The sequence below is a fragment of the Chiloscyllium plagiosum genome, unplaced genomic scaffold, assembly GCF_037043375.1.
Source record: "Chiloscyllium plagiosum isolate Xiang-an unplaced genomic scaffold, Cpla_swu_hap1 HiC_scaffold_3, whole genome shotgun sequence".
NCBI classification, from domain to species: Eukaryota; Metazoa; Chordata; class Chondrichthyes; order Orectolobiformes; family Hemiscylliidae; genus Chiloscyllium; species Chiloscyllium plagiosum.
In genome coordinates, this window is record NW_028270141.1 from 152,307,624 (window position 1) to 152,564,392 (window position 256,769).

General features: G+C 48.7%; 2 protein-coding genes across 7 annotated transcripts in view; both read left to right on the forward strand.

The window, feature by feature from the left end:
• Positions 1-104,424: 104,424 nt before the first annotated feature.
• Positions 104,425-237,267, forward strand: LOC122548552 (serum response factor-like). Of its 5 annotated transcripts, XM_087984463.1 has the most exons (8): positions 104,425-105,314; positions 123,356-123,622; positions 161,019-161,259; positions 164,846-165,013; positions 207,535-207,681; positions 209,896-210,093; positions 217,303-217,379; positions 236,438-237,267. In XM_087984463.1, the coding sequence occupies exons 1-8, from the start codon at positions 104,769-104,771 to the stop codon at positions 236,537-236,539; spliced, it is 1,746 nt and encodes a 581-aa protein (XP_087840589.1). In that variant the 5' UTR covers positions 104,425-104,768; the 3' UTR covers positions 236,540-237,267. The 5 variants fall into 5 exon arrangements, with proteins under 5 accessions (XP_087840589.1, XP_087840592.1, XP_087840595.1 ...); XM_087984466.1 differs by lacking the exon at positions 217,303-217,379; XM_087984469.1 differs by lacking the exon at positions 209,896-210,093.
• Positions 237,268-248,002: 10,735 nt separating this feature from the next.
• cul9 (cullin 9) overlaps positions 248,003-256,769 on the forward strand; it is a 198,422-nt gene continuing 189,655 nt past the window's right edge. Inside the window, exon 1 of one of the 2 annotated variants that reach the window (XM_043687358.2) lies at positions 248,003-248,244. The gene's annotated coding sequence lies outside the window, so the exon portion shown is untranslated. The remainder of the gene's footprint in view (positions 248,245-256,769) is intronic. The other variant, XM_043687357.2, reaches the window with a different exon arrangement.

The window sequence follows — 256,769 nt, forward strand, 5'->3', positions numbered from 1 at the left end:
CATTAAAACTAATAATTTACATCAACTCAAGTTTCCTCATTCTGTTCACATATCCTTTGATTCTTTTGTTCCTTGTCTTGAATGCACTCGAACTGAAAATCCATTCCGAGTTGGAGTAGAAAACTACAAAGCGACTCCACCTTCAGAGTGAAGAAATTTCTCCCTGGTTCCGAATGATAATCATGAGGTTATGGAACCTAGTTTTGCAATTTGAAGAGTGTGAGCAGCCTTTCATGATCTGCACTGTCAAGCTGTTAAATAATTTTATTTCTTTAAATGCAATCATCTCTTATTCTCTTTTATGCCAGAGAATATAGGTCCAGGCTTTTCAATTACAGCAATACTGTTGGTGCCTGAAGTTGAACAAATTACGTTCTGCTGCAAATTATTCTCCAGTTGAAAGCAGAGGAAATTTAATACACGTCAGTTAGTAAGTTTGCAGATGACACCAAAATTGGAGGTTTAGTGGACAGCGAAGACGGTTACCTCAGATTACAACAGGATCTTGATCAGTTGGGTCAATGGGCCGAGAAGTGGCAGATGAAGTGTAATTCAGATAAATGCGAGGTGCTGCATTTTGGGAAAGCAAATCATAGCAAGACTTATACACTTAATGGTAAGGTCCTAGAGAGTGTTGCTGAACAAAGAGATCTTGGAGTGTGGGTTCATAGCTCCTTGAAAGTGGAGTCTCAGGTAGATAGGATAGTGAAGAAGGCGTTTGGTATGCTTTCCTTTATTGGTCAGAGTATTGAGTACAGGAGTTGGGAGGTTATGTTGCGGCTGTACAGGACATTGGTTAGGCCACTGTTGGAATATTGCATGCAATTCCGGTCTCCTTCCTATCGGAAAGATGTTGTGAAACTTGAAAAGGGTTCAGAAAAGATTTGCCAGGATGTTGCCAGGGTTGGAGGATTTGAGCTATAGAGAGAGGCTGAACAGGCTGGGCTGTTTTCCCTGGAATGTCGGAAGCTGAGGGGTGATCTTAGAGGTTTACAAAATTATGAGGGGTATGGATAGGGTAAATAGGTAATGTCTTTTCCCTGGGGTCAGGGAGTCCAGAACTAGAGGACATAGGTTTCGGGTGAGAGGGGAAAGATATAAAAGAGACCTAAGGAGCAACTTTTTATTTCTGTATTGTCTAAAATCTTGTAACAAAAAAAGCTGTGCCTAGGTACTTCTGTAAGTCAGTGCTGTAATTGGTGACATATAAAGTTTTCATTATATCATTTAGAATGCGTGACAATAAAGGCTATTCTATTCTAGTAATACATTTATCCAAAAGTGAATTTGTGAAAACAAGACGAACGTTTTGTTAGGACATATTGTAGGACAAGGACACATGACTGTGAAAGTGAAGGCTCTAATAAAATTGCCTATTCCTGAAACTAAAGTGGTTTGTAGTCAGAATAAACTGTCACTGTGTCTTCCAGGCAGATATTGAAAATGTTCATAAGCAATAATTTCATAATAAGTTCATAATAGTCAAACACTCTTTCTCAATCTGAGCATTGCATCACTCCATTTATGTTAATACCTGGATATAAGACTAATCGATTGACATTGCTGCATTAGTGTTATCCTAAGTCTTGGATTTTTAGTAATGTATTACCGGAAATGATTGTGTAATTTCAGCACAATAGCTATGCCTTCACTGAATTTGTAAAAGAACCAAGCAAAAGTGGTACGCTCAGCAGAATGTCAGGTAGCATTTGAAAAGCAATGGCAATCTTAATAAACGAACAGCCTGTAAAGACAAAAATCTTTACAAACCTAGATGCTAAGGATGATTACTGGAATCATCCTTAGCTAGATGCTAAGGATGTATGCAACGCTGGATGAAAGCAGCAGTTATGGAAGCTATTAACCCAACAGAGACATTGACTATAACACAGAAGCACCTTGCTCAAATCAAGTAACCTACTCGACAAGATGCAAATGCAAAATAGTAATAAAAGTATGACCTAAGAGCACCAAGAACACATCTGTTGCTATACAGATGAATTGACAGCCCAAGTTGACATATTATATGAAAGAACTGGTCATTATCCCAAAGGAGTTGAAAGGAGAGATTGTAAAGCACATCCATGAAATCCACCAAGGCATTGTTAAGGTTGAGGAAAGCAACAGATGAGCTCTAATGGCCAAACAAGAACATAATCAGGGTCCATACCTGCCATGGTGACATAGGAGGAAGTTCTGTCACTAGAAATTGATAAGGAGAAGGTATTGGATAAACAATCAGTACTATAATGATGGTAAGGCACCAGAACCAGATGAGATCCAACCATTGAAGAAAGTCAATGTTGATGTTCTAGCGTCACTCGCCATTATCATCTTTAAACTTTGATGAGGTGCCAAAGCATTGAAGAATTGTAAATAATATGCCCTTGTTCAAAAAACGATATAAAGATAAGCCAAGAGGGAAAAACATACTTGATCTTATCCTCACCATCTGCCACCATCTACCATCATTATCAAGCCAAGGAATCAACCCTGCTTCAATGGAGAGTGCAGTACAACATATCAGGAATTATACTCCAAAACAAATGGAACTGACTTCAAACAGATCTAAAAACTCAAGACTGGGCATTCATGAGGTGCTGTGTGCTATCAGCAGCAGAATTATACTCCAAAACAATCTGCAACCTCATGGATCAGCATATCCCCATTCTACCATCATTATCAAGCCAAGGAATCAACCCTGCTTCAATGGAGAGTGCAGTACAACATATCAGGAGCAGGACTAGGCATACCTCAGAAATGTGGTGTCAACCTGTTGAAGCTACCAAACAGGACTACTTGCATGCCAAACTGCATAAGCAACAAGAGATCGAGCCAAGTGATCCCACAGCCAACCAATCAGATCTAAGCACTGCAGTCCTGTTACATCTCCTTGTGGATGGTGGTGGACAATTAAACAACTCACTAGAAGAGGAGGTTCCACAAATATCCTCCTACTCAACAATGAAAGAGCCCAGCCCATCAGTGCAAAAGATAAAGTATTCACAACAATCTTCAGCCAGAAGTGTTGACTAGATGATTCATCTCGACCCACTCCAGAGGTCCCTAACATCACAAATACCAGTCTTCTGCCAATTCACTCCACACTGGATCCTACAAAGCAATGAGCCCTGACAACATTTCTGCAATAATACTGAAGACTTGTAAACCAGAACCTGCTGTACTACTATCCAAACTGTTCCAGTACCTACAACACTGGCATTATTCTGCACATGTTGAAAACTGCCCATGTATGTCCTGTAGCCACGAAATAGGGCAAATATGACCTCGCCAATTACTACCCTTCAGGACACTCTCGATCATCAGTAAAGTGATGGAACAGTCATTGACAGTGCTATCATACAGCATTTCCAAAGGAATAACCTCCTCACTGACTCTCTGCTCAGGTTCTGTCTTAATGCAGCCCTTATCCAAACATGAACAAAGAGTTGAATTCTGTAGGTGAGGTGACAGTGAAGCTTTGAGACTAAGGCTGAATTTGCCAGGGTGTGACATCAAGGGTTTAAACTGTAGTCAAAATGAGAAATTGCTGGAAAAGCTCAGCAGGACTGGTAGAATCTGTGGAGAGAATGCAGAGTTAACATTTCAGGCCCAGGGACTCTTCTTCAGAACTTAAAACTGGAGTCAATAGGAATCAGGGGGCAAAATCTCTGCTGGTTGACAATATACTTGATGAGAAGGAAGATGGATGTTGGAGGTCAGTCATCTCAGCTCCAAGACATTTTTACAGGAGTTCCTCGGGGTAGTGTGCAAGGCCTAACCATCTTCAGCTGCTTCATCAATGATCTTCCCTCCATCATAAGGTTAGAAGCAGGAAAGTTTACTGATAATTGCACAATGTTCAACACCATTCCCAATTCATACTGAAGTAGTCCATGTCCAAGTGCAACAAGATCTGGACAATATCCCATCTTGTATTAATAAGTAGGAATATTGGATTGTAGAAACAAAATGAGACCAATCAACCAGTCAAGACTGCCCCACCATTCAATACGATCATGACTGATCACATCTTCCAGCTTAACAGCATAAACTGAGGCAGGTTTAGGGGCACAACACTTCAGCTTCAACTGAGCAAAGAGAAGGCACAAAAAGGGAATGATGAGGCAACCATAGCTGGTAACAAAAATTAGGGACAGCATAAAAGCAAAAGAAAAAGTATACAATGTGTTGAAGTTTGGGAAGCTTTTAAAAGCCAGCAGACGACAATTACAAATAATAAGAGGGGAGAAAATGAAGTATGATGGTATGCTAGTGAGTAATAGAAAAAAGATTACAAGAGTTTGTTTAGATTTATATAAGGTTGGAGAGAGGCAAGAGTGGACATTGGACTGCTGAAAAATGAGGCTGGAGAAGTAGAATGGCAAACAAAGAAATGGCAGATGAACTGAACAAGTACTTTGTATCAGTGTCCATGGTGGGAGATGTTATAGCATTCCAGAACTTCAAGAGTATTGGGGGCAGAGGTGAGTGTAGTGGCCATCACTAAGGAGAAGGCGTTGGAGAAGCAGAAAGATTTGAAGGCAGATAAATCACTTGGCTGTATGAACTGCGCTACAGAGTTCTGAAGACAATAAGGTCATAAGATATAGGAGCAGAATTAGGCCATTCGGCCCAATGTGCCTGCTCCACCATTCAGTCGTGGCTGATATGTTTCTCAACCCTCATGTATTTAAGTTAAGGATAGATAGGTTCTTGATTAATAAAGGGAATCAAGGGTATAGGAAGAAGGCAAGAAAGTGGGGTTGAGAAACATGTCAGCCCTAATCAAATCACAGAGCAGACTCAATGGGCCAAATGGCCTGTTTCTGTGCCTTTGTGGCCTTGGTCAGCAACAGGATAAATTGAGCTCCAGGATCGGGGGCCCAACACTTCAACTTCAACTGAGCAGAGGGAGGGTGGTGTGCTGATTGCTTTGGGATTTTAAGAAGTGTATTTTTTTGGAAGAAGTGATTAGCTGAGAGACAACACAAATAAGTAAACTTCAAGGCCAATATTATAAAATAATATAAGTAAGCAAAGTAGATTAGCGTAAGGGAGGTAAGTTAATAGTGTTCTTACATGAGCATTTTTTTTTGAAAAGGAATATCTAAAAAGGTGTACAGAAGTCATGGCAGCAGAGTTCGCATCTATTATATGATCCTCCTGTGTTATGTGGTAAATGGTGGAAGCTTCAGTTGTCTCTGACCATGTGACCAGGAAACATGTCCAGCTGCAGCTTCTGGCCAATGGTATTTAGGAGCTAGGGCCATGGGTGCATTCACTGAGCTTGTCATGGATAGTACATTCAGTAAAATGGTTACACCGCAGGTGAAGACTAAATTGGCAGAAAGGGCAACAGTCGACCACCAGGCAGAGTGTAGGATTGTAGGTACTGCAGAATACCCCTGTAGCCACACCATTTTCTAACAGAATTGAACCCACGCTGTTGGCATCACTGTATCATAAACTAGTCTCTAGCCAACTGAATGATCCAACCCCCTTGTTTGGAAGAGGAAACATGACAAAGTACTCCAGACACTAGAAAGCTAAGAGGAACAAAGGGATTTTTGAGTGCTTGTTCAGAGTTTCCTGAAGGCAGAAGAACAGGTTAATAGGGTTGTTAAGAAGGTATATGAGACATTTCCTTTATCAGTCGTGGCATAAATTGTAACAGCAAGAAGATTATGTTGAAGTTCTCCAGGACTTTGTTTTAGCCACGGCTGGAGTACTGTGTGTAGTTCTGGTCACTGCACTATAAGAAGGACATGTAAGTAGTTGAGAAGGTGGATTCACCAGAAGGTGTTTGGGATGAAGCATTTTAGCTACAGAGAGGGGCTGGGTAAGCTCAGATTGTTTCCTATGGAGCAGAGAAGGATGAGGGGTTGTACTGATAAGGTGTATGAAATTAATGAGGAATGTAGAAAAGCTGGATAGAAAGTAACTGTTCAATGCTCAAAAACAAAGGAGCATAATTTTAAGGTGTGTGTTTAGATGGACTTAAGGAAAAGATATTTCACGAAGAGGATGTGTGAGAGTTTGGAATGCACTGTCTGGGAGAGCGGTTGATGGGATAACTTCAAGACCTTTAAAGTACTTGAATGAGCACTTGAGATGTCATAACATTCAAGGCTACAGGCCTAGTACTGAAAATTGGGACAAGTTTAGATTTTAGAATTTTTTGGCACTACCAACTAGATGGGCTGAACGACCCCTTCTGCAGTATACGATTCTGTGATTTTATAGTAAATGGATTCCATGTCCTTTCACCTTTTTTTATCAATTTCCCATGTGACACCTTGACTAAGGCTTTGCTGAAATTCATACTGCCCTACCCTCATCTACACTCAGTCACCAACTCAAAAAATTCATTCAAATTTGTTAGGCATGACCTCCCTCTGACAATATTTTTTTAATAGAGTCCCTACAGTGTGGAAACAGGCCCTTCAGCCCAACAAGTCCACTCCTACGCTCCGAAGAGTAACCCACCTAGACCCATTCCCCCTACCTTATATTTACCCCTGACTAATGCACCTAACCTGCACATCCCTGAATACTATGGGCAATTCAGCACAGCCAATTCACCTAAGCTGCACATCTTTGGACTGTAGGAGGAAACCGGAGCACCCGGAGGAAACCCACGCAGACACAGGGAGAATATGCAAACTCCACACAAACAGTTGCCCAAGGCTGGAATCAAACCCAGATCCCTGGTGCTGTGAGACAGCAGTTCTAACCACTGTGCCACCATGCTGCCCTGAATCATGCTGCCTATCCCTGATCAAACCTTACCTTTCTAAATGCAGATTAATTTTCTCCTTTACCAATGTTTCTCCAATGGTTCCCAACTACTGATTTGAGAATCAGTGCTCTATAGGTCCCTGGTCTGTCTCTACCACCCTCCTTGTAAAATAGAACCACATGAGCTATCCTCCAGTACTTTGGTATCCAGTACTTTGGTATCTTATCTATAGCTACAGACAATTCAAAACTTGGATGCCTGTAATTTCCTCCCTTGTCTCCAACAATAGCATGGGATATAATTCATCCAACCCGGGGATTCATCCATTTTTAAACCTGTCAAAATCTCCAATACCTCTGCACTCCTTATGTCAAACTGCTCAGGAACCTTATAGTTCCTATTACTGAATTCTGTATCTACAACCAACTGGATGAAGACAGCTGTGAAGTAGTTGTTTAACACTCTTACCATTGAGCTTTGGCTGCATGCACAAATTTTCCCTTTCATCCCTAATAGGTCTTACTCTTTTCCTAGTTATCCTTTTCATGTTGATATTCTTGTAGAATATTTAGGGATTCTTCCTAATCTTACTTGCCAGTGTTTTCTTATATTTTCTCTTTTTTTTTGTAATTATTTTCTTAAGATCCCCCTGCACATTCTACACTCCACTCCTCCTGTTTTGCCCTTTGTACCTCTTCAATGTTTCTCTTTTCCTTTTAATCCAGTCCTTAATATTCCTAGATATCCAGGGTTCTCCAGACTTGTTGCTCCTGTATTTCACCCCAAAGGAACCTGTTGCACGTGTACTCTCCAGAACACCTTCAACTGTTCTGCTGTGGATTTATCCTCAAATAGCAGGTCCCAGCTTATTTTGGCCAGATCCTGCCTTATTATAATAAAATCTGTCTGCCCCCAATCCAAGACCCTATTCTTCTTTTCCAGAACAAACTTAAGATAGATGGTGTTTTGGTCACTGTCAGTAAACTGTCCAGCTTCAATCCCCAGAATTAGATCCAGAATTGCACCATTCCTTGTAGGACCATCTAAATGTTGATTAAAAAGCTCTCCTTTATACATTTCAAGAAAGCTGTCTGGTTCAAACCCTTTATGCAATGATTAATTATCCCACTTAATATTGGGGTAATTAAGTTATCTGATATAATTACCCTATTACTTTTACACACCTTAGTGAATTGACTGCATATCTGCTCCTAAATTGCCTGTTGACTGTTTGAGGCTTATAGTACAATCCTGACAGTGTGACTGCCCCTTTTCCTTCCTAACTCGACCCACAAAGACTAATATGAAGAGCCTTTCAAGATATCGTCTGCCCTTACTACAGTAACTGACTCCTTAATTAATAATATGATGCCATCTCCACTTTTACACCCTCCCCAGTCCTGCCTGAAGATTCTACACCTCAGAATGCTGTGTCTGTCTGATACAGAATTGCGATGTTGTTGGCAATTATGTCAATCCATGCCCTTTATTCATCTATCTTACCTATAATACTCCTGCATTAAAGTAGAAGCCATCAAACCTCACCTAACTCCTCTGAAACTGAACATGGCTGAACTCAGTCTGCCTAGGTTCCTTTTCTAAGGTATGTTGTGTTACTACTGAACTAACGCACTGTGTCCCCTGCCCCTGCTGAACTATCTTGACTTGGAAACAGTTGAAAGTGTCACTGGATTCTGTGTCGCTACCTTCTTGAACACACCAAAGTGGCTTAAGAAGGCAGCTCACCATGACTGCCTTCAGGGCAATCAGGAATGGGCAATGAATCATCATTCTATACAGTTACCTCAAGGCACTGGAACAGTACAAACAATGCTGCCATTGTAAGATTGTGTGGATCTGCTGGGAAGAAAGATGCACCAACACCAGTGTCCTCAACCAGAACAACATTCCCAGCATCGAGGCACTGACCATCCTTGATTGACTGTGATGGGCTGGGCACAACGTCCACGTAGCCGACATGAGACTCTCCAAGCTGGTGCTTTACTCCCAGCTTTGAAATGGCAGGCAAACCCCAGAATGGACAAAGAAAGTGTTTCAGTGATACCCTCAAGACCTCACTGACAAAGTGCAGCATTCCCACAGATACCTGGGAATCAATGGGTCAAGACCGCCCAAAATGGAGGAAGAGCATTCAGGAAGGCATCGAGCACCTCGAGACTTGCCATTGGGAAAAAATGGAAAACAGTGAAAGGAGCATGCTGCCAATCCAATACTCCACCCACCTGTTCCCGTGACCATCATCTGCCTCAAGTGTAACAGAGGCTGCAATAGCCGCATTGATATGTACAACGACCTATGGACTCACCCTGAGCGTGGAAAAGAGTAATTCTCTTCTACGAGGGACCACCAATGATGATGCTGATGAATATTTTAAAATGCTCCTGTGAAGCACTTTAGAACATTTCATTCTGTTAAAGGTACTTAATATATTTTGACAATTCAACTTTTATAAAATGGAAATCATTGCTACGAGAAATGAGCGTCTCAGTGAAGTCGTGTTACTTTGTTGGTTGGGAATTTGAATCCAATCTGGTTTCCCATCATATATTTGTAATTTCAAGCATGAGTCCAAAATACATCCATTGAAACCATGGCAATAGAACATTGTGACGTCACCAGAAGTCTAAAGCTAAATGACCTCTGAAACCACGGCGATGGACTAATGCAACATGAGCTGGTTTACTTCCACTCTGTCCCCCATGCACTCACTTACCGCCTATGTTCATTTGTCTGTTGTATTCCTTCAGCCAATGCAGCAGGAGGCAGGTAAGGAAGCACAGAGTTGGCTGAAGGGTAAGTGACTCTTCGCTTTCCTTGACTGAGACATTGACCAGAAATGTAATCGACCATTTATAATTATTGTTAGATATATAACCTCTTGGGACTCAAATTGTCATCTAAAAATAGTGCAAAATGAAAGTCTTGCTGTCTTAATTTCTGCAAGATACAAATGTTGATGAGAACAGGTTTTTGAGTGAACTGTTACAGTGTGTATGTGACAGTAAGAATGGACTTAGAGTGAAGTTATGACTGGAGCCATCCCCAACCTGTTCACCTGCAGAAAGATGACAGGATGACTACTACAGTTGGATTCCAGCACCTCATACATTGCCCAGAGATACCAGGTGATCTTAGCTGCAGTCTAAACATAACCATTCCAACTAGCTGCAGGAGTAGGCCACTCGAGCTTGCTCTGCAATTCAATAAGGTCATGGATGGGCTGATTACTTCACATTCAGGTCGACCACTGATGAACTTTCACCCACTTACTTATCAAAAATCAATCTCTGACTTAAAAATGTTCAAAGGTTCTGCTTCCATTGTTTTTTTGAGGAAGAAGATTTAAGGATTCATGACCCTCTGTGAGAAAAAATTCTCCCGAATCTCTATCATAAATCCTTAAGCCTTGTTTTTAAACAGAGACCTGTAGTTGTAAATACTCTTCCAAGAGGAAACATCCTCCCCACATCCACCCAGTCAGGATGCCTCAGGTTTTTATACATTTCAATCAAGTCACCTCTTACTGTTCTAAACTCCAGTAGATACAAGCCCTGTTTGTCCAACCTCCAATGAAGACAATACCCCATTCCAGGTATTAGTCTGGTAAACCTTCTCTGAACTTTACCTTCCATATCCGCCACAAATTCACCTGCACCTCCACACACATCATTTACTGCATCTGCTGCACCTGATGTGGCCTCCTCTATATTGGGGAGACAGGCCGCCTACTTGCGGAACGTTTCAGAGAACACCTCTGGGACACCTGGACCAACCGAACCAACCACCCTTTGGCTCAACACTTCAACTCCCCCTCCCACTCCATCAAGGACATGCAGGTCCTTGGAGTCCTCCATCGCCAGACCATAGCAACACGACGGCTGGAGGAAGAGCACCTCATCTTCCGCCTAGGAACCTTCCAACCACAAGGGATGAACTCGGATTTCTCCAGTTTCCTCATTTCTCCTCCCCCCACCTTGTCTCAGTCCCAACCCTCGAACTCAGCACCACCTTCCTAACCTGCAATCTTCTTCCTGACCTCTCCGCCCCCACCCCCACTCCGGCCTATTACCCTCACCTTTACCTCCTTCCACCTATCGCATTTCCAATGCCCCTCCCCCAAGTCCCTCCTCCCTACCTGCTTGGCACACCTTCCTCATTCCTGAAGAAGAGCTCATGCCCGAAACATCGATTCTCTGCTCCTTGGATGCTGCCTGACCTGCTGCGCTTTTCCAGCAACACATTTTCAGCTCTGATCTCCAGCATCTGCAGTCCTCACTTTCTCCTTTCCTTAAATAAAATGACCAATACTCTGCACAGTACTCCAGATATGATCTCACTGTGCCCTGTAAACGGAAGTATAACCTCCCTACTTTTACATAGAATCTGTTTATTTTCAGGGGGATTCAATTAGCCATCCTAATTACTTGCTAAATCTGCATAAAATCTTTTGTGATTCATGTATTAGGACACCCATGCATTTCAGAGCTCTGTAACCTCTCAACATTTAGAATGCAATTTTTTAATACTCCCTGCAAAAGTGCACAATTTCACATTTATCAGCATTATGTTCTATTTGCCAGATTTTTCCAATTCTCTTAACCTATCTGTATTCCCTATCGGCGCCTTATACTTTATTGTGCCAATATTATTTTTGGAAATTGGTTTTCAAAATAGAGGTATATGGGTATTGGTTATTCCTGTGAAGAGTTTTCTTTGAAAAAGAAGTTTGGTTCTTAATAGTGATTAAATCCAGCATATGTCAGAAAGAGGTAACTGAAGACTACTGTGCTGTTAATGAAAAGTTGTTCATAGTAAAGGCTGTATATAGATAGGGACATGTAAGGCTATAGTATTGTTTGTTTACGGTTGAAAATCATCTAGGATTGCACAAGCGTTTGTAATTCAGTCCAGAGGGTTGAGTTTGGAAGCAAGTTTAGTTTCTCTCCTAGGGGTAGTTCAGGGTGGTTTCAGATAACACGTCATCTCAGCAGAAGGATGTAGATCGTAAAACATCCAAACCAGGAGCATTTGGTTGCAAGCCTTTTAGAACTGAACAAGTTAACTGCTGCAACAAACAAATTGATGGAAAAGTTCAGCAGGTCTGGCAGCATCTGTGAAGAGAAATCAGAGTTAATGTTTTGGGTCCGGTAACCCTTCCTTAGAACTGCTGCAGTCCTTAGGTTGTAGGGATACCAACAGTATCATTAGGGAGGGAGTTTCAGGATTGTGACCCAGCAACAGTGGGTATAGTTGGATATTTTCCAAGTCAGTAAGGTGAGTGGCTTGGAGGGGATTTGAAAGGTACTGCTGAAGGAACTTCCGTGAATTTCAGAAGTTCATCCTGCAGATGGTACATACTGCTGCTACTGAATATCAGAGGTGCAGGGACTGAATGCTCAAGGTGGTGGACATGGTGCCAATCAAATGGATTGTTTTGTACTGGATGGTCTTGAGCTTCTTGAGTGTTCAAAGTTTGTGAGAAGATTTCTTGAGTGTTTTTGTAGCTGCAGCCAAACAGTCAGTGAAGAGTATTCCATCACACTCTTGACTTGTGTCTTGTTGATAAGCTTTTGGAAGACAGAAGTTGAATTACCTCACTGCAGAATTCTTAGCCTCTGGCCTGTTCTCTTGCCACAGTATATAAAGCACGAGTCCAGTTCAGGTTCTGGTGAATGGTAACCCACATGATGTTGGTAGCAAGGGATATAGTGATGGTCGTGCCATTGAGTACTAAGGAATGATGGTTAGATTTTCTCTTGATGGAGATGGCATTCACACTGCCTGATATTTGTGTGGTGTGAATGTTATTTGCCACTTTTCAGTCCAAACCTGGATATTGTCCATCACACAAATTTCAGGCAGTGTGAGTGCAATCTCCTTAGTACTCAATGGCACCACCATCACTGTATCCTGCTGTTATCCAGATTTTGTTGCATTTGGACATGAACTGCTCTAGTATCTGAGGAAATGTGAATGTTACAGAACATTGTGCAATCATTGGCGAACATTTCCACTTATGACATTATGATGGAGCAGATGAAGAAGGTTAGGTCTAGGATACTAGCCTGGGGAACTCGTGAATAGAGATCCTGGAACTGAGATGACTAACTTCCAAAAACCAAAACCATCTTCCTATGTACCAGGTATTACACCAGCGCAGAGATTTTCCTAATTCCCATTGATTCCAATTTTGCTAGAGCTCTTGAATGCCTTAAGTGCTCTGCAATTAAATCTTTAATAATGAACTCTGGGGTTAGTTAGCTCAGTTGGATGGACAGCTGGTTTTTGTAGTATAGAATAATGCCACGGCATAAGCTCAATCCCCAAACTGGTTGAGGTTACCATGAATGACTCTCTTCCTCAATCTCTCTCCTCACCTGAGGCATGGTGATCCTCCGGTTAAAACCACCATCAGTTGTCTCTCTTATTACACTCTTTACTAAGAGCAGCCCTGTTGTCCACTAAGACTGTGGTGATTTTATCTTTAATGGACTCTAGCATTTTCTCCATTACCAAAGTCTATAATTCCATGTTTTCTTCTCTGCTCCTATATTAAATAGTGAAGTTACCCTCCAATCTATAGGAATTGTTCTAGAATTAATAGAATCTTGAAAGATGACTTGTAATGTCTAGGGCCACTTCCTTAAGTACTTTGGGATACATTATTGAGCCAAGGGAATATCAGCATTTAATCATGGGAATATAGGATCAGGAGTAAACCATTCTGACCCTTGAGGCTGTTTCACCATTCAATAAGATCATGGCTGATCTGTCGCCAAACTCCATATACCTGCCTTCGGCCTATATCACTTAACATATTTGCTTAACAAAAATGTATCTGTCTCAGGTATTAAATTCACTGCCATTTGTGGAAGAGAGGTCCAAACATCTACCACCCTTTATATGTAGACATGCTTCCTAATATCTCTCCTGATTAGACTGACCCTAATTCTCAGACTGTGCCCTCTAGTTCTAGAATCTCCACTCTGTGGAAATAGTTTATCTTTCTCTAACCCAATCTTTTCTTGTTAAAATCTTGATGACTTCGATCAGATCACCCCCTTAACCTCCTAAATAATAGAGAAAACAAGCCTAATTTACATAATTTCTTCTAATAACTTAACCCCTGAATCCAAGTATCATTTTCAAAGTTTGGGAGAAGATTTGTAGCTCGGGTGCTCATTGTTGCGGTTCTGATCACCGAGCTGGGAATTTGTGTTGCAGACATTTTGTCCCCTGTCTAGGTGACATCCTCAGTGCTTGGGAGCCTCCTGTGAAGCGCTTCTGTGATGTTTCCTCCGGCATTTATAGTGATTTGTATCTGCTGCTTCCGGTTGTCAGTTCCAGCTGACCGCCGCAGTGGCTGGTATATTGGGTCCGGGTCGATGTGCTTCTTGATTGAATCTGTGGATGAGTGCCATGCCTCTAGGATGCCTAGAGGCATGGCACTCATCCACAGATTCAATCAATAAGCACATCGACCTGGACCCAATATACCGGCCACTGCAGCGGACAGCTGATCCAAATATCATTCTTGGAGGGAGTACAATGTAAACTTACAAGGTCAGTATATCCTTCCTAAAGTGTGGTGCCCAGATCCCTCAGTACTCCAAGCAGGGTTTAACCAGGGTTTTGTCTAACTGCAACGTAGCATCTGTTTCCTTGTACTTAAGTTCTCTGCATATAAAGGCCAGCATTCCATTAGCTTTCTTGATTATTTTCTGCAATTGTTTGTCACATTTTAAAGATCTATGCACCTGAACCCCAAAGTATCTTGGGACACCCACTGTATATGATTTCATATGATCTAGAACTGATCTGTCCTTCTCTGGTCCAAAATGATAATCTCACATTTGCTTATATTGGACTCCATCTGCCACAGTTTTGCCCATTTACCTAGTCTATCAATAATTTGTAATTTTGTTATCATCTACATTTTCCTTGTATCCTTTATTCCCCAACATTTTTGGAACATTATTTGTGTCCATTTTGAAGACAGAATTAAATACAAGCTTTTGTTCAATGTATTTATTCCTTGTAACTGACTGGAACTGGCCTACATTTCTCTTCACTAATCTTTTTCTCTTCACATTACATACTTATAGAACCTATCAATTTATATGTTCCTCACCTGCTTATTTTTGTACTTAATTTTCCCCTTTTTTAATCAATCCCTTTGTCCTCCTTTGTTGAAAGATAAATTACTCCCAGTCCTCAGGTCTGCCAATTTGTATAATATAACCTCTAATTTCCCTTGTTAGCCATGGTCAGGCCATCTTTTCCATTTTAATTTTGTGCCAGACAGGTATGAATGCTTGTTGCAGTTCCTTCATGCATGCTTTAAATGTTTTCCATTGCCTATCTAGCGTCATCCATTTAAGTAACATCTCACAATCTATCAAAGCCAACTCATACTTCCAGCTCATAATTATTATGTGAATCAACTACATCACTCTCTATCTTAATAAAGATGTAATTGGCAGTCTTAAGTGTCATGCAACATTGCAAGTCAAGGAAGAAGTGACCCCATTTATCAATCCTTCAAGGAAATGCAACATGCACGTATAGAAATTTAGAATGGAACTGATGAGATGGAGTGAAATGGTGTCATTCGGAAGGTTAACCACCAAACCATTAATCACTTGTGCCTTAAAATAAATGTGGCAGCAAAAGAGTATGCCTACATTCTCATGCTCTTGGGTAAAAGGTGTCAACCTAAAATACTAATACTTAAAGTTTCACATCCTAAATTTTACTTCAGCTTCTTTTCCAAACAAGATGTAAAGCTTTGATTGATCTGACAATCAAGCAGAGGAATCTCAAGAGTTCATGACATTCCAAGCATCATTTGGATGATTCTGTTTCTGATGGTTACCATTTGGCCTGTCTGTAAGACGAAACCCATTCCAACTGCATGTGGATAGGATGATTGTATCTGGCCGAGTTTGCACTGCTGACAATATTGTGGTCATGGGTAAATCAGAGGCACAGCACATTCACAGCCTTCACCTACAGCCTTCACAACACCAGGCGTTCGCATTTAATAGCATGAAGTGTTAGGATAACAACATTAAGATAAACAATTTCAGGTCCATCCACTCTGCACATGGAGTCCATTTTGATCCAAGCAAGATTGAGGATGTTTAAACAAATACTTTCCCCACAGGATAAGGAAGAGCTATGACATTGCCTTCAATGTTTCAACTTCCTTTCATACTATCTAGAACTGATCTGTCCTTTTCTGGTCCAAATGATAATCTCACATTTGCTTATATTGGACTCCATGTGCCACAGTTTTGCCCATTTACCAAGTCTATCAATAATTTGTAATTTTATGTTATCATCTACATTTTCCTTGCTTCCTTTATTCCCCCACATTTTTGGAACATTATTTTTGTCCATTTTGTGAAGACAGAATTAAATACAAACTTTTGATCTATGTATTTATTCCTCATAACTGACTGGAACGGGTCTACCTTTCTCTTCACTAATCTTTTTCTCTTCACGCTACATACATATATTCCTAACTTGTGGAAAAGGTTCCTCTACTAAGAGCTTTGCTCAGGAAGGATGCCCCTGGCACAAGGCCTGATGACCACCAACTGGTCTTTAGTTCTCTCGTGGAAATTCTGTTGACAAAATCCTTTTTTCTATCCTTCTCCGGTCCTAGGAATGACCCAATTCTGAAAGTAGTTACATGGAAAAAGACCAAGGCGTATGTCTTTTGAAGGCGAGAAACCTAATACTTTTTGTTTGAAAGGCTTATCTTCTCAGCCAATATAAAGCATGAGACAGTAACTCTGGCCTGAGGCATCGTGCAGTTTGATACTGACTTCAGCAAGAAATACTCCATTGAAAAGAGGCATAAGCTGCTTGGAATGAGCTGATATAAATGGTTAACGCATGCACTGCTACATTTGCAATGATTTCTGATCAAGGTGCAAGGTACCAGGAAAATCCAATCTGACACACCGAACAGATTCCCCACCCCCTCACAAAGACCACAATGTTCCTTTTGAGCCACACCTGATGCTCCAGACTGCAGTGTTAGACATGTTCTAGAGGTTAATCTGTTACTCTGGCCAGAGCCTGTGTGAACAGTTGCAATGGGTAACTGCTTAAGTTGAGCAACCACAAAAACTGGTAAAGACTATTATCCAGTGATGGACTGACAGTAACAAGGAAGACCCTGAGAACATTGGCTCATTTTATACAGGGATGAACTCCGTGTATTACAGCAAGCCATTTCAATGGCTGATAAGTCCATGCGTGAAAGCACAATATTAAAATACTACGTTACACCAGGGACACATGGGTATTGAATTCACAGGAGAGCAGCAGGGGAGTCTGTAGACTGGCTGGGATGAATCAGGATATCCAATGATTGATGATCATATGTGAGAGATGCCAAATATATCAACCTCAGCAGCAAAGGGACCCTCTACATCGACTCACTATTCCATCCACTCCTTAGACCTATTCACAGTACACAGGGAAAATTACAATCTTGTGACAAATTACTACTTCACATTTTCCAGTGTTCAATGCCTTAGCAACACAATGAATCTAATCATTGAAACAATGACTGGCATTTTCAGCTTATTTGTCAAATTGGAGTAGATAGTATCTGACAAGAGACTATGATTCCCAGCAAACTAAGATATGTGTGCTAATGGAGAGGATTTATATCAAATTATCTCTCCCAAATCCACCATCAAACCATCTAGCACAACATCTCAAAACTTCAAACCCAAGCTCATTAAGTGTCAAACTAGAAACAAGATTTTTTTTTACTATGCTTCTACATTTTTGTCCATCATTGATGGAGAAGGGTCTACAATTTATGTTTGGAAGACAAGTGTGTATACATTGGTCCAGAAAACAATTGTCTAATCATCTCAAGACATTCTCCTTAATCAACAGAGAATGAAAGAGACACACATCCAGACTCAAAAAAGATTAGTGGGGTTGTATATAGACCTCCAAACTGTGAAGGTGATATTGGGAATGGCATTAAATAGGAAATTAGGGATGTGTGCAATAAAGGCATTTCTATTATTATGAGTGACTTTAATCTGAATTTGGATTGGGTACACCAAATGAGTAGTAGTATCAAAGAATAGGAATTCTTGGAGTGTACATAGGATGGTTTACTGGAGCAATACATTGATGAACCAAACAGAGAGCTGGCCAACCTAGACTGCATAATGAGAAAGCATAATTGGCAATCTAGTTGTGTGAGCCCCTTGGGGATAAGCAATCATAACAGCATTCTTCATCAGGATGGAGAGTGACTGTTGATTCTGAGATTAGGGTCCGGAATCTAGAGGAAACTACGATAGTCTAAGGCACTTGTTGGCTATGATAGATTGGGAAACATTACTTAGATATAATAGTGAAAAGGTAATGACAAGCATTCAAAGAGCACATGGGTGAACTCCAACTATTGTTCATTCCTGTTGGTTGCAAAAGTAAAATGGGAAAGGTGGTCAAACCATGGCTTCCAAAGGAAATTGGAGGTTGAATCAGATCCAAGGAAGAGGCTTTCAAATTGGCTCGGAAAAGAAGTTGACTTGAGGATTGGGAGCAGCTTAGAATTCAGCAAAGGGGGACAAAAAAATTAAGTAAGAAAGGGAAAATAGATTGCAGAAGTAAGCTTGCGGGGAACATAAAAACTGATTTTTAGAGATTCTTTAAGTATGTGATGAGAAAACAATTGGTGAAGACAAATGTAGGTCCTTTACAGTCAGAAACAGGAAATGTTTATAATGTGGAACAAAGAAATGGCCGGCCAACTAAATTCATACTACCATGCTGTGTTCACAATAGAGGACAGAAATAACATTCCAGAAATGTTGGGAACACAAAATTTAGTAAGAAGGAAAAATTGAAGGAAGTCAGTGTTGGAGGAAATTTATGGGATTAAAGAATATAAATTAACAGGACCTGTTAATCTACATCCCAAAGTACTTAAGAAAATGGCCCTAAAATAGTGGATGCAGTGGTGGTCATCTTTCAAGATTCTATAGATTTTGAAATTGTTCCTACTGAACTGAAGGATAGCTAGTGTAACCCCAGTACTTTAAAAGGGAGGTGGGGGGAAAAAACAGGTATTATAGACCAGTCAGCCTGATGTCAGTAGTGGGGAAGATGCTAGAGTCCATTTGAAGGTTTTTCCATTAGTAGGAGAGATTGGGACCTGAGGACACAACCTCAGATGAAAGGACAACCCTTTAGCTGAGCTGAGGAGGAATTTCTTTGGCCAGAGGGTAGTGAATCTGTTGAACCCATGGCTGCAGAGGGTAGGGGAGGCTAAGTCATTGAGTGTATATAAGAAAAAGAGAGATATTCTTGATTAATAAGAGGATCACAGTTACAGGGAGAAGGCAGGAGAATGGGATTGAGAAATATATCAGTCATGATTGAATGGTGGAGTAGATTTGATGGGCTGAATGGCCTAATTCTGCTCCCATGTCTTATGGTTAATATCAACATTAAGTAAAGTAAGTCTAAAAGGAAGAACAGGCAGCGCACATTAATGAACATGGCAGGACTAGGAAGTCTGAAATGTGCGTATTTTAAAGCAAGGATATAAAGTTAAGGCAGATGAGCTTAGAGCCTAAATTAGTACATGGGAGTACAATGTGGTAATCCGTCGTTATTTCCGCCACCTCCAAACAGACCCCACCGCCACGGATATATTTCTCTCCCCTCCCCTATCAGCGTTCCGAAAAGACCACTCCCTCCGTGACTCCCTCGTCAGGTCCACACCCCCCACCAACCCAACCTCCACTCCCGGCACCTTCCCCTGCAACCGCAAGAAATGCAAAGCTTGCGCCCACAACACCTCCCCCCTTACTGCCCTCCAAGGCCCCAAAGGATCCTTCCATATCCGCCACAAATTCACCTGCACCTCCACACACATCATTTACTGCATCCGCTGCACCCGATGTGGCCTCCTCTATATTGGGGAGACAGGCTGCCGACTTGCGGAACGTTTCAGAGAACACCTCTGGGACACCCGGACCAACCAACCCAACCACCCCGTGGCTAAACACTTCAACTCCCCCTCCCACTCCATCAAGGACATGCAGGTCCTTGGTTGGACTCCTCCATCGCCAGACCATAGCAACACGACGGCTGGAGGAAGAGCGCCTCATCTTCCGCCTAGGAACCCTCCAACCACAAGGGATGAACTCAGATTTCTCCAATTTCCTCATTTCCCCTCCCCCCACCTTGTCTCAGTCCCAACCCTCGAACTCAGCACCACCTTCATAACCTGCAATCTTCTTCCTGACCTCTCCACCCCCACCCCCACTCCGGTCTATCACCCGCACCTTAACCTCCTTCCACCTATCGCATTTCCAATGCCACTCCCCCAAGTCCCTCCTCCCTACCTTTTATCTTAGCCTGCTTGGCACACTTTCCTCATTCCTGAAGAAGAGCTCATGCCCGAAACATCGATCCTCCTGCTCCTTGGATGCTGCCTGACCTGCTGCGCTTTTCCAGCAACACATTTTCAGCTCTGATCTCCAGCATCTGCAGTCCTCACTTTCTCCTAGTACAATGTGGTAGCCATTACAGAAACTTGGTTGAGAGAAGGGTAGAACTGGCAGCTCAATGTTCTAGTGTTTAGATGTTTCAGATAAGATAAAAGGGGATATCTAATAAAGGGGAATGTCACAGCTGAACTAACGGAGGGCATCTTGGAAGGTTCACCCAGCAAGGCTATATGGGTAGAACTCTGGAATAAGAAAGGTGTAATCACTATGATGGGGTTATATAATAGGCCTCCCAATAACCAGCAGGAGACAGAGGAACGGATGTGTAAGCAGATCATGGAAAGATGTAAAAACAACAGGGTGTTTGTTGGAGGTAATTTTAACTTCCCCAATATTGCCTGGGCTCCCATTACTGCCGGAGCAGAGGTGGTGCAGAATTTGTTAGGTTCATCCAGGAGGGTTCCTTTAAAAAGTTTGTAGATAGTCCAACTAGGGAAGGGGCTATATTTGACATTGTATTGGGGAATCAACTGGCCAGATGATGAAAGTTTCAGTCGGGGAGCATTTTGGGGACAGTGATCATAATTCGGTAAATCAATTATGAATAGGATTAGTCTTCGGTGAAAATACTATATTGGTGGAAGGCTAATTATGACAGTATTAGGCAAGAATTGGAGAAACTAGATTGGGTGGTTGTTTGAGGGAAAAACCCATATATGACATGGGTGGGAGTCTTCTAAAGGCCAGTTGATCAGAGTTCAGGACCAGCATGTTCCTGTGAGGATGAAATATAAGAATGGTAAGATTCAGGAACCTTGGATGACGGGATGTTGAAAGTTGTGATACAAAAAAAAAGCTTAGGAAACTGAAATCAAACATGACCCTTGAGGAATATAAAGGAAGTAGAAAAGAACTTAAACAAGAAATTAGGAGGGCTAAAAGAGGTTATGAAATGTCCTTGGCAAATAGGACTTGGCAAAGGAAAATCCCAAGGCATTTTATACATATTAGGAGCAAAAGAGTAAATATTTTCTGTACCCTCTCATAGAGTCATACAGCATGGAAACAGACAGTATGGTCCAACCAGTGCATGCTGACCATGTTTCTAAACTAAACTAGTCCCACCTGCCTACACTTGGCCCATGTCCTTCCAAATGTTTGTTATTCATGAAATTATTCAAATGTTTTCTGAACATTGTAACTGTACCTGCATCCACCACTTTCTCTGGCAGTTTATTCCACACATGAACCATTTTGTATAAAAAGTTGCCCCTCTTGTCCTTTTTAAATCTTTCCCCTCTCACCTTACAAATATGGCACCTAGTTTTGAACTCCCCTACACTAGGAAAAAGACCTTTGTCATTCACCTTATCAATGCTCCTTATGATTTTATAAACCTCAATATGGTCAACCTCCTACGCTTCAGTGGAATAGGTTCCAGCCTTTCCAGTCTATTTTTATCTCTCAAGTCCTCTATCCCAGCAAATTACTGGTAAATCTTTTCTGAACCCTCTCCAGTTTAATAATATCCTTCCTATCATAGGGTGACTGGAATAGCACTCAGTACTCCAGAAGAGGCCTCACCAACATACTGTGCAACCTCAACATGACGTCCTAACTCTTATACTCAAAGATTGAGAAATGCAGGCAAGCACGCTAAACACCTTCTTAACCACCCTGTCTACCTGTGATGCAAATGTCAAAGAATTATGTACCTGAATCCAGAGGTCTCTCTGATCTACAATTCTATCCAAGGGCCTACTGTGTAAGTCTGTCCCCGTTTTTTTTTTAACTAAAATGCAATACCTCACATTTATCTAAATTAAACTGATCTGCCACTCAGCCCATTGACCCAATTAGAACAAAGAACAAAGAAAATTTACAGCTTGCAACAGGCCCTTTGGCCCTCCAAGCCTGAGCCGATCCAAATCCACTGTCTAAACGTATCGCCCAATTCCAAAGCATTTGTGTACCTCTGCTCCCCACCTACTCATGCATCTGTCTAGATGTATCTTAAATGAATCTACTGTGCCTGCCTCTACTATCTCTGCTGACAATGCGTTCCAGGCACATACCACCCTCTGTGTAAAATACTTGCCGCGTGTATCCCCCTTAAGAGCACAGAGTTTAAGTCCATAGCTCCCTGAAAGTGGGAACTCAAGTGGATAAGATAGTAGAGAAGGTACAGTACATGGCATACTTGCCTTCATCGGTCAGGACATTGAGTACAAAAATTGGCAAGTTATTTTGTAGCTGCATAAAACTTTAGTTAGGCCATATTTAGAATATTGTGTGCAGTTCTGGTTGCCACACCACAGGAACGATATAGAGGCTTTGGAGAGAGCACAATAGAGGTTTACCATGATGATGCCTGGATTGGAGAGTGTTAACTGTAAGGAGAGGTTGGACAGCTGAGGATTTTTTTTCACTTGAGCATCAACACAATCTTGTAGAAGGATATAACAGTACAAGAAGCATGGAGAGGATAGATAGCCAACGACTTTTCCCATGGTGAAAATGTCTAATACTAGGGGGCATAGGTTTAAAGTGAGAACGGAAAAGTTTAAAGATGGTTGAGACATGATTTTATCTTTGTATGCTCTTGATTCTGAGGACGTTTGACAAGGTAGATATTGAGAAGCTGTTTCGACGAGTGGGGTCATTTCAAACTAGGGGATATAGTTACATACTAAGGGGAGGGACATTCATTCAAAAGTGGGACATGAAGGAATTTCTTTTCTCAGCCAGTATTGAATGTCTGGAATTCTGTACCCCAGAGAGCTGTGCAGGCAAGATCACTAGAATATTTAAAGAGGGGATAGACAGATTTTTGAAATATCATGGAATTGAGGACTATGAGGAACTGGCATTAAAGAGAAGTTTAGGTCTGGAAGAAATCAGTCACAATCTTAGAGAATGGCAGGACAGGATTGAGGGGCTGAATGGCTTACTCTTGTTCCTGTTTTATAGATTCATATATGTACGCAGGCTGTTGTCACCGGGAGACAATGTAGTCAGCTCATTCAGAAAGCTTTAGGAAGAACTCCTTCAGAGATTTTCCAGTGTTTCAATTCTCACACATACCCCCGCAAAGGTTTTCTTCAAACAGCAGACAATGAGTTGGGTAGCTTCTCTCCCTCCCTCTTTACAGACTGCACCCTAAATGAACTGCAAACATTATTCAAAACAGCAACTAATTCCTGACAGGCATAAACCTAGGCATGTGATTTCAAGCAAACAGCTTAAGCCAAGTGATGACCAAGAAGGGTCTTAAAAGGACACATTGGGACTTCCTTTGAAGGACCTCATTTTTATAAAAGTCTATGTATCTCCCTAGCCTTTTCAAATAAACAACAAGTATTCAGAATGTTACACAAAATGCTAAAATTAATAATGAAGCATCTTCATAATATTGATGCAAGGACTATGTATGAAGTTAGTATTCATGGAAGGACTGTGCGTGTCATTCTATACTGATGGAAGGACTGTGTGTGTGTACATACTGTGTAGTGGCGGAGGGATTGCGCATGTGTACAATTTAGTAGTGATGGAGGGACTGCATGTGTGTAATTGGGCAGTGATGAAGGGAATGCCTGTATATTTATGTAGTGATGGAGGGACTGCGCATAACGTGTAATTGTGTAGTGATGGAGGGACTGTGCACGTGTAATTGGGTAGTGATGGAGGAGATGCACATGTGTGTAATTGTGTAGTGATGGAGGGAGTGCATGTGTGTGTAATTGTGTAGTGATGGAAGGATTGTTCGTGTGTAATTGGGTAGTGATGGAGGAAATGCACATGTGTGTAATTGTGTAGTGATGGAGGGATTGTGCGAGTGTAATTGGGTAGTGATGGAGGAAATGCACATGTGTGTAATTATGTCGTGATGGAGGGAAAGCATGAGTGTGATTAGGTAGTGATGGAGGGACAGTGTGTGTGTAATTTGGTAGTGATGGAGGAAATGCATGTGTGTGAAAAATGTAGAGATGGAGGGACTGCACATGTGTGTAATTGTGTAGTGATGGAGGGAATGCATGTGTGTGTAATTGTGTAGTGATGGAGGGACTGTGCATGTGTAATTGGGTAGTGATGGAGGAAAAGCATGTGTGTAATTGTGTAGTGATGGAGGGAATGCATGCGGTGTAATTATGTCGTGATGGAGGGAAAGCATGTGTGTAATTGTGTAGTGATGGAGGGAATGCATGTGTGTGTAATTGTGTAGTAATGGAGGGACTGTGCATGTGTAATTGGGTAGTGATGGAGGAAAAGCATGTGTGTGTAATTATGTAGTGATGGAGGGACTGTGCATGTGGTGTAATTGTGTAGTGATGGAGGGACTGCATGTGTGTAATTGTGTAGTGATGGAGGGACTGTGCATGTGTGAAGTTGGATAGTAATGGTCGGACTGTGCATGTGTGTAATTGTATAGTGATGGAGGGAAAGCATGAGTGTGATTGGATAATGATGGAGGGACTGTGCGTGTGTAATTGGATAGTGATGGAGGAAATGCATGTGTGTGTAAAATGTAGTGATGGAGGGACTGCACATGTGTGTAATTGTGTAGTGATGGAGGGACTGTGCATGTGTAATTGGGTAGTGATGGAGGAAAAGCATGTGTGTAATTGTGTGGTGATGGAGGCACTGCGCATGTGTGAAATTGGATAGTAATGGTCGTACTGTGCATGTGTGTGATTGTGTAGTGATGGAGGGACTGCATGTGTATGTAATTGTGTAATTGTGTAGTGATGGAAGGACTGCACATGTGTGTAATTGTGTAGTGATAGAGGTACTGCGCATGTGTGAAATTGGATAGTAATGGTCAGACTGTGCATGTGTCTAATAGTGTAGTGATGGAGGGATTGCACGTGTGGTGTAATTGTATAGTGATGGAGGAATGGGATTGTGGGAGATGTAGCAGTTTGGATCAGTAATTGGCTTGCTAAAAAAAGACAGAGAGTTGTGGTTGATGGGAAATGTTCATCCTGGAGTCCAGTTACTAGTGGTGTACCGCAAGGGTCGGTGTTGGGTCCACTGCTGTTCATCATTTTTATAAACGACCTGGATGAGGGCATAGAAGGGTGGTTAGTAAATTTGCAGACGACACTAAGATAGGTGGAGTTGTGGATAGTGGCGAAGGATGTTATAAGTTACAGAGAGACATAGATAAGCTGCAGAGCTGGGCTGACAGGTGGCAAATGGAGTTTAATGCGGACAAGTGAGAGTGATTCACTTTGGTTGGAGTAACCAGAATGCAAAGTACTGGGCTAATGGTAAGATTCTTGGTAGTGTAGATGAGCAGAGAGATCTCGATGTCCATGTACACAAAACTTTGAAAGTTGCCACTCAGGTTGACAGGGTTGTTAAGAAGGCATACAGTGTTTTAGCTTTTATTAATAGAGGGATCGAGTTCCGGAACCATGAAGTTATGCTACAGCTGTACAAAACTCTGGTACAGCCGCACTTGGAGTATTGTGTACAGTTCTGGTCACCGCATTATAAGAAGGATGTGGAAGCTTTGGAAAGGGTGCAGAGGAAATTTACTAGGATGTTGCCTGGTATGGAGGGAAGGTCTTACAAGGAAAGGCTGAGGGACGTGAGGCTGTTTTCGTTGGAGAGAAGGAGGTTGAGCGGTGACTTAATAGAGACATATAAGATAATCAGAGGGTTAGATAGGGTAGACAGGGAGAGCCTTTTTCTAAGTATGGTGACGGTGAGCACGAGGGGGCATAGCTTTAAATTGAGGGGCGATAGATATAGGACAGATGTCAGAGGTAGTTTCTTTACTCAGAGAGTAGTAAGGGTATGGAATGCTTTGCCTGCAACGGTAGTAGATTTGTCAACTTTAAGTACATTTAAGTCATCATTGCACAAGTATATGGACGTACGTGGAATAGTGTAGGTTAGATGGGCTTCAGATTGGTATGACAGGTCAGTGCAACATCAAGGGCCGAAGGGCCTGTACTGCGCTGTAATGTTCTATGTTCTATGACTGTGCATGTGTGAAATTGGATAGTAATAGTCATATTGTGCATGTGTGTTATTGTGTAGTGATGGAGAGGCTGTGCGTGTGTGTAATTGTGTAGTGATGGAGAGACTGTGCGTGTGCATAATTGGGTAGTGATGAAGGGACTGCGCATGTGTGAAATTGAATAGTAATAGTTGGACTGTACATGTGTGTAATTGTGTAGTGATGGAGGAATGGCATGTGTATATAATTGTGTACTGATGGAGGGACTGTGCATGTGTGAAATTGGATAGTAATGGTCGGACTGTGCATGTTTGTAATTGTGTAGTGATGGAGGAACAGCGCGTGTGTGTAATTGTGTAGTGATGGAGGGACTGTGCATGTGTGTAATTGTGTAGTGATGGAGGGATTGTGCATGTGTGAAATTGGATAGTAATGGTCAGACTGTGCATGTGTGTAATTGTGTAGTGATGGAGGGACTGTGCGTGTGTGTAATTGGTTGGTGATGGAGGGACTGCGCGTGTGTGTAATTATGTAGTGATGGAGGGGCTGCGCTTGTGTAATTGGGTAGTGATGGAAGGACTGCACGTGTGTGTAATTGGGTAGTGATGGAGGGAATCCATGTGTGTGTAATTGGGTAGTGATGGAGGGAATCCATGTGTGTGTAATTGGGTAGTGATGGAAGGACTGCACGTGTGTGTAATTGGGTAGTGATGGAAGGACTGCACATGTGTAATTGGGTAGTGATGGAGGAACTGCGCGCATGTGTGATAGGGGATTGATGGGGGGACTGCACATGTGCGTAATTGGGTAGTGGTGGAGGGACTGTGCATGTGTGTAATTGGGTAATGATGGAGGGACTACACGTGTGTGTAATTGGTAGTGATGGAGGGACTAAACGTGTGCGTAATTGGGTAGTGATGGAGGGACTTTAAGGACATTTAAATGGTCATTGGATAAACATATGGATCCAGATGGAATAGTGTAGGTTAGATGGCCTTCAGATTAGTTTTACAGGTCGGCACAACATTGAAGGCCAAAGGGCCTGTACTGTGCTGTAATCTTCTATGTTCTATATGTTCTATGACTGTGCATGTGTGTAATTGGTTAGTGATGGAGGGACTACACGTGTGTGCATTTGGGTAGTGATGGAGGGACTGTGCGTGTGTGTGTAATTGGATAGTGATGGAGGAATGCATGTGTAACTGGGCAGTGATGGAAGGACTGCTCATGTATGTAATTGGATAGTGATGGAGGGACTGTGCATGTGTGTGATTGGGTAGTGATGGAAGGACTGCTCGTGTCTGTAATTAGGTAGTGGTGGAATGACTGCTTGTGTGTGTGATTGGATAGTGATGGAAGGACTGCTTGTGTGTAATTGGGTAGTGATGGAAGGACTGCTTGTGTGTAATTGGGTAGTGATGGAAGGACTGCACGTGTGTGTAATTGGGTAGTGATGGAAGTGCTGCGTCTGTGTATAATTACAGTCATAGAGTCCTACAGCACAGAAATGGGGCCATTTGGCCCAAACTAGTCCAGGCTGACCAAAATGTCTGCCCATGCTAACCCCAGTTCCCTGGACTTGTTACATATCCTTCTAATCCTTTCCTATCCATGTATTTGTCCAATTGCCTTTTAAGTGTTGTTAAAAATCAGACAACACTAGGTTATAGTCCAACAAGTTTATTTGGAAGTACAGATAGACAATCCTTTATCCGAAATCCCTAAATCCGGAAAGCTCCAAAATCCCTGGTTTTTTTAATGAACTTTTTATCTCATTAACAAGTTTGTTTGGCGTGCAAACAAGGACTGGCAGGCCTCAATTCTGTCTCAGGGCCCATTGCTCATGGTGAGTCTGTTTTTCAGTAAGAGTTTTAAAAGATTTTACCGTTGAACTGTCACTTATTCCGAAATTTGAAAAATTCTGAATTCCAAAAACCAGCTGGTCCTGAGCTTTTCAGATAAAGGATTGTGTACCTGTACTTGCTTTCTGAGTGCTGCTCCTTCAGGTAATTAGTGGGGCAGGATCATAAGATACAGAATGTTTTCGCAAAAGATCACAATGTCATGCAATTAAAATGATATATTGAACAAACCTAGAGTGTTGTTAAGTCTTTCATCATTTAGAATGGGTTATAGGTTTCAGTTCATTAATATGTAAATTTGGACTGTGTGCATGCACGTGTGTGACTTTGTAGTGGTGGAGGGACTACGAGTGCGGGCTCGCACACATGACTGTTTAATGATGGAGAGACTGCATGTGTGACTGTGTAGTGATGGGAGGACTGTGTGTGCATGCACGCATGACTGTATAGTGGTGGAGGGACTGTGTGTGATTACGTAGTGATGGAGAGAGTGTGTGTGCGATTGTGTAGTGATGGATGGACTGTGTATGCATGTGTTTGTGTCGTGATGGAGGGACTGTGCACATGACTGTAGTGATGGAGGGACTGTGTGTGTGTGTGAGGAGGGACTGTATGTGCACAATAGTGCAGTCATGAAGGGACTGTGTGTGTGCATGACAGTGTAGTGATGGATGGACTGTGCATGTGACAGTGTAGTGATGGAGGGACTATGTGCATGTGTGCAACTGTGAAGTGATGGAAGCACTGTGTGCGTGCGCTTGCACGTGAATGTGTAGTGATGGAGGGACAGTGTGAGCATGCAGGTATCAGTGTTGCGATGGAGGGACTGTGTGTGCACATGCATGTGTCTGTGTAGTGATGGAGGGACTATGTGCGCATGACTATAGTGATGGAGGGACTGTTTGTGTGTGTGTGAGATACTATATTGATGGAGGGATTGTGTGAGCACAGTAGTGTGATGGAGGGTCTATGTGTGTGCTTGATTATGTATTGATGGAGGAACTGCATGTGCATGTGTATGTAATGATAATGGGATTGGATGCATGCATGGCTGTGTAATGATGGAGGGACTGGATGTGCTCATGCACATGTCTGTTTGGTGATGGAGAGACTGCCTGGCGTGGTTATAGGGTCAATAGTGAGGCAGTTTTTTATTGAATTCAAATAATTGTTTTGAATGCAGAGGCCCAGAACATTATCTGCATTTCTGGATTAATAGACTAGTGAGGACTACACTCAGGGTTTAGAAGAATGAGGGGGGATCTGATTGAAGCTTACAGAATACTGAATGGCCTGGACAGAGTCAACATTGGGAAGATGTTTCCATTGGCAGGAGAAATGAGGACCTGAGGGTACAGCTTTAGAGAGAAAGGAAGACCCGTTAGATCAGAGATAAGGAAAAACTTCTTTAGCCAGAGAGTGATGAATCTGTGGAATTCATCGCCTTGTGGAGGCAAGGTCATTGAGTATATTTAAAACAGAAGTAGATAAGTTCTTGATTGCCAAGAAGATCAAAGATTATGGGCAGAAAGCAGAAAAATGGGGTTGAGAAACCTAATCAGCCATGATTGAATCCTGGCGAAGCAAACTTGATGGGCCGAATGGCCTAATTTCTGTTCCTATGTCTTATCGTCTTATAATACCACTGAGTCAGTGTTTCCCCTAATGATCTCAACTCTACATTTCAAGCTATCATTGAGAACCCCTGATTCCCTTGCTAGCCAAGTATCGACCGAACTATACGGAAACATTTTTGATATACCAGGCTCCACTATTCTTTCTGAGAAGAGAGTTCGTAATTTTATGATGCACTGAGAAAAAGAAAGTCTTCCTCAACTCTGACTTAAATGGGAGACTCCTTACTTATACACTGTGTCTCCTCGTTCTATTCTCTCCCACAAGAGGAAACATCCTTTCAACATCCACCTTCTATGTCTCAATAAGATCACCTCTCATTCTTTTAAACTCCAGTGCATACAGGCCCAGTCTGTTCAATGTTTTCTCATAAGCTAAACTCCAAATTTCCAGGCTCAGTCAAGTGAACCATCTCTGAACTGCTTCAAATGCATTTACATCCATTCTTAAATAGAGACCAAAATTGTATACAGTTCAAATGTACAAAGTTAAAAATCACACAACACCAGGTTATAGTCCAACAGGTTTAATTGGAAGCACTAGCTTTCGGAGCACTGCTCCTTTATCAAGTGGTTCATCCAGAGCTTCCAATTAAATCGGTTGGACTATCATCTGGTGTTGTGTGATTTTTAACTTTGTACACTCCAGTCCAACATGGGCATCTCCAAATCAGTTCAAGTGTTGCCTCACCAATGCTCTAAACAACTGTAGCAAAACACTCCTACTTTTATATTCCAATTCCCTTGCAAAAAATAACAACATTCCATTGTCTTCCTAAACACTTGCTGTATCTGCAGACCAACATTTTGTGATTCATGTTCCCTCTGTACTGCAGGGTTCTGCCATTGCTGTCCATTTAAATAATATGCTGGGTTTTTATTCTTCCTGACAAAGTGGACAAATTCCATTTTCCCACATTATATGACATCTGCAATTTTTTACCCACTCACAACCTGTTTCCTTTTGCAGACTCGATTGCCTTTTCACATCTAATTTTCACTACACCATGAACTCTTCTTTTGCTCATAACCTTTGTGAAATTTTGTCAAGTGCCTTTTGGAATACTGAGGAAAGAATATCTACTACTAGATCTTGCTGCATAAGGACTCAGACTGCTTCAGTATCTAAGGCAAGTTCATTGGTGAGCAGCTGAAAATGGTTGGGCCTAGGGTACTATCCTGAGGAGCTTCTGCAGAGATGTCCTGGAGCTGAGATGACTGACTTCCAATAACCAGAACCATCACCTTTTGTGCCAGGTATGACTCCAACCAAATTAGAGATTTCCCTGTGATTCTCTTTGACTGTACTTCATGAAATGTTCATGTGAACCAAATACAGTTTTATTTTACACACTCTGGCATGTATTTCATGGTCAGCAAACCACAGCACCAACACCTATGTGACATCTTCCTTTCTCATTATCTCCTATTTGATGACCTCAGTGATTTTTTTTGCTGAACTGTTTTAGACAGTTTTACACTGGGTATCAGTATAAAAGCTGGAATCTCTGAGATTATCTAACAATTTTAATCAAAGAGATTTCACAACCACTAGAGAGAAAGGAGTACAGGGAGAAAGCAATGCTTGGTAGACAGGTAGACAAAGAGAAGGGAAGACAGTTGGGCAGAGTGTGGAAGACAACATGGTCAGAAACAGACATGGAGAAAAAGAAGGATAAGACTCATACAGAGAAGGACAAGAAGTTGAGACAGGCAAACATATACAAACAGAGAGAAAGAGAAGAGGAGGAAAAGAGAAAGTGGAAGACAGTGTGCGTGACTAGAGAGCAAGAGAGAAAGGAAAATGAAATGAACAGAGATGTGCAGAGAATGAGGGATAAGCAGAGGAAGCAAGAGAGAAAGTCGAGGTGGGCAGAGACAAAACAAGAATGGCAGCTGAACAAAGAGAGAAAGAGGGAGGAAGACAAACAAGATAAAAAGACTATGTCAGAAAGGAAACCAAGATGGGTAGAGACAGAGGATGAGGACGAGCAATCATTTGGAGAGAGGCAAGGAGGAAGTCAAGATGACCAGAGACAGAGGGAAAGGAGGACAGAAAGAAGAAAGACACATCAAGAAGAAAGCAGGCATAGATGGACCATCAAAAAAGAAGACAGAATGGCAAGGGAGAGAGAGGAGAAGTCAAAGTGGAGGGAGATGGTCAGAAAAGAAGACAACATGGGCAGAGACAAAGACAGGAAAACAAAATGGAAGAAGACAGAAACAGGAAGAGATGATAGACAAAGGAAAAAAGATAAAAAGGAGATTGACAGAGACAGAGAGAAGAGAAAAGATGGGAAGAGACAAAGAGCAAAAGATGATAGGGATAGGGGAAGAGATGATAGGCTGAAAGAAAGAGAGGAAGATAAAATAAACAGAGATAAAGAGGGAGGAAGAGGAGATGGACAGAGACAATTAGGAGAAGAAGGGCTGCGACGGCACAAATGGAGTAAGAGTAGGGCAAGATGGACTGAGACAGAGAGGGATGACGATCAGATATGCAGAGAAAGAGGAAGGGGAAACTGGCAATGTTGGAGGGAAAGAGGCGATGGAATGGTCACCTACAGTAGGAAAAGGAGTAAAACCAGACAAGCAGAGAGAGATAGAGAAAGAAGAAGAGAAGAAAGCCGAAGCGAGGAATGGAGACCAAAAGAGAGAATCTACATCCTGTTTAGTTGAGGTCCCTGGGCTAGAGGATGGAAGTGTCTCAGTAATCCACTTCCTTCCAAAAGTCACTCCACATCAATATGGGTAATTCACTGTGATCATTAAAAGGCTATTGATACACCTTCCAGTTAATCATTAATTTATTGTTGGATTCACTAATTACAGTGCATCAGATGGACAATATCAACATTTAACATCTACTTCCAGGTTACAATAACAACAAAGGCTTTTATGTTAAAAAGTTTCAAACTCTTGTGGGGACTCGGTATAGATTTAATCTCCTGCCTATGATATGTGAATACTCTCATTCTTTGAGAGCAGGGAAGATTGTGGTTGTTTTACCAATGTTTGATAATGTCACAACATTCTATTTGCAATAGATCAATGGAAGCAAATAGAAAGGATAGGTGGTACATAACAACCGGATTGCTCATTACAAGGCCCATGATGGTAGCATTGGAATAGGGTGCATGTCTTTTTTTCATTTTTTTGGCCATGGGATGGCTGGCCTCCTGTGCTATAATTTTTCTATTGATTTTATTATTGCAATAAATCACTCGATTTGGTGACGTTGTCTAAGAGACAAATATTGACTAGAACTGGGAGATCTCACTCTTGGTTCTTCAACTGGTGGGATCTTGTAAACCCACTTGAGGAGGACTGACAGGGCCTTAGTTTAAAGCCTCACCGAAAAGATCACACTTAAAGTCAGAGAGTCTTAGAGATGTACAGCATGAAAACAGACCTTTCGGTCCAACCCGTCCATGCCGACCAGATATTCCAACCCAATCTAGTCCCACCTGCCAGCACCCAGCCCAGATCTCTCCAAACCCTTCTTATTCATATACCCATCCAAATGCCTTTTAAATGTTGCAATTGTACCAGCCTCCACCACATCCTCTGGCAGCTCATTCCATACATGTACCATCCTCTGTGTGAAAAAGTTGCCCCTTAGGTCTCTTTTATATCTTTCCCCTCTCACTCTAAACTTATGCTCTCTAGTTCTGGATTCCCTGACCCCAGGGAAAAGACTTTGTCTATTTATCCTATCCATGCCCCTCATAATTATGTAAACCTCTATAAGGTCACCCCGCAGCCTCTGACGCTCCAGGGAAAACAGCCCCAGCCTGTTCAGCCTCTCCCTATAGCTCAGCTCCTCCAACCCTGGCAACATCCTTGTAAATCTTTTCTGAACCCTTTCAAGTTTCACAACATCCTACTGATAGGAAGGAGACCAGAATTGCATGCAATATTCCAACAGTGGCCTAACCAATGTCCTGTACAGCCGCAACATGACCTCCCAACTCCTGTACTCAATACTCTGACCAATAAAGGAAAGCATACCAAATGCCTTCTTCACTATCCTATCTACCTGCGACTCCACTTTCAAGGGGCAATGAACCTTCACTCCAAGATCTCTTTATCCAGCAACACTCCCTAGGACCTTGCCATTAAGTGTATAAGTCTTGCTAAGATTTGCTTTCCCAAAATGCAGCACCTCACATTTATCTGAATTAAACTCCATCTGCCACTTCTCAGTCCATTGGCCCATCTGGTCAAGATCCTGTCGTAATCTGAGGTAACCTTCTTCGCTGTCCACTGCACCTCCAATTTTGGTGTCATCTGCAAACTTACTAGCTGTACCTCTTATGCTCATATCCAAATCATTTATGTAAATGATAAAAAGTAGAGGACCCAGCACCAATCCTTGTGGCACTCCACTGGTCACAGGCCTCCAGTCTGAAAAAGAACCCTCCACCACAACCCTCTGTCTTCTACTTTTAAGCCAGTTCTGTATCCAAATGTCTAGTTCTCCCTGTATTCTGAGAGATCTGACCTTCCTAACCAGTCTCCCATGGGGAACCTTGTCGAACGCCTTACTTCTGACAGTGCAGCACTCCTTCAGGACTACATTGGTGTGCTGGACTAAATGGTGTGATCATGTCTCTGGAATGGGGCTTGTGACAAAGCTTGAAGATACACTGAAACCTTTCTCAATTTGCTGATTTGATGAGTAGCCAAGACCAAGACCAATTACTCCCAAGACCAATCAGTCACTTGTTGAAACTGGAACTTCCATGATGTACCAGGGGCATGATCACCCGTGTACAGAAAATTAATTAACATGTTTCCAGGAATGGAGAATTGCAGTAATAAGGACAGCTTAAATGAAATGAGTTTGTTTTCTTTGGAGCTACATAAACAGTGAGTAATCTTCCTGGAATCCTTAGATTCTGGAAATGTCCCAAAGGTTTGGAAAACTGCCAATGTAACAAAGCAGAAGGATGCTGAAAACAGGTAGTAAACTAACATGGATACAGGATTGGCTAACAAATGGGAGACAGAGTTGGGATTAGGGGACATCTTCAGAATGGCAACCTGTAATTCATGAAGTGCCATAGGGACCAGTGCTGGGTTCACAACTATTTATAATATGTATTCATAACTTGGATGAGGAATGCGAATGTACTATGATGAAGTTTGTGGGTGACACAAAGCAGGTGGGAAGGCCAGTCATGTGGATGACGCAAAGTGTCTGCAGGGGATGTAGACAGGTTATGTGAGTGGGCAAAAACATGGTAGATGGAACATAGTATGGAAAAATGTGAGGGTATGCACTACAAACAGTGCAGCTGAATATTGTTCAAGTGAAGAAAGACTGCAGAATGCCACAGAGCCGTGGGTTTTGGGATTCCTTGTGCATGAATCACAAGAAGGAGGCATCTAAGTTCAGAGGCTGATAGGGAAGGCAAATGGAATGTTGGTCTTTATTTCAAAGGGATTAGAGTATAAAAGTTGGGGAGGTATTACTATATGTATAAAAGGCACTAGTCACAGCGAGTATACTGTGAATAGTTGTGTGCTCCTTATTTAAAGAAAGATATATTGTCATTCGAGGTAGTGCCAAGAAGATTCATTATGCTGATACCAGGTCTCGAGGAACTAACATATAAGAAGAGGTTGGGTAGGTTGGGCCTGTACTCTTTGGAATATAGAATAATGAGAGGAACACAGGTAAGCTACTCAGTGTTCTTGCTTTGGAGACGAAGTATAGAGAAATGGCAGCGCAGGCAGTGGAATGTTCCTCCTGCAGGATGTTTGAGGTAGGGGTGACCACCGATACTCCTGCCGACTTCATCTGCAGGAAATGCAGTCAGATCCTGCTCCTCACAGAACGAGTTAGGGAACTGGAACTGGAGTTGGATGAACTGAGGATTATTCGAGAGGCTGAGAAGGTGATAGATAGAAGCTACAGGGACATAGTTACGCCAGAGAACAGAGGTAGCTGGGTAATAGTTAGAGGTGGGAAGGGGAGGAAGCAGGCAGTGCAGGGATCCCCTGTGGTCATTCCCCAAAACAATAAGTATACCGCTTTGGATACTGGTGGGGGGGACAGCCTAGCAGGGGTAAGCTGCAGTGACCGGGTCTGTGGCGTGAGGTCTGGCTCTGAGACTCAGAAGGGAAAGGGGGAGAGGAGCAGAGCGCTAGTTATAGGAGACTCTCTAGTTAGAGGGACGGACAGGCGGTTCTGTGGGCATGGGCGAGACTCTCGGATGGTTTGTTGCCTCCCAGGTGGCAGGGTCCGAGACGTCTCGGACTGTGTCTTCAGAATCCTTAAGGGGGAGGGTGTGCAGCCAGAAGTCGTGGTGCACATTGGCACCAACGACATAGGTAGGAAGAGGGGTGTGGAGGTCATTCAAGAGCTCAGGGAGTTAGGCTGGAAGCTAAAAGCTAGGACAGACAGAGTCGTCATCTCTGGGTTGTTGCCGGTGCCACGTGACAGTGAGGCAAGGAATAGGGAGAGAGTGCAGTTGAACACGTGGCTGCAAGGATGGTGTAGGAGGGAGGGCTTCAGGTATTTGGACAATTGGACTGCATTCTGGGAAAGGTGGGACCTGTACAAGCAGGACGGGTTGCACCTGAACCAGAAGGGCACCAATATCCTGGGGGGTAGGTTTGCTAGCAATCTTCGGGGGGGTTTAAACTAATTTGGCAGGGGGATGGGATCCGGACTTGTCGTCCAGCAAGTAGGCTAGCTGTTTGTCAGGATGTCCAAGAATGTAGGGAGGCTGTGAAGAAGGTAGCACTGACAGGGAATACTTGCAGACACAGAGATGGGTTAAAGTGCGTATACTTCAACGCAAGGAGTATCAGAAATAAGGTGGGTGAACTTAAGGCGTGAATCGGTACCTGGGACTACGATGTTGTGGCCATCACGGAAACGTGGATAGAAGAGGGACAGGAATGGTTGTTGGAGGTTCCTGGTTACAGATGTTTCAGTAGGATTAGGGAGGATGGTTAAAAAAGGAGGGGGGGTGACGTTGCTAATTAGAAATGGTATAACGGCTGCAGAAAGGCAGTTCGAGGGGGATCTGCCTTTAGAGGTAGCATGGGCTGAAGTCAGAAATAGGAAAGGAGCAGTCACCTTGTTGGGTGTTTACTATAGGCCCCCCAATAGCAGCAGAGATGTGGAGAAACAGATTGGGAAACAGATTTTGGAAAGGTGCAGAAGCCACAGGGTAGTAGTCATGGGCGATTTCAACTTCCCAAATATTGATTGAAAGCTCTTTAGATCAAGTAGATTGGATGGGGCGGTGTTTGTGCAGTGTGTCCAGGAAGCTTTTCTAACTCAGTATGTAGATTGTCCGACCAGAGGGGAGGCCATTTTGGATTTGGTACTCGGTAATGAACCGGGACAAGTGATGGGCTTGTTAGTGGGTGAACATTTCGGTGATGGTGACCACAATTCTGTGACTTTCACCTTGGTTATGGGGAGAGATAGGTGCGTGCAACAGGGTAGGTTTTACAATTGGGGGGAGGGTAATTACGATGCTGTAAGACAGGATCTGAGGAGCATAAGTTGGGAGCATAGGCTGTCAGGGAAGGATGTCGTGGAAATGTGGAACTTTTTCAAGGAACAGATACGACGTGTCCTTGATATGTATGTACCTGTCAGGCAGGAAAGAAATGGTCGTGTGAGGGAACCTTGGTTGACGAGGGAGGTTGAATGTCTTGTAAAGAGGAAGAAGGAGGCTTACATAAGGTTGAGGAAACAGGGTTCAGACAGAGCGATACAGGATAGCCAGAAGGGACCTGAAGAAAGGGATTAGGAGAGCTAAGAGAGGGCATGAAAAATCTTTGGCGGATAGGATCAAGGATAACCCAAAGGCATTTTATGCGTATGTGAGAAACATGAGAATGACGAGAACAAGGGTAGGTCCGATCAAGGCATATCCGCCACAGATTCACCTGCACCTCCACCCACATCATCTACTGCATTCGCTGCAGCCGGTGTGGCCTCCTCTATATTGGGGAGACAGGCCGCCTACTTGCGGAGCGATTCAGAGAGCACCTCTGGGCCACCCGGACGAACCAACCCAACCAACCTGTGGCACAGCATTTCAACTCCCCCTCCCACTCCACCGAGGATATGCAGGTCATTGGACTCATCCACCGCCAAACCACAACAACCCGACGGTCGGAGGAGGAGCGTCTTATCTTCCGACTGGGAACCCTCCAACCGCAGGGGATGAACTTGGACTTCACCAGTTTCTTCATCCCCCCTCCCCCCACCTTGTCTCAGCCAGATCCCTCCAGCCCGGCACCGCCTTCCTGACCTGCAGTCTTCTTCTTGACCTCTCCGCCTCCATCCTACTCCGACCTATCACCCTCACCTTGACCTCTTTCCACCTATCACATTTCCAACTCCCCTCCTCCAAGTCCCTCCTCCCTACCTTTTATCTTCTCCTGCTGAACACTCTCTGCTCATTCCTGAAGAAGGGCCTGTGCCCGAAACGTCGAATCTCCTGTTCCCTGGATGCTGCCTGACCTGCTGTGCTGTTCCAGCAATAAAGTTTCAACTTTGATCTCCAGCATCTGCAGATCTCACTTTCTCCCCGATCAAGGACAGTAGTGGGAGACTGTGTATTGAGTCGGAAGAGGTAGGAGAGGTCTTGAATGAGTACTTTTCTTCAGTATTTACGAATGAGAGGGACCGTATTGTTGAAAAGGAGAGTGTGAAACGGACTGGTAAGCTAGAGGAGATACTTGTTAGGAAGGAAGATGTGTTGGACATTTTGAACAACTTGAGGATAGACAAGTCCCCCGGGCCTGATGGGATATATCCTAGGATTATGTGGGAAGCAAGAGAGGAAATTGTAGTACCGTTGGCAATGATCTTTTCATCTTCACTGTCAACGGGGGTGGTACCAGGGGACTGGAGAGTGGCGAATGTTGTGCCCCTGTTCAAAAAAGGGAATAGGGATAACCCCGGGAATTACAGGCCAGTTAGTCTTACTTCGGTGGTAGATAAAGTAATGGAAAGGGTATTGAGGGATAGGATTTATGAGTATCTGGAAAGGCACTGCTTGATTAGGGACAGCCAGCACGGATTTGTGAAGGGTAGGTCTTGCCTTACAAGTCTGATTGAATTCTTTGAGGAGGTGACCAAGCATGTGGATGAGGGTAGAGCAGTGGATGTAGTATACATGTATTTTAGTAAGGCATTTGATAAGCTTCCCCATGGTAGGCTTATGTGGAAAGTCAGGAGGCATGGGATAGAGGGAAATTTGGCCAATTGGATAGAAAACTGGCTAACCGGTCGAAGTCAGAGAGTGGTGGTAGATTGTAAATATTCAGCCTGGAGCCCAGTTACAAGTGGAGTTCCGCAGGGATCAGTTCTGGGTCCTCTGCTGTTCGTAATTTTTATTAATGACTTGGATGAGGGAGTCGAAGGGTGGGTCAGTAAATTTGCAGATGATACGAAGATTGGTGGAGTTGTGGATAGTGAGGAGGGCTGTTGTCGGCTGCAAAGGGACTTAGATATGATGCAGAGGTGGGCTGAGGAGTGGCAGATGGAGTTCAACCCTGCCAAGTGTGAGGTTGTCCATTTTGGAAAGACAAATAAGAATGCGGAATACAGGGTTAACGGTGGGGTTCTTAGTGAGGTGGAGGAACAGAGGGATCTTGGGGTCTATGTTCATAGATCGTTGAAAGTTTCCACTCAGGTGGATAGAGCTTGTAAGAAGGCCTATGGTGTATTAGCGTTCATTAGCAGAGGGATTGAATTCAAGAGTCGTGAAGTGATGTTGCAACTGTATAGGACTTTGGTTAGGCCACATTTGGAGTACTGTGTGCAGTTCTGGTCGCCTCACTTTAGGAAAGATATGGAAGCTTTGGAGAGGGTCCAGAGAAGATTTACAGGATGTTGCCTGGAATGGAGAATAGATCATATGAGGATAGGTTGAGAGTGCTAGGCCTTTTCTCGTTGGAACGGCGAAGGATGAGGGGTGACTTGATAGAGGTTTATAAGATGATCAGAGGAATAGATAAAGTAGACAGTCAGAAACTTTTTCCCCGGGTACAACAGGGGGACATAAATTTAAGGTGAAGGGTGGAAGGTATTGGGGAGATGTCAGGGGTGGGTTCTTTACCCAGAGAGTGGTGGGGGCATGGAATGCGCTGCCTGTGGGAGTGGTAGAGTCAGAATCTTTGGTGACCTTTAAGCGGCAATTGGATAGGTACATGGATGAGTGCTTAAGCTAGGACAAATGTTTGGCACAACATCGTGGGCCGAAGGGCCTGTTCTGTGCTGTATTGTTCTATGTTCTAACCTTATTGAAATATACAACATTCTTAGCAGATTTGACAAGGTAGATATAGAAAGATTGTTTCCCCTTATAGGAGCATCTGGAACCATAGTACATAATTTTGGAATATTGAGTCAAGCCATTAAAGACAGCAATGAAGAATAATTTCTTCTCTTAGAGGGATATGAATCTGTGGAATTCTTCACCACAGAAGGCTGTCAATGCTGGGTTGTTCAGTATATTCAAGGCTATAATAGACAGATTTTTACTATTAGCCCAGTACTCTTTATTCCTGTTACTCCTTCCAAAGTGAATCACCTCATTCTTTTCTGCATTAAACTCCATTTGCCACCTTTCAGCCCAGCTCTGCAACTTATCTATGTCCCTCTGTTACCTGCAACATCCTTCCGCACTATCCACAACTCCACCAACCTTAGGTTATTGGGGAAAGGCAGGAAAGTGGAATTGAGGATGATCACATAGAACATTACAGCTCAGTACAGGCCCTTCGGCCCTCGATGTTGCGCCAACTTGTGGAACCAATCCGAAGCCCATCTATCCTACACTATTCCATTTTCATCCATATGTTTATCCAATGACCATTTAAATGCCCTTAAAGTTGGTGAGTCTACTACTGTTACAGGCAGTGCATTCCATACCCCTACTACTCTGAGTAAAGAAACTACCTCTGACATCTATCCTCTATCTCCCCTCAATTTAAAGCTATGTTCCCTCGTGCTAGCCATCACCAAGGAAAAAGGCTCTTACTGTTCACCCTATCTTACCCACTGATTATCTTATATGTCTCAATTAAGTCACCTATCAACCTTCTCTCTAACGAAAACAGCCTCAAGTCTCTCAGCCTTTCATCAAAAGACCTTCCCTCCATACCAGGTAACATCCTAGTAAATCACCTCTGGACCCTTTCCAAAGCTTCCACATTCTTCCTATAATGTGGTGTTCAGAACAGCACGTAATACTCCAAGTGCGGCCACACCAGAGTTTTGTACAGCTGCAGCATGACCTTGTGGTTCCGAACCTCAATCCCTCTACCAATAAAAGCTAATACACTGTATGCCTTCTTAACAACCCTATCAACCTGGGTGGCAACTTTCAGGGATCTATGTACATGGACACCAAGATCTCTACACTACCAAGAATCTTACCATTAGCCCAGTACTCTTTATTTCTGTTGTCCTTCCAAAGAGAATCACCTCATACTTTTCTGCATTAAACCTTGGAGTGCAGGTTCATAGCTCCTTGAAAGTGGAGTCGCAGGTAGAAAGGATAGTGAAGAAGGCGTTTGGTATGCTTTCCTTTATTGGTCAGAGTATTGAGTACAGGAGTTGGGAGGTCATGTTGCGGCTGTACAGGACATTGGTTAGGCCACTGTTGGAATATTGCGTGCAATTCTGGTCTCGTTCCTATCGGAAAGATGTTGTGAAACTTGAAAGGGTTCAGAAAAGATTTACAAGGATGTTGCCAGGTTTGGAGGATCTGAACTACAGGGAGAGGCTGCACATGCCGGGGCTGTTTTCCCTGGAGTGTCGGAGGCTGAAGGTTGACCTTATAGAGGTTTACAAAATTATGAGGGGCATGGATAGGATAAATAGGCAAAGTCTTTTCCTTGGGGTTGGAGAGTCCAGAACTAGAGGGCATAGGTTTAGGGTGAGAGGGGAAAGATATAGAAGACACCTAAGGGGCAACTTTTTCACGCAGAGGGTGGTACGCGTATGGAATGAGCTGCCAGAAGATATGGTGGAGGCTGGTACAATTGCAACATTTAAGAGGCATTTGGATGGGTATATGAATAGGAAGGGTTTGGAGGGATATGGGACGGATGCTGGCAGGTGGGACTAGATTGGGTTGGGATATCTGGTCAGCATGGACGGGTTGGACCGAATGGTCTGTTTCCATGCTGTAGATCTCTATGACTCTATGACATGGCTAAGAAGCAAGATTTGTTCCCACCTTGCAGAAAAGGACCTTGGGATAGAAAAAGTGGTGGAGAAGACGGCTGACCAGCATCCTGCTGACAGGCAAAGGAGGCTAATGCACCAGAGCCATTGAGCCTGAACTCTGACAATAGCTAGGCCAGTGCTATATCCCAGGTTACAAGGAATGCCCAGCAGTGAAGGGGAAGGTCAACAATCTCCTACACTTTGCAAAGTTATGTGGTAGCATCTTCACTGTGCTATCTAGTGCTCACATGTTCATCACACACTCAAATTCTGAAACTGCACAAGCCTCACCAAGGCTACTGGATGACCACTCACTATTGCATGCATAATGTCCTCTAAATGGTTCTCACTCACTTCCCAAACGTCCACCTCTGCTTGTCTTCTGTGCTTCCTACTCACTCACTGAGGACAGCTCACCACCTCTCCTGCCCCCGCATTACCATTAAGTGCTCTTCCACCTACTTCTACCATACTCTATGTCTCCCTTTGTCTCAATTGAGTAAAAATTACCTCCCAAGCCCAAACTGATGTCTCCACATCACCCCAACTGGCCAACCTATAATCCTCAGACTCATTGTGATTGGCCTGCAGGATTGAATAATTCCTAGACTGGAGTCAAGCGTGTGGTGCCAAAAAAGCACAGCAGGTCAGGTAGCATCTGAGGAGCAGGAGAATCGATGTTTCGGGCATTTTCCCTTCATTCGGAATCAATTGCAAGGTCAGGGCTCCTGATCTCTGGTAGACCAAATCCAGACTGATTATGGCTGATCCCTGGATTGGAATTGGAAAAGCCCCTTGACTGATTCCATGATTTTTAATTCTCATCATATTTTTGCAAGGTTCTTGACATTGCCCACTCTACAACAAAGAGAATAAATTCACACACTGCGTGTCTCTCCTGTCTATCTGCTCATCTGCTGTTGAAACTGTCACCTGTGTTATTGCTTTTTTCCATTTCAATACACTCCTGGTCAGCTTCCCACCATAAACTTGAACTTACTCAGAACATACATCAATCCTTGTTTTCTCATCATCTTTTCTTAAAATTCAGTCATGGGTTATGAGCATCACTGACTGAGCGAGTATTTTTTGCTTGTTCCTAACTGCCATTGAGAAGGTGGTGTACTGCCTTCTTCAACTGCTCAGTGTGTGTTCACATCTCCATGAGGGAGGGAGTTCCAGGATTTTGATCCCGTGACAATGAATAAACAGTGATATATTTCTAAGTATGGTGAGTGGCTTGGAGGGGAACTTGCAGGTGGTAGTGCTCATGTCCTTCTAGATAGAATTGATCATGGGTTTGGAAGGTGCTGAATAAGGAGCTTTGGTGAATTCCTGCAGTGCATCTGCTAGTTGGTGCACACAGCACTACTGAGCATCAGTGTTTGAGGAAGTGAATGTGTATTGATGCGGTGCCAATTAAGTGGTTGCTTTATCCTGGATGGTGTCAAGCTTTGAGTGCTGTTGGAGCTGTAGTCATCCAGGCAAGTATAGTTGCTCCTGATATGGTTATGTCTAGATTTAAAAATTTGCATTCTAGTTTTCAAATGACTCTATGGTCTCATCCCTTGTTATCTCTTGAAAGCTCTCCAGCTCTTTCACTCTGTACTCCTCTAATTCAGGTCTCTTGCTCATTCCTAGTCTTCATCTCTCCATTGTTGGTGGCTGTGTTTTCAGCTACATCAGCCCGAAGCCCTGGAATTCTCTCCCTAACTTGTCCATCATTGAGATACTCATCAAAACCTGATCATGTTTCTGACCACTGTCCTAATATCCCTTTATGTTGCAATTCAATTCTGAAGAAGGATCCCTGGACTCAAAATATTAACTCTGCTTTCTCTCCACAGATGCTGCCTGACCTGCTGAATTTCACCAGCAATTTCTGTTTTTGCTTCAGAGCTTCAGCATCTGCAGTTCTTTGTTTAATTTATTCCAGTATGTTCATAGCCTAATATCCAATCTGGTTTGAAATTTACTCCCGTGATTGGGCTTGGGAATATTTTACCAGGTTAAGGATACTTTAAAAGTTCAAATTGTTGTGGTAGTGTTCAAAGACAAAGAAAAATACTCAGGTCCTAAAACGCTTTTTGAAATGCAGTCACTGTTTTAATATACAGAAACACAGTAACAATTGGGTCAGACGATGAAAAGAGGATAGTTAAAGAAAGCCTCTGCTCTTCGTAGGAGGCAGACCTATTTCCTAAAATCCACATGTACAACTAGATCTTCTTGTTCAAAAAATGGAAATTATTTCATATCTCAGAATATTTACTTTTCTTCTTTCAGATATATCCACAATCATCAACATCTCTGTGATAGGCAAAAGTGAGGACTGTAGATGCTGGAGATTAGAGACAAGAGTGTGGTGCTGGAAAAGCGCAGCAGGTCAGGCAGCATCTGAGGAGCAGGAGAATCAAGATTTTGGGCAAAAGCCCTTCATCAGGAAAACTGTCGATCCTCTTGCTCCTCGAAAGCTGCCTGACCAATATCTCTGTGATACTCAGTGTTTCCAGCACTTCACAATATCCACCTTTATTCTGTGACACATTCAACCTGTCAACTTGCTTTTATGTATTAGCAAAGTGAGTTTAAGGAGAGAGAAGTTGAGAGGTTAAGAGGTTTCAGATGGAAATCCAGTGTTGAGAATCTGGATGATTTTAGGACAGCTGAGAATAATGGGATGAAGTGTGTAAAAATGGACAAACTGCGAGAGGCACTCAGGGTAAAAGTCTGGGAGGAGATCATTTAGCTCCAGAAGTGTTTCTGCTATATGATTACACCATTGTGGATCCACATTAGAATTTGATTGAACCGTCTTAGTTCTGTAAATATTAACACCTTTCCCCACACAAAATATGATAAATTCACTTTGATACCAGGTAAAAGCGAGGACTGCGGATGCTGGAAACAGAGTGGTGCTGGAAAAGCACAACAGTCAGGCAGCATCCAAGGAGCAGGAAAATTGACATTTTGGGCAAAGGTCCTTCATCAGGAATAGAGGGATGAAGGGCTTTTGCCCGAAACATCGATTTTCCTGCTCCTTGGATGCTGCTTGACCTGCTGTGCTTTTCCAGCACCACTCTAATCCAGACTCACTTTGATACCAGCCTGTACAGCTTTTTAGGGAGGATTCCAGATTTCTCAGACTCTCTGCAAGAAGAGGTGGTTTGTGTAAAGTGATGTCCTCTTGTCCTGGATCCACTCACTAGAAGAAATCATTTCTCTCCCCAACCAAGTCCTTTAATCTTCTCTCACACCTCAATTAGATCAAGCTTTAGTCTTGTACACTAGACCCAAGAGAATGTGATTTGTCTATGTGATTGTCCTCGCCATTTAACTGTCACATGTGTGATTTATAGTACTATATATTTTACAAAACAAAACTTCTCATTTTAAATGGACACAAACAGCCAAACAAATGGCTGTCAGAAGTCACATGACTATTCTTGTTGATTGTAACATTATCCTTTATTAACTGCTGGCACTTTCACTATGATTTTTACTAAGGAACAAATAAGGAGATCTTACAGGGCCTTGATATGGCTGAAATCTTGAGCATGGAAAGTATTTCCGACCTGTCTGATTTGTCGCTTCACTGCGACCCTGCCCACTGTAACTGTACCTGCACAATCTACATCCTCAAAGACATCAGATTCTCCCCCTTACTCCTTAGCTGAAGACGAATTACAAACGGATTGTAAATTTTAAAACAAACTTCTTTCTGTATTATCGCCAGCTGTTCTTAAGCAGCTTGTGATTTAATGCTGTCACTTTTTTAAAAAATTGGATGTATATTTCCCCCATTCCCTGTCTGTAGGGTCTGACTGTGCAAGGTCTGCAACAACACTTAAAATTAAACCAGGTGTAGGGCTTATTGAGTATACTGATAGACATGAGGAAAGTCACATAACATGAGCATAATTACAGACAGACAAGGAGATGTAGCGGCACAACAGATAAAGTCATTATTCAATTAGTAGTTACTTAAACACAAAACTGAAGATATACCTTTCTTCTCACTCACATTTATTTGTTTGGTTTGGAAACTTTGAGTCCCTAGTTAATTTTTGAGAGACAGGCTTTGCTGGCTACATTTTGGTTGCCCTTTCTGCCCTTTGACCTTTTGATGCTTTTCAGCCTGAGTTCAGCCTTATAGTTTCTGATACTTTGGTTTATGCCAACCTTTTTAGATTCTGCTGCCCCCTGCAGGTTCACTGAACCTTATCCAGCTTTCTGCACCTTTGCAACACTTACCTAAAGAGATTCATTCCTTTACCCCTTCCTTTCACTGGGAACCAAGTGAAAGCTCTTTTGTTTAATGGATCTCTTTTCTCCCCCCATTTATTTCCTCTGCGTGCTCTTTCAAATTTTTGTTCCGCAAGCTCCAGCTTAGCTTCCTCCAATTCTGTGACTTCTCAGTCTGCATTATGGTGTCTTGCTGGTTTGGGACTTTTGGCAATATGACAACCGGATTGTGGTCAATTCATTTCCTGAGTAGGATGTCTATCCCTGCTACTGGTAATTTAGGGACAAGCTGTGCTATTACAGACTGTATGACTAAACCACACTGTAGGTGAACTCAGTGGAGAGGAACATGCACCTTTCACCCACTCCCCTGATTAGATTAGATTAGATTAGATTCCCTGCAGTGTGGAAACAGGCCCTTTGGCCCAACAAGTCCTCTGGGCTTTCAGAGAAGATTCAGAGGGGTGGGGGGGGGGTGGTGGTAAAGGTTTAGAACCAGCCCTGACATTTGGGATTGAGGCTAAAGCAATGAAATTGCTCTCTTTCAGGAAGGGATATAAGGACATTCTTCCTGGGAGGACACACCCAACAGAGTTCAGGGTGTTTTCCTGATCTGGGCCACACACACGGCAACATCTGTCAAGTATTAGATTCTGTAATCAAGGTCCTAGTGATCTCTGCTGTATTCCCTACTGGGATATCTCTGTCAAGTCACACCCAGTGGATGTGCACCATTTTTCTCAGCTTCCCATTTCACCTGTAGCATTCAGGCCTGGAATGACCTATTTTGTTATGTGGACAGTGGGAACACCTATCTCCTTGTGTTATTTTCACAGATGCGGGGTGAACTTTGCACACCCTTCTTTGTATTCTGCTTCTTGGGTTGGGTTCACTCTATTAACCATGTCTTACATCCAGTTGTACCACTTACCTTGATGTAACCTCTGAATGGTCAGTCCAAGTTGTTAAGTTTACGGATGAGATGATAGCTATCAGCAGTGGCTGTGGCTGCTCAAGATTTAAGAACACAATGTCCCTCCAAGTGCATAATCAGATTGGAGGTTGTCATTTTTTAAACACTTCCAGCAATATTTTAATGAGTTAAACTAGCAAAGGGTGGGGTGTACCTAGGGAGATAACGAGAAAAGAGATCAATCTGAGATTGGTACAGTTGAGAACAGAAGCGAGACAAACAGTCAGGGCAGGCAGGGACAAGGTAGGACTAATAAATTAAACTGCATTTATTTCAATGCAAGGGGCCTAACAGGGAAGACAGATGAAGTCAGGGCATGGTTAGGAACATGGGACTGGGATATCATAGCAATTTCAGAAATATGGCTCAGGGATGGGCAGGACTAGCAGCTTAATGTTCCAGGATACAAATGCTACAGGAAAGATAGAAAGGGAGGCAAGAGAGATGGGGGAGTGGGGCGGTGGCATTTTTGATAAAGGATAGCATGACAGCTGTGCTGAGGGAGGATCCTCCTGGAAATACATCCAGGGAAGTTATTTGGGTGGAACTGAGAAATAAGAAAGGGATGATCACCTTATTGGTATCATAGACCCCCTAATAGTCAGAGGGAAATTGAGAAACAAACTTCTAAGGAGATCTCAGCTATCTGTACCTAAATCTTCTTCAGGTAATCACCCATCACTGCCCTGAAGGCGATGAAACTCACCACCCGGCCCCACTTCACCTCACCATCATTGAACAGTGAAGAAGGTTACCTCAGATAACAGGATCTTGATCAGATGGGCCAATGGGCTGAGAAGTGGCAGATGGAGTTTAATTCAGATAAATGCAAGGTGCTGCATTTTGGGAAAGCAAATCTTAGCTGGACTTATACACTTAATGGTAAGGTCCTCGGGAGTGTTGCTGAACAAAGAGACCTTGGAGTGCAGGTTCATGTCTCCTTGAAAGTGGAGTCACAGATAGATAGGATAGTGAAGAAGGTGTTTGGTATGCTTTCCTTTATTGGTCAGAGTATTGATTACAGGAGTTGGGAGGTCATGTTGCAGCTGTACAGGACATTGTTGGAATATTGCGTACAATTCTGGTCTCTTTCCTATCAGAAAGATGTTGTGAAACTTGAAAGGGTTCAGAAAAGATTTACAAGGATGTTGCCAGGGTTGGAGGAGCTGAGCTATAGCTATGGGGAGAGGCTGAACAGGCTGGGGCTGTTTTCCCTGGAACGTCAGAGGCTGAGGGTTGACCTTATAGAGGTTTACAAAATTATGAGGGGCATGGATAGGATAAATGGACAAAGTCTTTTCCCTGGGGTCAGGGCGTGCAGAACTAGAGGGCATAGGTTTAGGGTGAGAGGGGAAAGATATAAAAGAGACCGAAGGGCAACTTTTTCACACAGAGGGTGGTACATGTATTGAATGAGCTGTCAGCGGAAGTGGTGGAGGCTGGTACAATTGCAACATTTAAGAGGCATTTGGATGGGTATATGAATAGGAAGGGTTTGGAGGGATATGGAGCGGGTGCTGTCAGGTTGAACTAGATTGGGTTGGGATATCTGGTCAGCATGGACGGGTTGGACCGAAAGATCTGTTTCCATGCTGTACATCTCTATGACTCTATTAGCTCATATAATTCATCAAGGGTAGTTTTATTGAAACTGATTCACTGATCGAAGGTGATCAGTTTTCATTTTTCAACCTCTGGAAAAACCTTGGCTCTTTTCTTGTGATTTCCTGAATTGTGGGTAATTTACATCTGGGACAAACTCATGGATTAGGATTGGCAGCTTTTGTCTGCTCGGAATCTTCAAATATTTTAGAGAGCAGCAGGAAATCGGCCTCTTAAGGCTTCTCTCTTCATTGACTGTGAATCACGAGAGCCCAGATTTCTTGTGGCCATTGAAACTGCCCTGAAACCCATTCAAAATGGGTGGAGAATTCCACATCACCCTGTTCTTGTTTAGGAATGGACGAAGTGTCACTGAGTGGTGTTGGCACGATTGGAGTGTTACAAGGCAGCTTTCATCAGTCTCAGCATGTAATTCCATTTCCAGTTTTGAATGCTGGAAAACCCCTTCTTTCTCTTGAAACTCCAGCTATAGTTTAGGATTTTTTTCAACTATAGTTGCTCGTAGGATGTTGATCGGTTTCAGATTTTAACTCCCCATCAAACTGTTCTGATTACGGACAGAGTCTTTAGATAGCACCTTGGGGGATTTCATTTAATTTTTCCTTGCTGGGCAAGGAAACTTGTAATTCCCTAGTGGCAATCTTCAAATGATCTGTGCTCATGGCAGCTAACATTTCATAATTCCATCCTGTTCTATAAATAAGACCATAAGATATAGGAGGGAAATTAGGGCATTCAGTCCATTGCGTCTGCTCCACCATTCGATCACGGCTGATATGTTTCTCAACCCCACTCTCCTGCCTTCTTTCATGACCCTTGTCCCCTTACTAATAAGAACCTATCTCTGTCCTAAATACACTCAATGCCTTAGCCTTCACTGTCTTCTGCAGCAGTGATTTCTACAAAGTCATCACCCTCTGAAGAAATTCCTTTTCATCTCAGATCTAAAGATGTATCTGTTCACCCTGAGGCTGTGCCCTTGGGTCCTAGTCTCCCCTATAGTGGAAACATCTTCTCCACACCCACTCTGTCCAGGACTGTCAGTATTCTGTAAGTTTCAATCAAATCCACCACCCACCCAGCCTTCTAAGCTCCAAGTACAGACCAACAGTCTTCAATTGCTTCTCATGTGGCAAGCCTTTCATCCTGAACTAGGACTCCTAAGGCTCTTTGCACTTAAAATTTCTGAAGTTATTCCCTATTTAGAAAATAGCCTCTGTATGTATTCTTCCTGCCAAAATGTATAACCTCCCACTATGCCACATTCAATCTGCTGCAACTTTGCCCATTTGTCTAACTTGTCCAAGTCCTTCTACAGCCTCCCCGTTTCCTCAACACTATCTGTCCCTCCACAAATTCAGGAATAGCTTCTTCTCTGCTGTTATTAGACTTTTGAATAGATAGACCTCTCAAATGCTAATTTTGATCTCTCTCTCAGCACCTTCTCTACTGTAACATTATTCTACACCCTGTTTTGCAACTCTGATGCACTTGTATGGTACAAACTGCCTGTAGAGCATGCAAAACAACATTTTTCACTGTAGGTTGAAAATCACACAACACCAGGTTATAGTCCAACAGGTTTAATTGGAAGCACACAAGCTTTCGGAGCGTCACTCCTTCATCAGGTGGTAGTGGATGAAGGAGCGATGCTTCGAAAGCTTGTGTGCTTCCATTCCTGAAGAAGGGCTTATGCCCGAAACGTCGATTCTCCTGTTCCCCGGATGCTGCCTGACCTGCTGCGCTTTTCCAGCAACACATCTCCGGCTGCTTCCAATTAAACCTGTTGGACTATAACCTGGTGTTGTGTGATTTTAAACTTTGTACACCCCAGTCCAACACTGGCATCTCCAAATCAGTGTAGGTTGGTACATGTGTCAACATTAAATCAAACTCATACTCTCTTTCTGTCATCTGCAAACTTAGCACCAATACCCTCGGTTCCTTTGTCCAGACCATTAATGCATAACTCCATCCTGAAAAAGACTCCTTTATCCCTTCTCTCTGCCTCTGTCAGTCAGCCAGTCCTCTATCCTTGCCAGTACCTTGCCCCTAGCAGCAGGGGCTTTTATCTTATATAGTAGCTTCCTTTGTGGCATGTTGTCAAAAACCTTCTGTAAATCTAAATGGATCACATCCATTGGCTCTCCTTTGTCAAACTTACACGTTATCTCCTCAAAGAATTCAAACAGATTTGTCAGGTATGGCCTCCCCTTGATGAAGCCATGTTGACTCCACCCTAGTTTACCACGCACATCCAAGTACTCTGCAATGTCATCCTCAATAATGGACTGTAAAATCTTACCAACGACAGAGGTTAGGCTAATTGGCCTCCCTTCTTAAATTTTACAGGAGTGTTACAATAGACACTTTTAGGTCCTCTGGGACCCTCTCTGACCCGAGTGAATCCAGAAAGATTATCACCAACACTCCACAATCTCCTCAAATATCTCCTTCTGAACTCTGTATTCCATAGGGTCTCTGTGATTAATCTACCTTCACACCTTTCAGCTTCCCCACCACCTTCTCCGTAGTGATGGCCACTACACTCACCTCTACCCCGACTTTGTTGAAGTTCTGATATGTTGCTGATGATTTCCACTGTGAAAACTGATGAGAAGTATTTATTCAGTTCCTTTGCCATTTCTTTGTTCCCCATTACTATTTCTTCAGCCTCATTTTCCAGCAGTCCAATGTCCACTCTTGGCAAAAGTGAGGACTGCAGATGCTGGAGATCAGAGTCTAGATTAGAGTGGTGCTGGAAAAGCACAGCAGGTCAGGCAGCATCTGAGGAGCAGGAAAATCAATGTTTCGGCCAAAAGCCCTTAATCAGGAATGAAGGCAGGGAGACTCTGGGGTGGAGAGATAAATGGGAGGGGGTTGGAGTTGGGGAGAAGGTAGCCAAGAGTACAACAGGTGGATGGATGTGGAGATGAAGGTGATAGGTCAGAGAGGGTGGAGCAGATAGGTGGGAAGGAAGATTGGCAGGTAGGATAGGTCATGAGGATGGTGCTGAACTGGAAGGTTAGGACTGGGGTAAGGTCGGGGGGGGGAGGGGAAATGAGGAAACTGGTAAAGTCCATATTGATGCCCTGGGGTTGAAGCGTTCCGAGGCGGAAGATGAGACGTTCTTCCTCCAGGGTGGTGAGGGAGTGATGGTAGAGGAGGCCCAGGACCTGCATGTCCTTGGCAGAGTGGGAGGGGGAGTTGAAATGTTGGGCCACAGGGCGGTGGTGTTGATTGGTGTGGGTATCCCGGAGATGTTACCTAAGCGCTCTGCGAGAAAGCGTCCAGTCTCCCCAATGTAAAGGAGACCACATCGGGAGCAATGAATACAATAAATGACATTGGTGGATGTGCAGATGATACTTTGGATGTGGTAGTGGGGTCCGTTTGAGGTGAGGACCAGGGGGATTCTGTCCTTGTTGTGGTTGCGGGGGTGGGGTTTGAGGGTGGAGGTGCGGGACATGGATGAGGTGCATTGGAGGGCATCTTCCAACCGCAATTTCCCTTCCCACGTGGTTGAAGATGCCCTCCAATGCATCATATCCAGGTCTGCACCTCTTCCTGGCTCCTTCCCCTGCCATCGCAGGAATTGCAAAACCTGTGCCCACACCTCCTCCCTCATTTCCATCCAAGGCCCCAAAGGAGCCTTCCACATCCAAAGTATCATCTGCACATCCACCAATGTCATTAATTGTATTCGTTGCTCCCGATGTGGTCTCCTTTACATTGGGGAGACTGGACGCTTTCTCGCAGAGCGCTCAGGTAACATCTCCGGGACACCCACACCAATCAACACCACCGCCCTGTGCTCCAAAATTTCAACTCCCCCTCCACTCTGCTGAGGATGTGTAATTCCTGGGCCTCCTCCACCACCACTCCCTCACCACCCGACGCCTGGAGGAAGAATGCCTTCAACACTTCAACCCCAGAGCATCAATGTGGACTTCACCACTTTCCTCATTTCCCCTCCCCCCCACCTTACCCCAGTTCCAACCATCCAGCTCAGCACCATCCTCATGACCTGTCCTTCCTTCGCACCTATCCACTCCACCCTCCTCTCTGACCTATCACTTTCATCCCCACCTCCATCCACTTATTTTACTATTGGCTACCTTCTCCCCAGCTTCACCCCCCCTCCCATTTATCTCTCCAACCCGGAGACTCCCTGCCTTCATTCCTGGTGAATGGTTTTTGCCCAAAATGTCAATCTTCCTGCTCCTCGGATGTTGCCTGACTTGCTGTGCTTTTGTAGCACCACCGATAATCTAGACAATGTCCACGCTTACCTCTCTCACCTTTTTAGATATCTAAAGAAAAACGCGACACCTTCTTGCCATTTGTAATACCATTACATCTGATTCCAGCTCCTCCCTCTCAAACTTCGGGGTGAATTCTATTATATTATAGTCACTGCCCCAGAGGGGTTCCTTCACCTTCAACTCCCCAATCAGGTCTGCCTCATTACAATGATGAGGCTGGAGAAATAGTAATGGGGAACAAAGAGATGGCAAAGGAACTGAATAGATACTTCCTGTCAGTTTTCACAGTGGAAATCACCAGCAACATATCAGAATATCAACAGAGTCAGGGTCAGAGGTGAGTGGCATCGTTACTGAACCTATAACCACGCCTGGTATCACAACTGACACTATAACCACACCTGGCATCACTACTGATTTTATAACCACGTCTGGCATCACTACTGACCCTATAACCACGCCTGGCATCGCTACTGACCCTATAACCACGCCTGGTGTCACTACTGAGTCTATTACCACACCTGGTGACACTACTGACTCTATAAGCACGCCAGGCATCACTCCCGACATATAACCACACCTGACATCAATACTGACCCTAAAACCACACATGGTGTCACGACTGATTCTATTACCACACCTGGCATCACTACTGATTCCATTACCACGCCTAGCATCACTACTGATTCTATTATCACGCCCTGCATCACTACTGACCATATAACCACACGTGGTGTCACGACTGATTCTATTACCAAACCTGGCATCACTACTGATTCCATTACCACGCCTGGTGTCACTACTGATTCTATTACCACGCCTGGTGTCACAACTGACCCAATAACCACACCGGGCATCACTACTGATTCTATTACCAGGCCTGGTGTAACTACTGACTCTATAAGTACACCAGGCGTCACTCCTGACCATATAATGACACGTGGCATCAATACTGACCCTATAACCACACCTGGCATCACTACTGACCATATAACCATGTCTGGTGTCACTACTGATTCTATTACCATGCCTGGCATCACTAATGATTCTATAACCACGGCTGGCGTCACTACTGACCCTATAAGCACACCTGGCATCACTACTGACCATATAACCATGCCTGGTGTCATTACTGACTCTATAACCACACCTGGCATCACTACTGACCCTATCATAACACCTGGCGTCACTACTGATTCTATTACCACGCCTGGTATCACTACTGATTCTGTAAGCATGCCTGGGGTCACTACTGACCCTATAACCACGCCTGGTATCACTACTGACCCAATAGGCACGCCTGGTGTCACTTGTGATTCTATTACCACGCCTGGCATCACTAGAACATAGAACATAGAAGAATACAGCGCAGTACAGGCCCTTTGGCCCTCGATGTTGCGCCGATCCAAGCCCACCTAACCTATACTAACCCACTATCCTCCATATACCTATCCAATGCCCGCTTAAATGCCCATAAAGAGGGAGAGTCCACCACTGCTACTGGCAGGGCATTCCATGAACTTACGACTCGCTGAGTGAAGAACCTACCCCTAACTTCAGTCCTATATCTACCCCCCCTTAATTTAAAGCTATGCCCCCTTGTAATACCCGACTCCATACGCGGAAAAAGGTTCACACTGTCAACCCTATCTAACCCCCTAATCATCTTGTACACCTCAATCAAGTCACCCCTAAACCTTCTTTTCTCTAATGAAAACAGCCCCAAGTGTCTCAGTCTTTCCTCATACGATCTTCCTTCCATACCAGGCAACATCCTGGTAAACCTCCTCTGCACCCGTTCCAGTGCCTCCACATCCTTCCTATAGTATGGCGACCAAAACTGCACACAATATTCCAGATGCGGCCGCACCAGAGTCTTATACAACTGCATCATGACCTCAGGACACCGGAACTCAATTCCTCTACCAATAAAAGCCATTTGATTCTATAACCACATCTGGTGTCACAACTGATTCTATTACCACGCCTGGTGTCACTACTGATTCTATTACCATACCTGGTGCCACTACTGACCCTATAAGCACACCTGGTGTCACTACTGATTGAATTACCACACCTGGTATCACTATTGATTCTATTACCATGCCTGGTATCACTAGTGACCCTCAAAGCACGCCTGGCATCACTACTGAACCTATAACCACGCCTGGCGTCACTACTGACCCTGTAACCACACCTGGTGTCACTACTGACCCTGTAACCACACCTGGTGTCACTACTGATTGAATTACCACACCTAGTGTCATTACAGAACCTATAACCACGCCAGGCGTCACTACTGACCCTATAACCACACCTGGCGGCACTACTGACCCTGTAACCACACCTGGTGTCACTACTGATTCTATTACCACGCCTGGTATCACTACTGATTCTGTAAGCATACCTGGGGTCACTACTGACCCTATAACCACGCCTGGCATCACTACTGACCCTATAACCACGCCTGGTGTCATTACTGACTCTATAACCACACCTGGCATCACTACTGACCCTATAATAACACCTGGCGTCACTACTGATTCTATTACCACGCCTGGTATCACTACTGATTCTGTAAGCATGCCTGGGGTCACTACTGACCTTATAACCACGCCTGGTATCACTACTGACCCAATAGGCACGCCTGGTGTCACTTGTGATTCTATTACCACGCCTGGCATCACTACTGATTCTATAACCACACCTGGTGTCACAACTGATTCTATTACCACGCCTGGTGTCACTACTGATTCTATTACCATACCTGGTGCCACTACTGACCCTATAAGCACACCTGGTGTCACTACTGATTGAATTACCACACCTGGTATCACTATTGATTCTATTACCATGCCTGGTATCACTAGTGACCCTAAAAGCACGCCTGGCATCACTACTGAACCTATAACCATGCCTGGCGTCACTACTGACCCTGTAACCACACCTGGTGTCACTACTGACCCTGTAACCACACCTGGTGTCACTACTGATTGAATTACCACACCTAGTGTCATTACAGAACCTATAACCACGCCAGGCGTCACTACTGACCCTATAACCACACCTGGCGGCACTACTGACCCTGTAACCACACCTGGTGTCACTACTGACCCTATAACCACGCCTGGCAGCACTACTGACCCTATAACCATGCCTGGCATCACTACTGACCCTATAAGCACACCGAGCATCGCTACTGACCCTATAACCACGCGTGGTGTCACTACTGACCGTATAACCACATCTGGCGTCACTACTGATTCTATTACCAAGCCTTGCGTCACTACTGACCCTATAACCACACCTGGTGTCACTACTGATTGTATTTCCACACCTGGCATCACTGACCCTATAACCATGCCTGGCATCACTAGTGATTCTATTACCACGCCTGGTGTCACTACTGATTCTATAACCACACCTGGCATCACGACTCACCCTATAACCACACCTGGCGTCACTGCTGATTTTATTACCACGCCTTGCGATACTACTGATTCTATAACCATGCCTGGTGTCACGACTGACCCTATAACCACGCCTGGTATCACTACTGACCCAATAAGCACGCCTGGTGTCACTAGTGATTCTATTACCACGCCTGGCATCACTACTGATTCTATAACCACACCTGGTATCACTACTGACCCTATTACCACGCCTGGTGTCACTACTGATTCTATTACCATGCCTGGTGCCACGACTGACCCTATAACCACGCCAGGCGTCACTACTGACCCTATAAGCACACCTGGTGTCACTACTGATTCTATTACCACACTTGGCGTCACTACTGATTGAATTACCATGCCTGGTATCACTATTGATTCTATTACCATGCCTGGTATCACTAGTGACCCTAAAAGCACGCCAAGCATCACTACTGAATCTATAACCATGCCTGGTGTCACTACTGACCCTGTAACCACACCTGGCGTCACTACTGATTTTATTACCACACCTTGCGATACTACTGATTCTATAACCATGCCTGGTGTCACGACTGATCCTATAACCACGCCTGGTATCACTACTGACCCAATAAGCACGCCTGGTGTCACTAGTGATTCTATTACCACGCCTGGCATCACTACTGATTCTATAACCACACCTGGTATCACTACTGACCCTATTACCACGCCTGGTGTCACTACTGATTCGATTACCATGCCTGGTGCCACGACTGACCCTATAACCACGCCAGGCGTCACTACTGACCCTATAAGCACACCTGGTGTCACTACTGATTCTATTACCACACTTGGCGTCACTACTGATTGAATTACCATGCCTGGTATCACTATTGATTCTATTACCATGCCTGGTATCACTAGTGACCCTAAAAGCACGCCTAGCATCACTACTGAACCTATAACCATGCCTGGTGTCACTACTGACCCTGTAACCACACCTGGCGTCACTACTGACCCTATAAACTCACCTGGCATCATTACTGACCATAGAACCATGCCTGGGGTCACTACTGACCCTGTAACCACACCTGGTGTCAATACTGACCCTATAACCACACCTGGCGCCACTACTAACCCTGTAACCACACCTGGTGTCACTACTGAACCTATAACCACGTCTGGTGTCACTAATGATTCTATTACCACGTCTGGTATCACTAGTGATTCAATTACCACGCCTGGCATCACTACTGATTCTATTACCATGCCTGGTATCACTACTGACCCAATAAGCACGCCTGGTGTCAGTAGTGATTCTATTACCACGCCTGGTGTCACTACTGATTCTATTACCATGCCTGGTGCCACTACTGACGCTATAACCATGCCTGGTGTCACTACTGACCCTATAAGCATATCTGGCGTCACTACTGACCCTATAAGAACACCTGGTGTCACTACTGATTCTATTACCATGCCTGGTGCCACGACTGACCCTATAACCACGCCTGGAGTCACTACTGACCCTATAAGAACACCTGGTGTCACTACTGATTCTATTACCACACTTGGTGTCACTACTGATTGAATTACCATGCCTGGTATCACTATTGATTCTATTACCATGCCTGGTATCACTAGTGACCCTAAAAGCACGCCTAGCATCACTACTGACCCTGTAACCTCACCTGGCGTCACTACTGACCCTATAAACTCACCTGGCATCATTACTGACCATAGAACCACGCCTGGCGTCACTACTGACCCTGTAACCACACCTGGCGTCACTACTGACCCTGTAACCACACCTGGTGTCACTACTGACCCTATAACCACACCTGGTGTCACTACTGAACCTATAACCACACCTGACGTCACTACTGACCCTATAACCACACCTGGTGTCACTACTGACCCTATAACCACGCCAGACGTCACTACTGACCCTATAACCACACCTGGCGGCACTACTGACCCTATAACCACACCTGGTGTCACTACTGACCCTATAACCACGCCTGGCGGCACTACTGACCCCATAACCACATCTGGCCTCGCTACTGACCCTATAAGCACACCTGGCATCGCTACTGATCCGAGAACCTCGCCTGGTGTCACTAGTGATTCTATTACCACGCCTGGCATCATTACTGATTCTATTACCATGTCTGGTATCACTACTGACCCAATAAGCACGCCTGGTGTCACTAGTGATCCTATTACCACGCCTGGTGTCACTACTGATTCTATTACCATGCCTGGTGCCACTACTGACCCTATAACCACGCCTGGCGTCACTACTGACCCTATAACCACACCTGGTGTCACTACTGATTCTATTACCATGCTTGGTGTCACTACTGATTGAATTACCATGCCTGGTATCATTATTGATTCTATTACCATGCCTGGTATCACTAGTGACCCTAAAAGCACGCCTAGCATCACTACTGACCCTATAACCACGCATGGTGTCACTACTGACCCTATAACCACATCTGGCCTCACTACTGACCCTATAAGCACACCTGGCATCGCTACTGATCCGAGAACCTCGCCTGGTGTCACTACTGATTCTATTACCATGTCTGGTATCACTACTGACCCAATAAGCACGCCTGGTGTCACTAGTGATTCTATTACCACACCTGGCATCACTACTGATTCTATAACCATGCCTGTTATCACTACTGACCCTATAACCACGCCTGGTGACATTACTGATTCTATTACCACGCCTGGTGTCACTACTGATTCTATTACCATGCCTGCTGCCACTACTGACGCTATAACCACGCCTGGTGTCACTACTGACCCTGTAAGCACACCTGGTATCACTGCTGATTCTATTACCACGCCTGGCGTCACTACTGACTTTAAACCACACCTGGTGTCACTACTGACACTATAACCACACCTGGCGGCACTACTGACCCTATAACCACGCCTGGCATCACTACTGACCCTATAACCACACCTGGCATCGCTACTGATTGTATAACCACGCCTAGTATCACTACTGATTCTATTACATGCCTGGCGTCACTACTGACCCTATAAACACACCTGGCCTCACTACTGACCCTATAACCACACCTGGCATCGCTACTGATTGTATAACCACGCCTAGTATCACTACTGATTCTATTACCATGCCTGGCGTCACTACTGACCCTATAACCACGCCTGGCGTCACTACTGACCCTATAACCACACCTGCCGTCACTACTGACCCTATAAACACGCCTGGTGTCACTACTGATTCTATTACCACACCTAGTATCACTACTGATTCTATTACCATGCCTGGCGTCACTACTGACCCTATAAACACACCTGGCCTCACTACTGACCCTATAACCACACCTGGCATCGCTACTGATTGTATAACCACGCCTAGTATCACTACTGATTCTATTACCATGCCTGGCATCACTACTGACCCTATAACCACGCCTGGCGTCACTACTGACCCTATAACCACACCTGCCGTCACTACTGACCCTATAAACACGCCTGGTGTCACTACTGATTCTATTACCACACCTGCCGTCACTACTGACCCTATAAACACGCCTGGTGTCACTACTGATTCTATTACCACACCTGAGGTCACTAATGACCCTATAAACTCACCTGGCATCATTACTGACCCTATAACCACGTATGGTGTCACTACTGATCCTATAACCACATTTGGCCTCACTACTGACTCTATAACCACGCCTGCCATCACTACTGACCCTACAACCACGCCTGGTGTCACTACTGATTCTATAACCATGCCTGGTGTCACTACTGATTCTATTACCATGCTTGGTGTCACTACTGATTGAATTACCATGCCTGGTATCACTATTGATTCTATTACCATGCCTGGTATCACGAGTGACCCTAAAAGCACGCCTAGCATCACTACTGAACCTATAACCATGCCTGGTGTCACTACTGACCCTGTAACCACACCTGGCGTCACTATTGACCCTATAAACTCACCTGGCATCATTACTGACCATAGCACCACGCCTGGCGTCACTACTGACTGTATAACCTCGCCTGGTGTCACTACTGACCCTGTAACCACACCTGGTGTCAATACTGACCCTATAACCACACCTGGCGTCACTACTAACCCTGTAACCACACCTGGTGTCACTACTGAACCTATAACCACGTCTGGTGTCACTAATGATTCTATTACCATGCCTGGCGTCACTACTGATTCAATAACCACACCTGGTGTCACTGCTGATCCTATTACCACGCCCGGTGTCACTACTGATTCTATAACCACACCTGGCATCACTACTGACCCTACAACCACGCCTGGCGTCACTACTGATTCTATAACCACGCCTGGTGCCACTACTGACCCTATAACCACACCTGACGTCACTAATGACCCTATAAACTCACCTGGCATCATTACTGACCATAGCACCACGCCAGGTGTCACTACTGACCGTATAACCACACCTGGTGTCACTACTGACCCTGTAACCACGCCTGGCGTCACTACTGACCCTGTAACCACACCTGGTGTCCATACTGACCCTGTAACCACACCTGGTGTCACTACTGACCCTATAACCACGCCTGGTGTCACTACTGACCCTATAACCACACCTGGCGGCACTACTGACCCTATAACCACGCCTGGCATCACTACTGACCCTATAACCACGCATGGTGTCACTACTGACCCTATAACCACATCTGGCCTCACTACTGACCCTATAAGCACACCTGGCATCGCTACTGATCCGAGAACCTCGCCTGGTGTCACTACTGATTCTATTACCACGTCTGGTATCACTAGTGATTCAATTACCACGCCTGGCATCACTACTGATTCTATTACCATGTCTGGTATCACTACTGACCCAATAAGCACGCCTGGTGTCACTAGTGATTCTATTACCACACCTGGCATCACTACTGATTCTATAACCATGCCTGGTATCACTACTGACCCTATAACCACGCCTGGTGACATTACTGATTCTATTACCACGCCTGGTGTCACTACTGATTCTATTACCATGCCTGCTGCCACTACTGACGCTATAACCACGCCTGGTGTCACTACTGACCCTGTAAGCACACTTGGCGTCACTGCTGATTCTATTACCACGCCTGGCGTCACTACTGATTGTATTACCACTCCTGGTATCACGATTGATTCTATTACCATGCCTGGTATCACTAGTGACCCTAAAAGCATGCCTGGTGTCACTACTGATTCTATAACCACGCCTGGTGTCATTACTGATTCTATAACCACGCCTGGTGTCACTACGGATTCTATTACCACGCCTGGCGTCACTACTGACCCTATAACCACACCTGGCATCACTACTGACAATACAAACACACCTGGCATCACTACTGACCCTTGAACCACGCCAGGCATCACTACTGACCCTATAACCATGCCTGGTGTCACTACTGACCCTATAACCTCGCCTGATGTCACTACTGACCCTATAACCACGTCTGGTTTCTCTACTGACCCTATAACCACACCTGGCGTCACTACTGACCCTATAACCACGCCTGGTGTCAGTACTGATTCTATAACCATGCCTGGCGTCATTACTGATTCTATTAGCACGCCTGTGGTTACTACTGACCCTATAACCACGCCTGGCATCACTACTGACCCTATAACCACGCCTGGCGTCACTACTGACCCTATAACCACACCTGGCGTCACTACTGACCCTATAACCACGCCTGGCACCACGACTGACCCTATAACCACACATGGCGTCACTACTGACCCTATAACCAAGCCTGGTGTCACGACTGACCCTATAACCACACCTGGCATCACTACTGACCCTATAACCACACCTGGTCTCACTACTGACCCTATTACCATGCCTGGCATCACTACCAACCGTATAACCACACCAGGCGACACTACTGATTGTATTACCAGACCTGGTGTCACTACTGACCCTACAACCATGCCTGGCGTCACTACTGATTGTATAACCACGCCTGGTGTCACTACTGATTCTATAACCACACCTGGCATCACTACCGACCGTATAACCACACCTGGTGTCACTACTGATTCAATTACCACGCCAGGTGTCACTACTGATTCTATTACTATGCCTGGCGTCACTACTGACCCTATAACCATGCCTGGCATCCCTACTGATTCTATTACCACACCTGGCGTCACTACTGACCCTATAACCACGCCTGGCATCACTACTGACCCTATAACCACACCTGGCGTCACTACTGACCCTATAACCAGCCCTAGCGTCACTACAGATTCTATTACCACGCCTGGCGTCACTACTGATTGTATTACTATGCCTGGTGTCACTCCTGATTCTATAACCATGCCGGGCGTCACTGCTGACCCCATAACCACACCTGGCGTCACTACTGACCCTATAACCATGCCTGGTGTCAGTACTGATTCTATAACCATGCCTGGCGTCATTACTGATTCTATTAGCACGCCTGTGGTTACTACTGACCCTATAACCACGCCTGGCGTCACTACTGACCCTGTAACCACACCTGGGTCACTACTGACCCTATAACCACGCCTGGCATCACGACTGACCCTATAACCACACATGGCGTCACTACTGACCCAATAACCAAGCCTGGTGTCACGACTGACCCTATAACCACAGCTGGCGTCACGGCTGATTCTATTACCACGCCTGGTGTCAGCACTGATTCTATGGCCACACCTGGCATCACTACGGACCCTAAAACCTTGCCTTGTGTCACGACTGACCCTATAACCACACCTGGCGTCACTACTGACCCTATAATCACGCCTGGTGTCACTATGGACCCTATAACCACGCCAGCTGTCACTACTGACCCTATAACCACACCTGGCATCACTACTGACCCTATAAACACACCTGGCATCACTACTGACCCTTGAACCACGCCAGGCATCACTACTGACCCTATAACCAAGCCTGGTGTCACTACTGACCCTATAGCCTCGCCTGGCATCACTACTGACCCTATAACCACACCTGGCATCACTACTGACCCTATAACCAGCCCTAGCGTCACTACTGATTCTATTACCACACCTGGCGTCACTGCTGACCCCATAACCACACCTGGCATCACTACTGACCCTATAACCACACCTGGTGTCAGTACTGATTCTATAACCATGCCTGGCGTCATTACTGATTCTATTAGCACGCCTGTGGTTACTACTGACCCTATAACCACGCCTGGCGTCACTACTGACCCTATAACCACGTCTGGCGTCACTACTGACCCTATAACCACACCTGGGTCACTACTGACCCTATAACCACGCCTGGCATCACGACTGACCCTATAACCACACATGGCGTCACTACTGACCCTATAACCAAGCCTGGTGTCACGACTGACCCTATAACCACAGCTGGCGTCACGGCTGATTCTATTACCACGCCTGGTGTCAGTACTGATTCTATAGCCACACCTGGCATCACTACTGACCCTATAACCTTGCCTTGTGTCACGACTGACCCTATAACCATGCCAGCTGTCACTACTGACCCTATAACCACACCTGGCATCACTACGGACCCTATAAACACACCTGGCATCACTACTGACCCTTGAACCACGCCAGGCGTCACTACTGACCCTATAACCTCGCCTGATGTCACTACTGACCCTATAACCACGCCTGGTTTCTCTACTGACCCTATAACCACACCTGGCGTCACTACTGACCCTATAACCTTGCCTGATGTCACTACTGACCCTATAACCATGCCAGGTGTCACTACCGACCCTATAACCACACCTGGCGTCACTACTGACCCTATAACCACGCCTGGCCTCACTACTGACCCTATTACTATGTCTGGCATCACTACCAACCGTAAAACCACACCAGACGACACTACTGATTGTATTACCAGACCTGGTGTCACTACTGACCCTACAACCATGCCTGGCGTCACTACCCATTGTATAACCACGCCTGGTGTCACTACTGATTCTATAACCACACCTGGCATCACTACCGACCATATAACCACACCTGGTGTCACTACTGATTCTATTACCATGCCTGATGTTAATACTGACCCTATAACCACACCTGGTGTCACTACTGACCCTATAACCACACATGGCGACACTACTGACCCTGTAACCACGCTTAGTGTCACTACTGACCCTATAACCACATCAGGCCTCACTACCGACCCTATAAACACACCTGGCCTCACTACTGACAATATAACCACACCTGGCATCGCTACTGACCCTATAACTTCGCCTGGTGTCACTCCTGACCCTATAACCACATCTGGCGTCACTACTAACTACATAACCATGCCTGGTGTCACGACTGATTCTATTACCACACCTGGCATCACTACTGACCCTACAACTACGCCTGGCTTCACTACTGATTGTATAACCAAGCCTGGTATCACTACTGATGCTATTACTACGCCTGGCGTCACTACTGATTCTATAACCACGTCTGGTGTCACTACTGATTCTATTACTATGCCTGGTGTCACGACTGATTCTATTACTATGCCTGATGTCACGACTGATTCTATAACCACGCCTGGTGTCACTACTGATTCTATAACCGCGCCTGGCGTCACTACTGACCCTATAACCATGCTTGGTGTCCCTACTGATTCTATTACCACGCCTGGTGTCACTAATGAGCCTATAACCAAGCCTGGCGTCACTACTGACCCTATAACCATGCTGGTGTCACTACTGAATCTATTACCATGCCTGGCGTCACTCCTGGTTCTATAACAACACCTGGCATCACTACCAACCGTATAACCACGCCAGGCGACACTGCTGATTCTATTACCAGACCTGATGTCACTACTGACCCTACAACCACGCCTGGCGTCACTACTGATTGTAAACCATGCCTGGTGTCACTACTGATTCTATAACCACACCTGGCATCACTACTGACCGCATAATCACACCTGGCATCACTACTGATTCTATTACCACGCCTGGCGTTAATACTGACCCTATAACCACGCCAGCAGTCACTCCTGACCCTATAACCACACCTGGCATCACTACTGACAATATAAACACACCTGGCATCACTACTGACCCTTGAACCACGCCAGGCGTCACTACTGACCCTATAACCACGCCTGGTGTCACTACTGACCCTATAACCTCGCCTGATGTCACTACTGACCCTATAACCACGCCTGGTTTCTCTACTGACCCTATAACCACGCCAGGTGTCACTACCGACCCTATAACCACATCTGGCGTCACTACTGACCTTATAACCACACCTGGCATCACTACTGACCCCGATAACCATGCCTGGCATCACTACTGATAGTATAACCACGCCTGGTGTCACTACTGATTCTATAGCAACACCTGGCATCACTACTAACCGTATAACCACACCAGGTGACACTACTGATTGTATTACCAGACCTGGTGTCACTACTGACCCTACAACCATGCCTGGCGTCACTACTGATTGTATAACCACGCCTGGTGTCACTACTGACCCTATAACCACACATGGCATCACTACTGACCCTGTAACCACGCCTGGTGTCACTACCGATCCTATAACCACGCCTGGTGTCACGACTGACCCTATAACCACACCTGGTGGCACGACTGACCCTATAACCACACCTGGCATCACTACTGACCCTATAACCACACCTATTGTCACTACTGACCCTATAACCACATCAGGCCTCACTACCGACCCTATAAACACACCTGGCCTCACTACTGACAATATAACCACACCTGGCATCGCTACTGACCCTATAACGTCGCCTGGTGTCACTACTGACCGTATAACCACATCTGGTGTCACTACTGACCACATAACCATGCCTGGTGTCACGACTGATTCTATTACCACACCTGGCATCACTACTGACCCTACAACCACGCCTGGCGTCACTACTGATTGTATAACCAAGCCTGGTATCACTACTAATGCTATTACCAAGCCTGGTATCACTACTGATTCTATTACTACGCCTGGTGTCACTCCTGATTCTATTACTATGCCTGGCGTCACTACTGATTCTATAACCACGCCTGGTGTCACGACTGATTCTATTACCGCGCCTGGTGTCACTACTGATTCTATAACCACGCCTGGTGTCACTACTGATTCTATAACCATGCCTGGCGTCACTACTGACCCTATAACCGCGCCTGGCATCACTACTGACCCTATAACCACACCTGGCATCACTACTGACCCTATAACCATGCCTGGTGTCACTACAGATTATATTACAACGCCTGGTGTCACTACTGACTCTATAACCACACCTGGCGTCACTACTGATTGTATTACCACGCCTGGTATCACTACTGACCATATAACCATGCCTGGTGTCACTACTGACCCTATAACCACGCCAGGTGTCATACAGACCCTATAACCATGTCTGGCATCACTACTGACCCTATAACCATGCCTGGTGTCACTACTGATTCTATAACCATGCCTGGCATCACTACTGACCCTATAACCTCACCTGGTGTCACTACTGACCCCATAACCACGCTAGGTGTCACTACTGACCCTATATCCACGCCTGGTGTCACTAGCGACCGTATAACCATGCCTGGCATCACTACTGACCCTATAACCACGCCTGGCATCACTACTGACCCTATAACCATGCCTGGCGTCACTGCTAACCCTGTAACCACGCCTGGTGTCACTACTGATTCTATTACCACCCCTGGCGTCACTACTGACCCTATAACCACGCCTGGCATCACTGCTGACCCTATACCCACACCTGGCATCACTACTGACCCTATAACCACACCTGGTGTCACTACTGATTCTATTACCACGCCTGGCGTCACTACTGACTCTATAACCGCACCTGGCATCACGATTGACACTATAACCATGCTTGGTGTCACTACTGATTCTATTACCATGCCTGGCGTAACAACTGAACCTATAACCTCGCCTGCTGTCACTACTGACCCTATAATCACGCCTGGTGTCACTACGGACCCTATAACCATGCCAGCTGTCACTACTGACACTATAACTACACCTGGCGTCACTACTGACCCTATAAACACACCTGGCATCACTACTGACCCTAGAACCATGCCAGGCATCACTACTGACCCTATAACCACGCCTGGTGTCACTACTGACCCTATAACTACACCTGGCGTCACTACTGACCCTATAACCAGGCCTGGTTTCTCTACTGACCCTATAACCACGCTTGGTGTCACTACCGACTCTATAACCACACCTGGCGTCACTACTGACCCTACAACCACGCCTGGCATTACCAATGATTGTATAACCAAGCCTGGTATTACTACTGATTCTATTACCACGCCTGGTGTCACTACTGATTCTATAACCACACCTGGCATCACTACCGACCGTATAAACCACACCTGTTGTCACGACTGATTCTATTATCATGCCTGGAGTCACGACTGATTCTATAACCACACGTGGTATCACTACTGACCGTATAACCAGGCCTAGTGTCACTACTGACCGTATAACCACACCTGGTGTCACTACTGACCCTATAACCACGCCTGGCATCACTACCTATCCTATAACCACACCTGGTGCCACTACTGATTCTATTACCATGCCTGGTGTCACTACTGATTCTATAACTATGCCTTGTGTCACTACCAACTATATAACCATGCCTGGTGTCACTACTGATTATATTACCACACCTGGTGTCACTACTGATTGTATTACCACGCCTAGTATCACTACTGACCCTATAACTACGCCTGGTGTCACTACTGAATCTATTACCACGGCTGGTGTCACTACTGACTCTATAACCACACCTGGCATCACTACTGATTCTATTACCACGCCTGGTATCACTACTGACCATATAACCATGCCTGGTGTCACTATTGACCCTATAACCATGCCAGGTATCACTACGGACCCTATAACCACACCTGGCATCACTACTGACCCTATAACCACGCCTAGTGTCACTACTGATTCTATTACCACGCCTGGTATCACTACTGACCCTATAACCACGCCTGACGTCACTACTGACCCTATAACCATACCTGGCATCACTACTGATTCTATTACCATGTCTGGCGTCACTACTGACCCTATAAACACACCTGGCATCACTACTGACCCTCGAACCACGCCTGGCGTCACTACTGATTCTATTACAACGCCTGGCGTTACGACTGATCCTATAACCATGCCTGGTGTCAGTACCGACCCTATAACCACGCCTGGTGTCACTACTGACCCTATAACCACGCCTGGTTTGACGACTGACCCTATAACCACACCTGGCGTCTATACTGACTATATAACAGTGCCTGGCATCACTACTGACCCTATAACCATGCCTGGCATCACTACTGACCCTATAACCATGCCTGGCGTCACTGCTAACCCTGTAACCACGCCTGGTGTCACTACTGACCCTATAACCACGCCTGGCATGACGACTGACCCTATAACCACACCTGGCATCACTACTGACCCTAGAACCACACCAGGCATCACTACCGACCCTATAACATCGTCTGGTGTCACTACTGACCCTATAACCACACCTGGCATCACTACTGACCCTATAACCACGCCTGGTTTCTCTACTGACCCTATACCCACGCCAGGTGTCACTGCCAATCCTATGACCACACCTGGCGTCACTACTGACCGTATTACCACACCTGGCATCACTATCGACCCTATAACTATGCCTGGTGTCACGACTGACCCTATAACCACGCCTGGTATCACTACTGATTCTATAACCACACCTGGTGTCATTACAGACCCTACATACACGCCTGGCGTCACTACTAACCCTATAAACTCACCTGGCATCATTACTGACCCTAGAACCACGCCAGGTGTCACTACTGACTGTATAACCTCGCCTGGTGTCACTACTGACCCTATAACCGTGCCTGGCATCACTACTGACCCTATAACCATGCCTGGTGTCACTACTGACCCTATAACCTTGCCTGGCATCGCTACTGACCCTATAACCACGCCAGGTGTCACTACTGATCCTATAACCATGCCTGGTGTCACTACTGATTCTATAACCACATCTGGCATCACTATTGATTGTATTACCATGCCTGGCATCACTACTGACCCTATAACCGTGCCTGGCATCACTACTGACCCTATAACCATGGCTGGTGTCACTACTGACCCTTTAACCAAGCCTGGTATCACTACTGATTCTATTACCACACCCGGTATCACTACTGACCGTATAACCATGCCTGGTGTCACTACTGACCGTATAACCACGCCTAGTGTCACTACTGACCCTATAACCACACCTGGTGTCACTACTGACCCTATAACCATGCCTGGCATCACTACTGTTTCTATTACCATGCCTGGCATCACTACTGACCCTATAAACACACCTGGCATAACTACTGACCCTCGAACCACGCCTGGCGTCACTACTGATTCTATTACAACGCCTGGCGTTACGACTGACCCTATAACCATGCCTGGTGTCACTACTGACCCTATAACCATGCCTGGTGTCACTACTGATTGTATTACCACGCCTGGCATTACGACTGACGCTATAACCACGCCTGGCGTTACGACTGACCCTATAACCACACTTGGCATCACTACTGACCCTAGAACCACGCCTGGCGTCACTACCGACCCTATAACATCGCCTGGTGTCACTACTGACCCTATAACCACACCTGGCGTCACTACTGACCCTATAACCACGCCTGGTTTCTCTACTGACCCTATAACCACGCCAGGTGTCACTGCCGACCCTATAACCACACCTGGCGTCACTACTGACCATATTACCACGCCTGGCGTCACTACCGACCCTATAACCATGCCTGGTATCACTACTGACCCTATACCCACGCCTGGTGACACGACTGACCCTATAACCACAGCTGGTGTCACGACTGACCCTATAACCACGCCTGGTATCACTACTGATTCTATAACCACACCTGGTGTCACTACTGACCCTACATACACGCCTGGCATCTCTACTGACCCTATAAACTCACCTGGCATCATTACTGACCCTAGAACCATGCCAGGTGTCACTACTGACCGTATAACCTCGCCTGGTGTCACTACTGACCCTATAACCGTGCCTGGCATCACTACTGACCCTATAACCACACCTGGCCTCACTACTGACCCTATAACCACACCTGGCGTCACTACTGACCCTATAACCACGCCTGGTTTCTCTACTGACGTTATAACCACACCAGGTGTCACTACTGATTCTATAACCACGCCTGGTATCACTACTGACCCTATAACCACACCTAGTATCACTACTGATTCTATTACCATGCCTGGCGTCACTACTGACCCTATAACCACGCCTGGTGTCACTACTGACCCTATAACCACACCTTGCCTCACTACTGACCCTATAACCACACCTGGCGTCACTACTGACCCTATAATCATGCCTGGTGTCACTACTCACCCTATAACCACGCCTGGCACCACTACTGACGTTATAACCACACTTGGCGTCACTACTGATTGTATTACCACACCTGGCATCACTACTAATGCTACAACCATGCCTGGCGTCACTACTGATTGTATAACCAAGCCTGGTATCACTACTGATTCTATTACCACGCCTGGTGTCACTACTGACCCTATAACCGCACCTGGCATCACTGCTGACCCTATAATCACGCCTGGTATCACTACAAACCGTATAATCACGCCTAGAGTCACTACTGATTCTATAACCACACCTGGTATCACTACTGACCGTATAACCACGCCTGACGTCACAACCTATCCTATAACCACGCCTGGTGTCACTACTGATTCTATTACCAAGCCTGGTGTCACTACTGATTGTATTACCACGCCTGGTATCACTACTGACCCTATAATCACGCCTGGTATCACTACTGATTCTAATACCATGCCTGGCGTCACTACTGACCCTATAAACATGCCTGATGTCACTACTGATTCTATTACCACGCCTGGCGTCACTACTGATTCTATTACCACGCCTGGCGTCACTGCTGATTCTATTACCACACCTGGCGTCACTACTGACCTTATAACCACACCTGGCGTCACTACTGACCGTATAACCACATCTGGCGTTACTACTGATTCTATTACTACGCCTAGCGTCACTACTGATTCTATTACCACGCCTGGTATCACTACTGACCCTATAACCACGCTTGGTGTCACTACTGATGCTATTACCAAGCATGGCGTTACGACTGACCTTATAACCTCGCCTGGTGTCACTACTGACCCTATAACCACACCTGGCGTCACTACTGACCCTATAAACACACCTGGCATTACTACTGACCATAAAACCACGCCAAGCGTCACTACTGTCCCGATAACCACGCCTGGTGCCACTACTGACCCTATAACCATGCCTGGTGTCACTACTGACCCGAAAACATCGCCTGGTGTCACTACTGACCCTATAACCACACCTGGCGTCACTACTGACCCTATAACCACGCCTGGTTTCTCTACTGACCCTATAACCATGCCAGGTGTCACTACTGACCCTATAACCACACCTGGCGTCACTACTGACCCTAGAACCACTCCTGGCATCACTACTGACCCTATAACCACACCTGACGTCACTACTGACCCTATAACAATGCCTGGCATCACTACTGACCCTATAACAATGCCTGGCATCACTACTGACCCTATAACCATGCCTGGCATCACTACTGACCACACAACCACGCCTGACATCACTACTGATTGTATTACCACGCCTGGTGTCACTCCTGATTCTATAACCACATTTGGCGTCACTATTGACCCTATAACCACGCCAGGCGTCACTACTGACCCTATAACCACGCCTGGTGTCACTACTGACCCTATAACCATGCCTTGTGTCACTACTGACTGTATAACCACGCCTGGTATTACTACTGACACTATAACCACGCCTGGCATCACTACTGACTCTATAACCACATCTGGCATCACTACTGACCCTATATCCACACCTGGCATCACTACTGACCTTATAACCACACCTGGCATCACTACTGACTCTATAACCATGCCTGGTGACACCCCTGACCCTATAACCACACCTGGCTTCACTACTGATCCTATAAACACACCTGGCATCACTACTGACCCTACAACCATGCCAGGCATCACTACTGACCCTATAACCATGCCTGGTGTCACTACTGACCCTATAACCATGCCTGGCATCACTACTGACGCTATAACCACACCTGGCGTCACTGCTGATTGTATTACCACGCCTGGCATCACTACTGACCCTACAACCACACCTGGCGTCACTACTGATTGTATTCCAAGCCTGGTATCACTACTGATTCTATTACCATGCCTGGAGTCACTACTGATTCTATAACCACACCTGGTATCACTACTGACCGTATAACCATGCCTTGTGTCACTACTGACCGTATAACCACGCCTGGTGTCACTACTGACCCTATAACCACGCCTGGCACCACTACTGATGCTATAACCACACTTGGCGTCACTACTGATTGTATAACCAAGCCTGGTATCACTACTGATTCTATTACCACGCCTGGTGTCACTACTGATTCCATTACCACGCCTGATATTACTACTGACGCTATAACCACGCCTGGCATCACTACTGACTCTATAACCACATCTGGCATCACTACTGACCCTATATCCACACCTGGCATCACTACTGACTCTATAACCACGCCTGGTGTCACCCCTGACCCTACAACCACACCTGGCTTCACTACTGATCCTATAAACACACCTGGCGTCACTACTGACCCTACAACCATGCCAGGCATCACTACTGACCCTATAACCATGCCTGGTGTCACTACTGACCCTATAACCACGCCTGGCATCACTACTGACGCTATAACCACACCTGGCGTCACTGCTGATTGTATTACCACGCCTGGCATCACTACTGACCCTACAACCACACCTGGCGTCACTACTGATTGTATTCCAAGCCTGGTATCACTACTGATTCTATTACCATGCCTGGAGTCACTACTGATTCTATAACCACACCTGGTATCACTACCGACCGTATAACCACGCCTGGAGTCACTACTGATTCTATAACCACACCTGGTATCACTACTGACCGTATAACCACGCCTGACGTCACAACCTATCCTATAACCACGCCTGGTGTCACTACTGATTCTATTACCAAGCCTGGTGTCACTACTGACCCTATAAACATGCCTGGCGTCACTACTGACCCTATAACCACGCCTGGTATCACTACTGATTCTATTACCATGCCTGGCGTCACTACTGACCCTATAAACATGCCTGGCGTCACTACTGATTCTATTACCAAGCCTGGTGTCACTACTGACCCTATAAACATGCCTGGCGTCACTACTGACCCTATAACCACGCCTGGTATCACTACTGATTCTATTACCATGCCTGGCGTCACTACTGACCCTATAAACATGCCTGGCGTCACTACTGATTCTATTACCACACCTGGCATCACTACTGACTTTATAACCACACCTGGAGTCACGACTGACCGTATAACCACCTCTGGCTTTACTACTGATTCTGTTAACACGCCTGGTATCACTACTGACTCTATTACTATGTCTGGCGTCACTACTGATTCTATTACCACGCCTGGTATCACTACTGATTCTATTACTATGCCTGGTGTCATTACTGATTCTATAGCCACACCTGGCATCACTACTGACCCTATAACCACGCTTGGTGTCACTACTGATTCTATTACCACGCATGGCGTTACGACTGACCCTATAACCTCGCCTGGTGTCACTACTAACCCTATAACCACACCTGGCGTCACTACTGACCCTATAACCACGCCTGGTTTCTCTACTGACCCTATAACCACGCCAGGTGTCACTACTGACCCTATAACCACACCTGGTGTCACTACTGATTGTATTACCACGCCTGGCATCACTACTGACCCTACAACCATGCCTGGCGTCACGACTGATTGTATAACCAAACCTGGTATCACTACTGATTCTATTACCACGCCTGGAGTCACTACTGATTCTATAACCACACCTGGTATCACTACTGACCGTATAACCATGCCTTGTGTCACTACTGACCGTATAACCACGCCTGGTGTCACTACTGACCCTATAACCACACCTGGCGTCACTACCTATCCTATAACCACACCTGGTGTCACTACTGATTCTATTACCAAGCCTGGTGTCACTACCGATTGTATTACCACACCTAGTATCACTACTGATTCTATTACCACGCCTGGCGCCACTACTGATTCTCTTACCTTGCCTGGCATCACTACTGACCTTATAACCACACCTGGCGTCACTACTGACTCTATAACCACGCCTGGTGTCACCCCTGACCATATAACCACACCTGGCTTCACTGCTGACCCTATAAACACACCTGGCTGGTGTCACTACTGACCCTATAACCACGTCAGGTGTCATACTGACCCTATTACCACGCCTGGCATCAGTACTGACCTTATAACCACACCTGGCATCACTACTGACCCTATAACTACACCTGGCATTACTACTGACCCTATAACCACGCCTGGTGTCACTACTGACCCTATAACCACGCCTGGCATCAGTACTGACCCTATAACCACGCCTGGCATCACTACTGAATGTATAAACACACCTGGCATCACTACTGACCCGATAAACACGCCTGGCATCACTACTGACCCTATAAACACACCTGGCATCACTACTCATCCTGTAACCATGCCTGGTGTCACTACTGACCCTATAACCACGCTGTCATATCCGTTGGTGGCGTCACTACTGACCCTATAACCACGCTGTCATTTCCGTTGGTAATGTCACTACTAACTGTACAATCGCACCCACTCAAGCAAATGTCTCCGCCCCTACCTCAAGCTCCAGCCCCACTCTAGTCCTAGCTCCCATGCCTGCCGGGTCTTCACCATTCCCCCAGACCTCCCCCTCACTGAGGATGAATGTTTATCCCTCTACGGTCCCAGATTAATGAATTTGACACACACTGCGACCTTGAATATTTCTTCCGCCGCCTCTGCCCCAGTGCCCACTTTTTCAACCAAGACACCTGCCCACCCACTGAAGACCCCTTCTCCTGCCTCTAATGCACCCCATCTACCAAGACACCCAATGCCGGCCTATTACCCGCCCTTGATCTCTTCATTTCAAACTGCCGCCGTGACATCGGCCTTCTCAACCTGTCCACCCACCTCACCCACTCCAACCTCCTGCCCTCACAACACGCAGCCCTCCACTCTCTCCACTTCAACCTCAACCTTACTCCAAACCCGCAGACAAGGGGGTCACAGTAGTAGTGTGGCGCAACAACCTCTACATTGTTGAAGCCAGGTGCCAACTTGCAGACACCTCCTCCTATTGCTCCCTTGATCACGACCTCACCTTCCACCACCAAACCATCATCCCCCAGACAATCCACAACCTCATCACCTCTGGGGCCTCCCAACCACAGCTTCCAACCTCATTGTCCGTGAACCCGGCACTGTTCGCTTCTTCTGCCTTCCTAAGATTCACAAACCTGATTGTCCCGGTCGACCCATTGTCTCAGCCTGTGCCTGTCCCATTGAACTCATCTCTTCCTACCTCAACATCATCCTGTCTCCCTTAGTCCAGGAACTCCCAACCTAAATTCGTGACAGCACCCATGCCCTTCATCTCCACCCATTCCCTTTGCCACCTCCAAGACTTTTGTTTCCCTGGCCCCCAACACCTCATCTTCACTATGGACATCCAGTCCCTGTACACATCGATCTGCCATGATGAAGGTCTCCAAGCCCTCAGTTTCTTCCTCTCACGCTGTCTCGACCAGTACTCTTCCTCTGACACCCTCATCCGCCTGGCTGAACTGGCCCTCACCCTCAACAACTTCTCCTTCCAATCCTCCACTTCCTCCAAACCAAAGGGGTGGCCATGGGCACCCACATGGGTCCCAGCTATGCCTGCCTGTTTGTTGGATACATGGAATAGTCCATCTTCTGCAGTTACACTGGCACCACCTCCCACCTTTTCCTCTGCTACATCGATGACTGTATCAGCGCCGCCTCATGTTCCCACAAGGAGGTTAAACAGTTCATCAACTTTACCGACACCTTCCACCCAGACCATCTCGGACATCTCCCTCCCCTTCCTGGACCTCTTCATCACCGTCTCTGGTGACCGACTAACCATAGACATCCACTACAAGCCCAACTCCCATAGCTACCTAGACTACATCTCCTCCCACCCTACCTCCTGTAAAAATGCCATCTCTTATTCCCAATTCCTCTGCCTCCACTGCATCTGTTCTGAGGATGACCAATTCCACCTCAGAAAGGCCCAGGTGGCCTCCTTCTTCCACGATCGCAACTTCTCTTCCCACGTGGTTGACGATGCCCTCCAGCACATCTCCTCCATTTGATACACCACCGCCCTTGAACCCCACCCCTCCCAATGTAACAAGGACAGAACCCCCCTGGTCGTCACCTTCCACCCCACCAACCTCTGCGTACATGGCATCATCCTCTGCCACTTTCGCCACCTCCCACCGCCAAAGATACATTTCCGTCCCTACCCCTATCAGTGTTCCAGAAAGACCATTCCCTCCCCGACTCTCTTGTCAGGTCCACACCACCCACCAGCCCACAGCCCACACCCCACTCCTGGCACCTTTCCCTGCTACCGCAGGAAGTACAAAACCTGCACTCACACCACTCCCCTAATCTCTGTGCAAGGCCCCAAGGGATCCTTCCACATCTGTCAAAAATTTACCTGTACCTCTACCAATATCATCTACTGCATCCATTGCACCCAGTGTGGTCTCCTCGAGCACATGCAGGTCCTGGGCCTCCTCCACCGCCAAACCGTTACATCCGATGCCTGGAGGAAGAACACCTCATATTCTGCCTTAAGACCCTGCAACCACATGGGATAAATGTGGATTTCAACAGCTTCGTCATTTCCCCTCCTCCCCACATTATCCCAGTCCCAAGCCCCCAACTCGGCATCGCCGTCCGGACCTGTCCATCACTCCCCCCTCTGACCTATCACCTTCTCCCTCACATTCATCCATCTATCGCTTTCTCAGCTACCTTCCCCCCAACCTCACCCCCTTCCATTTATCTCTCGCTGACCCACAATCCTCGTTCCTGATGAAGGGCATATGCCTGAAACGACGATTCTCCTACTCCTCGGATGCTGTCTGACCTGCTGTGGTTTTCTAGCAACATACTCTAGACTCTGATCTCCAGCATCTGCAGTCCTCACTTTCTCCTCATTACTCATCACCAAATTCAAAATTGTCTGCTTTCTAGTGGGCTATCCCACAAGCTGCTCCAAAAAAACATTTTGTAGACATTCAGCAAAATCATTTTCTTTAGATCCGCTATCAACCTGATTTTCCCAGTCCATCTGCACATCAAAGTCCTCCATGATTATTGTAATAGGGCCTTTCTTACATGCCTTTTCTACCTCCTGATTTATTTCTTTCCCCACATTCTGACTACTGCTAGGAGGCCTGTACACAACTCCCATTAGGGTATTTTCTCCTCTACCCTCACAGATTCTACGCCTTCTAATTCTGCATCATTTCTTGCTATTGATTTAATTTCATTTCTTACTAACAAGGCAACCCACCCTCCCTAGTTAGCTGCCTTTTCCTGTGATATTCTTTGATATCTAGTTCCAAGCCCTGATCTTCCTGCAGCCACGTCTCTGCGCTACAAGATCATTTACATTGTTCTGTATACCGTGTGCATTGAAGTACAACAGCCTCTGTCCTGCATTGACTGCCTCCCTTCTCATAGTTGCCTGTACTTGAAGTTAGATTCTTGACCATTTCCATACTGTCTGGCCTATTACTTATTGTGGAAACTTTAGCCTCTGCTGACCCTCCTCTTCATGCCCTTTCTCTCTCCCAAACTCCCACACTTTAGTTTAAAGCTCTATTGATAACCCTAGTTATGCGGTTTGCAAGGACTCTGCATGATTCAGATGGAGCCCATCCCATCATAACAACTACCTCTTTCCCCAGTACTGATGTCAATGTTCTATGAATTTGAACCTGTTCCTCCCACACCAATCTTTGAGCCATGCATTTACCTCTCTAATCATGTTGACCCTGTGCTAATTACCTTTTGGATTCCTCTACCTACCTCACTCATAGTCCCACCCTCTTATTCCTGATCATTTGACTGACTTCTTAGTTGATCTAAGAAGTATGACTATCTCCTGAAACACAGCATCCAGGTTACTCTCCCCTTCCCTGACTTGTCACAGCATTCGAAATTCAGTCCCCAGCTCATCAACGGAGCTGGAGTTCCTGAAGCAACTAATGCTTGGGGCTGATGTGGTCATTACGAACAACAATGGGGTCCACCAGCTCCCACATCATACAGTTACAACACAACGCTTGGCCCGGCATCTCTATTTTAATTTGTTAGTTTTTAATTTAAATTTTAAAAATTTCATGCCGTTCTTTTAATTTGTAGCCTATAAATATGTTCACTACTTACCTTCAATCTGAAAGTAACCTATAATAGATTGCCAAATTAGTAGTTGTTGCCAACCAACAATGAACTTACAGTTTACCTGTGATATCACTGTTGTGTTGGGCCCCTGATCCTAAGCTTCAGTTATCCTGCTGAAAAACCTTACCAACTGTGAGCCAAAAAAAAACATGCAAGAAACATCTCTTCCTTTCTGCACTGAATTCCCACGTTGTCACCAAATTCGCCCAACTGTATACTGACTTGGGCTATGTCTCGTTCTGCATGAGATCTCTTCTTCTGAACCATGCAAAGCTTACTGCTCCAATGCCTATGAATGAAGATAGACATTTTTTAACATGGAGTAAGAAAGCTTTGTTGTGTCTATTTACTTTGTTTCACAGGTTGTTACAACCAAGGCCAGCAGAGCACATTGTCCTTCTCGTCCCACAAAAAGTAAAAATACTTTTTCCAGTTACCAAGATGACTAACAAAACACCTTGTCCATTTCAGACTTTAAACTAAAAGTCTATCTGTTAGGTTTCTTAGCCAATACAATTATCAAGCAAAATGTATTTAATAAAGATACCATAAGTGGTTAACCTACAGTTAGTAACATAGAAGAATAAATACTTACCCTTATTTCTATCCACAAAACACACATACACAGACACTCTGTCTCCCTCTCTCTCTTCAGGAAAGAAAGAGGAAAAAAGAGATTTTTGGCCAATGCATTAAGCTTGAAGGCAAATGGATAAAGCGTAAAATGTTTAGGAATCTGTTGCTCTGATGTTCCAGCGGATGTGGTCACTTCACAAATCACACATCGTTTCTGAAGTCTTGGAGACACAGTTCGCTCAGGACATACAATGTTGAGATGTCCCTTCAAACATTCTTTTAAAAGAACAAATTGGTTTCATCCCTAAACTGAGGTAAAGAGTTTCCTTTCCAGAAATGGGAGGGATCATCTGGGCAGATGATTCAAAGCAAACTTTCCTCTGACTCCACTTGTTTTTAGTTGACTTTCCTCCATCAGAATCAAATAAAACATGTACCAATCCAAACCAGTCACCCTTCAAAACAGCTTCAGCAGGGTCCACAATAAAATTAGCAGTTATCATGGGATTACTAGGAAGCTAAAAAAAACTCCCAGGTCCAAAGCGAACTTATAATGACCTCTTTAAAACAATCTACTCTGAGTACATCCTTAGATCTTGAAATAAATTCCTTTTTCACAATCCCTCAAAACTTAAGTCCTTCAAGCAACGTTGAATGTAAAATACCCTTGTAACATCTCCACCCTTAGAAAAATGAACTATCATTTTAACTGCATTTCATTGTGAAGTGCAGACAAATCAAAAACATTTTCAAAAATTAAGACACATTCAAACATTCATTTTTGTTTTAAAATAAAAACAGTGCTGGAGAAACTCATCAGGTCTTTCAGCATTTGTAGGGAGAGAAACAGCGTAAACATTTCAAGTTCAATATAAATTTCCTTCAGAACTGAAAGAAGCTTGAAAAATAGGTTTATATGCTGTTGACAGAGGGGAAGAGGAACAACTGGAACAGATTGTAAGGGTGCTGACAGTAAAAGACAAAAGCAGCAATAATAGCGATAAAGGAGTGATAGAGATGTTAAAGTGATGTAAAAAAAGTTGTGCAAAAGAGAAAATGGGTCTGCTCTGTTGAAAGCAAAGTTAACAAAGTCTCTAAATAGGAATGAAACTGGTCAGACCACATGGCATCCCTACAAAACCTGCCTTAGCAACATCTGGGGGCTAATGCCAAATATGGGAGAGCTGTCTCACCAACTAGTCAAACAACAGCCTGACATAGTCAGATTCTCAGAATCACTCTTACAGAAAATATCCCAAAATACCATCACCATCCCTGGATTTGCCCTGTCACACCAGAAGGACAAGGTCTTAGCATGGATGGAAAATTGTCTAACGAGTAGAAGGCAGAGAGTGAGGATAAAGGGGACACATTCAGAATGATAACCGAGTGCCTCTGGAATCATTGCTGGGCTAAAATTATTTACAATAAATAAATGGCTTGGGTGAGGAAAGTGAATGACTATAGCCAAGTTTGTGGATGACTCAAAAATCATTGGGTAGGGAAGTGGTGAGGATGATACAAAAGAGAGTGTGGAGAGAGATATAAATAGGTTAAACAAGTGCGGAAAAAAAGGGGCAGAATGAATATAACGTGGGAAAATGTGAAGTTATGCATTTTGGCAGGAAGAATAAAGGAGCTCAATATTATTTAAATGGAAAGACACTGCAGAACACTGCAGAGATTTGGGGATGCAGGAAGCACAAAATGCTGGCATCAAAGTTCAATGGGTGATAAGGAAGGCAAATGGAATGTTGATCTTTATTTCAAAGGGAATGAATTTTAATGTAGAAAAGTTTTACTAAAACTATTCAAGGGACCATCAGACCACAGCAGCAATATCCCATGACCAGTTTAGATCCCATTATCTAAGGAAAAATATGCAGGCATTGGAGTCAGTCCAGAAAAGGTTCATTAGCCTAATGTCAGGTATGGAGGGACTGTCTTATGAGGAGAGACTGAGTCATAGAGTCATAGAGGTGTACAGCACGGAAACAGACCCTTCGGTCCAACTCGTCCATGCTGACCAGATATCCCAACCCAATCTAGTCCCACCTGCCAGCACCTGGCCCATATCCCTCTAAACCCTTCCTATTCATATACCCATCTAGATGCCTTTTAAATTGTACCAGCCTCCACCTCTTCCTCTGGCAGCTCATTCCATACACGTACCACCCTCTGCATGAAAATGTTGCTCCTTAAGTCTCTTATATATCTTTCCCCTCTCATCCTAAACCTATGCCCTCGAGTTCTCTGGTTGTGCCTGTACTCATTTGAATATACAAAAAAGAGAGGAGGTCTTATTAAATGTTGACATTCTTCGGGAGCTTGACAGGGTAGATTGGAAAGGTTGTTTCCCCTTGGTGGAGAGTCTTGGACCACGGGGCATAGTTTCAGTGTAAAGAGTCACTCACTTCAGCTAGAGATGTGGAAGAATTTCTTCTAAGGTAGTAAATTTGTGGAATTTTCTTACCACACAGTGCTGTTGAGGATGGGTTGTTCAGTGTATTCAAGGCTAGGATAGACAGACTTTTAATCAGTCAAGGATTCAAAGGTTAGCAGGAAAGGCAGAAAAGTGGGATTGAAGATTCTTAGGCCAACCATGATCTCATTGAATGTTGGACCTAACACAAAGGGCGTATGTCTGCTGATGGGGCTTGAAGTTTTAAGGACAGACCAGCAGATCTGGCAGCACAGTAGCATACAGTTGGGAGGAAATCACCCTGGGAATCTTCAAGATAAATTCACGTCACCATGAAATCTCATTGCATCAGATTAAATATGGAAAAGGAAATCTGCTGATTACCACTTACCACCCCTGCTTGGCTGATGAATCAGCATGCCTCCATGTTGAACAACATCTACATAAAGCACTGAGCATCACAAGAGTGCAGAATTTTTTCGGGGTGGGGGATTTCAATGTCCACCATGAAGTGTGGCTTCGCAGTAGCACCACTGATTGAACAGGTTGGGTACTAATGGGCATAGCTGTTAGACTGGAGAAAGTGAGGTCTGCAGATGCTGGAGATCAGAGCTGGAAATGTGTTGCTGGAAAAGCGCAGCAGGTCAGGCAGCATCCAAGGAACAGGCGAATCGACGTTTCGGGCATAAGCCCTTCTTCAGGAATAAGCCATTCCTGAATAAGCCATTCCTGAAGAAGGGCTTATGCCCGAAACGTCGATTCTCCTGTTCCCTGGATGCTGCCTGACCTGCTGCGCTTTTCCAGCAACACATTTCCAGCCCATAGCTGTTAGACTGGGCCAGGGCAGGTGGGGAGGGGACCAACAAAAAGAAAATCATATTTAACCTCATCCTCACCAATTTGCTGCTGCAGTTGCATCTCTCCATGACAGTATTGCTAAGAGTGACCTCCGCATGCACAATCATTGTGGATGTAAAGTCCGTCATTCACAATTGAGAGTATCTTACATGGTGGAATGTGGCACTATCACCATGCTAAATATGACAGTCTTTGAACAGATCTAGCAACTGAAGACTGGGCATCCATGAGGATCTTGGGGGAGACAACAACAGCAGAATTGTGCTAAAGCACAACCAGAAACAGTATGGCATGAATTAATGCACTCTGGGAAGAGGGCCTATGGGCAGCATCACGGTGAAACACCCAGGGAAGACTGTCCTGCGGTCAGCATCACGGTGAGACAGCCCGGGAAGACAGTCCTGTGGTCAGCATCACGGTGAAACAGCCCGGGAAGACTGTCCTGCGGTCAGCATCACGCTGAGACAGCCCAGGAAGACGATCCTGCGGTCAGCATCACGGTGAGACAGCCTGGGAAGACGATCCAGCGGTCAGCATCACGGTGAGACAGCCCGGGAAGAAGTCCTGTGGTCAGCATCATGGTGAAACAGCCGGGGAAGACAGTCCTGTGGTCAGCATCACGGTGAGACAGCCCGGGAAGACAATCCTGTGGTCTGCATCACAGTGAAACAGCCCGGGAAGACTGTCCTGTGGTCAGCATCACGGTGAAACACCATGGGAAGACTGTCCTGTGGTCAGCATCACGGTGAGACAGCCCGGGAAGACGGTCCTGCGGTCAGCATCACGGTGAAACAGCCCGGGAAGACCGTCCTGTGGTCAGCATCACGGTGAAACAGCCCTGGAAGACCGTCCTGTGGTCAGCATCACGGTGAAACAGCCCGGGAAGACAATCCTGTGGTCAGCATCACGGTGAAACAGCCTGGGAAGACAATCCTGTGGTCAGCATCACGGTGAAACAGCCTGGGAAGACAATCCTGTGGTCAGCATCACGGTGAAACAGCCCGGGAAGACCGTCCTGCGGTCAGCATCACGGTGAAACACCCAGGGAAGACTGTCCTGCGGTCAGAATCACGGTGAAACAGGCCGGGAAGACAATCCTGTGGTCAGCATCACGGTGAAACAGCCGGGGAAGACTGTCCTGTGGTCAACATCACGGTGAAACAACCCAGGAAGACTGTCCTGCGGTCAGCATCACGGTGAAACAGCCCGGGAAGACAATCCTGTGGTCAGCATCACGGTGAAACAGCCCGGGAAGACCGTCCTGCGGTCAGCATCACGGTGAAACACCCAGGGAAGACTGTCCTGCGGTCAGAATCACGGTGAAACAGGCCGGGAAGACAATCCTGTGGTCAGCATCACGGTGAAACAGCCGGGGAAGACTGTCCTGCGGTCAGCATCACGATGAAACAGCCCGGGAAGACAATCCTGTGGTCAGCATCACGGTGAAACAGCCTGGGAAGACACTCCTGTGGTCTGCATCACGGTGAAACAGCCCGGGAAGACGATCCTGCGGTCAGCATCACGGTGAAACAGCCCGGGAAGACAGTCCTGTGGTCAGCATCACGGTGAAACAGCCCGGGAAGACGATCCTGCGGTCAGCATCACGGTGAAACAGCCCGGGAAGACAGTCCTGTGGTCAGCGTCCCAATGAAGCAGACTGGGGAGAACGTCCTGTGGTCAACATCATGGTGAGGCAGGCCAGGAAGACCATCCTGTGGTCAGTGTTGTGATAAAGCAAACTAGGAAGACAATTCTATGGTCAGCGTTGTGGTAAAGCAGACGAGGAAGACCATCCTATGGTCAGCATCGCAGTGAGGCAGACCAGGAAGACTGTCCTGTGGTGAGCATTGCAGTGAGGCAGACCAGCAAGACTGTCCTGCGGTTAGTGCTGCAGTGAGGCAGACCAGGAAGACTGTCCTGTGGTGAGCATTGCAGTGAGGCAGACCAGGAAGACCCTCCTGCGGTTAGTGCCGCAGTGAGGCAGACCAGGAAGACCATCCTGCGGTTAGCGCTGCAGTGAGGCAGACCAGGAAGACCTTCCTGTGGTTAGTGCCGCAGTGAGGCAGATCAGGAAGACCGTTCTGTGGTCAGCATCGCAGTGAGGCAGACCAGGAAGACCTTCCTGCGGTCAGCGCTGCAGTGAGGCAGACCAGGAAGACCTTCCTGCAGTCAGCATCGCAGTGAGGCAGACCAGGAAGACCGTCCTGTGGTCAGCGCTGCAGTGAGGCAGACCAGGAAGACCGTCCTGCAGTCAGCGCCGCAATGAGACAGACCAGGAAGACCGTCCTGCGGTCAGTGCCGCAGTGAGGCAGACCAGGAAGACCGCCCTGCAGTCAACATCACAGCGAGGCAGACCAGGAAGACCGTCCTGCAGTTAGCATCACAGTGAGGCAGACCAGAAAGACTGTCCTGGCAGCTCATTCAGTACATGCACTACCCTCTGTGTGAAATAGTTTCCCCTTAGATCTCTCTTACATCTTTCCCCTCTCACCCTAAACCTCTAGTTCTGGACTCCCCCACCCCAGGGAAGAGACTTTGTCCATTTACCCTATCCATGCCCCTCATGATTTTATAAACTTCTATCAGCCTCCTACACTCCAGGGAAAACAGCGCCCGCCTATTCGACCTCTCCCGATAGCTCAAATCCTCCAACCCTGGCAACATCCTTGTAAATCTTTTCTGAACTCTTTCAAGTTTCACACCATCTTTCCAATTGGAAGGAGACCAGAATTGCACACAATATTCCTAACCAATGTCCTGTACAGCCACAACATGACCTCCCAACTCCTGTACTCAATACTCCGACCAATAAAAGAAAGCATACTAAACACCTTCTTCACTATCCTATCTACTTGTGAGGCCACTTTCAAGGAGCTATGAACCTGCACTCCAAGATCTCTTTGTTCAGCAACACTCCCTAGGATCTTACCATTAAGTGTATGAGTCCTGCCAAGATTTGCTTTCCCAAAATGCAGCACCTCGCATTTATCTGAATTAAACTCCATCTGCCACTTCTCAGCCCATTGGCCCATCTGGTCCAGATCCTGTTGTAATCTGAGGTAACCCTCTTCTCGGTCCACTACACCTCCAATTTTGGTGTCATCTGCAAACTTATTAACTATACCTCTTATGTTCACATCCAAATCATTTATATAAGTAATGAAATGTAGTGGACCCAGCACTGGTCCTCATGGCACTCCACTGGTCACATGCCTCCAGTTTGAAAAACAACCCTCCACCACCACCCTCTGTCTTCCAACTTTGAGCCAGTTCTGTATCCTAATGCCTCGTTCTCCCTGTATTCCGTGGGATCTAATCTTGCTAACCAGTCTCCCATGGGGAACCTTGTTGAATGCCTTACTGAAGTCCATATAAATCATGGCCATCACTCTGCCCTCATCAATCCTCTTTGTTACTTCTTCAAAAAATTCAGTCAAGTCCGTGAGACATGATTTCCCACACACAAAGCCATATTGACCATCCCTAATCAGTCCTTGCCTTTCCAAATACATGTACATCTGCTCACAGGATTCCCTCCAACAGTTTGTTCACCACCAGGTCAGGTTAGCTGATTTATAGTTTCCTGGCTTGTCCTTACCACCCTTCTTAAACAGTGGCACCACGTTAGCCAACCTCCTGTCTTCCGGCACCTCACCAGTGACATTCGATGATACATATATCTCAGCAAGGGGCCCGGCAATCACTTTCTTAGCTTCCCACATAGTTCTAGGGTACACCTGATCAGGTCCTGGAGATTTATCCACGTTTATGTGTTTCAAGACATCCAACACTTCCTCCTCTGTAATATGGACCTTTTACGAGATGACATCATCTATTTCCCTACATTCTATATCTTCCATGTCCTTTTCCACAGTGAACACTGATGCAAAATACTCATTTAGAACTTCCCCCATCTCCTGCAGCTCCACACAAAGGCTGCTTTGCTGATCTTTGAGGGGCCTATTCTTTACCTAGTTACCCTTTTGTCCTTAATGTATTTGTAAAAACTATTTGGATTCTCCTTAATTCTATTTGCCAAAGCTATCTCATGTCCCCTTTCTGCCCTCCTGATTTCCCTCTTAAGTATACTCCGACTCTTCTAAGGATTAATTCGATCTATCTTGTCTATACCTGACATATGCTTCCTTCTTTTTCTTTACCAAACCCTCAATTTCTTTAGTCATCCAGCATTCCCTCCACCTACCAGCCTTTCCTTTCATCCTAACAGGAATACACTGTCTCTGGACTCTCGTTATCCCATTTTCCAGCCGTCCCTCCAGTCTAAGGGGCAACTTTTTCACGCAGTAGTTGTTGCGTGTATGGATTGAGTTGTCAGAGGAAGTGGTGGAGACTGGAACAACTAGAACACTGAAAAAGCATCTGGATGGGTACATGAATAGGAAGGGTTTCGGGGCCAAATGCTGGCAGATGAGACTAGATTAATTTAGGGTCAGCATGGACAAATGGATAGAAGGGTCTGTTTCTACGCTGTACATCTCTGAGGTAAGGCAGTAGCGTAAGTTGCAAGTAAGGCAGATGAGTTGAAGAAAGTTAAAAATCACACATCAGGTTATAGTCGAACAGGTTTATGTGGAAGCACTAGCTTTCAAAGCGCTTCATCAGGTGGTTGTGGAGCAGACTCATAAGACACAGACTTTATAGCAACAGGATTGCAGTGTCATGGAAGGTAATATAAAACAAATTTATCTTAAGTCTTTCATCTTTTAGAATGATCATTGTTAGTTTTTGTTCCTTCATATATAAACCCAAAGCTTTTTTAAAGTTACATTCTCAAGATAGCTTTTAACAATAGGTGTCATCTTGCTCAGATAATGCATTGAAGGTGTGAAGTTAAAGTCTGTCTGTGTCCCAATGTTAGGTCAGACTGATTCTATTTCTAAAGTGGGATTTACAGAATCTTATATGGATTTATGCAGTTCTTGAGCAAAATAAAATGCAATTCTGCAAGGACAAATTTACCCCACAAACATGTGTGTCTGTGTGTGAGGAGACCGAGTGAGTGTGTGCACTGGGGTGTGAGTGTGTGTGTGTCTGTGCGTGAGTGTAATGGGGTATAGCTCTGTGAGAGGGCACGTGTGTGGATGAGGTTGTGTGTGGATGAGATTGTGAGGTGTGTACGTATGAGCATATGAAGGAGAGCTTGTGTATGAGAGAGGTCTGTGTGAGTGTGCGGATCTACTCTTAAAAGCTATCTTGAAAATGTAACTTCGGAAAAATTTTGGGATTTACATATGAAGGAACTGAAACTAACATGATCATTCTAACAGACGAAAGACACAAGCTAAAGTTGTTTAATATTACATTCCATGACACTGCAATCCTGTTGCTTTAAGGTCTGTGTCTTATGATTCTGCTCCACAACCACCTGATGAATAAGCAGTGCTTCGAAAGCTAGTGCTTGCAAATAAACCTGTTTTTGTGTGATTTTTAACTTTGTCCAACACTGGCACCTGCAAATCAGAGTTGAACAAAGGTAGGACTGGCAACTCAGTATTCCGGGGTTTGGTGACGAGGGGTTGAGGGAGGTGTTCATAAAAGAAATGTTACAAATCTATCAAGGAGTCCTTGGAGTGCAGGTTCATGTCTCCTTGAAAGTGGATTCGCAGGTAGATAGGATAGTGAGGAAGGCGTTTGGTATGCTTTCCTTTATTGGTCAGAGTATTGAGTACAGGAGTTGGGAGATCATATTGCGGCTGTACAGGACATTGGTTAGGCCACTATTGAAATTTTGCTTGCAGTTCTGGTCTCCTTCCAATCGGAAAGATGTTGTGAAATTTGAAAGGTTTCAGAAAAGATTTACAAGGATGTTGCCAGGTTTGGAGGATCTGAGCTACAGGGAGAGGCTGAACAGGCTGGGGCTGTTTTCCCTGGAGCGTCGGAGGCTGAGGGGAGACCTTATAGAGGTTTACAAAATTATGAGGGGCATGGATAGGGTAAATAGACAAAGTCTTTTCCCTGGGGTCGGGGAGTCCAGAACCAGAGGGCATAGGTTTAGGGTGAGAGGGGAAAGATATAAAAGAGACCTAAGGGGCAACTTTTTCACGCAGAGGGTGGTACATGTATGGAATGAGCTGCCAGAGATGTGGAGGAGGCCGGTACAATTGCAACATTTAAGAGGCATTTGGATGGGTATATGAATAGGAAGGAACTTTATTGCTGGAACAGCACAGCAGGTCAGGCAGCATCCAGGGAACAGGAGATTCGACGTTTCGGGCACAGGCCCTTCTTCAGGAATGAGCAGAGAGTGTTAGAAGATAAAAGGTTCTTTGTAGAGAGAGGCAGAGAGCTTCTTCAAGGAAGGCATCCTTGTAAGAGGATTCGCAGTAGGTTGAAATCTTCGAGGAGAAAGTGAGGTCTGCAGATGCTGGAGATCAAAGTTGAAACTTTATTGCTGGAACAGCACAGCAGGTCAGGCAGCATCCAGGGAACAGGAGATTCGACGTTTCGGGCACAGGCCCTTCTTCAGGAATGAGCAGAGAGTGTTAGAAGATAAAAGGTTCTCCTCGAAGATTTCAACCTACTGCGAATCCTCTTACAAGGATGCCTTCCTTGAAGAAGCTCTCTGCCTCTCTCTACAAAGAACCTTTTATCTTCTAACACTCTCTGCTCATTCCTGAAGAAGGGCCTGTGCCCGAAACGTCGAATCTCCTGTTCCCTGGATGCTGCCTGACCTGCTGTGCTGTTCCAGCAATAAAGTTTCAACTTTGATCTCCAGCATCTGCAGACCTCACTTTCTCCTCGAAGATTTCAACCTACTGCGAATCCTCTTACAAGGATGCCTTCCTTGAAGAAGCTCTCTGCCTCTCTCTACAAAGAACCTTTTATCTTCTAACACTCTCTGCTCATTCCTGAAGAAGGGCCTGTGCCCGAAACGTCGAATCTCCTGTTCCCTGGATGCTGCCTGACCTGCTGTGCTGTTCCAGCAATAAAGTTTCAACTTTGATCTCCAGCATCTGCAGACCTCACTTTCTCCATATGAATAGGAAGGGTTTGGAGTGACATGGGATGGGTGCTGGCAGGTGGGACTAGATTGGGTTGGGATATCTGGTCGGCATGGACGGATTGGACCGAAGGGTCTGTTTCCATGCTGTACATCTCTATGACTCTAAGGAGTCAATTATTGTGCATTAAGAAGAGATACTATCTTCAAAGGTTCCTCAAATTAAGTCATATGGGTAAAACAAAAAGGAGGCAATCACTTTGCTGGGCATGCACTATGCCACGGAGAGACAGTAGAAAATCGTAGAGGAGTTCAAAAAGTAATATGATGTGGAGGTGCCGGTGATGGACGGATGTGGACAAAGTTAAAAATCACAGCAGTTCAGGCAGCATCCAAGGAGCAGCGAAATCGACGTTTCAGGCAAAAGCTCTTCCTGAAACGTCGATTTCGCTGCTCCTTGGATGCTGCCTGAACTGCTGTGCTCTTCCAGCACCACTAATCCAGAATCTAGTTTCCAGCATCTGCAGTCATTGTTTTTACCAAGTTAAAAATCACACAACACCAGGTTATGGTCCAACAGATTTATTTGGAAGTACAAGCTTTTGGAGCACTGCTTCTTCGTCAGGTAGCTAGCAATGCTTTGGAAGCTTGTACTTCCAAATAAACCTGTTGGACTATAACACAGTGTTGTGTGAAATATGGTAATGGTAATAAGAAATTTCAACTTCCCCAAAGTAGACAAAGTGTGAAAGAGTTAGAGAGGACAGAATTCTTAAAATAAGTCCAGGGGAGTTTGTTTTTTTGGAAAGACAGAATGTGGAAAATCCTACAAGAGAGGGGTGGTTCTGTTAATATTAGGGAACCCAGCCAGGCAAGTGGTAGATGTAGCAATGGTAAAGCGTTTAGGTGATAATGACCATAATTCAGTAAATGTCAAGATAATTATTGACAAAGACAAAGATGAACTGGAAATAAAGATTCTGATTTTTTTTTTAAGATGTGACAGGGGAATGATAAGGAATGTTGTTATTATGGACTTTCAGAAAACATAAGAGATTGTTAACTGAGGTGGAAGCCCGTGGACTTGATGGCAAATTACTGACATGTTTAAGTGGTAGATGACAGAAAGTAGGATAAAGGGTAGGTATTCAAATTGGCAGCATGTGACAAGTAGTGGCCCAAAACGATGTTAAGGTCTCAATTATTCACATTATTGAGGACTTAGATAATGGTCACATATCCAGATTTGCTGATGACACAAAGTTTGGCAGCATTGTAGACAGTATGGACGATAGCATAAAATGAAGGGAGAGTAACTATTTTGACTGGTTAGGAATTCCAGACTATGGGGCATAGCTGAGACTTAGGGCCAGACCGTTCGGGCGAGTTGTTAGAAAGCACTTCTACACGTAAAAAGTGGTATATGTTTGGAATTTCTCCCAAAACAGCAGTGGATACTCGGATCAGTTAATTTTAAACCTGAGTTTGATAAATTTTAAACAAAGATATTAATGGATGTGGGCCTAAGGTAGATATATGAAGTTCGGCCCCAGATCTGCTACTGAATGGTGGAACAAGATTGAGGGCTGAATGGCCTACTACTGTCCCTAATTGGGGGAGGAAGGCTGACTTGAGTAAGATAAGTCAGGATCTGGCCAAAGTGGGCTGGGAGGAAAAGCCACATCACAACAGTGAGTGACATTCATAAGGGTATTGATGAGCATGCAGGGTTGATTGTTCCCATAAAAGGTGAAGCTTGGGACCAACATGTTCAAAGAACCATAGATATTAAGGGGCATACAGAATAGGATCAGGGAGAAAAAAGGAAGTTTATGGTAAATACAGAAGGTTCAAAAGTTAGGCTGATGCCTTTGAGGATACAGAAAGTGAAAAGAAATTAGGAGAGCAAAGAGAGGGCATGAGAAAACACTGGTGGGTAACATTAAGGAAAATTCAACAGAATTTTGTTTTAAGGGCAAGAGAATAACTAAGGAAAGAGTTGAACCTATCAGGGACCAAAATTGGAAAATGAGTGTGAAGCTAGAAGACATAGCTGAAGTTTCAAATGAGTACATCTGTATTCATTGCAGAGAAGGATGATGTAGGTCTAGAAATCAGGGATGGGACTGTGATACACTTAAACAATTAACATTGAGAGGGTTTAAAAGCAAATTACTGCGGATGCTGGAATCTGAAACCAAAAGAGAAAATGCTGGAAAATCTCAGCAGGTCTGGCAGCATCTGTAAGGAGAGAAAAGAGCTGACGTTTCGAGTCTAACTGACCCTTTGTTAAAGCGGTGTTGGCTGGAAAGTCGATAAATCCACAGTGGTTTTGTTAGGGAGAGATCAGGTCTGACCTGACCTGATCAAGGAGGAGAAAGTGAGGACTGCAGATGCTGGAGATCAGAGTCAGAGAGTGTAGTGCTGGAAAAGCACAGCAGGTCAGGCAGCACTCGAGGAGCGATTCTCCTTTTTTGACTCAGCATCCTGGTGATTCTCCTCTGTCCTCTCTTTATGCAATCACATCCTTCCCATTGTGTGGTGACCAGAACTGCACACACCAATCCAGCTGTAGCCTAACCAATGTTATCTACAACTCCATCACAAGCTCTTGTATTCAATGCCTCTACTAATAAAGGTCAGGCAGCATCCAGGGAACAGGAGATTCGACGTTTCGGGCACAGGCCCTTCTTCATTCCTGAAGAAGGGCCTGTGCCCGAAACGTCGAATCTCCTGTTCCCTGGATGCTGCCTGACCTGCTGTGCTGTTCCAGCAATAAAGTTTCAACTTTGATCTCCAGCATCTGCAGACCTCACTTTCTCCTCTACTAATAAAGGCAAGTCTCCCATATGCCTTCTTAAGCAGCTTATGCACCTGTCCTTCAACCTTCAAGAATCTATATGATTATGCATGATTAATGTCCCTCTGATCTAATGTACTTCCTGGGTTCCTACCTTTCAGCCTGTACTCCCTTGACTTGTTGGTCCTCCCAAAATCCATCACCTCTCACATTTTCAGATTAAATTCCATTTGCCACTGTTCAATCCATCTGACCAACCCCTCTATATCCCCCTGTAATCCAATAATTTCCTCCTTGCTATCTACCACATCAACCATTTTCATTTTATCTCAGAATTTACTGATCATATCTATTACATTCATGTGTAAATCAATGTACACAACAAAGCAACAGTGAACCCAGTAGTACCATACCAAATACAGACTTCCACTCACACAAACACACTTCACCATTGTCCCTTGCTTCCTGCCATGAAGCCAATTTTGTATCCAATTTGACAAATTGGCCTTGATTCCATGAGCTCTTACCTTCTTAACCAGTCTGCAATGTGAGACCTTATCAAAAGCCTCACTGCTGTACAAGCAGATGCCATTAACTGCACAATCCTCATCTACAACACCTCGTCACCTCCTTGAGAACCTGAGTCAAAAAGCCTGGTGCTGGAAAAGCACAGCCAGTCAGACTGCATCAAAGGAGCAGGAGAGTTGACATTTGGAGCACCAGGATGCTGCCTGGGCTGGAATGATTCAACTATGAAGAAAGTCTAGATATTCTTGGATTGTTTTCCTTTGGGCAGAGAAGTCTGAAGGGGTATCTGCTTGAGGGGTACAAAGTTCTGAGGGGAATAGATAGAGGAGATGGGGTGGAGCTTTTCCCTGAGTAGAGGGTACAATAACCTGGGGCACAGTTTATAGAAGCAGCAGGTTTCAAGGGGATTTGAGGAAATTCTTTTGAGGGTTGAGGTTATCTGGAACTCATTTCCTAAAAGGATGGCAGAACCAGAAATCCTCAAGCAATTTCAGAAGTATTTCGATGAGTATTTGAAGTGCCATATTTTCTCTGGGATGGACATGGTGATCAATCTATTTTGGATAGATCTGTAGACTGGTCTCTGTCCTGCCAAGTGCAAGAAAATAGGAATAGAAAAGAGTGGCATAGACAAACAGGGCTGAGCAGACTCTTTTTGTACTTTCAAAAACATTTTTGACTTAAGGATTCAAACTGAAGTAGCCACAGTCTCTCTGGAATGGACAATAGGGCCTTGTTTTGTCATGATAGATATAGTGGTCAGTCTGTCCAGTACACTCTGACCTGTCCTGTGGGTTGGGAGTGTTTTCTCCAGTCCACCCTGTCCAATGTGTCTGCACTCTCCTGTTGACCCTGTCCAGTGTGTCCACGATCTACTGTCCAATCTGTCCAGTGTGTCCATGCTCTCCTGTCTATCTTGTCCAGTGTCATAGAATCCCTTCAGTGTGTAAACAGGCCATTTGGCCCAACAAGTCCCCACGGATCCACCGAAGAGTAACTGAACCATACTCATTTCCCTATGCTATTACTCTACATTTACCCCTAACTACTGCACCTATACATCCCTGAACACGATGGACAAATTAGCATGGCCAATCCAAATAACCAGCACATCATTGGATTGTGTGAGGAAACCCTCACAGGCATGGGGGGGAAATGTGCAAACTTCACACAGACAGTTGCCTGAAGCTGGAATCGAACTCTGGTGCCTGGCGCTGAGAGGCACCAGTGCTTACCACTAAGCCACTGTGCCATCCAGCTGTGCGCCCATCCTCTCGTGGTCAGCGTATCTGCACTCTCCAGTCCGCTCTGGCCAGTGTGTCCGCGCTCTCCGGTCTGCCCTAGCCAGCGTTTCCGCGCATTCCCGTCTGCTCTGGCCAGCGTGTCCGCGCTATCCAGTCCACCCTGGACAGCGTGACCGCGCTCTCCGGTCCGCCCTGGCCAGCGTGTCCACGCTCTCCGGTCTGCCCTGGCCAGCGTATCTCCGCTCTCCGGTCCGCCCTGGTCAGTGTGTCTGCGCTCTCCGGCCCCGCCCTGGTCAGTGTGTCTGCGCTCTCCGGTCCGTCCTGGCCAGCGTGTCCGCGCATTCCCGTCCACCCTGGTCAGCGTGTCCGCGCTCTCCGGTCCGCCCTGGCCAGCGTGTCTGCGCATTCCCGTCTGCCCTGGCCAGTGTATCTCCGCTCTCCGGTCCGCCCTGGTCAGTGTGTCTACGCATTCACGTCCGCCCTGGTCAGTGTGTCTGCGCTCTCTGGTCCGCCCTGGTCAGTGTGTCGCGCACTCCCGTCCTCTCTGGCCAGTGTGTCTGCGCTCTCCAGTCCGCCCTGGTCAGTGTGTCGGCGCTCTCCGGTCTGCCCTGGCCAGTGTGTCTGCGCATTCCCAGCTGCCCTGGCCAGTCTGTCCGCGCCCTCCGTTCCGCCCTGGCCAGCGTGTCCGCGCATTCCCGTCCGCCCTGGCCAGTGTGTCTGCGCATTCCCGTCTGCCCTGGCCAGCGTGTCCGCGTTCTCTAGTCCACCCTGGCCAGCGTGTCCGTGCTCTCTGGTCCACCCTGGCCCGTGTGTCTGCGCTCTCCCGTCCGCCCTGGCCAGCGTGTCTGCGCATTCCCGTCTGCCCTGGCCAGCATGTCTGCGCATTCCCGCCTGCCCTGGCCAGCGTGTCCGCGTTCTCTAGTCCACCCTGGCCAGCGTGTCCGTGCTCTCTGGTCCACCCTGGCCCGTGTGTCTGCGCTCTCCCGTCCGCCCTGGCCAGCGTGTCAGCGCATTCCTGTCTGCCCTGGCCAGTGTGACTGCGCATTCCCGTCTGCCCTGGCCAGTGTGTCCGCGTTCTCCGGTCCGCTCTGGCCAGCGTGTCTGCGCATTCCCGTCTGCCCTGGCCAGCGTGTCTGCGCATTCCCGTCTGCCCTGGCCAGTGTGTCTGCGCATTCCCGTCTGCCCTGGCCAGTGTGTCCGCGCTCTCCAGTCCACCCTGGTCAGTGTGTCCGCGCTCTCCCGTCCGCCCTGGTCAGTGTGTCTGCGCTCTCCGGTCTGCCCTGGCCAGTGTGTCCGCGCTCTCCAGTCCGCCCTGGTCAGTGTGTCCGCGCTCTCCGGTCCACCCTGGTCAGTGTGTCTGCGCTCTCCAGTCCGCCCTGGTCAGTGTGTACGCGCTCTCCAGTCCACCCTGGTCAGTGTGTCTGCGCTCTCCGGTCCGCCCTGGTCAGTGTGTCCGCGATCTCCGGTCCGCCCTGGTCAGTGTGTTGGCGCTCTCCGGTCCACCCTGGTCAGTGTGTCAGCGCTCTCCGGTCCGCCCTGGTCAGTGTGTCGCGCACTTCCGTCCTCCCTGGCCGGTGTGTCTGCGCTCTCCAGTCCGCCCTGGTCAGTGTGTCCGCAATCTCCGGTCCGCCCTGGTCAGTTTGTCGGCGCTCTCCGGTCCACTCTGGTCAGTGTGTCTGCGCTCTCCGGTCCGCCGTGGTCAGTGTGTCGGCGCTCTCCGGTCCACCCTGGCCAGTGTGTCTGCGCATTCCCGTCTGCCCTGACCAGTGTGTCCGCGCTCTCCAGTCCGCCCTGGACAGCGTGTCCGCGCATTTCCATCCACCCTGGTCAGTGTGTCCGCGCTCTCCGGCCCACCCTGGTCAGTGTGTCTGCGCTCTCCGGTCCGCCCTGGCCAGCGTGTCCGCGCATTCCCGTCCGCCCTGGTCAGCGTGTCTGCGCTCTCTGGTCCGCCCTGGCCAGCGTGTCTGCGCATTCCCGTCTGCCCTGGCCAGTGTGTCTCCGCTCTCCGATCCGCCCTGGTCAGTGTGTCCGCACTCTCCACTCCCGTCTGCCCTGGCCGGCGTGTCCGTGCTCTCCGGTTCGCCCGGTGTGTCCGCGCTCTCGGATCCGCCCTGGCCAGCGAGTCTGCGCATTCCCGTCTGCCCTGGCCAGTGTGTCCACGCATTCCCGTCTGCCCTGGCCAGTGTGTCCACGCTCTCCCGTCCGTCCTGGCCAGTGTGTCTGCGCATTCCCGTCTGCCCTGGTCAGCGTGTCCGCGCTCTCCCGCCGCCCTGGCCAACGTGTCTGCGCATTCCCGTCCGCCCTGGCCAACGTGTCTGCGCATTCCCGTCTGCTCTGGCCAGTGAGTCCGGCTCTCCGGTCCGCCCTGGCCAGTGTGTCCGCGCTCTCCCGTCCACCCTGGTCAGTGAGTCCGCGCTCTCCGGTCCGCCCTGGCCAGTGTGTCCACGCATTCCTGTCTGCCCTGGCCAGTGTGTCCGTGCTCTCACGTCCGCCCTGGCCAGTATGTCCGCGCTCTCCTGTCCACCCTGGTCAGTGAGTCCGCGCTCTCCGATCCGCCCTGGCCAGTGTGTCTGCGCATTCCTGTCTGCCCTGGCCAGTGTGTCTGCACTCTCACGTCCACCCTGGCCAGTATGTCCGCGCTCTCCGGTCCATCCTGGCCATTGTGTCTGCGCATTCTCGTCTGCCCTGGCCAGTGTGTCCGCGCTCTCTGGTCCATCCTGGCCAGTGTGACTGCGCATTCCCGTGTGCCCTGGCCAGTGTGTCCGCGCATTCCCGTCCGCCCTGGTCAGTGAGTCCGCGCTCTCCGGTCCGCCCTGGTCAGTGAGTCTGCGCTCTCCGGTCCGCCCTGGCCAGTGTGTCCGTGCTCTCCGGTCCGCCCTGGCCATTGTGTCTGCGCTCACTGGTCCTTCCTGGTCAGTGTGTCCGTGCTCTCCAGTCCACCCTGGCCAGTGTGTCTGCGCTCTCTGGTCCATCCTGGCCAGTGTGACTGCGCATTCCCGTCCGCCCTGGTCAGTGTGTCTGCGCTGTCCAGTCCGTCATGGCTAGTGTGTCTGCGTATTCCCGTCTGCCTGGCCAGTGTGTCTGCGCTCTCCAGTCCGCCCTGGCCAGTGTGTCTGCGCTCTCTGGTCCGCCCTGGCCAGTGTGTCTGCGCTCTCCAGTCCGCCCTGGTCTGTGTATCTGCGCTCTCCGGTCCGCCCTGGTCAGTGTGTCCGCGCTCTCCAGTCCGCCCTGGCCAGTGTGTCTGCGCTCTCCAGTCCGCCCTGGTCTGTGTGTCTGCGCTCTCCGGTCCGCCCTGGCCAGCTTGTCCGCTCTCTCTGGTCCGCCCTGGCCAGTGTGTCCGCGCTCTCCGGTCCGCCCTGGCCAGTGTGTCCGCGCTCTCCGGTCCGCCCTGGCCAGTGTGTCTGCGCATTCCCGTCCGCCCTGGCCAGTGTGTCTACGCATTCCTGTCTGCCCTGGGCAGTGTGTCCGCTCTCTCACGTCCGCCCTGGCCAGTATGTCCGCGCTCTCCGGTCCATCCTGGCCAGTGTGTCTGCGCATTCTCGTCTGCCCTGGTCAGTGTGTCCGTGCTCTCCGGTCCATCCTGGCCTGTGTGACTGCGCATTCCCGTCTTCCCTGGCCAGTGTGTCCGTGCTCTCCGGTCCGCCCTGGTCAGTGTGTCTGCGCATTCCCGTCTGCCCTGGCCAGTGTGTCTGCGCATTCCTGTCCCCCCGATCAGTGTGTCCGCGCATTCCCGTCCCCCCTGGCCAGTGTGTCCGCGCTCTCCGGTCCGCCCTGGTCAGTGTGTCTGCGCATTCCCGTCTGCCCTGGCCAGTGTGTCTGCGCATTCCTGTCCCCCCTGATCAGTGTGTCCGCGCATTCCCGTCCCCCCTGGCCAGTGTGTCCGCGCATTCCCGTCCCTCCTGGCCAGTGTGTCTGCTCATTCCCGTCCCCCCTGGACAGTGTGTCTGCACTCTCCCGTCTGCCCAGGCCAGCATGTCCACGCTCTCTGGTCCGCCCTGGCCAGTGTGTCTGCAAACTCCCGTCCGCCCTGGCCAGCGTGTCCGCGCTCTCTGGTCTGCACTGGCCAGTGTGTCTGCGCTCTCCAGTCCGCCCTGGCCAGTGTGTCCGCGCTCTCCAGTCCGCCCTGGCCAGTGTTTCTGCGCTGTCCAGTCCGTCCAGGTGAGTGTGTCTGCGCTCTCTGGTCCGCCCTGGCCAGTGTGTCCGCGCTCTCCAGTCCGCCCTGGCCAGTGTTTCTGCACTGTCCAGTCCGTCCTGGTCAGTGTGTCTGCGCTCTCCGGTCTGCCCTGGCCAGTGTGTCCATGCTCTCCGGTCCCCCCTGGCCAGTGTGTCTGCGCATTCCTGTCCCCCCGGCCAGTATGTCTGCGCATTCCCGCACCCCCGGCCAGTGTGACTGCGCATTCCTGTCCCCCCTGACCAGTGTGTCCGTGCATTCCCGTCCCCCCTGGCCAGTATGTCTGCGCATTCCCGTCCCCCGGACAGTGTGTCTGCACTCTCCCGTCCGCCCTGGCCAGCGTGTCCGCGGACTCCCGTCCGCCCTGGCCAGTGTGTCTGCACACACCCGTCCGCCCAGGCCAGCATGTCCGCGCTCTCTGGTCCCGCCCTGGCCAGTGTGTCTGCACACTCCCGTCCGCCCTGGCCAGTGTGTCCGCGCTCTCCAGTCCGCCCTGGCCAGTGTGTCTGCGCTCTCCAGTCCGTCCTGGTCAGTGTGTCTGCGCTCTCTGGTCTGCCCTGGCCAGCATGTCGGCGCTCTCTGGTCCGCCCTGGCCAGTGTGTCTGCGCTCTCCAGTCCGCCCTGGCCAGTGTGTCCGCGCTCTCCAGTCCGCCCTGGCCAGTGTTTCTGCGCTGTCCAGTCCGTCCTGGTCAGTGTGTCTGCGCTCTCCGGTCTGCCCTGGCCAGTGTGTCCGCGCTCTCCGGTCCACCCTGGTCAGTGTGTCTGCGCATTCACGTCCCCCCTGGCCAGTGTGTCTGCGCATTCCTGTCCCCCCGGCCAGTATGTCCGCGCATTCCCGTCTCCCCTGGCCAGTGTGTCTGCGCATTCCCGTCCCCCTGGACAGTGTGTCTGCACTCTCCCGTCTACCCTGGCCAGTGTGTCCGCGCACTCCCGTCTGCCCTGGCCAGTGTGTCCGTGCTCTCCGGTCTGCCCTGGTCAGTGTGTCTGCGCATTCCCGTCTCCCCTGGCCAGTGTGTCTGCGCATTCCTGTCCCCCCGGCCAGTATGTCTGCGCATTCCCGTCCCCCCGGCCAGTGTGACTGCGCATTCCTGTCCCCCCTGACCAGTGTGTCCGTGCATTCCCGTCCCCCCTGGCCAGTGTGTCTGCGCATTCCCGTCCCCTTGGACAGTGTGTCTGCACTCTCCCGTACGCACTGGCCAGCGTGTCCGCGCACTCCCGTCCGCCCTGGCCAGTGTGTCTGCACACACCCGTCCGCCCAGGCCAGCATGTCCGCGCTCTCTGGTCCGCCCTGGCCAGTGTGTCTGCACACTCCCATCCGCCCTGGCCAGCGTCTCCGCGCTCTCTGGTCCGCCCTGGCCAGTGTGTCTGCGCTCTCCAGTCCGCCCTGGCCAGTGTGTCCGCGCTCTCCAGTCTGCCCTGGCCAGTGTGTCCGCGCTCTCCGGTCCACCCTGGTCAGTGTGTCTGCGCATTCCTGTCCCCCCGGCCAGTATGTCCGCGCATTCCTGTCCCCCCTGGCCAGTGTGTCTGCGCATTCCCGTCCCCCTGGACAGTGTGTCTGCACTCTCCCGTCTACCCTGGCCAGTGTGTCCGCGCACTCCCGTCCGCCCTGGCCAGCGTGTCCGCGCTCTCTGGTCCGCCCTGGCCAGTGTGACTGCGCATTCCTGTCCCCCCTGACCAGTGTGTCCGCGCATTCCCGTCCCCCCTGGCCAGTGTGTCTGCGCATTCCCGTCCCCCTGGACAGTGTGTCTGCACTCTCCCGTCTATCCTGGCCAGTGTGTCCGTGCACCCCCGTCCGCCCTGGCCAGCATGTCCGCGCACTCCCGTCCGCCCAGGCCAGTGTGTCTGCACACACCCGTCCGCTTTGGCCAGCGTGTCCGCTCTCTCTGGTCCGCCCTGGCCAATGTGTCTGTGCTCTCTGGTCCGCCCTGGCCAGTGTGTCTGCGCACTCCTGTCCACCCTTGCCAGTGTGTCCATGCTCTCCCATCTGCCCTGGCCAGTGTGTCGGCACACTCCCATCTGCCCTGTCCAGTGCATCCACGCTCTCCAATCCATACTGTCCAGTCCACCCTGTCCGGTGTGTACCCCTCTCGTCTGTCCTAATGCATCTGGCCACTCTGTCCCGTCTAGTGCTTATGGCCCTGACCACTCTGTCCCAACCAGTGTTTATGGCTCTGGCCATTCGCCAAATCATGACTGTCCCGCCCATTGTGCCTGGCCCTGGCCTCCTGGACCCGTCCACTGTGTCTGGCCCTGGCCTCCCGGTCCTGTCACATGTGCCTGGCCCTGGCCTCCCAGTCCCGCCCACTGTGTCTGGCCCTGGCCTCCCGGTTCTGTCACATGTGTCTGGTCCTGGCCTCCCGGTCCCTTCCACTGTGTCTGGCCCTGGCCTCCCGGACCCGTCCACTGTGTCTGGCCCTGGCCTCCCGGTCCTGTCACATGTGTCTGGCCCTGGCCTCCCGGTCCTGTCACATGTGTCTGGCCCTGGCCTCCCAGTCCCTTCCACTGTGTCTGGCCCTGGCCTCCCGGACCCGTCCACTGTGTCTGGCCCTGGCCTCCCGGTCCTGTCACATGTGTCTGGCCCTGGCTTCCCAGTCCTGTCACATGTGCCTGGCCCTGGCCTCCCAGTCCCTTCCACTGTTTCTGGCCCTGGCCTCCCGGTCCTGTCACATGTGTCTGGCCCTGGCCTCCCAGTCCTGTCACATGTGCCTGGCCCTGGCCTCCCAGTCCCTTCCACTGTGTCTGGCCCTGGCCTCCCGGTCCTGTCACATGTGCCTGGCCCTGGCCTCCCAGTCCCTTCCACTGTGTCTGGCCCTGGCCTCCCGGACCCGTCCACTGTGTCTGGCCATGGCCTCCCGGTCCTGTCACATGTGCCTGGCCCTGGCCTCCCGGTCCCGCCCACTGTGTCTGGCCCTGGCCTCCCGGTCCTGCCCACTGTGTCTGGCTCTGGCCCTGGCCTCCCGGACCCGTCCACTGTGTCTGGCCCTGGCCTCTCGGTCCCATCACATGTGCCTGGCCCTGGCCTCCCGGTCCTGTCACATGTGTCTGGTCCTGGCCTCCCGGTCCCGCCCACGGTGTCTGGCCACGGCCTCCCGGTCCCGCCCATTGTGTCTGGCCATGGCTTCCCAGTCCTGCCCACTGTGTCTGGCCCTGGCCTCTCGGTCCCGCCCACTGTGTCTGGCCCTGGCCTCCGGTCCTGCCCACTGTATCTGGCCCTGGCCTCCCGGTCCCGCCCACTGTGTCTGGCCCTGGCCTCCCGGTCCTGCCCACTGTGTCTGGCCATGGCCTCCCAGTCCCGCCCACTGTGTCTGGCCCTGGCCTCCCGGTCCCTTCCACTGTGTCTGGCACTGGCCTCCCGGTCCCTTCCACTGTGTCTGGCCACGGCCTCCCGGTCCCGCCCACTGTGTCTGGCCACGGCCTCCCGGTCCCGCCCACTGTGTCTGGCCCTGGCCTCCCAGTCCCATTACATGTGCCTGGCCCTGGCCTCTCGGTCCCGTCACGTGTCTGGCCCTGGCCTCCTGGTCCCGCCCACTGTGCCGGGCCCTGTCCCGCCCACTGTGCCGGGCCCTGACCACTCTGTCCTGCCTACTGTGTCTGGCCTTTCTGTCCTGTCTTGTCCACTGTGTCTGACCTGACCACACTGTCCTGCCCAGTGTGTCTGTCTACTCTGTCCTGCCCAGTGTGTCTGACCCTCCTGTCCTGCCCCGTCACATGTGTCTGGCCCTGGCCTCCCCGGCCCTTCCACTGTGTCTGGCCCTTGCCTTCTGATCCTGCCCACTGTGTCTGGCCCTGACCACTCTGTCCTGCCCACTGTGTCTGGCGCTGACCACTCTGTCCTGCCTAGTGTGTCTGACCCTCCTGTCCCGTCCACTGTGTCTGACCCTGGCATCCCGGTCCAGCCCACCGTGCCTGGCCCTGGCCTCCTGGTCCCGTCACATGTGTCTGGCCCTGGCCTCCCGTTCCCTTCCACTGTATCTGGCCCTGGCCTCCCGGTCCCGCCCACTGTGTCTGGCCCTGGCCTCCCGGTCCCTTCCACTGTGTCTGGCCATGGCTTCCCGGTCCCTTCCACTGTATCTGGCCCTGGCCTCCCGGTCCCTTCCACTGTGTCTGGCCCTGGCCTCCCGGTCCCTTCCACTGTGTCTGGCCCTGGCCTCCCAGTCCCGTCACGTGTCTGGCCTGACCTTCCGATCCCTTCCACTATGTCTGGCCCTGGCCTCCCCGTCCCTTCCACTGTGTCTGGCCCTGGCCTCCCCGTCCCTTCCACTGTGTTTGGCCCTGGCGTTCTGATCCCGCCCACTGTGTCTGGCCCTGACCACTCTGTCCTGCTCAGTGTGTCTGGCACTCCTGTCCTGTCCTGACCACTGTGTCTGGCCCTGACCACTCTGTCCTGCTCAGTGTGTCTGGCCCTCCTGTCCTGTCCTGTCCTATCACTGTGTCTGGCCCTGACCACTCTGTCCTGCTCAGTGTGTCTGGCCCTCCTGTCCTGTCCTGACCACTGTCTGGCACTGACCACTCTGTTTTGCCCAGTGTGTCCAACCCTCCTGTCCTGTCCAGCATGTCCAACCCTCCTGTCCTGTCCACTCTGTCCTGCCCAGCGTGTCCAACCCTCCTGTCCTGACCACTCTGTCCTGCTTAGTGTGTCTGGCCCTCCTGTCCTTTCCTGTCCTGTCCTGACCACTGTCTGGCACTGTCCACCCTGTCCTGCCCAGTGTGTCCAACCCTCCTGTCCTGTCCACCCTGTCCTACCCAGTGTGTCCAACCCTCCTGTCCTGTCCACTCTGTCCTGCCCAGTGTGTCCAACCCTCCTGTCCTGTCTTGTCCACTGTGTCTAGCCCTGGCCTCTCTGGTATGTGGATTATTCCGGGTGGGGGTTGGGATCCAGGCTCTAGACCAATCAGAGAGCTGAGCGGTGACTCACCAAATAAGGAGCGGCCGCGCCATAAAAGGAAACATTGTGTCTTTATATGGTGGAAATAGTGCCGGATGTACGCCCCATCACTTCCCTCCGCCTGCCGTCCTCAGCTCCCCCACAAGAGCAGTGGATTCCGTGGATTTCGGGGACACTGCAGCCTGGGGGTGGGTGGGGGAAGGGGAGGGGAAACAGCATTTTGGCGAGGGGTCAGTGAGGGTCTGGTTGAAGAGAGCGTGCAGCTAGCCCGGTACTATTTTAATGTGTGGTGTGGTTGGGAGTGATGCGGCTGAGGTTTCCTTTCCCGGTGTCTCCGGGTTCTACATTGTAGACAGCGTCCTCCGGATTAGACCGTGACCACGGGCAGCCCGGGACAGACCGGGATAAGGTCCGGGAGGACAGCCCCGGACAGACCGCGATAAGGTCCGGGAGGACAGCCCCGGGACAGACCGGGATAAGGTCCGGGAGGACAGACCGGGATAAGGTCCGGGAGGACAGCCCCGGGACAGACCGGGATAAGGTCCGGGAGGACAGACCGGGATAAGGTCCGGGAGGACAGACCGGGACAGACCGGGATAAGGTCCGGGAGGACAGCCCCGGGACAGACCAGGATAAGGTCCGGGAGGACAGACCGGGATAAGGTCCGGGAGGACAGCCCCGGGACAGACCGGGATAAGGTCCGGGAGGACAGCCCCGGGACAGACCAGGATAAGGTCCGGGAGGACAGACCGGGATAAGGTCCGGGAGGACAGCCCCGGGACAGACCGGGATAAGGTCCGGGAGGACAGCCCCGGGACAGACCGGGATAAGGTCCGGGAGGACAGACCGGGATAAGGTCCGGGAGGACAGCCCCGGGCAGACGGGGACTAGACCGGGAGGGCAGACGGGGACTAGACCGGGAGGGCTGACCGGGATAAGGTCCGAGGGGACAGACCCGGACTAGACCGGGACTAGACCGGGGGGACAACCCCGGACCGGGGGGGACAGACCGGGACTAGACCGGGTAAAGGACTAGGACGGGCCGGGAATATTTGAAGACCAGAACCAGACTAAGAGCGGGGATACATTGGAGTAGAGCGGGTCTGGACCGGGGTAAAACCGGGACAAGTGGCCCCGATAGGGAACAAGGAGAGAGCGGCTCTGAGTGTCGGGGTCCAGACCTGGACAGTCTGGGATAGACCGGGATAGACCGGGACAGGGGCCGCTCTCCCCCGCCCCCCGGGGGCCATGCTGCAGAATCCAGCCGGTGCCGCTCCTCCTGAACCCAACAGCTCTTCGTCGTCACCGGCGGGCAGCCTGCAGCCAGCGGCTCCGGGCACGGGTCCAGGCCCAGGCCCAGGCCCGGGCCCCCAGGCAGCCGCCGCTGCAGTTCTGGTGTCCCGGGACAGAGAGGCCCCACTGCCAGGGCCCCCTTACAGCTGCTCGGAGCCCAGCAGCGACGAGGACGAGGAGCTGGTGGTGGCCCCGGCCCCGGGCCCGGGCCCGCTCGATAGACGGGGGGTCAAGAGGCGTCTCTCCGACCTGGAGGCGGCGGCGGCGGCGGGCCTGGCGGGTGTGAGCGGACACGGCCCGGGGCTAGAGCCTGGTCCCGGGGGCCTAGCGGCGACTGGAGGCTATGGGGCTACGTCGGCCCCAGGAGGGACTGCACCAGGAGCCGGACTAAAACCTGGCAAGAAAACCAGGGGGAGAGTGAAGATTAAAATGGAATTTATCGATAACAAACTGAGGAGGTACACGACCTTCAGTAAGAGGAAGACCGGCATCATGAAGAAGGTGAGTCTGAGAGAGAGGGACTGACTCCTGACCCAGAGAGTGGGGGAGAAGTGACTCCTGACCCAGAGAGTGGGGGTGCCGGGAGGGGGAGAAGTGACTCCTGACCCAGAGAGAGGGGGTGCCGGGGGAGGGAGGAGTGACTCCTGACCCAGAGAGAGGGGGTGCTGGGGGAGGGAGGAGTGACTCCTGACCCAGAGAGTGGGGGTGCCGGGGGGGGGGGGGGGGGGAGAAGTGACTCCTGACCCAGAGAGAGGGGGAGAAGTGACTCCTGACCCAGAGAGTGGGGGAGAAGTGACTCCTGACCCAGAGAGTGGGGGTGCCGGGAGGGGGAGAAGTGACTCCTGACCCAGAGAGAAGGGGTGCCGGGGGAGGGAGGAGTGACTCCTGACCCAGAGAGAGGGGGTGCCGGGGGAGGGAGGAGTGACTCCTGACCCAGAGAGTGGGGGTGCCGGGGGAGGGAGGAGTGACTCCTGACCCAGAGAGTGGGGGTGCCGGGGGAGGGAGGAGTGACTCCTGACCCAGAGAGAGGGGGTGCCGGGGGAGGGAGGAGTGACTCCTGACCCAGAGAGTGGGGGTGCCGGGGGAGGGAGGAGTGACTCCTGACCCAGAGAGAGGGGGTGCTGGGGCAGGGAGGAGTGACTCCTGACCCAGAGAGTGGGGGTGCCGGGGAAGGGAGGAGTGACTCTTGACCCAGAGAGTGGGGGAGAAGTGACTCCTGACCCAGAGAGAGGGGGTGCTGGGGGAGGGAGGAGTGACTCCTGACCCAGAGAGTGGGGGAGTAGTGACTCCTGACCCAGAGAGAGGGGGTGCCGGGGGAGGGAGGAGTGACTCCTGACCCAGAGAGTGGGGGTGCTGGGGGAGGGAGGAGTGACTCCCGACCCAGAGAGTGGGGGTGCTGGGGGAGGGAGGAGTGACTCCCGACCCAGAGAGTGGGGGTGCCGGGGGAGGGAGGAGTGACTCCCGACCCAGAGAGTGGGGGTGCCGGGGGAGGGAGGAGTGACTCCCGACCCAGAGAGGGGGGGTGCTGGGGGAGGGAGAAGTGACTCCTGACCCAGAGAGAGAGGGAGAAGTGACTCCTGACCCAGAGAGAGGGGGTGCTGGGGGAGGGAGGAGTGACTCCTGACCCCGAGAGAGGGGGAGAAGTGACTCCTGACCCAGAGAGTGGGGGTGCTGGGGGAGGGAGAAGTGACTCCTGACCCAGAGAGTGGGGGTGCCGGGGGAGGGAGAAGTGACTCCTGACCCAGAGAGTGGGGGTGCTGCGGGAGGGAGGAGTGACTCCTGACCCAGAGAGAGCAGGTGCCGAGGGAGGGAGGAGTGACTCCTGACCCAGAGAGTGGGGGAGAAGTGACTCCTGACCCAGAGAGAGGGGGTGCCGGGAGGGGGAGAAGTCACTCCTGACCCAGAGAGAGGGGGTGCCGGGAGGGGGAGAAGTGACTCCTGACCCAGAGAGAGGGGGTGCTGGGGGAGGGAGGAGTGACTCCTGACCCCGAGAGAGGGGGAGAAGTGACTCCTGACCCAGAGAGTGGGGGTGCTGGGGGAGGGAGAAGTGACTCCTGACCCAGAGAGTGGGGGTGCCGGGGGAGGGAGAAGTGACTCCTGACCCAGAGAGTGGGGGTGCTGCGGGAGGGAGGAGTGACTCCTGACCCAGAGAGAGCAGGTGCCGAGGGAGGGAGGAGTGACTCCTGACCCAGAGAGTGGGGGAGAAGTGACTCCTGACCCAGAGAGAGGGGGTGCCGGGAGGGGGAGAAGTCACTCCTGACCCAGAGAGAGGGGGTGCCGGGAGGGGGAGAAGTGACTCCTGACCCAGAGAGAGGGGGTGCCGGGAGGGGGAGAAGTGACTCCTGACCCAGAGAGAGGGGGTGCTGGGAGGGGGGGGGGGGGAGAAGTGACTCCTGACCCAGAGAGAGGGGGAGAAGTGACTCCTGACCCAGAGAGTGGGGGAGAAGTGACTCCTGACCCAGAGAGTGGGGGTGCCGGGAGGGGGAGAAGTGACTCCTGACCCAGAGAGAGGGGGTGCCGGGGGAGGGAGGAGTGACTCCTGACCCAGAGAGAGGGGGTGCCGGGGGAGGGAGGAGTGACTCCTGACCCAGAGAGTGGGGGTGCCGGGGGAGGGAGGAGTGACTCCTGACCCAGAGAGTGGGGATGCCGGGGGAGGGAGGAGTGACTCCTGACCCAGAGAGAGGGGGTGCCGGGGGAGGGAGGAGTGACTCCTGACCCAGAGAGTGGGGTTGCCGGGGGAGGGAGGAGTGACTCCTGACCCAGAGAGAGGGGGTGCTGGGGCAGGGAGGAGTGACTCCTGACCCAGAGAGTGGGGGTGCCGGGGAAGGGAGGAGTGACTCCTGACCCAGAGAGTGGGGGAGAAGTGACTCCTGACCCAGAGAGAGGGGGTGCTGGGGGAGGGAGGAGTGACTCCTGACCCAGAGAGTGGGGGAGAAGTGACTCCTGACCCAGAGAGAGGGGGTGCCGGGGGAGGGAGGAGTGACTCCTGACCCAGAGAGTGGGGGTGCTGGGGGAGGGAGGAGTGACTCCCGACCCAGAGAGTGGGGGTGCTGGGGGAGGGAGGAGTGACTCCCGACCCAGAGAGTGGGGGTGCCGGGGGAGGGAGGAGTGACTCCCGACCCAGAGAGTGGGGGTGCCGGGGGAGGGAGGAGTGACTCCCGACCCAGAGAGTGGGGGTGCCGGGGGAGGGAGGAGTGACTCCCGACCCAGAGAGGGGGGGTGCTGGGGGAGGGAGAAGTGACTCCTGACCCAGAGAGAGAGGGAGAAGTGACTCCTGACCCAGAGAGAGGGGGTGCTGGGGGAGGGAGGAGTGACTCCTGACCCAGAGAGAGGGGGAGAAGTGACTCCTGACCCAGAGAGTGGGGGTGCTGGGGGAGGGAGAAGTGACTCCTGACCCAGAGAGAGGGGGTGCTGGGGGAGGGAGAAGTGACTCCTGACCCAGAGAGTGGGGGTGCCGGGGGAGGGAGAAGTGACTCCTGACCCAGAGAGAGGGGCTGCCGGGGGAGGGAGGAGTGACTCCTGACCCAGAGAGTGGGGGTGCTGCGGGAGGGAGGAGTGACTCCTGACCCAGAGAGAGCAGGTGCCGAGGGAGGGAGGAGTGACTCCTGACCCAGAGAGTGGGGGAGAAGTGACTCCTGACCCAGAGAGAGGGGGTGCCGGGAGGGGGAGAAGTGACTCCTGACCCAGAGAGAGAGGGGGTGCCGGGAGGGGGAGAAGTGACTCCTGACCCAGAGAGAGGGGGTGCCGGGAGGGGGAGAAGTGACTCCTGACCCAGAGAGAGGGGGTGCTGGGAGGGGGAGCAGTGACTCCTGACCCAGAGAGAGGGGGTGCTGGGAGGGGGAGAAGTGACTCCTGACCCAGAGAGAGGGGGTGATGGGAGGGGGAGCAGTGACTCCTGACCCAGAGAGAGGGGGTGCTGGGAGGGGGAGAAGTGACTCCTGACCCAGAGAGAGGGGGTGATGGGAGGGGGAGCAGTGACTCCTGACCCAGAGAGAGGGGGTGCTGGGAGGGGGAGAAGTGACTCCTGACCCAGAGAGAGGGGGTGCTGGGAGGGGGAGAAGTGACTCCTGACCCAGAGAGAGGGGGTGCCGGGGGAGGGAGGAGTGACTCCTGACCCAGAGAGAGGGGGTGCCGGGAGGGGGAGAAGTGACTCCTGACCCAGAGAGAGGGGGTGCCGGGAGGGGGAGAAGTGACTCCTGACCCAGAGAGAGGGGGTGCTGGGAGGGGGAGCAGTGACTCCTGACCCAGAGAGAGGGGGTGCTGGGAGGGGGAGAAGTGACTCCTGACCCAGAGAGAGGGGGTGATGGGAGGGGGAGCAGTGACTCCTGACCCAGAGAGAGGGGGTGCTGGGAGGGGGAGAAGTGACTCCTGACCCAGAGAGAGGGGGTGCTGGGAGGGGGAGAAGTGACTCCTGACCCAGAGAGAGGGGGTGCCGGGGAGGGAGGAGTGACTCCTGACCCAGAGAGTGGGGGTGCCGGGGGAGGGAGGAGTGACTCCTGACCCAGAGAGTGGGGGTGCCGGGGGAGGGAGGAGTGACTCCTGACCCAGAGAGAGGGGGTGCCGGGGGAGTGAGGAGTGACTCCTGACCCAGAGAGAGGGGGTGCCGGGGGAGGGAGGAGTGACACCTGACCCAGAGAGAGGGGGTGCCGGGGGAGGGAGGAGTGACACCTGACCCAGAGAGAGGGGGAGAAGTGACTCCTGACCCAGAGAGAGGGGGTGCTAGGAGGGGGAGAGGTGACTCCTGACACAGAGAGAGGGGGTTCTGTGGGAGGGAGAAGTGACTCCTGACCCAGGGAGAGGGGGTGCTTGGGGAGGGAGAAGTGACTCCTGACCCAGGGAGAGGGGGTGCTTGGAGAGGGAGAAGTGACTCCTGACCCAGTGAGTGGGGGTGCCGGGGGAGGAGGGAGTGACTCCTGACCCAGTGAGTGGGGGTGCCGGGGGAGGGAGGAGTGACTCCTGACCCAGTGAGTGGGGGTGCCGGGGGAGGGAGGAGTGACTCCTGACCCAGTGAGTGGGGGTGCCGGGGGAGGGAGGAGTGACTCCTGACCCAGTGAGTGGGGGTGCCGGGGTAGGGAGGAGTGACTCCTGACCCAGTGAGTGGGGGTGCCGGGGGAGGGAGGAGTGACTCCTGACCCAGTGAGTGGGGGTGCCGGGGGAGGGAGGAGTGACTCCTGACCCAGTGAGTGGGGGTGCCGGGGGAGGGAGGAGTGACTCCTGACCCAGTGAGTGGGGGTGCCGGGGGAGGGAGGAGTGACTCCTGACCCAGTGAGTGGGGGTGCCGGGGGAGGGAGGAGTGACTCCTGACCCAGAGAGTGGGGGTGCCGGGGGAGGGAGGAGTGACTCCTGGCCCAGAGAGTGGGGTTGCCGGGGGAGGGAGAAGTGATTCCTGACCCAGGAAGGGGCGGGGGGGGGAAGGAGTGACTCCTGACCCAGAGAGATGGGGTGCTGGGGGAGGGATGAGTGACTCCTGACCCAGAGAGAGGGGCAGAAGTGACTCCTGACCCAGAGAGTGGGGTGCCGCGACAGGGAGAAGTGACTCGTGACCCAGAGAGTGGGGGTGCCGTGGGAGGGAGGAGTGACTCCTGACCCAGAGAGAGGGGGTGCCGGGGGAGGGAGGAGTGACTCCTGACCCCAGAGAGTGGGGGTTCCGGGGGAGGGAGGAGTGACTCCTGACCCAGAGAGTGGGGGTGCCGGGGAAGGGAGGAGTGACTCCTGACCCAGTGAGTGGGGGTGCTGGGGGAGGGGAGGAGTGACTCCTGACCCAGAGAGTGGGGGTGCCGAGGAAGGGAGGAGTGACTCCTGACCCAGAGAGTGGGGGTGCTGGGGTGGGGGGGGGGGGGAGAGAAGTGACTCCTGACCCAGAGAGGGGGTGCTGGGGGAGGGGGGGAGAGAAGTGACTCCTGACCCAGAGAGTGGGAGTGCTGGGGGAGGGGGAGGAGTGACTCCTGACCCAGGGAGTGGGGGTGCTGGGGGAGGGGAGGAGTGACTCCTGACCCAGAGAGAGGGGTTGCTGGGGGAGGGGAGGAGTGACTCCTGACCCAGGGAGTGGGGGTGCTGGGGGAGGGGAGGAGTGACTCCTGACCCAGGGAGTGGGGGTGCTGGGGGAGGGGAGGAGTGACTCCTGACCCAGGGAGTGGGGGTGCTGGGGGAGGGGAGGAGTGACTCCTGACCCAGGGAGTGGGGGTGCTGGGGGAGGGGAGGAGTGACTCCTGACCCAGAGAGAGGGGGTGCTGGGGGGGGGGAGGAGTGACTCCTGACCCAGAGAGAGGGGATGCTGGGGGAGGGACAAGTGACTCCTGACCCAGAGAGAGGGGGAAAAGTGACTCCTGACCCAGAGAGAGGGGGTGCTGGGGGGGGAGGAGTGACTCCTGACCCAGAGAGAGGGGATGCTGGGGGAGGGACAAGTGACTCCTGACCCAGAGAGAGGGGGAGAAGTGACTCCTGACCCAGAGAGAGGGGGTGCTGGGGGGGGAGGAGTGACTCCTGACCCAGAGAGAGGGGATGCTGGGGGAGGGACAAGTGACTCCTGACCCAGAGAGAGGGGGAGAAGTGACTCCTGACCCAGAGAGAGGGGGTGCTGGGGGAGGGGAGGCGGGGAGAAGTGACTCCAGGCCCAGAGTGTGGGGGTGCTGGGGGAGGGAGAGGGTGAAGTGACTCCTGACCCAGAGAGTGGGGGAGGGAAGTGTCTCCTGACCCAGAAAGAGGGGCTGCTGGGGTGGGAGAGGGAGAAGTGACTCCTGATCCAGAGAGAGAGGGGGTGCTGGCAGGAGAGGGGGAGAAGTGACTCCTGACCCAGAGAGAGGGGGTGCTGGCATGGCGGGGGGTGGGAAGGGGAGGGGGAGAAGTAACTCCTGACACAGAGAGTGGGGGTGCTTGCGGGGCGGTGGAGAGAAGTGTCTCCTGACCCAGAGAGTGGCGGAGGGGGGGAGGGGAGGGGGAGAGAAGTGTCTCCTGACCCAGAAAGAGGGGGTGCTGGGGGTGGGAGAGGGAGAAGTGACTCCTGATCCAGAGAGAGAGGGTGCTTGGAGAGGGAGAAGTGACTCCTGACCCAGAGAGAGGGGGTGCTGGGGGAGGGGGTGGAGAGAAGTGACTCCTGTCCCAGAGGGAGGGGGTGCATGGTGGAGGGAGGGAAAGTGAATGAGATGTGACTCCTATTCCAGAGAGTGGGGGTGCTGATGGAGGGAGAGAGAGAAATGACTCCTGTTCCACTCTGGCTCTCTGGGATAGGAGAGGGGGAGGGAGGAGGAGTGAAATGATTCCCATCCCAAGGAGAGGTGGTGCTGAGGGAGGGAGCGAGAGCGAGAGCAAGAGGTGACTTTTGTCCCTGAAAGAGTGGGTGCTGGCAGAGAGAGAAAGAAGTGACCCTTGTCCCGGAGAGTGGGGGTGCTGGCAGAGGGACAGCTGTGACACCTGTTGCAGAGAGAGGGGGTGCTGGTAGTGGAGAGAGGGGGTGCTGGAGAGAGAATAGAATTCTGGTGGAGTGAGGGAGAGTGACAGAGAAAGAAGTGACTTGTGTTCCCCAAAGTGTCAGTTTATGAACATTTGAAAGACAGCAGAAAACAAGTAGGGAGTTTTAAGATGGAAGAAATTGGTCTATTTCTCCACAGTTGATTGAAGGTGGCAATACTGATGGCAGAGCTGTAGGTAAAGCATGCAATGTCCTCTGCTTTGTTAATAGGTGCATTGATTTCAAGAGCAAAGAATTGATGTCTAAGCTACTTGTCAGACCATACCTGGAGTACTGTGTATGTTTCTGCGGACCACACTATGGGAAAGTATTTGAGAAACTTCCCTCTTGAAAAGGATGAAGGATTTAAATTTAAATGGTATAGATTGAAGTGATCTGCAGAAAAGTAAATGTGATAGAAGTAAGAACCTTTCAAAGTGCATAGTTTAGATCTGCAGTGGACTGTCTCTAAGTGTGGTGAAGACAGTAGGCATTCAAGAGGATGTGTCTCTTTAAATAATGTGCAAGAGTTTTGGGGGGCAAAAAGGTAGGCATATGATCCTTAGTAATGGTCTATTTGATAGCTGTTGCAGTCTTTGCAGGGTTATGGGTGGAAAGATGCTGGAGTGTGAACTGGATGAGGGAGGTGAGGCTGGGAAGGGAGAATGGTGCTTAAGGTGGAGGAGAAAGGAGTGGAAGTTGAAACTGGGAGACAGTGGGATATGGAGGATAGAGAAAGTTGTGGGAGGTGTAGCTAGGGCCTGGAAGGGGGATTTGAAATATGGTTTGGAGGTTACTATGCAGCTGATGCTGTATCATGTCAGTGGGAGATAATGCTGAAAATGTGTTGCTGGAAAAGCACAGCAGGTCAGGCAGCATTCAAGGAGCAGGAGAATCGATGTTTCGGGCATGAACCCTTCAGGCCCTAGCTACACCTCCCACAACTTTCTCTATCCTCCATATCCCACTGTCTCCCAGTTTCAACTTCCACTCCTTTCTCCTCCACCTTAAGCACCATTCTCCCTTCCCAGCCTCACCTCCCTCATCCAGTTCACACTCCAGCATCTTTCCACCCATAACCCTGCAAAGACTGCAACAGCTATCAAATAGACCATTACTAAGGATCATATGCCTACCTTTTTGCCCCCCAAAACTCTTGCACATTATTTAAAGAGACACATCCTCTTGAATGCCTACTGTCTTCACCACACTTAGAGACAGTCCACTGCAGATCTAAACTATGCACTTTGAAAGGTTCTTACTTCTATCACATTTACTTTTCTGCAGATCACTTCAATCTATACCATTTAAATTTAAATCCTTCATCCTTTTCAAGAGGGAAGTTTCTCAAATACTTTCCCATAGTGTGGTCCGCAGAAACATACACAGTACTCCAGGTATGGTCTGACAAGTAGCTTAGACATCGATTCTCCTGCTCCTTGGATGCTGCCTGACCTGCTGTGCTTTTCCAGCAACACATTTTCAGCTGATCTCCAGCAACTGCAGTCCTCACTTTCTCCAGTGGGAGATAATGCCCTGGTTCTATATGGTGATTGCAGTACAGGTACAAGCACTGGAGAGTCATATCTTTGTGGCTCTTTATAGTCACAGTGTGGGTATAAATGGTATTGTGTTGCTGTCATCCTGTATAGCGACAATGATGTTGAGACCAGCACTCTACATATTGAAGTGTTTCTACATGGTGACTGGTATGGTCTCGGTAGTGGGAGGTAACACATGATTGTCTATATCAATACCACTGTGTACACAGAGGTAACGTTGCAGTGATTCTATATGATGACAGTGGTATTGGTATAGATAGCTGGAAATAATAAGTTGCTCTGATGAACTAGAAAGAATTTGTATCCAGAGCGACCTGATGGGGGAACATTATTGTACAAATGGATATATACTAAAACAGTGCTCCTTGACGGGCCAGACTAGCGGCTTGGGTTTTGAAGAAAAACAATTACTAAAATGTTGGAGTAGATTCCCTTGTTGCTGAAGCGGTGATCTTGAAGAGCTTAGTTCTTTAATCAATGCACTCCTACAGTTGTAGCTCAAACAATTTAAATGTGTATATTTGAAACAATTTTCAGTGATTCAAAAGGTGGAAAACTGATCATTTTCAGTTATGCTTCACATAAGTTGTCCAGATGAATATTCTAGTATAGTGTATTCTTCATGAGAATGAATAAATACTGTGCTTTTGCCTGGGAAGACAAGTTTTGTTTTAAAACAATTGTTAAAAATACCTTAGTTATTGAAACACTGACGCAAGTAGAGTCATAGAATTGTGCAGGGTATACAAACCCTACAGTCCAACTCGTCCAGATTCTCATTAATTTACTCCCATTTACCAATGTTTGGCCCATATCTCTAAACCCTTCCTATTCATATACCCAGCCAGGCGCCTTTTAAATGTAATTGTACGAGCCTCTTCCACTTCCTCTGGCAGTTCATTCCATACGCATGCCACCCTCTGTGAAAAATTTGCCTTTAGATCCCTTATAAATCTTGCCCTTCTCACCTGAAACTTATGACCTCTAGTTTTTGATTCCCCCCTGAGGAAAAGACCATGACTGTTCACCTTGTTCATGCCTCTCATGACCGTATAATCCTCTATAAGATCACCCCTCATCCTCTGCTCCAGGGAAAACAGCCCCAGCCTGTTTAGCCTCTCCCTATAGCTCAAACTTTCCAACCCTGGCAACATTCTTGTAAATCTTTTCTGAATCCTTTCAAGTTTCACACCATCTTTCCTACAGCAGGGGGGCTGAATTGAGTGCAGTATTCCAAAAGTGACCTCACCAATGTTCTCTCCTCGATGTACTAGTCAATAAAGGCAAGCATATCGAGTATCCTGTCTACCTGCGACTCCATCTTCAAGGAACTATGAGCCTGCACGCCAAGGTTTCTTTGTTCGGCAACACACCCCAGGACCTTCCCATTAACTGTGTATGTCATGCCCTGATTTGCTCTGCCAAAATGCAGCACTTCACATGTATCTAAATTAAACTCCATACCCTTTCCTTGGCCCATTTGCTCATCTGTTAAGGTCCTGTTGTACTCTGAGGTAAGCTTCTTTGTGTCTACTACCTCAGCAAACTTACTAATCATCCCTCATTCACATCCAAATAATTTATATAAATGACAAAAAGCAGTGGATCCAGTATTGATTCTTGCTGCACACCACAAGTCACAGGCCTCCAGTCTGAAAAACAACCTTCCATCACCACCACCTGCCTTCTACCTCAAGCTAATTTGGAATCCAAATGGCGAGCTCTCCTTGTATTTCATGTGATCTAACCTTGCTAAATAGTCTGCCATGTGGAACTTAGTTTGTCTGGACTTCAGCAAAGCATTCAACAACGTCCGCTGTGCTCTTTTCATTAATCTTTGTCACTTCTTCAAAAAGCTCTATCAAGTCAGTGAGACACGATGTCCCACGTGCACAGCCGTGTTGATTATCCTTAATCAGTTTTATCCTTTCCAAATACATGTAGGTTCATAGCTCCTTGAAAGTACAGTTGCAGGTAGAAAGGATAATGAAGGTGTTTGATAAGTTTCCCTTTATTGGTCAGAATATTGAGTACAGGAGTTGGGAGGTCATGTTGCAGCTCTACAAGATGTTGGTTAGGCCACTGTTGGAATATTGCATGCAGTTCTGGTCTCCTTCCTATTGGAAGGATATTGTGAAACTTGAAAGGGTTCATAAAAAATTTACAAGGATGTTGCCAGGGTTGGAGGATTTGAGCTATAGGGAAAGGTTGGATAGGCTTGGGACTGTTTTCCTTGGAGGCTGAGGGGTGACCTTTAGAGGTTTATAAAATCATGAGGGGCATGGATCTGTTAAGTAGACAAAATATTTTCCCTGGAGTGAGGGAGTCCAGAACTAGAGGGCAAAGGTTTAGGATGAGAGGGGAAAGATATAAAAGAGACCTAATGAGCAACATTTTCACACAGAAGGTGGTGAATGTATGGAATGGAGCTGTCAGAGCAAGTGATGGAGGCTGGTACAATTGCAACATTTTTAAAAGGCACCTGAATGGGTATATGAATTGGAAAAGTTTAGAGGGATATGGGCCAGGTGCTGGCAAGTGGGACCAGATTAGTTTGGGATATCTGGTCGGCAAGGATGAGAGAGCTCGGCAGGGGGTTGGGAACTGGACGTGTAGTTGCAATGCACAGGAGGATGAGAGTAGGAAGGACAGGGACAGGATTTCAGGATCACAGGAATGTGCTGGTAGATAGCAAAGTGGTTTGAAGTGTGTCTACTTCAATGCCAGAAGTATCTGAAATAAGGTGGGTGAGCTTGCAGCATGGATAGGTACCTGGGACTTGGATGTTGTGGCTGTTTCGGAGACATGGATAGAGCAGGGTGAGGAATGGATGTTGCAGGTTCCAGGGTTTAGATCTTTCATTAAGAATAGGCAAGGTGGTAAAAGAGAGGGAGGCGTGGCCTTGTTAGTCAAGGACAGTACAACGGTGGCTGAGAGAACTTTTGATGAGGACTCGTCTGAGTTAGTGTGGGCTGAGGTTAGAAACAGGAGAGGAGAGGTCACACTGCTTGGAGTTTTTTTATAGGCCTCTGCAGAGTTCCAGGGAGGTGGAAGAGAGGATTATTCTGGGTAGGAGTGAAAGGAACAAGGTGGTCATTAAGGGGGCCTTTAACTTCCCCAACATTGACTGGAAATGCTATAACTGTAGTACATTGGATGGATCAGTTTTTGTCCAATGTGTGCAGGAGGGTTTCCTGACACAGTATGTCGAAGGGCCGACAAGGGGGAGGCCACACTGGATCTGGTGCTTGGTAATGAACCAGGCCAGGTGTTTGATTTAGTTTTAGGTGAGCACTTTGGAGAGAGTGACCATAATTCAGTTACGTTTAGTTTAGCGATGGAAAGGGATAGGTACATGCCACAGGGCAAGAGTTATTGATGGGGCAAAGGCAAGTTTGTGATTAGGCAAGAATTAGGATGCATAGAATGGGGTAGCAAAATGCAGGTGATGCAGACAATGGAAATGTGGAGCTGGTTTAAGGAACTGGTATTGCGTGTCCTTGATAGTTATGTCCCTGTCAGGCAGGGAGGAAGTGCTTAGGTAAGGGAACCGTGGATTACTTCAGAAGTTGTATCTCCTCTTAAAAAGGAGGAGGAGGAGGCTTATGTGTTGATGAGGCAAGATGGTTCAGATGAGGTGATGGAGAGCTACAGATCAGCTAGGAAGGATTTAAAGAGCGAGTTAAGAGCAAAGGGAGGACACAAGCAGTCTTTAGCAAATAGAATAATGGAGAACCCTAAAGCTTCTGTAGGTATGTGAGGAATAAAAGGATGATTTAGGGTAGAAATTGAGCCAATCTAAGACAGAAGTGGGAAGTTGAGTGTGGACCCAGTGAAGATTGGAGAGGTGCTAAACAAACATTTCTCATCGGTTTTCATTCAGGAAAAGGGGAATATTGTAGAGGAGAAGAATGAGGTACGAGATATTAGACGAGAAAGGATCGATGTTAGTTTCAAACAGGTGTTATCAATTCTAGAAGGAGTGAAAGTAGACCAGTCCCCTGGCCGGATGGGATTTATCAGAGGACTCTGGGAAGCTAGGGAGGAGATAGCAGAGCCTTTGGCTTTGATATTTGAGTCGTCATTGTCTACAGATTTCGTACCAGAGGACTGGAGGATTGTAAATGTTGTGCGCGGTAGAGATGACCCAGGTAGTTATAAACCAGTGAGCCTTACTTCTGTTGTAGGAAAGGTTTTGGAAAAGATTATAAGAGATGAGATTTATAATCATCTAGCAAGCAACAATCTGATTTCAGATAGTCAACATGATTTCATCAAGGGCAGGTCATGTCTCTCAAACCTCATTGAGTTTTTTGAGATGGTGACCAAGCATGTAGATGAGGGTAGGGCTGTTGACGTGGTATACATAGACTTCAGTGAAGCCTTTGATAAGGTTCCACATGGTAGGCTGTTGGAGAAAATGCAGAGGCATGGAATTGAGGGTGATTTAGCAGTTTGGATTAGAAACAGGCTTCCTGAAAGAAGGCAGCGAGTGGTGATTGATGGAAAATATTCAGCCTGGAGTCCGGTTACTAGGTCCGGTGTACCACAAGGATCTGTTTTGGGACCACTGCTGTTTGTCATTTTTATAAATGACTTAGACGCAGGCATAGGCGGATGGATTAGTAAATTTGCAGACGACACTAAAGTCGGTGTAGTGAACAGTGTGGAAAAATTTACAGGTTGTAGGGGGACTTGCATAAACTGCAGAATTGGGCTGCGAGGTGGCAAATGGAGTTCAATGCCGCTAAATGTGAGGTGATCCATTTTGGGAAGAATAACAGGATGGCAGAGTATTGGGTCAATGGAAAGATTCTTGGTAGTGTGGATGTGCAGAGGGATCTTGGAGTCCATGTACATAGATCCCTGAAAGTTGCCACCCCGGTGGATAGTGCTGTTAAGAAGGCATACGGTGTGTTAGGTTTCACTGGTAGAGGGATTGAGTTCCGGAGCCGCAATAACATGCTGCAAATGTACAAAACAGTGGTGCAGCCACACTTTGAATATTGTGTACTGTTCTGGTCCCCATATTTCGGAAAGGGTGTGAAAGCATTGGGAAAGGTGCAGAGGAGATTTACCAGGATGTTGCCTGGTCTGGAGGGAAGGTCTTATGAGAAAAAGCTGAGAGACTTGGGTTTGTTCTCATTGGAAAGAAGGCTAAAGGGGGAATTGATAGAGACATACAAGATGATCAGAGGGTTAGATAGGTAGACAGTGAAAGTCATTTTCCTAGGATGATGACGTCAGCGTGTACGAGGAGCCGTAACTACAAATTGAGGGGTGATGGATTTAAGACAGATGTCGGAGGCAGGTTCTTTACGCAGAGAGTGGTAAGGACATGGAATGCCCTACCTGCTAATGTCGTCAACTCAGCCATACTAGGGAGATTTAAACAATCCTTAGTGAAGGGGGTGAGCTAAAAATAATTCACAGGTCGGCGCAACATCGAGGGCTCAAGGGCCTGTTCTGTGCTGTATTGTTCTATGTTTGTTTCTGTGCTGTACATCTCTGACTCGCTGTAAATCCTGTCCCTCAGAATCACCTGCAACAACCAATCCATTACTGGCATTGGGCTCACTGGTCTTTACTTCCCTGGTTTTTCGTTAGCACCTTTTTAAAATAATAGAACCAATAGATGTGGAGGTCTCCTTACATTAGACTTCCTTCAGAATATCACACAAGGGGTGATCTGAGGATAGATTTGACGACGGAATGTCATGGATATCTTTGGGCCAGTGTTCATTCAACATGTGTTGCTGAGAATAGACTGAGAATGGGCATCCCTGCACGCTGCCTTCTGGTGTGAGCATTAGATGCCACTGGGTGAAAAACATTTCACATCAGTTGCCTCTATATCAAAATGAGGTTGACCACCATAGACATAAATGATTGCAGTGTTATTGCCCACTCTGCACCAGATTTTCAAGTTGACCTCAATCTCTCCAATTCTATTTCCAATAGACTTGATTTGTGTTGCCAAATCAAAACTTGTGAATCAGCCCTGGTCACTCAAATATTCTAGCTCCCATTTTTGTTGGAGGTGAGATTCTGGGGTAAGTTCTGTGTTTCTCCTACCTCTCTCTAAATGTCACTAAAGGCACTAGTTCAGTTTCTGCAAATGTGAGTGTTTAATAACAAGTCAGTTGGTGTTGCAGTGTTCCTGTGCTACATTGAGACCTTCACTCTTTCAGAGCTAGAGAAACTGCACCAGCAGTGCCACCTCCAAATATTGTTATCCTTGAAGTCATATTCAGGTTAAACTCCTGCATAATCAATTCTGATAGATTGAACAGTGTCCAGATTTGAGAAAAGCATCTCACTGATCAAGCCCTATTTTCCTGACTCTCAGATGGCCAATTCTGGGCCTCCTTAAATAGACATGGCTGAATGGGAAGAATTTGCGACCCATTGTTCCAAAATGGTAGTAACCCGTTCATTAAGTTGCATCATCGTTAAGGGGTATGGACTCAAACTGTGAGGCAGAGTGGCAGCAGAGAAGGAAAGAAGAATCTGCTCTTTAAATCCTACTGCCTCATGGATAGGTGCACAAAGATCTGAGTCCTAGTCATAGAGGTGCACCGCACAGAAACAGACCCTTCGGTCCAACCCGTCCATGCCGACCAGATATCCCAACCCAATCTAGTCCCACCTGCCAGCACCTGGCCCATATCCCTCCAAACCCTTCCCTATTCATATACCCATCGAAATGCCTCTTAAATGGTGCAATTGTACCAGCCTCCAACACTTCCTCTGGCAGCTCATTCCATACATGTACCACCCTCTGTGTGAAGAAGTTCCTCTTAGGTCTCTTTTATATCTTTCCCCTCTCAACCTAAACCTGGACTCCCCGACCCCAGGGAAAAGACTTTGCCTATTTACCCTATCCATGCCCCTCATAATTTTGTAAATCTGAGGTTGGAGAATCGGCAGAAACCCTCGAGGATGTGCCTGAATTGTTGAACGACACATGACTCCAATGCCCTTGCAATGCAATGACATGCTGTTTGCCTTCCTAATTGCTTGTGCATGCATTCCAACTGTATTCCTTGTACAAGTACACCCAAGTGTCTGTTTACAAGTTTCCTCCCTTTTTCACTAAAGTAAATAACCTCAACCTTCCTTAGCTTTGCTCCACCTACCATGTTGTTGTCCACTCCTCACATCTTTGCCTTGATTTCCATCTTGTAACTTCTGTCTCTTCATTTAAGTCAGTCATGTTGATTGTAAAGAGCTGAGGCCAAGTCCAGGAACTCCCCACATACGTTCGAGTCACCACCCACGCCCTCCATCTCCTCCAAGACTTCCGTTTCCCCGGCCCCAAACGCCTCATCTTCACCATGGATATCCAATCCCTCTACACCTCCATCCGCCATGACCAGGGCCTCCAAGCCCTCCGTTTTTTCCTCTCCAGACGTTCCCAACAGTACCCCTCCACTGACACACTCATTCGTTTGGCCGAACTGGTCCTCACCCTTAACAATTTCTCCTTTTGAATCCTCCCACTTCCTCCAGACCAAAGGGGTAGCCATGGACACACGTATGGGCCCCAGCTATGCCTGTCTCTTTGTTGGCTACGTAGAGCAGTTGATCTTCCGTAATTACACCGGCACCACTCCCCACCTCTTCCTCCCCTTCATTGATGACTGCATTGGCGCCACCTCGTGCTCCCGCGAGGAGGTTGAGCAATTCATCAACTTCACCAACACATTCCACCCTGACCTTAAATTTACCTGGACCATCTCTGACACCTCCCTCCCCTTCTTGGACCTCTCCACCTCCATCAGTGACGACCGACTTGACACTGACATTTTCTACAAACCCACCGACTCCCACAGCTACCTGGATTACACCTCTTCCCACCCTACCTCTTGCAAAAATGCCATCCCGTATTCCCAATTCCTCCGCCTCCGCCGTATCTGCTCCCAGGAGGACCAGTTCCACCATAGAACACACCAGATGGCCTCCTTCTTTAGAGACCGCAATTTCCCTTCCCACGTGGTTAAAGATGCCCTCCAACGCATCTCGTCCACATCCCGCACCTCCGCCCTCAGACCCAACCCCTCCAACCGCAACAAGGACAGAACGCCCCTGGTGCTCACCTTCCACCCTACCAACCTTCGCATAAACCAAATCATCCGCCGACATTTCCGCCACCTCCAAACAGACCCCACCACCAGGGATATATTTCCCTCCCCACCCCTCTCCGCCTTCCGCAAAGACCGTTCCCTCCGTGACTACCTGGTCAGGTCCACGCCCCCCTACGACCCACCCTCCCATCCTGGCACTTTCCCCTGCCACCGCAGGAACTGTAAAACCTGTGCCCACACCTCCTCCCTCACCTCCATCCAAGGCCCTTAAGGAGCCTTCCACATCCATCAAAGTTTTACCTGCAAATCCACTAATATCATCTATTGTATCCGTTGTTCCCGATGCGGTCTCCTCTACATTGGGGAGACTGGGCGCCTCCTAGCAGAGCGCTTTAGGGAACATCTCCGAGACACCCGGACCAATCAACCAAACTGCCCCGTGGCCCAACATTTCAACTCCCCCTCCCACTCTGCCGAGGATATGGAGGTGCTGGGCCTCCTTCACCGCCGCTCCCTCACCACCAGATGCATGGAAGAAGAACGCCTCATCTTCCGCCTCGGAAGACTTCAACCCCAGGGCATCAATGTGGACTTCAACAGCTTCCTCATTTCCCCTTCCCCCACCTCATCCTAGTTTCTAACCTCCAGCAACACTGTCCCCTTGACTTGTCCGGACTTGTCCGACCTGCCCAGCTCCTTTTCCACCTATCCACTCCACCCTCTCCTCCCTGACCTATCACCTTCATCTCCTCCCCCACTCACCTATTGTACTCTATGCTACTCTATCCCCACCCCCACCCTCCTCTAGCTTATCTCTCCATGCTTCAGGCTCTCTGCCTTTATTCCTGATGAAGGGCTTTTGCCCGAAACGTCGATTTTGCCTGTCCTCAGATGCTGCCTGAATTGCTGTGCTCTTCCAGCACCACTGATCCAGAATCTGGTTTCCAGCATCTGCAGTCATTGTTTTTACCTCTGAGACAGTCCACTGGTTAAAACCTGACAACTTGAAAATGCCCCATGTATCCCTATTGTTTGTTTTTTGTCTGTTAATCAATCCTCTATCCATTCTAATATATCATCTCCAAATTCATGATTGCTTATCTTGTATATTAAACTCGAGTGGTACTTTATTGTATCTTTCAGAAATCGAAATGTACTACATCTACCGCTTTCCCCTTACTTAACCAACTAGTTATATCCCCAAAAGTCTCTAAATTTGACAGTCTTGATTGTCTATTTGTAAAACAGTGTTGATCTGTACAGCGTGTCCTGAATGTGTTTTTATGTTACATGGATCCCAGGTGCTTGTCTATTGTTTTTGAGACTTGTCATCACCATGTTCTATTACCTAGTCTTTGACTGGAGTAGATTTTTTGGTTGCTGAGATTCATGTTGTGATTAAATGATGAATCATTGCTTTGTTGTTTCTTCTTATGTTGTTCTCAGGCCTATGAGCTCTCCACACTGACGGGTACCCAGGTGCTGCTGCTGGTAGCTAGTGAGACAGGACATGTATATACCTTCGCCACAAGAAAACTGCAGCCTATGATCACCAGTGAGACAGGGAAGGCATTGATCCAGACCTGTTTAAATTCTCCTGATTCACCACCGCGTTCTGATCCCACGACGGACCAGAGGATGAGTGCCACAGGATTTGAGGAAACCGATCTGACGTATCAGGTATCGGAGACTGACAGCAGCGGGGAAAATAAGGTAAAAATCAAAACTATTATTATTGTAAAAATAACAAGGGACCATGCAGTGAATGGTCCCTATAATGTCCAGCGAATGTGATGTAGCAGTGCTGAGGGACAGGCCAGCAGGTAATCAGGTGTTACAGAAAGATCAACAATATCTTTGTGTTCAGAGTTGTTTTCTCTCTCTGTAGGCTAGCAAAGGTGACTTTGGTTAGAGCCCAGCAGATGTTTCAAACTTCCGGAAGTCCTGGGTTGAATCCTAGACCTCAATGGTTGTCAGCAAGTTTAGGGATGATACACACCACATCGTAATGTGAGCTCACACGGTTGGTTGACAGCGATGTAATCAGAGAGCTCCTTTTTTTAAGCTGCAGACTTTCACTCGTTAGAAATGAGAGCATTGCTGTGCTTTGTAGAGAGTTAGGACACCAGGTTGATGCTAATCGCTCCCTCTGGATCTTCTGACATCTCAGCTATATGAGAATCCTACAAGCCAGTTGGTGGATGTGTACTAATACGACAGCAGCCTTTACTTACATTTTGTTGCGCTGTGCTAGAGCATAACTTTTACTATGTTTGAACGTCTTTATGCTGAGAGAGAAAATACTGACAAGATAGGTATGATCCAGAGTTGTGAATATCAGAGGTGGGAACAGATACTGGGAGTAACGTGGCATTTAGAATTATAGGCCAATTAACTTGTACCATCACTCTGTGCCAAGATAAATGCTTTGAAGTTGGATTTGTGAATTGCAATGCTCTGGCTGCCTTCACCAATTTAAGAAAGACTTTCTGCTGGGACATTGGGACTGATTCTAGTAAAGTTTGGGACCTGTACAGACCAGACACTAGTTGCAGTTGTATACAGGTCAATCTATACCCTTGCCTGGTGATTTTAGTCAATCAGAAGAGTAGATTTTTGGCAAGAAAAGGAGCTAATAGGATGTGTTCAGGACAGTTTTTTTTTTCAGAACAGCAAGTTCTGGAGCTGACCAGAGAGCAGGCTATACGAGACGTGGTGTTGTGAAATGAGAGAGGATGAATGGATGAATGACCTCTGGAATCACCAGAGAGGTATTACTGAGCAAATTACTGGAGCTCTGGACTGGTAAATCTTCTGCTCCTGATGGACTCCATCCTAAAGTCTTGAAAGGAGTGGCTAATGTGATAAAATTCCCTAGACTTGGAAGATCCCATGAGACTGGAAGAGAATGAATGTAAGTCCTTTACTCATAAGGGGAAGGAGGCAGAAAGCAGGGAGTTATGTTAGAGTAAAATGTTAGGTGTTATAGCTAGGCACTTGATTAGTTCGAAGTGGAAGGACTTAGCCAAAATGGTCTTGTAAAAGGGAAATTGTATTTACCTACTTTATTCACGTCCTTTGTGAAATACCTGTTGAGGGTAAAGGGGATAGAAATAGATGAACTGTACTTGGATAATCATGCAGAAAATAAAGGATCATGATGTAGGGAGTTAGCAGATAGACTAACAGGAAACTGGGGGAGGTGATGGCCTAGTGATATTATTGCTGGACAGTTAATGCAGGGACCCAGTATTATTTTGGGGACCTGGGTTCGAATCCTGCCATGGCAGATTGTGGAATTCTGAATTCAATAAAAATCTGGAATTAAGAGTGTAATGATGACCATGAATTCATTGTCGATTGTTGAAAAACCCCATCTGGTTCACTCCTATCCTTCAGGGAAGGAAACCGCCATCCTTACCTCATTTGGACTACGTGTGGCTCCAGACTCTCAGCAATGTGCTTGACTTTTAATTGTCCTCTGGGCAATTAGGGATGGGTAATAAATTCTGCCTCAGCCAGCAATACCCACATCCCGTGAATGAATAAAGAAAACAAAAGCAGAATATGTGTAAATGATTTTGTCGGATTGGCAAGATATAATGGGTGGCACAGTGGTTAGCACTGCTGTTTCACAGCACCAGAGACCCAGGTTAGATTCCCGCCTCAGGCTGTGTGGAGTTTGCACGTTCTCCCAGTATCTGCGTGGGTTTCCTCCGGGTGCTCTGGTTTCCTCCCACAGTCCAAAAATGTGCAGGATAGGTGAATTGACCATGCTAAATTTCCCGTAGTGTTAGATGAAGGGGTAAATGTAGGGAAATGGGTCTGGGTGGGTTGCTGTTCAGATGGTCGGTGTGGACTTGTTGGGCTGAAGGGCCTGTTTCCACACTAAGTAATCTAATCTAATAATGAGTAGTATGCCACAGAGATTAGGGCTGAGGACTCCATTTGTTTTCCCAGTTATGTAAATTACTTGGATGAAGGGATTGAACAACATAAAGCTGCTACTTTTCCACCTGTTTCATCAGCAAATTTTAAGTTGTGAAAGGATGTGAGGTTACAAAGTAATACAATAGGTTACAATAGTAAATGAATGGACAAGGATTTGGTAAATCAAGGGTCAAGAGTGTGATGCTGGAAAACAGGAGGTCAGGCAGCATCCATGAAGCAGGAGAATCGAAATTTCGCGCGTAAGCCCTTCGTCAGGAATTGGTAAATTAAGTCCAGCAAGGAAAAGAATGAAATTATCCATTTGGTAGGAAGTATAAAACACATTTCTAAATGAGAAAGATTGCAGAGTTCTGATTTCTGTGCATTAATCACAGAAGGTTAATATGGAAGCACAGCATGTAAAATGCAAGGGGAGTTGAAAATAAAGCAGATTATGGTTTACAGTGCACTGGGGCGATCACGTCAAGAGTATGTGAACTGTATTGGTCGTAAGGAAGGATGTGAATGCATTGGAAGTTCAGACAAGGTTTACTAGACCTGCTTGGATCAAGACAGTTGTCTTCTGAGGAAAGCTTGAACAGGCTGGGCTTCTCTGACTTTGAGGTGACGACTAAAGCACAAGTTCCTGACTCTGTTTTTGACAGGATAGATGTGGAAATTGTTTCCTGTTGTGGGAGAATTTAAATTTGGACTGTGGTTTCAAGTCAGGTGTCAGCCATTTGAGACAGAAGTTCTTTTGAGTGTTGTGGGTATTTGAAATTCTCTTCCTGAAAAGATGATGAAAGCAGAATGTTGAATTGTTTTAGGGCAGAGGTGGATAGATTTTTGCAAGCAAATGGGATGTTGGGCAAAGCTATAGCTGAACAATGGGCTGACATCCAAGAGTAGATAGTTTGAGTACAATCTTTCCACAACAGTGATTTAACAAATCCTGAGCCCATGATTGTCGAAAGAGAGTACGTTGAAATAGATAGAATGGGTATGTCAGATGTCAGGTTGCCATATGACAGACTGAAAACAAATTTTAGAGGATTAGTGGAGGAAAATGAGGAACAAATGATCTGAGAAGAGACTGGCAGCTAGCATAAAACAACATGTAAATAGAAAAAAGGGTGGTCAAAGGAGGTATGGGGTTGATTAAGGGCCAATAAAGGGCACTTAGAAAGTATTGATTTAGTGTCGCAGCCTTTTGTATCCAGATCTATCTTAACGTGGAAGAATATGATGCCAGAGTCATATTGAATGAAGTGGTAATATTCAAAGCTTGAGAGAAGATTTGTAGCTCGGGTGCTCGTTGTTGTGGTTCTGTTCGCCGAACTGGGAATTTGTGTTGCAGATGTTTCGTCCCCTGTCTAGGTGACATCCTCAGTGCTTGGGAGCCTCCTGTGAAGCGCTTCTGTGTTGTTTCCTCCGGCATTTATAGTGGTTTGTCTCTGCCGCTTCCGGTTTTCAGTTCCAGCTGTCCGCTGCAGTGGCCGGTATATTGGGTCCAGGTCAATGTGTTTGTTGATAGAATCTGTGGATGAGTGCCATGCCTCTAGGAATTCCCTGGCTGTTCTCTGTTTGGCTTGTCCTATAATTGTAGTGTTGTCCAGTCAAACTCCTGTTGCTTGTCATCTGCGTGTGTGGCTACTAAGGATAGCTGGTCGTGTTGTTTCGTGGCTAGTTGGTGTTCATGGATATGGATCATTAGCTGTCTTCCTGTTTGTCCTATGAAGTGTTTTGTGCAGTCCTTGCATGGGATTTTGTATACTATGTTGGTTTTGCTCATGCTGGGTATCGGGTCCTTAGATGCTGCCTGACCTGCTGCGCTTTTCCAGCAACACATTTTTCAGCTCTGATCTCCAGCATCTGCAGTCCTCACTTTCTCCTCTGAGTATGGGTCAAACGTAGGCAAATGGGACTAGTTTAGTTTGGGAAACCTGGTCAGCATGGACAAGTTGAACTGAAAGGTCTGTTTCCATGCTGTGACTATGACTCGAAGTCATGAGTGTGATGGAGTGCAGACACGAGTGTGCCTGGATGAGTGTAGTTCCAACACCACAAGATAACTGCCACAATCCAGGACAAAACATCATGTTTGACGAGCACCTCATGCACCATGATTATACTCACTCCCTTCACCAATAACCTCAGCAGCAGCAGTGTGTACCATCTACAAGATGCACTAAAACAGTAAATGGAGGCTCCTGACAGCACTTTCCAAATCTGCAATCCTAAACATCTTAAAGAACAAGGCAGCAAATACATGGGACCACCAAATACCTCTCCAAACCACTCACCATCTTGACTTGGAAATATATCACTGTTCCTTCAATGGCACTGGCTCAAAAGCCTGGAACTCCCTCCCTAACTGTGTGACGGATGTCCTATACTATCCACAGTGCGAAAGTTTACTCTCCTATATTTTAGCCAATTTCATATCTATGCTGCTTTTGTTTTTGTTCCATGGGGGTTTAAACTTCATCCACAATTCTGTTTTGTGGAAGCTTTAAAAAGTTGGGCCTTTGCAAGTCAATGTAAACCACAAACAGCATTACTGTCATCAATCTGCCCCTTACTAATTATCTTGCTTGAGGTTTTAAAACACTCACAAATCAATGCTGAAATCTTTACTCAACATTTGTCCAACTGCCTGTTCCAAATTTAAAATTAGGAATCTTAAAACTAAGCTGCTATAAGTCTGACTTGCTGCGCTTTTCTAGCAACACATTTTTCAGCTCCATACTCTTCTAAACCTTTCAGATTAATGTACCTGTCCAAATATCTTTTAAATATTGTAACTGTACCCACATCTACCATTTCCTCTGGCAGTTCATACCACATACAAATCACCCTCTGTTTAAAAAGTTGTCCGTCAGGTTCCTTTTGAATCTTTCTCTTCTGACTTTTTAAAAATATGCCCCTTAGTTTTGACCCCTTCCTCCTTTCTCTTCCCCCTCCCCCACCTCAAATGAAAATACCTTTGCTATTCACCTAATCAATGCCACTCATGATTTTATAAACCTCTATAAGGTCACCCCCTCCGCTCTGTTGCTTCTGTAAAAGAAGTCACAGCCATATATAGGTGTGTGATTGTCAAGGTGTGTGGGTGGGGGGGGGCAGGGTTGCTCAAAACTAGGGGGCATATTTTTAAGGTGAGAGGAGACCTGAGAGGCTACATTTTTTGCACTAGTTTGTATGTGGAATTAACTTTGGAGAAAGTGGTGAGTGTGGGTACAGTCACAGTGTTTAAAAGACATTTGGATAAGTACATGAATAGGGAAGGTTTGAAGAGAGGTGGGCCAAATGCAGGCAAGTGAGATTAGTTTAGTTTGGGAAATTTGGTTGGCACGGACAAATTGGACTGAAGGGTCTGTTTCTGTGCTGTACGACCACGAGACTGGGAACGCCTACACCATGTCCTTTTAAACATGACTTGAGCTTCTAGTTGCCTGCCACTTCAACACACCACTGCGTTGCCTGGCCAACATCATCTACCTAGGTACCTTTCAGGACTCAACATTGAGTTTAACAGGTTCAGAATGGGGACACCCTCTTGTTTGTTACTTTCTCCAAATCTTTGCATCTTGTTGTGTACAGACTACTTTATGCACAGCCAACCTATTTTCAACCACTTATATTTCTCATTAGTACCCTCCTAGCAATTATCTCTCTTGGCTTATCTACAGTCTTTGTTTACCTATCCTCTTGCTGTCCAGCCCTTTGTTTGTGTTTCAGATTTCCAGTTTCTGCAGTCTTTGTTTATTTTGGCATTGTCTTGCCTCTCTGGCTTTCTCAAACCTCATTTGGTCCTCGTCTCTATTTATATCTATTTCTGGTTTTTCGGCCAATTCTGTTTTTGCCCTCCATTTCTTCTCCAGTTGGCAGCACGTGACTGTTGTATTAATGTGCACAATTCATTGAAGCTGGTTGAGAGTGGTTCATGAAGTGAATGGGATCCTGCACCTTATAGGAAGTTATATAGAGTCATAGAGATGTACAGCATGGAAACAGACCCTTCGGTCCAACCCGTCCATGCCAACCAGATATACCAACCCAATCTAGTCCCACCTGCCAGCACCCAGCCCATATCCCTCCAAACCCTTCCTATTCATATACCCATCCAAATGCCTTTTAAATGTTGCAATTGTACCAGCCTCCACCACTTCCTCTGGCAGCTCATTCCATACATGTACCACCCTCTGTGTGAAAAAGTCGCGCCTTAGGTGTCTTTTATATCTGTCCCCTCTCACCCTAAACCTATGCCCTCTAGTTCTGGACTCCCCGACCCCAAGGAAAAGACTGTCTATTTATCCTATCCATGTTATTTATCAAGATCCTGTTGTAATCTGAGGTAACCTTCGCTGTCCACCACACCTCCAATTTTGGTGTCATCTGCAAACTTACTAACTTGACGTTGTGTTGTAACTTGACAAATTGGTAAGTATTTGGAGTGGACTGAGGAAGCCTGTCCCACATAGTGATCAGAGCAGGTAACTGTGTCTTACTTGAAATTGGCAAACTGGTATCAGAATCGCTCAATGAATGACAGACCCAGTGTCTGTTTAGTTCCCTGTCATCCTGGCAGAGTCCCAGTCAGTGTTTTTATAGTAAATGTTTGCAAAAAGCATGACCAAACATTGAGAAAGTGAGGTTGTTAAGCTGCAGCTGTTGTCTTTGATGAATTTTGTATTAGGATTTTATAAATCCTACTGCTTTCTGTCTTTAGTTTCACGTACTTCATTTCTTTCTTCTAGCCATCCCTGATTTCTCCAATACCTGCGCCTTATATTGTGATACTGTGACTACAGTTTGACATTGCATTCTGGTTGAGGTCTTATTGCCGTTTTGTAAACTCTGCTGGCAGACTCTCCTAATTGATCACACTGTGTACATTAAACAAACAAAAAAGAACTGTAAATGCTGGAAATAAGAAACTAAATCATCCCTATTTAGAAGAAGGATCATTAGACCCAAAATGTTAACCCTGCTTTCCTTCCATAGATGCTGCCAAACCTGAGTTTCTAGCAATTTGTGATTTTTGCTTTTGATCATGTGCACATTGACTGTGACAAGGCATCAGTTAGACTCAAGTACTTGTCCATGTACGACATCAGAAATGGGAACGGGAATAGGCTGTTTGGCCTTTGAGCCTGCCCTGCCGATCAATAGGATCATGACAAATCTGACATTCCTCACATCCACTTTCCTGCCTTTTCCTCGTAACCTTTGATTCCCCTGCTGATCAAAAATGTATCAATCTCATTCTTAATATACATAAAGACTCGACCTACCCAGTTGTCTGTGTCAAGGAGTTCCAAAGTCACTCCACACATTGAAAAGAAATTCCTCCTCCTCTCAGTCTTAAATTGGTGCCCTTTTATTCTGAGACGGTGCCCTCTCGTACAAGACTCTCCCATGAGATAAAGGATCCACTCACCACTTACCCTGTCAAGCCCCTTAAGAATCCTGTAGGTTTCAATGAGATCATTTCTCATTCTTCTTAATTCCAGTGAGTAGGATCAATAACTACTTCAACCTTTGTTCATAAGACAATCCGACGTACCAGGGATCATCCTAGTGAGCCTTCTCTGAACTGCCTCCTATGAAATGATAGGAGAATCAAAACTGCTCACAGTATTCCAGATGTGGTCTGACAGAACCTTGTCGAGTTGCTGCAAGACATTCATACTCTGCTTTAATCCCCTTAAAATAAGGGCCAACATTCCATTAGCCTTCCTGATTACCTGCTGCACTTGTTAGCTTTCTGTTTCATGCACATGTATCACTAAGCCCCTTTCTGTTTAAACTCTAAATAATTTAACCTTGTGCAGCAATCTTCATTTTGAGGGGAAACAATAAGGCGTATCACTTGTATGTTGGTGCTGTGGAAATCCTTCACATTCCGATAAGACAATCTTTGAAAATCCACCTCCCATTCTACACATTTCCTGGGAGTCTCTCTCCTTGGCTTCTTATCTATTTGGATCTGTTGCTACTTTCATATAGTGGATTGTGCTGTTGTCTACTTTAAGATGCTCTAGGTTTGCCTCTGCCTCTGAGCTCACTTCTTCCAAGACTCCAACCACCCTCCGAGGACCCTTTTGCCTGCCTCCATAACGCCCCATTCACCTGGACACACCATGCTAGTCTATTGCCCGCCCTTGATCTCCATTTCCAACTGCTGCCATGACATAGACCGCCTCAATCTGTCCACCCCACTCACCCACTCCAACCTTAAGTTCTTTTACTCCTGAGGTTCTTCTACACTTGGTGCAACTGCAATACACCAACATGTGTGAACAAGCAATCAAATTTATTAAGCACAGTCCAGTACAACCTAGGTAACCCTCTTCACAGACATGTGAAGTCAGGTCAAAGTGAGGCTCTGAACAAAGAAAACACAGCTCCTTTATATAGGTCAGTTAGCCATGCTTGCACGCGCACACACCCCGGCCCCAAACCTCCAATGTGGCACTCCCTCTTGACTGGTCCTACCTGTCCACCTTCCGTCCCACCCATCCACTCCAACCTCACCTCCGAGCTGTCGCTTTCACCTGTACGTTCATTTACCTATCACATTCCCAGCTATCCACCCCTCCCATTTATCCCTCAGCCCACAAGTTTCATTCCTGAAGGACTTCTAAGATGCTGCCTGACCTGCTGTGCCTTTCCAACACCACCCTCTCCATTTTGATCTCCAGCATTTGCAGTCACTTTCTCCTTGCAGTTGCTGGAGTTTGAGCATCCTTTTATAAAATATGATCTTTTCCCAGAACCTATATTCACAATGTCAATTATCTGTTGTAATATGTATACTTGTGTAATATGTGACATGCATTAAAAATAGTGAGGCTGTACTTGTCTTTTATCCTGGTTATTTCCAGCTATGTGAATAAATGTAGGCCATTCAGCACCTGAAGCTTGCTTCATCATTCAATAAAGTCATGGCTGATCTAATTGGAATTTCATCCACATTTCTGTCTACCCTGATCGCTTTTCACCCCTTGCTTAATAAGCATCTGTTCATAAAAACCGAAAGAACTGCAGATGCTGGAAATCAGAAACAAAAACAAAAATTGCTGTAAAAACTCAGCAGGTTGGGAAGCATCTGTGAAGAGAAGTCTGATTTAATGTTGTAGGTCCAGTGACCCATGCTTAGAAATATCTGTCTATCCTTGCCTTAAAAGTAATTAGGAACTCTGCTTCCTTTACCTTTTATAGGAAGAGAATTCTCAAGACATTTAAACCTCGGGCATTTTGCCTAATTCTATGTTCAGATCTGAGTTTAAACAGTGACCCCTACATCTACCTTCTCTTTAAGAGAAACCACGCTTTCCACATCTACCTTGTCAAGCTTCTCGGGATCTCAAATGTTTCAGTCAAATTACTAACTGTTCTAAGCTCCAGCAGGCACAAGTGTAGTTTGTTCAAACCGCTAAGGCAATCTGGTCATTCCAGGTAATCACTTTGCAAATCTTCTCCACATTGCTTCCAACGCATTTACATCCATCCTTCAATTACAAATATCAGAAGTGCACAGTATTCCTGATAAGTGATGGCATGCTATTGGCTTTCCTAAATACTTCGATACCTGAATGATATTTTTCACTTCATGCACTTGGATACTCAGATCCATCTGTATCTTAGCTCTGAAAGGTCATTCAGATAAAATGTTGCTTTTCCATTCTTCCTGCCAAAATGGGCAATTTAACATTTTCTCACAAACACCATTTTCCAAATCTTTTCCCACTTTTTTGTAGTTTCCTTCTGTCCTCTTCACAACTTAATTTTCAATTCATCATCCTGTCATCAGCAATGAATAAGGTTTTTTAAAAAAATATTTTGGAACCCTTTACAATAGCTGTGTGTGGGAATTAGTTTTTGGACTGAGTTATTGTTGATGTGGAGGGGTCAGAAAGAACAAAGAAGAAAGCCTCTGTTAGGATGGAGGCCAGGGAGATTAAGTAACAGATGTAATGAAGTAAATTGCAGGACTGAATGGTAATGGGCATTATAAAGAAACATAAGATTTTGTCCAAATTTACCATGAATGGCATTTTATGGTGCAATATGAATGCAAGATTGAAGGTATGAAGGAAGAAAGAAAGCTGACCTATCAAAACAAAAAAGGGAAAATTAGAATTTCGAGGTAAAGGTGTCCATGGGAATCGATCTTGCAATTTAAATTGAAATCTTTTCGCATATACCTTTGTAAGGAAAGTACTGTGTTACAAACAGATTCCAAATTTGAGTAATTTTATAAACCGTTTTATTCATGTATTTCATTTCTCACGTTGTAAGAGTTTAAACTGAGTTGAGTCATGTTCTTGAAATGCAATCTCTGATTCTAATTGCTACAGCTTTTTAAGATCTCTCAAATGTTCCAGTGTAGGATTTGAAGAGTTGTCTAACTGTGTTTGTACCTTGCAAACCAGTGACTTCTGCAACCAAGGAGGATGAAGGCTCCCAGTTGGTTCTACCTTAATTATACAGAACTCCTATTGCTGTTCAATGCTAGTTTTCTTTCTCTTCTACCCTTGTTTCTAATGCAGGGAGCTGTTCACCTCTAGTTCTTCATCAAGACTGTAAAGTATCAACCAAAATGCACATATTTACATTGATTAGCCACCCTGGCACCAGTCTTGAAACAAATCTGAAATGCAAATAAAACCACGTGTTTCCTTTTTTAACGCAACATAAAAATACAAATCAGACTTTAGGTCAAAGATGGGTTTTTCTATGTTCAAACCTAAATTTCCTAATAATGTACCTTCATCTCCCCAAGTGGCTTTTATGCTTTATTCAATGTTCAAAATTACTTTCTGGTCTTCAAAAAAAAAGTCAGGTCTTCACGGGAGTAAAAACCAAAATCTATTTTTTCTCCACATAGTTCCCAAATAACAATATTATAAACTGTCAAACTGTGTCCCTAATTTTAGTGTCTCTCTACATGCATAGACATGGAAACAGCAGGTATCCAGTAAAAGATACTCTTTAACCTTCCTTCATAAAGGAAAACCTTTATCCTAGGAATTAGTGGAGTGATCCTTCTTTCAACATCGTCTTATGTGGTTTTTTTTTAAAGTAAGGAGACCAAAGCTATAAGCACCACTCAATGGTCTCAGTATGAGCCTGTATCACTGCAGCAGCACTCCCATCTTTATAGTTGATTCCCCTTTACAATAAGTGATTGGTTCCACTTCTTCCTAATGACGTGATTTATCTGCATACTTGTTTTGTAACTCTTACTTGAACGCTCAGACCCATCTGTCTGCAATCTCTCTCTATGGTTTAATAGCTTCTCAGTGACAGGATGACTAGAAAAGCGATGTGGGGGATTTGAGGGATTGAATGCTGCCTTCTGTTGCACAAGACATGAAGACTATCTAAATAAGTTGGAGATCTCTGACCTTCTGTAGATAGGAAGGTGGGAAAGAAGTAGGCAATTCAACTCGACCAGTTCTGATGTTCTGCTTAATACAGTGATGGCTGATTGAACACTTCAAATGACTATTACCCACGATTCCCCTAATTCTTTTTCACCATTAGTAATCAGAAATCTATCAGTCTCTAGCTCAAACATATTCAAAGACTGAATTTCCACTGAAAGATTGAGTGAAAAACAAATTCATCTTGGTCTTAACTGGCAATCCCCTTACTTTAAGTTGTGCCTCTTGGTTTGAGATTCCCCAACCAGGGAAATACCTGTATCTTCCCTACCTGTCCCTTCAGCTATATTTTGAGTTTCAGTGCAATCCCCTCTAATTCTTCAAAACTCTACAACACCGATCTGGTTTCCCTAATATTTCCTCATAGGTCAGTCCTATCATCCCAGGTGGTCTGGTGCGGTTTCATTGCACTATGTAGAGCAATGATATCTTCTGAGGCCCTACAATGGACCTGCCACCATCATCTCCACTGCAAACCTGCTCACAATGTGGTCTAACCAAGATCCTCTACAATTGATGTAAGACATCACTACACCTGTGCTCAAATATTCTCAAAATAAATGCTCGCATTTCATAACGTTTCATAATATCTGGCTGTACTTGCACCTTAGCCTTTAGGAGCTTAGTGTCACAGAGTCATAGAGATGTACAGCACCGAGACAGACCCTTCAGTCCAACTTGTCCATGCCAACCAGACATCCCAACCCAATCTAGTCCCACCTGCAAGCACCCAGCTCATATCCCTCCAAACCCTTCCTATTCATATACCTATCCAGATGCCTTTTAAATGTTGCAATTGTACTAGCCTCCACCACTTCCTCTGCCAGCTCATTCTGTACACGCACCGTCCTCTGCGTGAAGAAGTTGCCTCTTAGGGGAAAGATATAAAAGAGACCTCTCACCCTAAACCTATGCCGTCTAGTTCTGGACTCCTCGACCCCAGGGAAAAGACTTTGCCTATTTATCCTATACATGCCACTCATAATTTTGTAAACCTCTATAAGGTCACCCCTCCGCTTCCGACGCTCCAGGGAAAACAGCCCCAGCCTATTCAGCCTCTCCCTATAGCTCAGATCCTCCAACCCTGGCAACATCCTTGTAAATCTTTTCTGAACGTTTTCAAGTTTCACAGCATCTTTCCGATAGGAAGGAGACCAGAATTGCACGCAATATTCCAACAGTGGCCTTACCAATGTCCTGTACAGCCGCAACATGATCTCCCAACTCCTGTACTCAATACTCTGACCAATAAAGGAAAGCATACCAAATGCCGCCTTCACTATCCTATCTACCTGCGACTCCACTTTCAAGGAGCTATGAACCTGCACTCCAAGGTCTCTTTGTTCAGCAACACTCCCTAGGATCTTACCATTAATTGTATAAGACCTGCTAAGATTTGCTTTCCCAAAATGCAGCACCTCGCATTTATCTGAATTAAACTCCATCTGCCACTTCTCAGCCCATCTGGTCCAGATCCTGTTGTAATCTGAGGTAACCCTCTTCGCTGTCCACTACACCTCCAATTTTGGTGTCATCTGCAAACTTACTAACTGTACCTCTTATGCTCGCATCGAAATCATTTATGTAAATGACAAAAAGTAGAGGGCCCAGCACTGATCCTTGTGGCACTCCACTGGTCACAGGCCTCCAGTCTGAAAAACAACCCTCCGCCACCACCCTCTGTCTTCTACCTTTGAGCCAGTTCTGTATCCAAATGGCGAGTTCTCCCTGTATTCCATGAGATTTAACCTTGCTGATCAGGTTCCCATGGGGAACCTTGTCGAACGCCTTACTGAAGTCCATATAGATCACATCTTCTGCTCTGCCGTCATCAGTCTTCTTTGTTACTTCTTCAAAAAACTCAATCAAGTTTGTGAGACAGTAGCAATGTCACCTCATTATTTAATTCTCTCCAGTTCCATATCGTGACCACACATAACACACAGCACTGACCTGGAGCTATAATCGCAGCTCCATTACTGTCACCAAATCAAAATATTGGAGCTCCATAACAGCACTGGGTGTGTGAGCCCTACAGGGACCATAGCAATTTGATGGGAGATGAACATTGCTTGTTGGCCAAGCTAGCAACATCCATGTCCCACAAATGGATAATTGTTTTGTTAGAAAGTTAGTACAGATTGAAGTTGGGGCTTTGTTGGAATAAAGCTTGTGCATTTACCTGGTGTGCTTTTGGTCTATATCCTCTGTGCAAAGTTGGTAACTCTTGGATGTTAGGACAAAGTGAGGTCTGAGGATGCTGGAGATCAGAGTTGAGAGTGTGTTGCTGGAAAAGCACAGCAGGTCAGGCAGCTTCCGAGGAGCAGGAGAATCGATGTTTCAGTCCGGAGCCCTCCTTCAGGACTGAGGCTGGGACCCTCAGGGATGGAGAGATAAATGGGAAGGGGGTGGAGCTGGGAAGAAGGTAGCTAAGTGCAATAGGTGGATGGAGGTGGGGGTTTAAAAATGTGTTGCTGGAAAAGCACAGCAGGTCAGGCAGCATCCAAGGAGAAGGAGAATCGATGTTTCGGGCATAAGCCCTTCTTCAGGAATGAGGAGGGTGTGTGAAGCAGGCTAAGATAAAAGGTAGGGAGGAGGGACTTGGGGGAGGGGCGTTGGGAATACGATAGGTGGAAGGAGGTTAAGGTGAGGGTGATAGGCCGGAGAGGGGGTGGGGGCGGAGAGGTCGGGAAGAAGATTGCAGGTCAAGAAGATGGTGCTGAGTCTGAGGGTTGGGACTGAGAAAAGGTGGGGGGAGGGGAAATGAGGAAGCTGGAGAAATCTGCATTCATCCCTTGTGGTTGGAGGGTTCCTAGGCGGAAGATGAGTCGTTCTTCCTCCAGGCATCGTGTTGCCATGGTCTGGCGATGGAGGAGGCCAAGGACCTGCATGTCCTTGGCGGAGTGGGAGGGGGAGTTAAAGTGTTGAGCCACGGGGCGGTTGGGTTGGTTGGTGCGGGTGTCCCAGAGGTGTTCTCTGAAGCTTTCCGCAAGTAGGCGGCCTGTCTCCCCAATGTATTGGAGGGTGATAGGTCAGAGAGGAGGGTGGAGCGGGTAGGTGGGAAGGAAGATTGACAGGTGGGACGTGTCATGAGGACAGTGCTGAGCTGGAAGGTTGGAACTGAGGAAACTGGTGAAGTCCACATTGATGCCCTGGGATTGAAGGGTCCCGAGGCGGAAGATCAGGTGTTCTGCCTCTAGATGTTGGGTGGTGAGGGAGTGGCGATGGAGAAGGCCCAAGACCTGCATGTCCTCGACAGTGGGAGGGGGAGTTGAAATGTTCGGCCACTGGGCAATGGGGTTGGTGTGGGTGTCCCGGAGATGTTCTCTGAAGTGCTCCGCGAAAAGGCGTCCAGGCTCCCCAATGTAGAGGAGAGCACATCTGGAGCAATGGATACAATAAATGGCTTCTGTGGAAGTGCAGGTGAAACTCTAATGGATGTGGAAGGCTCCTTTGGGGCCTTGGATGGAGGTGAGGGAGGAGGTGTGTGCAGGTTTTGCAATTCCTGCGGTGGGAGGGGAAGGTGCTGGGAGAGGAGGGTGGTTTGTTAGGGGGTGTGGACCTGACCAGGTAGTTGCAGAGGGAGCAGTCTTTGTGGAAAACGGATAGGGATGTGGAGGGAAATATATCTTTGGTGATGGGGTCCATTTGTAGATGGTGAAAATGTCGGCGGATGATGCGGTTTATGTGAAGGTTGGTGGGGTGGAAGGTGAGGTGTGATCAGGTAGCTGTGGAAGTCTGTGGGTTTGGTTGGGTGTTTTCAAGGCAGAGATTGATTAATTCCTTGAGAGATCAAGAATTTAGGGCTATGGGGAAAGTTCAGGTAAGTGGAATTGAAATAGCCATCAGCCATGATTTAATTAAGTGGACTCCTTCGGCCGAATGGCCTCACTTCCACTCCTTTGTCTTATGGTCCTTTACAAACCCACCAACTCCCACAGCTACCTGGATTGCACCTCCTTCCACCCTACCTCCTGTAAAAATGCTATCCTGTATTCCCAATTCCTCCACCACAACTGCCCCCAGGAGAACTGGTTCCACTACAGAACACACCAGATGGCCTCCTCCTTTAAAGACAAACTTCTCCTCCCACGTGGTTGAAGATGCCCTCCAACGCATCTCATCCACGTCCTGCACCTCTGCCCTCGAGCTCCAACCGCAACAAGGACAGAACCCCCTGGTCCTCACCTTCCACCCCACCAACCTCCACAAAATTCACATCATCTGATATTTACGTCATCTACAAATGGACCTCACTGCCAGAGACCCTTCCGTCTGTGACTTGGTCAGGTCCACGCCCCCTAACCAACCACCTTCCCCTGCCACTGCAGGAATTGCAAAACCTGTGCCCTCACCTCCTCCCTCGCCACCATGCAGGGCCCCAAAGAAGCCTTCCATATCCATCTGGATGCCTTCTTGCGGAGGGCTTTAGAACATCTTGGGGATACCTGCACCAATCAACCCCACTGCCCCGTGGCCGAACATTACAATTCCCCCTCCCACTGCTTGAGGACATGCCGGTCCTGGGCCTCCACCACTCCCACTCCCTCACCACCCGACACCTGGAGGAAGAATGCCTTATCTTCCGCGTCGGGTTAACCCCAGGGCACCAATGTGGACTTCACCAGTTTCCTCATTTCCCTCCCCCACCTTACCCCCGTTCCAACCTTCTAGCTCAGCACCATCCTCATGGCCTGTCCCAGCTGTCAATCTTCCTTTCCACCTATCCGATCCACCCACCTCTCTGACCTATCAACTTTACCACCCCCACCACCACCACCCCCCCACCCCCCGGTATTGCAGCCTTAGCTACCTTCTCCCCAGCCGACCTCCTTCCCGTTTATCTCTCCACCTCCGAGGCTCCCTGTCTCACTCCTGATGAAGGGCTTTTGCTCAAACCGTCAATTTTCCTGCTCCTCGGATGCTGCCTGACCTTCTGTGCTTTTCCAGCAACACACTCAACTCTTGGATGTTGTGGACAATGCTTGTTGGTTTGAATGTATTCACAGCTTGTGCATGTGAATAAAGAAGCAGTCTGTATAATGGGGTGGGTAACAATTTCTTGTTCACTCTTGCCATTCAAAACCAATTATTTTTTCAGATACCAATGCCAATTGTAAATGGCTTTTCAATGTCTTGAGAGTTCCTGCCTCTGCCACCTTTTTTTTTAGGAGTAGAGTTCCAGATACCCACAACTCTCTGGGTGAAAGCATTATTCCTCCAATCTCCTTTCATCCTCCTGCTCCTTTAAGACTGTGCCCCTGGTTACTGTCTGCTTGACTAATGGGAAAAGGTTCTCTTTAGCTATGTCCCTCAGAACTTTGCACATCTCAATCAGATCCTCCTTCAGCCTTTTCTGCTCCCAGGGAAACAACTCCAGTGTATCTAGTCTCTCTTCAGAGCTGATTTAATACTCTAGAGAATCTGTTCTTCACCCATTTCAGTGTCAGCACATCCTTTCGATAGTGTGGTGACTCCAGCTGTGGCCTAACAATTGAACCTCACTTCCAGCCCCCCCCCTCCCCCCAATCCCAGCCGCCCTATGACACTCATTTCAAAGTTAGTGTTAATTGCTGATAAGAATAAAAACTTATCATGTTTTCTAAAATGGCACATGGTCAGGGAGGGTGAGTGAGTGGGTCTGGATCTGGAACGCACGGGCAGTGTGTGAGGGAGTGGGTCAGGGCCTGGAACGTACGGTCAGTGTGTGAGGGAGTGGGTCAGGGCCTGGAACGTACGGTCAGTGTGTGAGGGAGTGGGTCAGGGCCTGGAACGTACGGTCAGTGTGTGAGGGAGTGGGTCAGGGCCTGGAACGTACGGTCAGTGTGTGAGGGAGTGGGTCAGGGCCTGGAACGTACGGTCAGTGTGTGAGGGAGTGGGTCAGGGCCTGGAACGTACGGGCAGTGTGTGAGGGAGTGGGTCAGGGCCTGGAACGCACGGGCAGTGTGTGAGGGGGTGGGTCAGGGCCTGGAACGCACGGGCAGCGAGTGAGTGAGGGGGTGGGTCAGAGCCTGGGACGCACGGGTGGAGAGTGTGAGAGGGAGGTTGTCAGGGTCTGGAATGCACATTGTGTGTGATGGGGGTAGTGTTAGCTCTGACCTTTGTAAGATAGAATTGGATAAGTAGGTGGGGGGAGAATTTGCAGGGCTATAGGTATTGTTTGGGAGACTGAGTAGTTATAAAGTATTCTTGCAAGTACTCAACAGACAATGGCATCCAGTGCTGCCTCGATGTATTTTCCACTGCACATGATAGGGGTAGACTGCGGTGTTGGCATTTAATCCAGAATTCTGAGTTAGTGCTGAACAGACACTGGTTGAAACCCCATCTTGGAGCTGGTGAAAAGTAAATTCAGTTATTAATTAGAATTCGTTACTTTATCTGGAACTGAAAGCTAGTCTCCATAATAGTGACTATTAAAATATCATTAATTGTCATTTTAAACAGTCTGCCCTTATCTTTTTGGGAAGAAAGTCACCCTAGTTTCTTGGTCCGATTTGCAAGTTACCACAGCAATATAGTTGATGGAAAAACCCTCCGAAATGGTCAAGCTCAAAGCACAGTTGCATCAAACTGATAAAGTTGAAAAAGAATCAAATTGTATAGGCCACTTGATGTTAATCTGAAGACAAACAGCAAGCACAAGTGACCTGAAAAATTATTTTTACCAACATTTTGATCTTGAGCCACAAATGAAAGAGTGCTGTCTCAGACGAATCGAGCAACTGCCTGACGTCGTCATACTAATGGAATCATACCTGAAAGACAAAAGACGACAATCTCTCCTTTTTAGCATGGGCTTTGTGCTAGGCGAGTCATGTCTTAATAACTTGGTTGAATTTTTTGAGGAGGTGATGATGGAGATCAGTGAGGGTAGAGCAGTGGACGTTGTCTCCACGGCCTTTAGTAAGGGTTTGACAAGGTCCCTCATGGTCGGCTCATCCAGAAGATTAAGATGCACGGGATCCACCCGTGAATTAACTTGTCCATAGAAGGCAGAGGGTAATGGTGGAAGGGTGTTTTTCAGGTTAGCGGTTCGTGACTAATGGTGGTCCACAGGGATTCCTCCAGGGACCCTTGCTGTTTGTGATATATATTAATGACTTGGATGAAAATGCACATGGGTGGATTAGTAAGTTTGCAGACGATACAAAGGTTGATTGAGTTGTGGATTGTATGGAAGGTTGTTAAAGGATGCATCAGATATAGGCAGAGAAATGGCAGATGGAGTTTAATCCAGGTAAGTGTGAGGGGCTGCACTTTGGAAGATCAAATGTTAAGTAAAAATATATAGTTAACAGCAGGACGCTGAACAGCATTGACATACAGAGGGATCTTTGGGTTCAAGTCCATAACTTCCTGAAAGTGGCCACACAAATAAATAGGGTGGTTAAGGTGGTGTATGGCATGCTTGCCTTAGCTTGGGTAATTGATACAAGAATCAGGATGTCATGTTGCAGCTTTATAAGACTTTGGTTAGTCCGCACTTATGGTATGGCGTTCAATTGTGGTCACCACATTACAGGGAGGATGTGGAAGCATTGGAGAGGGTGCAGAAGAGGTTTACCTGGATGCTGCATGGATTTAAGGGTATGAACTAGAAGGAGAGGCTAGAAAAACTGGGCTTGTTTTCTCTGGAGCAATGGACGGCACGGTGGCACAGTGGTTAGCACTGCTGCCTCACAGCGCCAGAGACCCGGGTTCAATTCCCGCCTCAGGCGACTGACTGTGTGGAGTTTGCATGTTCTCCCCGTGTCTGCGTGGGTTTCCTCCGGGTGCTCCGGTTTCCTCCCACAGTCCAAAGATGTGCGAGTCAGGTGAATTGGCCATGCTAAAAATTGCCCGTAGTGTTAGGTAAGGGGTAAATGTAAGGGTATGGGTGGGTTACGCTTCGGCGGGTCGGTGTGGACTTGTTGGGCCGAAGGGCCTGTTTCCACACTCTAATCTAATCTAATCTAATCTAATCTAATCTAATCTAATCTAATCGAAGCTGAGGGAAGACTTGAAAGAAATCTGTAAAATTGAGGACCTTAATACTAGGTGCATTTGTTTCAGGTGAGAGGGGGCAAGTTTTTTTAATACAGAGTAGTAGGACTCTGGAGCCTGCTGCCAGGGGTGCTGGTGGAGGCAGATATGATAGGGGTGTTTTAGATAAGCGCATGCATATGTAACGAATGGAGGGATATGAACCAAGGGCAGGCAGAAGGGATTAGTTTAATTTGGCGTCATGTTTGTCTCAAAATTGTGGGCTGAAGGGCCTGTTCCTGCGCTGTCCAATTCTATACTCTGATCATTGACTTCAGGAAGAGCAGTGTAGGATACATCCCTGTTTGTATCAGTAGTCAAGAGCTTCAAGTTCCTCGGAGTAAATATCGCCAACTATCTGTCCTGGTCCATTCACATCGATGCTACAGTCAAGAAAGCAAACCAGCACCTCTACTCCTTCAGAAGGCTAAGGAAATTTGGTCACAGTGACTCTTAATTTTTATAGATATACCATAGAAAGCATCCTACCTGGATCATCACAGCTTGATATGGCAACTGCTCTGTCCAAGGTGGAGTTGGTTTAGCTCATTTGACTGGATATTTTGTTTGCAAAGCAGTGTGATGTCAACAGTGTGGACTCAATGCCCACACCAGCTGAGGTTACCATGAAGAACTCTTTTTCTCAATTCTTTCTCCCCCCCCCCCCCCCCCCCCCCCCCCTCCCCACCTCCACCTTGTCTGAGGTATGATGGCCTTCAGGGTTTAATCACCACCAATCATGTATCTGAGAGTAGCCTTATCTCGTAAAACTATGGCGACTTGACCTGGCACCACACAAAGTTACAGAAGATTGTGGACACAGCCCAGTCCATCATGAAAACCAGCCTTCCTTCCATTGATTCCATCTAAATTTCCCACTGCCTCAGAAAAGCAGCCAACATAATCAAAGACCCCCTCCTGCCCCAGTTACACACTCTCTTCCGCCCTCCTTCATCAAACAGAAGATTCAAAGTTTGAAAACACGGGCCAACAGATTTAAGAGCAGCGTCTTCCCTGTTGTTACCATACTGATTAATAGACCTCTTGTTTATTCGAGTTGAGCTTTCTCTACATCTTCTTTGTAGCAGTAACACTGTAATCTGCATTCTGTTCTATTATCCTGAAGTACTTGCATAGGTTGTGATTTGTCTGGTTGGCACGCAAAATAATATTTTTCGCAATCTCTGTACATGACAATAATAAATCAAATAAAATCAAAAGTCTCAGGTAATGCTGTCACCATCCCTGGATCTGTCCTGTTCATCTGCTCCACCAGTCCCAGCTGATGAATCAATGCATCAATTCATCCATAATGAACACCACTTGGAGGAAGCAGTGAGGGTGTCCACAGCCCAGAATCCATTTCAGTGCCCCCCACTACTGACTGAGGTGATTACATCCTCAACATACTTGACCCCATCCTCATCCTTGCCAATCTGCCTGCTGCAGATCCTTCTGTCCATTAATGACCATCACTGTGCTTGTAGAGGCAAAGTCCTGTCTTCACAGTGATGTTACCTTACATGGTGTTGTGTGGCAGGATGATCGTGCTAAATTGAATCGACTTTGAACAGATGTAGGAATTCAAGACTGGCTATCTACAGCAGCAGAATTATTTTCCATCAGAAGCTGCGACCTGGCCCAGCATATCCCCAACTCAACAGTTGCCAGCAAGCTGGGGGAAAAGCCCTGGTTCAATGGAGAGTGCAAGAGAGCATGCCAGGAACAGTATCTAAGGGTCAACCTGGTGAAACTACCAAGGAGGACTGTTTGTGCATTACACAGCATAAGTCGCGAGTGATATAGCCAGTGAATCCACAAAGGCAAAAATCAGGTTTCAGCTTTGCAGCCCTGCCTCATCCAATAGTGAATGATGGATAACGATTCATGGTAGTGGGGGTAACACATTAGTGTGAAAGCTAATGGGATCATCTCCAGCTAGAAGTGCCAGCTCGACCCATCTTGGTCTCCTCCTGACTCCCCAGAATCATGGATGCTAAAATTACAGAATTGTTGCTCAGCTAGGCTAGTCAACCCATCGTGCCCCTGGCAGCTTTCCTAATCCAGGTGTTGCCATTCCAGTCAGTAAGATACTGAAGCAATTAATGCCCAAATGCAGCAAGAGTTGTACAGAGTTCAGGATTTGGCTGGCAAATGACCATCTCCAAATCGGGAGAATCCATTTCCTGGGGGGGGGGGGGGGGGGGGGGGCTATAATGGCATTGCCATTGCTGAATCCCCTCTGATCAACATCCTGGGGTTACCATTCACCAGACTCCCTGAACAGGCAAGTAGCATAAGTAATTAGTAAGGCAGTTTTATTTTGAATTCTTTGCCTGGTTGTGGGGGTCACTGGCTGGGGTATCTCCAGTTGCTTTTGAGAAGATGGTGGTGAGGATGAGCTTGTTCCTGAACCAATGCAGTCAGGTCTGTGTAGGAGGCACCCACACAGTGCTGTTAGAAAAGGAGTCACGACTTGTGCATCTAATTGTGTTGATTCACTCTAGTTATGTTTTTTCCATTCCTACTAAACGTTAGGTGAAGGAGTTTTGTCCATTTCTTAACTATTACACAGTGTCCTCTCCTTTTGAAGGTGCTTATTTGTAAACGTTCTCCCTGTATCCATTTGATCAGATCTTTGGTTTTAAGGAGGTTTGCTGTATCATCCTTCAGCTGACTTTTAACTTTCACTTACAAAAACATTGGAAAAGCTTAAGACCTCTGGCAGCTTGACCTGAAACATTAACTCTGATTTCTCTGCACAGATGCTTCCAGACCTGCCGAACTTTTCCAGCAATTTCTGCATTTGTTTCAGAATTGCAGATGCTGGAAATCTGAGTTTTTTTTATTTAACTTTCGCTTGTTTCTTTCATGATGTCAGGAATTAGTAAACAAACTGCTTGTTAATAGTTGCACAGTAAATTAGCTTCTTGAATATGTTAGATGACCAGTGGAAGGGGAATGTTTGTTCTGTGTTTCTCTCACTCGGCCTGTTTCGTTCTCATTTTTTTTCTCTCTCTCTCTCTCTCTCTCTCTCTCTCTCTCTCTGTGTTGTGTGTCTCTCTCTCTCTCTGTGTCTCTCTCTCTCTCTCTCTCTCTCTCTGTGTTGTGTGTCTCTCTCTCTCTCTGTGTCTCTCTCTCTCTCTCTCTCTCTCTCTCTCTCTCTGTGTCTCTGTGTCTCTCTCTCTCTCTCTCTCTGTGTGTGTGTGTCTCTCTCTCTCTCTCTCTCTCTCTCTCTCTGTGTCTCTCTCTCTCTCTCTCTCGGTGTGTGTCTCTGTGTCTCTTTCGGTTTGCTTGTTTCTCTTTTTCACTCTGCTAGTTTCCCTGTCTCTCTTTGCCTCTGAGCGTGTCTGTTTCTTTGTTTGTCTGTCCCTGTCTCTCTGTCTGTGTGGCTCACTCATTGAGAAGAGTTTGAGTTCGCCACCATTTCCATATATGGCCATCTTCCATCAGCAGTATCCTTGTTGGGGCCCCTGAGTTATTCCTTATAAGCTGCAGCTGTCCTGGAGGCAGGCATTTCTGAATTATGAGGAGGGGCTGTATCGGGGGATCACTTGCCGTCTCTGTGCTGGCATCTGTTGCAGTGCCACATGTCCCCGTGAGTGCCGATGTTTTTAGCCTGTGATGTAGTGAACTGATTGCACATGTGCCCTATGTCCAATCTGTTTTGATTAGGTTGGAATCTGGTTGAACTCCAGAGTCCCTCTCTGTGCAGGCACCTCTGAATGAGCTGCGTTATCGTACTGTCACCCATCAGTGGGCAGAATAAGCCTGACCTAACTCTGAGCCTGTTGTGTGTCTGTTTAACACTTCTTCCTGATCATCACTGTTTTCCTGACACCTCGTTCTCTGTCGAGCTGCCACCTGTGATTGAATAATACTGTCCACAGCCCCACAGAATACCTTTGGCAAGCACAGGGCCAGAGGGCTAAAAGAACAATGAGCAATTCTAGAGCGATTTCAGATCCAGGATAGACAACACCCGAATCAGAGGAGCACATAAATCCCTCGAGTTATGGTCTGGAGGGGATCGCGGAGCTGGGGAGGGGCGCTAGTCTGGAAGGGCTCTCTGGGACGGAGAAGGGTGCGGGTATGGAGGGGCTTGCGTAGCCAAGGCAGGGCACGGGTCTGGAGGGGCTTACTGGGATGGAGAAGGGTGTGGGTCTGGAGGGGCTTGCGGAGCCGTGGAGGGGCTCTCTGGGATGGAGAAGAGTGCAGGTCTGGAGGGGATCGCGGAGCCAAGGAGGGAATTGCGGGGACGGGGAGAGGATCGCTGCCGTGGGGAGGGGTGTGGGTCTGGAGGGGATCGCTGGGATGGGGAGGGGTGCGGGTCTGGAGGGGATTGCAGGGAGGATCGCAGAGGTGGGGAGGGGATCATGGCCACGGGGAGGGGTGTGGGTCTTGAGGTGTATACTGGGTTAAGGGAGCATTGTAATGCTTGAGATATCTGAGATGAGTTGTTAGTGAGGCTGGAGGAGATGTGTTTGAGACCTTGGACAGTAAGCTGGGAGGTGGTGATTGGGCAAATGTTGCACCTTCTATGATTGTGTGGAGAGGAGGCCTGAGGAAGTGTTAGGGATGATGAAGGGGTTGTCTCAGAGGGAACCTATAAAGTGAAGGGGGAGGGGAAAATGTGTTTGGTGGTGGTATCCTGCTGAAGATGGTGGAATTAGCAGCTTGTTTGAATGCAGAGATTGTTAGGGTGGAAATTGAGAAGAGTAAACTTTGCCTTCATACTGGGAAGGAGGGTAAAGGCTGTAGGCAGAGCAATGTTGACCACATCTATTTGTGAATAGAAGTATCACATTTACTCCTCTCTAATTCTCTGTCGTCTCCTCTGTGACCAGGGAAATTTTAAAGTTATGCCAAGCCCTTTTCTGATTTCTCCACCAATTTACCCTTAGCAATTTGGGTGCAAGCCATCCAGGCTAAATGGTTTCTCCACTACACACGCAACATTTCATTTCCTCCATAATCTTGCACTGTTACAGCGACTGTGTGAGAATATTGATTTGGTATCCGAGTCCATTCAAACCCATGCTAGCTCTGTGTAGAGCAGTTGTCAGTTCCATTTCTCTGCCTTATCCCCTAGTCCTGCAAATTTATTTCTCTCAAGAACCCACTCAAATTTATTTTGAGGAAATTGATCAGCTTTGCTCATAATCCATGAGTTTCAGATCTTCACAACTCAACATATAATATGAAAGCTTATCTTGGGGTGATGTGGTGGCTCAGTGGTGAGCACTGCTGCTTAACAGCGCTAAGGACCTGGGTTCGATTCCACCTTTGGGCAACTGTCTGAATTTTGCAAATTCTCTCCATATCTGTGTGGGTTTCCTTCAGGTGTTCGTTTCTTCCCACAGTCACGAGGATGTGCAGGTTGGTGGATTGACCATGCTAAATTACCCATAATGTCCAGGGATCTGTAGGTGTAGTGGGTTAGCCATGGGAAATGCAGGGTTATAGGGATAGTGATGACTCAGTGGGCTGAATGGCCTGTTTCCACACTGTACAGATTCTATGATCCATGTCCCCTTGTATCTCTTATCCAAAACCTTAAGCCTCTGTCCACAGTCATTGAACTATCAGCTAATGAGAACAACCTTTGTTTTCCTTTGTAAACTGGTCAGGGTCTTCTACACATCCATAAAATCTACCCTCAATCTGTTTTGCTCCAAGTACTACAACCCCAACTTCTCCAATGTAACTTTCTGGCTAAAATTCTTCGTTCCTGGAATCTGGGAATCTCCTTTACACCCTCTCAATGACCCTCACATCCTTCCTCGAGCATAGTGACCAGAACTGAATACGTTAACTTAACCGAGGCCTAACCAGAGCTTTTGGAAAAACTTCAGCATCATTTTCCTGCTTTTATATTTAATATGCCTGTTTATCAAGCCTGTGATCTCATATGTTTTGTGAACTCTTGTCACAGTATGTGCTGAAATCATCAAAAGCTCGATACATGTGAAACTCCAGCTTCCTCTGTCCCCTGCACTCTCTTCAGAACTAGGTCTTTTAATCTACATTGCCTCAACCTATCCTTTCTGTTAAATACATCACCTCGCACACCTATGATTTAAATGCCGTCTGTTATTTATTTCCCAGTCCTCCAAATCTAAATTTTGAAATTTACTCTGTATTCCAATGGCCAAGTTATTTCTGTATGGTAAGCACTGTAGAGCTCGTAACGTGGGGACACCACTGGCTTGGCTAAAAGACACCCACTTATCAACAACTCACTGTTTTCTCTCCTTGTGGCAGTTTCTACACAAGTTGTTACTGTCTGTTCTATTCCAGGAGCTCAGTGTCTTTAAGCAGACTGTTCTGTGGCACTTTGTCAAATACCTCCATAGTAAATGCTGATTCAAAATGCTCATTAAGTATTTCAGCTTCAATGCACACATTATTCACTTGATTCCTAATGGGATCCTTCTGAGCTCTTACTACCCAAACATAGAAACTATAGAAATGATATAGCACAGAAAAAAGTCATTGGGCCCTTCTTGTCCATGCTGACTCAAGATACCTAGACACCCTTTCTAATCCCATATTCCTGCACATAGCCCATAGTCTTGCAGTTTGCAGCACTTAAGATGGAGATCCATGTGTTTTTAAAAGAGTTTAGAGTCTTTTCCTCCACTTCCAACTCAGGCAGCAAATTCCAGACACCCACCACCCACTGTGTAAAAAATGTTTTTCGCCTCTAATCCTTCTGCCACTCAGTTTGAATCTGTTACCCCTGGTTTTTTAATTCTGTGCTCGGGGAAACAGGTTCCTCTTGTCCGGTCTATCTCAATCCCTCACCATTTAATCTCAATCATGTTACCCCTCAGCCTTCTCTGTTCCAAGGAAAACATCCCCAATCTCTCCCCAGAGCTCCAATTATCCAGTCCTGGCAGCATTCTCGTGAATCTGCTCTGCACTCTCTCTCCAGTACAGATCTATCCTCCCTGAAATGTGGGGACCAGAAGTGCACAGAATTCTCCAGTTCTGGCCTTGCCAGTGTCTCTTCTACCCCTATTTTCGTATTCTATACCTCTGCCAGTCAAGGAGAGCATTCATATGCCGCCTTTATAACCGTATCTACCTGTTTTGCTACTTTTTTAGGGACCTGTGCACTTGCACGCCAAGATCTCTCACTTGATTTACCCGTCTGTGTATTCTCATTTATTGTGTATTCCCTTTTACTGTTTGACCTCACCTCCCCAAATGCATTACCTCTTGCTTAGCAGAGTTGATCTTCAGCTGCCAACTCCAGTAAACCATCTATATCATTTAGTAGCAGACAGCTGTCATCTACACTATCTGTTATATGACCAATCACTGACATCCCAGTAGACAGGTTTTGGAGTCCCTTTTCTGTTGACAGCCATTTCTGTTTCATATTCTCTTTTTTTGCCAGTCATAGTTCCCTCTCAACTAATACTATTTTGCCTCCTCCTTGCTTGAAGAATTTGCCTGACATACATCTCTCACTCTCCTGAAACTCGCGGACTATGAGCAAAGCTGATCAGTGATTTCAAAAGGAATTAGGGTGGGCTCTTTCGGGAAACAAATTGGATTGCATGAGCAATTGCACTGAAAACTAACATGGGCTTGATAGAGCACTAGCATTGCCAGTTTCTGTGTGGTATGCTCTGTGTTGTCGCATTCAGTAGAATGGCCAACTGAGTAGGAACCCACCATGGCTCTGTCTCTCCATCTCTGGTGTTGGTGTGTTCATGTGGACCAAACTTGACAGATCATCCAACATTGAAATGAGTTCCTGTTGATTGCTCACTATTCTGCCGAAGTCAATGTGTTTGGAACAGAGGCATATTTGAATGAAGTGAGTGAAAGGGATGGTTAGAACCAAACTGATGTACTGCACTAATTTCCTGCTGGAACTGTGGGAGCATTTTTCATAGCTGGTAAAGTTCACACGGACATTGCTGGAGTAATGTGATCACTGTTGTTTTGCCACCATTTTACAATTCTCATCTCAGTGATCACATCTCTCCTGTTTCTCTATTTTCTCCAGCCCTAGTCCCTGGAATTCTCTCCTTTAATATTCCGCCCTGTGATTCAGTGTCAACGTTTTTGGGAGAGCTGCCCTTGTGACTGGGATTGTCACAATAAAGGATCTGTTCACCTCCCTCCATCCTGAACTGCTGCTGCTGCGATGGTGGCAGCTTCGAGCGATCCTGTTCACAACCAGCTGTCCTCTGGCATGGAGAGATCTATGCTTGGGGTGTGTGGGGGAGGGTGCATGTGTGATACGGGACAGGAGGGAGAGGCATCCTAGGGGTGTACAGCACGAAAACAGGCCATTTGGCCCAGCTCGTCCATGCTGACCAGGTTTCCCAAACTAGTCCTGTTTGCCTGTAGTTGGTCCATATCCCTCTACACCTTTCCTATCCATGTACCTGTCTAAATGCCTTTTAATGTTGTAGTTGTATAGCCTCTACCACTTCCTCTGGCAGCTCATTCTATACATGCACCACCCTGTGTATGGTAAAAGTTGCCCTTCAGGTCCCCTGTAAATTTCTCCTCTCACCTTTAAACCTATGAACTATGGTTTTGGTCTCCCCTAGTCTGGGGAAAAGACCTTGGCTATTCACCTTCTCTGTGACCCTCATAATTTTATAAACTTCTGTAAGATTATCCCTTCTACACTGCAGGGAAATAAGTCCCAGCCTATCCAGATCCTCCTTATAACTCCACCCTTCAGTCTCGGTAACATCCTTGTAAATCTTTTTTTGCTCGCCTTCCGGTTTCATAATATCCTTCCTATAGCAGGGCTACCAGCATTATAGGCAATACTCCAAATGTGGCCTTACCAATGTCTTGTACATCTATGACATAACGTTCCAATTTCTGTACTCGATGCTGTGACCAATGAAAGCAAGTGTACCAAAAGCCGCCTTTACTACCTTGTCTACTGACTCCACTTTCAAAGAAATATGTACACTTCCCAGGGTCCTGCCATTAACTGTCTAAGTCCTACCTTAATTTGTCTTTCCTGAATGCATCACCCTGCACTTATGTGAATTAAACTCCATCTACTGTTACTCTGCTCACTGGCCCAGTTGATCAAAATCCCATTGTACTCTTTGATGATCATCTTCATTGTCCACTGTTTCGTGTCATCTGTAATCTTACTATGCCTGCTAAAATTATGAACCTTCAGTCGGTTCTGATATAATGCAATAGTCCCATCCTTGTGTTATCTCATGTTATAAGAAAATCATGCAGTAGCCACACCATTTAAACTATTGGGACTGGAACCGTGTTATACCCAACACACGGATAAGGAAAGTTTGCCTTCTACAAATAAGTCTAAATTCTTCAATTATGTTAAAGCTGATTTGCATTAAAGAAACACGTTATAGTAGAACCAAATTATAGCTTCCTTATAGTGTGGAAAGAGGTCATTTTGTCCAATGAGTCTGTACTGACACTCCAAAGAGCATCCCGCCCAGACCAAGGCCCCTATCCTATCCCTGTAATCCCGTATTTAGCACAGCCAAACCACCAAGCCTGCACATCTTATGGGTGGCACAGTGGTTAGCGCTGCTGCCTCACAGCGCCAGAGACTCTGGTTCAATTCCCGCCTCAGGCGACTGACTGTGTGGAGTTTGCACATTCTCCCTGTTTCTGCGTGGGGTTTCCTCCGGGTGCTCCAGTTTCCTCTCACAGTCCAAAAATGTGCAGGTTAAGTGAATTGGCCATGCTAAATTGTCCCGTAGTGTTAGGTGAAGGGATAAATGTAGGGGAATGGGTCTGGGTGGGTTGCGCTTCAGCAGGTCGGTGTGGACTTGTTGGTCCGAAGGGCCTGTTTACTGGAAGTAATCTAATCTAATCTTTGGATTCTGGAAGGAAACTGAGCACCTGGAGGGAACCCACACAGACATGGGGAGAACAGGCAAACTCTTCACAGACTGAGGAGGGGCGGGTGTGCGAGGTGCTGGGTGATGATGGGACGTTAATGTGGCCTTTCTTTGTCTGATTGAGTGCTAGTATTGGCTGGCCCAGTCCACCTTCGCCACACTATGGTACACCAGGTCAACTAATTGGCTTTCTCCAAGGAGTCCTTTCTTGTTGGAATGTGCAGTGATTCAGCTGTGAATTATGGCTTTATGACAAGATTAAAATTTTGATGCAGTGACGTTGTGGTAATTCCACTAGAGCTAGAGACTCAGACTAATGCTGTGAAGGCAAGAGTTCAAATCCCATCATCACATGGTGATAAAAATCTGGAATGAAAGGGAATGTAATCATAGTCAATCGTTGTAGAAACCCGTCTAGTTCAGTAATGTCCTTAATGGTGGGAAATCTCACACCATTACTTGCTCTGGCCAAATCTGATCAGTTTAGAAATAACAAGACACCAGGTTATAGTCCTGGTGAAGGTACAAGTTTTCATTAGGTAGCCATTAGGGCAGAATACATAGGACACAGAATTTTTTATTGAAAGATCAAAGTGTCATACAACTGGTGTAATGTATTAGTAGACAAACCTCTGGCTGTTAAGTCTTTAATCACTTAGAATGCGGATGCAGGTTTCAATTGATTAGTATGTAAGTTCTAGAATTTCTTTCAAGTCACAGCCCTGAGATAACTTAAAGTTTTATCAGAATATTAAAAAAAGTGATATCTCCGCTCAGACAATGCATTAAAAGGTGTGAGGTTATTCTGTATGAGTCTGTATTCCAACTTGAAGTCATATTAGGAATTTATAAAATGGCACATTGACTGACTGCCTACAGATTGTGTGCTTTTTGAACAAAATAGAATCTATCTGCAAATACAATTTCACCTCATAGACTTATGCATGTGTGGGAGAGGGACGGTGTGTGCATGTAGGTGTGAGGGAGAGAGTGTGCACTTGATGGTGTGTGTGCAAGCGTGACCGAATACATGTCTGTGAGAGGGTGTGTATGTGAGTGGGTCTGTGAGAGTGTGTTTGTGTCTGTGAGTGTGTGTGAGAGAATGTAGTGAGACAGGAACCTAAGATCCCAGTTGAAATTGTCCTCATGGCTACTAAACGTGGCTGTCCGCCTCTGCTCGGCAACTCTGCATTGTTGCCTATCCTGGAGGACATTTACCCAAAAATTTGAGTCTGAATGTATATTGACGAGAGCAAGCAGATGCTATGACAATGGATGAATGGACACGGCACAACAATTGCTAGACAGGGATGCCCCTGCCCCCTCCCCCAGTCGGGGAACACTTCAGCGGTCAAGGACGTTAGGCCTCAGATCTTCAGGTGAATGTCCTTGAAGGTGGACTTGGTGATAGGAAACAACGCAGAGTCGCAAAGCAGAGGCTGATAGCTAAGTTTGGTACCCATGAGGATGTCTTCAACCGGGATCTTGGGTTCATGTCATGCTACAGGTGACCCCGCCACACTATACACTCGCTCTCACATTTGTGCGCACTCTATCTCACTTGCACACTTCCTCTCATACATGCACACACACACTCTCACGCACACCCTCTTACATATACTCTGTCACACTCGCATGCACACACTTTTTAAACCAGGTGCGCACGCGCACATCCTCTCTTCCTCCCCCTGCCCCCCACTCTCTCTCCCTGCCCCCGTCTCTCTCGCACGCGCATATACTTTCCCTCTCCTGCGCACACACACAAGAAGTGTATGGGGTGAATTTGTATTTGCGGATTTGTGTTTGCAGATACATTATATTTTGTTCAAAAAGTACACAATCTGTAGGCAGTCAGTCAATGTGCTATTTTATAAATTCCGAATTTGGAAATGGAAATCGTCTGACTCCAGGTTGGGATGCAGACACACTCTAACCTCACACCTTTTAATGTATTGTATGAGGTGAGATATCACTTTTTTTAATGTACTGATAAAACCTTAAGTTACCTCAGGACTGTGACTTGAAACAAATTCAGGAATTTGACGTATTAGTCAATTGAAATCTGCATCCCCATTCTAAGTGATTAAAGACTTCACAGCCATTAAGGTTTTTGGATCAGAGTGGTGCTGGAAAAGCACAGCAGTCCAGGCAGCATCTGAGGAGCAGGTTTTTGTCGAATGTATCACAACAGTTGGATGACATTTGATTCTTTAGTATACATTCTATGTCCTATGTATCCTGCCCCATTAGCTACCTGACAAAGGAGCAGTGCTCATAAAGCTTGTACAGAGGAACCTCGATTATGTGGTATTCGCTGAGCTGAATATCGGATTACTTGGCACGATCGCATGGTCCTGATGCTTGGCTAAACTGTTATCCGGTATTTGATTATCCGGTATTTGATTATCCGGCATTTGATTATCCGGCATTTGATTATCCGGCATTTGATTATCCGGCATTTGATTATCCGGCATTTGATTATCCGGCATTTGATTATCCGGCATTTGATTATCCGGCATTTGATTATCCGGCATTCGATTATCCGGCATTCGATTATCCGGCATTCGATTATCCGGCATTCGATTATCCGGCATTCGATTATCCGGCATTCGATTAACTGAATAAAAAGCTCCCTGCCCGCGTACTTCCAAATAAACCTGTTGGTCTATAACCTGGTGTCGTGTCATTTTTAACTTTGTCCATCCCAGTCCGACACCTGCTCCTGCACATCATAACTCTGTATCCACAAGAGTGTGGTAGATTCTGAACTGCCTTCTGCAATTGTCGACCAAGATATTCACTGGCAATTAAAGATGGGCAGCAAATATTCTGTTTAAGCCATTGGGGTCAGGTGCTGGCAGTCCCTGGTCTCAACATTCTGCCCTCTTTGTCTTTTTGCCCACGCAATGTGCTCTCTTTTGGTCCTTTTTCACCCACCTTCCCTTGCCCTGTCCTTTGTTCTCCGCTGCCCCGTCCATCTCCTTTCCCTATTTCCCTCCTCCTCCTTGATTTTCTACCCAATCCCCACTTGCTGTTCAACACCTTTCTACCAACATTGCCCCCACTGCTTCTCCATTGTTCATCCCCCATAAACCCTGGTCTATGCCCTCCCCCAAACCACACTCTTCCCACCCCCTCCCCGTGCCCCAAATAGTGCTCATCCCTTGCCCTGCAAACAAGGCTCTCCCTCCCTATCCCCAAACCCTGCTCTTCCTTCCTCCTCTCCCAAACCGCGCTCTCGCCTCCCCCCGCGAAGCCCGCTCTCACCGCCCCCCCGCAAAGCCCGCTCTCGCCGCCCCCAAACATCACCCTCCCCTCCCCCAAAGCATGCCCTTCACACCTCCCCAAGGCCCGCCCTTCCTTGCCCCCCAAGGCCTGCCCTTCCCTACCTCATCCCCCAAACACTGCCCTTCCCTCCCTTCTCCAAAGCCTGCTATTCCCAAACCCTTCCCCCAAACTCTGCCCTTCCCCCCCCCCCACCAAAAAATGAAGTGGAGGCAGATTCGATTGAGGCATCCAAGAGGGCACTGGAGCTTTTGGATCGTCGTAGTGTGTGTAGATGTATAGGGTGAACACAAGAAATTGGCCTTGGGTAATTCCTTCACAAAGTAGCTCCTTCTGTACAGGAATAATTATGTTGTTCTGTCCTGCGATGCCTTAATATCTGACCTCCGTGATGTCTCAGGGTTTAATGAGGACCTGATTGTAGACTGGACAGTGATGGGGACAAAGTCCTCTGAGAGGGTCCTGAGGATCAGCTTCGGAATGAAGTGGGTGATGTTCCCACTGTTGGGGTTAGGTGGGGAGGGTGTGGGCATAACAATTTGTCACACTGTTCGAAAATATTTCCCTTTCCAACTGCTTTAAAAGATTTTTATTTCCAATTTTTCAGCTGTTTAAACAGCCATGAGGTGCAACAGGAGCAGTATTTCAAGGTCAGAACAGGGGAATTCCAGCTAAACTACAACCAGGATATGGATTTAAACTTGGAGGAACAAGAGGCAATTGTCATGTCCATGTCTGCAAAAGTTCAATAAACACATTGGAGTATGTTTTTACGTGAACTCTCAAAATTGTTTCCGTTCCTTTGGCTAGGGATGTGAACACGCTGAAGTCTCTCTGTTCTGGCTCAATACTGCTCTTATTTACCCCTTCCTCCTCCCTGATTTTATTTGCTGGTCGCATCTCCAAACCTCCGACACACTCCAGCCCCCACTCCAACCGTTTCTCCCTGTACTGCCCCCTGGCTTCTCGTGCAGTGCCGCCCGGCCCTGTCCCTCCCCTGCAGTACCTGCCCGGCCCTGTCCCTCCCCTGCAGTACCTGCCCGGCCCTGTCCCACACCTGCGGTACCACCCCGGCCCTGTCCCTCTAGCTCCTGTGCCACCCCTGCGGTACCTCCCCGGCATTGTCCCTCTAGCCCCTGTCCCTCTAGCCCCTGTTGTTCCTCCCCCCCCGTTGTCCCTCCCCTGCGGTATCTCCCCGGCCCTGTCCCTCCCCTGCGGTATCTCCCCGGCCCTGTCCCTCCCCTGCGGTATCTTCCCGGCCCTGTCCCTCCCCTGTGGTATCTCCCCGGCCCTGTCCCTCCCCTGCGGTATCTCCCTGGCCCTGTCCCTCCCCTGCGGTACCTCCCCGGCCCTGTCCCTCCCCTGCGGTACCTCCCCGGCCCTGTCCCTCCCCTGCGGTACCTCCCCGGCCCTGTCCCTCCCCTGCGGTACCTCCCCGGCCCTGTCCCTCCCCTGCGGTACCTCCCCGGCCCTGTCCCTCCCCTGCAGTAATTCCCCGGCCCTGTCCCTCCCCGGCCCTGTCCCTCCCCTGCAGTACCTCCCCAGCCCTGTCCCTCCCCTGCAGTGCCGCCCGGCCCTGTCCCTCCCCTGCAGTCCCTCCCCTGCAGTACCTCCCTGGCCCTGTCCCTCTAGCCCCGTCCCTCCCCTGCTGTACCTCCCCGGCCCTGTCCCTCTAGCCCCTGTCCCTCCCCTGCAGTACCTCCCGCCACTGTCCCTCCCCTGCCGTACCCCCTGGCCCTGTCTCTCTAGCCCCTGTCCCTCCCCTGCAGTGCCTCCCCTACCCTGTCCCTCTAGCCCCGTCCCTCCGCTGCAGTACCTCCCCGGCCCTGTCCCTCTAGGCCCTGTCTCTCCCCTGCAGTACCTGCACGGCCCTGTCCCTCCCCTGCTGTACCTCCCCGGCCCTGTCCCTCTGGGCCCTGTCCCTCCCCTTCAGTACCTGCCCGGCCCTGTCCCTCCCCTGCAGTACCTGCCCGGCCCTGTCCCTCCCCTGCAGTACCGCCCCGGCCCTGTCCCTCCCCGGCGGTACCTCCCCGGCCTTGTCCCTCTAGCCCCTGTCCCTCCCCGGCCTTGTCCCTCTAGCCCGTCCCTCCCCTGCGGTACCTCCCCGGCATTGTCCCTCTAGCCCCTGTCCCTCTAGCCCCTGTTGTCCCTCCCCTGCGGTACCTCCCCGGCCCTGTCCCTCCCCTGCAGTCCCTCCCCTGCAGTCCCTCCCCGGCCCTGTCCCTCCCCGGCCCTGTCCCTCCCCGGCCCTGTCCCTCCCCGGCCCTGTCCCTCCCCGGCCCTGTCCCTCCCCTGCAGTCCCTCCCCGGCCCTGTCCCTCCCCGGCCCTGTCCCTCCCCGGCCCTGTCCCTCCCCGGCCCTGTCCCTCCCCGGCCCTGTCCCTCCCCGGCCCTGTCCCTCCCCGGCCCTGTCCCTCCCCGGCCCTGTCCCTCCCCGGCCCTGTCCCTCCCCGGCCCTGTCCCTCCCGGCCCTGTCCCTCCCCTGCAGTACCGCCCCGGCCCTGTCCCTCCCCTGCAGTCCCTCCCCGGCCCTGTCCCTCCCCTGCAGTCCCTCCCCGGCCCTGTCCCTCCCCTGCAGTACCTCCCCGGCCCTGTCCCTCCCCTGCAGTACCTCCCCGGCCCTGTCCCTCCCCTGCAGTACCTCCCCGGCCCTGTCCCTCCCCTGCAGTACCGCCCCGGCCCTGTCCCACACCTGCAGTACCGCCCCGGCCCTGTCCCTCTAGCTCCTGTCCCTCCCCTGCAGTACCTCCCTGGTGCTGTCCCTCCCCTGCAGTACCTCCCCGACCCTGTCCCTCTAGCCCCTGTCCCTCCCCTGCTGTACCTCCCCGGCCCTGTCCCTCTAGCCCCTGTCCCTCCCCTGCAGTACCTCCCCGGCCCTGTCCCTCTAGGCCCTGTCCCTCCCCTGCTGTACCTCCCCGGCCCTGTCCCTCTAGCCCCTGTCCCTCCCCTGCAGTACCTCCCCGGCCCTGTCCCTCTAGCCCTTGTCCCTCCCTTGCAGTACCTCCCGCCACTGTCCCTCCCCTGCAGTATCTCCCCTACCCTGTCCCTCTAGCCCTTGTCCCTCCCCTGCAGTACCTCCCCTGCCCTGTCCCTCTAGCCCCGTCCCTCCCCTGCAGTACCTCCCCTGCCCTGTCCCTCTAGGCCCTGTCCCTCCTCTGCAGTGCCTCCCCGGCCCTGTCCCTCCCGGGCCATGTCCCTCCCCTGCAGTACCTCCCCGGCCCAGTACCTATCAGGCCCTGTCCCTCCCCTGTAGTGCCTCCCAGGCCCTGTCCCTCCCCCTCCCCTGCAGTACTTCCCGGGCCCTGTTCCTCCCCCGCAGTGCCTCCCGGGCCTTGTCCCTCCTGGGTCCTGTCCCTCCCGTGCAGTTTTTCCCAGACCCTGTCCCTCCCCAGCCCTGTCCCTCCCGTGCAGTTTTTCCCAGACCCTGTCCCTTCCGGGCCCTGTCCCTCGCTGCAGGGGTTTGGCTCACAGCGTCTAGAATATGGCACTGGGGAGGTTTGTGGCTTGCGATTGGGATTTAGGATGTTGTGGAAGATTGGGCACCGGGATGGAGTGCTCTGTGCACCAGGTCATTGTTGGGGAAGAGCCTAATTGTGTGCTAGTGGATGTGTACCTTTTCTTTATTGAAGATAATAACGTAGGTTCTCGTTCGGTCAGTTTCCTCCCTTTAAGATATATTTTGTCCCGTGTTTTCATCAGGCATGAAAGGCCGTCGGTGGGAAGTTGCAGCGTAATGACCAGCGTAATGCTAGAGTTAATGTAATTCCCATGATTTCGAAAAATTAGTTCAAAAATTTCATCGAATGTCTCTTTCCTCACTGGTCAGACTGTGAACGAGCTGAGGTGATGGGGGACTGGATTATCTCCTGGATGTTGCCTCTGCCATCTCATTTTCATCCACAGTTGTTGGGTTGAAGATTGTGCAAGGGGAACCAAGTGAGCTTTAGAAGAACAGTTTGAGGCTGTGAAGTAACTGATTGCAGTGTGGGATCAAACTAGCTGTCAGCATTGTGGTTGTGTGATAAATGTCTCAGTGCTGCAGTGAACCATTAAAACTGCATCTTCCTCTATGTCGCTCATCTTACTGTATTACTGTGATGTTTCAATCAAACCACTTGAGTGAATTGGTCTATTCATTGAGAAGGAAGGACATGGAGGGCTATTTGGGGAAGGTGGGGGATTAGCACTGGGTAAATTGATTCTAAGAAGAACCAGCACGGACGTCAGAATGGCCTCCTTCTATGCTGTGATCCTGAGGGTTTCAGATGTGAAGGGTGTCCTACCCATGCTCTTTTACATGGCATGTAGACAGGGTGGTTTATGGATAGGGGGAGGTCGAAGAGCCTCAATGATGGTCTTGGACGGGGGCCCCCACTCTAGCTGGTAATTAGTCAAGCTGTTAGGTATTGGGTCCGGAACCTTCTAGAGACTGTGTCTTGGTCACTAATCTGGCACAATCTACTGTGAGGGTATGCTGCAATTTGTTTCTTCAGTTCAATGCTGGCTTCTGTTGTGTTTAATTCTTGGATAATCCCCTCCTCAGGACAACTTGAAACCAACAACATTCACAGTGGCCAATGTTCCAGGATCCACAGGCGTCAATCAATCAGCTTCAAACACTTCGACTAATCTCCAGGTCAGCACGGGTCACAACTTTCCTATCACCAACTACCTTGCACCTGTCACCGCCATCTCCAATAGCAACGGCGCCGTCTTCAAATCAACTGGTACAGGCACTTCTGGCAGCATGGTGCAGCTCCCGAGTGGATTCACTATCATGTCAGGTGTGTGTGTGTCTGTGTGTGAGAGATATTCCGGTGAATGGAGGAAATGGGAGGACTGAGGTTGAGGGAGAAGGGAGGGAGAGGGTGGAGGGAGAGGGGAGGAGGTGCAGAAGGCTTGAGAGGGTGGAGCATCTTCAAATACAGGGAATTAAAAGCTGCTTTTCTGATTTTACGCAACATTTGCAACAGGCTGTATTGAGTGGATGGCACAAATATAAATTAACATAGGCTCACCATTACAGAGTCATGGGGCAAAAAACCTGAACATTCAAGGATATTTTACTTTTCAAAACTATAGGATAGTTTTGGGATGGAAGGTGGGATGGCATTATTGGTTAAGGATGGCATCAGCATACAGTGAGAAATAATTTTGGTTTCCGAAAATCAAGATTTCTAATCGGCTCAGTTGGAGCAAAGAAACAACAATGGAAAGAAGTCACTGATTGGCTGTGTTTTCCCGGCACCCTTACACTGTACAATAGAAAGGCACTGCCATCATCAGGTAACTCGGCGGAGAGATGTGAAGGTGTTGGAGATTGGGGGGAAGGTTTACAAGAACGGTTTCACAGGGCGGGATCATCTTCAGTTTATCTCGAGAACTGAAGCCATGACTATTCTCCTTGGGGAATAGAAGGAAAATCAGACAGGTGCTCAAAATCCTGAGGGATCTGGACATAGTATTTGGGAGAAACTGTCCCCAGTGGTGGGAGGAATAAAGAATCATTTGACTTGGTTTGAAGATAATTGGCAAAAGATGAAATGGTGATGTGGAGCTGAAAGATCTGGAATGACTAGTGAGAGAATGGTGAGAGCAGGTTCAATCGCAGCACTCAGAAAATGGATAATTACCTGAAAAGGAAGAATGTGCAGGGCTCTCTCTCAGAGAGTTGCCTGAAATGCCACATAGAGTCATATAGCATGGAAAAACCCTTCGGTCCAACTCATCTATTCTGACCACAATGCCCAATCTAAACTAGTCCCATTTGCCTGCATGGGCCCATTTCCCTTTAAACCTTTCACATCCACGTACCTGTCTAAATGTCTTTTAAATGTAATTGTGCCTGCCTCTACTACGTCCTCTAGCATCATATATGCTTCCTATATGCATCACCCTCTGTGTGAAAAGTTTGTTCCTCAGGTGGCCTCTGTTGTCACCATTCTGAGATTCTAAAAGAGAGGAACGTAAAGTAATCATGAGCATTGGAGAAAAAAGTATTGGATAAGCTAATGGGACTGAAAGCGGACAAGTTTCCTGGATCTAATGGTCTGCATCCTAGGTCTTAAAGGAAGCAACTACAGAGATAAGGAGTGCATTGGTACAAATCTGAAAATTCCTTAGATCCCGAACAACTATGAAGACAACATCACTATTCAAGAAATCAAGGTGACACAAAGTAGAAACTATAGACCAGTTAGTTCAATATCTGTTATTGGGAAATGCTCAAATCCATTATTAAGGATGTAGCAGCAAACTGTTCAGAAAATTAAGTCTATCAAATTGTATAATGTACTTTTTGAAAGACAATTCTATTTGACATTTGTTAGGGTTCTTTGAAGATGTAACAAGCTGGGTCAATAAAGGAGTGCCACTGCACGCAGTGCATTTGGATGTCCCAAAGGCATTCCAGAATACAAAATTTACAAGGTTAATACATAAGATAAGAACTTCTGGTTTTGAGGGTAGTCTATTAGAATGGAAGGAGGGCTGAATAATTAACGTGTATCAGAGAGTTAGGAGAACTGGATCATATTTAGGTTATTACTTAATGGAGTGATTTAGGTTCAGTGCCATGGTTTCAACTACTTCTAAACCAGTCCCATTTTGGTCTTTCAGCTGAGCAAATATATTGATTATCTACTGTGTTTGATCATGTTCTGATGGGACATTGATTGCTGCTGACACTGATCTGTACCTGTAAGGTTCTGCAACAAATGCTGGAGGCAATTGGGTTTTGAATGAGGTGATAGCTTGGGATTTCCCGTGATTCTAATTTCGATCATCTTCTGCCCCGTGCGTGTTTGTTAAAGAGGCTACAGTATTTCTTTAACTTGGCTGTGTCAGACTTGGCAACTGATTATTCAAACTTCAAAGTGAAGCATGCAGAGTGATCCATGCAGTGCTTCCTTTGACCACCATGTGAACACTTCTCAGACATGAGCTACCCAGAAAAGATTGGCTTTGGTATTCCTGGCTCGAAGGATTGTCCCAGCATGGTGTAGGTGCTTAACCAGCAGCTCAGTATCTGGGATTTTATCCTGCTCTCTGATCTTCAGCTTCTGAACACAGCCCAAGTGAAGGGGATTGAGCTTCTTAGCTTGCTGCTGTGTTATGTGCATTAACCTGTCTTAATGACTAGGATGGAGGGATAACTATTACAGTCAGATGTCCTAATGAGAGCAAGATGGGAAGGGAAGCTAGTTGTGAAGAGGATGTAAAGACTCAGTAAAAGGTGATAGGTAGATTAAATGAGTGGGTAAAAATTGGAAGATGGATTATAATGTGAAGTTTAATTGTCCCTCATAAGAATTGAAAAGAAGTAGAAGATTTGAATGGAGAGGGATTGCAGAACTCAGTGGTACAGAGGGTGACCTCCTGCCTGATGGATAAGTTAGTGTTTGATACAGCAAGCAAGGCAGAAGGCAGATGGAAACTTGCCTCTATTGCAAAAGGAATGGAGCATAAAGCAGGGAAATCATACTGCAACAGAACCAGGCCTTGGGATCATCTTCCCCACAGACCATAGAGCCCTCGCTATTGAATATGTTTGAGGCAGAGTTAGAGCAGGTTTTGATTGTAGAGGGGGTGAAGGCATTGGGGAGGACAGGCAACAATGTGATGTTAAGACTAGAATAAGATCAGTCACTACCACATCAAATGGCAGAGCAGGCTCAATCGGCTGAGTGGCCCACACCTGCACCTAACCCCAGAATCTTTATTCCAGAGAATATGAAGCTATAGTGTGCAAAATAGCCTTAAGTTTTAGACCCATGGTAATACTGCTGTCCCAATTAATCGTGGTCAATGTGTCATTTACATTTCCCCTCAGCCGCCCATCTGCCCTGACATGCATGCGCATGCACACACGTGCACACACACACCCTTGCCCAACAGACCATTCACCATCCCTCCCCTGGCCCAGGCCTGCCCAGACACTTCCACACTATCACCCATTGCCCTCTGTTAGCCGACCCACTGCCCTCCTCAATGTCGGCCCACATTCTCTACCTCTCTGTAAGCCTGCCTACACCCCTCCCCACATAGCTGTCCACGTGACTTAAGAAGTTACCAGGAATTACTACCATCTCAGTCATTCAGCCTATTACCCATTCCTCCCCCCCCGCCCCCCTGAATACCCAACATAACTCCAACCACCTCTCAATATTTCACTGTGCCATGATATTTTTCTGAATTAGCCACCTTTAGTCCCGTTACACCATCCTAATCCCTGTCCAGTACACAGCTTTAGCTTGCTTTGCAGAGCTCAGTGAAGCTGTTCCCACCCCTGTATCCATGCTTCTGTCCTTGCCCACCAGAGTGAGTGTGGTTCCAGTCACTCACGCAGTTTGTATATTTTCCGTCTGACAGGTACAGCACTGCAAGGCACACCAACCATCCCGATTGGTCAGCTCCAGCAACATTCCCTGGCCATCCAGGGTCAACAGGGTCAGGTGGTGACCAGTCAGTCACAACAAGGACAGCAGACGGTCTTTCGCTTCCCAGCATCTGCAGGCGGACAAATAGTCTCCATTGCAGGCGAGTGTGCTTCTCTCAGCTCAGCTCAGTAAAAGTGAATGTCTTGCTGCCGATTCTGATGCTCAGAATCCAAACAGTGTCCAGTGAGAAGAGGCAGCTAGAGCCTGTAGGAGGGAGAGATGTCACATTACTGTGAGGTTGGGAGCATTCAACCATGGCAGAGCCTGGGGTGGAGGGGATGGGCTGATGTTAGTGACCCCGGGACAGGTGGCTGGTGGAGCCTAGGATGTGACAGACGGTAGATTAGGAGCAAATATAGAGAGGTGGTGGTTGGGGGGAGGGTGAAGGCAGTTTGTCAAAGCCAGGCAGGAGAGGGAGAAATTGGGTGGGCGAGAAGTGAGCGAGTAAGAGAGAGCGTAGGTTTAGGTGGGAGAGTGCATGGGTGGGGAGGGCAAAGGAGTATGGCTAAGAAGGGCCTTTTGGATCATCTTCCATTTGTGAATCATGAAAAACTTCCCAATAATGTTTGCAGATTTCTGTCTAAAGTATCTGGGAATTCCTGAAGAGATCAGGGGTCCTGGACTCTAGGACAAGTTCAGGCAGTTTGGCGAGGCCAACTAGCCACAAGGGAGTTGTGACTCTTATCACTGAGTGGAAAGTGTGTGTCACAAACATTGTTACGAGAAGTTTCTAGATAGGATTGGACCAGATTTCCCAATGGGATTGTAGGAACTCATGGAAGAGTCCATCTGCCATAACCAGTTTGGCAGTGGAGCTAAAGCATAAAGACTCTGGGTTTGCAGCAGGATAGTTAATCTCTTATACTGACAGAATATGCCATCTTTAACATCACAAAGAATTCCGACAGAAATGATTGTGAAAAAGAAATTTGACACCAACACACCACATCCAATCGAGCAGAACTTTGAAACCAAAAGAGAAAATGCTGGAAAATCTCAGCAGGTCTGGCACCATCTGTAAGGAGAGAAAAGAGTTGACGTTTCGACAAAGGGTCAGTTAGACTCGAAACGTCAGCTCTTTTCTCTCCTCACAGATGCTGCCAGACCTGCTGAGATTTTCCAGCATTTTCTCTTTTGGTTTCAGATTCCAGCATCCGCAGTAATTTGCTTTTATCCCGAGCAGAACTTTGATTGAGGTCTGAAAGAGGTGTGAAGGAGAGAAGTTCAGAGCTTTTTGGGCTGAGACCACAGCGATGGAATGGTTCAAACAGACGATGTTCTTGGGGTCAGAATGAGATGAGCACAAACATCCTGAAGTATTGTAGGGCTCAGGGACATGACGGTTAGAGAAAGGCAGGGTCAGGGTGAGATATGAAGGGGAGAATGGGAACTGTTAGAAGGTGAACCTTGATGTGGTGAAGACACTTGTGCTCCTCTTAATGATGAGGTTGGGTGTTCTGGCCTTCCTCGCTCCTTGGAGAGCCACCAAGCGCGAGGACAGGGAGAGGTGCCAGACAATGTAGGGTCAAGAGTGGAACAAATGAACAAAGAATGTGTCCCCCAATGCTGCAGTGGTTAGGTGGACCCAGTCATAGTGCCTTGACATTTCACTGAATTCTGAATATGCACTTGTTAAGATCGAGGAGACCAAGTCTGTCTCATTAAACAAAACTGGAATAGGTTTAGTTTTTGGTCAGTAGTAACCGCCAGGATGTGGATGGTGGGGTATTTGGTGATGATGCCATTGAATGCCAGTGATCGTTAGATTGTCTTTTGTTGGAGATGGTCATTGATTGGCAGTCGTGTGGTGCGAATGTTACTCGCCACTTTTCGGCCCAAGCCAGGTACTACTCAACCCTTGTTGCGTTATGGACTGCTTCAGTATCTGTAAGTGCTGAACATTGTGCAATCATTGGTGAATGATTAGATTAGATTCTGTATAGTGTGGAAACAGGCCCTTCGGCCCAACAAGTCCACACCAATCCTCTGAAGAACAACCCACTCAGACACGTTCCCCTGCATTTAACCCTAACACTATGGGCAATTTAGCTTGACCAATTCACCTTACCTGCACATCTTTGGACTGTGGGAGGAAACCGGAGCACTCAGAGAAAACCTTCGCAGACACGGGGAGAATGTGCAAACTCCACACAGTCAGTCGCCTGAGGCGGGAATTGAACCCGGGTCTCTGACGCTGTGAGGCAGTAGTGCTAACCACTCAGCCACCATGCCGCCCCAAATATCTCCACTTCTGACCTTATGATGAAAGGAAGGTCATTGATGAAGCAGCTGAAGATGGTTGGGCCCAGGACACTACTCTGAGGAGCTCCTGCAGAGATATCTGGAACTAAGTTGTCTGACCAAAAACCACAACCATCTTCCTATGGTCAGGTATGACTCCAATCGGAGGAGAGTTCCTCCCAGTTCGCATCAACTCAAGTTTTGCGAGAGGTCCTTGCTGCCACACTCGGTCAAGTGTGATCTTGATGTCAGCGGTTGTCACACTCACCTCACCTCACCTCATCTCACCCCTGGAATTCAGCTCTTTTGTCTGTTCTTGAACCAAGGCTGTAATGGGGTCAGGAGTGGCCCTAGCCAAACCAAACTGGCTGCCACTGAGCAAGTTGCTGCTTGACATTACTGTTAACAACACCTTTCTTCATTTTATGGATGATTTAGTAATTATTCAGATGGAGTAATTAGCTGGATTTTTGTGCACAGGCTATATCTGGGCAATTTTCCACATTGTCGGTAGATGGCAGTGTTGTAACTGGACTGGGACAGCTCGCTTAGGGGAGTGGCAAGTTCTGGAGCACAAGTCTTCAGTACTATTGGTGGAGGTTGGCATTGGCAAGGAATCAGCCTCACCACATCATCGTGACAGATGTTGGACTTTTATAGTGGAGCTGAACACTTTAACACTGCACTTTGGAGTTCAATGACCCTTGACATTACAATATTGTTGCAAGGCTGCTTTGTGCACAGGGACAGGCACCCACCTCAGGCATCAGAAGTCACATGTTGATTTGCAAAGGGGACAATTACTGTGAAGTGCAACTCAGCATATAAGAGTCAGTGTGGTGATGCGGAGATTCTGGGCATGCATAAAGGATCTCACAGGCAGAGCCTTTCTCACCACCAGCCAAAACATGTCCTGGTGTTTGTTTGAAAGTTGGAGCGATGAGGCATTCTGCCAAATGACTTTGACCAGACAGGATCTGCCCTCTCCTGTTCCTAAAGGGTCTCAAGGACGTTATGTGCTGACTACTTTGGTCAAAGGTGTTTCTCTTCACAAATTTCTCCACAAAGGACAGGGGATACGGAGTGAATCGAATTGGCTGGAGGCTGGCATCTGTAATGCTGGGGACCACTGGAGGAGACAGATGATGGATCATTCACTTGGCATTTCTGGCTGAAGATTATGTTTTGCATTGATGTGCTAGCTCTTCCATCATTGAGGATGGGGTATTTGTGCAGCCTCCTCCAGCAAGTTGTTTAATCACCAACTGCCATTCACAGGTAGATGTGGCAGGAGTGGAAAACTTAGATCTGATCCATTGGTCGTAGGATCACTTGGCTGTGTCTATCGCTTGCTGCTTATGCTGTTTGGTGGCTTTACCAGATTGACACCTCATTTTGAAGTCTGTGAAGTGGTCACTGTTCCTGATTCTGTCATGTACAGAGGCCGGTAAAGATGAGATTAAGTATGTTTTTCCCTTTGGCAGGTGGTGAGGGAACCAACAAAAGACCCAGTCCGGCAGCTATGTTCTTTGGGACCTGACCAGCTCTATCAGTCGTGCTGCTGCTGAGCCGCTCTTGGTGGTAAACATTGAAATCCCCCACCCAGAGTACATTCTGCACCCTTTCTACCACCAGTATTTTCTTCAAAGTGTTCAACGTGAAGGAGAGCTGATTCATTAGCTGAGAGAGAGCACTGTGTGGAAACCAGCAGGAGGCTTCCTTACCTATGTTTAACTTAAGGGCGGTACACTGGCTCAGCGGTTAGCACTGCTGCTTCACAGCGGGTTCGATTCCAGCATTGGGCAGCTGTCTATGTGGAGTTGGCATATTCTTCCTGTGTCTGCATGGGTTTCTTCCCACAGTCCAAAGATGTTCAGGTTAGGTGTATTGGCCACGGTAAATTGCACATAATGTTCGGAGATGTGTAGGCTTGGTGCATTAGCCGGGGAAATGTAGAATAGTAGGGTAGGGGAATTGTTCTGGGTGGGATGCTCTTCGGAGGGTAGGTGTGGACTTGTTGGGCCAGATGGCCTATTTCCACACTATAGAGATCCTATGGTTCTTCTGTGACTGATGCCATGACTTCTTAATGTTGAGGACTCCCAGGGCAATTCTTTTCTGACTACATACCACTGTGCCACCTCCTCTGTTTAGTATGTCTTTCCCATGGGACAGGACATATCCAGGGATGGTGACGGTGGTATCAGTCATACTCACAGAACCGTACATTGCAGAGAATGTTAGGGTGTTGCTTGAAAAGTCTGAGACAGCTTCCCATTAGTCTGAGATGTTGGGAAGGAGGGCTTTATTGGATCGACAGGACTGGACTAACTAACATTCTCCCCGAGACTCCCCTGGAATGACTGACGCTCTCCCCCAGACTCCCCTGGAATGACTGGCTCTCCCCGAGATTCCCCTGGAATGACTGACGCTCTCCCCGAGACTCCCCTGGAATGACTGACGCTCTCCCCGAGACTCCCCTGGAATGACTGATGGCTCTCCCCGAGATTCCCCTGGAATGACTGATGGCTCTCCCCGAGACTCCCCTGGAATGACTGACGCTCTCCCCGAGACTCCCCTGGAATGACTGACGCTCTCCCCGAGACTCCGCTGGAATGACTGACCACTTCCTGGCATTCAACAAAAACATCTGGTGTCCATTCTTATCACACTCAAGCCAAGGGTCAGTAGATATGCAATTCAGCTTTTCTTTCAATGACCAGGAATCTTGCTTCTGCAGTTGAGTTCTGGATGTGCCAGTTTGAACATGACCCGATACTTTGTAAATAACTGTTAGTTTCTGTCTCTGACCCAAAATTGTTGTTAATTTGACTGGAAGCAAAATGTTGGAAATCTAAAATAAAAAACAAAAATTGCTGGATAAACTCAGCAGGTGCATCAGCATTGTGGACAGAGAGAAATAGGTAACTTGTCTCGCCCATCATGATTCGTCATAAGAATGTTTGAAACCTTTGAGAGAAACAGAATTAAGGCTTCAAACGTTCCGAAGAAGGATCATGATGGACGAGACAAGTTGATCTGTTTCACTCACCATAGATGCTGCCAGATTTTACAGCGCCTTCAGTTTTATTCCATCGTTCATTTGTATGAGATTAGTGATGAACTGTGAGCACCATTTCAGGCATAATAAGTCTCAATGACGACTTTGTTTAGTACTGGTCCATGCAATAAACCTTTGTGTGACAATCCAGGAACGTGATATGGGGGTTCTGTCTTATCAGCTTTTGATTGGAAAGGTCTGTGGTCACTTTGCATCATGTGATCGCTTGCAATCATATTTGAAAAAGATTCCATTTAATGTTCAAAGCAAGAAACTACAGCATTTAAAACTATTTATGATGTCTATTTATGTTGTATGGCTATAACGGAATTGGAAAAACTGATCGCTCTGGAAGCACCCCTGTAAGCACTGCAGTCTCAGAGAGCTCCCTGTAAACACTGAGACTGTTGGACAACCCTATAAATACTGATGAACACTTGGGGACCCTCTGCAAATCTTGACATACTCCACGCTGTGACCCCCTGTAAATACTGACACACTCCTGGAAACACCCTGTAAATACTGACACACTCCTGGGGACGCCCTGTAAATACTGACACACTCCTGGGGACGCCCTGTAAATACTGACACACTCCTGGAAACACCCTGTAAATACTGACACGCCTGGACACACCCTATAAATACTGACACGCTACTGGTGACACCCTGTAAATACTGACGCGCTCCTGAGAACACCCTGTAAATACTGACCTGCTGGTGACGCCCTGTAAATACTGACACGCTACTGGTGACACCCTGTAAATACTGACGCGCTCCTGGGAACACCCTGTAAATACTGACCTGCTGGTGACGCCCTGTAAATAATGACACGCTCCTGATGACGCCCTGTAAATACTGACACGCTCCTGATGACGCCCTGTAAATACTGACACGCTCCTGGTGACGCCCTCTAAATACTGACACGCTCCTGGGGACGCCCCGTAAATACTGACAGACCCCTGGTGACGACCTGTAAGACAGACACCTGGTGACGCTTGTAAATACTTACACACTCCTGGAGACGACCCGTAAATACAGACATGCTCCTGGACACACGCTGTCAATATTGACGCGCTCCTGGTGACGCCCTGTAAACGCTGACGCACTCTTGGTGACGCCCTGTAAATACTGATGCACTCCTGGTGACACCCTGTAAATGCTGACGCACTCCTTGTGACGCCCCATAAATGCTGACACACTCCTGGTGACGCCCCTTAAATACTGACGCACTCCTGGTGACGCCCTGTAAATACTGACGTACTCCTGGTGACGCCCCGTAAATACTGGCACACTCCTGGGCACGCCCCGTAAATACTGGCACACTCCTGGGCACGCCCCGTAAATACTGGCACACTCCTGGGCACGCCCTCTAAATACTGACATACTCCTGGGCACGCCCTCTAAATACTGACACACTCCTGGTGACGCCCTCTAAATACTGACACACTCCTGGGGACGCCCCATAAATACTGACAGACCCCTGGTGACGACCTGTAAGACAGACTCCTGGTGACGCTTGTAAATACTTACACACTCCTGGTGACGACCCGTAAATACAGACATGCTCCTGGACCCACACTAAATATTGATGTGCTCCTGGTGACACCCTGTAAATGCTGACGCACTCCTGGTGATGCCCTGTAAATACTGACGCACTCCTGGGCCTGCCCTGTAAATACTGGCACATTCCTGGGCACGCCTAGTAAATACTGACACACCCCTGGTGACGACCTGTAAGATAGACCCCTGGTGACGCTTGTAAATACTTACGCACTCCTGGTGACGACCCGTAAATACTGACACACTCCTGATGACGCCCTGTAAATACTGACACACTCTTGGAAACGATCTGTAAATACTTACACACTCCTGGTGACGCCCTGTAAATACTGACACACTCCTGGTGACGACCCGTAAATACAGACATACTCCTGGACCCACACTGTAAATATTGATGTGCTCCTGGTGACACCCTGTAAATGCTGATGCACTCCTGGTGACGCCCTGTAAATACTAACACACTCCTGGGCCTGCCCTGTAAATACTGGCACATTCCTGGGCACGCCTAGTAAATACTGACACACCCCTGGTGACGACCTGTAAGATAGACCCCTGGTGACGCTTGTAAATACTTACGCACTCCTGGTGATGACCCGTAAATACTGACACACTCCTGGTGACGCCCTGTAAATACTGACACACTCTTGGAAACGATCTGTAAATACTGACACACTCCTGGAAATACCATGTAAATACTGATACACCCCTGGTCACGCCCAGTAAGTACTGATACACCCCCTGGGCACGCCCAGTAAGTACTGATACACCCCTGGGCACGCCCAGTAAGTACTGATACACCCCTGGGCACGCCCAGTAAATACTGACACACCCCTGGGCACGCCCAGTAAATACTGACACACCCCTGGGCACGCCCAGTAAATACTGACACACCGCTGGGCACGCCCAGTAAATACTGACACACCCCTGGGCACGCCCAGTAAATACTGACACACCCCTGGGCACGCCCAGTAAATACTGACACACCCCTGGGCACGCCCAGTAAATACTGACACACCCCTGGGCACGCCCAGTAAATACTGACACACCCCTGGGCACGCCCAGTAAATACTGACACACCCCTGGGCACGCCCAGTAAATACTGACACACCCCTGGGCACGCCCAGTAAATACTGACACACTCCTGGGCACGCCCAGTAAATACTGACACACTCCTGGGCACGCCCTGTAAATACTGACACACCCCTGGTGACGACCTGTAAATACTGACACACCCCTGGTGACGACCTGTAAATACTTACACCCTCCTGGTGACGACCCGTAAATACTGACACAATCCTCAACACACCCTGTAAATACTGACACGCTCTTGGTGACGCCCTGGAAATACTGACACGCTACTGGACTCACTCTGGAAATTCTGACAAGCTCCTGGTCACCCCCTATAAATACTGACACACTCCTGGACACACCCTGTAAATACTGACACACGTTTGGTTATACCCTGTAAATACTGACACACTCCTGGTGATGCCCTGTAAATACTGACACACTCCTGGAGACGCCCTTTAAATATTTACACTCCTGGTGACAACCCATAAATACTGACACATTCCTGGTGACGCCCCGCAGATACTGACACGCTCCTGGTGATACCCTGTAAATGCTGACACGCTCCTGGACACACCCCGTAATGCTGACACGCTCCTGGTGACGCCCCTGGAAATGCTGACATACTCCTGGTGACGCCCTGGAAATGCTGACACGCTCCTGGTGACGCCCTGGAAATGCTGACACGCTCCTGGTGACGCCCTGGAAATGCTGACACGCTCCTGGTGACGCCCTGGAAATACTGACACGCTCCTGGTGACACCCTGTAAATACTGACACGCTCTTGGTGACGCCCTGGAAATACTGACACGCTACTGGACTCACTCTGGAAATTCTGACAAGCTCCTGGTCACCCCCTATAAATACTGACACACTCCTGGACACACCCTGTAAATACTGACACACGTTTGGTTATACCCTGTAAATACTGACACACTCCTGGTGATGCCCTGTAAATACTGACACACTCCTGGAGACGCCCTTTAAATATTTACACTCCTGGTGACAACCCATAAATACTGACACATTCCTGGTGACGCCCCGCAGATACTGACACGCTCCTGGTGATACCCTGTAAATGCTGACACGCTCCTGGACACACCCCGTAATGCTGACACGCTCCTGGTGACGCCCCTGGAAATGCTGACATACTCCTGGTGACGCCCTGGAAATGCTGACACGCTCCTGGTGACGCCCTGGAAATGCTGACACGCTCCTGGTGACGCCCTGGAAATGCTGACACGCTCCTGGTGACGCCCTGGAAATACTGACACGCTCCTGGTGACACCCTGGAAATACTGACACGCTCCTGGTGACGCCTGGAAATACTGACACGCTCCTGGACTCACTCTGGAAATTCTGACAGGTTCCTGGTGACCCCCTATAAATACTGACACACTCCTGGACACACCCCGTAAATACTGACACGCGTCTGGTGACGCCCTGTAAATACTGACACACTCCTGCTGACAACCCGTAAATACTGACACATTCTTGGAAACAATCTGTAAATATTGACACACTCCTGGTGATGCCCCGCAAATATTGATACGCTCCTGGGAACACCCTATAAATACAGACATGCTCGTGGGAACACCCTGTAAATACTGACACGCCCCTGGTGACGCCCTGTAAATACTGACACACTCCTGGAAACACCCTGTAAATACAGTGCCAGAGACCCGGGTTCAATTCCCGCCTCAGGCGACCGACTGTGTGGAGTTTGCACGTTCTCCCCGTGTCTGCGTGGGTTTCCTCTGGGTGCTCCGGTTTCCTCCCACAGTCCAAAGATGTGCATGTCAGGTGAATTGGCCATGCTAAATTGCCCGTAGTGTTAGGTAAGGGGTAAATGTAGGGGTATGGGTGGGTTGCGCTTCGGCTGGTCGGTGTGGACTTGTTGGGCCGAAGGGCCTGTTTCCACACTGTAAGTAATCTAATCTCATCTACTGACACACTTCTGGAAACACCCTGTAAATACTGACACACTCCTGGACACACCCTGTAAATACTTACACACTCCTGCTGACGCTCCGTAAATACTGACACAGTCCTGGAAGCACCCCGCAAATACTGTTACATTCCTGGAAAGTCCCCGTAAATAGTGACACACTCCTGGTGACACCCTGTAAATGCTGACATGCTCCTGGTGACGGCCTGTAAATGCTGACACGCTCCTGGACACACCCCGTAAATATTGACACACTCCTGGTGACGCCCTGGAAATATTGACACACTCCTGGTGACGCCGTGGAAATACTGACACACTCCTGGACTCACTTTGGAAATTCTGACGGGCTCCTGGTGACCCCCTATAAATACTGACACACACTCCGTAAATACTGACACATGTATGGTGACGCCCTGTAAATACTGACACACTCCTGGACACACCCCGTAAATACTGACACGCGTCTGGTGACGTCCTGTAAATACTGACACACTCTTGGAAACAATCTGTAAATACTGACACACTCCTGGGAACACCCTGTAAATACTGACACACTCCTGGACACACCCCGTAAATACTGACACGCGTCTGGTGACGTCCTGTAAATACTGACACACTCTTGGAAACAATCTGTAAATACTGACACACTCCTGGAAACTCCCTGTAAATACTGACACACTCCTGGTGACGCCCCGTAAATACTGACACACACCTGGAAACATCCCGCAAATACTGACACACTTTGGAAAGTCCCCGTAAATAGTGACACACTCCTGGTGATGTCCCAGAAATACTGACACACTCCTTGAAAGACCCTGTAAGTACTGACACACTCGTGGAAACACACCGTAAATACTGACACACGCCTGGTGACGCTCTGTAAATACTGACGCTCTAGGAACACCCCGTAAATGCTGACGCACTCCTTGTGACGCCTGTAAATACTGACGCTCCAGGGAACTGCCTGTAAGTACTGACACACTCCTGTAAACACCCTGTAAATACTGACACACTCCTGGTGATGCCCCATGAATACAGACACGCTCCTGGAAACACCCAGTAAATACTGATGCGCTCCAGGGAACATCCAGTAGGTACTGAGACTCCTGGTGCTGCCCCATAAATACAGAGATGCTCCTGGAAACACCCAGTAAATACTGACACTCTTCGTGACACCCCATAAATACTGACACACTCCAGGTGATGCCCCATAAATCATGACAATCGCCTGCTGATGCCCTGTAAGTAATGGCATGCCCCCGGAGACGCCCTGTAAATACGGACACACTCCTGGAAACACCCTATCAATACTGACACCCTCCAGGGAACACCCTTTATTCTGACACACTGCTGAAAACACCCTGTAAACACTGACACGCTCCAGGGAACACAACGTATACTGACACACTCCTGGTGAAGCCCCATAAATACTGATACGCTCCTGGTGATGCCCTGTAAATACTGACACGCCCCTGGACACACCCTGTAAATACTGACACACTCCTGGTGATGCCCACTAAATACTGACACACTCCTGGTGATGCCCAATAACCTGGTGGCGCCCTGTAAATATTGACACACACCTGGTGACGCCCCATAAATACTGACACACTCCTAGTGACCAACCGTAAATACTGATACACTCTGGAAACATTCTGTAAATACTGACACACAAATGCTGACATGCTCCAGGTGACACCCTGTAAATGCTGACACACTCCTGGTGACGCCCTGTAAATACTGACATGCTCCTGGTGACGCCTTGTAAATACTGACATGCTCCTGGTGACGCCCTGTAAATACTGACATGCTCCTGGTGACGCCCTGTAAATACTGACATGCTCCTGGTGATGCCCTGTAAATACTGACACGTTCCTGGGAACACCGTGTAAATACTGACACAATCCTGGTGATGCCCTGTAAATAGTGACATACTCCTGGACACACCCTGTAAATGCTGACATGCTCCTGGACGCACTGTAAATACTTACACGCTCCTGGGGCATGCCCTGTAAATATTGACACACTCTTGGTGACGCCACATAAATACGCACACGCTCCTGGTGAAGCCCCGTAAATACTGACACGCTCCTGGTGACACCCTGTAAATGCCGACACGCTCCTGGTGACACCCTAAATACTGACACACTCCTGGGCATGCCCTGTAAATACTGACGCACTCCTGGTGACGCCCTGTAAATACTGACACACCCCTGGTAACGCCCTGTAAAAACTGACACACCTGGAAACACCCTGTAAATACTGGCGCACTCCTGGAAATACCCTGTAAATACTGACACACTCCTCAACACACCCTGTAAATACTGACACACTCCTGGTAACGCCCTGTAAAAACTGACACACCTGGAAACACCCTGTAAATACTGGCGCACTCCTGGAAATACCCTGTAAATACTGACACACTCCTCAACACACCCTGTAAATACTGACACTCCTGGTGACGCTCTGTAAATACTGACACACTCCTGATGATACCCTGTAAGTACTGACACACTCCTGGTGATGCCCAGTAAATACTGACACACTCCTGGAAATACCCTGTAAATACTGGCACACTCCTGGTGACGGCCTGTAAATACTGGCACACTCCTGGTGACGGCCTGTAAATACTGGCACACTCCTGGTGACGGCCTGTAAATACTGGCACACTCCTGGTGACGGCCTGTAAATACTGGCACACTCCTGATGATACCCTGTAAATACTGACACACTCCTGGTGATGCCCTGTAAATACTGACACACTCCTGGTGATGCCCTGTAAATACTGACACACTCCTGGTGATGCCCAGTAAATACTGACACACTCCTGGAAATACCCTGTAAATACTGGCACACTCCTGGTGACGCCCTGTAAATACTGACACACTCCTGATGATACCCTGTAAATACTGACACACTCCTGGTGATGCCCAGTAAATACTGACACACTCCTGGTGACGCCCTGTAAATACTGGCACACTCCTGGTGACGCCCTGTAAATACTGACACACTCCTGATGATACCCTGTAAATACTGACACACTCCTGGTGATGCCCTGTAAACACTGACACACTCCTGGAAACACCCCGTCAATACTGATACTCTCCAGGGAACACCCCTTATTCTGACACACTCCTGGTGATGCTCCGTAAATACTGACATCCTCCTGGACACACCCTGTAAATACTGACACAATCCTGGTGATGCCCTGTAAATAGTGACATACTCCTGGACACACCCTGTAAATGCTGACACGCTCCTGGACGCACTGTAAATACTTACACGCTCCTGGGGCATGCCCTGTAAATATTGACACACACTTGGTGACGCCACATAAATACGCACACGCTCCTGGTGAAGCCCCGTAAATACTGACACGTTCCTGGTGACACCCTGTAAATGCCGACACCCTCCTGGTGACACCCTAAATACTGACACACTCCTGGGCATGCCCTGTAAATACTGACGCACTCCTGGTGACGCCCTGTAAATACTGACACACTCCTGGTAACGCCCTGTAAAAACTGACACACCTGGAAACACCCTGTAAATACTGGCGCACTCCTGGAAATACCCTGTAAATACTGACACACTCCTCAACACACCCTGTAAATACTGACACACTCCTGGTGACGGCCTGTAAATACTGGCACACTCCTGGTGACGGCCTGTAAATACTGGCACACTCCTGATGATACCCTGTAAATACTGACACACTCCTGGTGATGCCCTGTAAATACTGACACACTCCTGGTGATGCCCAGTAAATACTGACACACTCCTGGAAATACCCTGTAAATACTGGCACACTCCTGGTGACGCCCTGTAAATACTGACACACTCCTGATGATACCCTGTAAATACTGACACACTCCTGGTGATGCCCTGTAAATACTGACACACTCCTGGAAACACCCCGTCAATACTGATACTCTCCAGGGAACACCCCTTATTCTGACACACTCCTGGTGATGCTCCGTAAATACTGACATGCTCCTGGACACACCCTGTAAATACTGACACACTTCTGGTGATGCCCAATAAATATTGACACGCTCCTGGAAACAAACTGTAAATACTTACGCATTCCAGGTGACGCCCTGTAAATACTGACACACTCCTGGAAACACCCTGGAAATACTGACACATGCCTGGAAACACCCTGGAAATACTGGCACTTCTGGAAAGACCCTGTAAATAGTGACACACTCCTGGTGACATCCCATAAATACTGACACACTCCAGGAAACATCCCGTAAATACTGACACGCCCCGGTGATGCCCTGTAAATACTGACACACTCCTGGTGATGCGCTGTGAATACTGACATGCTCCTGGACTCACCCTGTAAATACTGACATACTCCTGGAAAGACCCTGTAAATACTGACACACACCTGGATAGACCCTGTAAATACTGACACCCTCCTGGTGATGCCCTGTAAATACTGACAAACTGCTCGACACACCTTGTAAATACTGATACACTCCTGGTGATGTCACATAATACAGACACTCCAGGTGATGCCCTGTAAATACTGACACGCTCCTGGTGATGCCCTGTAAATACTGACACGCTCCTGGTGATGCCCTGTAAATACTGACACGCTCCTGGTGATGCCCTGTAAATACTGACACGCTCCTGGACTCGCCCTGTAAATACTGACATGCTCCTCGACATGCCCTGTAAATACTGACACACTCCTGGTGACGCCCTATAAATATTGACACACAACCTAGTGATGCCCTGTAAATACTGACCTGCTCCTGGAAACACCCTGTAAATACTGACACACTCCTGGTAACTTCCCATAAATACTGACACACTCCTGGTAACTTCCCATAAATACTGACACACTCCTGGTGAGACCCTGTAAATACTGACACACTTCTGGAACGACCCTGTAAATACTGACGCTCCTGGAAACACCTGTAAATACTGACACACTGCTGGAAGCACCCTGTAAGTACTGACACACACCTGGTGACGCCCCATAAATACTGACACACTGCTGGAAACACCCCGTAAATACTGACACCCTCCTGGAGAGACCTTGTAAATATTGACATACTCCTGGAAACATCCTGTAAATACTGACACACTCCTGGAAACACCCTGTTAATACTGACACTCGCCTGCTGATGCCCTGTAAATAATGGCATGCGCCCGGTGACAGTCCATAACTACTGACGCAATCCTGAAAACACTCTGTGAATACTGACATGCTCCAGGAAACACCCCGTAAATACTGACACACTCCTGGTGATGCTCCATAAATACTGACACATTCCTGGAAACACCCTGTAAATACTGACACACTCCTGGTGATACCCTGTACATACTGACACACTCCTGAAAAGATTCTGTAAATACTGCCACACTCCTGAAAAGACCCTGCAAATACTGACACACTCCTGGTGATGCTCCATAAATACTGACACATTCCTGGAAACACCCTGTAAATACTGACACACTCCTGGTGACACCCCGTACATACTGACACACTCCTGAAAAGATTCTGTAAATACTGCCACACTCCTGAAAAGACCCTGCAAATACTGGCACGCTCCTGGAAATACCCTGTAAGTATTGACACTCCTGGTGATAACCCGTAAATACTGACACACTCCTGGTCACGCCCTGCAAATACTGACACGCTCCTGGGAACACCCTGTAAATACTGACATGCTCCTGGGACCACCCTGTAAATACTGACATGCGCCTGGGAATACCCCATAAATACAGTCACACTCCTGGTGACGCCCTGTAAATTCTGACACACTCCTGCTGACGCCCTGTAAATTCTGACACACTCCTGCTGACGCCCTGTAAATTCTGACACACTCCCGGAAACACCCTGTAAATATTGACACACTCCTGAAAAGATTCTGTAAATACTGCCACACTCCTGAAAAGACCCTGCAAATACTGGCACACTCCCGGAAACACCCTGTAAATATTGACACACTCCCGGAAACACCCTGTAAGTACTGACACACTCCTGGTGAAGTCCTGTAAATACAGACACACTTTTGGAGACAACCCGTAAATACTGACATGCTCCTGGGAACACCCTGTAAATACTGACTTGCACCTGGGAATACCCCATAAATACAGACACACTCCTGGTGACGCCCTGTAAATTCTGACACACTCCTGGTGACCTTGTAAGAGGATCTCCATGTACAGCGTATCATCCGCCGTCCCGCATCTCTTCCACTTCCCGCTCCTCCGCCCTTGAGCCCCGCCCCTCCAACCGCCACCAGGACAGAACCCCACTGGTCCTCACCTACCACCCCACCAATCTCCATGTACAGTGCATCATCCGCTGTCATTTCCGCCACCTCCAAACGGACCCCACCACCAAGGATATATTTACCTCCCCTCCCCTATCAGCATTCCGTAAAGACCACTCCTTCCATGACTCCCTCGTCAGATCCACACCCCCCACCAACCCAACCTCCACTCCCGGCACCTTCCCCTGCAACCGCAGGAGGTGCAAGACTTGCGCCCATACCTCCCTCCAAGGCCCCAAAGGAAACTTCCATATCTGCCACAAATTCACCTGTACCTCCACACACATCATCTATCGCATCCTCTGCACCCGATGTGGCCTCCTCTATATTGGGGAGACAGGCCGCCTACTTGCGGAGCGTTTCAGAGAACACCTCTGGGACACCTGGACCAACCAACCCAATCACCCCGTGGCTCAACACTTCAACTCCCCCTCCCACTCCACCAAGGATATGCAGGTCTTTGGACTCCTCCATCACCAGACCGCAACAACACGACGGTTGGAGAAAGAGCGCCTCATCTTCCGCCTAGGAACCCTCCAACCACAAGGGATGAACTTGGATTTCACCAGTTTCCTCATTTCCCCTCCCCCCACCTTGTCTCAGTCAAATCCATCGAACTCAGCACTGCCTTCCTAACCTGCAATCTTCTTCCTGACCTCTCCGCTCCCACCCCAGTCTGACCTATCACCCTCACCTTGACCTCTTTCCACCTATCGCATTTCCAACGCCCCTCCCCCAAGTCCCTCCTCCCTACCTTTTATCTTAGCCTGCTAGACACACTTTCCTCATTCCTGAAGAAGAGCTTATGCCCGAAACGTCGATTCTCCTGTTCCCTGGAATGCTGCCTGACCTGCTGCGCTGTTCCAGCAACACATTTTCACCACTCCTGGTGAAGCCCTGTCAATACTCTCACACTCCTGGTGACAACCTGTAAATACTGACACACTCCTGGTGACAACCTGTAAATACTGACACACTCCTGGTGACAACCCGTAAATACTGACACGAACCTGGGAACACCCTGTAAATACTGACATGCGCCTGGGAACAGCCCGTAAATACTGACACACTCCTGGTGACGCCCCTTAAATACTGACACACTCCTGGGAACACCCTGTAACTACTGACACACTCCTGGAAACAACCTGTAAATACTGACATACTCCTGGTGACGCCCTGTAAATGCTGAGACACCCTGAAAATGCTGACACACTGCTGGAAACACCCTGTAAATACTGACACAATGCTGAAAACAATCTGTACATACTGACACACTCCTGGTGACGCCCTGTAAATGCTGATACACTCCTGGTGATGCGCTATAAATGCTGACATACTGCTGGAAACAGCCCGTAAATACTGACACACTCCTGGACTCACCCTGTAAATACTGACACACTCCTGGACTCACCCTGTAAATACTGACACACTCCTGGAAACACCCTGTAAATACTGACACACTCCTGGAAACACCCTGTAAATACTGACACACTCCTGGAAACACCCTGTAAATACTGACACGCTCCTGGTGACAACCTGTAAATACTGACGCACACCTGGTGACATCCTGTAAATGTTGACACGCTCCTGGAAGTACCCCGTAAATACTGACACATTCCTGGAAACACCCCATAAATACTGATAGACTCATGGAAACTCCCTAGAAATACTGACACACGCCTAGAAACAACCTCTAAATACTAACACACGCCTAGAGGTACCCTGTAAATACTGACGCACTCCTGGTGACGCCCTGTAACTACTGACACACTCATGGTGACATCCTGCAAATGCTGACACGCTCCTGGAAACACCCCGTAATTGCTGACACACTCCTGGTGACGCCCCATAAATACTGACACACTGCTGGAAACACCCCATAAATACTGACACACTCCTGGTGACGCCCTGTAAATACTGACACACTCCTGGTGACGCCCTGTAAATACTGACACACTCCTGGACTTCACCCTGTAAATACTGACACACGCCTGGAAACACCCTGGAAATACTGACACACGCCTAGAAACACCCTGGAAATACTGACACGCCTAGAAACACCCTGGAAATACTGACACACGCCTGGAAACACCCTGGAAATACTGACACACTCCTGGTGACGCCCTGTAAATACTGAAACGCTCCTGGAAACAACCTGTAAATACTGACACATTCCTGGTGACATCCTGTAAATGCTGACACTGCTGAAAACACCCTGTAAATATTGACACACACCTGGTGACGCCCTGTAAATACGGACACACTCCTAGAAATGCCCCGTAAATACTGACACACTCCTGGTGACGCTCCATAAATACTGACATACCCCTGGTGATGCCCTGTAAATACTGACACGCTCCTGATGATGCCCTGTAAATACTGACACACTCCTGGAAACAACCTGTAAATGCTGACAAACTTCTGGAAACACCCCGTAAATACTGACACATTCCTGGAAACACCCCATAAATACTGACAGACTCATGGAAACACCCTGGAAATACTGACACACGCCTGGAAATACCCTGGAAATACTGACACACGCCTGGAAACACCCTGTAAATACTGGCACCCGCCTAGAAACACCCTGGAAATACTGACACTCGCCTGGAAACACCCTGGAAATACTAACGCCTGGAAACACCTTGGAAATACTGACACACTCCTGGAAACACCCTGTAAATACTGACACACTCCTGGTGACGCCCTGTAAATACTGAAACGCCCCTGGAAACAACCCGTAAATACTGACACACTCCTGGTGACGCCCTGTAAATATTGACACACTCCTGGAAACACCCTGTAAGTACTGACACACTCCTGGTGAAGCCCGTAAATACTGACACGCTCCTGGGAACACCCTGTAAATACTGACATGCGCCTGGGAACACCCTATAAATACGGACACACTCCTGGAAACAACCTGTAATTACTGACATACTCCTGGTGAGGCCCTGTAAATGCTGACACACTGCTGGACACACTCCATAAATGCTGACACACTGCTGGAAACACTCCATAAATACTGACACACTCCTGGTGACGCCCTGTAAATACGGACACACTCCTGGAAATGCCCCGTAAATACTGACACACCCCTGGAGACGCTCCATAAATACTGACACGCCCCTGGTGATGCCCTGTAAATACTGACACGTCCCTGGTGATGCTCTGTAAATACTGACATGTGCCTGGGAACACCCTATAAATACGGACACACTCCTGGAAACAACCTGTAAATACTGACATACTCCTGGTGATGCCCTGTAAATGCTGACACACTGCTGGACACACTCCATAAATGCTGACACACTGCTGGAAACACCCTGTAAATACTGACACACTGCTGGAAACACTCCATAAATACTGACACACACCTGGTGACGCTCTGTAAATACGGACACACTCCTGGAAATGCCCCGTAAATACTGACACACCCCTGGTGACGCTCCATAAATACTGACACGCCCCTGGTGATGCCCTGTAAATACTGACACACTCCTGGAAACACCCTGTAAATACTGACACACTCCTGGAAACACCCTGTAAATACTGACACATCCTGGAAACACCCCATAAATACTGACAGACTCATGGAAACTCCCTGTAAATAGTGACACACGCCTGGAAACACCCTGGAAATACTGACACGCCTGGAAACACCCTGGAAATACTGACACACTCTTGGTGACGCCCTGTAAATACTGAAACGCTCCTGGAAACAACCTGTAAATACTGACACATTCCTGGTGACATCCTGTAAATGCTGACACACTCCTGGAAACACCCTGTAAATTCTGACACACTCCTGGTGACTTCCCATAAATACTGGCACACTGCTGGTGAAGCCCTTTAAATACTGACACACTCCTCGACACACCCTGTAAATACTGACACACTCCTGGAAACACTGAAATACGCCTGGAAACACCCTGGGAATACTGACACACGCCTGGAAACACCCTGGAAATACTGACACACGCCTGAAAACACCCTGTAAATACTGACACACCCCTGGTGATGCCCTGTAAGTACTGACACGCTCCTGGAAACAACCTATAAATACTGACACACTCCTGGTGACGCCTTGTAAAGTAGTGACACGCTCCTGGAAAGACTTTGTAAATACTGACACATTCCTGGAAAAACCTTGTAATTACTGATCGACGCCTGGAAACATCGGTAAATACTGACACACCCCTGGTGATGTCCTGTAAATACTGACACGCTCCTGGTGATGCCCTGTAAGTACTGACACGCTCCTGGAAACAACCTGTAAATACTGACACACACCTGGTGACATCCTGTAAATGCTGACACACTGCTGGAAACACCCTGTAAATACTGACACACTCCTGGTGACACCCTGTAAATACTGACACACTCCTCGACACACCCTGTAAATACTGACACACTCCTGGAAACACCCTGTAAATACTGACACACTCCTGGTGACGTTCCATAAATACTGACACACTCCTGGAAAGACTGTAAATACTGACACACGCCCTGAAAGACCCTGTAAATACTGACACACTCCTCGAAACACTCCCTAAATACTGACACACGCCTGGAAACACCCTGGAAATACTGACACACGCCTGAAAACACCCTGTAAATACTGACACACCCCTGGTGATGCCCTGTAAGTACTGACACGCTCCTGGAAACAACCTATAAATACTGACACACTCCTGGTGACGCCTTGTAAAGTAGTGACACGCTCCTGGAAAGACTTTGTAAATACTGACACATTCCTGGAAAAACCTTGTAATTACTGATCGACGCCTGGAAACATCGGTAAATACTGACACACCCCTGGTGATGTCCTGTAAATACTGACACGCTCCTGGTGATGCCCTGTAAGTACTGACACGCTCCTGGAAACAACCTGTAAATACTGACACACACCTGGTGACATCCTGTAAATGCTGACACACTGCTGGAAACACGCTGTAAATACTGACACACTCCTGGTGACACCCTGTAAATACTGACACACTCCTCGACACACCCTGTAAATACTGACACACTCCTGGAAACACCCTGTAAATACTGACACACTCCTGGTGACGTTCCATAAATACTGACACACTCCTGGAAAGACTGTAAATACTGACACACGCCCTGAAAGACCCTGTAAATACTGACACACTCCTCGAAACACTCCCTAAATACTGACACACTGCTGGAAACACACTGTAAATACTCACACACTCCTGGAAAGACTCTGTAAATACTGACAATCTCCTGGAAAGTCCCCGTAAATAGTGAAACACTCCTGGTGACGTCCCATAAATACTGACAGACTCCTGGAAACACGCCGTAAATACTGACGCCCCTGGAAACAAACTAAATACTGACACGCTCCTGGTGATGCCCTGTAAATACTGACACGACCCTGTAAATACTGACACATTCCTGGTGACGCCCCGTATATACTGACACACTCCTGGAAACACCCCATAAATACTGACACACTCCTGGTGACGCCCTGTAAATGCTGACACACTGCTGGAAACATCGTGTAAATACTGACACAATCCTGGTGACGCTCCAGAAATACTGATACAGTTCTGGTGTCGCCCCGTCAATACTGATACACTCCTGGTGACGCCCTGTAAATGCTGACACACTGCTGGAAACATCCTGTAAATACTGACACACTGCTGGAAACACCCCATAAATACTGACACACACCTGGTGACACCCTGTAAATACTGGCACGCTCCTGGACTCACCCTGTAAATACTGACACACTCCTGGAAACACCCTGTAAAAACTGACACACTCCTGGAAACAACCCCTAAATACTTACACACTCCTGGAAAGACTCTGTAAATACTGACACACTCCTGGAAAGTGCCCGTAAATAGTGACACACTCCTGGTGACATCCCATAAATACTGACACACTCCTGGAAACACCCTGTAAATACTGACACGCACCTGGTGATGCCCTGTAAATACTGACGCGCTCCTGGTAACAACCTAAATACTGACACGCTCCTGGTGATGCCCTGTAAATACTGACACTCTCCTGAAAAGACCTTGTAAATACTGACACACTCCTGGAAACATCCCATAAATACTGACACACTCCTGGAAACACACCGTAAATGCTGACACACTCCTGGAAAGTCCCTGTAAATACTGACACACTCCTGGTAGCGTCCCATAAATACTGACACACTCCTGGAAACACCGCGTAAATACTGACGCCTTCCTGGAAACAAACTAAATACTGACACGCTCCTGGTGATGCCCTGTAAATACTGACACTCTCCTGAAAAGACCTTGTAAATACTGACACACTCCTGGAAACACCCCATAAATACTGACACACTCCTGGAAACACACCGTAAATGCTGACACACTCCTGGAAAGACTCTGCAAATACTGACACACTCCTGGAAAGTGCCTGTAAATACTAACACACTCCTGGTGACGTCCCATAAATAGTGACAAACTCCTGGAAACACCCCGTAAATACTGACACGCCCCTGGTGATGCCCTGTAAATACTGACGCGCTCCTGGTAACAACCTAAATACTGACACGATCCTGGTGATGCTCTGTAAATACTGACACTCTCCTGGAAAGACCTTGTAAATACTGACACACTCCAGGAAAGACCCTGTAAATACTGACACACTCCTGGTGACGCCCCGTATATACTGACACACCCCTGGAAACACCCCATAAATACTGACACACTCCTGGAAACAGCCCGTAGATACTGACACACTCCTGGAAAGACCCTGTAAATACTGACACACTCCTGGTGATGCCCCGTAAATACTGACGCGCTCCTGGTAACAACCTAAATACTGACACGATCCTGGTGATGCTCTGTAAATACTGACACTCTCCTGGAAAGACCTTGTAAATACTGACACACTCCAGGAAAGACCTTGTAAATACTGACACACTCCTGGTGACGCCCCGTATATACTGACACACCCCTGGAAACACCCCATAAATACTGACACACTCCTGGAAACAGCCCGTAGATACTGACACACTCCTGGAAAGACCCTGTAAATACTGACACACTCCTGGTGATGCCCCGTAAATACTGACACAGTCCTGGGAACACCCCTTAAATACTGACACGCTCCAGGACTCACCCTGTAAATACTGACACACTCCTCGACGCACCCTGTAAATACTGACACACTCCTGGAAACACCCCCTAAATACTTACACACTCCTGGAAAGACTCTGTAAATATTGACACGCCCCTGGTGATGCCCTGTAAATACTGACGCACTCCTGGAAAGACCTTGTAAATACTGACACACTCCTGGAAAGACCCTGTAAATACTGACACACTCCTGGTAACGCCCCATATATACTGACACACCCCTGGAAACACCCCATAAATATTGACACACCCCTGGAAACACCCCATAAATACTGACACACTCCTGCAAACAGCCCGTAAATACTGACACACTCCTGGAAAGACCCTGTAAATACTGACACACTCATGGTGATGCCCCGTAGATACTGACACAGTCCTGGGAACACCCCTTAAAGTGCCCGTAAATAGTGACACACTTCTGGTGATGCCCTGTAAATACTCACACACTCCTGGTGACGCCCTGTAAATACTGACACACTCCTGGAAAGACTCTGTAAATACTGACACACTCCTGGAAAGTGACTGTAAATACTCACACACTCCTGGTGACGCCCTGTAAATACTCACACACTCCAGGGAACACCCTGAAAACTGACACAGTCCTGAAAACACCCCGTAAATACTGACACATTCCTGTAAATACTGACACACGCCCGGAAAGACCCTGTAAATACTGACACTCTCCTGGAAACGCCCTGTAAATACTGACACGCTCCTGGTGATGCCCTGTAAGTACTGACACACTGCTGGTGACGCCATGTAAATGCTGACACACTCTTGGTGATGCCCTGTAAATACTGACACGCTCCTGGAAACGCACTGTATGTACTGATTCACTCCTGGTGACCCCCTGTAAATACTGACATATTGCTGGATACACTCTGTAAATATTGACACACTGCTGGAAACACCCCATAAGTACTGACACACCCTTGGTGACGCCCTGTAAATACTGACACACTCCTGGAAACAACCCGTAAATACTGACACACTCCTGGTGACGCCCTGTAAATGCTGACACACTGCTGGAAACACCCTGTAAATACTGACACACTGCAGGAAACACCCCATAAATACTGACACACTCCTGGTGACACCCTGTAAATACTGACACACTCCTGGACTCACCTTGTAAATACAGACACACTCCTCAACACACCCTGTAAATACTGACACACTCCTGGAAACACCCTGTAAATAGTGACACGCTTCTGGAAACACACCGTAAACAGTGACACACTCCTAGAAAGACCGTGTAATACTGACACACGCCCGGAAAGACCCTGTAAATACTGACACACTCCTGGAAACACCCCCTAAATTCTTACACACTCCTGGAAAAACCTCCTAAATACTGACACACTCCTGGAAACACACCGTAAATACTGACACACTCCTCGACACACCCCCTAAATACTGATACACACCTGGACACAACCTGTAAATACTGACACACTCCTCGACACGCCCTGTAAATACTGACACACTCCTGGAAAGACCCTGTAAATACTGACACACTCCTGGAAAGACTCTGTAAATACTGACACACTCCTGGAAAGTGCTTGTAAATACTGACACACTCCTGGAAAGTGACTGTAAATACTCACACACTCCTGGTGACGCCCTGTAAACACTCACACACTCCAGGGAACACCCTGTATACTGACACACTCCTGGAAACACCCCGTAAATACTGACACATTCCTGTAAATACTGACACACGCCCAGAAAGACCCTGTAAATACTGACACGCTCCTGGTGATGCCCTGTAAATACTGACACGCTCCTGGTGACGCCATGTAAATACTGACACACTCCTGGAAACGCACTGTATGTATTGATACACTCCTGGTGACGCCCTGTAAATACTGACATACTGCTGGATACACTGCTGGAAACACCCCATAAGTACTGACACACCTTTGGTGACGCTCAGTAAATACTGACACACTCCTGGAAACAACCCGTAAATACTGACACACTCCTGGTGACGCCCTGTAAATGCTGACACACTGCTGGAAACACCCTGTAAATACTGACACACTCCTCGACACGCCCTGTAAATACTGACACACTCCTGGAAAGACCCTGTAAATACTGACACACTCCTGGGAAAACCTCCTAAATACTGACACACTCCTGGAGACACACCGTAAATACTGACACAATCCTGGAAAGACTCTCTAAAAACTCACACTCCTCGACACACCCTGTGAATACTGACACACTCCTGGAAACACACCGTAAATACTGACACACTCCTCGACTCACCCTGTAAATACTGACACACTCCTCGACACACCCTGTAAATACTGACACACTCCTCGACACGCCCTGTAAAAACTGACACACTCCTCGACACGCCCTGTAAATACTGATACACTCCTCGACACGCCCTGTAAATACTGACACACTCTTGGAAAAGCCCTGTAAATACGGACACACTCCTGGAAACACACCGTAAATACTGGCACACTCCTGGAAACACCCCCTAAATACTGGCACACTCCAGGAAACACACCGTAAATACTGACACACTCCTCGACACACCCCCTAAATACTTACACACTCCTGAAAAGTCCCTGTAAATACTGACACACTCCTGGTGGCATCCCATAAATACTGACACACTCCTGGAAACACCCCGTAAATACTGACGCCTTCCTGGAAACAAATTAAATACTGACACGCTCTTGGTGATGCCCTGTAAATACTGACACTCTCCTGGGAAGACCCTTTAAATACTGACATACTCCTGGAAAGACCCTGTAAATACTGACACACTCATGGTGACGCCTGTATATACTGACACACCCCTGGAAACACCCCATAAATACTGACACACTCCTGGAAACAGCCCGTAGATACTGACACACTCCTGGAAAGACCCTGTAAATACTGACACACTCCTGGTGATGCCCCGTAAATACTGACACAGTCCTGGGAACACCCCTTAAATACTGACACGCTCCAGGACTCACCCTGTAAATACTGACACACTCCTCAACGCACCCTGTAAATACTGACAGACTCTTGGAAACGCCCTGTAAATACGGACACACTCCTGGAAACACACCGTAAATACTGACACACTCCTGGAAACACCCCCTAAATACTGGCACACTCCAGGAAACACACCGTAAATACTGACACACTCCTCGACACACCCCCTAAATACTTACACACTCCTGGAAAGACCCTGTAAATACTGACACACTCCTGGTGACGCCCCGTATATACTGACACACTCCTGGAAACACCCCGTATATACTGACACACTCCTGGAAATACCCCATAAATACTGACACACTCCTGGAAACACCCCCTAAATACTGGCACACTCCTGGAAACACACTGTAAATACTGACACACTCCTCGACACACCCCCTAAATAATTACACACTCCTGGAAAGTCCCTGTAAATACTGACACACTCCTGGTAGCGTCCCATAAATACTGACACACTCCTGGAAACACCGCGTAAATACTGACGCCTTCCTGGAAACAAACTAAATACTGACACGCTCCTGGTGATGCCCTGTAAATACTGACACTCTCCTGGGAAGACCCTGTAAAAACTGACACACTCCTGGTGACGCCCCGTATATACTGACACACTCCTGGAAACACCCCGTAAATACTGGCACACTCCTGAAAACACCCCATAAATACTGACACACTCCGGGAAACACACTGTAAATACTGACACACTCTTGGTGATGCCCTGTAAAGACTGACACGCTACTGCAAACGCCCAGTAAATACTGATACACTCCTGGTGATGCCTGTAAATGCTGACACACTCCAGGTGACGCCCTGTAAATACTGACACACTTCTGGAAAGACCCTGTAAATAGTGACGCATTCCTGGATAGACCCTGTAAATACTGACACACTCCTGGTGACGCCCTGTAATTACGGACACACTCCTGGAAATGCCCCGTAAATACTGACACACTCCTGGTGACGCCCTGTAAAAGCTGACACACTGCTGGAAACACCATGTAAATACTGACACATTGCTGGAAACACCCCATAAATACTGACACACTCCTGGTGACACCCTGTAAGTACTGACACACTCCTGGACTCACCCTGTAAATACTGACACACTCCTCGACACACCCTGTAAATACTGACACACTCCTGGAAACACACCGTAAATACTCATACACTCCTGGAAAGACCCTGTAAATACTGACACACTCCTGGAAACACACCGTAAATACTGACACACTCCTGGAAAGACCCCCTAAATACTTACACACTCCTGGAAAGACCCTGTAAATACTGACACACTCCTGGAAACACCCCCTAAATACTTACACACTCCTGGAAAGACCCTGTAAATACTGACACACTCCTGGAAAAACCTCCTAAATACATACACACTCCTGGAAAGACTCTGTCAATACTGACACACTCCTGGAAAGTCCCCTTAAATAGTGACACACTCCTGGTTACCTCCCATAAATACTGACACCCTTCTGGAAACACCCTGTAAATACTGACACACTCCTGGTGACACTCCAAAAATACGGACACAATTCTGGTGATGCCCTGTAAATACAGACACACTCCTGTAAATACAGACACACTCCTGTAAATACTGACACATTCCTGTAAATACTGACACACGCCCGGAAAGACCCTGTAAATACTGACACTCTCCTGGAAATGCCCTGTAAATACTGGCACACTCCTGGAAACACACTGTAAATACTGACACACTCCTCGACACACCCCCTAAATAATTACACACTCCTGGAAAGTCCCTGTAAATACTGACACACTCCTGGTAGCGTCCCATAAATACTGACACACTCCTGGAAACACCGCGTAAATACTGACGCCTTCCTGGAAACAAACTAAATACTGACACGCTCCTGGTGATGCCCTGTAAATACTGACACTCTCCTGGGAAGACCCTGTAAAAACTGACACACTCCTGGTGACGCCCCGTATATACTGACACACTCCTGGAAACACCCCGTAAATACTGGCACACTCCTGAAAACACCCCATAAATACTGACACACTCCGGGAAACACACTGTAAATACTGACACACTCTTGGTGATGCCCTGTAAAGACTGACACGCTACTGCAAACGCCCAGTAAATACTGATACACTCCTGGTGATGCCTGTAAATGCTGACACACTCCGGGTGACGCCCTGTAAATACTGACACACTTCTGGAAAGACCCTGTAAATAGTGACGCATTCCTGGATAGACCCTGTAAATACTGACACACTCCTGGTGACGCCCTGTAATTACGGACACACTCCTGGAAATGCCCCGTAAATACTGACACACTCCTGGTGACGCCCTGTAAAAGCTGACACACTGCTGGAAACACCATGTAAATACTGACACATTGCTGGAAACACCCCATAAATACTGACACACTGCTGGTGACACCCTGTAAGTACTGACACACTCCTGGACTCACCCTGTAAATACTGACACACTCCTCGACACACCCTGTAAATACTGACACACTCCTGGAAACACACCGTAAATACTCATACACTCCTGGAAAGACCCTGTAAATACTGACACACTCCTGGAAACACACCGTAAATACTGACACACTCCTGGAAAGACCCCCTAAATACTTACACACTCCTGGAAAGACCCTGTAAATACTGACACACTCCTGGAAACACCCCCTAAATACTTACACACTCCTGGAAAGACCCTGTAAATACTGACACACTCCTGGAAAAACCTCCTAAATACATACACACTCCTGGAAAGACTCTGTCAATACTGACACACTCCTGGAAAGTCCCCTTAAATAGTGACACACTCCTGGTTACCTCCCATAAATACTGACACCCTTCTGGAAACACCCTGTAAATACTGACACACTCCTGGTGACACTCCAAAAATACGGACACAATTCTGGTGATGCCCTGTAAATACAGACACACTCCTGTAAATACTGACACATTCCTGTAAATACTGACACACGCCCGGAAAGACCCTGTAACTACTGACACTCTCCTGGAAATGCCCTGTAAATACTGGCACACTCCTGGAAACACACTGTAAATACTGACACACTCCTCGACACACCCCCTAAATAATTACACACTCCTGGAAAGTCCCTGTAAATACTGACACACTCCTGGTAGCGTCCCATAAATACTGACACACTCCTGGAAACACCGCGTAAATACTGACGCCTTCCTGGAAACAAACTAAATACTGACACGCTCCTGGTGATGCCCTGTAAATACTGACACTCTCCTGGGAAGACCCTGTAAAAACTGACACACTCCTGGTGACGCCCCGTATATACTGACACACTCCTGGAAACACCCCGTAAATACTGGCACACTCCTGAAAACACCCCATAAATACTGACACACTCCGGGAAACACACTGTAAATACTGACACACTCTTGGTGATGCCCTGTAAAGACTGACACGCTACTGCAAACGCCCAGTAAATACTGATACACTCCTGGTGATGCCTGTAAATGCTGACACACTCCGGGTGACGCCCTGTAAATACTGACACACTTCTGGAAAGACCCTGTAAATAGTGACGCATTCCTGGATAGACCCTGTAAATACTGACACACTCCTGGTGACGCCCTGTAATTACGGACACACTCCTGGAAATGCCCCGTAAATACTGACACACTCCTGGTGACGCCCTGTAAAAGCTGACACACTGCTGGAAACACCATGTAAATACTGACACATTGCTGGAAACACCCCATAAATACTGACACACTGCTGGTGACACCCTGTAAGTACTGACACACTCCTGGACTCACCCTGTAAATACTGACACACTCCTCGACACACCCTGTAAATACTGACACACTCCTGGAAACACACCGTAAATACTCATACACTCCTGGAAAGACCCTGTAAATACTGACACACTCCTGGAAACACACCGTAAATACTGACACACTCCTGGAAAGACCCCCTAAATACTTACACACTCCTGGAAAGACCCTGTAAATACTGACACACTCCTGGAAACACCCCCTAAATACTTACACACTCCTGGAAAGACCCTGTAAATACTGACACACTCCTGGAAAAACCTCCTAAATACATACACACTCCTGGAAAGACTCTGTCAATACTGACACACTCCTGGAAAGTCCCCTTAAATAGTGACACACTCCTGGTTACCTCCCATAAATACTGACACCCTTCTGGAAACACCCTGTAAATACTGACACACTCCTGGTGACACTCCAAAAATACGGACACAATTCTGGTGATGCCCTGTAAATACAGACACACTCCTGTAAATACTGACACATTCCTGTAAATACTGACACACGCCCGGAAAGACCCTGTAAATACTGACACTCTCCTGGAAATGCCCTGTAAATACTGACACTCTCCTGGAAATGCCCTGTAAGTACTGACACGCTCCTGGAAACGACCTGTAAGTACTGACACACTCCTGGTGATGCCCTGTAAATACTGACACACTCCTGGATAGACCCTGTAAATACTTCCACACTCCTGGATAGACCCTGTAAATACTGACACCCTCCTGGAAACACCCTGTAAATACTTCCACACTCCTGGTGACGTTCCATAAATACTGACACACTCCTGAAATGTCCCCGTAAATACTGACACACTCCGGGAAACAGCCTATAAATTCTGACTCACTCCTGGTGACATCCCAAAAATAATGACACACTCCTGGTGATGCCCTGTAAATACTGAAACGCGCCTGGAAAGACCCTATAAATACGAACACACTCCAGGGTGACGCTCCGTAAATATTGATGCACTCCTGGAAACACCCTGTAAATACTGACACACTCCTGGAAATACCCCGTAAATACTGACACACTCCTGGAAAGACTCTGTAAATACTGACACACTCCTGGTGACAGTCCGTAAATACTGACACACTCCTGGAAAGACCCTGTAAATACTGAAATATTCCTGGGAACACCCCGTACATACTGACACATTCCTGGTGATGCCCTGTAAATACTGACACACTCCTGGTGACATCCTGTAAATGCTGACACACTGCTGGTGACGCCCTGTAAATATTGACACTCTCCTGGAAACACCCTGTAAATACTGACATACTCCTGGAAAGAACATGTAAATACTGACACACTCCTTGAAACACCTTGTAAATACTGACACACTGCTGGTGATGCTCTGTAAATATTGACATGCTCCTGGAAACACCCTGTAAATACTGACACAGTCCTGGTGACACCCTGTAAATACTAACCCGCTCCTGGAAACTACCTGTAAATACTGACACACTCCTGGAGACGCCCTGTAAATACTGACACGCTCCTGGAAAGACCCTGGAAATACTGACACGCTCCTGGAAAGGCCCTGTAAATACTGACACGCTCCTGGAAAGACCCTGTAAATACTGACACCCTCCTGGAAACACCCTGTAAATACTGACACATTCTTGGTGCCGCTATGTAAATACTGACACCTCCTGGTGAGGCCCTGGAAATATTGACATGCTCCTGGAAACAATCTGTAAATACTGACACACCCCTGGAAACACTCTGTGAATACTGACACACTCCTGGTGATGCCCTGTAAATACTGAAACACTGCTGGAAACACCCAGTAAATACTGACACACTGCTGGGAACACCCCGAAAATACTGTCACACTCCTGGTGACGCCCTGTAAATACTGACACACTCCTGGAAAAACCCTGTTAATACTGACACCCTCCTGGAAACACCCTGTAAATACTGACACACTCCTGGTGCCGCTATGTAAATACTGACACCTCCTGGTGAGGCCCTGGAAATACTGACATGCTCCTGGAAACAATCTGTAAATACTGACATACACTTGGAAACACCCTGTAAATACGGACACACTGCTGGTGACGCCCTGTAAATACTGACACACCCCTGTACACACCCTGAAATACTGACACACACTTGATGTCGCCCTGTAAATATTGACATACTCCTGGAAACACCCCATAAATACTGACACACTCCAGGTGACGCCCTCTAAATACTGACACACTCCTGGTGATTCCCCATAAATACGACACACTCCTGGAAACATCCTGTAAATGTTGACACACTCCTGGAAACACCCTGTGAATACTGACACACTCCGGGTGACGCCCTGTAAATACTGACACACTGCTGGAAACACCCCATAAATACTGACACACTGCTGGGAACACCCCGAAAATACTGACACACTCCTGGTGACACCCTGTAAATATTGACACACTCCTGGAAACACCCTGCAAATACTGACACACTCCTGGAAACACCCTGTAAATACTGACACGTTCCTGGGAACAGCTTTTAATACTGACACACTCCTGGAAAAAACCTGTAAATACTGACACACTCCTGGTGACGCCCTATAAGTACTGACACACTCCTGGTGATTCCCCATAAATACGACACACTCCTGGAAACATCCCGTAAATGTTGACACACTCCTGGAAACACCTTGTGAATACTGACACACTCCGGGTGACGCCCTGTAAATACTGACACACTGCTGGAAACACCCCATAAATACTGACACACTGCTGGGAACACCCCGAAAATACTGACACACTCCTGGTGATGCCCTGTAAATACTGACACACTCCTGGTGACACCCTGTAAATATTGACACACTCCTGGAAACACCCTGCAAATACTGACACACTCCTGGAAACACCCTGTAAATACTGACACGTTCCTGGGAACAGCTTTTAATACTGACACGTTCCTGGAAAAAACCTGTAAATACTGACACACTCCTGGTGACACCCTGTAAGTACTGACACGCTCCTGGAAGCAACCTATAAATACTGATACACTCTGGGAAATACCCTGTAAATACTGACACACTTCTGGTGACGCCCCGTAAATACTGACACACTCCTGAAAAGACCTTGTAAATACAGACACGCTCCTGGAAAAACCCTGTAATTACTGACACACTCCTGGTAAGATCAGTAAATACTGACACACTTCTGGTGACGCCCCGTAAATACTGACACACTCCTGAAAAGACCTTGTAAATACAGACACGCTCCTGGAAAAACCCTGTAATTACTGACACACTCCTGGTAAGATCAGTAAATACTGACACACTCCTGGTGACGCCCCGTAAATACTGACACACTCCTGGGAACACTCTGTAAATACTGACACACTCTTGGTGATGCCCTGGAAATACTGCATGCTCCTGGAAACAATCTGTATATACTGACACGCTCCTGGTGACGCCCTGTACATACTGATACACTCCTGGTGACGCCCTGTAAATACTGACACACTCCTGGGAACACTCTGTAAATACTGACACACTCTTGGTGATGCCCTGGAAATACTGCATGCTCCTGGAAACAATCTGTATATACTGACACGCTCCTGGTGACGCCCTGTACATACTGATACACTCCTGGTGACGCCCTGTAAATACTGACACACTCCTGGGAGCACCCTGTAAATACTGACACGCACCTGGAGCACCCTGTAAATACTGACACGCTCCTGGAATCACCCCGTAAATACTGACAGACTCCTGGAAACAATCTGTAAATACTGACACACTGCTGGTGACGCCCTGTAAATACTGAAGCACTCCTGGTGACGCCCTGTAAATACTGACACGTTCCTGGTGATGCCCTGTAAATACTGACACGCTCTTGGTGATGCCCTGTAAATACTGACACGCTCCTGGAAACAATCTGTAAATACTGACACACTCTTGGTGATGCCCTGTAAATACTGCATGCTCCTGGAAACAATCTATATATACTGACACACTCCTGGTGACACCCTGTAAATACAGACACACTCCTGGTGATGCCCTGTAAGTACTGACACACTACTGGTGACGCCCTGTAAATACTGACACACTTCTGTGATGCTCTGTAAATACAGACACGTTCCTGGAAATAGCCCGTAAATACAGACACGCTCCTGGAAACAATTTGTAAATACTGACACACTGCTGGTGACGCCCTGTAAATACTGACACACTGCTGGTGACGCCCTGTAAATACTGACACGCTCCTGGTGATGCCGTGTAAATACTGACACGCTCCTGGAAACAATCTGTAAATACTGACACACTCCTGGTGACGCCCTGTAAATACAGATGCGCTCCTGGAAACAATCTGTAGATATTGACACACTGCTGGTGACGCCCTGTACATACTAACACGCTCCTGGTGACGCCCTGTATATACTGACACACTTCTGGGGACACCCTGTAAATACTGACACACTCCTGGGAACACTCTGTAAATACTGACATCCTCCTGGTGACCCCCCCCGTAAATACTGACACACTTCTGTGATGCCCTGTAAATACAGACACGCTCCTGGAAATAGCCCGTAAATACTGACACACTCCTGTGATGCCCTATTAATACAGACACGCTCCTGGAAATAGCCCGTAAATACTGACACACTCCTGGAAACAATCTGTAATTACTGACACACTCCTGGTGACGCCCTCTAAATACTGACACACTCCTGGAAACAATCTGTAAATACTGACACGCTCCTGGTGACGCCCTCTAAATACTGACACACTCCTGGAAACAATCTGTAAATACTGACACGCTCCTGGAAACAATCTGTAGATATTGACACACTCCTGGTGATGCCCTGTACATACTGACACGCTCCTGGTGATGCTCTGTAAATACTGACACGCTCCTGGAAACAATCTGTAGATATTGACACACTCCTGGTGACGCCCTGTACATACTGACACACTCCAGGTGATACCCTGTAAATACTGACACGCTCCTGGAAACAATCTGTAAATACTGACACTCTTGGTGATGCCCTGTAAATACAGACACAACCCTGGTGATGCCCTGTAAGTACTGACACATTCCTGGTGATGCCCTGTAAGTACTGACACATTCCTGGTGATGCGCTGTAAATGCTGACACACCCCTGGACACACCCTGAAATACTGACACACTCTTGATGACGCCCTGTAAATACTGACACACTCCTGGTGATTCCCCATAAATATGACACACTCCTGGAAACACCCCGTAAATACTGACACACTCCTGGGAGCACCCTGTAAATACTGACACGCACCTGGGAGCACCCTGTAAATAGTGACACGCTCCTGGGAACACCCCGTAAATACTGACACACTCCTGTGATGTCCTGTAAATACAGACACACTCCTGGAAATACCCTATAAATACTGACACGCTCCTGGAATCACCCCGTAAATACTGACACACTCCTGGAAACAATCTGTAAATATTGACATACTGCTGGTGACGCCCTGTAAATACTGACACGCTCCTGGTGATGCCCTGTAAATACTGACACGCTCCTGGTGATGCCCTGTAAATACTGACACGCTCTTGGTGATGCCCTGTAAATACTGACATGCTCCTGGAAACAATCTGTAAATACTGACACACTCCTGGTGATGCCCTGTAAATACTGACACGCTCCTGGTGATGCCCTGTAAATACTGACATGCACCTGGGAGCACCCTGTAAATACTGACACGCTCTTGGTGATGCCCTGTAAATACTGACATGCTCCTGGAAACAATCTGTAAATACTGACACACTCCTGGTGACGCCCTGTAAATACTGACACGCTCTTGGTGATGCCCTGTAAATACTGACATGCTCCTGGAAACAATCTGTAAATACTGACACACTCCTGGTGACGCCCTGTAAATACTGAAGCACTCCTGGTGACGCCCTGTAAATACTGACATGCACCTGGGAGCACCCTGTAAATACTGACACGCTCCTGGGAACACCCTGTAAATACTGACACGCTCCTGGTGACCCCCTGTAAATACTGATACACTTCTGGGGAGACCCTGTAAATACTGACACACTCCTGGGAACACTCTGTAAATTCTGACATCCTCCTGGTGACCCCCCGTAAATACTGACACACTCCTGTGATGCCCTGCAAATACAGACACGCTCCTGGAAATAACCCGTAAATACTGACAACACTCCTGGAAACTATCTGTAAATACAGACACACTGCTATGACGCCATGTAAATGCTGACACACTCCTGGTGAGGCTCTGTAAATACAGACGCGCTCCTGGAAACAATCTGTAGATATTGACACACTCTTGGTGACGCCTTGTAAATGCTGACACGCCCCTGGAAATAGCCCGTAAATACTGACACACTCCTGGTGATGCCCTGTAAATACTGACACACCCCTGTACACACCCTGAAATACTGACACACTCTTGATGACGCCTTGTAAATACTGACATACTCCTAGAAACACCCTATAAATACTGACACACTCCAGGTGACGCCCTCTAAATACTGACACACTCCTGGTGATTCCCGATAAATACGACACACATCTGGAAACATCCCGTAAATGCTGACAAACTCCAGGAAAAACCCCGTAAATACTGACACACTCCTGGTGATGCCCTGTAAATACTGACACACTCCAGGTGACGCCCTGTAAATACTGACACACTCCTGATGGCTCTCCGTAAATACTGTCACACCCCTGGTGACACCCCGTAAATACTGACACACTCCTGATGACGGCCCATAAATACTGACACAATCCTGGTGACGCCCCATAAATACTGACACACTCCTGGAAACACCCTGTAAATACTGACACACTCCTGGAAACACCCTGTAAATATAGACACGCTCCTGGTGTTGCCCAGTAAATACTGACACGCTCCAGGGAACTCCCCGTAAATACTGACACACTCCTGATGACGCCCTGTAAAGACAGACGCGCACCTGGAAACACTCAGTAAATACTGACACATTCTTCGTGACACCCAGTAAATACTGACACACTCCTGGAGGCGCCTCATAAATAATGACACTCGCCCTCTGATGCCCTGTAAATAATGGCATGCGCCCGGAGATGACCCGTAAATACTGACACACTGCTGGAAACACCCCGATAATACTGACACCATCCAGGGAACACCCCTTATTCTGACACACTCCTGGAAACACCCCGTAAATACTGACACTCTCCAGGGAACACCCCTTATTCTGATAAATAATGATACAATGCTGGTGATGCCTCGTAAGTACTAACACACTCCTGGTGACGCCACTTAAATACTGACACACTCCTGGAAACACCCCATGAATACTGACACATTCCTGGAAACACACCGTAAGTACTGACACACTCCTGGTGACGCTCCGTAAGTATTGACACACTCCTGGAAACACCCTATGAATACTGACACACTCCTGGTGACGCCCATCAATACTGACATACTGCTGGTGATGCCCCATAAATACTGACACACACCTGGACACATCCCGTAAATAATGATACAATCCTGGTGATGCCCCGTAAGTACTGACACATTCCTGGTGATGCCACTTAAATACTGACTCACTCCTGGAAACACCCCGTAAATGCTGACACTCTCCTGGAGACGCCCTGTAAATACTGATACACTCCTGGAAACACCCTGTAACTACTGACACACTCCTGGTGATGCCACTTAAATACTGACTCACTCCTGGAAACACCCTGTAACTACTGACACACTCCTGGAAACACCCCGTAAATATAGACACGCTCCTGGAAACAACCCGTAAATACTGGCACACTCCTGGAGACGCACTGTAAATACTGATACACTCCTGGAAACAGCCTGTAAGTACTGACACACTCCTGGTGATCGCCCATAAATACTGACACATTACTGGAAACACCCAGTAAATACTGACACACTCCTGGTGATCCCCCGCAAATACTGACACATTACTGGAAACACCCAGTAAATACTGACACGCTCCTGGAAACACCCCGTGAATACTGACACACTCCTGGTGACGCCTCGTCAATACTGACATACTGCTGGTGATGCCCCATAAATACTGACACACGCCTGATGATGCCCTGTAAATACTGACACACACCTGGACACATCCTGTAAATAATGATACAATCCTGGTGATGCCCCGTAAGTACTAACACACTCCTGGTGACGCCACTTAAATACTGACACACTCCTGGAAACACCCCGTAAATACTGACACGCTCCTGGTGATGCCCCGTAAATACTGACACACTCCTGGAAACACCCCGTAAATACTGACACTCTCCTGGTGATGCCCCGTAAATACTGACACACTCCAGGAAACACCCCATGAATACTGACACACTCCTGGTGACGCCCCGTCAATACTGACACACGCCTGATGATGCCCTGTAAATACTGACACACTCCTGGAAACACCCCATAAATACTGACACACTTCAGGTGACGCCCTGTAAATACTGACACACTCCTGGAAACACACCGTAAGTACTGACACACTCCTGGTGATGCCCCGTAAATACTGACAGACTCCTGGAAACACCCCATGAATACTGACACATTCCTGGCAACACACCGTAAGTACTGACACACTCCTGGTGACGCTCCGTAAATACTGACACACTCCTGGAAACACCCCGTGAATACTGACACACTCCTGGTGACGCCCCGTCAATACTGACATACTGCTGGTGATGCCCCATAAATACTGACACACTCCTGGAAACACCCCGTGAATACTGACACACTCCTGGTGACGGCCCGTCAATACTGACATACTGCTGGTGATGCCCCATAAATACTGACACACACCTGGACACATCCCGTAAATAATGATACAATCCTGGTGATGCCCCGTAAGTACTGACACACTCCTGGTGTTGCCACTTAAGTACTGACACACTCCTGGAAACACCACGTAAATGCTGACACTCTCCTGGAGACGCTCTGTAAATACTGATACACTCCTGGAAACACCCTGTAACTACTGACACACTCCTGGTGATGCCCCGTAAATACTGACACACTCCTGGAAACACCACGTGAATACTGACACACTCCTGGTGACGCCCCGTCAATACTGACACACTCCTGGTGACGCCCCGTCAATACTGACACACTCCTGGTGACGCCCCGTCAATACTGACATACTGCTGGTGATGCCCCGTAAATACTGACACACGCCTAACGATGCCCTGTAAATACTGACACACACCTGGATACATCCCGTATATAATGATACAATCCTGGTGACGCACCATCAATACTGACACACTCCTGGATACTCCCTGTAAATACTGACACACGCCTGGAAACACTCCGTAAATACTGGCACACTCCTGGTGACACCCGTAAATACTGGAACACTCCTGATGATGTCCCATAAATACTGACACACTCCAGGTGGCGCCCTGTAAATACTGGCACACTCCTGGTGATGCCTCGTAAATACTGACACACTCCTGGAAACACCCAGTAATTACTGACACACTCCTGGTGATGTCCTGTAAATATTGACACACTCATGGTGACGCCCCATACGTACTGACACACTCCTGGACACATCCTGTAAATAATGACACAATCCTGGTGACGCCCCATAAGTACTGACACACTCCTGCTGACGCCCTGTAAATTCTGACACACTCCTGGAAACACCCCATAAATATTGACACACTCCTGGTGACGCCCCATAAATACTGACACACTCCTGGACACACCCCATAAATAATGAAACACTCATTTTGACGCCCATAAATATTGACTAACTCTTGTACACACCCCCTAAATACTGACACACTCCTGGACACACCCCATATATACTAACACACTCCTGGAGACGCACCATCAATACTGACACACTCCTGGTGATGCCCTGTAAATACAGACACACTCCTGATGATGCCCAGTAAATACTGACATCTATCTGGTGACGCACCATCAATACTGACACACTACTGGAAACACCCTGGAAATACTGACATACTGCTGGTGATGCCCCATAAATCCTGATACACCCCGTAAATACTGACACACTCCTGGAAACACCCCGTAAATACTGACACATGCCTGATGATGCCCTGTCAATACTGACACACACCTGGACACATCCCGTAAATAATGATACAATCCTGGTGATGCCCCGTAAGTACTGACACACTCCTGGTGACGCCCCATAAATACTGACACACTCCTGGACACACCCCGTAAACAATGAAACACTCATGGTGACGCCCCATAAATGTTGACACACTCTTGTAAACACCCCCTAAATACTGACACACTCCTGGACACGCCCCGTAAATACTAACACACTCCTGGTGACGCACCATCAATACTGACACACTCCTGGTGATGCCCTGTAAATACAGACACACTCCTGATGATGCCCAGTAAATACTGACATCTATCTGGTGACGTACCATCAATACTGTAAATACTGACACACTCCTGGAAACACCATTTAAATACTGACACGCTCCTGGTGATGCCCAGTAAATAGTGACACCTATCCGGTGACGCACCATCAATACTGACACACTCCTGGAAACACCCCGTGAATACTGACACACTCCTGGTGATGCCCCGTAAATACTGACACACGCCTGATGATGCCCTGTAAATACTGACACACACCTGGACACATCCCGTAAATAATGATACAATCCTGGTAATGCCCCTTAAGTATCGACACATTCCTGGTGACGCCACTTAAATACTGACACACTCCTGGAAACACCCAGTAAATACTGACACACTCCTGGAAACACCCAGTAAATACCGACACACTCCTGGTGACGCCCTGTAAATACTGACACGTATCCGGTGAGGCCCCATAAATACGGATTCACTCCTGGAAACATGCCGTAAATACTGACACACTCCTGGAGACGCCCTGTAATTACTGACACACTCCTGGAAGCACTCAGTAAATACTGACATGCTCCAGGGATCACCCCGTAAATACTGACACACTCCTGACAACGCCTTGTAAATACTGACATACTGCTGGTGATGCCCCGTAAATTCTGACACACTCCTGGAAATACCCCGTAAATATTGACACACTCCTGGTGACACCCCATAAATACTGACACACTCCTGGACATATCCCGTAAATAATGACACAATCCTGGTGATGCACCGTAAGTACTGACACACTCCTGCTGAAGCCCCGTAAATTCTGACACACTCCTGGAAACACCCCGTAAATATTGACACACTCCTGGTGACGCCCCATAAATACTGACACACTCCTAGACACGCCCCGTAAATACTAACACACTCCTGGTGACGCACCATCAGTACTGACACCCTCCTGGTGATACCCTGTAAATACAGACACACTCCTGATGATGCCCAGTAAATACTGACATCTATCTGGTGACGCACCATCAATACTGACACACTCCTGGATACACCCTGTAAATACTGACACACGCATGGAAGCATCCTGTAAATACTGACATGCTCCTGGTAATGCCCAGTAAATACTGACACCTATCCGGTGACGCACCATCAATACTGACACACTCCTGGAAACGCCCCGTAAATACTGGCACACTCCTGGTGACGCCCTGTAAATACTGACACACTCCTGGAAACACCCCGTAAATACTGACACACTCCTGGAAACACCCCGTGAATACTGACATACTCCTGATGACGCCTCGTAAATACTGACACGCTACTGGTAGCGCTCTTTAAATATTGACACACTCTTGGTGATTCCCCGTAAATACTGACACACTCCTGGAAACATCCTGTAAATACTGGCACACTCCTGGAGACGCCCTGTTAATACTGACACACTCCTGATGATGCCCCGTAAATACTGACATACTGCTGGTGATACCCCATAAATACTGACACACTCCTGGAAACACCCCGTAAATACTGACACACTCCTGGTGCCGCCCTGTAAATACTGACACACTCCTGGTGATACCCGTAAATACTGACACTCCTGGAAACATCCCGTAAATACTGATACACTCGTGGAAACAACCCGTAAATACTGACACACTCCTGGAAACACCCCGTAAATACTGACACACTCCTGGTGACGCCCCATAAATACTGACACACTCCTGGAAATACCCTGTAAATACTGGCACACTCTTGGTGGTGACCTGTAAATACTGACACACTCCTGGTGACCCCCCGTAAATACTGGCACGCTTCTGCTGACGCCCTGTAAATACTGACACACTCCTGGTGACGCTCCGTAAATACTGACACACTCCTGTTGATGCCCCGTAAGTACTGACACACTCCTGGTGACACCCCATATATACTGGCGCACTCCTTGTGATGCCCGTAAGCACTGACACACTCCTGGTGACGCCCTGTAAATACTGACGAGCCCGGATCTGTCCGTAATACTGACTTTCCTGAGGTGGTTGGGGAGTGTGAATAGATGTCCTAAACAGCAGAATGTGACATCAATGCCTGAGTATCAGATCTTGTCTTTATTTCCCTCTTGATTCTCTTTCTCTGACCAGGTGGTGCAATGGCCCAACAGGTTCCTGTGCAGACGATTCAGTTACACCAAGCCTCCGGGCAGGTGAGCGTGCACCAGTCTACGCAACACACGCCATCTACCAGCGACAGCAACTCCGAGATTTCTCAGGCCTCCACCAGCGGAGCAAGTAAGCACTGCCCGCACCACCTAGATCACATAGTGAGTTTTCCAGGCTCTTTTTCAGTGCCTGTCAACCATCGCTCCCAGTGCTCGTCCACCATCGCTTTCAGTGCCCGTCCAACATCGCTTTCAGTGCCCATCCAGCATCACTGCCAACTCTGCTGCCAGTCCCCGTCCCACACTACTCCCAATGCCCATCCCACACTGCTCCCAATCTCAACACACCCCCACTCTTGGTCCCCATCCCACATCACTCCCAGTCCCTGTCCCACATTGCTCCCAATCTCTGTACACGCCCTTTCCTGGACCCCATCCCACACCACTCCCAATCTCTGTCCACCCCTTCTCCTCGACCCCATCCCACATTGCTCCCAATCTCTGTCCACCCCCTCTCCTAGACCCCATCCCACACCACTCCCAATCTCTGTACACTCCCTCTCTTGGACCCCATCCCACACCACTCCCAATCTCTGTGCACCCCTCTCCTGGACCCCACCCCACACCACTCCCAATCTCTGTACACCCCTCTCCTGGACCCCATCCCACACCACTCCCAATCTCTGTAAACCCCTCTCCTGGTCCCCATCCCACACCACTCCCAATCTCTGTACACCCCTCTCCTGGACCCATCCCACACCACTCCCAATCTCTGTACACCCCCTCTCCTGGATCCCATCCCACACCACTGCCAATCTCTGTACACTCCCTCTCCTGGACCCCATCCCACACCACTCCCAATCTCTGTCCACCCCCTCTCCTGGACCCCATCCCACACCACTCCCAATCTCTGTCCACCCCCTCTCCTGGACCCCATCCCGCATTGCTCCCAATCTCTGTACACTCCCACTCCTGGTCCCCATCTCACACCACTCCCAATCTCTGTACACCCCCACTCCTGGACCCCACCCCACACCACTCCCAATCTCTGTCCACCCCCACTCCTGGTCCCTGTCCCACACCACTCCCAATGCCCATCCAGCATCTGTCCCAATCTCTGTCCACCCCCCTTCCTGGTCCCTGTCCCACACCACTCCCAATGCCCATCCAGCGTCTTTCCCAATCTCTGTACACCCCCACTCCTGGTCTCCCTCCCACACTGCTCCCAGTGCCCGTCCAACATCGCTCCCAACATCTATACACCCCCACTCCTGTTTTCCCTCCTGCGCCACTCCCAGCGCCTGCCCACCATTGCTCCCAGTGCCTGTCCAGCATCACTCCCAATCTCTATACACCTCCACTCCTGATTCCCTTCCCACACCGCTGCCTGTCCCCGTCCTGGCCCCACTTCCAGTCCATCTCCGTATTCACAGGAGGTCTCCGAGAATGTGTCAGCATTCAGTACACTCCTCACCCTGAGTATCGTCTCCCTTGATAACTACAGCCCTGAGCAATGAAAGGAAGTTTAAGCTATGGAAACCTCAGCTGCTGGTGATAGTTCACCCAGACAGGGATAGCCTGTCATCTTCTCTTCTCATGTAGACTGTGTTCCTGGTGGAATTTGGTGAAATCATGGAGGGAGATGCTGTTGGTGAAACATCCCTACAGTCTGCTGAAATGTAATTGTAGGACAGAGAAATGATTTTTGTCCTTTACAGTTACTGTCCTTTAGACGAGTATGAGGGGGATGTGCTACTCTGTCTGCGTTACGTAGTGAGACAGTAGTTGGTCTGCCCTTTCAGCCTGATCATGGATGATCTGTACATTAACTGCGGCTCTGTCATGGATCTCTAACCTTTACTCTTTGCCCAACAATGGTCTCATAAGCTCTTTTTGGAAGTCTTGAGTTAACCTCTTAACACTTACCAAATCCATATGAAACAGATTTTTAATGGAAGAGTTCCAAACTCTGTGTGAGAGTGTGTTTCCTAACAGACGTTAATGGCCTGGCTCAAAGATTTTTGGATTCTGCTCCTTGATCTGGACTTTTAAAGCAAAGGAAGTAATTTGTCTCTCTCTTTCCCCTCTCAACTCTTTTAATTATCTTAAACATGTCATTGAGTTCACCCATAATCTGTAAATTCACAATAACTACTCTCCTGATTAACCCCTTTTGTCTGATTTCCATCCCTTCCATGTAGGGAGCTGTGTCCCTACAAAGCCATATTTACCCTGTCAGTGAGGGGCCTCCCCTGAGAATGATAGTCTTTTGCATATCGAGCCACGTGATCAAAGTGACTGCACAGTTTCTAAACGTTCAAACCCTTTCCTCTTGGTTTGTCAGTGACACTGCCAGCAACCATCGTCACGTCGTCTGTACCCACCTCGATGGCCAGTCACGTGATGTACCCCAGCCCACATGGTACGGTCATGTACACGACCTCCAGTCCCGGCCTGTCTGATGGCGGACTCACAGTTCTCAACGCCTTTTCTCAGCCTTCTTCGGGTATGCAGGTCTCTCACGGCCAGATGCAAGAGCAGGGTAAGGTCATGACTGAACATTAACAGGGTCTCCTTCTAAAAGCAGTTCTTCGTGCAGCAATAAGCAGGGTTCAGCAGGATCTATCCAGTCCCATCCTTAGAGACATGGGAATGTTTGGACTGGTTAAGGATTGTGTTTGTACACGTTCCTTTTCATCATGGAGACTGAATTCAAATTGACTGTCTAAAGCTTACTCCTTTTTTCAAGTTTCTAAGTTCCCAGGGTGACTTGAGTTTGAATATTTGTAGTTCCAATATGCAGTGCAGAAACTGCTTCAGATATTAAATTGAGAATCACAGGGTCTTTTAACACAGAAGAGGCTATTTGTTGGCGTTTGCTCTTTGAAACTGTTATATCTAATTAGTGTCACTCCCCTGTTCTTTCTCAGGATCCCAGCAAATGTTTGCTATTTGCATTTTATTTGAGTTTATTTCTGCTCTGCCAGTCTAACATAAAAAAACAGTGTCAGGCAATTTTATGTGCATCTTGTGCATGTGTTGCTTGTATTCTGGACCAGTGCATGATGCTGGATGCTGTATCTGAGCGCTGGGTTTTGGCGGTTCAGCAGCAGCCAGTGTGACAGAGCTGTGCTGCTCAGTCTTTGAGGAGACACGTTTCTAAAAGGGCTCACTCTACAGCATTGGGCTGTGCCAACAAGGAAGAAGGAATGGCTGGCCACCAGGCATTCAAGGCGAATCAGGTAAAACAGTGCAGGTCTTCTTGCTCTTCAACCTGCATTTCACTGTAAATATAGATGAGAGCATTGGTTCCATTGAAGCAAGCAGCCAAAACCCAGTCCATTGCACTGCTGGCTCAGCCATATAGGAGGAAGGCTGGCAAAGGAATTGGAATTGGGGCTTTTACAGTTCAGGGAGCAAGCCAGTGTTTCTGCAACCATGATAGGTGCTGGGGGAAACTGTCACTGAGCGGGGTGCAGAGTGCCCTGAGGGGTAGGGCTGGCAGTGGGGGGAAAGTGTCACTGAGGGGGTGCAGAGTGCCCTGAAGGCTGGATTGTGAATAGTCAGTGGTCATGGTCACATTTGTACCCACAAAACTGAGAGAAGATAGGTGAGATCCTAAAGGCAGATTTTCAAAATCTGCATTAAAAAACTAGGAAACTGGATCCTAAATTAGTAATCTCTGGATTACCCGTGGTTTCACATGCGAGTGAGATCAGAAACAGCAAGATTGAGCAGCTGAATGCCTGGCTAGAGAGATAGTACTAAAGGAAGCAGGTCCGAGCTCAGGCCTGTTCAGATTAGCTGGTGAGGGAGCTGGGATCTGTACCTGCTGGAGGAGTTTTACCTGAACACAACCAGGCTGTGAAATAAGGCAGAGAGCAACAAAGAGTAAAAGTAATAAATTGGAACAGGGCTCATTCAATATTCATTCATTCAATGAAGAAACAAAATGTGGGAGTTTTTAATGAACAACAGGATACTGGGTAGCTCAGAGGAAGAGTGGGATCTTGGAGTAATTATTCACAGATCCCTGAAGTTAGCAGAACATATGATTAGGAGAGTTAAGAAGGCAAATGGGAAGCTTGCTTTTGTCAGTCGTGGCATAGAGTATAAGAGCAAGAAGCTAAGGATAGTATCAGAGCTGCAGAAAGGGAGGTCATCAAGGAGGGTTTGTCTACTGAGTGATTATGGGTGGAAGTCAGAAACAGGAAAGGAACAGTCACTTTATTCAGAGTTTTGGGAAGCCCCCCAAATGGCAACAGAGACGTGGAAGAGCAGGTTAGGAGGCAGATTTTGGAAAGGTGCAGAATTTACAGGGTTGTTGTCATGGGTTATTTCAACTTCCCTAATATAGATTGGAACCTCCTTCGTGCATATAGTTTGGATGGAACAGATTTTGTCAGGTGTGTTTCCAGGAAGCATTCCTGACTCAATATGTAGATAGTCGAAAAGTGTCGTGCTGGAAAAGCCCAGCTGGTCAGGCAGCATCCAAGGCGCAGGAGAGTTTCAGGCATAAGCCCTTCAGCAATCTCCAGCATCTGCAGTCCTCACTTCCTCCCTCAATATGTTGACTAGAGGGGACTAATAGGTCGACTAGAGGGGAGGACATATTGGATTTGGTGTTTGGCAATGAGCCAGGTCAGGTGTCAGATCTCTGTGGGAGAGCATTTTGGTGATAGTGATCATAACTCCCTGACCTTTATTATAGACATGGAGAGGGATAGGAGCCCACGGTATGGGAAAACATTTAATTGAGGGAGGGGGAATTACAATGCTATTAGGCAGGAACTGTGGAGCATAAATTGGGAGCAGATATTCTTTGGAAAATGCACGACGGAAATATGGAGGTTGTTAAGGGAACATTTGCTGATAGTGCTGGATAGGTTTGTCCCACTGAGGCATGGAAAGGATAGTAGGGTGAAGGAACCTTGGATGAGAAGGGATGTAGAACTTCTAGTCAAGAGGAAGAAGGAAGCTTATTTAAGGTTGAGGAAGGAAGGATCAGATAGGATCTTAGTGGGTTACAAGGTAGCCAGGAAGGAACTGAAGAATGGACTTAGGAGAACTACAAGGGGGCATGAAAAAGCATTGACAGATAGGATTAAGGCAAACCCCAAGCGTTATGTGAGGAACAAGAGGATGTCCAGAGTGAGGATAAGGTTAATCCCTTGGGGTCGGGTCGGGATAGTGAAGGGAACTTGTGCTTGGAGTCAGAGGCGATACGTATTCATTAAGGATACATTGCTTCAGTATTCACTAGTGATCGGGACCTTGTCGTTTGTGAGGACAGTGTGAAACAGGCTGATACACTCAAACAGGTTGGTGTTAAGAAGGAGTATGTGCTGGAAAGTTTGAAAAACATGAGGATAGATAAATACCCTGGGCCAGACTGAATACATCCAAGGTTACTACGGGAAGTGAGGAAAGAGATTGCTGCGATGTTCTTTGCGTTCTCACTGTCCATTGGAGTAGTACCAGATGATTGGAGAGTGGCAAATGTTATTCCTTTGTTCAAGAAAGGCCAGTCAGCCCTTTGTCAATGGTGGTCAAATTATTGGAGAGGATTCTGAGTGATAGGATATATGATTGTTTGGAAAAGCATAGTTTGATTAGATATAGTCAGCATGGTTTTGAGAGGTGCAGGTCATGCTTCACAAACTTTATTGAATTTTTTTGAGGATGTGATAAAGCACATTGATGAAGATAGAGCAGTGGTTGTGGTGTCATTCAGAAAGTAAGGAGGCATTGGATACAGGGAAATTTGGCTGTCTGGATACGGAATTGGCTGGCCCATAGAAGACAGAGGGTGGTAATAGATGGAAGGTATCAGCCTGGAGCTTGGTGACCCGTGATGTTCTGCAGGAATATGTTCTGGGACCTCTACTGTTTGTGATTTTTTATAAATGACTTGAATGAGGAAGTGAAAGGGTGGGTTAGTAAGTTTGCTGATGACGTGAAGGTTGGTGGAGTTGTGGATCTTGTGGAGGGCTCTTGTAGGTTGCCATGGTATTTTGATCTTATAGTAGGATAAAAGGTCGGCACAGCATTTAGGGCCGAAGGGCCTGTAATGTACTTCTATGTAATGTTGGAGTTGTACAGAATGTTGGTCAGGTCATGGCTGTCATCCTTTATGCAGTTCTGGTCACTACAGGAAGGATGTAATAGCATTAGAAGGGATACAGAGGAGGTTGACCAGGATGTTGCCTTGGATGGAGAAATTGAGCAAGAGAGAGAGGCTAGATAGACTGGAATTGTTTTCTTTGGAGCATATTCGACTGAGGGGGGCATGATCGAGGTGTGCAAGATTGATTGGTATGGACAGAAGAATAGAGAACAGCCAATCCCCTTAGTTGAGGCGCTGTTCACAATAGGGCATAGTTTTAGGGTTAGTGGCAGGACATTCAGAGACGATTTTAACAAAACCTTTTGTCCCTCAGCTTATGGTGGATATCTGGAATGCACTGTCTGGAAAGGTCATGGTGGCTGGAAACCTAATGACTTTTAAAAAAGCAATTTGGATGAGCACTTCAGATATGATAACATTCAAAGATACGGAACAAATGTAGGAAACTGGGGTTAGCGCACTTTTTAGTGGTAGTCATGTCGGTGTAGACTCGATGGGCCGAAGGGCCTTTTCAGTATTGTTTGAATCTATGAGTAATAGGATGAGAACACATCTGACCCAGGGAATGTATAATCTAAGATTGGGAGGAAAAGCTGTAGTTGAACAAGGGCTGCTGTTAAAAAGGAACTACTTGGGGTAGAGTGGTGGTACATTTCCACATATCCAAAGGTAGAGTGAATAAAGCATTGGCCTCTGAATGGTGGCAGAGGGAGAATAGGGTGAGGCAGAAAAGGGGCACTTTGACAGATGTCAAATCAATTCTACGGTGCAGTGTCAGGCCAGATGGAGAAAGTTCAGAAAGGTAAAGGGGAAACAAGCAACAGGGAGTGCGAGCAGAGACCGGCAACCAGTGTTCTTTTATGGAGGTAGGGCCACAATGGAGACATTCCTGATGAAGGGCTTTTGCCTGAAACATCAATTTTCCTGCTCCTTCGATGCTGCCTGACCTGCTGTGCTTGTCCAGCACCACTCTAATCTAGACTCTGTTCTCCAGCATCTGCAATCCTCACTTTCACCACAATGGAGACTTGCACATGGAGACCGAGAGTAAGCTGAATTACAAAATGAGTACTTTGCACTTGTCTTTCCTGAGAAGACAATATCATGGTCATAGAGAAAGAGGGGGGGAATTGAAATACTGAAAGGCTAACATTTGAGAAAGAGGACAGCTGACTTACACTAAAGTCGGTACATCATCAGGAACAGATCAGAGGCATCTAAGGAAATAACTATTGTGAAGAGTTCTGGCCATGATCTTCTGGAACTTGGATGGTGCCAGCCCCCTGAGAACTATGAATGTTTGCTCAGAAGGGGATAAACCCACCTCCTACAGGCAAATTAGTTTAACCTCAGTGGGGTGGGGGTTTCAAATGATAACCCACATGAAACCTCAGGTCCCTATTACAGCATACTGCCAGACAGGTGAAAGGTCAGGTCCCTATTACAGCACACCATCAGACAGAAGGTGAAAGGTCAGGTCCCTGTTATAGCACACCATCAGACAGAAGGTGAAAGGTCAGGTTCATGTTACAGCACATCATCAGCCAGAACATGAAAGATCAGGTTCCTATTACAGCACACTGTCAGACAGAAGGTGAAAGGTCAGGTTCCTATTACAGCACACTGTCAGACAGAAGGTGAAAGATCAGGTCCCTATTACAGCACACTGTCAGACAGAAGGTGAAAGGTCAGCTCCCTGTTATGGCACACTGTCAAACAGAAGGTGAAAGATCAGGTCCCTATTACAGCACACTGTCAGACAGAAGGTGAAAGGTCAGCTCCCTATTACAACATATTGTCAGACAGAAGGTGAAAGGTCAGCTCCCTGTTATGGCACACTGTCAAACAGAAGGTGAAAGATCAGGTCCCTTTACCGCATATTGTCAGGCAGAAGGTGAAAAGTCAGAACCCTATTACAGCATATTGTCAGACAGAAGGTGAAAGGTCAGCTCCCTGTTATGGCACACTGTCAAACAGAAGGTGAAAGATCAGGTCCCTATTACAGCACACTGTCAGACAGAAGGTGAAAGGACAGCTCCCTATTACAACATATTGTCAGACAGAAGGTGAAAGGTCAGCTCCCTGTTATGGCACACTGTCAAACAGAAGGTGAAAGATCAGGTCCCTATTACAGCACACTGTCAGACAGAAGGTGAAAGGTCAGCTCCCTATTACAGCATATTGTCAGACAGAAGGTGAAAGGTCAGCTCCCTGTTATGGCACACTGTCAAACAGAAGGTGAAAGATCAGGTCCCTATTACAGCACACTGTCAGACAGAAGGTGAAAGGTCAGCTCCCTATTACAGCATATTGTCAGACAGAAGGTGAAAGGTCAGCTCCCTGTTATGGCACACTGTCAAACAGAAGGTGAAAGATCAGGTCCCTTTACCGCATATTGTCAGACAGAAGGTGAAAGGTCAGCTCCCTATTACAGCATATTGTCAGACAGAAGGTGAAAGGTCAGCTCCCTGTTATGGCACACTGTCAAACAGAAGGTGAAAGATTAGGTCCCTTTACCGCATATTGTCAGACAGAAGGTGAAAGGTCAGGTCGCATTGCAGCACACCAGTAGATAGAAGGTGAAAGATGGGATCCAGAGTGGACGAGATTTTGAACTGTGGTTTAGTGGGATGAGGGATGCTGCATGCGGGAAAGGGAATACTCAGAGTGAGGAGGGAAGGGAACCCAGAAGCTGGGGTTGGGATTGACAGGGAGAGCCCAGCACCCGGGAGGGGCTGACTAAAGGAGGGCATAGGTGGCAGGGCCAGTCCCAATCTAATCCCTCCCACTTTGCCCCATTCCAATTGCTTTCCTTCCCACCCTCTGCCAATCTCTTCCCTTCCCTCATCCCTGATCTCCAAACCTCTCCACCCCCATCATCCCCAGTTCTAATCATATACCCCAGTCTGACCTCCATCCCCCCATCCCGAGTCTCAATTTCACTCCGTCCCAATCTCTTTGTCCTCGCATCCCCAGTCCCAATTTCTTTCCTCTTCCCCTCCTCCAACTCTGCTGAAACCTGCACATGTGCAGTTTAACGTGGTGTGTTGCCTGCATTGGTTTGTGTCATTCAGGTCCACCTGTAAAATATTTAGCTAAATTTTCATGAGGTAATGAATGATGGACTTGAAATTTACATGTCACAGCGTAAACATGTCCCAAAACACTCCATAGTAGACAAGCAGGAGGCGGGAAGAACATGGCAAGTCAGACAGCATCAGGGGGTGGAGAAGTCAACTTTTTGGAGTTGGGGTGGAATCCTGAAGAAGGGTTATACTTAAAACACTGACTTCTCCACCTCCTGATGCTGCTGGCTTGCTGTTTTCTTCCAGCCTCCTGCTTGTCTACTTTGGATTCCAGCATCTGCAGCTTTTATATCTCTAACCAAAACACTCCATAGCCAATGAAATAGTGTAAATGTGTAATCACTGGGCCAGAATGTTGCGAGATAGGAGTAAATCTTTGGAGTTGAGAATGAATGAGATCAAACAATTCTGAGGAAACTAATGACAGAACCAGTGTGAGGGAGAAGATGCATTTGAAAGTGAAGGTTGGTGAAGAATGTGGTTGAAAATTTAAGCCTGGCCTTGGAGTTTACGTTGAGTTGCTTGTGGTCTCTTGCAGGTGGTGTTCCTCAGGTTGTGCTCACTGCTCCCACAGGAACAGTTCAAATCCCATTGTCAGCTGTCCAGCTACACCAGGTATAGTGGCAAGACTATCTGAAAAGCTCCGACCTACAGGAAACCTCAATATGATTCACTTTTAATGCATGTTGAATGGTCAGGGAATTGTCATTCTTGAATGGACCTCTTCCTCTGTCTCTCTTACTGCATCTCTCTGTTTGTCTGTCTGTGTCTCTGTCTCTGTCTGTCTGTCTGTCTCTCTCTCTCTCTCTCTCTCTCTCTCTCTGACTCTGTCTCTCTCTTTCTGTCTGTGTCTCTGTCTCTGTATCCCTCCACCTGCTGTCTCTAATCCATCGGTCCACATCCCTTCTGTCTCCCCCCCTCACCAATCTCTCTCTCTGTCTGTCTCTCCCTTCCGTCACTATCCCATCTCACCGTGTTCCCTCTTTTTGACCCACTCTCCCACTTTCTGTTACCTGCTTCACATTTCCCTCACCTTTGCCGCTCCTCTGTTTCCTCCCCTCTTAGTCTCTCTCTTTTCCTTTTCCTTCCTTCCTCTCCCATCTCTCCTCATTTTCTAGCTGTCTCTCTCTTTCTCTTTAGATTCCCATCTCCCCACCATTCCTGTCTCTCATAGAATTGAACAGCTTTACAGCATTGAACAGCCCATAGTGTGCATGCCAGTGATCAAGTGTCTGTCCCATGGTGATCGTCTAAAGGGATCATCTAAATACTTATTGAATGTTGTGATGGTTCTTACCACCCTTTTAGGCAATGGGAGTGTTCCAGGTACAATTCTTCCTTAAAAATCCCCTTTAAACCTCCTGTCCCATTACTTTAAAACTGTGCCTCCTGGTTACTGACCCCTCTACTAAAGGAAAAAGTTTCTGCCTATCTAACTATGCTCCTCATAACTTTGTACATCTCAGTCAGGCCCCCCTCAGCCTTCTCTGCTATAAAGAGAACAAACCCAGCCTGTCTAACCTCTCTTCATAGCTGAATCATTCTAGACCAAGCAGCATCCTGTTGAGTCTCCTCTCCACTCTCTCTTTTGCAATCACATTTTTCCCATTGTGTGGTGACCAAAACTGCACACACCAATCCTGCTGTTAGCCTAACCAACATTATCTACAACTCCATCACAAGCTTCTTGCTCTTGTATTCAATGCTTCCACTAATAATGGCAAGCCTCCCATATACCTACTTAAGCAGCTTATCTACCTGTCTCTCAGTCTTCAAACATCTAGCTGCTTAATGTTCCTTTGATCCTCTGTACATCCTTGGGTCCTACCTTTCAACCTGTACTCCCTTGTCTTGTTAGTCCTCCCAAAATGTATCAGCTTGCACATTTCCGGATCAAATTCCATTTGCTACTGTTCAATCCATCTGACCAACCCCTCTATATCCTGTAGACTGAGGCCATCCCCATCACTGTTTACCACCCCACCAATTTTTGTACCATCTGTGATCTTACAGATCATACTTCCTACCTTCATGTCTAGATCATTAATGTACACAACAAACAGCAAAAAATTCCATTTGCTACTGTACACCACTAGACACAGTCTTCCAGTCACAGGAACATCATTTGATCAGCTCCCTCTGCTTCCTGCATAGAACTCAATTTTGGATGCAGTTTGCCAAATTGCACTGGATCCCATGAGCTCTTACCTTCTTTAACCAGTCTACCATGTGAGACTTTTGACAAAAGCCTTACTAAACCCCATGTAAACTGTATCAACTATGTTACCCTCATCTCCATACCTAGTCACCTCCTTGAAAAATTCAATCAAATTTGTCAGAGATGTAATCTGCCCCAACAAAGCCTTATCCTTGATGAACCATTGGCCTCCAAATAGAGGTTAATTCCATCTGTCATAACTTTTTTTCCATGTATTACTCTATGCTGATGTTAGACTTTATGGCCCGCAGTATCTTTGTTTAACTCTGATTATTTGAGGGACTATTCCTACTACTGCCCTTTTTATTCACTATCTCCACTCAAATGTATTCTATATCTTCTGACCCAAGACCCTTTCTTCCAAACATACTTATTATTTCTCAAATTTAGAAAGTCCCCACATCGCCCCTTCCTTCCCATCTGTCCTTTCAAAAAGTCACAAAGCCCCGAGTATTTTGTTCCCAGTTTGATTTCCTTGAAACCATGTCTCCATAATAACTATAAGATCATACAAGTTAACCAGAATTTGTGCCATCAATTTATTTACTTGGTTCTGAATACTACATGCATTCAGGTAGAGAGCCATTAAATTTGCTTTTGTACCTTTTTGTTTCCCCTTTGTCCATTATCCCTTCTTCCCCTCTTCTCTCCTTCATTGCCCTTCTCTCTCCCTCTCTTTCCTTCCCTACCCCTTCTGTCCTCACTTTTCTTTCCCCTTTCATCCTTGTCTCTCCCCTCCTCCTCCTCCTCCCCTCTCTTTCTCTCCTTAACACCTCCTTTCTCTCCTTTCCTCCTCTGCCTCTCTCCTTCTCCCCCTCCCTCTACTTCCACTTCCCTCACCTTTCCCCCTCCTCTCTCTCCTCATCTTCTCCTCATCTCTGTCTCCTTCCCCATTCTTTCTCTTCCTGCTCCTCTTTCCCACGTCTTCATCCTCTTTCTCTCTCCCCTTCCCTCTCTCCTTCATCCCTTCTATCTCTCCTTCCTACCCCCATTCCCTCCTCTTCCACCCCTCCCTCTCTCCTGTCCCACTTCCCTCCTCTTTCCCCTTTCCAAGCCCCCTCCTTGTCCATGTCCCTTTCCCTCTTCTCTCTTGCTCTGTCTTTCAACACCTCCAACACCTCCCTCCCCACCACCACTACCACCCCCATCTCTCCTTGTTCTTCCACTCCAAGTCTCTCCCTCTGCTCTATCTCATTCCACCCCCTTTTCTCTCTGTCCTTGTCTCCTTATGTCTCCTCTTCTCTCCCTTTCTCCTTCACCCCCCCCACCCGCTTCTGCTTTATCTCCTTTTCCCTCTCACTCACTCCTCTATCACCTTTCCCACTTCTCACCCTCTGGCCCCCCTCCTCTGCTCCTTTCCCTACTTGTCTCCTTCTCCTTCAGCAGATAGGCTGGAGAAACAAGAGGTATCAGCATGAAGTGATGCCTGTTTGCTTTATCTGGGTCCGAGGCTAGTTCAGGAATTTGGTCACTTTGATGTTTATCAAAGACGTTTTTGTCATCGTGAAGGGTTGAGAAACTGAAGAGGAACCAGAGAACACAGATTCTCTGTCACTAGTGATATATAGCATCTGTCAATCCAATCTGAGCAAATTCAAATCTATTCAACAGCAACTCCTGAAGATTTCAGGAGATAGGCAAATAGGGTTCGGTGCCTCTGAGAGACAGATGTATAGGGTCTGGTGTCTGTCTGTCTTAGAGGGACAGGTAAATAGTGCCTGATCTCAATGCCTGTCTCCCAGAGGGACAACTGTATTGTGTCTGGTATCTCTGTTTCTCAGCGGAGCAGGTGTAGAGTGTCTGGCCTCGCTCTCTGTCCGTCTCAGACAGACAGGTCAAAGGTGTACAATCAACATCCTCCATCATATATATAACCCCACTGCCAGCCTGATTCATTTCCTATTTTAGTCCACCCATAAAGTCTCTATTGCCTGCATCCCTCTTGTTATGTGTTGTCATGCTTTACTGTCAGTCAGCCTACACCATCTCCTATCAATTTGCTCATTGTTCCTGATGGAGTTGTCACTGCTCCAATGTGTGTAACAGACATTCCTCTGTAATGGCTACTGTACCCTATCTTCCAGGTTGAATATGTCTGCACTTATAGAGTCATAGGGATGTACAGTATGGAAACAGACCCTTCGGTCCAGTCTCGTCCCACCTGCCAGCACCTGGCCCATTTTCCTCCAAACCCTTCCTATTCACAAACACATCCAGATGCCTTTTAAATGTTGCAATTGTACTACCCTCCACCACTTCTAGAGAGTGTTGCTGAACAAACAGACCTTGGACCTCAAAGTAGAGTCGCAGGTAGATGGGATAGCGAAGAAGGCAATTGGTATGCTTTCCTTTATTGGTCAGAGTATTGAGTACAGGAGTTGGGAGGTCATGTTGCAGCTGTACAGGAGATTGGTTAGGCCGCTTTTGGAATATTGCGTGCAATTCTGGTCTCCTTCCTATTGGAAGGACGTTGTGAAACTTGAAAGGGTTCAGAAAAGATTTACAAGGATGTTGTCAGGGTTGGAGGATTTGAACTACAGGGAGAGGCTGTACAGGTTGGGGCTGTTTTCCCTGGAGCATTGGAGGCTGAGGGGTGACCTTATAGAGGTTTATAAAATTATGAAGGGCATGTAAAGTATAAATAGACAAAGTATTTTCCCTGGGGTCGGGGAGTCCAAAAATAGAGGGCATAGGTTTAGGGTGAGAGGGGAAAGATATAAAAGAGACCTACGGGACAACATTTTCACGCAGAGGGTGGTAAGTGTATGGAATGAGCTGCCAGAGGTTGTGGTGGACGCTAGTATCATTTACTTGGTTTTGTTTACAGTGTGTGTTTAAAGAAGGCTTATTTGGGCATCCACCTTTAACCTATCCTTCTGCTGTAAAATATTTCACATTTCTCTCTCTCTCCTTATACATTGTGAATTTACTGAAGTGCCTGAAACGCAGTTTCTGATTTGTACTCCTCATCTCGAATTCTCTTGTTTTTGAATTATTAAGAACACCCTTTCCTAAGATCCCTTTCTTCATTCTTATGATCCTCACTCAGATCAATGATTTTAAACTAATTTGTAAACAGAAATTTGAATTCCTAATGGCAGACTCAAAATACCACATGAAGGATTTCACGTCTTAAGACTTGTACTGTGTCAAACAAAAAAGTCCACCAAGAAATACACACTGCAGGTAATGGTCTAAACTAGGAGCAGGTATTCGTTACTAGCTTTTTAACGTGACTGATAGCATCAAGCCATGTTTGTATCTTATGTCATGCTCTCAACAGAACTGTAGTCTTGCTTTTGGAAGTCCCAAATCCCTCCTGACATTTCTACAGGCTTTCTTCACTCTGTTGGTGCAAATATTCCCAGATTCTTTCACTGTAATTCTCCTGAACAAATTCTCACCCTCTGACTTTAATTTTTTAAATCTGTGTGAGATCCATGTTTTCAGACAGGAGATCAATTCTCATTAGCATTCTGCTGCCACTGCTGTAGTTTACCTGCATTTTATTTGGTCCCTTACTTAAGGAGGGATGCACTTGCATTGGAGAGGAGGGGGCGTGACGAGGATCAATTTTCCTGAGAGATTGAGCAGTTTCGGTCTCTCTGGAATTCAGATGAATGAGATGAGATCTAATTGAGGTATATAAGTTGATAAAAGGGATTGACAAAGAATGTTTCCTTATGTGGGGCAATCTAGAACAAGCAGTTATAGTTTTAGCATGGGGGGGCAGAGACTTAAAATCGAGATGAGGAACAATTATTTCTGTCAAATGGGTGTGAATCTGTGGAATTCACTATCCTAGAGCATGACGTATGCTGGAACATGAGTAATTTTATGGAGGAGATGGAACAACGTTTAATTAGTAAATGGGTTGAAGAGTTACGGAGAGTGGATAGGAAAGTGAAATTGAAGCCAAGATGAGATCAGCCGAAGCAGACTCAAGGGGCTGAATTGCCTACTCCCGCTCCTTATTCTTAGGTTATCCCTCTCTGTCTCCCCCGTCACTCCCAACCGTTCTCTGCCCTACCCGCCTTCTGTCAGGAGCTCTGGTGCCTAACTGACCAAACATCTGTAATCCAGTATAAAGCAAGGCCAGCAGAATGCTTCTGCCTTTATCTTCTTGAATGCTGACACTTGGGTCTCAACAGGTTCCCGTGGCATTTAGCCTTATCTGAAATAAAACAAAACATGCCGAAAAACTCAGCAGCATTTGTGCCGAAGAAATAGAGTTGATGTTTCATGTCCAATATGACTCTTCTTTAGATCAGAAGCTTATCATGACACACAACCAATAGCGAGTCAGATTCCCTTTTCATTTCTCCATTTTACCTTGAATTAAACAGACAGATTAGAACGTAATTTTGTTTAGAGCTAGAGTTCTGTGAAGATATAACAAGCAGAGTCTGGAAAGGGGAAGGGTCAGTATAGTATATATAGATTTCCAGAAAACATTTGATAATCACCACATAAAGTGTTAATACACCAGATAGGAGTTCATAGTATTGGGATAATGTATTATCATAGATTGAGGATTTGTTAACACACAGAAGACTGAAAGTCAGGATTAGTGGCTATTTTTCCGGTTGGAAAGATAGGACTAGTAGAGAGCCAGGGGGGATCAATCCTAGGGTCTCAATTATTTCCTGTCTGTATTAATGACTTGGAGGATGGGGCAGAATAGGTGATATATCATGTTGTGAAGAAGACATAAGGAATCTGTAAGGAGATATATTCTGGATCAGTGGTGCTGGAAGAGCACAGCAATTCAGCCAGCATCTGACGAGCAGCAAAATCGACGTTTCGGGCAAAAGCCCTTCATCAGGAATAAAGGCAGAGAGCCTGAAGCGTGGAGAGATAGGCTAGAGGAGGGTGGGGATGGGGAGAGATGCGGGTGTCTCGGAGATGTTCCCTAAAGCGCTCTCCTAGGAGGCGCCCAGTCTCCCCAATGTAGAGGAGACCGCATCGGGAGCAACGGATACAATAAATGATATTGGTGGATGTGCAGGTAAAACTTTGATGGATGTGGAAGGCTCCTTTAGGGCCTTGGATAGGGGTGAGGGAGGAGGTGTGGGCACAGGTTTTACAGTTCCTGCGGTGGCAGGGGAAAGTGCCAGGATGGGAGGGTGGGTCGTAGGGGGGCGTGGACCTGACCAGGTAGTCACGGAGGGAACTGTCTTTGCGGAAGGCGGAAAGGGGTGGGGAGGGAAATATATCCCTGGTGGTGGGGTCTTTTTGGAGGTGGCGGAAATGTCGGCGGATGATTTGGTTTATGCGGAGGTTTGTAGGGTGGAAGGTGAGCACCAGGGGCGTTCTGTCCTTGTTACGGTTGGAGGGGTGGGGTCTGAGGGCGGAGGTGCGGGATGTGGACGAGATGCGTTGAAGGGCATCTTTAACCACGTGGGAAGGGAAATTGCGGTCTCTAAAGAAGGAGGCCATCTGGTGTGTTCTATGGTGGAACCGCTCCTCCTGGGAGCAGATACGGCGGAGGCGGAGGAATTGGGAATACGGGATGGCATTTTTGCAAGAGATAGGGTGGGAAGAGGTGTAATCCAGGTAGCTGTGGGAGTCGGTGGGTTTGTAAAAAATGTCAGTGTCAAGTCGGTCGTCACTAATGGAGATGGAGAGGTCCAGGAAGGGGAGTGAGGTGTCAGAGATGGTCCAGGTAAATTTAAGGTCAGGGTGGAATGTGTTGGTGAAGTTGATGAATTGCTCAACCTCCTCGCGGGAGCACGAGGTGGCGCCAATGCAGTCATCAATGTAGCGGAGGAAGAGGTGGGGAGTGGTGCCGGTGTAATTACGGAAGATCAACTGTTCTATGTAGCCAACAAAGAGACAGGCATAGCTGGGGCCCATACGTGTGCCCATGGCTATCCCTTTCGTCTGGAAGAAGTGGGAGGATTCGAAGGAAAAATTGTTAAGGGTGAGGACAATTTCAGCCAAACCAATGAGAGCGTCGGTGGTGTGAGTGGGCAGATAGAATTTGGGAAAGCATGAGGTAACGCATTCTGATAAGAAGAAGCAAAAGAAAGTGTTTTGTTTAAATGGAGAGAGACTCTGAAGTAGTGCAGTGCAGAGGGATCTGATGTTCTTGTGCCTGAAATATTTGCATGCTGTTGCAATGAGTAATTAAGAAGGTAAATGAAATTTTGGCCTTTATTGCCAGGAGTTTGGAGTTTAAAAATAGGAGAAGTCTTGTTCCAGCTGTACAGGGTATTAGTGAAGGTACACCTTGAATACTGTGTACATGAAGTTGAGCAAAATGAGAGGTGATTGTATTGAAACATATATGTTTCTGAGGGGGATTGACAAGGATTCATGACAAGTAGCTATTTCCATAGAAACAGAACAAGGGGACAACATTGAAGTTGTGAAGGAATTTTTTTCTCCTAGTGTATGGTGAATATCAGGATTTCTTTGGGGTACGGAATTGTGGCTTGTATGGTATGGAGCTTCAAGTACTCATCTAAATATTCTAACATGTTTTGAGGGTTCCTTCATCTACCATTCTTTACAAGTAATGAGTTTCAGATCCCATCAATCCTCTGGTGTTTCTGTTTTGCTCAAATCCCCTCTAAATCTCCTGCTCCTTACCAGAGATTAATGAATTCAGCAATTGATTCAAGGTTGCGACCCAAGTTGATAGGGTTGTTAAGAAGGTGAATGGTATTTTGGTTTTCATTAACGGGGATTGAGTTTAAGAGCTGCGAGGTTTTGCTGCAGCTCCATAAAACCCTGGTTAGATCACACTTGGAATATTGTGTCCAGTTCTGTTCGCCTCATTATAGGAAGGATGTAGATGCTTTAGAGAGGGTGCAGAGGAGATTTACCAGGATGCTGCCTAGATTGGAGGGCTTGTCTTATCAAGAGAGGTTGAGTGAGCTCGGGTTTTTCACATTGGCGACAAGGTATTTAGAGGTGGAGGAGGTAGACTTTTGAAATATCAGCAAGTTGACAATTCTGCTGAAAGGCCTGAAAGAGGAAGGTGAGGCTTAGGGCACATCAGCTGTGACCTTGTTGAAGGATGGGCAAGCTGAGGGACCTCTATAAAACATGCTCTCTCCTGCTCAGTCTTTCCACGGTTATTGTTTTTATTTCAGATCTCTAGCATCTACAATGTTTTGCTTTTGTCATTCAAATCCCCTCCAAGGTTGCTATACCATTACTTTTTCATTTGCACGTGGTTTGGGTCATCATTTGGTCCTTACAGCTTGGAAAAAGGTCCTTTGGTCCTTCTGCCCTTGCCAATTATCAAGCATCTACCTGTTTTAATTCCATTTTCTACAACTTTGTCTACAGCCTTGTATGGTATGGAGCTTCAAGTACTCATCTAAATATTCTAACATGTTTTGAGGGTTCCTTCATCTACCATTCTTTACAAGTAATGAGTTTCAGATCCCATCAACCCTCTGGTGTTTCTGTTTTGCTCAAATCCCCTCTAAATCTCCTGCTCCTTACCAGAGATTAATGAATTCAGCAATTGATTCAAGGTTGCGACCCAAGTTGATAGGGTTGTTAAGAAGGTGAATGGTATTTTGGTTTTCATTAACGGGGATTGAGTTTAAGAGCTGCGAGGTTTTGCTGCAGCTCCATAAAACCCTGGTTAGATCACACTTGGAATATTGTGTCCAGTTCTGTTCGCCTCATTATAGGAAGGATGTAGATGCTTTAGAGAGGGTGCAGAGGAGATTTACCAGGATGCTGCCTAGATTGGAGGGCTTGTCTTATCAAGAGAGGTTGAGTGAGCTCGGGTTTTTCACATTGGCGAGAAGACTGAAGAGAGGTGACTTGATAGAGGTGTGCAGGGTAATGAGAGGCAGAGTTAGAGTAGATTGCCAGAGACATTTCCCCAGGGCAGAAATTGCTGTCTCAAGGGGTCATAATTTTAGGGTGATTGGAGGAAGGTATAGGAGAGATGTCAGAGATAGGTTCTTTACACAGAGTGGTGGGTACATGGAATGCACTGCCAGCGGTGGTAGTGGAGTCAGAGACATTTAAGTAACTGCTGGACAAGCGCATGGATGGCAGTAAATTGAAGGGTGTGTCAGTTAGGTTGATCTTAGTTTAAGATAAACGCTCAGCAGAATATCGTGGGCCAAAGAGTCTGTACTATGCTGTTCTGTTCTATGTACACTAGAACATAGTATGTACAGTGTACTTTCTATCACTGGCTGACTCCACCAGTGGAAGCAGCATGTGATAGAAAGGGTTGATCAATCACATAACCAAACGATCAGATCTAAGCTCTGCAGTCCTTCACATCCACTTGTGAATGGTGGTGGACTCCTAAATAACTCATTGGAGAAGGAGGCTCCTCAAATATCTCCATTCTCAATAATGGGAGAGCCCAATACATCAGTGCTAAAGATAAAACTGAAGCACTCACAGTGATCTTCAGGTGGAAGTGCTAAGTGGTTCCCAGAATAACAGGTACCAGTCTTCAGCCAATTCAGTTCACTCCACATGATATCAAGAAATAAAGACATTGGATAGTGCAAAGACTACGGGCCCTGACAACATTCTGGCAATAGTACTCAAGACTTGTGCTCCATAACTTGCCACTCCCCTGGCCAAGCTCTTCCAGTACAGTTACAACACTGGCATCTCCCTAACAATGTGGAGATATTGCTCAGATATGTCCTGTACATGAAAAACAGGACAAATCCATTCTAGCCAATCACTGCCCCATCAGTCTACTCTTGATCATCAGTAAAGTGATGGAAAGTAGCTCAACAATACTGTCAAGCAGCACTTACTCAGCAATAATCTGCTCAGTGACACCCAGTTTGGGTGATATCAGGACCACTTAGTTCTTGACCTCTTTACAGCCTTGGTTCAACCATAGACCAAAAAGCTAGTTTAGCCAGTGAAGTTTAAAGTGATAGCCTTTGATATCAAGGCTGCATTTGACCAAGTGTGTGGCATCAAGGAGCCCTAGAAAACTGGAGTCAATGGGAATAAGGGGGAAAAGCACTCTGCTGGTTAGTCTCATATCTGGCACATAGGAAAATGGTCATGGTTGTTGCAGGTCATCTAAACTCCAGGGCAGCTCTGCAGTGTTCCTCAAGGTAGTGTCCTAGGTCCAACCATCTTCAGCTGCTTCTCCAATGACTTTCTGTCCAAGATAAGGTCAGAAGTGGGGATGCTTGCCAATGATTGCACAATGTTCACTACCTTGTGTAACTCCTCAGATAGTGAAGCAGTTGTTTCCATATTCGGGAAGACCTGGCGGCATCCAAAGTTGGTCTGGTGTGACAACATTTGTGCCACACAAATGCCATGCAGTGACCTACTCCAGCAAGAGAGAACTTAACCATTTTTCCTTGTCATTCAGTGGCTTTGCCATCGATGAATCCCCCACTATCCTGGGAATTACCTTTGTCCAGAAACTCAACTGGACTTGCCACATAAAAAAGAGTGCTGACACGAGAAGGTCAGAAGCTAGGAAAATTAATTCCTTTCCTGACTCCCAAAGCCTGCCCACCATCTCCCATGCCCAAGTCAGGAGTGTGATGGAACACACCCCACTTGCCTGGATAGCTGCAGCTCCAGCAACATCAAGAAGCTGGACACCGTCCAGGACAAAGTAATCTGCTTGACTGGTACCACACTAACCACCTCCTCATTTTCCCTCTTCTGCTGTCTGTATTTTGCTTGCCTTTTCCTAACCCTTAAATAGCTCTTTTCTTCTAATGAAACATTTTTTCCTGCACTCTGTCTCTACTGTTGTTCCAAATCTCACTTTGGTTCCTCTAACTCTACACAGTGTTAATTGTATTCACCACCTTTGCCTGCATCTCTGTGGTATGGGCTGTGAGAGGATGATGCGAGGTGGGGGAGGTGTTATGAGGAGATCTCCGTCGCTCCACGTGTGCATGCACGTTGGCAGTAATGTATATGACATGATGCGTAATTTCAACGTGTGAGGTTGCTGGTGTCAGAAAACACTCCTCAAACTGACCAGATGTTAGCTTCTGTAAGGGGATGACAGAAACTGGGCTTTGGTCCCCTGGTATAATGGAGTAACTCAGATGAGGTACTCAAGATTTTGAAAGGAACTGATTTCCAGTGACACTTCTCACTGCTAAGAGATAAGGAAACCACATCTGCAAATCCCAACCATACAGGTGGCTACATCGACCCGCTCAGTGAAGCTTCAGTTTGAGGTTGATGGATTGTTGCTCAACAACGTCATACAAAGATGTAGAACTTCCCCCACACTGAGTACATGCACACACTTACACAGGCACATGCTCAAATGCACAGAATTCATTTCTCATCACTTACCACAGCACCTTCCCATACAAAGACAGGAAATGTAACACTTACTCCTTCCCTTCTCTGTCCTTGCTGGCTAAGAACCCAGAAATTCCTTTCAGTTGTATTTCTTTCAGGTCCCTCTCTTGGCATTGATCATGTTGCCTCTGCAGGTGAAATTGCAACGGACATTGTATGTTGTCTACAGATAAGGTCCTGAGAGTGCTGGCTTGGCATTTTAATTTTTAACTCCTTTACCCTCTGACCTCTCTATCCTTGGCCCCTCACTCTGCTAAATGAAGGTCAGTTTGAAGAACAGCATCTCATCTTTTAATTAGATACATGCAGCTTCTAAACCCACATGCAGTTCAGTCATTTCAGATTAAATCTCAGGACTTAATGTTTTAGTGAGGATTCTGTTGTGCATACTTCCTCTGAGCACATCTTTTTATTTCCTGTTCCGTTAACATTTTTTATTTATCTTTAACCAATCATTTTGTCATTTAGTCTCTTCTGTGTAGCACCATATCCGATGGCCTTCCAATTTGAGTTGTGTTCCTCGCGTTGATTCATTAAAAATCTGTTAACTCCTAAGTTTTACTTAGTTCAAGCTAAAATACCTTTGACCTGCAACATTAAAACTGATTTTCACTCGGTGTTTCCAGCATGTTTGTGTTTAACGCAGGATTAATTGTTTAGACTGAGCAGGGGAGAGTGATTTAGGGGCACAGCGTCAGAGGGAGGGATGGAGGGAGGAGGATTGAGGAGCACAATGTGCAGAGCGAGGGAGGGAGGGACATTGAGGGGCACAGTGTCCAGAGCGAGGAGAATTAGGGAATAGAATCCAATGTGAGCGAGGGAAGGAGGGGGGAATTTGAGGGACACAGTGTCCAGAGCGAGAGGAATGGGATTGGGGAGTAGTGTCCAGTGTGAGCGAGGGAGGGGGTGTGGGATAGGTGAGTGGTGTCCAGTGTGAGCGAGGGAGGGGGTATGAGATTGGAGAGTAGTGTCCAGTGTGAGCGTGGGCAAGAGAGTGGGATTGGGGAGTAGCATCCAGTATGAACAAGAGTGAGGCGATTTGATTGGGGAGTAGTCTCCAATGTGAGTGAGGGAGTGTATGTGGTATTGGGGGGTGGTGTCCAGTGTGAGCGAGGGAGTGGGTGTGGGATTGTGAGTGAAGTCCAATGTGAGCGAGGAAAAGGGAGTGGTTTGAGGAGTAGTGTCCAGTTTGAGCAAGGGAATGGGAGGTGGAGAATTGGGGAGTAGTGTTCAATGTGAGCGGGGGAGTGGGGTGTGGGATTTGGGATTTGGGAGTAGTGTCCAGTATGAGCAAGGGAGTGGGTGGGGGGGTGAGATTGGGGAGTAGTGTCCTGTGTGAGCGGGGGGGGGGGGGGGTCGGGGGTTGGTGGAATTGGGGAGTGGTGTCCAGTGTGTGCGAGGGATGGGGGTGTGGGATTGGAGAGTGGTGTCCAGTGTGAGTGAGGGATGGGGGTGTAGGATTGGGGAGTGGTGTCCAGTGTGAGTGAGGGAGTGGGTGTGGGATTGGGGAGAGGTGTCCAGAATGAGCGAGGGTTGGGGGTGTGGGATTGGGGAGAGGTGTCCAGTGTGAGCGAGGGATGGGGGTGTGGGATTGGGGAGTGATGTCCAGGGTGAGCGAGGGATGGGGGTGTGGGATTGGGGAGTGGTGTCCAGTGTGTGCGAGGGAGGGAGTGTGGGATTGAGGAGTGGTGTCCAGTGTGAGTGAGGGAGTGGGTGTGGGATTGGAGAGTGGTGTCCAGTGAGAGTGAGGGAGGGGGTGTGGGATTGGGGAGTGGTATCCAGTGTGAGCGAGGGCGGGTGGGTATAGGATTGGAGTGTGGTGTCCAGTGTGAGCGAGTGAGGGGAATGTGGGATAGGGGAGTGGTGTCCAGTATGAGCGAGGGCTGGGGTTTGGGGTTGGGGATTGATGTCCAGTGTGAGCGAGTGAGAGGGATGTGGAATTGGAGAGTGGTGTCCAGTGTGAGCAACGGAAAGGGAGTGGGTTTGGGGAGTGGTGTCCAGTGTGAGCAAGAGAGTGGGGTGTGGGATTGGAGTGTATTGTCCAGTGTGAGCCAGGGATGAGAGTGTGGGATTGGGGGAGTGGTGGCCAGTGTGAGCGAGGGAGGGGTTGTGGGATTGGGGAGTGGTGTCCAGTGTGAGCGAGGGATGGTGGTGTGGGATTGGGGAGTGGTGTCCAGTGTGAGCGAGGGAGGGGGTATGGGATTGGGGAGTGGTATCCAGTGTGAGCGAGGGCAGGTGGGGTGGTGTGGGATTGGAGTGTGGTGTCCAGTGTGCGCGAGGAATGGGGATGGAGGTGTGGGATTGGGGAGTGGTGTCCAGTGTGTGCGAGGGATGGGGGTGTGGGATTGGAGAGTGGTGTCCAGTGTGAGTGAGGGATGGGGGTGTAGGATGGGGAGTGGTGTCCAGTGTGAGTGAGGGAGTGGGTGTGGGATTGGGGAGAGGTGTCCAGAATGAGCGAGGGTTGGGGGTCTGGGATTGGGGAGAGGTGTCCAGTGTGAGCGAGGGATGGGGGTGTGGGATTGGGGAGTGATGTCCAGGGTGAGCGCGGGATGGGGTGTGGGATTGGGGAGTGGTGTCCAGTGTGTGCGAGGGAGGGAGTGTGGGATTGAGGAGTGGTGTCCAGTGTGAGTGAGGGAGTGGGTGTGGGATTGGAGAGTGGTGTCCAGTGAGAGTGAGGGAGGGGGTGTGGGATTGGAGTGTGGTGTCCAGTGTGAGCGAGTGAGGGGAATGTGGGATAGGGGAGTGGTGTCCAGTATGAGCGAGGGCTGGGGTTTGGGGTTGGGGATTGATGTCCAGTGTGAGCGAGTGAGAGGGATGTGGAATTGGAGAGTGGTGTCCAGTGTGAGCAACGGAAAGGGAGTGGGTTTGGGGAGTGGTGTCCAGTGTGAGCAAGAGAGTGGGGTGTGGGATTGGAGTGTATTGTCCAGTGTGAGCCAGGGATGAGAGTGTGGGATTGGGGGAGTGGTGGCCAGTGTGAGCGAGGGAGGGGTTGTGGGATTGTGGAGTGGTGTCCAGTGTGAGCGAGGGAGGGGGTATGGGATTGGGGAGTGGTATCCAGGGTGAGCGAGGGCAGGTGGGGTGGTGTGGGATTGGAGTGTGGTGTCCAGTGTGCGCGAGGAATGGGGATGGAGGTGTGGGATTGGGGAGTGGTGTCCAGTGTGTGCGAGGGATGGGGGTGTGGGATTGGGGAGTGGTGTCCAGTGTGTGCGAGGGAGGGAGTGTGGGATTGAGGAGTGGTGTCCAGTGTGAGTGAGGGAGTGGGTGTGGGATTGGAGAGTGGTGTCCAGTGAGAGTGAGGGAGGGGGTGTGTGATTGGGGAGTGGTATCCAGTGTGAGCGTGGGCGGGTGGGTATAGGATTGGAGTGTGGTGTCCAGTGTGAACGAGTGATGGGAATGTGGGATTGGGGAGTGGTGTCCAGTGTGAGCGAGGGCTGGGGTTTGGGGTTGGGGATTGGTGTCCAGTGTGAGCGAGTGAGAGGGATGTGGAATTGGAGAGTGGTGTCCAGTGTGAGCAACGGAAAGGGAGTGGGTTTGGGGAGTGGTGTCCAGAGTGAGCAAGAGAGTGGGGTGTGGGATTGGAGTGTATTGTCCAGGGATGAGAGTGTGGGATTGGGGGAGTGGTGGCCAGTGTGAGCGAGGGAGGGGTTGTGGGATTGGGGAGTGGTGTCCAGTGTGAGCGAGGGATGGGGGTGTGGGATTGGGGAGTGGTGTCCAGTGTGAGCGAGGGAGGGGGTATGGGATTGGGGAGTGGTATCCAGTGTGAGCGAGGGCAGGTGGGGTGGTGTGGGATTGGAGTGTGGTGTCCAGTGTGCGCGAGGAATGGGGATGGAGGTGTGGGATTGGGGAGTGGTGTCCAGTGTGTGCGAGGGATGGGGGTGTGGGATTGGAGAGTGGTGTCCAGTGTGAGTGAGGGATGGGGGTGTAGGATTGGGGAGTGGTGTCCAGTGTGAGTGAGGGAGTGGGTGTGGGATTGGGGAGAGGTGTCCAGAATGAGCGAGGGTTGGGGGTGTGGGATTGGGGAGAGGTGTCCAGTGTGAGCGAGGGATGGGGGTGTGGGATTGGGGAGTGATGTCCAGGGTGAGCGAGGGATGGGGGTGTGGGATTGGGGAGTGATGTCCAGGGTGAGCGCGGGATGGGGTGTGGGATTGGGGAGTGATGTCCAGGGTGAGCGCGGGATGGGGTGTGGGATTGGGGAGTGGTGTCCAGAATGAGCGAGGGTTGGGGGTGTGGGATTGGGGAGAGGTGTTCAGTGTGAGCGAGGGATAGGGTGTGGGATTGGGGAGTGATGTCCAGGGTGAGCGCGGGATGGGGTGTGGGATTGGGGAGTGGTGTCCAGTGTGAGCACGGGAGGGAGTGTGGGATTGGGGAGTCGTGTCCAATGTGAGTGAGGGAGTGGGTGTGGGATTGGAGAGTGGTGTCCAGTGAGAGCGAGGGAGGGGGTGTGGGATTGGGGAGTGGTATCCAGTGTGAGCGAGGGCGGGTGGGTATGTGATTGGAGCATGGTGTCCAGTGTGAGGGAGGGATGGGGGTGTGGGATTGGAGAGTGGTGTCCAGTGTGAGTGAGGGAGTGGGTGTAGGATTGGGGAGTGGTGTCCAGTGTGAGCGAGGGAGGGGGCTGTGGGATTGGGGAGAGGTGTCCAGAATGAGCGAGGGTTGGGTGTGTGGGATTGGGGAGAGGTGTCCAGTGTGAGCGAGGGATGGGGGTGTGGGATTGGGGAGTGATGTCCAGGGTGAGCGAGGGATGGGGGTGTGGGTTTGGGGAGTGATGTCCAGGGTGAGCGCGGGATGGGGTGTGGGATTGGGGAGTGGTGTCCAGAATGAGCCAGTGTTGGGGGTGTGGGATTGGGGAGAGGTGTCCAGTGTGAGCGAGGGATGGGGGTGTGGGATTGGGGAGTGATGTCCAGGGTGAGTGAGGGATGGGGTGTGGGATTGGGGAGAGATGTCCTGGGTGAGCACGGGATGGGGTGTGGGATTGGGGAGTGGTGTCCAGTGTGAGCACGGGAGGGAGTGTGGGATTGGGGAGTCGTGTCCAATGTGAGTGAGGGAGTGGGTGTGGGATTGGAGAGTGGTGTCCAGTGAGAGCGAGGGAGGGGGTGTGGGATTGGGGAGTGGTATCCAGTGTGAGCGAGGGCGGGTGGGTATGGGATTGGAGCATGGTGTCCAGTGTGAGGGAGGGATGGGGGTGTGGGATTGGAGAGTGGTGTCCAGTGTGAGTGAGGGAGTGGGTGTAGGATTGGGGAGTGGTGTCCAGTGTGAGCGAGGGAGTGGGCTGTGGGATTGGGGAGAGGTGTCCAGAATGAGCGAGGGATGGGGGTGTGGGATTGGGGAGTGATGTCCAGGATGAGCGCAGGATGGGGTGTGGGATTGGGGAGTGATGTCCAGGGTGCGCGCGGGATGGGGTGTGGGATTGGGGAGTGGTGTCCAGTGTGAGCACGGGGAGGGACTGTGGGATTGGGGAGTGGTATCCAGTGTGAGCGAGGGCGGATGGGTATGGGATTGGAGCATGGTGTCCAGTGTGAGCGAGGGATGGGGGTGTGGGACTGGGGAGTGGTGTCCAGTGTGAGCGAGAGAAAGGGGTGTGGATTGGAGTGTATTGTCCGGTGTGGGATTGGGGTGTATTGTCCAGTGTGAGCCAGGGATGGGAGTGTGGGATTGGGGAGTGGTGTCCAGTGTGAACGCGGGAGGGAGTGTGGGATAGGGGAGTGGTGTCCAATGTGAGCGAGGGCTGGGGCTTGGGATTGGGGATTGGTGTCCTGTGTGAGCGAGTGAGGGGGATGTGGAATTGGAGAGTGGTGTCCAGTGTGAGCAATGGAAAGAGAGTGGGTTTGTGGAGTGGTGTCCAGTGTGAGTGAGAGTGTGGGATTGGGATTGGAGTGTATTGTCCAGTGTGAGCCAGGGATGAGAGTGTGGGATTGGGGCATGGTGGCCAGTGTGAGCGAGGGAGGGGTTGTGGGATTGGGGAGTGATGTCCAGTGTGAGCGAGGGATGGGGGTATGGGATTGGGGAGTGGTGTCCAGTGTGAGCGAGGGATGGGGGTGTGGGATTGGGGAGTGGTGTCCAGTGTGAGCGAGGGAGTGGATTAGGGATTGGGGAATGATGTCCACTGTGAGCGAGGGAGTGGGTGTGGGATTGGAGAGTTGTGTCCAGTGTGAATGAGGGAGTAGGTGTAGGATTGGGGAGTGGTGTCCAGTGTGAGCGATGGCGTGGGTGTGGGATTGGGGAGTGGTGTCCAGTGTGAGCGAGGGAGGGGGCTGTGGGATTGGGGAGAGGTGTCCAGTGTGAGCGAGGGATGGGGGTGTGGGATTGGGGAGTGACGTCCAGTGTGAGCGAGGGATGGGGGTGTGGGTTTGGGGAGTGGTGTCCAGTGTGAGCGAGGAATGGGGGTGTGGGATTGGGAAGTAGTGTCCACTGTGAGTGAGGGATGGGGGTGAAGTGATCTGGGGGAATTGGGAAGTAGTGTCCACTGTGAGCGAGGGCGTGGGGTGAGGTGGTTGGTGAATTGGGAAGTAGTGTCCACTGTGAGTGAGGGATGGGGGTGAGGTGGGCTGGGGGAATTGGGAAGTAGTGTCCACTGTGAGCGAGGGCGTGGGGTGAGGTGGGTTGGTGAATTGGGAAGTAGTGTCCACTGTGAGTGAGGGATGGGGATGAGGTGGGCTGGGGGAATTGGGAAGTAGTGTCCATTGTGAGCAAGGGCGTGGGGTGAGGTGGGTTGTGGGAATTGGGAAGTAGTGTCCACTGTGAGCAAGGGCGTGGGGTGAGGTGGGTTGTGGGAATTGTGAAGTAGTATCCACTGTGAGCGAGGGTGTGGGGTGAGGTGGGTTGGTGAATTGGGAAGTAGTGTCCACTGTGAGCAAGGGCGTGGGGTGAGATGGGTTGTGGGAATTGGGAAGTAGTATCCACTGTGAGCGAGGGTGTGGGGTGAGGTGGGTTGGTGAATTGGGAAGTAGTGTCCACTGTGAGCGAGGGTGTGGGGTGAGGTGGGTTGGTGAATTGGGAAGTAGTGTCCACTGTGAGCAAGGGCGTGGGGTGAGGTGGGTTGTGGGGATTGGGAAGTAGTGTCCACTGTGAGTGAGGGATGGGGGTGAGGTGGGTTGTGGGAATTGGGAAGTAGTATCCACTGTGAGCAGGCTCTGACTGTTTGCCCCTTTTTATTTTACAGATGGCAGTCATTGGGCAGCAGTCATGCACTGGCAGCCTGACTGAGCTTCAGGTGAGCAGCCTGGAGACCACACACAGCAACAAGCTGGCCCAGAACGATTAACCCTTCATATCTAGGACTGAGAGAAGCGGCATCTATTTAAAAAGGAAACTGAGCGCCATATTTATTTATTTTCTCCCCTCACCCTTCACCCCTGTTTTATTCAGAAAGATTGGATGGAACATTTTCTAAATCAATGTGAAATTACCGATGGCCTAAGGATTATCTTTTACACAATTCAAAGCGATTTGCACGCTGTGGACCCATAACAAACCAAACCCAGCCAAAATTTAACACTGTTGTGACAGTTTTGTAAAGACCTGAAATCATTCTTCTACCTGTCCCTTGGAGGACGAAGTCAGCATTGACATTTTGTTCTAAACGCGTCTGGTTTTGTCATTGCTCCAGTTTTAGCCGTGACGCTTTAGCTTGGTTTGGAGTGGAATGGGACGGGGCAGGGTGCATGTGGACAGACACAGAAGTCTGCCTAAGCTGTATGCTGGCTTCAACCCTTGGTGATGTCTGTGCTTTGATCTTGTTTTGAAAGTCAAAGGATATCATGGCATTAATTTTCCACATCTGTTTCTCCAACAATTCTTTTGTGATTATATTTGTACTGAAAACAAAATTGTTGGAGGTGTGTGTGTGTGTGTATATGCATGTGTATATTATACATGTGTGTAATATGTAGGTACAGTATATACACCCATATATAATGTGTTGCTCATATGCACACACAAAACGTTTAGTATTTAGAAAGTTTTTTTTAATGAAGTCTATATGAAATGTGATCCAAGTTGAATTAATTGATTTATTAGAGTGGCCTTTGGAGGGGGAACACCATAAGTGACTTCACTCATGACTCTGCACTAAGGGAGCAAACATTCAGTCAAAAAAGTTTCTGCTCTTGAATGTTGTCCAGTTCTCCCCGCCCGCCCCAAGGTCACGTGTGCATATTACGATTACGATTGGCCTTGCTGCCCTCTTTGGGTGGGGGTGGGGATGGGGGAGGTGGTCAGGATTGGCCGTGCTGCCCTCACTGGGAGCGGATCAGAATCAGGAATGTCTGTAACAAAAATAGAAGTTGCTGGAAAATCACAGCAGGTTTGTCAGCGTCTGTGGAGAGAGAAACAGAGTTTAACATTTCGAGTCTTGTTCTGAAGAAGTCACATTGGACTCAACATTAACTCTAATTATCTCTCCACAGATGATATCTGACACACTGAGGTGCTCCAGCAATTTCTATTTTTAGTGGCTGCATGATTCTCAGTTTTGGACAAGATTGGGTTTGTTTGTCCTTTGGCTACAATTGGCCCGTTTAAACTCTTTCCACCCTCTGTCATTCAAATTTGAATATTTAGCCACACATCTGGGGAGAACAAGATAAAACAGGGATGGGGGTGGTGTAGGAGTAGCAGGGTTTGGTAGTAAAAAGATGTGAGGAGTTTGCTGTTTTATATGAGCAGCTTTTTGGGAGCATTAGGAATTGGGTTGTTTCTTTTAAAGATCGTTATGTTAATTTGAATAACACTGTGGCCTTTCTCCTGTAGAAGATGATAACCCAAAGAATTCTACTGGATAGGCTTAGGCCGTGATAAAATCACACTCTGGTCCAGATCACAGTCCAGAGATTGGGGATGAGTGTTGTTCCTGACCCTGATCTTTGACCAGTGCTTCTTGCTGTAACATGTGTCAGGAAGAGACAAGGATTAAACAGGCTCAAGTGCTTGGATGCTTCAAACCCCAAATTGCTCCCTCTTCCTCACTTTTCAAGTATATGACAGTCTTCTTGTGGAGTTTAGAAACGGAAAGAACTGCAGATGTTGTAAGTCAGAAACAAAAACAGAACTTGCTGAAAAAGCTCAGCAGGTCTGGCAGCATCTGTGCAGAGAAATCAGAGTTAACGTTTCGGGTCAGGTGACTGGAAGTTCTGAGGAAAGGTCACTGGACCTGAAACATTAACTCTGATTTCTCTTTCTAAAGATGCTGCCAAACCCGTTGAGCTTTTCCAGCAATTTCTGTTTTTGTCTTTGTGGAGTTGTTGTCCAGTGAATGACTGCATCTCCCAGAAGACAGGTCGACAGTTCCACTGACTCATGAAGGTATTGGTGCTGAATGTGTAGGAACTGAGTGTGAGGGAGATTAGCTATTTGCCAAATCACATTTCCTCTGATCTGAAACACTGCAACGGATCATCTGTTTTTGGCTTGCCAATCAATCTGGTTTTATTAAGTCAGAAATTACACAACACTAGGTTATATCCAACAGATTTATTTAAAATCACAAGTTTTCGCAATGCTGCTCCTTCATTAAATGACTTCAATTGACAAAGGAGCAGTGCTCTGAAAGCTTTGTCCACCAGCACCTCCGCGTTATGTTTTACTAACATCAAGGTGACTGGTTACAATCATGATTTGGAGATGCCAGTGTTGGATTGGGGTGTACAAAGTTAAAAATCACACAACACCAGGTTATAGTCCAAAGGTTTATTTGGAACCACTAGCTTTTGGAGCGCTGCTCCTTCATCAGGTGGTTGTGGAGTATAAGCTCGTAAGACACAGAATCTATAGCAAAGGTCATGTAACTGAAATTAAAATTGAAAAAGACATGGATTGTTTGTCAAGTCTTTCATCTTTTAGAATGACCATGTTGGTTTTTCAATTCTTTCATATATAAATTGCAAAACTTTTTTAAAGTTACATTCTCAAGTGAACTTCAACAATTGGTGTCATGTTGGTCCATGATAATGCATTGAAGGTGTGAGGTGCCCTGTGTGAGACTGTCTGTGCCACAATATTCAGACTGACTCTAATCTAAAAAATGGATTTACAGAATCTTACCTGGATTCATGCAGTTTTTGAGCAAAATAAAATGTAATTCTGCAAGTACAAATTCACCCCACAAACTTGTGTGCGCATGCGCACACGCACGTGGACGCATGTGTGTGGGGTGGGGGGGGCAGGGGATTATGAGTGTCTGTGAGAAAGTGCGTGTATGTGTGTGAGTGTAAAGGAGTATAAGTCTGTGAGGGGACTTGTGAGAGTGTGGGAGTGTATGTGTGATCGTACATTGGTACATTGTACAGTGGAGAGGCTACGTCAGCGAATGAATGGACACTGCACAACAATCAACAAACAGAAGTGTTCCCTCCCAGTCAGAGAACACTTCAGCCGTCCAGGACATTTGACTTCGGACCTTCGGGTGACTGTACTCCAAGGTGGACTTCAGGACGGGCAACAGCACAAAGTGGCTGAGCAGAGGCTGATAGCCAAGTTTGTACCACTGGGGATGGCCTCAACCGGGACCTTGGGTTCATGTCACACTACAGGTGACCTCACTGCACTATGCACACACACAGACTCACAGGTACTCCTACACACACACACTTCTACAGACTCATGCACTCACGCAGACCCTCTTTCATACATTCACACATACACTCCCACACTCACATGCATCCTCTCAGAGACTTCTACCTCTTTACACTCACTCACACAAACACAGTCTCTCAGACATTCATAACCCCCCATGCACACACACATATATAAGTTTGTGGGGTGAATTTGTACTTTCAGAATTACATTTTATTTTGCTCAAAAACTGCATGAATTCATGTAAGATTCTGTAGATCCATTTTTTAGATGAGAATCAGTCTGAACATTGTGGCACAGATAGCTTTGCACAGGGCATCTCACGTTAAATGCATTATCTGGGTCGACATGACACCAATTGTTAAAGTTCACTTGAGAATGTAACTTTAAAAATGTTCTGCAATTTACATATGAAGGAACTGAAACCAACGTGTTCATTTGAAAAGATGAGAGACTTGACAGATCACCCATGTCATAGTCATAGAGTCAGAGATGTACAGCACGGAAACAGACCCTTCGCTCCAACTTGTCCATGCCAACCAGATATCCCAACCCAATCTAGTCCCACTTGCCAGCATCTGGCCCATATCCCTGCAAACCCTTCCTATTCAATGTTGCAATTGTACCAGCCTCCACCGCTTCCTCTGGCAGGTCATTCCATACAAGTACCACTGAGTGAAAAGTTGCCTCTTTTGTTTCTTTTATATCTTTCCCCTCTCACCCTAAACCTATGGCCCTCTAGTTCTGAACTCCCCCATCGCAGGAAAAAGACTTTGCCTATTTATCCTATCCATGCCCTTCATGATTTTATAAACTTCTATAAGGTCACCCCTCAGTCTCCGACGCTCCAGGAAAAACAGCCCCAGCCTGTTCAGCCTCTCCCTGTAGCTCAAATCCTCCAACCCTGGCAACATCCTTGTAAATCTTTTCTGAACCCTTTCAAGTTTCATAACATCTTTCCGATAGGAAGGAGACCAGAATTGCACGCAATATTCCAACAGTGGCCTAACCAATGTCCTGTACAGCCGCAACATGACCTCCCAACTCCTGTACTCAATACTCTGACCAATAAAGGAAAGCATACCAAGCATCTTCTTCACTATCCTATTCTACCTGCAACTCCACTTTCAAAGAGCTATGAACCTGCACTCCAAGGTCTCTTTGTTCAGCAACACTCCCTAGGATCTTACCATCAAGTATATAACTTCTGCTAAGATTTGCTTTCCCAAAATGCAGCACCTCACATTTGTCTAAATTAAACTCCATCTGCCACTTCTCAGCCCATTGGCCCATCTGATCAAGATCCTGTTATATTCTGAGGAAACCTTCTTCGCTGTCCACTACACCTGCAATTTTGGTGTCATCTGCAAATTTACTAACAGTACCTCTTATGCTCACATCCAAATTATTTGTGTAAATGAGGAAAAGCCATGTTGACTATCCCTAATCAGTCCTTGCTTTTCCAAATACATGTACATCCTGTCCATCAGGATTCCCTCCAACAACTTGCCCACCACTGGTCTGTCGTTCCTTGGCTTGTCCTTACCAGCTTTCTTAAACAGTGACACCAAGTTAGCTAACCTCCAGTCTTCCGGCACCTCACCTCTGACTATCGATGATACAAATATCTCAGTAAGAGGCCCAGCATTCACTTCTCTAGCTTCCCACAGAGTTCTCGGGTACACCTGATCAGGTCCTAAGGATTTATCCACTTTTATGCGTTTCAAGACATCCAGCACTTCCTCCTCTGTAATCTGGACATTCTTCAAGATGTCACCATCTACTCCCCTACATTCTATATCTTCCATATCCTTTTCCACAGTAAATACTGATGCCATATACTCGTTTAGTATCTTCCCCATCTCCTGTGGCTCCACACAAAGGCCGCCTTGCTGATCTCTTCCCAGTTAATGTATTTTTGACCTTAATGTATTTTTAAAAACCCTTTGGATTCTCCTTAATTCTATTTGCCAAAGCTATCTCATGTCCCCATTTTTCCCTCCTGATTTCTCTCTTAAGTATACTCCTACTGCCTTTATACTCAGAATTCTAAGGATTCACTCGATCTATCCTGTCTATACCTTACATATGCTTCCTCCTTTTTCTTAACCAAACCCTCATATTCTTTAGTCATCCAGCATTCCCTATACCTACCAGCCTTCCCTTTCACCCTGACAGGAATATACTTTCTCTGGATTCTCGTTATCTCATTTCTGAAGGCTTCCCATCTTCTATCCGTCCCTTTACCTGCGAACATCTGTCCCCAATCAGCTTTTGAAAGTTCTTGCCTAATACCGTCAAAATTGGCCTTCCTCCAATTTAGAACTTCAACTTTTAGATCTGGTCTATCCTTTTCCATCACTATTTTAAAACTAATAGAATTATGGTCGCTGGCTCCAAAGTGCTCCCCCACTGACACCTCAGTCACCTGCCCTGCCTTATTTCCCAAGAGGAGGTCAAGTTTTGCACCTTCTCTAGTACGTACGTCCACATACTGAATCAGAAAATTTTCTTGTACGCACTTAACAAATTCCTCTCCATATAAACCCTTAACACTATGGCAGTCCCAGTCTATGTTTGGAAAGTTAAAATCCCCTACCATAACCACCCTATTATTCTTACAGATAGCTGAAATCTCCTTAAAGTTTGTTTATCAATTTCCCTCTGACTATTAGGAGGTCTATAATACAATCCCAATAAGGTGATCATCCCTTTCTTATTTCTCAGTTCCACCCAAATAACTTCTCTGGATGTATTTCTGGGAATGTCTTCCCTAAGTACAGCTGTAATGCTATCCCTTATTAAAACCGCCCTCCCCGGCCCCCGCCTCCCTTTCTGTCCTTCCTGTAGCATTTGTATCCTGGAACATTAAGCTGCCAGTTCTGTCCATCCCTGAGCCATGTTTCTGTAATTGCTATGATATCCCAGTCCCATTCTCCTAACCATGCCCTGAGTTCATCTGCCTTCCCTGTTACAGGTACAGGTCACTTCTGCCCCAAAACAGCTTCCAATGATCCAAAAATGTGAATCCTTCTCCAGGACGCCAGCTCTTTTTCAATATATAATTTCAGTTACATCACACTGTAAACTTTTGCAATAAATTCTGTGTCCTATGATCTTATGCTCCACAACCACATGATGACACAGCTAGTTCTTCCAAATAAACCTGTTGGACTATAACCTGGTTACAATCATGGAAGGGAAGATGTTAAAAGTTACGTCCGTGTCAGCCATCGCCCTGTATAGGGTGTGAAAGCAGGCTGCTTCCCGTCCTGGAGCTTCCTGCTGACAGGTAATTCCCACCTTCCCCCTCCATCCTCTCTCTCTGGCTCTAAACAGATTCATATTTCACACAGACATTGCCCTCTCCGTTTAGCTGGTGTTCCTCTGTTCTGCACCTTCCCAGTTTATGGCCTTCTCATTGATAATCCCTGACCTTTGTACGTGCCACGGTCCCTTCAAGTTCAGGCCCACCTACAAGCAGCAGTTTTTTGTACTTGGTGCTATGAAGGGAAACGTTTTCATAGGAAGCGGCCACTACCTTTTATAAAATGCCTTTGAAAGAGAGAGTTTATTTTTATAGGTGTTTATTCAGTATTTATGTATCACAGAGAAAAAAAAACACTTGTAAAATTGTATTGCAGTTTATGTGTAAGAGTTTGTATCACACAGGCGGGGGGAGGGAGGGGTGGTGTGTATGTTTTATACATTTTTTCCACGGAATACAAAAAGATCAACATTTCAGTGAAAGGGAGAGGACGTGCTCGAGTTCAGCAGCTCGCCACGCCCATAGCCTGTCACACCAAGATCTGGTGTGATTTACACAGCGAAAGCTTTTTTTTAAGAAATCCAGCTTGTTTACTTTTATTGTTGTGTTTGGATTCTGTTTTTTTTTCTTTGTTTCCAGCGCTCTGGAAGGTTTGTGTATGTAAACACAGTACTGTGTCCGGAGACATCTTTCTGTATTCAAAAAGAATAAAAGTGCTCTTTGGATAAACGTTACAAATTGTGCTCCCAGCAGCTGTGCCCACCATATCAATGTCGTAATTAAGGTTTAATGGGCATTGTATCCCTGCTTAGTGGTTATCTGAGTGTTTTATACAGCCTTTCTGCAAAGCTTTATGTATTCATGTGGTCATGTAGTCATAAGTTTCCCTTCATATGTAAAAGTTCATGCATTTTAAACTGAGAGCAGGGTCTTCCCTACTATAAACGTCAATGGCTGCCAGGTACTTAGGTGCTCCCATTTTACAGTCTTCAAGCCTTGGTTGCTTGAAGGCTTCACTTCTGCCCAATTATGAACTGCTGAGCTAGCTCTGCAGAGGATGGCAGGTGTCATCACAGCCAACACATGACCCTTTTCTAATGTAAAAACCTCTTGTCCCACACATTCCATATTCCTCTGTGCCCTGTCTATTAATGTATTTGTCAAGATGCGTTCTCAACATTGCTATTATATCTGCCTCCACCACCTTCTCCATGCACTTACCACCCTCTGCATTAAAAATTGCCTCTCATATCTCCTGTAAACTTTACCCCATGTCCCCTCGTAATTGATATTTCTATCCTGATAAAAGGACTCTGACAATCCATACTATCCAGGCCTCTCATAATTTTGTGAATGATCAGGTTGCCCTTCAGATTCTAATGTTCGAGGGAAAACAACCTGAGTTTGTCCAGTCTCTCCTCATAGTGAATACCATCCAAATCAGAAAACATACTGGTGAACTGTTTGTGTATCTTCTCCAAAGCTTCCACTTCCTTCTGGTAGTGTGATGATAGAAGTATAGACAATATTTTAAATGTGGCCCAATTAAAGTTCTATACAGCTGCAACATGACTTGCCAATCTATGCCCTGACTAATGCAGGCATGCATACCATGACCACCTTAAACCATTTGTGTTGCCACTTTCAGGGAACAAATGTAAGGGGTCCCAGCACTGACCCCTGCTGAATAACACTGGTAACAGATTTCCAGTATGAAAAGCACCCTGCAATTGCTAATTCCTGTCTTCTATGACTAAGCTAGTCCTGTATCCATTTCACCAGATCACCGCAGATCCCATGTGACTAAACCTTCTATATCAACCTGCAATGAGGAACTTTGTCAAAGTCCTTGCTAAAGTCTGTATAGACAACATCTACCACTGTGCTCTCATCAGCGGGTTCACTTCCTCAATCTCTCTTCATTACTGAAGCTCTCCAGCTCAGGCAACATCACGGTAAACCTTCTCCAATGTGATCACATGCCTCCTATAATGTGGTTTCCAGAACTGCACACAACAGTCTAGCTGTGGCCTAAGCAACATTTAATATAGTTCAAGCATCCTACTATTAAATGCTATGGCTCAAGAGCCAAGCCTTTGTTTTCTTGCAAAAGCTAAAGATGGGCCCTTGAAAAAACACTATTCATCTCTTAAAAACAGGTTCTATTTAATCTCCATCTAACCACTACTGATAAGATCTCTGGCTACATGATAAAAGAACTGTAGTTGTCTCAGTTATCTGACAACATTGTGTACGAGTTCACTCTAGACAGTAGACTATTTTTCTGCATAGTCAAGAGTGTGTTGCTGGAAAAGCACAGCAGGTCAGGCAGCATCCGAGGAGCAGGAGAATCGACGTTTCGAGCAAGAAGCCTTCATCAGGAATCAGTCATGGAAGCTCATGTTGGAACTGTACCGAACTGCCTGACCTACTGTGCTTTTCCAGCAACACATTGTTGACTCTGATCTCCAGCATCTGCAGACCTCACTTTCTCCTATCTTTCTTTGTATACAACTGTTTCCTTCAACCACACTTCTAAACCCTTCCATCTGTACAAGTCTGAGTGGCTCATATCCTTGAGATTCACCAAAGTTGACAGGTGTGCTTGAGAAGGATTTAAAGTAAATTGGAGAAGGTGACAAGAAAGTTTAATAGGGTCATTATAGGCATACTTTATACAATTGTCTTTATCGGTCGAGAGTGTGGTGCTGGACAAGCACAGCCGGTCAGGCAGCATCTAAGGAGTAGGAGAATCGACGTTTCGGGCAAGAGCCCTTCATCAGGAATCAATTGTGGGAGCTCACATTGGAGCTATCGAATTTGAAGATAACAAGCATTAAGACACCCTCCTTCCATTTAAATAGTATACCGCATGTCCATTCTTCCTGTCAAAGTCATAGAATCTCTCCGGTGCAGAAAGAGGTTATTCAGCCCATCAATTCTGCACCAATGTTCTGAAGGCATCCTACCTAGACTCCCACTCTATCCTATCCCAATAATCTTGCATTTACCATGGCTAATCCATCTCGCCTGCATATCTTTGAACTGTGGGAGGAAACCAGAGCACCCAGAGGAAATCCATTCAGATACAGGATGAATGGGCAAACCCCACACAGACAGTTTCCTGAGGTTGGAATTGAGCCAGGTCCCTAGCACTGTGAGCCAGCAGTGCTAATCACTAAGCCACCCTCCTAAGTTCACACACATTATCCTCCAGAGGTCGTGATAAAAAAAATGGCAGGTTGATAATGCATTTCAGCTGATTTATTCAAGATCAAACAATAAGTTGAGAGAGATGTGAGGAGGGAAATATGACTGGGAAAGGCAGAATAAGAGAAAGAAATGGTATTTATCAAAAAAGGGATCCTTGAGAGGGAAGCAATCTTGTGTATATTTCAGTCTGAGATAGATTAATTCTTGATCAGTTCAGGAATCAGGGTTACAGGAAAAATGGAGAAAAGTGGATATTAGGAATTTTGGATCAGCCATGATCTTATTGAATGGCAGAGCAGGTTCCAGGGTCGAATGGCGTATTCCTATTTCTTACAGTCTTACTGTCTAAAAATTCTCAACTGAAATGAATAGTTAAGTGGATATGAGGAGAGAGTGAGTCTTATTTGGAACAAAAAGAGTTATGTATGCTTCAAGGAGCTAGTCAAGGCTAGAATATTTAGCGAGTACTTTGTAGTAGTTTTTACTAAGGAAAAGGACATTAACAAAACATCTATCAAAGTGGAGGTGATGAGTATAATATGCTGAAAATGAGAAGTTTTACTCTCTAATACTGAGGGTGAGTGGGTTGTTTTATGGGAAGAGGTTGGTTACACTAGGCTTGTAGCTGCTGGAGTTTAGAAGAGTAAAGTGACTTGATTGAAACCTACTTGATACTGAGGGGGTCCTTTGGCATCCAGCAATGCCTAAAACCACAAATGAATAAGTGTTTATTCCCAACCCTAATACAGATTTAAGACTCAGCGAGGGACTTTGCTTGATAAAGTACTCAGAGATAGAGGCGATGACAGGAAACTGGATTTGAAGCCATGATCAGATGAGCTGACATGATGGAGTTGCCCTGACTCTGGCTCGGGTTTCTTATTAACTCAGGTCTGGAGATTATAGAAAGAGGGAGGAGATGGCCACGAATTTGTTTGAAAAGAGGATGTGAACTTTAAAATGAAGTCAAGCACTTGGTGAGATAACCACAGGGGATGACAGTTTGGAGCCAGGTTTTGGGATCAGAATTAGGGGCAGGGATTTGAGATTGAGATTAGAGGCCAGAACCTGGGGCTGATAACTAGAGGTTGGGATTAGAGCAAGGAATAGAAACTGGGACTCACAGTCAACATTTGGGTCAAGGATCGGATTAGCGACAGGCGCCTCGGACTAAGGGTCAGAAGGGACTGGACTGGGATTAGGGTCGGTATAGGGGTTGGGAGTAGTGACCAGGGGTAGGGATATGGATTCAGGCTGAGGGCTGGGAGCAGGTCGAGAGACGGGAGTGAAGATCGGGACGACAGGTCCTCGGGCCTGGAGACGGGATGAGATCCAGTCTCAGGTTGGAATTTGAGAAGCGTCAACAATTGGCGGTGTCCAATAGATGATGTGGGACGTCAGAAGGGGGCGGAGAAAATGGTTGGTCGGAACCACGATGTAGAGGCGGGGCCTTGGCGAAGGGGGCGGGTCTCAGCGGGCGCGTGGTGGAGGGGGGGAGGGACATTGGCGAAGGGGGCGGGAACTCGATGTAGAGGCGGGGCCTTGGTGAAGGGGCCGGTCTCAGCGGGCGCACGGAGGAGCGGGACCTCATGCGGATCGGTCACGAGGGGCTGCGGGATCAAAGGTCAGAAACAGATGAGGAGGGCGGAGCCTAGTCTGGACACCACGTTCGAGCCTCGCGCGACACTTCCGGTCCCGGTGACGGCCCGTAGCGCGGGCATCGGAAGTGGCGTCTGTGGCCGTTTCTGCGCCACGGAAGCGGGTGGAAAAAAACCCGAGAAATCTGCGCTAGGCGGACCCCAGCTTCGGACCGGGCAGCAAACACAGGCCCTTGCCTCATAGACTCCAAGGGATAGCCCCTGATCCGCCCCGGCAAGGCAGATCTTGGCGAAAGCCCAGACACAGGCCGTAAGCCGGTGAGTCCTCGCAAGAGGTGGCCCCGGCCCGGGGGTGGTGCCAGGAGGGGGAGGGGGGGGCGGTGAGGTGGAGGGGGAGGGGAGGGGGGGGCGGTGAGGTGGAGGGGGAGGAGGGGGAGGGCGGTGAGGTGAAGGGGGGGGGGGGGCGGTGAGGTGCAGGGGGAGGAGGGGGGAGGGCGGTGAGGGGGAGGGGGGGTGAGGTGAAGGGGGAGGGGGGGGGGGCGGTGAGGTGAAGGGGGAGGGGGGGGGGCGGTGAGGTGAAGGGGGAGGGGGGGGTGAGGTGAAGGGGGAGGGGGGGTGAGGTGAAGGGGGAGGGGGGGTGAGGTGAAGGGGGAGGGGGGGGTGAGGTGAAGGGGGAGGGGGGGGGAGGTGAAGGGGGAGGGGGGGGGAGGTGAAGGGGGAGGGGGGGGGAGGTGAAGGGGGAGGGGGAGGGGGGGGGAGGTGAAGGGGGAGGGGGAGGGGCGGGGAGGTGAAGGGGGAGGGGGGGGCGGGGAGGTGAAGGGGGAGGGGGGGGGCGGTGAGGTGAAGGGGGAGGGGGGGGCGGTGAGGTGAAGGGGGAGGGGGGGGGAGGTGAAGGGGGAGGGGGGGGCGGTGAGGTGAAGGGGGAGGGGGGGGGAGGTGAAGGGGGAGGGGGAGGGGCGGGGAGGTGAAGGGGGAGGGGGGGGCGGTGAGGTGAAGGGGGAGGGGGGGGGCGGTGAGGTGAAGGGGGAGGGGGGGGCGGTGAGGTGAAGGGGGAGGGGGGGGGCGGTGAGGTGAAGGGGGAGGGGGGGGCGGTGAGGTGAAGGGGGAGGGGGGGGGGAGGTGAAGGGGGAGGGGGGGGCGGTGAGGTGAAGGGGGAGGGGGGGGGAGGTGAAGGGGGAGGGGGAGGGCGGTTAGGTGAAGGGGGAGGGGGGGGGGGGCGGTGAGGTGAAGGGGGAGGGGGGGGGCGGTGAGGTGAAGGGGGGAGGGGGGGGGCGGTGAGGTGAAGGGGGAGGGGGGGGGCGGTGAGGTGAAGGGGGAGGGGGGGGGAGGTGAAGGGGGAGGGGGGGGGCGAGGTGAAGGGGGGAGGGGGGGGCGGTGAGGTGAAGGGGGAGGGGGAGGGGCGGGGAGGTGAAGGGGGAGGGGGGGGCGGGGAGGTGAAGGGGGAGGGGGGGGCGGTGAGGTGAAGGGGGAGGGGGGGGCGGTGAGGTGAAGGGGGAGGGGGGGGCGGTGAGGTGAAGGGGGAGGGGGGGGCGGTGAGGTGAAGGGGGAGGGGGGGGGAGGTGAAGGGGGAGGGGGGGGCGGTGAGGTGAAGGGGGAGGGGGGGGGAGGTGAAGGGGGGAGGGGGGAGGGCGGTTAGGTGAAGGGGGAGGGGGGGGGCGGTGAGGTGAAGGGGGAGGGGGGGGGGCGGTGAGGTGAAGGGGGAGGGGGGGGGCGGTGAGGTGAAGGGGGAGGGGGGGGGCGGTGAGGTGAAGGGGGAGGGGGGGGGAGGTGAAGGGGGAGGGGGGGGGGAGGTGAAGGGGGAGGGGGGGGGCGAGGTGAAGGGGGAGGGGGGGGCGGTGAGGTGAAGGGGGAGGGGGGGGGGCGGGGAGGTGAAGGGGGAGGGGGGGCGGTGAGGTGAAGGGGGGGGGCGGTGAGGTGAAGGGGGAGGGGGAGGGCGGTGAGGTGAAGGGGGAGGGGGGGGTGAGGTGAAGGGGGAGGGGGGGGGCGGTGAGGTGAAGGGGGAGGGGGGGGCGGTGAGGTGAAGGGGGAGGGGGGGGGGCGGTGAGGTGAAGGGGGAGGGGGGGGGCGGTGAGGTGAAGGGGGAGGGGGGGGGCGGTGAGGTGAAGGGGGAGGGGGGGGGCGGTGAGGTGAAGGGGGAGGGGGGGGTGAGGTGAAGGGGGAGGGGGGGGGGGCGGTGAGGTGAAGGGGGAGGGGGGGGGGCGGTGAGGTGAAGGGGGAGGGGGGGGGAGGTGAAGGGGGAGGGGGGGGGCGAGGTGAAGGGGGAGGGGGGGGCGGTGAGGGTGAAGGGGGAGGGGGGGGGGCGGGGAGGTGAAGGGGGAGGGGGGGCGGTGAGGTGAAGGGGGGGGGCGGTGAGGTGAAGGGGGAGGGGGAGGGCGGTGAGGTGAAGGGGGAGGGGGGGTGAGGTGAAGGGGGAGGGGGGGGGGCGGTGAGGTGAAGGGGGAGGGGGGGGCGGTGAGGTGAAGGGGGAGGGGGGGGGCGGTGAGGTGAAGGGGGAGGGGGGGGGCGGTGAGGTGAAGGGGGAGGGGGGGGGCGGTGAGGTGAAGGGGGAGGGGGGGGGCGGTGAGGTGAAGGGGGAGGGGGGGTGAGGTGAAGGGGGAGGGGGGGGGGCGGTGAGGTGAAGGGGGAGGGGGGGGGCGGTGAGGTGAAGGGGGAGAGGGGGGGGGCGGTGAGGTGAAGGGGGAGAGGGGGGGGGGCGGTGAGGTGAAGGGGGAGAGGGGGGGGGCGGTGAGGTGAAGGGGGAGAGGGGGGGGGCGGTGAGGTGAAGGGGAGGAGGGGGGGGGGCGGTGAGGTGAAGGGGGAGGGGGGGGGGGGCGGTGAGGTGAAGGGGGGAGGGGGGGGGCGGTGAGGTGAAGGGGGAGGGGGGGGGGGCGGTGAGGTGAAGGGGGAGGGGGGGGGGGGGGCGGTGAGGTGAAGGGGGAGGGGGGGGGGGCGGTGAGGTGAAGGGGGAGGGGGGGGGGGGGCGGTGAGGTGAAGGGGGAGGGGGGGGGGCGGCGGTGAGGTGAAGGGGGAGGGGGGGGGGCGGTGAGGTGAAGGGGGAGGGGGGGGGCGGGGTGAGGTGAAGGGGGAGGGGGGGGGCGGTGAGGTGAAGGGGGAGGGGGGGGGCGGTGAGGTGAAGGGGGGAGGGGGAGGGCGGTGAGGTGAAGGGGGAGGGGGGGGTGAGGTGAAGGGGGAGGGGGGGGCGGTGAGGTGAAGGGGGAGGGGGGGGGGCGGTGAGGTGAAGGGGGAGGGGGGGGGGCGGTGAGGTGAAGGGGGAGGGGGGGGGCGGTGAGGTGAAGGGGGAGGGGGGGGGTGAGGTGAAGGGGGAGGGGGGGGCGGTGAGGTGAAGGGGGAGGGGGGGGCGGTGAGGTGAAGGGGGAGGGGGGGGGAGGTGAAGGGGGGAGGGGGGGGCGGTGAGGTGAAGGGGGAGGGGGGGGGAGGTGAAGGGGGAGGGGGAGGGCGGTTAGGTGAAGGGGGAGGGGGGGGGCGGGTGAGGTGAAGGGGGAGGGGGGGGGGCGGTGAGGTGAAGGGGGAGGGGGGGGCGGTGAGGTGAAGGGGGAGGGGGGGGGCGGTGAGGTGAAGGGGGAGGGGGGGGGGAGGTGAAGGGGGAGGGGGGGGCGAGGTGAAGGGGGAGGGGGGGGGCGGTGAGGTGAAGGGGGAGGGGGAGGGGCGGGGAGGTGAAGGGGGAGGGGGGGGGCGGGGAGGTGAAGGGGGGAGGGGGGGGGCGGTGAGGTGAAGGGGGAGGGGGGGGCGGTGAGGTGAAGGGGGAGGGGGGGGCGGTGAGGTGAAGGGGGAGGGGGGGGCGGTGAGGTGAAGGGGGAGGGGGGGGGGAGGTGAAGGGGGAGGGGGGGGCGGTGAGGTGAAGGGGGAGGGGGGGGGAGGTGAAGGGGGAGGGGGAGGGCGGTTAGGTGAAGGGGGAGGGGGGGGGGCGGTGAGGTGAAGGGGGAGGGGGGGGCGGTGAGGTGAAGGGGGAGGGGGGGGGCGGTGAGGTGAAGGGGGAGGGGGGGGGGCGGTGAGGTGAAGGGGGAGGGGGGGGGAGGTGAAGGGGGAGGGGGGGGCGAGGTGAAGGGGGAGGGGGGGGGCGGTGAGGTGAAGGGGGAGGGGGGGGGGCGGGGAGGTGAAGGGGGAGGGGGGGGGCGGTGAGGTGAAGGGGGGGGGCGGTGAGGTGAAGGGGGAGGGGGAGGGCGGTGAGGTGAAGGGGGAGGGGGGGGTGAGGTGAAGGGGGAGGGGGGGGGGCGGTGAGGTGAAGGGGGAGGGGGGGGCGGTGAGGTGAAGGGGGAGGGGGGGGGCGGTGAGGTGAAGGGGGAGGGGGGGGGCGGTGAGGTGAAGGGGGAGGGGGGGGGCGGTGAGGTGAAGGGGGAGGGGGGGGGGCGGTGAGGTGAAGGGGGAGGGGGGGGTGAGGTGAAGGGGGAGGGGGGGGGCGGTGAGGTGAAGGGGGAGGGGGGGGCGGTGAGGTGAAGGGGGAGAGGGGGGGGCGGTGAGGTGAAGGGGGAGAGGGGGGGGGCGGTGAGGTGAAGGGGGAGAGGGGGGGGGGCGGTGAGGTGAAGGGGGAGAGGGGGGGGGCGGTGAGGTGAAGGGGGAGGAGGGGGGGGGCGGTGAGGTGAAGGGGGAGGGGGGGGGGGCGGTGAGGTGAAGGGGGAGGGGGGGGGCGGTGAGGTGAAGGGGGAGGGGGGGGGGCGGTGAGGTGAAGGGGGAGGGGGGGGGGGGGGGCGGTGAGGTGAAGGGGGAGGGGGGGGGGGCGGTGAGGTGAAGGGGGAGGGGGGGGGGGGGGCGGTGAGGTGAAGGGGGAGGGGGGGGGGGCGGCGGTGAGGTGAAGGGGGAGGGGGGGGGGCGGTGAGGTGAAGGGGGAGGGGGGGGGCGGTGAGGTGAAGGGGGAGGGGGGGGCGGTGAGGTGAAGGGGGAGGGGGGGGCGGTGAGGTGAAGGGGGAGGGGGAGGGCGGTGAGGTGAAGGGGGAGGGGGGGGTGAGGTGAAGGGGGAGGGGGGGGCGGTGAGGTGAAGGGGGAGGGGGGGGCGGTGAGGTGAAGGGGGAGGGGGGGGGGGCGGTGAGGTGAAGGGGGAGGGGGGGGGCGGTGAGGTGAAGGGGGAGGGGGGGGGGGCGGTGAGGTGAAGGGGGAGGGGGGGGGCGGTGAGGTGAAGGGGGAGGGGGGGGGCGGTGCGGTGAGGTGAAGGGGGAGGGGGGGGGCGGTGAGGTGAAGGGGGAGGGGGGAGGAGGAGGGGAGGGGGGAGGAGGAGGGGAGGGGGAAGGGGGGGAGGGGGGGGCGGGGAGGGGGAAGGGGGGGAGGGGGGGGCGGGGAGGGGGAAGGGGGGGAGGGGGGGGGCGGTGAGGTGAAGGGGGAGGGGGGGGGCGGTGCGGTGAGGTGAAGGGGGAGGGGGGGCGGTGCGGTGAGGTGAAGGGGGAGGGGGGGGCGGGAGGTGAAGGGGGAGGGGGGAGGAGGAGGGGGAGGGGGGAGGGCGGGGAGGGGGAGGGGGGGGCGGTGAGGTGAAGGGGGAGGGGGGGGGCGGTGAGGTGAAGGGGGAGGGGGGAGGAGGAGGGGAGGGGGGAGGAGGAGGGGAGGGGGGAAGGGGGGGAGGGGGTGGCGGTGAGGTGAAGGGGGAGGGGGGGTGAGGTGAAGGGGGAGGGGGGGCGGCGCGGGTGAGGTGAAGGGGGAGGGGGGGCGGCGCGGTGAGGTGAAGGGGGAGGGGGGGGCGGTGAGGTGAAGGGGGAAGGGGGGTGGTGAGGTGAAGGGGGAGGGGGGGGAGGTGAAGGGGGAGGGGGGGCGGTGAGGTGAAGGGGGAGGGGGGGCGGTGAGGTGAAGGGGGAGGGGGGGCGGTGAGGTGAAGGGGGAGGGGGGGGCGGTGAGGTGAGGGGGGAGGGGGGAGCGGTGAGGTGAGGGGGGAGGGGGGGAGGTGAGGTGAAGGGGGAGGGGGGGCGGTGAGGTGAAGGGGGGAGGGGGGGCGGTGAGGTGAAGGGGGAGGGGGGGTGGTGAGGTGAAGGGGGAGGGGGGGCGGTGAGGTGAAGGGGGAGGGGGGGGCGGTGAGGTGAAGGGGGAGGGAGGGCGGTGAGGTGAAGGGGGAGGGGGGGCGGTGAGGTGAAGGGGGAGGGGGGGCGGTGAGGTGAAGGGGGAGGGAGGGCGGTGAGGTGAAGGGGGAGGGGGGGCGGTGAGGTGAAGGGGGGAGGGGGGGCGGTGAGGTGAGGGGGGAGGGGGGGCGGTGAGGTGAGGGGGGAGGGGGGGCGGTGAGGTGAAGGGGGAAGGGGGGCGGTGAGGTGAAGGGGGAGGGGGGGCGGTGAGGTGAAGGGGGAGGGGGGAGGGGGGGCGGTGAGGTGAAGGGGGAGGGGGGAGGGGGGGGCGGTGAGGTGAAGGGGGAGGGGGGGCGGTGAGGTGAAGGGAAGGGGGAGGGGGGAGGGGGGGCGGTGAGGTGAAGTGAAGGGGGAGGGGGGAGGGGGGGCGGTGAGGTGAAGTGAAGGGGGAGGGGGAGGGGGGGGCGGGTGAGGTGAAGGGGGAGGGGGGGAGGGGGGGCGGTGAGGTGAAGGGGGAGGGGGGGGCGGTGAGGTGAAGGGGGGGGGGGGCGGTGAGGTGAAGGGGGAGGGGGGAGGAGGAGGGGAGGGGGGAGGAGGAGGGGAGGGGGAAGGGGGGGAGGGGGGTGGCGGTGAGGTGAAGGGGGAGGGGGGGTGAGGTGAAGGGGGAGGGGGGGCGGCGCGGTGAGGTGAAGGGGGAGGGGGGGCGGCGCGGTGAGGTGAAGGGGGAGGGGGGGGCGGTGAGGTGAAGGGGGAAGGGGGGTGGTGAGGTGAAGGGGGAGGGGGGGGAGGTGAAGGGGGGAGGGGGGGCGGTGAGGTGAAGGGGGAGGGGGGGCGGTGAGGTGAAGGGGGAGGGGGGGCGGTGAGGTGAAGGGGGAGGGGGGGGCGGTGAGGTGAGGGGGAGGGGGGGGCGGTGAGGTGAGGGGGGAGGGGGGGAGCGGTGAGGTGAGGGGGGAGGGGGGGAGGTGAGGTGAAGGGGGAGGGGGGGCGGTGAGGTGAAGGGGGAGGGGGGGCGGTGAGGTGAAGGGGGAGGGGGGGTGGTGAGGTGAAGGGGGAGGGGGGGCGGTGAGGTGAAGGGGGAGGGGGGGCGGTGAGGTGAAGGGGGAGGGGGGGCGGTGAGGTGAAGGGGGAGGGGGGGCGGTGAGGTGAAGGGGGGAGGGGGGGCGGTGAGGTGAGGGGGGAGGGGGGGCGGTGAGGTGAGGGGGAGGGGGGGCGGTGAGGTGAAGGGGGAAGGGGGGCGGTGAGGTGAAGGGGGAGGGGGGGCGGTGAGGTGAAGGGGGAGGGGGGAGGGGGGGCGGTGAGGTGAAGGGGGAGGGGGGAGGGGGGGCGGTGAGGTGAAGGGGGAGGGGGGGCGGTGAGGTGAAGGGAAGGGGGAGGGGGGAGGGGGGGCGGTGAGGTGAAGTGAAGGGGGAGGGGGGAGGGGGGGCGGTGAGGTGAAGTGAAGGGGGAGGGGGAGGGGGGGGCGGTGAGGTGAAGGGGGGAGGGGGGAGGGGGGGCGGTGAGGTGAAGGGGGAGGGGGGGGGGGCGGTGAGGTGAAGGGGGATGGGGGGGGCGGTGAGGTGAAGGGGGAGGGGGGGGCGGTGAGGTGAAGGGGGAGGGGGGGGCGGTGAGGTGAAGGGGGAGGGGGGGGCGGTGAGGTGAAGGGGGAGGGGGCGGGCGGTGAGGTGAAGGGGGAGGGGAGGGGGGCGGTGAGGTGAAGGGGGAGGGAGGGGGGGCGGTGAGGTGAAGGGGGGGAGGGGGGGGGCGGGTGAGGTGAAGGGGGGGGGGCGGTGAGGTGAAGGGGGAGGGTGGGGAGGGGGGCGGTGAGGTGAAGGGGGAGGTGAAGGGGGGGGCGGTGAGGTGAAGGGGGAGGGGGGGCGGTGAGGTGAAGGGGGGGGCGGTGAGGTGAAGGGGGGGCGGTGAGGTGAAGGGGGGGGCGGTGAGGTGAAGGGGGGAGGGTGGGGAGGGGGCGGTGAGGTGAAGGGGGGAGGTGAAGGGGAGGGGGCGGTGAGGTGAAGGAGGGGGCGGTGAGGTGAAGGGAGGGGGCGGTGAGGTGAAGGGGGTGGGGCGGTGAGGTGAAGGGGGGGGCGGTGAGGTGAAGGGGAGGGTGGGGAGGGGGCGGTGAGGTGAAGGGAGGGGGCGGTGAGGTGAAGGGAGGGGGCGGTGAGGTGAAGGGAGGGGGCGGCGGTGAGGTGAAGGGAGGGGGCGGTGAGGTGAAGGGAGGGGCGGTGAGGTGAAGGAGGGGCGGTGAGGTGAAGGGAGGGGGGCGGTGAGGTGAAGGGAGGGGGCGGTGAGGTGAAGGGAGGGGGCGGTGAGGTGAAGGGAGGGGGCGGTGAGGTGAAGGGAGGGGGCGGTGAGGTGAAGGGAGGGGGGCGGTGAGGTGAAGGGAGGGGGCGGTGAGGTGAAGGGAGGGGGCGGTGAGGTGAAGGGAGGGGGCGGTGAGGTGAAGGGAGGGGGCGGTGAGGTGAAGGGAGGGGGCGGTGAGGTGAAGGGAGGGGGCGGTGAGGTGAAGGGAGGGGGCGGTGAGGTGAAGGGAGGGGGCGGTGAGGTGAAGGGAGGGGGCGGTGAGGTGAAGGGAGGGGGCGGTGAGGTGAAGGGAGGGGGGCGGTGAGGTGAAGGGAGGGGGCGGTGAGGTGAAGGGAGGGGGCGGTGAGGTGAAGGGAGGGGGCGGTGAGGTGAAGGGAGGGGGGCGGTGAGGTGAAGGGAGGGGGCGGTGAGGTGAAGGGAGGGGGCGGTGAGGTGAAGGGAGGGGGCGGTGAGGTGAAGGGAGGGGGCGGTGAGGTGAAGGGAGGGGGCGGTGAGGTGAAGGGAGGGGGCGGTGAGGTGAAGGGAGGGGCGCGGTGAGGTGAAGGGAGGGGGCGGTGAGGTGAAGGGAGGGGGCGGTGAGGTGAA

Excerpts from the sequence above, each read along its gene's own strand:
- LOC122548552 (XM_087984463.1), top strand. The coding sequence starts at position 104,769 with ATGCTGCAGAATCCAGCCGGTGCCGCTCCTCCTGAACCCAACAGCTCT. Across the intron at positions 165,014-207,534 it reads ACAAATAGTCTCCATTGCAG|GTGGTGCAATGGCCCAACAG; the intron begins GCGAGTGTGCTT and ends TTCTCTGACCAG. Across the intron at positions 207,682-209,895 it reads GGCCTCCACCAGCGGAGCAA|TGACACTGCCAGCAACCATC; the intron begins GTAAGCACTGCC and ends TTGGTTTGTCAG.